Raw genomic sequence first — 288,358 nt, 5'->3', positions numbered from 1 at the left:
CTTCCATAGTTGGTCACACCTGCGCAAGATCAGAAAGTTGCACATTCACAAATGTGTACGCTCAGGTTTCCTTGGAGAAAAACACTTCTGTTGCAGCTAACAAAAATGGTTCAAATGGCTCTGAGCACTATGGGACTTAACATCTATGGTCATCAGTTCCCTAGAACTTAGAACTACTTAACCCTGACCCCGCCGGGAATCGAACCCGGGAACCCGGGCGCGGGTGCAGCTAACACAGTAAAAGTTCTGTATACAGAGTGTTACGAAAAGGTACGGCCAAACTTTCAGGAAACATTCCTCACACACAAATAAAGAAAAGATGTTATGTGGACATGTGTCCGGAAACGCTTAATTTCCATGTTAGAGCTCATTTTAGTATTGTCATTATGTACTGTACTTCCTCGATTCACCGCCAGTTGGCCCAATTGAAGGAAGGTAATGTTGACTTCGGTGCTTGTGTTGACATGCGACTCATTGCTCTACAGTACTAGCATCAAGCACATCAGTACGTAGCATCAACAGGTTAGCGTTCATCACGATCATGGTTTTGCAGTCAGTGCAATGTTTACAAATGCGGAGTTGCCAGATGCCCATTTGATGTACGGATTAGCACGGGGCAATAGCCGTGGCGCGGTACGTTTGTATCGAGACAGATTTCCAGAACGAAGGTGTCCCGACAGGAAGACGTTCGAAGCAACTGATCGGCGTCTTAGGGAGCACGGAACATTCCAGCCTATGACTCGCGACTGGGGAAGAGCTAGAACGACGAGGACACCTGCAATGGACGAGGCAATTCTTCGTGCAGTTGACGATAACCCTAATGTGAGCGTCAGAGAAGTTGCTGCTGTACAAGGTAACGTTGACCACGTCACTGTATGGAGAGTGCTACGGTAGAACAAGTTGTTTCCGCACCGTGTACAGCGTGTGCAGGCACTATCAGCAGCTGATTGGCCTCCACGGGTACACTTCTGCGAATGGTTCATCCAACAATGTGTCAATCCTCATTTCAGTGCAAATGTTCTCTTTACGGATGAGGCTTCATTCCGACGTGATCAAATTGTAAATTTTCACAATCAACATGTGTGGGCTGACGAGAATCAGCACACAATTGTGCAATCACGTCATCAACACAGATTGTCTGTGAACGTTTGGGCAGTCATTGTTGGTGATGTCTCTATTGGGCCCCATGTTCTTCCATCTACGCTCAATGGAGCACGTTATCATGATTTCATACGGGATACTCTACCTGTGCTGCTAGAACATGTGCCTTTACAAGTACGACACAACATGGGTTCATGCACGATGGAGCTCCAGCACATTTCAGTCGAAGTGTTCGTACGCTTCTCAACAACAGATTCGGTGACCGATGGATTGGTAGAGGCGGACCAATTCCATGGCTTCCACGCTCTCCTGACCTCAACCCTCTTGACTTTCATTTATGGGGGCATTTGAAAGCTCTTGTCTACGCAACCCCGGTACCAAATGTAGAGACTCTTCGTGCTCGTATTGTGGACGGCTGTGATACAATACGCCATTCTCCAGGGCTGCATCAGCGCATCAGGGATTCCATGCGACGGAGGGTGGATGCATGTATCCTCGCTAACGGAGAACATTTTGAACATTTCCTGTAACAAAGTGTTTGAAGTCACGCTGGTACGTTCTGTTGCTGTGTGTTTCCATTCCATGATTAATGTGATTTGAAGAGAAGTAATAAAATGAGCTCTAACATGGAAAGTAAGCCTTTTCGGACACATGTCCACATAACATATTTTCTTTCTTTGTGTGTGAGGAATGTTTCCTGAAAGTTTGGCCGTACCTTTTTGTAACACCCTGTATAATTGTAGACAGAGTATCTGAGAGGGTTAAAACAATCCTGTGTGGTCGAAGATTCAACAGTGATGCCGAGCTGAAAGGACAGTTTTGAACATGATTGACAACACAGGACGTAATGTTCGATGAGGAAGGTATTCTAAAATTTGTGGCACGGTATGGCAAGTGCTTATGAAACATTGGGAGCTATGTAAAGATTTGTAGTTTTTTTTTCCAATAAGTAGTCATTCCGTATCTGTACTCTTTTTGCTTTTAGCACCAAACGGAACTTACTTTGTGGAATTAGGTGAAAATGAAATTTATAACGCTTCGAAACTACTGAACACCATCTGTGAGGAATATAGAAGATAAAGGCGAAGAACATTAAAAGTCAATGATGGTTACAAGGTACTCAAAGAAGATAAAACAAATTTTGTGATTAGTCACGGTAACAAGCCAATGACTGAGATTGAGATTAACGCCCGTAGACATCGAGGTGTGAAGGAATTAGGGAAAGCAGAAAGGCCGAACGCGGGTTTGAACCCCCCCCCCCCCCCCCCCCCGAAAGCGAGTCCAGTGTGCTAACCACTGCGCCACTTTACAGAAGCTCTTCGCAGGAGAGCTTCTGTAAAATTTGGAAGGTAGGAGACGAGGTACTGGCAGAAGTAAAGTTGTGAGGACGGAGCGTGAGTCGTGCTTGGGTAGCTGAGTTGGTAGAGCACTTGCCCGCGAAAGGCAAAGGTCCCGAGTTCGAGTCTCGGTCCGGCACACAGTTTTAATCTGCCACGAAGTTTCAATATTGGGAACGTTTAGACAACCGGCATCTGCGACGGGCAACAGAATAATTCTACTCTCACCAAGGTACATCTCGTAAGGACCGCGAAACCAAGGTAAGAGAAATCAGGGTTCTTACGGAAGCATACAGACAAGTGGTCGACCGTATGCGGCCCGAGTATTCGTGCGCCTCGCAGCTTTCAGCCACTTTTATAACGACATGCTTCTAGTGAAACAGGTTTGCTATGTGTTTGTTATTTGCATTTCTGGAATTTGTACATTTTTGGAAGTCACAAACGTTAAGCGACAATTTTGAATTGTTTATTATTCGCGCGCAGTCTTTGGTCAGAGTAGCTGCGTCGCTGGAAGATGTGCTCGTCTTGTCACCGCTGTTTGGCAGCAATGAGCGCGGTAGTTCTACCGTTAGAGGAGTAGTGAGTCGGACGCCGAGCTGAGGACTCGTGGCAATGTAGGCGCAAATGACTTGTGTTTGAATACTGTAAAACAGAGGAGAAAGATTCAGGTAGTGATTTAGAATAAAATGAGATCAGTAAAGCATATTAAGAAGAAAGAAGTAATACTTTTTATTTCGTTGCATTGCAGTCGTAGTGCAGACATACACATCAGGGAAGTTAAGATTGTTCATTAAAGACTGCGTAATTTTCACTGTAAGGTATATTTCACGCTTATTAATTATTTGTCTAGCATTTGTAAGAGTAATACTTTGATACCAATGTTGCGGTTTGTCAACGTTAATGAATGTCGTAACATGAATTTCATACAAATAATAATACGAGAGCTGTTCAAAAACTAAAATGACTTTTCAAATTGTACGGGCAACGTACATTCTATTATCGATCTTTCTTTTAGTTAATTGGTACACATGTACCGAACATATGTTCACAGTTTTTGACAGAACGATTAGACGTGTTTTAGTCTGCTCGGCGATTTTCAATTATTATAAAGATGGAGAAAAGATATTGCATCAAATTTTGTTGAAAAATTGAATCAACTGCTCTAAAACACTTGAAATGTTGACAATGGAATACGGTGAGTCTGCTCTAAATAAAAAAAGTTTACAAGTGGTACAAGCTCTTCCAAGGTGGCAGAGAAGATGCCAATGGCGAATCTCGTTCTGGACACCACAGCACATCAACAACAGATGATAACGTCGAAGCTGTGAAGAAATCTTTTGGAAAATCGTCGAATTACCGTAAGAAAAGTTGCTGAGGGAGTTGGCATATCGGTCGGCTCGTGTCATGAAATTTTTCCGGATGTTTTTGGCATGAGACGTGTGTCAGCGAAGTTTGTCCCAAAACTTCTCAATTTTGATCAGAAGAACCGTCCTATGAGCATCGCTCAGGAGCTCTTGAGTGACGTCACTGATGAGCCTCATTTGCTCAAAAGTGTCATAAATTATGACGACACATCGGTTTACGGTTACAGCGTTAAAACCAAAGCCCAATCGTCCCAATGGAAGCATCCCGGAGAGCCAAGACCGAAAAAAGCACGCCGAGTTCGATCAAATGTCAAACTTTTGCTCACTGTTTTTTCAATTACCGTGGCGTAGTGCATCACGAATTTTTGCCTCAAGGTCGTACGGTCAATAAGGAGTATTACCTTGACGTTATGCGCCGTTCGCGAGAAGCAATACGCAAAAAACGTCCGGAATTGTGGAAAAACAATTCATGGCTTTTGCATCACGACGATGCACTTGCTCATTCATTGTTGCTTGTGAGAAATTTTTTGGCCAAAAGCAACGGACAATCATAGCTCTCCCACCATATTCACCGGATTTGGTCCCCGGCGACGTTTTATTGTTCCCAAAACTGAAGAGACCTATGAAAGATTTTCAACGATTGAGGAGATAAAAAATGCATCGCTGGAAGTGCTCAAGGCTGTACCAAAAAGTGCTTATGAGAAGTGCTTCGAGGATTAGAAGAAGCGTTGGCTTAAATGTATTGTATCTGAGGGGGATTATTTTGAAGGGGACAACATGAATATTGATGAATAAATAAATATTTTTTCGTAAAAATATGGGGTCACCTTACTTCTTGAACACACCTCGTACATCACATAATTTAAAAACTTTGTCCACATACTCGATCCAACCCATTTTTATTTAAGGAGTGTCACACTCGATGACGTGTATAAAATAGTTTGCTTCTTCTCTGGAGCTGGAGCACTGCACACAGCAGCAAGCACCGCGTTTCCTAGAATTACGCCACGAGATAAGACTTTTCATTTCAGGATAAGTTTGGTGCTACGAAAATTATCAACGCACTGGGATCATTTCGTGAATTGCACTATTAGGCAGACCATTAACGCACAGGGACAATTTTGTTTAATTAAAGAGAGTAATAGTTCAGCATTTAATCAGTTTGCACAGTTTTAGAAAGATTATAAAACAGCCAAATTCATGTTGTATTCCCGAAGAAAGATATATTTGTTTTCTCTCGCTGTTGGAATCCACAAAGCCACCGCCGTCCGCTGTGGCTGAGCGGTTCTAGGCGCTTCAGTCCGGAACCGCGCTGCAGCTACGGTCACAGGTTCGAATCCTGTCTCGGGCATGGATGGCTGTGACGTCCTTAGGTTAGTTAGGTTTAAGTAGTTCTAAGTCTAGGGGACTGATGACCTCAGATGTTAAGTCCCATAGTGCTTAGAGCCATTTAAACCACAAAGCCACCCAAAGCTAAACAACAGCAAAGTTTCAAACGAGTACGAGTTCAAAACCTAATGAAAATACATTTTTAATGGAAACTTTCACTAGAAACAAACAGCCGAATCCAAATAGTGAATAGCCTCAGAAAATGAAGGAAACAAGAGTTGCGAACAAAATACGTTTACTGGCCTTCAGTGTAATCAGCTTTACCTACAACACACTTCTGAGATTCTTTGTAAAGCTGTTGGGAAAATGTGGACAAACGCCTCTTGTGCGATCGCTCGAAGCACGGTGGCCACGTGTCCGATATCCTCAACTCGTGCGTGCACCGGCTTTCTCAGTCAGCGCAAGGTGACTGCTCTTCGTCACTCCCATTATTCTCCAGATCTGGTGGCGGCAGACTTCGCAGCCCCAAAATTAGCCCTGAAAGGCTTACACTTCGCTGGGACTGCCAGTGATTCATGGTGCTTCTCGCATTCGGGAGGACGACGGTTCAATCCCGCGTCCGGCCATCCTGATTTACGTTTTCCGTGATTTCCCTAAATCGCCCCAGGAAAATGCCGGGATGGTTCCTTTGAAAGGGCACGGCCGACTTCCTTCCCCGTCCTTCCCTAATCCGATGAGACCGATGACCTCGCTGTTTGGTATCTTCTCCCAAACAATCCTATCCAATCCATGGTGCTTCGAGCGATTCCACAAGAACAGTATTCTGGCATTCTACAACAGCTTTACAACCGACGTCAGATCAGTTGCTATGGTATGAAATTTGGCATGGAAGTAATATGGTTTCGTGAACGCGCATTACAGAGACGCTCATCTTCAAATACGGTACCTATTTGTAGCGACGAATGTGAAATTACATTAACGCTGTTGTAGTACAACGGAATGAGTAGGAAAAAAGACATTCAGAACATTTACAAAAACATTCGTGATTGTGTCCCTCTTTGTACATATAAATCATTTAAATACTAGGTGACAATTATCGAACTATATGAAAGGAAATCGTAATTACTTCTGAACGGTTTGCCTTGCGACATTTTGGTAAACATTTTTGGAAACAGTCATCAGTAGAGCATTATATTTTAACTTAAGTTCAGTCTTGATCACAACACTTGTGGCTCAATAACATAGGTGACCGGTTTCGACTGATTTATATAACCATCTTCAGACCTATGGCTTCCTTGGAGGATGGCAGGTGGAGCTCTCCTCAGCTGCTACGAAGTCAACTGGTCAGCCGAAACCGGTCACCTATGTTATTGAGCCGTAAGTGTTGTGATCAAGACTGTACTTTAGTTAAAATATAATATTGCCTTGTGACGTTCAAACTGCACCGTTGGCCGCAGGGCATGATGGGATTGTTTACTGGAGCTTTTTGCATTGAATGGTCGTTCCTGCCATATCCCAGAATATAGGTCATTCCTCAAATCGTTCAAATGGCTCTGAACACTATGGAACTTAACATCTGAGGTCATCAGTCCCATAGACTTAGAACTACTTAAACCTAACTTACCTAAGGACATCACACACATCCATGCCCGAGGCAGGATTCGAACCTGCGACCGTAACAGCAGCGCGGTTCCGGATCGAAGCGCCTAGAACCGCTCGGCCACAGCGGCCGGCGATCATTCCTCCTAGAACACCCAACATACTAGTGTGGTATAACGTTAGGCATGTTTACATCGTTGTACCGTCTTATCGCGATCCAGACTAAAACCGTGTTGATCAGTCCCGTTGATGGTGTGCTTATTTTGTGGTTTCAGACTGTGGTAACTATAGTTGCGTTCCGTTGACGATCGGTACGAATACTGCCATCTGTAATGCATTGAGGGATTTTCTGCCGCATCATTCCGTCCACGCGTGTGATGCACTGAATGATATGCAGTTCCGTTTCGGTTATTTCATTCTGTCGAGTGTGCCCTTGCGGTCTGCAGAAGTGGGACAGCGTCACTGTTGGGTAAGCCGGCGCGCGGTGAGGCAGTACCTGCGCCGGGTCACGCACACCACGTGTTCCCCGGACTCTCCAGCTGGAGTACGAGCGGCCGGTCACGTGGCCGCGCCTGCAGGGTGGCCCAGACTGGGCTGCCTTTCCTCGGGCCGCTCCAGCTGCTACGTGACTCGCCGCCTCGCTTGCCTCCCGAGTCTCCGCTGCCGCCTTTCCCTTCTGCCCTAGCTGAGCGCGGCGCTGCCTCTCCGCTCTCACGTAGCCCGGAGAAAGAAGTAGGAAGAAAAAGAGCCCGGCTGTTAGGCAGCGGTCACGGGAGGGGTGTCGGCGGAATGCGACAGGAAACAGCTAGGTGTAGAGCAGCAGGCCATAAGCATCGTGAAACTTAGTGTCAGCTGAGCCGTGGTAAAAATTACTGTTTCGAAGAGCGCGCCGCAGCGCGTAGTGTGAAGCAGTCGCCCTCCGTTTCTGGCGGTGGCGCCGCTGTGGCAGTCGCAGCTCTGGTGTCTCCCTCTGGTGGGAAAGGGGAAAGGTAGCCTGTTCACGTGCATTTGAAGGGCGCTATGAGCTCGCCAGTCTTCCTCCGCACTCGTGACCGGGATACTCTCACCCGCCACCGGCTTACAGCAAAGAAACGCCGGGACTGGCGTCAGACATGCACACGCCTCAACTCCACCCTCCCTGTCAACTCCTCCAAGTACTGGTCAGCCTTCCACCGCCTTACTGGTAGCCATCCCACCCCGCATTACCCCATCCTCCATGATGATCGACCCTTTCCTGACAACCTCAGTAAGGCTAACCATTTTGCTTCCCACCCATCCGAGGTCTTCTCCATTCCTGACGATCCCCATTTTGATTACTCCCTCTTCCCCACCGTCCTTGACCGCACTGACACCTCTGTCCCCCCGCTCGCCCCTAGCTTCCAGTACTTGGATCGGTTACCCCCCTCCAACATCAACACTCCCATCACCACGCAAGACATCACACTCGTCCTCCGCTCCAAACGCAACACCGCCCCTGGTCATGATGGCGTCACCTACCGTCATCTCAAGGAATCCCCTCCATCCTTCCTGTCTGTCCTTGCTACCCTGTACAATGTCCTCCTCTCCACTGTATTTTACCCCGACCTGTGGAAGACTTCCCGTGTCCTGCTGTTCCCTAAGCCTAACAAACCCCCCTCTGCTACCTCTTCCTATCGTCCCATCTGCCTCACCTCCGTGTTCAGTAAGGTCTTTGAGGCCATCCTCTCTCGTCGTATCCACCGCCACCTTAACCAACACCGCCTCCTTCCTCTTACCCAATGTGGCTTCCGGCCTTCCTTCTCTGCCGACGACCAGCTCCTTAAACTTACCAATCTCATTTCCCTCCAACTTAACTCCCGTCACTCTGCTATCTTTGTTTCCCTTGATCTCCAGAACGCTTATGACCGTGTCTGGCATCCCGGGCTCCTTTTCAAACTCCAGACCTATGCTCTCCCCATCAACTTCGTCCGTCTCGTTGCTTCCTTCCTCTCCCATCGTCCCTCCTATGTGACTATCCACAATTCCAACTCCCGTACTTTCTATTCCTCTGCCGGCGTGCCCCAAGGTTCTGTCCTTTCCCCTCTCCTCTATCTCCTGTACACTGCTGATATGCCCAAACCTCCCCCTCCTGTTCATCTTCTCCAGTTCGCTGATGACACCGCCTTCCTAGCCCTTTATCCTACCCTTCAACGGTCCCAACGTACCCTCCAAACCCACCTTGACCAATTCACTGCTTGGTGCAACCAGTGGTTCCTCCGTGTTAATCCCTCCGAGACCCAGGCGATCATCATAGGCCGCACCAGCCGCTCCTTCCGCCTCCATGATTTCTACCTCGCCATTTATGGCCGTCCTATCCACCTCACTCCTACCCTCAAATACCTTGGCCTCACACTCGACCGCCACCTCACCTGGACTCCCCATCTCCTTACCTTCCAAAACAAAGCTCACAACCGCCTCCGCCTCCTGAAACTCCTGTCCGGCCGGACGTGGGGTCTGCATCCTTCCACCATCCTTCACACCTACAAATCCATGATCCGCCCCATCCTTTGTTATGCCAGCATCGCTTGGATTTCCGCCCCTCCCCAGTTCTATAAAGCCCTCCAAATCCTCGAACGCCATGCACTCCGCCTCGCCTTCCGCATCCCCCTTCCGTCCCCCACGCGCATCCTCTATGACCTCATCCCCTTCCTCCACCTTCTCCTTTTCCTTGAACACATCCGCACACTATATATTGTCTGCCGCCTTGATCCCCCTCACCCCCTGGTGTCTCCCTTCCTCTCCACTCCCAGCCAGTTGCCGCGCCTTTACCGTTGTGTCCCTCCATCTCCACACCCTCCATCTCCTTTCCCAACACAACTTCCACCGTCTACCCCTCCCGGATGATGAGCTTCGCCCTGACATCTACCCTTCCTACCAACTCTAACCCCCTCTTCCTGCCTGCTCCTCCGGGCTCCCTCTCCTCCCCCTCCCTCCTTCTGAGCGGATTTCCCCTCCTACTCCCCCTCCATATCTTGTGCTTCCTTTCAGTGTCTCTGCGCTCCCTCCTGCCCTGTCTTCCCTTTTCCTCTCCCGCCCCATGTGTCTCCTGCCTCTTCGTGAACCCACGGTAGCCCCTCCTCTCTTAATCCCGCCGCTTCTCCAGCTGCCCCATGCTCTCCCCTCCTTTTCCATCCTCTCTGACCTTTCCCTCGGCAGTGTTTTTAATACTGTGGCCAACTATTAACCTGTGTATGCGCATCCAGTGTCTTCTCTGGGTTTTAAGAATCGCCAACTGTGTTTTTTTTTAACTTTCTGGTGACTTTTTTAACTGTCCCCCATGAACGTCTACATGTCAGTGTATTTTTACCTCCATTTTCTCCCGTTACTCTGTTTTATGTTCCTCTTTTTTATCTCCTTATGTATGTATTGTTTTATTCTTGTTTTAGTTGTCGTGTCACTCGGCTGAAGAGCGGCGGATTGTGCTGCTGCCAGCCCTCCCCTGCCCATATGGGGCAGGGGAATGAAATCACAATAAAAAAAAAACTCGCCAGTCGGGCATTCTGGGTCAGTCTCTCGTCCGCAATTTTTTAGGCAGTTAGATGCGACTTGTGCATACGTTACGTGGGCCCCAACGTGGTATACGCGTTCGCAACGCACTCCAGCGGCAGTCGAGGGATGTTTCTAGTTCGTAAATCACACAGTTTACTCAAGGGGCGCGCATAAAATTCCCACCTCATCTCTATCAAAACGCACATTTCCTCCATCGTCCACGGAAAGGAAAGTACCATGTCTAATCAATAAGGGCACAGGCTTATAAAAGTTGCATTACAAACAGTGTTGTACAAATTTGGAATACTTCTCCGCATAAGATAAACGTTATTTCATCATTCCCACATTTTAGTAAAGCCCCAAGGTCAGTCTTACTTGATCACTGTTCCTATCCAGTAGCAGAATCTTTGAAACGTGTGAAATACGAAGCGTAAAAGAAAAAGGAGCAAAATCTGTTTATACGACTAGCGCAAGCTGTCCTATAGATTAAGCCAATCGAACAAAGTCACCCCTCAAAAACAGGTGAACTTATATTTGGTGTATACTTCTATTAAACAAATAATCAAGCATCAGAACCTAATAAAAACGAGAATGGAAATGTCAAGACGCGAACGACCGACCTAATAAGGAACTCGTGAAGAGACAGTGACGCTACTCATTACGCTAAACCAACAACACAGCTCTTACATCTAATCATATTATCTTACCCCTTGCTGAAAACCTTAATCGTGTATGTTACTAATTGAAATTTAATTATAACAAATTTACCAAGAACAATAATGCATCTTGGGTCGATCTTCAGTGGTCGCTGCCTTTAAATAGCCTACTCTCATAATACGCAAGTTACAATAATTCTTTTGCCACCAATATGACGTTTCTCATTATTTTATTGGAACGAATCACACAGTTAACAACGGGTTTTCCAGTGATTCTCAATTTGCGGTTGCTCAGAAAGGGCATATATACATATAGGCTTGACATGAATGCCAATATGGCGCCTCACTACTCTGTACTGAAGGGAGACGACGTGCGTGTGACGTAGGTGGCGTTGTGCCATCTCATTGGTCAAAGCTCAAACGCACGCTCAGAATATCTGACATGCAAGACATTGCTCTGCACGTTCGGAAAGACTCCCGAACGTGCTGTTCCAGGTTATGTCGTCAGAAACTCGGCACGCTCAACGTTCGGATGCACGGTCCGTGTGCCGACGGCTTTAGTTTCTGAGTCTGCGTGTTAGGCCGCCAGTCTGCTCAAGTTTGCTCAGGCAATGGTCATCGGCGGTTGGATTGGTGGGTTGTTCGGTCGCGCACTGAGACACGAGATGACTGGTCCGTCTTGAGCGTCGCCGCATGTGAGGTCGCCACGTGAGTCCAGTGGGCCGCGCCGTATAGCGAGGGGTAGTGGCTTCGCGGCCGACTCGAGAGCAACAGGAGTCAACCCACGACATCGGTCTGGCCGGTGCGAGCTGCGACGCCGTGAGACGGGAGATCGGCGCGCCTTCCTGCGTCCGTTGAAGCGGCTGGCAGCGGACGGTTCGGGAGAGCGATTTGGGGGGTGCTGCGCCAGGTCTTCGCCAGACATCGCAGTTGTTTGATTTACTCTTGTTAAATTCTACTTGTTTTCTTGGTGAGGTCACTAGCCGCTTTGTTTTGGAGTCGCCCCACCATTCTTCTCCGTTTGCCCACCCACGGGAAGGTGGTTGTTTATGAATCGGGTGGTCTGTTTTTCCCTTGTGGAGTAGGGGGCGGGTTAGAGCAACCTGCGGTTCGGGTTGTTCGAAAATCTCCCTATCAATCTACCGTATGTTAGTAGCTGCCTCTGTCATGTTTGTCGGATTTGGTGTGTTAACGATTTTATTGCTTGGAGTGTAACGGCCTAATACCTGAAATATGTTTTGATCTTTGCAAACTTATTGCCTATGATCTTGAGAGGCGGTATCTGTTTACTGTAGAGCGTCTTAACTATTGTTTGGCCAACCTTGTAGAATTTTTATATAACATTGCATTTCATGGGCATTTGATCATTTTAGTATATAAAGTGCCACACTTTGAGCGTAAGACTCTTCTCAGAATTTAAAATCAAGTTGCACCTTCGGTGGCAAGTTTAATATTTTAAGTGTTAGTGTTTTGTACCATTTCTATCCCTGCTATGGGGGGTGCATAGTTTGTGTGTTTGTGTAAATTGTTAAAACTCTTAGTTTAAAGTTATTTGGTGTGTTGCAGATTTGCGCCAGTGTAGCCTTTCAGAGGCTGTTGTGAGCGGTCGTAACTACGGCCGTGTCAAAAGGGAGCGGCAAAGTTCTCTGCCCGAAAGCTCATACAGTCAAAACTTTCTGATTATAATTTTAAACCTGTTTCTTTTAAAAAATGCTTTTAGGCACTGTTGAAGTGAATAAAATTCCCATTTGTTAAAAGGAATTTGGTTATGATTTCATCAGTTACTCCCTCGCAACTACTTCCATGCTTACATAGTGCGATTAAATGTGTTAATGTTCTTGATGAATCGCTAGTAAATAAAATAAATTCTTAAGAATATTCTTTGAAAATAAATCACGGTTCATCAGGCTTAACCAGGTGTCAAAGAACATGTGACGGAAAAGCTCAGGTGCTTATAGGAGGAGCAGGAAACAGCCTAGCTAGCAACTTACCAGTTTTGGTATTTGCCCGTTTTTACAGGCCACACATTTTGTATTTGGGAAAAGTTTCACGTGGACAGTTCTATTTTCGTCATCCCACTTAAATGTGTTGTGCACTGCTTCCAGTCATCTGACTGGTTTGATGCGGCCCGCCACGAGTTCCTCTCCTGTGCTAACCTCTTCATATCAGAGTAGCACTTGCAACCTACGTCCTCAGTTATTTGCTGGATGTATTACAATCTCTGTCTTCCCTTACAGTTTTTGCCCTCTACACCTCCCTCTAGTACCATGGAAGTTATTCCCTGACGCCTTAGCAGATGTCCTATCACCCTCCCCCTTCTGCTTATCAGTGTTTCCCACATACTCATTTCCTCTCCGATTCTGCGCAGAATCTCTTCATTCCCTACCTTATCAGTCCACTAATTTTCAACATTCGCCTGTAGCACCACATCTCTACTGCTTCTATTCTGCTCCAGTTTTACCACAGTGGATCTTCCACTACCATACAATGCTGTACACCAGACGTACGTTCTCAGCAACTTCTCCTCAAATTAAGGCCTATGTTTGACAGTAGTAGGGTTCTCTTGACCAAGAATGTTCTTTTTGCCATTGCTAGTCTACTTTTAATGTCCTCCTAGGTAGCTGAATTCCTTAACTTCATCCACTTCGTGACCATCAATCCGGGGGGATCGGCGCGACACCCCCGGGATAGCAAGGCCGCCCAGCAGTGTTAGTGACGTCACACTAAGCGGCCCACAGCCGACGCAGCAGTCCACGGACACCTCCGTACACACGCGCCTGATGCTAACGATCTACTGTCCGTCATACAGAAAGGAGCGAACTATAATTCGAACCAAAGACCAAATTATACAGAGTGAGTCACCTAACATTACCGCTGGATATATTTCGTAAAGCACATCAAATACTGACGAATCGATTCCACAGACCGAACGTGAGGAGAGGGGCGAGTGTAATTGGTTAATACAACCCATAAGAAAATGCACGGAAGTATGTTTTTTTAACAAAAACCTACGTTTTTTTAAATGGAACCCCGTTAGTTTTGTTAGAAAATCTGAACATATAAACAAATAAGTAATCAGTGCCGTTTGTTTCATTGTAAAATGTTAATTACATCCGGAGATATTGTGACCTAAATTTGACGCTTGAGTACCACTCCTCCGCTGTTCGATCGTGTGTATCGGAGAGCACCGAATTACGTAGGGATCCAAAGGGAACGGTGATGGACCTTAGGTACAGAAGAGACTGGAACAGAACATTACGTCCACATGCTAACACCTTTTTATTGGTCTTTTTCACTGACGCACATGTACATTACCATGAGGGGTGAGGTACACGTACACACGTGGTTTCCGTTTTCAATTACGGAGTGGAATAGAGTGTGTCTCGACATGTCAGGCCAATAGATGTTCAATGTGGTGGCCATCATTTGCTGCACACAATTGCAATCTCTGGCGTAATGAATGTCGTACACGCCGCAGTACTTCTGGTGTAATGCCGCCGCAGGCTGCCACAATACGTTGTTTCATATCAAAATGGCTCTGAGCACTATGGGACTTAACAGCTGTGGTCATCAGTCCCCTAGAACTTAGAATTACGTAAACCTAACTAACCTAAGGACATCATACAGATCCATGCCCGAGGCAAGATTCGAACCTGCGACCGTAGCAGTCCCGCGGTTCCGGACTGAGCGCCTAGTACCGCTAGACCACCGCGGCCGGCTGTTTCATATCCTCTAGGGTTGTAGGCACATCACGGTACACATTCTCCTTTAACGTATCCCACAGAAAGAAGTCCAGAGGTGTAAGATCAGGAGAACGGGCTGGCCAATTTATGCGTCCGCCACGTCCTATGAAACGCCCGTCGAACGTGTTTGTTACAACACGCAACTGAACGTCGGAGGTTTCAAGCGTCAATTTAGGTTACAATATCACCGGATGTAATTAACTTTTTACAATGCAACAAACGGCATTGATTACGTATTTGTTTATAGTTCAGATGTGCTAACAAAACTAACGTGGTTCCATTTAAAAAAAACGTACGTTTGTGTTAAAAAACATACTTCCGTGCATTTTTGTATGGTTTGTATTAAACAATTACCCTAGCCCCTCTCCTCACGTTCGGTCTGTGGAATCGGTTCGTCAGTATTTGATGTGGTTTACGAAATATATCCAGCGGTAACGTTAGGTGACTCACCCTGTATATATTCTTGTAAACAGCATAAAGGTTCATAACGAAATACCGATTACATATACGGGCAGGAATAGGTTCTAGAACTCCTCTGAAAAGTGTTTATCTTCAGTACCAGAATTAACATCAAATTGTCAGGTTTTCTAAATAGAAAAGCACTTTGTTATTAACAGACAGCAATAATGAGATTTGCAGTTGGTGATTTCTACGTCGAAAAGGGAATAAGCTGTAGAGAGATTGAAAATGGTAAGTAAAGAGAGCCTCAGCCTTTTGCTCACATTCTTACACGTAATGCACTTGGTTGTTTTTCATTTCCTTACCTTTCATACCATTTTTAATATTGTTTCAAGAAGTGTATCTTCAATAGCAGAGTGAACTTCAAATTGTCAGGCTTTTCTTAAAGGAAAGAGCAGTCCCTTAGTATCACAGTGCAAGACAGAATCTTGTGTTCAGTGATGTCTATGTTAAAAGGAGAATATTTGATATCTATCTTTTGTTTCCATTCTTTATTACTGGGGATACACTTGTAAAAATTCTTGAAAAGAGCTGTCACTATGAACATATGAGTAAATTCACAATAGTCATGTGTTTTATGAGATAAAGCGAACTCTTGTTACCTTATTGTAAACGAAAGTTGTGAGGGTTTTGCTATGTATGACAGTGTTTAAGATAATTTACTTTCAGTGTAATAGCTTGAAAATGTTAAGTCCTGCTGTCAGTTGGCATTTGTCACCACCTGTATGCGAGTTTTAAAGCTAAATAGTGTTCTGACAATTATAAAATAGTGGCAAAGTTCCTCAATCGATTAAACTTATTCCTGCCCGTATATGTAATCGGTATTTCGTTATGAACCTTTATGCTGTTTACAAGAATATATATAATTTCGTCTTTGGTTCGAATTATAGTTCGCTCCTTTCTGTATGACGGACAGAAGATCGTTAGCATCAGGCGCGTCTGTACGGAGGTGTCCGTGGACTGCTGCGTCGGCTATGGGCCGCTTACTGTGACGTCACTAACACTGCTGGGCGGCCTTGTTATCCCGGGGGTGTCGGTCGGCGGCACGTTTCAAACAGCCGCTCCAGCCTCCCTACAAGCGCCGAGCCTTCGTATTTTATTTCTTTCGACGTCGAAAGCCCTCACCGATGTCCTACTGAGTGTGTAACCCTGGTCTCTGTTAAAACTGATGCTGTTTATCCATATTTCGGTCGGTCGTTTTATAACAGCATCTCAATATGATTGCTAAGGAGGCATTTAATAAGAACAGGAGGTTCTATGTCGATGGATAGATAGGGACCTCAGGAAGGGACTAGCGAAGTGTTTTATATCGAATGTGGCATTATACGGAGCCGAGACATGGACACTGAGGAAAGAAGAAGAATAAAAACATTTGAGATGTGCGTTTGGAAGAGGATCGAAGAGATAAAGTGAGCAGACAAAGTCAGAATTGAGGAGGTATTCAGGAGAGTGGGGGAAGACAGAGACATTTCAGACGTAATCAGGCAAATAGAACACAATTGGCTTGGATATTGAAAGAAGAGGAGGGATTGTTTACTGATGGATGCTACGGAAGGAACGGCGAATGGAAGAGGACGTAGGAGATACGAGGTGGTGGATAGTAAACGGACAGGAAACAATTCTGAGGAAACGAAGACAGTGACAAACGACAGGTATGCATGGGGAGGTGCATGTGAAGACCTGTCCTAGGGCAGATCGCTGATGCTGATAAAAACGATCACGTCTGCGCCGTAACACTCGTCTTTTCAAAATGTATGTTATGCTTTTTTGCCAGGCAATGCTCAGGCACTTCTCTTTTACTTGATATGTCGTGTGTGCTCTGCACAACGCTCAGCAACACTGCGAATAGTTTGACCTATGTACGTGCTACCACAGTCACAGGGGGCACCGTGTGTGGTGTGCCGCACACGTCAGGCACTCTGAGAGCTACGTCGTCTTTAACGGGGCGAAACACGTCTCTTCTCATGGGAAAGGGGCCGGTACTCCGGTCTCAGTCCGCGTCTCTTCAGCACACGCTCTATTTGCTCCACAGCAGTGTGCAACCGGCTTGGCCTCTTCCGCCGATTCACGAGGTGTCTTTCGTCGGCGGCACATTGATTTGAAGCTTTTGCGATTTCTCCCCTGCTGCAACCTTTTTCCTTGAACACGCGCTTCAAATGCTGAAATTCAGACTGTAGACGGTCGTCATCATAAATAATTTTTTCCCTGTGCCCTAAAGTGTTCGAGACCACTTTCTTGTGTACAGGGCTGGGAAACGTGTTGGCGTTCAAGTACCGGCCAGTGTGCTAGATTTCCCGCAAGCTGACCAAGCTGACGTCCTTCCTTCCGGTCAACTGAAACACCCAAGAACGGAAGCTTGCCATTTTCCTCCACTTCGATAGTATACTTAATGATGCTGCCATTCCATACACAGGGTGCCGCCCGTGACAGTCACGTGTATTTTCTGTGGTGTTTCGGCAGATATGTCTAATTTCTTTTCTGTAATGTGTAACTCGAGAGTCAGCCCAAACAATATTGCTAATCACATCTTTCATACGACGGCCAGTTCCGATGGAGAGCGCTGGTTTCTTTCCCGTTACAGTCACAGTTATTTTTGAAGTGCAATTTTACGTGCCCATTCGATAGAGTCGTCCCAATTAGTCAAGTGCGATACTCGTTTTATGGCTATCTCTGAAAGCAAAACGCAGAGAATCTTCAGTACTCCAGTAGCGACCGAGCTGTGCTGCTGCAGGCACTAGTAGTCTGGATGGGGCGGGGCGGCGCTGGAGTACACGTTATTCCACTGTCAGATTCATTTTGTTTGGAACGAGAGACAAACCGACGCTTTCTTTCGACACTCAGCGTCGTGAGAAAAACGTGATGCGCAGTATTATTATTTTTTTTTTTTTTTGCTGATTCTAACCACACTGTGAAACCAAATTGCAGATATCTACCGAAACACCAGAGAAATTGGGATTGACGACTCTTAGGAGGGACGTCCTATATACAGGGTGATCAAAAAGAATCATTGGAAACTAATAAACATACACAATAATTTTTGTTTTGTGATGAAGGGGAAATTCAAGAAGTGTTTTTCATACCTTTTCATAGGTGTTCAATATGCCCCATTGAGATGCACGGAATACGTCAGTGCGGTATTCAAACTGTTCCCGCACTGCAGCGAGCATGTCTCGAGTTACAGCCTCCACAGCCGGTCGTGGTGGCCGAGCGGTTCTAGGAGCTTCAGTCTGGAGCCGCGCGACCTCTACGGTCGCAGGTTCGAATCCTGCCTCGGGAATGGATGTGTGTGATGTCCGGGGTTAGTTAGGTGTACTTAGTTCTAAGTTGTAGGGGACTGATGACCTCAGATGTTAAGTCCCATAGTGCTCAGAGCCATTTGAACCATTTTGACAGCCTCCACAGCTGCTGTCATGCCATGTCTCAGATCATTCAGTGTTCTATAAGCCCCCACAAGAAATAATGACTTACAGTCGGGTCCGGTGACCTTGGAGGCCAGTAATGTAAGGCTGAATCATTTGGTCCAGTGCGACCGATCCATCGTTCAGTAAGCCTTTGATTTAGAAATTCCCGCACTTCCAGGTGGCAGTGTGGCGCTGCCTCATCCTGTTCGTAAATGAAGTCCCTCGAATCAGTCTGCAACTGCGGTAAAAGAAAGTTCTCAAGCATACCGAGATACGTGCTTCCTGCAACGGTGTTTTCGGCAAAGAAAAATGGACCATGCACCTTTTCCTGTGAAAATGCGCAAAACACATTAAATTTTGGAGAGTTCCTCTGACCTTGTACAACCTCATGTGGTTGTTCCGTACTGCACAGTCTCACACTACGACGGTTCACCTTTCCATTTAAATGGAATGTTGCCTCGTCACTGAACACTAAGCGTGGAAGGAAACTCTCATCATCCATATAATTTCTAAGACTTTCCCGGCGATTTGTTGTCATCTCGTAGAATGGGGTATACTGCCGGACTACCGGCAGTACACCCGATTCCACGAGGTCTCATCATCCATCTTGACAAGGACGAAACTACAGAACTGCACACGTTGATGTTTGTCACCTTCAAGAGGAGCTTGCAGTAGCTGAATTTTGTTTCGTTTCATGTGTAAACTTCGATGCAACACGCGCCAGACGGACACCGGAGGTATGTTAAGGCGTCGAGCTGCACGGCGAACGGATTTCTGCGGACTCCTTGTGAAACTGTGGCGGATGCGTTCGACACAAGTGTCAGACACTCGGGGACAGCCCGGCGATTTGCCTTTATAGTCGAGTGGTTCCCAACAGGTGGTCTGCGGACCCCCAGGGGTCCGCGAGCTATGCCAGACGGGTCCGCAAGATGATATTAGAATTAAAAATATATTAAATATATTTCGTATGATAACAGATTTTTTGTTGTGGCCGCTTCCTGCATGAGCGTCTAGCGTCTTCCTCAGGCCAACTGACACTAGCACATTCTAGCGCAAAACTAGAATTGGAAAAAAATGGAAATGAAGTCCCATGCTTCTTTACAGAGCGTAGGGGAATGATGCGGGACACCCGCACCGCCGTACTAGGCAAGTTCCTAGTGGAGGTGGTTTGCCGTTGCCTTCCTCCGACCGTAATGGGGATGAATGATGATGACGACACAACCACAACCAGTCATCTCGGGGCAGGAAAAATCCCTGACCCCCACCGGGAATCGAACCCGGGACCCCGTGGTCGGGAAGCGAGAACGCTACCGCGAGACCACGAGAGGCGGACAAAACTAGAATTAGATAGAGGCAAATAGTTGTGCTGTATGCCGTTACACTGCGCGCGCTGCCTCTTTGCGGCTGACAACTGACAGGCATTTTAAACAGAAACTCGCATTTCAGACGACAATCAGCCATGTTTTAGGTACTTGATGCTGTGATATAACAAGGTACCAATCATGCTCGATGAGGGGGTCCCCGAGACAATTTTGTTGGGCACCCCTGCTTTATAGAAACAAATCGGTTCTCGGATTTGTTCGTGCCATCGTCTAATTCTCTGTGCTTTAGGAGGATCCACACCATACTTAGTACGGAAGACACGCTGAACAGTTATTGCTGACCTGCTCTGCGCAAAAGGTAGAACAAAACGCTTTCTGTTGTCTCGATGCCATTTTTACTAGAATTAAAGGGGCGCACACTCCTGCTGCCTAGTGCGAACCGTGTAAAACTCGAGAGTTTGCTCTTTCCAACACTACGTTGTTCATGTACACATGGTCGAGCGGTTCTCGGCGCTACAGTCTGGAACCGCGCTGCTGCTACGGTCGCAGGTTCGAATCCTGCCTCGGGCATGGAGAGTGTGTGCTGTCCTTAGGTTAGTTAGGTTTAAGTAGTGCTAAGTTCTAGGGGACTGATGACCTCAGAAGTTAAGTCCCATAGTTCTCAGAGCCATTTGAACCATTTTTGAACCATGTGCATATCTCAAATAAAATAACAGTTATGATTTTTTAAAAATCGTATGATTCTTTTTGATACTCTCTGTATAAGGTAAACACCGCGCCAGCCCCGGCCGTGAGTGATTCTTACTCCCGATGACGATGGCAGAGACAGCTGTTGAAAGCTTGCGTGTTTTATTCGAAGTGACGGACGTGGCTTGTGAACCGAGAAGATTTTATTCAAGTTCGTATTTCGTTCACTAAACGACAGTGCGGAACAGTATCCATTACTTGTACGACTGTTTGTGCCTACGTGTACGACACGGTATTTGCCTGTTGCATCATCGTCTCTTTGGTATAGCTGTGTAGGGGGGCAGGAGAATTTCCACGCTTCCTTCCCGGTTTTTTTCCCTTTATTGTACTTGTAATACCTCTACAAAGGTAGGCTGGCAGCAGCATTCTACGCCGCTCTTCAGCCTTAGAGTAGACAATGAGAAAAACAGAAAGAATACACATAATTGACATAATGGCGGGTAAAAAACAGACATAGAATACAAAACATGGACCCGTTGACACTCGACGATAATCCACACTACAAACTGTTGACACGACGCACGAACACTGATGATTTCGATGGCACATGTGAACGATGGAGCGTGACGGTGAACACTGAACACTAAACACGATGGCACACACGAGAAACGGATGGCGATGATCTCCGGCACGCGAATGTCCACCATGTAGCGTGTGTGAGTCCGGGGACCTGCCAAGAGGGGAAGAAGGGGGAGGGGAGGGAGAGGGGAGAGCAAAGATGCCAATGGCAGAGGAGATGGGAGGAGGAATGGAGGGACGGGGGTAGGGGAAGCCCGGGGGAGGAGTGGTGAGAAAGGGGGAGGGAGGGAAGGGGGAGAGATGGGAGGGAGGGTGCCCAAAGGAAGCAAACACAGGAAGTGGGAGGGGAGGATCAAAGTTGGTAGGAGGGGTAGATGGAAGGAAGGAGGGCATTATCAGGGAGGAGGAGCTTGTGGAAGCCACCTTGGGAGAGGGTGTGTTGAGTGGAGAGATGGAGAGCATGTGGGACGTGGGAATGCAGGTGAGGCAGCGAACAGGGGTGGGAGAGGATTGGCGAGACAAACGGGTGAGGAGGATCGAATTTGCGGGAGGTGTAGAGGACCCGTATCCGTTCGAGGAAAAGGAGGAGGTGGGGGAAGGGAATTAGGTCGTACAGGATCCGTGTGGGGGAGACGGATGCGATAGGCGAGGCGGAGAGCACGGCGTTTTAGGATCTGAAGGGATTTGTAAAAGGTAGGGGGAGCGGAGATCCAGGCAGGGTGGGCGTAGCAAAGAATAGGGCGAATGAGGGATTTATAGGTGTGAAGTATGGTGGAGGGGTCCAGACCCCACGTACGGCTGGAAAGGAGTTTGAGGAGACAGAGGTGGGAGCGTGCCTCGGCTCGGATTGTCCGGAGGTGGGGGGTCCAGGAGAGGCGACAGTCGAAGGTGACACCAAGGTACTTGCCGGCATGTGTGGCCGTGCGGTTCTAGGCGCTTCAGTTTGCACCCGCGTGACCGCTACGGTCGCAGGTTCGAATCCTGCCTCGGGCATGGATGTGTGTGATGTCCTTAGGTTAGTTAGGTTTAAGTAGTTCTAAGTTCTAAGGGACTGATGACCTCAGACGTTGAGTCCCATAGTACTCAGAGCCATTTGAACCATTTTTGAACCAAGGTACTTAAGGGTGGGGGCAAGGGTGACAGGACGGCCATAGATGGTGATGTAGAAATCGAGAAGGCGGAAGGAAGGGGTGGTTTTGCCGACTATGATCGCCTGGGTTTTGGCAGGATTGACCTTAAGCAACCAATGGTTGCACCAAGCGGTGAACCGGTCAAGATGGGATTGGAGAAGGTGTTGGGAGCGCTGCAGGGTGGGGGCGAGGGCAAGGAAGGCGGTGTCATCGGCAAACTGGAGAAGATGGACGGGGGGGGGGGGGGTGACGGCGGCGGTATGTCCGCCGTATACAAAAGGTACAGAAGGGGGGAGAGGACGGAACCCTGGGGCACACCGGCGGAGGGGAAAAAGGTATAGGAATCAGTGTTGTGGATGGTGACGTAGGAAGGACGTTGGGAAAGAAAGGAGCCGATCAGACGGACCTAGTTAATAGGAAGGGCGAAGGTTTGGAGCTTGAAGAGGAGTCCTACCCCGGAAAACTTGCACCATTTAACGGGACCTCCACCGCCAGAGAAAGTGGGAACGCTACCCCGTGAGCAGCCGTGGTGCCCCGTAACAGCGGTTCCACCTCTAATACAACGACTACCGACAGCCGATAAAGTGCTGGACTGATATCCAGCGCCTCTCCGTCGTTTAGCGCTGCGCAGCCAAATGGAGCTCCTGGTCGCAGACGCGTGCCGCTACCATCGCAGCTGCGGCGTGCTACACACACACACCCCATTACAAGCGTGCACTGGGACACGGGCCGTTCGGCCGGCTGCAATAACCGCAGAGCCGCCGGCAGCCGCGCTCTATCTGCGAACGTTAACGACTGCTTTTATTGCCCGTTACACACTCGCCACCCGCCCCGCTGTGGCTCGTAACTCGGTCTCCAGACCCGACAACCTGCGATCTGGATGGCCGTTAGCTGGTACATATAAGCTTTAGCGAGCGAAAAGCTCTTCTGGCGATGCACAGGCCATTTGGCCCGACGTACGACAGAACCGTGGGACTAAATAATATGAGCATCCTCACACAGAGTTGTACCTATAGGGGCAGAGATTGTAAAATGGCTAAAACTGGTAGTCTGTTTAGCGTGCAAGTTAGTAATCACATAAATCACATAAATATACAGCTGCAATCAACCCAAAGAGCGGTTTGAAAATCGCTGAGGTTTTTTACGCATTCTTAATTTTTTTTAACAGCTGACTATCCGCCGTTACCCGGTACGTATTTATTTCAATTTCATTACTCCATCGTGCTTGGGTAGCTCAGTTGGTGCAGCACTCGCCCGCGAAAAGCATAGGTGCCGAGTTCGAGTCTCGGCCCGGCACACAATTTTAATCTGCCAGGAAGTTGCATATCAGCGCACACTCCGCTGGAGAGTGAAAACCTCAACCTCTAAATTACTCTATCTCCTCCTTCCTCTTCCCTCAGTCCAACCACATGAGGTTGTACAAGGTGAGGGGAACTCTCCAAAATTTGGTGTGTTTTGTGCAGTTCCACCCCCTGTCTTTGTGCACCTCGTCCATCGCCCCCACTTCTGCATTTCCCCCACCCCTCACTGTCCACCTGCTCCTCTTTTACTCTCTCCATCTTCCTTCTCCCCCGCCCCCTCCCTGTCCACGTGTCCGCCCCAGGTAGCTGAGTGGTCAGCGCGACAGACTGTCAATCCTAAGCGCCCGGGTTCGATTCCCGGCTGGGTCGGAGATTTTCTCCGCTCAGGGACTGGGTGTTGTGTTGTCCTCATCATCATCATTTCATCCCCATCGACGCGCAAGTCGCCGAAGTGGTGTCAAATCGAAAGACTTGCACCAGGCGAACGGTCTACCCGTCACACGACATTTTTGTCCTCGTCCAACGGCCCCACTACCTGCCTGTCTCAAACCCCCCTTACAACCCCCTCCCCCCTTTCACTGACCGTCTGCTCCTCTTCCCTTTCTCAGTCCATCTCCCCCTCTCTGGCCACCTCCCTCTCTCCCACATCTGTGTCTCTCACCTCCTCTTTCCCTTCTTCCTGCCCCTTCTCCCTCCACATTATCACTCTCACCCCAATAGGAGGTTGCTTCTTCTTAAACCCACAGTATATCTTTCCAGACAGTAAATAATAGAAATATCAAATTTGTTTGAAATCCATGCCAGGGTTTAGGAGGACTTTACCCTCAGCTTTGCCGCATACGGTTGTATCACATACACTGAACCGCGAAAGAAACTGGTATAGGCATGCTTATTCAAATACAGAGCTGTACTGCCGACCGCAACGCCTATACAGGGTGGTCCATTGATAGCGACCGGGCCAAATATCTCACGAAATAAGCGTCAAACGAAAAAACTACAAAGAACGAAACTCGTCTAGCTTGAAGCGACAAACCAGATGGCGCTGTGGTTGGCCCGCTAGATGGCGCTGCCATACATCAAACTGATATCAACTGCGTTTTCTTAAATAGGAACGCCATTTTTTATTACATATTCGTGTAGTACGTAAAGAAATATGAATCTTTTACTTGGAGCACTTTTTTCGCATTGTGACAGATGGCGCTGTAATACTCACAAACATATGGCTCACAATTTCAGACGAACAGTTGGTAACACGTAAGTTTTTTAAATTAAAATACAGAACGTAGGTACATTTAACATTTTATTTCGGTTCTTCCAATGTGATACATGTACCTCTGTGAGCTTATCATTTCTGAGAACGCATGCTGTTACAGCGTGATTACCTGTAAATACCACATTAATGCAATAAATGCTCAAAATGATGTCCGTCAACCTCAATGCATTTGGCATTTGGCAATACGTGTAACGACATTCCTCTCAACAGCGAGTAGTTCGCCTTCCGTAATGTTCGCACATGCATTGACAATGCGCTGACGCATGTTGTCAGGCGCTGTCGGTGGATCACGATAGCAAATATCCTTCAACTTTCCCCACAGAAAGAAATCCGGGGACGTCAGATCCTGTGAACGTGACGGCTATGGTATGGTGCTTCGACGACCAATCCACCTGTCATGAAATATGGTATTCAATACCGCTTCAACAGCACGCGAGCTATGTGCCGGACATCCATCATGTTGGAAGTACATCGTCATTCTGTCATGCAGTGAAACATATTGTAGTAACATAGGTAGAACATTACGTAGGAAATCAGCATACATTGCACCATTTAGATTGCCATCGATAAAATGGGGCCCAATTATCCTTCCACCCATAATGCCGCACCATACATTAACCCGCCAAGGTCACTGATGTTCCACTTGTCGCAGCCATCGTGGATTTTCTGTTGCCCAATAGTGCATATTATGCCGGTTTACGTTACCGCTGTTGGTGAATGACGCTTCGTCGCCAAATAGAACGTGTGCAAAAATTCTGTCATCGTCCCGTAATTTCTCTTGTGCCCAGTGGCAGAACTGTACACGACGTTCAAAGCCGTCACTATGCAATTCCTGGTGCACAGAAATATGGTACGGGTGCAATCGATGTTGATGTAGCATTCTCAACACCGACGTTTTTGAGATTCCCGATTCTCACGCAATTTGTGTGCTACTGATGTGCGGATTAGCTGCGACAGCAGTTAAAACACCTACTTGGCCATCATCATTTGTTACAGGTCGTGATTAACGTTTCACATGTGGCTGAACACTTCCTGTTTCCTTAAATAACATAACTATCAGGCGAACGGTCCAGACACTTGGATGATGTCGTCCAGGATACCGAGCAACATACTTAGCACATGCCCGTTCCGTATTTTGATCACAATAGCCCTACATCAACACGCTATCGACCTTTTCCGCAATTGGTAAACGGTCCATTTTAACACGGGTAATGTATCACGAAGCACATACCGTCCGCACTGGCGGAATGTTACGTGATACCACGTACTTATGCGTTTGTGACTATAACAGCGCCATCTATGACAAAGCGAAAAAAGTGGTCCAACTAAAACATTCATATTTCTTTACGTACTACACGAACATGTAATAAAAAATGGGGATTCCTATTTTAAAAAAACGCTGTTGATATCCATTTGACCTATGGCAGCGCCATCTAGCGGGCCAACCATAGCGCCATCTGGTTTCCCCCTTCAAGCTAGACTAGTTTCGTTCTTTGTAGTTTTTTCCGTTTGACGCTTATTTCGTGAGATTTTTGGCCTGGTCACGATCAATGGACCACCCTAACACAAGCGTCTGGCACAGTTGTTAGATCGGTTACTGCTGCTACAATGGCAGGTTATCAAGATTTAAGTGACTTCGAACGTCGCGGTATAGTCGGCGCACGACCGATGGGACACATCATCTCCGAGGTAGCGAGGAAGTGTGGGGTTTTCCCGTACGACCATTTCACGAGTATATAGTGAATATCAGGCATCCGGTAAATCATCAAATCTCCGACATCGCTGCGGCCGGAAAAGATCCTGCAAGAATAGGACCGACGACGACTGAACAGAATCGTTCAACGTGACAGTAGTGCAACCATTCCGCAAATTGCTGCAGATTTCAATGCTCGACCATCAACAAGTGTCAGCGTGCGAACCATTTAACGAAACATCATCCATATGGGCTTTCGGAGCCGAAGGCCCACTCGTGTACCCTTGATGACTGCACGACACAAAGCTTTAATCCTCCCCTGGGGCCGTCAACACCGACATGGGATTGTTGATGACTGGAAGCATGTTGCCAGGTCGGACGAGTCTCGTTTCAAATTGTATCGAGCGGACGGACGTGTACGGGTATGGAGACAACCTCGTGAATCCATGGACCCTGCATGTCGGCAGGGGACTGTTCAAGCTGGTGGAGGCCTTGTAATGGTGTGGGGCGTGTACAGTTGGAGTGATATGGGACCCCTGATGCGTCTAGATACGACTCTGACAGGTGACACGTACCTAAGCATCCTGTCTGGTCACCTGCATCCATTCGTGTCCGTTGTACATAGCGACGGACTTACGCAATTCCAGCAGGACAATGCGACAGCCCACACATCCAGAATTGCTACAGAGTGGCTCCAGGAACACTCTTCTGAGTTTAAACACTTCCGATGGCCACCAACCTCCGCAGACATGAGCATTATTGAGCATATCTGGGATGCCTTGCAACGCACTGTTCAGAAGAGATCTCTACCCCCCTCGGATTTATGGGCAGACCTGCAGGATTCACTGTGTGATTTCCCTCAAACACTACTTCAGACATTAGTAGAGTCCATGCCACGTCGTGTTGCGGCACTTCTGCGTGCTCGCGGGCCCTATACGATATTAGTCACGCGTATCAGTTTGTTTGGCTCTTCAGTTTATTTCATCTATATTACTAGTGAATTTCGCCCCGCAGTTTCCTTTTCAGGCTTTAAGTTTACGAAGTCATATCTCTTGAACTGTGAGTCGTACAATGATATAATTTTGCAGTTACCTTTAGTTTTGAATGTGGATACTGTCTGCAAAATGTGTCGCGAATACAGTTAGTAGGAAAGAAGTAACAAATTAAAATGTCATGCCCGATGCAGCAGATTTTCTGAATAGCCAGTGAAATGAAGTCGGCGATACTGTTCTTTCCCTTCGTCATTTTGTGAACATTTTCAGAGAGAAAAAGTTTGTAACTATGTGTAGAGTTTGGTGCAAGTGCTCTCATTCTCAAATACTCGATAAATAAATTCTAGATATTCGCGTGTCGTGGGCTACACTCATTTTTCACCCCCTTCCCGACCCTTTGCTAAGTAGATGGTTCTTACCCTCACAGCGGTTCTCTCCAGATAATAAATGACATGTGTACCAAGTTTGGTTGAAATCGTTCAAGTGGTTTCGGAGGAGATCTGGAACATACATGCATTTTTATAATATGTACGGGTGCAATCCTGTCTTACATCGGAGCAAGGTTTCACACATACAATACTCTTTACATAATATTTAATTAAGAAATGACAATAACTGTAATAAAATGGTATTAATAGAATTAGAAATGATTTGAATGCATCTAATGACAATGTAACATCTTTATGTAGTAGTGATGACACCTTCGGCTGTATTTGAAGGTCTTATTTAATTTGTAGCCAATTTCGGAGTTACATTACACCATCTTCAGGCCCGTTCTGAAGTGCACCGCTCGTTGAAATTGATAGCTGAAGGTGTCATCTCTACTACAACTAGTAACAACTGTCGTTCCGTGGTCTATAGGAAGATAGATCAATGGAAATGTAAGTATGTATTACTACTGATATTATCAAAATGTACGAGAATAGATATAGTGAATCGAATTCGCGTTGTTTAGTGTCAAGAGAGAAGATACAATTAATCAAGAGAATGGTGTTGACGAAAGGGGAATTGTAATTGTTGAGGACGAACTATGAGGTCTAGGAAGAGATTGCCAGGACGGCGGAAAAGGACAGAAAATAAAGCAAGATGAGTTGAAGAATGAAAAGAACCCTATAAACTGATTGACAAAGATCTAATGATTATTTGATTCTGAGATGCATCGGTGCGGCATCGGTCTGTTAGCATAGATTTTGTGTGTAGTTCATTGAGAGGAGGAAGATATGAGGTCAACAGAATAGTCATTTCCTTCGTCCTGTTTCGTTTCCGATACCAACCGAAAGATTTCACCAAAAATCCAGCTCCAAGCGCTCGAATGAAGACCTCAGATGTAAGAAGATTCCCATGCATGTGTGAAGAATACATCCGAACTTTCACAAAAAATGGTTCAAATGGCTCTGAGCACTATGGGACATCTGAGGTCGTCAGTCCCTTAGACTAAGAACTACTTAAACCTAACTAACCTTAGTACATCACACACATCAATGCCCGAGGCAGGATTCGAACCTGCGACCGTAGCGGTCGCGCGGATCCAAACTGAAGCGCCTAGAACCGAACTTTTACAAGCAACCAGATCGTGTGTGGCAGAACAATTTCTTATTACGACATGACTGTCAATTCTGTAAAAAGAACATCCAACACAGATAACCCCAGAATTGAGTACTCTGTTCGGTTTACCTAGAGGGAAAGAAAATGCAGTCTAGTATGTTCGGAGATGTAGGGCAGCATTTGTGAGTATTCTTCAGATTGGTAGAGGCAGACTGGCACAGACCGTGTCAAAAGTATTTGGAAACCAGTACAGCTCTTATTGAAACAAGCGGAGCCGACAGGCGAACACACAAATTTACAGATTAAAAAAGGCCCTGTAATTCAGCACATCAAAAGGTTCAAACCGATACAAAGCTAGCGTTCCAGGGGCAAGAATTGTAACAGACAGTACCTACATAGGGAAATCTGTGTATACAAAATGTGATCTACGTACAAGGAACGAACTCAGAGGAGCTCCATGCTAAATACAACTGCTAAAAGACAGTGCTGAGCAACAGTTTTAATATTGGCTTTGGAAAACGGTGAAACAAATGTTGCACACGTTCATCCCTTGAGAACAGGATCGTAGCCAGGGAAAGGGCCTCAGAAAAAAATGAATTACAATTGCAGCTGAAAGTTCACAAGCTCTGTAGCAATCAGTTTCACAAGAAACTAGAAGAAAAGACTGAGGCCCACTTTTCCCTTAGCGACAACTGTCAAGAAAATCTGGTGCTTCCGAAGGTAGTTAATCATGCTACATACTATGCACGGTAGCTATATCTGTACAAATTTACGAACTGTCGAGCTCACTCAGGGTGTTCGTAAGCCAAGGACAAAACGTTTGCTTACGTTTGTACTAAAAATGAGTATGCAAATGGGTGTAATGAAATTGCGTCTGCTGTACATTACCATCTGACCTACACAAACATGGATGTTTTCAGTTCTGTTCGCTTATTGTTTGATGAACATGGGAGTCAGAACAAGATTACATCAATGATGGGAATGGTTCTCGACTGGTTTCTGTATGAAGCAGCTGAGAACATTGAGAAAATTGAGATCTGGTTCCTCATTATGAGGCACTCATTTATTCCCCCTGACTGAATATATGTATATAAAAAACAAAGTGCTCACTGGCTGACTCACTGCCCAGCCCAAACCGTTAAAGATAGAAAAAAATGGTTCAAATGGCTCTGAGCACTATGGGACAACATCTGAGGTCATCAGTCCACTGCTAAGGACAGAAACTTTAAATAAGAAAAAGGTGTGGGTCTCATACTGTAGGCATTGTTTAAGAAGGGATTGATCGAAATTCCACTCCTAATGGGGTGAAATAGAGGATGAATGGCTTTTTGAAAGTATGTCGCTATTAAGGCAATGTTCAAGCTGGAATTACGAAAATACTGTCTCAGCAGTTTTGGAAATTCAGCCACTAAGGGGTCAAATGGTGGGTATAATCTTTTTGAAAATAAATTATTAAGTCACTACTAAAGCATTTTTGAAGGTCCATCTACGAAAATTGCATTTGACTTCTCGATTAGAAATTTAAAAAAAGTATTCCAGTGTTTTTGGAAAATGAAAATTACTATGGAAATATCACCATAAGAACACAAAACGCATGACTGACAACATCATTTGACTCTAGCTACCAGAATCAATTTTCGGTTAGATGTACATTTAGAAATGGCCATGATTCTATGGCTTTAACTAGCGTGAAAAGTTTAGAGGGCGTTACAATTTGTGAGCAACATAAAAATTCGATTAAAGGTAAACGGGAAAAAAAATGAATCAGTGCAGACAATTTAGTCTTCGCGAGCGAAGCAGCGGGCACTAAGCTAGTTTGGTAATATACAGATGTTTCACAACTCATTATGCACACTTCTAGAGGTTGTAGAGATTTTGTAGACCAAGTTTATGGTGATTCCTTGATGATGTTGCAAACCTTCTAGGAGGATGAAAAATAAATGCATCAGTATGAGGTAAGAGTCACTGTACAGGAATCGAACGAATCTAAAGTTGTAAGCGAAAATCGTTCCGTTACTTCTGTCAGTGGAATACATGTACTGTTGTTAGGATTGTAGAATAGGCAACTTTCAGACTTTCCACCTTCTAGCTTTTAAGGTATGCATTTACTGGACATTTTTCTTGTTGTAGTCCATACTGCCACCTCTGAAAGTTGCCTAACCTACAACCTTAGCAACAACAGTACCAGTTCATGTATTCCACTGACAGAAGCAACGGAACGGCTTTCGCTTATAACTTTCGACTCGTTCGGTTTCGTTACAGGGACCCTTATTTCAGATTGATACATTTATCCTTCTCCGTCATACCAGGAAGTTTGTAACATCACAGAATCATCTTGTATACAAGCACACTTACGCCTATTACTTTGACGTCCTGTAGCGCCGTTGGATGACGTTTCCGGACGTGGGCTCCTATGTAAAAGTTACTAGATCAAGTCCCCTCTACAACCTCTACAAGCGGGTAACATGAACTGTAGAGAGAGATATCTGGAGCCACAGTCTCATTGAAAACCCGTCCAGATATGAAACTTCCTGGCAGATTAAAACTGTATACCGGACCGAGACTCGAACTCGGGACCTTTGCCTTCGTGGGCAAGTGCTTTACTATCTGAGTTACCCAAGCACGACTCACGCCCCGTCGTCAGAGCTTTACTTCTGCCAGTATCTCGTCTCCTACCTTCCAAACTTTACAGAAGGTCTCCTGCGAACCTTGCAGAACTAGCACTCCTGAAAGAAAGGATATTGCGGAGACATGGCTTAGCCACAGCCTGGGGGATGTTTCCAGAATGAGATTTTCGCTCTGCAGCGGAGTGTGCGCTGATATGAAACTTCCTGGCAGATTAAAAATGTGTGCCGGACCGTGACTCGAACTTGGGACGTCTTTCGCGGGCAAGTGCGTCTGTAAAGTTTGGAAGGTAGGAGACGAGGTACTGGCAGAAGTAAAGCTGTGAGGACAGGGCGTGAATCGTGCTTGGGTAGCTCAGATGGTAGAGCACTTGCCTCGCAAAAGGCAAAGATCCCGAGTTCGAGTCTCGGTCCGGCACACAGTTTTAATCTGCCTGGAAGTTTCATCATGCACTATGGGCTGGACAGCCATCATGTTGGTACCACAGGTTGCTCGTGGTCTACACAGGAACGTCTTCTAGCGTCTGTGGAAGAGGGTCTGTTACGACACTGGTGCGCGTTCCGTGTTTCGTGTATGAGGCACTGAAATTCAAAGATGTGTGTAAATTCCTAAGGGACCCAACTGCTGCGGTCATGGGTCCCTAGAGTTACACAGTACTGAAACTAACTTATCCTAAGAACAACACACACAGCCATGCCCGAGGGAGGACTCGAACCTCCGGCAGGAGGGGCCGCACAGTCCGTGACATGGCGCCTAAAACCGCTCGGCCACTCCGCGCGACGCACTGAAGTTGGTGAGACGACAGTTCACTACCGCACACGACACGTTCACACTCCATGGACGCTGACGTTCCACCTGACGAAGCCAATGGAATTGTCAGCACACTAATACTGCATGTTTCGTTGGTTTACCTGGCCATGATTGGTAAATGTGGCATCATAACTAAACAAGGTACCTCTGGAGTATCCTGTCCAATGTCCATGCACAGAAGTTAACACGATTCTCATAATGGCTTTAATGCAGCTCTTGATAGAGAGAGACGTGGTATGGATGGAACTTATGTCGACGAAGGATTGTAGTTCACTTGCCTGACTCATGCCGCTTTCTAATCCAATTACGCGGAAAGTAGCATGCGAATCGACTGTAGCCGCAGCAAGAACATTAATTCCCCCCTCTTCTGTCGTCTCTACTTTCCTTCTGTTACGTTCTATAGGTGTTACACTACCACTTTCACGTAAGTGGTTGAAGATGTTGATAAATAACTGACGAGATTCTAGAATGAAATTTTCACTCTACAGCGGAGTGTGCGCTGATATGAAACTTCATTGGCAGATTAAAACTGTATGCCGGACCGAGACTCGAACTCGGGACCTTTGCCTTTCGCGGGCAAGTCCGGCACATAGTTTTAATCTTCCAGGAAGTTTCATATCAGAGCACACTCCTCTGTACAGTGAAAATCTCATTTTAGAAACATCCCCCAGGCTGTGGCTAAGCCATGTCTCCGCAATATCCTTTCTTCCAGGAATGCTAGTTCTGCAAGGTTCGCAGCAGAGCTTCTGCGAAGTTTGAAAGGTACGAGACGAGGTACTGGTGGAATTAAAGCTGTGAGGAGGGGGTGTGAGTCGTGCTTAGGTAGCTCAGTTGGTAGAGCACTTGCCCCCGAAAGGCAAAGGTTCCGAGTTCGAGTCTCGGTCCGGCACACAGTTTTAATCTGCACGAAGTTTCAACTGGCGAGATGGTTGACATCTATTGGGATACCTTGCCCCATGCACCGTACAAGATCGAACTGCATTCTTCCTACAATTTCCATTCACCATGAGCATGTTGGTTTTTCCTACACTGGTAAATCCCATTCACACAGGACATACTGTTTGATTTGTTTAACAAGTCGCAATGCACTCTGGGAACAGACAAGCACATGGTAAGCAAACATAACATCGTGCCTGGGAACTGTAAGTAGGCTGTTTACTTTATATGTTGGTGAGCCGCCAGCACTGGGGGATGTGGGGAGAGAGATGCCAGTTTTGAGAGGTTACTCCGTCAGAAAAAGGAAACTGGGCCGCGCGGGATTAGCCGAGCGGTCTAGGGCGCTGCAGTCATGGACTGTGCGGCTGGTCCCGGCGGAGGTTCGAGTCCTCCCTCGGGCATGGGTGTGTGTGTTTGTCCTTAGGATAATTTAGGTTAAGTAGTGTGAAAGTCATCGTCCATCGTTATCCAGATCGTACTTGTTGAAGACTGCCCGCCAGTGCGGGTACAGTGGAACTACTGTCTGTTCTGGATGCTGTCTATGTTCAGGTCCTTGCAGAGTTGCCATTTCAGTTTACTGCACAAGAAGTATGATGCTTTGGCGAATCGTTCGAGTCCCGTACTTTAAAGTCCTTCGTTTGGAGGAAACAAAGCACGATAAGCTTAGGGACTTAGCAGTTAAGTCCCATAATATTTCACATACATTTGAACATTTGTAAGACTGGATGTCATGAACTGATATATATATATATATATATATATATATATATATATATATATATATATATATAACTACGACTTTTGAACGCTATTAAGGTAAATGCATTGTTTGTTCTCTAACTATGCCTATCAGTAGTTAATGCCTTCAGTAGTTTGAAACTTTTATTTAGCTCGCAGTAGTTCGAGTCACGAAGATTTTTGTGAGTTAAGTGATTCATGAAAGGTATAGGTTATTGTTAGTCAGGGCCATTCTTTTGTAGGGATTTTTGAAAGTCAGATTGCGTTGCGGTAAAATATCGTGTGTCAGTTTAGTGATGATCAGAATAAGTAGAGAGATAACTGTCTGAGTACGTTCAGTTTTGCTCAGCTGTTTGAAAATCAAATAACGTAAGAGTTTTTCCAGCACTATCATTCCTTACACAGAAAAGGGAAGATACACAACTACACAGGTTGAAGGGCGCAAACAAGTGTCGGTGTGGGAAATTTTCAAAATACGGTACTCGTAAATGACTCGCACTAGAATCCAGCAATAGAAACCTCTGACATTCTAATTTACCCTACTTTTAGACTGTCAATGTCAATAGGCATTGTTCCATTAAAAAACGTGCGTGTTTGCACAAAAAATAGTTTCTAAGTATTATTACAATCTGTTGATCGGCTCACAATGCTAGTCCTTGACTACCAACCCATTCTGAGAGAACCACACAACAGCAGCACTTTCCGGTTGCGCAATATTTGTGGTGCAAGATTTAGACGATTCACTTTATATACGTGCACTCAGAGCCACCAGGTGGCTTCCGATGTCGCAGTGGTCGGTGGCCGCTATGTCATGGCTCATCAGGGTAGGTAGCTGCATCACTAACATCAATGGCGACGGTGGTGGTACTTGTTGTTGCTGTTGTGGTCTTCAGTCCTGAGACTGGTTTGATGCAGCTCTCCATGCTACTCTACCCTGCGCAAGCTTCCTCATCTCCCAGTACCTACTGCAAACTACATCCTTCTGAATCTGCTTGGTGTATTCATCTCTTTGTCTCCCTCTACGGTTTTTACCTTCCACGCTGCCCTCCACTACAAAATTGGTGATCCCTTGATGCCTCAGAACATGTCCTACGAACCGATCCCTTCTCCTAGTCAAGTTGTGCCACAAATTTCTCTTCTCCCCAATCCTATTCAATACCTCCTCATTAGTTATGTGATCTACCCATTTAATCTTCAGCATTCTTCTGTAGCACCACATTTCGAAAGCTTCTATTCTCTTCTTGTCTAAACTATTTATCGTCCGTGTTTCACTTCCATACATGGCTACACTCCATACAAATACTTTCAGAAACGACTTCCTGACATTTAAATCTATACTCGATGTCAACAAATTTCTCTTCTTCAGAAACGCTTTCCTTGCCATTGCCAGTCTATATTTTATATTCTCTCTACTTCGACCATCATCAGTTATTTTGCTCCCCAAATAGCAAAACTCCTTCACTACTTTAAGTGTCTCATTTCCTAATCTAATTCCTCAGCATCACCCGACTTAATTCGACTACATTCCATTAGATTATGCTTATCCATTACGGATATTTTAGAACCGTGACTGTATATTAATGTAAATAAATTATACACAACTGCAACCAGTCACTTTTTCATTAATAATGCTTTATTACATTAACCGGTTTTCGAACCCTTTCAGGTTCATCTTCAGATGATTTCGGCAGAATCCAGGAAGTTACATCATTACTGGTAGTAGCATAATGCTGGGTGCTGGTTTGCGACAGTATAGGCGGCTTTTTTCGTATCTGTCTGCCTCCATTTTGATGTCCAGAACACTTTCACACGAACTATATTAGTTCACACTTTAACAGTGACACTTTACCAGCATCCAGCATGCGCTTTAAAGTGTGAACTAATATAGTTCGTGTGAAAGTGTTCTGGACATCAAAATGGAGGCAGACAGATACGAAAAAAGCCGCCTATACTGTCGCAAACCAGCACCCAGCATTATGCTACTACCAGTAATGATGTAACTTCCCGGATTCTGCCGAAATCATCTGAAGATGAACCTGAAAGGGTTCGAAAACCGGTTAATGTAATAAAGCATTATTAATGAAAAAGTGACTGGTTGCAGTTGTGTATAATTTATTTACATTCCATTATCCTCGTTTTGCTTTTGTTGATGTTCATCTTATATCCTCCTATCAAGACACTGTCCATTCCATTCAACTGCTCTTCCAAGTCCTTTGCTGTCTCTGACAGAATTACAATGTCATCGGCGAACCTCAAAGTTTTTATTTCTTCTCCATGGATTTTAATACCTACTCCGAAGTTTTCTTTTGTTTCCTTCACTGCTTGCTCAATATACAGATTGAATAACATCGGGGGGAGGCTACAACCCTGTCTCACTCCCTTCCCAACCACTGCTTCCCTTTCATGCCCCTCGACTCTCATAACTGCTATCTGCTTTCTGTACAAATTGTAAATAGCCTTCCGCTCCCTGTATTTTACCCCTGTCACCTTTAGAATTTGAAAGAGATTATTCCAGCCAACATCGTTAAAAGCTTTCTCTAAGGTGGTATTAGCAGTAGAAAAAGTTGTAACTCTTGCTGCCTTTTAAATCGGCGTGTCGTAATTTTTACTCAGAGGTGTGCGTGTGTGTAGAGCGGTCTCGGCCTGGCCACTGGGACAGGCCCCCCACTGCCCTTCCTCGACTGCGGGGCGCCGTCGCTACGCAGGCTGTCGGCAGCCTGTTGTGGCCCGCGGAGTTTCTGGAGTAAACAGAGCTCTCGGAAGCCCGGGGCGTGCGCCTCGAGAGCTGGTGTCAGCGGGGGCCGCACCCCGCCCACACGACGGCCAACAGCCTCTCGCTCCGTGCTTCGCCACAGGCCCACGCGCTACTTAACCTCCCGCTTGCTCCATCCGAGCCACGATCACTGAAAGGTCTCTGTTCGATTCCTTTCACGTTAATTTCATAAATCTGTTGTCATTTTCGGCATAAATTCCTCTTCTAAATTTACTGCGATGTTTCTGACTATCTGGGAGGAGACTGAGCAGTGGAACGTGTTACTTTTACACATAAACAAGAACGATCTGTCACACTACTACACTTTAAAACACAGTTTATATGTAATTCATGTCACACAGTCTCATACGGAACCTACATCCGCTTTTTTTTATATAGTGTATATGATAAGCTACTGTCATCCCCCTTCCCTTCTTTGTGAAAGGATGAATGAGCAAATGTATTTCTAGTTGCATGCTTGAGGGTAGCAGACAAGCCTGTCTGCTAGAGAACAGTAGGACCAACGTCGGAACAGGTAGCTACGCTTTCTAGAAGCAAAGAGGTTTCTATTCTAAGTATGGTCCTGTCCATCCCTTGTCATGTCGGTATAGGAAGCTGCCCCTCTGGCCACTTCTGTTTTGTATCTGTGAAGCACCCTGATAGGGGCCCACGGCAGTCTGTCCGCGGCGAGCGTCTGAAGTGGTAAGATCTCCGGCTAAGCGGGTGTCTGCTAAGTCCGTAGTACAATCGATTTCTTAAGTTCAACCTAACTGAAAATTTAATCACCTTTATTTCAGGTTTAGCTCTAAAATATCTAATGTTATCTTAAATTGCAACGCAGTGTATTTCGAGTGTGAAGTTCAGAATATTTTCCAGTAGTTGCTTTGTCACTACTTTGTGAGTAAAGTGGAACCACGTGTTGATCAGTAACTCTAACTAAGATGATCAATCTTAAATGCGAGTGTGCGTGAGATTATAACATCTCGTCTTGACAATATTTTTCAATATAGCAACTTTTCTTTATGTTCAACCACGTGGGGTGTACTTTGTAGGACCAGTACCACGTGCTTATACAATTGTTTGACCCATCAGGTTAATAGTAAGACGATAGTAACCAGTTCGAGGTTTTTCTTTTGTAATTTGTGTTTCGATGTAATTTATCTTAATTATCAAAATTATTGTGTAAACCAAGTCGACCACGTAAAGCATGTGGTGTAATCATCAAAGTAGCCCTCACCTATTCTTTTCGGGAAGATTTCACAGAGAGTTATTATGAATTTAGTATACCAGTGTGTGGTAATTTCATGGAGGACAGGATTGCGCTATGAAAGTAACTTCTTTGAGTGAAAATTGAATCGGTTGGTTGTGGTTAATTTCCTCTAGCATATGTTTCAACGTTCTTCGTGTGTTGTTCTATCAATGCAGTGTTGTATGCAGTCTCCCAATCTTGGCTCCATATTTGATGTGTTCCGTAAGATTACAAACTCACATTTTCAGAATCCTAAATAAGGCACCAGTTTAGTTATGAATCAAGTTTAATATGCTGAAATTTAAACGGAACAATGATCAATGTTAAAATAAATGTTCAAATATAAACTGATTTATTTATTTTTATTTGAATTCTCAAGATGACTATTAAAAGACTATAATTAATGTTAGTCTTGTTGGGAATTTGGTAAGCTAGACTGGATATCTGGTGAAACAGTTGCTCAGTAATGCAAGGTTAACTTCCCCAGATAGCTGACAGCTTTTAACCCGGTTTTATTGTCTTGAATATCAGCACCGCTTTCAGAACAACTTAATGCATCAACATTACATTACTACATCTGTGCTCAGTAGACCCTCCTTATGCTGTTACTGTAACACATGGGCCAACAAGCAGGCACAGAGAATAGCATTTCAGAAAACTTGCAGATACTTCGTTTTGTTGAGAAACAACTACAGATAAGTTTGTTGGAGTAAATAGAAATATCCATCACTAGATATTTCACTCTACCACTTTGAGGGGTTCTCCATTCAAAGTAATATTCCCGTTGATCCCTTTGTCTCTTCCAAATACCATTACTTCACTCTTATTTTTATTTATTTTAAATCCATACCTTTTCATTATTTCCTTTCACACATTAAGTTGTAACTGTACGTCTACCACTTTATCGCCCCATATTACCATATCATAAGCAAAAATCATCTTTTTGTCTTTCTTTTATTATATCTACGTTGTAACAAAGACAATATACAGAGGACAAAATTGTAGAATTAGAACACCATTGGGGAACTCCGAATAAGACAAGGAATTAAACAAGGAAGTATTCTATCTCCTGCATTTTTTAATGTTGTAATGGAGGGAATTAATAGGGCAGTTAGAGATATAGTAAAAGAAAAAGACAAACAGATGATTTTTATTGGGCGATAAACCGGTACATGCACGGTTACAACTTAATGCGCGAGAAGAAGTAATGAAAAGGTATGGATTAAAATGATAAGAGTCAGGTAATGGTATAACGAAGAGACAAAGGAATCAACGGGAATATTACTTTGAACGGAGAACCCCTCAAAGTGGTATAGAGTTTCATTTATTTAGGGACTGAAATATCTAGTGGTGGAAGAATAACCAATGAAATTAATAAGAAGTTACAGAATGGAGGGAATTTCTACCAAACAATAAAACACCTGATTTGGAATAAGCAAGTTTCAGAAAAAGCAAAACTCCTAATGTATAAGAGTTATTACTTCCCTACTGTCACGTATGGAGTAGAAACATGGACAATGACAGAAATGGACTGGAGCAGACTGCAAGCAGGGGAAATGAAATTTCTCAGAGTAGTTAAGGGAAAAACAAGAATCGACAGAGTAAGGAATGTAGATATTAGAAAGGAACTTGAACAAGAAAGTATGAGAGGAGAAATCGAAAAAAAGAGATTAATATGGTATTCAGGGGATGCATGGGCAGAGACTTCTCAAAATTATGGAAGAACTAAAGAGGGATGGAAAAAGACCTAGAGGGCGCCCAAGTGCACGATGGAAAATGGGAGTGAGCATATGTGTGGAAAAGAAAGGTGTGATCTGGCAGCAACTGCAGGAAGAATAGTTGTGGGAGGACCGAGCCAAATGGAAGGACTCGTCAGCACCCAGCAGTAGCTGGAGCGGGATTCGGATACAGAGAAACAGAAATATTGAGTACACAGCTACAACAATGGACAGTCTCATGCAATACCCAACTGTTGGCATTCTTCTGTCAGCATCGCACTTTATTTCAGCAGTTAAGTTAGACATTTTCTCTTTGCGATTTGAAATATGATTTTTTCGATAGAAGAAAGGATTTAATTGTGGAAACATATGTCAAAGCAGGTTCGATTAAGGAAACTAGCGAATTTTCGGGATCAGGCAACGGGATAGAGGACTACCAGCAAAGAGAGCAATACGAAGTCTGTACAAAAATTGCGGTACCTGCGGATCTGTACAAAATGCAAATCGACAAACAATTCCTTTGGTTTCCACATTAGTAGTTATTGCAGACATTCGCCAAAAATTATTCAGAGGCCAAAGAAGTCTAGACGTAAACTGGTCCAAGAGGCGGATGTAAGTAGGAGGAGATGCCAGCGGACATTAAAATTCTTAATTTAAAGCTATATCGGGTGACGGCTGTGCAGCAGTTATGGTAGGATGACCGTCAGAAACGTGTAGATTACTGCACAAGGCTCTTGAATAACATCAACGACGGTTTGTTAGAGCCTTTACGTCATGAGTGATGAAGTATGGTTGCATGTCTCCAGTCGTGTGAAGTCGCAGAGCGTGAGTCACTGGGCGACAGGGAACCCTGACACCGTGCATCAGCAACCACTCCGCGGCGAAAATATCGGCGTCTGGTGCGGTATAAGAGGCACGCGCATCGCTGGACTCATATTTTTTGGCACTATTCTCAACACAGTTGCATGTACAGAAATTTTTGACACATTTTGTGCTCATCTCACTGATTGTGAAAGGCAATACTGCTTCTTCCCGCAAGATGGGGCAACATGTCACACGTGTGAGGCCTCCCTGGAAGGAGTCCAGGATGTCTCCACTGAGGAACGAACTGTCAACAAACATCTATCGCCACCACGTTCGAAGGATATAACAACACTTTAAGAACAAGGTATGTGTAACAATTGGACACACTTCCCACTAACTGAAAGACAACAGCAGCAGAGAAGCTGCCGCCATCGAATCCCAATTTTACGCCGAGTGTATCTGAATATGCCTAGACGTGCCACCGGTGGGTATTGATGTTGCAGAGGTTCACTTTCAACATCTTCTGTACGTGTATTTTTCATTGTAAATAAATTGTAGCTCCATTTCGGTCCTTCGTTTCTGTAACTTCATTGCATTTCCTATATACTTACATGGGCTATTTTTATCTGCGCCACGCTGTACAACATCTGCACAAAACCCGACTGCATCTCTAATGACAACTAGATTGGAGAAACCAAATGTACTTACAAAATTTCCTTCACTTTCTATAATTTCGAACTGGTGGAAGATATATGTATTTTGCCACAGTTAATTAAAATGACAAACTAAAAATTACTGGAAAAACTGCTTCATTGGACATTGCTAGTGTTTCTTAAAGATTAAATGTACTGCTTCCAGCGAGATGTAGGATAAGAACAATAATCTTTTCAACAATACACATGGCAGCTGTTGAAGTAATCAGTTAGTGTACCACCCTGTTCTTTGGTACAGCCGATTAAATCACTACGTGACGTGATGTCAGGCAAACACAGGTGTCTGCCTTCTCTTTAGTCTAGCTCACGGTTCAGCACGTGAAATACTTTCTAATATGTCCACACCTACAGCTTTCTCTGTTGAAACCAACGGATCATGTACACTTATTTCATTCATGAGACGCATATATTTATGTTGTTGCCTCTTCGTATTGTGAAAGGCAGTTTCCTCGACAGGTAACAATTTTCTATGGAGTCTAATGGTTCGTACTTTCTTACACTTCACTCGGCTTTCTACTACACGTATATTTTTGCTTCAAAAGTGAATTTGTTGAAGAACCTTCTGCTGTTGGTTGAGATTTAGCAACAGTTCTGGAACTGGTTTCTTCTTTGTTGCGAAACAGATTTATTTTTGATGTTTTGTAATCACGTCTGTGTAATTCTCCCTTCAGTTACAGTTGCGGTGGCTGGACGGTATGGCATTCCACACTCAATGATTTTAATGAGGAGACTTCACGTTGTTGAATAGATATAGGATGTTGGGTCTTACGCTATTTACTAGCCATTTTGTGGTTTTAAAAGAAAACTACATTCTTCAAAGAAATTTAAGGGCTGCAAGAGAGTCGTAAACAAAGTACCATCCAATTTACCGTTTCGTACCTCCTCAGGAACCTGAAGAAAGGGGTATGTGATGTCACTTTCAGTTAGCGTCCACTTTTATACCACTGCATACGCTCCATATTGTGACACGTACATTGCAGTTCAGCATAATCGACAATATTTGCACACATCCGATATCGTATTCACATATCTATTTAGAAAGCTGCACGCTTTCTGTGCGCTTGGAGGGCTGCTGTCGCAAATGACAAGCATACATTTTTATTTGTGGGACATCCACAACTGTTCTGCAACAAGTTCGCGGTAAACAGATCCGCCACAGTTGTAAAATACTTTATTGACCGAAGTCGGTACACACTACCACGGTTCCGGGGTCTTAGCCCCATCACCGTGTGTATATGAAATCTAGCAGTAGTAGGACTAATGATGCCCGAATAAGTAGTAGGCAAACATCTACCGTAAGTGAACCGTCAAACGACCAGGAGTGTTGTGACTGTAAGTGTTATATTATCTATATGCTATCAACTACTTTAAACGCAGTGACTATTTACGTTGCGGTTTTTTAATATACTGACGCTCCTCCTCCCTATTTTTTACCTTAGTGTCGTTCCTAGTTCAGTAGGGAACCGTGTTAACTTATTCTCTGCGTGTGGAGACGACGTCCTACGACACAACAGCGTGCAAAGTTTCGCGACGCGCACATTTTTGTTACGGCTCAGGCGAGTGGAAAACTCGTTGTCGCTGATGAATATTCATCAGCTTTTAGTCCATGTCTCGCCTCCGGAGGCTGTCAGCAGCCTGCAGCGGGCTCCAATTACGGTCCGGACGCGCGGTTCGTAAATCCGAGTTTCCAATTAGTCGCAGCCAATTAGACGCGATCTTCGCACACTCCGCCGCCGCCGATGCGATTACAGAAATTACGCCTGGCTGGAGTGGGGAGCGACACCCCGGCTGGGTGCGTTCCCAACAGAGGCGAACACAGATTAATTTACTGCCCGCCTGATTACCTCGCACAGATGACGAAGTAGGGGATTTCAGACGGTGGCTTCTCCACTGATGGCAAGGGTTTCAGGTTTCCGCGTGACTTGGTCGGCGTCTCTTTTGTGCCGGCCAATTCATCTAAATTTATCACTGCTAGTTAGTTAGTTACGTGCTCCATAGATCATATCCACGATAAACTGTAAGATGTGGGATGTGTCAAGAGTGCCAGCCGCCGTGACCGAGCGGTTGTAGGCGCTTGAGTCCGGAACCGCGCTGCTGCTATGGTCGCATGTTCGAATCCTGCCTCGGGTATGAATGTGTGTGATGTCCTTAGGTTAGTTAGGTTTAAGTAGTTCTAAGTCTAGGGGACTGATGACCTCGGATGTTAAGTTCCATAGTGCTTAGAGCCATTTTTTGCGTCAGGAGTGCAAACATAGAACACGCGTTAAAAGAAATTAAAGCAAACCTCCTGCATCAGCCGTTCGAAGGGCACAAGACGTCATTCTGGAAGGCTCAGTGGATCAACAGAAGTACACATCTATCTTTGGGGGTCATGTCCACCTTTACATACAGTTTCTTTTTCCTCGGCACGGTGGCATCTACCAACAGGACACTGCAGCGTGTCACAGACCTCGCAGTGGACGTGTGTGGTTCGAAGAGTGAAGAGTACCAGGATGGGTTTACCGTACTCCTCTGGCCATCAACCCACCCCCCCCCCCTCCCCAGATTAAAACCCAATCGATAATCTGTGGGACCACCTCGATTAGGCTGTTCGCACCACAGGTCCTCAACACATCCCTGTCGGTACCTTCGTACACGCTGTAAAAGGTGGTTATTCAGACTTTTGACAGGTGACCACAAATGTGACTGGACAGTGTGTTGAAGAATTCACTTATAATACGAGCTCTTATGTGTAGTGTGCTGCAATTACGGACACTGTTTATTGAATATGCCACACATACAAAGCATATGCACACGATTAAACCAAGTAAATGCAGGGCTGACTTAACACTTAGAGAATACAGCTAGGCGAGGTCCAGTGGGTGTACAAAATAATATGAATACCTGATATATACACAATATCGGCATTTTAATGAGGTGCTGGAGCAATTTTTTGCGGAATATGGTTCAAATGGCTCTGAGTACTATGGGACCCAACTGCCGTGGTCATCAGTCCCCTAGAACTTAGAACTACTTAAACCTAACTAACCTAAGGACATCACACACACCCATGCCCGAGGCAGGATTCGAACCTGCGACCGTAGCAGCAGCGCGGCTCCGGACTGGAGCGCCTAGAACCGCACGGCCAACGCGGCCGTCTTTTCGCGGAATAGATTCGTAGACTGTCTGAACAGTTTACGTCTGAATGTTCTCCAGTTTTTGTACCACAATATCCACCAACTGCTTCAGTGACGTTGGAGGTGGAAATATGCTCCTCACCTCTCTGTTTTGAAACTCTTCGTAACGGTTCAGTGATGCTGAGGTCTGGCGATTGTGCTGGCCAGGAAAGATGTGAGATGAAATCTTGACGCACCACTAATCACGCCTGAACATTTTTGATTGTTTATGGGCCCATTAGCAATTTGGAATATGGCAGTGTTTGGCTGTAACGTGCTGTTTTTTTTTTCTTTTTTTGTAATCATAGTAAGCTCTTCATTGTCAAGGATGTCGAGATATTCTTTCGCAGTAATCCAGGCAATGAGGTTGATGAGTGGACCAGCTGAATACCACGAGGTAGCCGCACACATCGTAATGCAACCGCCCCCATGATTGACTGCAGGCAGGCCGGATTTGTTTGCTGATGATGCTGCGGTGTACGGGAATGTGTCGTCGTTGAGTGACTGTAGGAAGATACAAGGTGACTTGGACAGGATTTGTGATTGGTGTAAAGAATGGCAGCTATCTCTAAATATAGATAAATGTAAATTAATGCAGATGAATAGGAAAAAGAACTCCGTAATGTTTGAATACTCCATTAGTAGTGTAGCGCTTGACAGAGTCACGTCGATTAATAGTTGGGCGTAACATTGCAGAGCGATATGAATTGGGACAAGCATGTAATGGCAGTTGTGGGGAAGGCGGATAGTCGTCTTCGTCTTCATTGGTAGAATTTTGCGAAGATGTGGTTCATCTGTAAAGGAGACCGCTTATAAAACCCTAACACGACCTATTCTTGAGTACTGCTCGAGCGTTTGGGATCCCTATCAGGTTGGATTGAGGGAGGACATAGAAGCAATTCAGAGGCGGGCTGCTATATCTGTTACTGGTAGGTTTGATCGTCACGCTACTAACAAGGGGGAACTCCCCATCACCCTCCCCTCAGATATAGTGGCGAGGCTGGCCACTGGGTAGCCCTCCAAAAACTGAAAGTGTATCAAGCATGCAAACAGGCTGAAGGTGTACGGAACTGTGGAAAGAAAGAGGCAAAATGGAAACAGTTAACTGTCCAAAATCAACGTGTGCAACATCGAGCGACTTTGAATGACGGTGTCGTCGTGGTCATTGATCACAGTGTTGGACATCGGAGAGAGAGAGATCCCAGTTCAGATCTCCCTCATACTCCTGTCTGTTGGGTCATTAACGTGTCTGTTTTGCTGTATTTACATTTGTGTCTGTTTCGTAGCGTAAAACCCATTTGCAACAACGACGTGTAAAGAAGGGACCTCCTGACGTACCCACATCCCATTTGTTCTACACAAGTAAACACGCGATGAGGCTACTGCGTTCCGTTTTGGAAGTTTTGGCTCTAATTCCGTCGTTGTAACGTAGTTCACATCCGTTTGTTTGTTGTTTTCTTTTCTGTGAGACGTCTATGAGGCACCTCCGCTGCTCTCACTACTCATCACATTTACTTGTGGCGGTAATAGTTTCTTACCACATTACTCGGGTTCTATAGCCAGTGTATTATTTGACAATTTTCATGACTACAGGAGAACAGACACATCAATGACAGGAGGGACAGTACATAAATTTGTGAAAAAATGGCCCACGAAGGAAGTTTGAACACGGGGTCTCACACTTTGCAATCAAATACCGCGACCACACGACCACGATGCTATGATTCTTGCGAGTCGCTCGATATTGCACTTCTTGAACTTGGACCGTTGACTGTTTCTATTTTGCATCTTTTTTCACAGTTCATTATACCTTCTTCTTGTTTTCATGCTTGATCTATGTTCAGACTCTGACGGGTGTAATGGTCGATTTTGGAATAACCGTGCTGGGAGGCAGCTCAACAGCTAACACAAAGAAAATGATTTATCATGAAATTTACGTAATGAGAGATAATTACTACTTGCAGTACCGGAATTAAAGCATCGATTCTCGTTGAAACTACACTCCTGGAAATTGAAATAAGAACACCGTGAATTCATTGTCCCAGGAAGGGGAAACTTTATTGATACATTCCTGGGGTCAGATACATCACATGATCACACTGACAGAACCACAGGCACATAGACACAGGCAACAGAGCATGCACAATGTCGGCACTAGTACAGTGTATATCCACCTTTCGCAGCAATGCAGGCTGCTATTCTCCCATGGAGACGATCGTAGAGATGCTGGATGTAGTCCTGTGGAACGGCTTGCCATGCCATTTCCACCTGGCGCCTCAGTTGGACCAGCGTTCGTGCTGGACGTGCAGACCGCGTGAGACGACGCTTCATCCAGTCCCAAAAATGCTCAATGGGGGACAGACCCGGAGATCTTGCTGGCCAGGGTAGTTGACTTACACCTTCTAGAGCACGTTGGGTGGCACAGGATACATGCGGACGTGCATTGTCCTGTTGGAACAGCAAGTTCCCTTGCCGGTCTAGGAATGGTAGAACGATGGGTTCGATGACGGTTTGGATGTACCGTGCACTATTCAGTGTCCCCTCGACGATCACCAGTGGTGTACGGCCAGTGTAGGAGATCGCTCACCACACCATGATGCCGGGTGTTGGCCCTGTGTGCCTCGGTCGTATGCAGTCCTGATTGTGGCGCTCACCTGCACGGCGCCAAACACGCATACGACCATCATTGGCACCAAGGCAGAAGCGACTCTCATCGCTGAAGACGACACGTCTCCATTCGTCCCTCCATTCACGCCTGTCGCGACACCACTGGAGGCGGGCTGCACGATGTTGGGGCGTGAGCGGAAGACGGCCTAACGGTGTGCGGGACCGTAGCCCAGCTTCATGGAGACGGTTGCGAATGGTCCTCGCCGATACCCCAGGAGCAACAGTGTCCCTAATTTGCTGGGAAGTGGCGGTGCGGTCCCCTACGGCACTGCGTAGGATCCTACGGTCTTGGCGTGCATCCGTGCGTCGCTGCGGTCCGGTCCCAGGTCGACGGGCACGTGCACCTTCCGCCGACCACTGGCGACAACATCGATGTACTGTGGAGACCTCACGCCCCACGTGTTGAGCAATTCGGCGGTACGTCCACCCGGCCTCCCGCATGCCCACTATACGCCCTCGCTCAAAGTCCGTCAACTGCACATACGGTTCACGTCCACGCTGTCGCGGCATGCTACCAGTGTTAAAGACTGCGATGGAGCTCCGTATGCCACGGCAAACTGGCTGACACTGACGGCGGCGGTGCACAAATGCTGCGCAGCTAGCGCCATTCGACGGCCAACACCGCGGTTCCTGGTGTGTCCGCTGTGCCGTGCGTGTGATCATTGCTTGTACAGCCCTCTCGCAGTGTCCAGAGCAAGTATGGTGGGTCTGACACACCGGTGTCAATGTGTTCTTTTTTCCATTTCCAGGAGTGTAAATTGGTGCCATAAAAAGTCTTCCTCGCAGCGTAAGAAAAATACAATGCAACGTACAAATACTAAAGGCGCAAAAATGAATAATGTATATAGGATAATTTCTCTTACTCTGTCTGATTTTGCAGCAATCTTCGTGCTTAACAAAAAGTCAATTGTTCAATTATTACACATATATCGATTTAACACAAGTCAGTATTAAGTTAGATGACATCATTAATTTACCTCTAATTTTCTGTGGTTGTCGATCGTACAGTCCATCCACTAAATCTTGATGATAAGCACACGTATATTTTAAGATGTGCTGGATGGAAGAAATTACTGCCTCTTCTTATGATTGCGCGCAAAAGTCATGCTTATGAAAAGATCAAATTAGAAATATTCTTGAGGGTATGATGATTTTTTAATTATATATATATATTCAATTTTTTTCAACTTTTTTCGCTTGACAGTACTTATGTTTAAGATCTCTCACAAAAAAAACGTAATTTTTACTTGAGCGTCAACAACGTGCGTAGTAACTGCTACGCATATATATATGCAGGGTGTTACAAAAAGGTACGGCCATACTTTCAGGAAACATTCCTCACACACAAATAAAGAAAAGATGTTATGTGGACATGTGTCCGGAAACGCTTAATTTCCATGTTAGAGTTCATTTTAGTTTCGTCCACCTACGCTCAGTGGAGCACGTTATCATGGTTTCGTACGGGATACTCTACCTGTGTTGCTAGAACTTGTGCCTTTACAAGTACAACACAACATGTGGTTCATGCGCGATGGAGCTCCTGCACATTTCAGTCGAAGTGTTCGTACGCTTCTCAACAACAGATTCGGTGACCGATGGATTGGTAGAGGCGGACCAATTCCGTGGCCTCCACGCTCTCCTGACCTCAACCCTCTTGACTTTCATTTATGGGGGCATATGAAAGCTCTTGTCTACGCAATCCCGGTACCAAATGTAAAGACTCTTCGTGCTCGTATTGTGGACGGCTGTGATACTATACGCCATTCTCCAGGGCTGCATCAGCGCATCAGGGATTCCATGCGACGGAGGGTGGATGCATGTATCCTCGCTAACGGAGGACATTTTGAACATTTCCTGTAACAAACTGTTTGAAGTCACGCTGGTACGTTCTGTTGCTGTGTGTTTCCATTCCATGATTAATGTGATTTGAAGAGAATAAAATGAGCTCTAACATGGAAAGTAAGCACATGTCCAGATAACATATTTTCTTTCTTTGTGTGTGAGGAATGTTTCCTGAAAGTTTGGCCGTACCTTTTTGTAACAACATATATATATATATATATATATATATATATATATATATATATATGTGTGTGTGTGTGTGTGTGTGTGTGTGTGTGTGTGTGTGTGTGAGAGAGAGAGAGAGAGAGAGAGAGAGAGAGAGAGAGAGAGAGAGAGAATATTCTCCGGACATTCCTCTTCTGTTACAAAGATAATTTTAGAAACCAATGCTAGCCGACTCCTGCGGGAATGTATAAATTAATAATTACTAATGACGAAAAGAAAACATTCATATAAATTATGAGGACTGTTCAGTAAAGAATGATCACTTTTTTTTTTGACGCGTACCTCTACTTTTCGTCATAATTTTGATGGTCCTTCTCAGTCTCCCATGAATGCGATGCACTCGTCCCAGCCTTTCCGCCAAATACATGCTGGAAACCATTTTTTGAGAGGTCTTTCAAAATCGCCTCTGCAGCCTTTACCACTGCTTCTGATGATTCATAATGCCTCCCACGATGGCGTTTCTTCATGTTAGGAAATAGAAAAAAGTCACATGGGGCTAAATCCGGACTATAGGGAGGGTGAGCGATGCGCTTCACGCTGATTTTTGCAAGATATTCAGCAACAACATTACCAATATACGGCGGCGCATTATCGTGGTGAAGCATCCAGCCTGTGGTGCTTTGCGCCTGATACGCACTTGCAATGTTTTCAGGACATCCCTGCAGTATTGTCCAGTTACTGATGTGTGTGCACGTACAACATGCTGATAAACCATTCCATGAATATCAAAGAATGAGATGGCCATAACCTTCCAAGCAGAAGCAGCCACTTTTGCTTTTTTGGGTGTTGGTGATGAAGGAGATTTCCACATGAGCTTTGCTGTTTGCTCTCAGGATCAAAATGATGTAGCCAAGTTTCACCAGCAGTGATTAAATTTGAAAGAAACTCCAGATCTTCCTTTAACATCAACTTTAACTGCATACAGACCTGCACGCGAATGTCCTTTTGTTCGGGAAACGACAGTCTTGGAACCCATCACGCACAAACACGTGTCACGAGCAATTTTTCTGTCACCAACGTGTGGATGGCACGCAATGAAATGTTCAGAAATTCAGAAAGTGATCTTAAGGTAACTCGGCGATCCTCTCTCACAATAACAACAGTGTTCATGTTTTCTTCCCAAGAAATTGATTGTCTCCCCTCTTTAGTTATTTTAAACTACCTTCGAGCTGTGCTGTAGGGAACAACAGACTCTTCATAGGCCTCCTGTAACACTGTATAGGACTCAGCTGAAGATTTGTTGAGACGAAAGCAGAATTTCATAGCCGCATATTGTTCCTCGTGTGTTACCTCCACTGCAGCGGTAGGCGACGCTGAACATGTCTGCCTCTCACAGGCGGGAACCAGGAGTCCCAACAATGAAACTACTACGGCGTGTTTGTTGCACATTAAGCTAACAGAATATCGTAAGATTAAATTTTAGCATGAGAAATTATGACCTTAAAAAATTATAATCATTCATTATTGAACAGCCGTCGTAATAACGATAAAAATTTAAAAATAAAAAGTATGATATTGGGAGCTAGTTGTTTAGGTATTACACATGGGTTATCCACCGGGCCATTTTACCACTAAATCTGAGAGGGGTGAGACGGGAAGTTTCCCCCTTAAGGATTTCCCAATGTCTTGTGAAGCTCCCGCCGTACTATTTTTGTCGACACAGCGTTACTCAAGTGACTGTTCTGCAGTCCCTTTGCCGGCCGATGTGGCCGAGCGGTTCTAGGCACTGCAGTCTGGAAGCGCGCGACCGTAACGGTCGCAGGTTCGAATCCTGCCTCGGGCATGGATATGTGTGATGCTATTATGTTAGTTAGGTTTAAGTAGTTCTAAGTTCTAGGGGACTGATAACCGCAGATGTTAAGTCCCATAGTGCTCAGAGCCATTTGAACCATTTGCAGTCCCTTTTGACGTGGTAGTTCTACGTTATCTGACCACAATCCTCTTCGTGCTCGTCAGCCGCTGTCAGTTCAGATTTTCAACACTATTACTCCTCACCGATGTCGTTTCACCATATTTTGTGTATGCTGTTATTACCGTGGATACTGTCGCACGTGAAGCATTTTTCGTCATAAATGCTCCCATTAAAAGCGCACCAATGAGTTGCCATTTTTGGAAGTCGAGAGATAACAGATTTCACTGATCGCTTGTATTAACCGCCGCATAACAAAGCATACAATACACGGATAGTTGACTTCCAACTTGGCGCGTCAACTATACACTGCAGCCGCGTCGCAGTATTCACACGTATGCAGTGGTGCCAAATGGTTCCAATGGCTCTGAGCATTATGGGACTTAACATCTGAGGTCATCAGTCCCCTAGACTTAGAACTACTTAAACCTAACTAACCTAAGGACATCACACACATCTATACCTGAGGCAGGATTCGAACCTACGACCGTAGCAGGAGCACGGTTCCGGACTGAAGCGCCTAGAACCGCTCGGCAACAACGGCCAGCGCAGTCGTGCCAACTTGCAGCAAAATGTACTATATTACATGGCGTTCATACACTACTGGCCATTTAAATTGCTACACCACGAAGATGACATGCTACAGACGCGAAATTTAACCCACAGGATGAAAATGCTGTGATGTACAAATGATTAGCTTTTCAGAGCATTCACACAAGGTTGGCGCCGGTGGCGACACCTACAACGTGCTGACATGAGGGAAGTTTCCAGCCGATTTCTCATACACAAACAGCAGTTGACCGGCGTTGCTACGGAACGCCGTGCTGGATCCCAACGGCCTCGTATCACTAGCAGTCGAGATGACAGCCATGTTATCGGCATGGCTGTAACGGATCTGCAGCCACGTCTCGATCCCTGAGTCAACAGATGGGGACATTTGCAAGACAACAACGACGTTGGCAGCAGCATGGACCATAGCTGCGGTTACCCTTGACGTTGCATCACAGACAGGAGCGCCTGCGATGGTGTACTCGACGACGAACCTGGCTGCACGAATGGCAAAACGTCATTTTTTCTGATGAATCCAGGTTCTGTTTACAGCATCATGATGGTCGCATCCGTGTTGGCGACATCGCGGTGAACGCACATTCGAAGCGTGTATTCCTCATCACCATACTGACGTATGGACGTAACATTTCAGATGTTTTACGACCCGTGGCTCTACCCTTCATTCGATCCCAGCGAAACATTTCATCAGGATAATGCACGACCGCATGTTGCAGGTTCTGTACGGGCCTTTCTGGATACAGAAAATGTTAGACTGCTGCCCTGGCCAGCACATTCTCCAGATCCCTCACCAACTGAAAACGTCTGGACAATGGTGGCTGAGCAACTGGCTCGTCGCAATACGCCAGTCACTACTCTTGATGAACTGTGGTATCGTGTTGAAGCTCCATGGGCAGCTGTACCTGTACACGCCATCCAAGCTCTGTTTGATTCAATGCCCAGGCGTATCAAGGCCGTTATTACGGCCAGAGGTGGTTGTTCTGGGTACTGATTTCTCAGGATCTATGCACCCAAATTGCGTGAAAATGTAGTCACATGTCAGCTCTAGTATAATGTATTTGTCCAATGAATACCCATTTATCATCTGCATTTCTTCTTGGTGTAGCAATTTTAATGGTCAGCTGGGTATTATTCTGTGGACATCCTGTATTTATTCTGCTTCTGAAAATAATTATGCTGTGTACCAGGCATTTCATTTGCATGGGGGGGATTGTCAAAGCATTTCATCGTTACATATTTCAGCCTTTTCTGTGCTAAAGCTAAATTCATAAAAGGGTAATGCAGATCATTTTTCCTTTTGTATTTTTAAATATCTTTGGTATTCTCAAACTCAAATTATCTGTTTACAAATTGCGTAAGCTGATAAATGTGGTGTGGGTTTGTGCTTAATATTGCCAGCTGTTTAAAGAGATGTCTGCAACATGTACGGGTGTGAAACTCACATGTAATTCTGATTACTTTCTTTTGTGCGATGAATATTTTTGTTAAGTGAGGAATTACCCTGGCGAATGGAAACGAGAAATTTTGAACGTTAGTGTTGTCAGCTCTGTAGCGCCGCCAGATGTTCTTGACCGGTGCGTATGCTGTGTTCATCATAAAAATAAACCTAACGTAAACATGTATTCTTCCGCATTTGTTTGAATCTCATTGGATTTCGTTTCACATGGAGCGGAAGACAAGCTGTGTCCAGTACAGTCAAGTACGATTAAAAGGATGCGTTTTATTCTGTGTTCCACTCACGCAGACTGAGCGATAATGCGGGACAACAGCTTAACCGGTATATTTAACGTTTCTGCACTGACCAGCCAACTGGTCCAACTAAGCTGCAATGACGTCAGCAGTTGCAGTTCAGGCGCAAAAAAAGAGACGAGCAGAGAAACAATATAGTTTCGAGACTTTAATTTTTGAAGAGACTGAAATAATACTCAGCGAAACTCCGGCACTACTGCACACTTCTGAGGTGACCAGACGGAAACCATAAAATTCTCTCGTTCTCACCTAACATAGCAAACGAGAGTGATGAAAACTGCTAACTCAAACACAGCGTAATTTTTCTGAGCGAGCTGTGTGTGACGCAGAAGCTGAATGCTGAACTGTCATCTGCTACGCTGATAACGAGTCGATCATCAACTGAATCCACGAAACCACCCAAGCGCCGTATTTTCTCTTCTTTTGTGTCCTGCCGTTCTACATCCTGCCAGCGTTCCGCAGTGACCTGTGAAGAAGCTTCGTGAGTTAGCACCAGTACGTCTGGCAGTATAGCAGTCTTGTTTCTCGCTAAAAATCCCGTAACTTGGCTCCAGATCAGTTCTGTTGGGTTCATAGCAAATGTAAATATGCAGGATTTGTACGGTGTGCTTGACTGCTGTGAAAATTATTTTTCATGTTTCCACGACAGTTACCACTCTGGCTCGTGTGAGACTATATCTGTGGTGTAAAACAATGGTCAGAGTCAAAATAAAGATTATCCTGCACACAAGAGAACAAACAGAAATGGTGTGAGACTAATAGAACTTTGCCAAGCACACAATTTAATTCTTAAATCCACAGCTTTCAAGAAACTACCGCGAAGACAAAATACATGGGTATCTCCAAATCCTAGCCTTGGGGAATTTCAACTTGATCATGTGGCAATCAAGAAGATTTCTAGCAAAGAAATCATGAACGTTAGGGTACTCAGGGGTGCAAACTTGGATTCAGACCATTACCTTTCTAAAATTAAGTTCAAAGTCATCCCAAACAGGAAACGCAGCATGAAAGAAAGTAAGGGTCGGAAGTATAGCACAGAAAAGATATTAAAATCAGATGAATTCACAAAAGCAACAGAAACCATTCAGACACAAAGCTGGGGGGATATCAAGGAAAACCTCATTACTACAGCTGAACGGATAGCACCTAACAAGAAAAGTAAAAAACATGCCTGGTGGTCGCTGGAATGTGATGCCCTCATTGAAACAAGAAAACAGGCATGGCAAAATTGGCAATCACAGAAAACAGAAGAAAGTAGACTGAATTTCATTACAGTTAGAAAACTGGTAGATAAAGATATAAAAAGGATTAAGAAGACACACGAAAACAAAACTCTCCTCCAAATTGATGAAGAATTTGCAAAAAACAACACAAGGAGCTTTTACAGAACTTTCAAACAAAGGTTATCAAGATACAAAGCGCCCACCCTCCAATTTCGAGATGTAAATGGGACCATCGCTCACAACAACGCGGAAAACTGCAAAATACTAGCAGGCTACTTTGAGAAACTCTTGAATTGTGAACCCATCCTTGAAAAATTTGAATCCATTCCAAGCAACCGTGAGAAGCCGGATTCAGAACCACCGACGACTGAAGAACTACAGAAGGCGTCCGGAGAAAATCAAATAGTGGCCGAACTATGGAAAAAGGCTGACAAAAATGCAGTTACATCCCTAAAGTGTGTTTTCGATCAAATCTGGAAAGAAGAAGAGATCCCCGCAGAATGGAGAACAGCTCTCATCCTCCCTATCCACAAGAAAGGTTTGAAGACAGACCCCAACAATTACCGAGGAATATCACTGCTGGATATAACGTACAAGATTCTTTCTAAAGTCCTTTTGAACAGGGCAGAGCCGCAATTGGATCCTAAAATCGGGGATTACGAGGGAGGTTTTAGAAAGGGTAGATCATGTTTGGAACAAATACTAAACCTCAAAAACATTATGGCATACCAAAAACCAAGGGCAAAGACATACGTAATCTCCTTCATTGATTTCAAAAAAGCATATGATTCGATTGATAGAGAATCTCTGTTATCAGTTCTGGAAGAAATGGGTTTGGATAAGAAAACAACTAATATTATAAAAGCGACCCTTACAAATACATTTTCGAAAGTTAAATTTATGGGCGAACTATCGGAACCCTTTGAAATAAAAACGGGAGTGCGACAGGGCGATGGGCTCTCACCGTTGCTGTTCAATTGTGCGCTTGAGAAAGTAGTCAGGGAATGGAACACAAATATTAAGAGTGGTATAAGACTGGGTTGCAAAAAGAAGAACCTTAAAGTAAATTGCATTGCTTTTGCAGATGATATGGCCCTATTTGCTGAAACAATGGAAGAAGCACGGGAGCAAATCCTTGAGCTAAAGAAACAAGCAGTTAAATTGGTCTTCACATCTCCTCTGAAAAAACTAAGATATTGACAAACATCAAGCACTCATGTAAATACCTCAAAGTTCAAGAACAGAAGATTGAAATAGTAAAAGAATTCAAATATCTCGGAGAATGGATTACTTGGAATGCTGGGGAAAGTAAAGCAATGGAATCCAGAAAAAATAAACTTGAATTGGCCTTCCAACTAACAAAAAATACATACAACAAAAAATCCCTTTCATGGGGGTCCAAAATTACACATTACAAGACAGTGATTAAGCCAGAAGCACTGTATGCAGCAGAAACACTTAACATGAATTTCAAAGGCCAAATGGAGAAACTTGAGGTAAAGGAAAGAAAAATTTTAAGAAAAATCATTGGGCCAAAATTTCAAGACAATAAGATTATATACATCAAAAATGAAACTCTCTACAAGAAAATTGAAAAACTTTCAGATTCTATGCGAAAAAGGAGAATAAATTTTTATGGTCATCTTCTCAGAATGAATTCCAACAGATTAACTAAACAAATCTTTGACTTCTTCCGTAACCGAAAAACGAAGCCCAACTGGTTTAAAGAAACTGAGAAAGACCTAGTGGAATTAAATATTTCAGAAATTTCACTTATTGATCGAACTGCTAAATTAATTACTAAAGATGAAAACATAAGGTTCCAAGACAAATCCACACAAAAGTCCAAACCCTTCATCTCGGAAGAAGAGAGGAGAAGAAGATCAGAAAGAATGAAGAAATACTGGGCCCTAAGAAAGGAACAACGCACAAAGAAAAGATTGATCCAGCGTACCCCAAAGAGGGTGAAACGAAAGAAGAAGAAAGAGTATTTGGTTTTTCATTTTTGTCCTAAGAAATTAAACTGTCATGTTTTCTTAATTTAGGCAGTCTTTGTTAACAATCTTTCATAAAATATTTGGAATGAAGACAGGAATTTTGCGTGCAGTACGTAACTAGAATCAAACGGACGTGCATTATTCATAAAAAATGATGATGAATCTTACAATTACGAGATGTAGTATTGCAAATTGAACGAAAAAGAGTAGGATAACCAAGGCGAGACTTGAACCAGCGATCCATGAACTGCACCAAATTATCAATATACTACGCTACCGATTCCGCTAAACATCCAGTTTGTAACTGTACCTCAATGAATTAAATACGGTTCCTCGGAAACCTTAGAAGCCGATTTTTTTCTGTAAATTTATGAAAAACATTAAGAACAACCTATTTGCCGGCACTTTTTAACTGTGTTTCACACGCTGCAGCAAGCAGCCTCAGACATCCTGCGTGTTAACAGCGCGACAATCAGAGCACAACAGTGCGGAGACTGTGACTCTACACTATTTCTGAAATAAAAACTAGCTATATAGTTTTTATTGAGAAAAACGTTGATGGCTGTTAATACATTAGAATATCGTACAGTTTCATTTAACGTAACTTAGTAATAAGGTATCTAATACATAAGTAGGACCTACTTCCATGAGCGTGATACCACCAGCGTACATGTGCTACTGGTTCTGACAAATCATCGCGTTTGTTTGTTTACACCAGGTTTATTCTTGTGATGAACGTAATAGTTGTGATAGCGTTGCCGTTTAGTGATCATGCACCATTGGCATGGTGCGAAACGTGCTATCGCTGTAACGGCGTTTTGTAAGCAGGGTGATAGTGTGACTACTGTGCAAACAGTATTTCGACAACATTACCAGCTATGACGTCATGGGTGTGTCCCGTCTGCTTATGCGATTACAGTGTGAGTAATTTTGAAGACACTGGTTCGGCCTTGAAGCGGTACGTTCCCCATAGAACTATGCAGCTGTTCGAGTTTCCATCGAGAGGATCCCTGGCCGCACCCTTCGGGTACAAACATCTACGCTGGAGACTGGGCGACGAAGCGTACATAGTTGGTTGGTTGTTTTGGGGAAGGAGACCAGACAGCGTGGTCATCGGTCTCATCGGATTAGGGAAGGACGGGGAAGGAAGTCGGCCGTGCCCTTTCAGAGGAACCATCCCGGCATTTGCCTGGAGTGATTTAGGGAAATCACGGAAAACCTAAATCAGGATGGCCGGACGCGGGATTGAACCGTCGTCCTCCCGAATGCGAGTCCAGTGTCTAACCACTGCGCCACCTCGCTCAGTGAAGCGTACATAGATTAATGTTCCACCCCTGTAACTTAAAGATAGTCCTGTAATTAAATATACGGGAGCGTGTGTCGCGTAGGGAGTTTATCGAAAGGGCATTAGCTAAAATCAACTAGAACGCTGTTTCCTTAACAACAATGCATGTCAGACGAAGCCCACTTCCACCTTAACAAACCATTTTCTTTACTGGGCACGGAAGAATCCTTATGAGTTTTACGAGCGTCCATTACAGAGAGCCAACGTTACTGCGTGGAGTGCTGTTTGTCATGGTGTACTTGCACTTTCGTGAACGTGAGGATGTCATTAAACAACTGTAACACCCGGTCGGTATGTTGATATGTTTGAAATACCTTTACACAGAGACTGCACGATGTTAACATTGATAATGATGATGATGATTAGTTTGTGGGGCGCTCAACTGCGCGGTCATGAGCGCCCGTACAAAGGCCCAATTTTTTACGCAACCAGATCTAACCACTGTCACAAATGATGAGGATGAAATGATGAGAACACGAACACCCAGTCCTCGGGCAGAGAAAATCCCCAGCCCGGCCGGGAATCGAACCCGGGCCTCTTGACGCAGAGGCAGCAGCGCTAGTTAACATCGCAAATACGTCGTTTCAGCAGGACGGAGTCACGTCACATACTGCTCGACAGGCGATGGAAGGCGTTGGCCGATTGTTTAGAAGGTCACTCATTTCACGTAACGGTGACAATCAACGGCCTGCGCGATCATCTGATGTTAATGTGTGGGTTTATCTTAAAAGCAATGTGTCCGCACACGGCCTGCAACTACCCGTGATGTGAAACAGAAGAATGAAGTTTACAGCACTGCCACTCCCGAGACAAGGTGCACCGAGCATTCTGGTATTCCCGTAACAGGCTATCAGAATGTGAACGCGGAAAGGCGCCATTTGTACTGAACACACGAATGTTGTACTGTATGCGTGCACTTTCGACAGTAAAAATGTTTTTCCTGCGTTTATTCGTGTAAATTATGATACTTTAAGAATCTCCCGTTTCTTTGCACCACCTTGTACGTTAACTCACTGATTTTTATATTGCCCAACATAGCAATTATTCTTACGGCAAAAGTAGGAGAACCTAAACGTTTTTGCTGAGTAGGTTATTAGCAGGTACACTTGGATCACAACAATTTCTACTCTACTTGTTATTTATTGTTTATACACTAGGTTGATGGAAAAGGTGGAGCTTTTGATAGCACCAAACTGGATGATGTGCGTTTCTTTTTTTTTTCTTTTTTTTCCTTGCAAAGTCTACAGCTAGCCAATGACTTTTACGGAAACAACATTTACTATTGTATCTGTTGGTGCTTCTTTGCTTGGATTCACAACATTGCATGTATCATCTGCAAACAGGACTAATTCTGCCTCCTGATTCAAATTAAAGTGTTCATCATTAACATAATTCAACAACAGTAATGGGTCAATGATCGAGCCCTGCAATTTTTTCCTTCGCAGTTGAAGTGACGTTCCTCTTTGTACTACTCGATCAACTTAGGGTAACTTTGTTTCTTAATCAAGTACTAAACAAGATGGAATTCTTCTGAAACGAAATATATGACGCATGTGCAGTCCGCGCGTCAGGGAAGTGCAGACAGGATCTCAAACATCGGAATGAAATGTTCCAGTGACTATACAGCACAAAGCTGCCGAACGTAGGGCGTAAGAGAGGAATATAGTACGAGATCAGACGTCACTCCGTTGAAGAAATAGTTTAGCACAGACTTACACTAAAACATTACTAGATTTCTGCCGAGAGACAGTCATATTATTAAACGTGCAATAAAAATTACTAGTGGTGATTTACTGCGACCGAACATTGTTAAGATCCGTAAATCGTTTCCATATAATTCCAAAAGTAAATCTAGCTATTTGTTTCCCAAAAGCACAAACCTTTTACTCTCTTGTTTATTTCCTTTGTTGTCCATCCCGACGTTCTCTACAACTGCAGTTAACTGGAAGTATGTTTGAAGTTTTGATTATTCTCATTTTCGTTTTGATACGTTAATCAAACGATGTATAGCCGTGTTGAAATTGATTGTCAGGCCTATCATTCATGTTGCTGCTTGGTTATGGTTTATCTTTACTAGAAGCAAATGTCAACAACAAAACAAAGATGATTCAGATATATTCCATTTTCCTTTCACCAGTTGTCAATTTAAGGATTTTAAAGCTTAATGTAATGCTGCCGATAATATATTTAGTAACATGTCCTGTCACCTCCTCCTAATCTGAATTTACCAGAGGAAGTCATATGGAAGGTGTGACGCTGTTAGGTCTAAGTAAAAAAAAAAAAAAAAAAAAAAAAACACACACACACACACACACACACGCACGCACGCACGCCGGAATCGTGAGAGCATTGCAGCCACTTAACACGAAACTTACCACTACCATCAGACTTAAACGTACAGTAAGAGCCCGGTATCATAGTGTCCATCACTGACCAGACAGCCGTAAATAGACCTAAATGCAGTACCTCAGAAAAACGCACAAAGAGCCATACAAACTATCGCATCACATTCGTAGCATGTAGATGCAGTATCCAAAAAATGCATACCGTTAAACTGTTAATCCCAAAATCACCCGTTCCCACACCAATTAACTAAATGTTTAACATATATATACGAATATTGATATCTGTTCTTTCGGACATGTCTGAAAGAACAGATCGCATCATTAGAATGAAATTACTAAATGCAGCTAAATGTTTTATAACCTACTCCAAGAAGACCTGTTGAACGGAATGGACAATATCTTCAGAGGATGTAAGATAAACATCAAGCGAATCAAGGATAATTAAATCTAGTTGAATTAATTCAGATGATGCTGTGAATTAGATTAGGACATTTTGCTATTTGGAAAGTAAAACAACTGATAATGGCCAAAGTAGAGAGGAAATAAGATGTAGACTGGCAATTGCAAGAAAAGTGTTCTAAGGCAGAGAAATGTGGTATCATCTAACGTAGATTTAAGTGCTACGAAGTGCGGAGTGTAGCCATGTATGGAAGTGAAATATGGACGATAAGAAGTTTACATAAGAAGAGAATAGAAGCTTTTGAAATGTGGTGCTACAGAAGAATGCTGAAGATTAGATAGGTTGGTCCCATAAGTAATGAGGAGGTACTGAATATAACAGGGAAGACGAGAAATTTGTTTCACAGCTTGACTTAAAGAAGACATCTATTGTTAGGTGACATTCTGAGATGTCAAGCGATCACAAATTTACGAATGGAGGTAAGAGGGTGCGGGTGCGTGTGTGTGTGTGTGTGTGTGTGTGTGTGTGTGTGTGTGTGTTTCCGTGAGCGAGCGTGTGCCCGCGTTTTTTGTTTTTTTTTTGGGGGGGGGGGGGAGGGTTGGTAAAAATCGTAGAGAGAGACGATAAATACAGTAAGCACATTTAGAAGGATGTAGGTTGCAGTAGTTATTCGGAGGTGAAGAGGCTTGCGCGAGATGGAGTAGCATGGAGAACTGCATCAAACAAGGCTTGGCACTGAAGACCACAACAACAAACAGTTCTACATCAGATAGATTTCCTTTGTCTGTCTTTGTCTATACCCATAAATTCTGTGCTTGTAAATTTATCCATGTTCTATTTATGTGTGTTTATCTCCGCTTGCCCCCAAAGTAGATCTGCTCACATTATCTACTGCATCCATTAGTTATAGAATATTGTACAAAACCTTAAAAACATACACAAAAACACATACGCACATACTAGCAAATTCACTAACAAATCTAAATACAGTAAAGTAATTTTATCAAAAAGACGGAGAACCAGTATTGTATTAACTTATAAAAACTGAATTGCAATTAAGCTATCAAAAACCGTAAAATAAACAGAAATAGCAGCTGTGTTTAATTTGTAAGCCATATGAATTTTTATTTAATTTTAAATTCTTCTCGTCTTATCCATATTAAAATAACGATCACGTTTTTCCTGTACCGGTGAAAACAGAAAATCTCACGAACAGTGCCCACTGTATAATATTTATCCCAGTGGAAGAGACGAGGCTGCTAGTTCCTGTTTCGTAGAACGCGGCCGGGAGCTGGCGGCCCCACCCACCCTTGCACTTCCTCGTTCGAAAGGAACGAACGCCCGCGCTTGAAAGAACCGGGTTGCACGGAGGATGTTGCAGTGTTTCCGAAGGAAATCGCTGAAGCGTAGCTTTCATCCGATTTCGCCGGGCATTATGAGGCAATAGCATTTCGACAGTCCGAGAGCAAACGGCAAAGCCAACAGTGGAAACATCGCACATCCTGCCCGCCAAAGAACTCCAAAACTGCTCACACAACTTCGACCATAAATATAATAGACTGGCCCTGACGTCATTTTCGTGGTTCCAACATCTCTGGGCTGAAGTCACGTGAATGTTGGCAAAACATGGTTGTTTCGTGTTGCGCTGATGGCTGTACTCAGCGTTTTGTCGGGGGAAATGGCATTACATTTCACATGTGTTTCTATGATAATGCAGATACGTTTATTGAAATCTGCTGAAGTGACTTTTATATGTCTTTTACACTTGAAATAGAGTATCACGTAAATTAAAGTGTTGAAAGTGATGCCTGTAAAGTCAGACTCATATTACATTTAGGAAAGTATCTGTGATAATTCGGTTACAGAAGTAAGTATAAGTGTTTCTCGTTCCTATTCATAGGTTCCCTAAGGATGAAAACTGAAGACAGCTTTGGATACAGGCCCTCAAACGGAAAAACTTTAAGCCATCTGCACATACGCGCCTTTTTGTATATACAAGTGAAATTATAATAAGGTAAGAGCACCTATAGTCGACACATGAAGATAATTTTTTCTACATTCTAATACTATTAAATAAATGTAGGCTTCAAAATTATTTTCTGAAACTTCAAAGTCTCACCTTTCATCTAAAATATCATTTTTTTAAACCCTGACAGTTTAAACTTTTGTAAAAATGGTAGGAACTGAACCTTTGAAGTGCACCTAAAATTGATACTCTAAAATGGGCCTGCTCCTAAAGTCGACAATTTTGGCAACTATAGTTGACATAATTCCCATATCCCATTTTCTTTTATAAGTGACTAGAGCTCAAAACGCGGCGAATCCAATATTTAAAGTTTTGACACGAGCCCACTCTTACTGTTTAAAAGAATTTTAACGACATTTTACTTTAATTGATGGTTTATAGTAATTTCGTCCTGCTGCCCATCAGAGGGGCGTTCGATGTATTTGTTAGATTTTATAAATGGTACTGTGAACAAATCCAGGTCAAATGTAGTTCTGGTATAATTTTTCGAAAATAAAGTAATTTTTGTTGGAAGCGTTTGGCAGTAAATTGAGAAATGTGGGTAAAATACGATACGAACATAGGATGGCAGACCGCTGATTTGAAATCCCGCCACGTTTTGCCGACAGTCACGTGGTTTATGTTGGAGCCACACCAGCCCTATAGCTTCTGCACAGCAAGACCAGTCTACTAGTATCTATGGTCGAAGTCACACAAGTGCTCTATGTCCGCCGTCCGTGCTCTCGCGGTAGCGTTCTCGCTTCCCGAGCACGGGGTCCCGGGTTCGATTCCCGGCGGGGTCAGGGATTTTCACCTGCCTCGAGATGACTGGGTGTTTGTGTTGTCCTCATCATTTCATCATCATCCAGGAAAGTGGCGAAATTGGACTGAGCAAAGATTGGGTAATTGTACGGGCGCTGATAACCGCGCAGTTGAGCGCCCCACAAACCAAACATCATCATCACACAAGTGCTCCCCCGACTGCAGACGCCCTCTGCTCGTCGAGTTACACGAGCGTGGAACCGCAATCGGTGCGCAGTGCTGCGAAGTCACCACGCAGAAACTGCGACGCGCCATGAAATTAAATTTCGCGGGAATGCATGCTGTCGGACGTCCGCCCCCACACTACTGAGTGGGCAGACGGTACGCTTCAGCGATTTCGCTCGGCAACACTGCGACACCGCCCACACAGCCCACAGCTTCGACCACGTGGTTTTCACCTCCTAGGCCGTCTGAAGAAAGAAATGCGTGGACGTCGGTTTCAGTCGGACGGGCAAGCGTAAGATTGGGTGCGGTTATGGATCCCTCAGCGGCCGACTGCGTTCCGTGAAAGGGGAATTGTTCGCCTTGTCTCCAAGTCTCTTAAAGCGTGTGGGGATTACTTTTGCCTGGAATCAATCCATGGTCCTGTTGTGGCACGTGCTCAGTTTCCATTTGACGGCCCCTTATACAGGGTGATTCAAAGGTAATTGTGCGCATGTCGTGGATGTACTGTGTGCACCAAAATAAAAGTAAAACGTTAAATAAAATGTTGTCTGAAATTGCATTATTTCAAGTTATGCAGTAGACTAGAGGGCACAAGTGCAACACAAACAACACAAAATTAATTCTTCTCAAAAGACAGTTGTTTTTGTGGTCTTCAGTCCTGAGACTAGTTTGATGCAGCTCTCCATGCTACTCTATCCTGTGCAAGCTTCATCTCCCAGTACCTACTGCAACCTACATCCTTCTGAATCTGCTTAGTGTATTCATCTCTTGGTCTCCCTCTACGATTTTTACCCTCCACGCTGCCCTCCAATACTAAATTGGTGATCCCTTGATGCCTCAGAACATGTCCTACCAACCGATCCCTTCTTCTGGTCAAGTTGTGCCACAAACTTCTCTTCTCCCCAATCCTATTCAATATTTCCTCATTAGTTATGTGATCTATCCATCTAATCTTCAGCATTCTTCTGTAGCACCACATTTCGAAAGCTTCTATTCTCTTCTTGTCCAAACTATTTATCGTCCACGTTTCACTTCCCTACATGGCTACACTCCATACAAATATTTTCAGAAATTACTTCCCGACACTTAAATCTATACTCGATGTTAACAAATTTCTCTTCTTCAGAAACGCTTTCCTTGACATTGCCAGTCTACATTTTATATCCTCTCTACTTCGACCATCATCAGTTATTTTGCTCCCCAAATAGCAAAACTCCTTTACTACTTTAAGTGTCTCATTTCCTAATCTAATTCCCTCAGCATCACCCGACTTAATTCGACTAAATTCCATTATCCTCGTTTTGCTCAAAAGACAATGACAAGATATTCAAATCGGCTATCTACTGTACGTTTACGCCAAGACACGTCCAAAATGCTGTCCATGTAGACGCAGAAATAGACGTGTACGAAATCTTACCGCTCTCGGAAAGTTGAATGCTCCGTTCATCTCGTTCTGCACAGTTTCACAGCTACTTTCAGTTCGCTGCTGTAGCCGTGCTACGGCCTCAGTTGAAACACCATTCACCAGCTCTTCGAGACGACACAAACGGTACAAGTCCAGGAAGTTGAGATCCGGAGATCTGGCGGCCCAAGCAACTGATCCTGCACGGGATAAGCAACGCAGATACTCCCTTGCCTCCCGACTGAAACGTGCAGGGGCTCTGCCGACAGAAGAACATCAGTCGACATGCAGGCGAACACAAGCTGAAAAGCTGTACCGGCCCATGATCTAATGCCTAGCAAAAAAGACATTTTGCATCATAACACGGAAATACAGTAGTTTCAGACAAAACTTTAACATTTTACTCTTATTTTGATCCACACACGTCACGAAGTACTTACAGCTACTTTTGAATCACCCCGTATAAAAAATATTGGTCATATTCGCCAAATTTTTAGATTTTTTGCTACAGTTGAGAAAACATTTAGTGGTTAATTTATAATATCAGTGGTAGAGTTTAAAAGAACTGCTTCGAAATTGTTCCTTCCGTCTGCTCTTGTAACTTTTAGTGAACTTGTTTTCGAAATATGTGTTAGAGAATGGAGAACACATTATGAGCATTACATTTAGATAATTTATTTTAGATTTCAATAGAATTTGAAAAATGCAGAAAGTTGTGGGCTACTGTTTATGAGACTGTGCCCTATTTCCTATGCAAGTTGCATTTCAAGGTTTTGTTACGCTTCGATTGTTGTCGTGCATAATACGAGGGTTGGAACTTTAATAATAGCAACTATTTATTTACAGCTCGTACAAAATAGATACGTGTCTCAAAGTTTTACTGACCTTCAAAGTAGTGGCCAGCATTGTGTATAACCCGTTGCCAGCGATGTGGAAGTCGCAGGATACTCTTAGCAGTGCCAATTGTGTTGACAGTTGGAGCGGCGCTGTCTATCGCCCGAAGAATTTTTATCAGTTCTGAAGCGAATGCCATGAAGTTCCTTTAGTTTAGAAATCGAGTTGAACTCTCGAGGGCTTAAGTCAGGGGAGTGCAGTAGGTGGTATAGCACTTAGCAGCTCCACCAGTCAAACAAATCGTTAACAGTTTGCACTGCACGTGCTTGAGCATTGACCTGCAAAATGACGGTCAGGTTCTGCAGAATGTGTCACCACTTCTGTCTCTAAGCTGGTCATAGGTTGTGTTGCAGACATGAACAGCGTAGAATGATGACACTTTCTGGAGAACCTGACCATCATTTTGCAGGACAATGCTCAAGCACGTACAGTGCAAGCTGTTACCCATTTGTTTGACTGACGGGGCTGCCCAAGTGCTATACCACCTACTGGACTCCCTTGACTTAAGCCCTCGCTTGCTTCAGATCTGCTACAAATTCCTCGGGCAATAGACGGCGAGCCGGCCGGAGTGGCCGAGCGGTTCTAGGCGCTTAGGTCTGGAACCGCACGACTGCTACGGTAGCAGGTTCGAATCCTGCCTCGGGCATGGATGTGTGTGATGTGCTTAGGTTAGTTAGGTTTAAGCAGTTCTAAGCTGTAGGGGACTGATTGACCTCAGATGTTAAGTCCCATAGTGCTCAGAGCCCAATACACCGCGCCGCTCGAACTGTCAACATAACTGGCACTGCTAAGAGTATCCTACGACTTCCACATCGCTGGTAACGGGTTGCACACAATGCTAGTAACTAGTCTGAAGGTCATGGAAACTTTGTCCATTATAATTATCCGGCCTGTTATGCCGTGGTCGGTTGATGAATGCTGTGGTGATTCCCAACGTTTCGTCTCCGACTGCGAGAGACATCTTCAAGGGGGTCCGTAGCTTGATGGAAGGTCCAACACACAGTAGCGAGCCAGTGTGTGTGTTGGACCTTCCATCAAGCTACGGACCCCCTTGAAGATGTCTCCCGCAGTCGGAGACGAAACGTTGGGAATCACCACAGCATTCATCAACCGACCACGGCATAACAGCCCGGATAATTATAATGGACATGATATTTCCGGCCGTGAAAGTTTACATTTTAGTATCATGGAAACTTTGAAACACGTATCTATTTTGTACGAGCTGTAAATAAATACACTCCTGGAAATGGAAAACAGAACACATTGACACCGGTGTGTCAGACCCACCATACTTGCTCCGGACACTGCGAGAGGGCTGTACAAGCAATGATCACACGCACGGCACAGCGGACACACCAGGAACCGCGGTGTTGGCCGTCGAATGGCGCTAGCTGCGCAGCATTTGTGCACCGCCGCCGTCAGTGTCAGCCAGTTTGCCGTGGCATACGGAGCTCCATCGCAGTCTTTAACACTGGTAGCATGCCGCGACAGCGTGGACGTGAACCGTATGTGCAGTTGACGGACTTTGAGCGAGGGCGTATAGTGGGCATGCGTGAGGCCGGGTGGACGTACCGCCGAATTGCTCAACACGTGGGGCGTGAGGTCTCCACAGTACATCGATGTTGTCGCCAGTGGTCGGCGGAAGGTGCACGTGCCCGTCGACCTGGGACCGGACCGCAGCGACGCACGGATGCACGCCAAGACCGTAGGATCCTACGCAGTGCCGTAGGGGACCGCACCGTCACTTCCCAGCAACTTAGGGACACTGTTGCTCCTGGGGTATCGGCGAGGACCATTCGCAACCGTCTCCATGAAGCTGGGCTACGGTCCCGCACACCGTTAGGCCGTCTTCCGCTCACGCCCCAACATCGTGCAGCCCGCCTCCAGTGGTGTCGCGACAGGCGTGAATGGAGGGACGAATGGAGACGTGTCGTCTTCAGCGATGAGAGTCGCTTCTGCCTTGGTGCCAATGATGGTCGTATGCGTGTTTGGCGCCGTGCAGGTGAGCGCCACAATCAGGACTGCATACGGCCGAGGCACACAGGGCCAACACCCGGCATCATGGTGTGGGGAGCGATCTCCTACACTGGCCGTACACCACTGGTGATCGTCGAGGGGACACTGAATAGTGCACGGTACATCCAAACCGTCATCGAACCCATCGTTCTACCATTCCTAGACCGGCAAGGGAACTTGCTGTTCCAACAGGACAATGCACGTCAGCATGTATCCTGTGCCACCCAACGTGCTCTAGAAGGTGTAAGTCAACTACCCTGGCCAGCAAGATCTCCGGATCTGTCCCCCATTGAGCATGTTTGGGACTGGATGAAGCGTCGTCTCACGCGGTCTACACGTCCAGCACGAACGCTGGTCCAACTGAGGCGCCAGGTGGAAATGGCATGGCAAGCCGTTCCACAGGACTACATCCAGCATCTCTACGATCGTCTCCATGGGAGAATAGCAGCCTGCATTGCTGCGAAAGGTGGATATACACTGTACTAGTGCCGACATTGTGCATGCTCTGTTGCCTGTGTCTATGTGCCTGTGGTTCTGTCAGTGTGATAATGTGATGTATCTGACCCCAGGAATGTGTCAATAAAGTTTCCCCTTCCTGGGACAATGAATTCACGGTGTTCTTATTTCAATTTCCAGGAGTGTAGTTGCCACTATTAAAGTTCCAGCCCTCGTAGTTAGTGGGCAGCGCTGTAAAGCAGAACTAGTTACAGTAGTTTTACGACTGAGAGCGCATTGCGGCATCTTTCACGACGGGATGCAATGAAACCGACTTCCCTAATGGCCGTGGAGCAATGCATTCTGCCTTCCGTCGGTAGTCCTTTCCTGCAGCTAGACATCCCTTCAGAGTCTATTCAAAGTCGTCAATAGTTTTATGCGCTCCAGAGCAAGCTAACCTCATTCCATAATAGGACTGGCTCTACTCCAGAAGCGTTTCGTCCTCCTCAACGGCGGCAACTTCGGCAACACTGCTGGCCGTGGCTGTTTGCCAAGATGCGTGGGGTGTGTTCTCGCTGTCGGGGCGGCAGTGGAGGGGTTGCAGTGCGCAGTAGCCGGTACCAGGGTGAGGAGAGCTGCCAGCTTTCCCTCTGACCCCACCGTGTAGAGCCGCACACATCGGCAGTGCTTCGGTGGGGCGCGTTCCGCACAGCTCGCTGCTCTGATACCGCGACTAGAGGGTGAGTCCGCATTCCAGCTATTAGAGCACACGTGAGAGGAGAGGTCGCAACAAGCCGCCTACGTAGTTGGCAAGTTCGTGAATCTTGCAGGCGGACTAGCAACTGCTCCGAGGGGTTTTTCCGTCCGTATAGTTTCGCTTGTTGGTAAGAAAAGAAAAAGGATTGGCCGAGTCGAACAGGACTCTCACACTTACGGTTCCGTACAAACTTAATCGTGTATACAGATGGTTCAGCCATCCCAAGAATCGAGAATCTCTATCATTTTTGACCGTTGCCAGTACTGATACTCGTAAGATAGCGGTACTGGGAATCCCAAGAGTGTCGAGGATGTTTTAATTTTATTACTTTTGAATACATTATGGGAGTAAACAGTGATCAATGTGTTACAAATATTTACTATCAAAAACAGTCTTGATCACAATTTATTTATTACGGTGACCGGTTTCGGCCACTGCTGTGGTCATCTTCAGACCAATGAGTAAGAACCTCCTCCTGCTGGAGAATTGAGTGATTTTTAATTTTATGTTTGAAGTCGGATGCCAAATGACAAAAGAAATATTTCTTTCGTGTGATACAATTACGAATCAACCATTTTCCGAGTTTCTTTTCCTTTCCTTGTATTGTGAAACTTTGCTTCTCGCCAAATTTCGTGATTCTAGGTCAACGGGAAGTACCCTATAGGCTCTGATGAGCGAGCTTTCGAGTGTCAAAATTTTTGAGTAACGGTCGTATCTTTCAATTGCACTGACTTAGAAGCTCAAATGTTTTACACCGACAAAGCATCGTCGACATTACTATACGTCCACCTGTTCCTGAGAAAAACGGTTTTCAGTTGTCGGACAGGCAGACACACAGACAGATGGGCAACGGTTTCGGTTTTACGTATTGAGGTGGGGCACCCGAAGAAACAGAGTTGCATGCTTCGTTTATCATGTAGTCGACATTGTCTTGCGCATAGCGATTAGGCCTTTCAAAATGGTTCAAATGGGTCTGAGCGCTATGGGACTTAACATCTCAGGTCATCAGTCCCCTAGAACTTAGAACTACTTAAACCTAACTAACCTAATGACATCACACACATCCATGCCCGAGGCAGGATTCGAACCTGCGACCGTAGCGGTCGCGCGTTTCCAGACTGAAGCGCCTAGAACCGGATTAGGCCTTTCTGTCTGTTTCGTCTTTCAAAAGTTTCCACTGTTTGCTTGGTCAGCCTATGTCCCTCTTTAAATTCAGGTTATCTGGAAGAAAAGGAAAATTAGGGATCAATCTGGTGTCGACAGTGAGGTCATTACGAGCAGAAGGCAAGCCCCGATTTGTTGAGGACGGGGAAGGAAATCGGCCGCCCCGGCTTTTACTCGAGCGACTTACGGAAACCACGAAAAGCTTTATTGTGGACTGTCCAAATCTGATTGAACAATTCTGTAACAGCTTGACAAGGCGACATTAAATTCTTCATTTGTGTGGTCATATCGCCCGTAGTTGCTTTACAATTCTCGAGGGTATTTTTGTTCTGTCGTTGCAACTACATAATTGCGTGATTTTTTTTCCCACCAGACGCGTTCCTCTTTATTGAGATAAAGCATCATCAGTGGCCTATAATTAAATTATTTACATTTTGATTTGCTTTAAGATCGACAAAAAGTTCGTTAAGGATATGCTGATTTGTACTTACGGTGACTTTCGCTTCATTTCTCGCTTACATCGGGAAATGCCGTCTGCTAACATATCGTCGTTTTTCTGCATTAGATACTCATAATTTTGGTCTAATTTTTAGTTGTTCTGCAGCACTACGCGATTCTTATGTTTTTCACAGCACGCTTTTCCGCACACCACTGTTATACTCGGAAGTACAAAAACAAACATAAAATAGTGGTGTGCGGAAAAGCTTGCTGTGAAAAATATAAGAAATGCATAGTGCTGCAGAACAACTAAAAATTAGACCAAAATTATGGGTGTGTAATGCACAAAAATGACGACGTGCTAGCAGACGGTGTAAATCAACAAGTACAAATCAACATATACCTAACGAACTTTTTGTCGATCTTAAAGCAAATCAAAATGTAAATAACATAATTACAGGCCACTGATGATGCTTTACCTCAAAGAGAAACGCGACTGGTGAAAAAAAAAAATCACGCATTTTTGTAGTTGCAACGACAGAACAAAAGAAACATCCTCAAGAATCCTGTAACGTTCGAATACAGCATTAATCTGGTGCAGCTTGACGCAATCGCATAGATATCTGGGCGTAACGTCACAGAGCGATAGGAAATGGAATGGGCATCTCGGATTGGTAATAACGCAGGCGAATTCTCGACTTCGTTTTATTGGGAGAAGTTTGGGAAACTGTAGCTCGTCCATAAAGGAGATAGCGTGTAGGACGCTAGTGGGACCCGTTCCTGAGTACTGTTGGAGTGTTTGGGATCTGCACCATGCCGGATTATAGGAAGATACTAAAGCAATTCAGAGGCGGGCTGCCAGGTTTGTTACCGGTGGGTCCGATCAGCACGCGCTTATTATGGATTTGATTTGTGAACTCAGCTGGGAATCCCTGGAGAAAAGACGACGCCCTTTTCGCGTAACACAACTGAGAAACTTTTGGAGCCCCAGAATTTGAGACCGACAACAGAACGATTCTGATCCCCTCCAACGTAGCTTTCGCTCAAGTATCACGAAAATTAGTCGCGAGAAATCAGGGCTCGTACGGACGATTTTAGACTGTAATATTTCCCTTGCTCTGTTTGCGAGTGTAACGGGAATGGAAGTGACGAGTAGTGTTAAAAGATACCTTCGACCATGGCCCCTACTGCGGTTTACAGAATGCGTATGTAGATGCAGAACGACCGTCCTCCAGAACACGAGGCGCCTTGTTCCGAGTCTGACGTAGCTCAGGCAGCATCGTGAGGCAGTCGCTGTCCACGTTTTATACACGTTACGTTTACATGGGACACAATATCCAGAAGACAAAAAAACCATTTTCGGACATCGCTTTCCGTTGTTGTGTTGCCTGGAACTGTGTTCTTATGAATTGCAGTATCACATCTGCTTTTCACACTATTTGTTTTCTATGGCCATTCCACTTAAGATCGCTCTGGATAGTTACTCCTAGGTATTTTAAGGTAGACAGTGTTTCCAGCAATTTGTCACCAATAGTATAATTTTACAGTAGTGGATTTCTTTTCCTCTGTATGCGTAATATGTCCAGGGTTAACTGCCAAAGCCTACACCATATCAGTTCTCTGCAGGTAGTTCTGCAAATCTATACTGTATTCTGTTGTTGCTACTTTCTTATAGACAACAGCAACATTTGCGAACAGTGTTAAAGAATTTCAGATGCATTCAACTGAATAATTTATATACATTTTAAACAGTAACGGTCTTATCACACTTCCGTGGGGTACTCCGGAAATTACGTTTACATTTGTTCCTTTAAAGGCGACGTGCCGAATTCTGTCTGTAAGAAAGTCTTGAATCCAGTCGCAAATCTCGCCCAACACCTCGGTAAGCTCGTACTCTTTTCCACTAAACGGCAGATCGGGGCGGTGTCGGACGCCTTCCTGAAATCGAGGAACACAGCATCAACTTGAGCGCCGTTGTCTAATGCGCTGTGGATCTCATGGAGGAACAGATCGAGCCGAGTTTCGAAAGATCCCTGGCTGCCGAATCCATGTTGATTTTTATAGAGAAGTTTTCCCATCTCCAAAAATGTCGTAATACGTGAGCACAAAACATGTTTCATAATTCTACAACGATGTAGGCCTACAGTTATGCGCATGTGTCGTACGATCCTTCTTGAGAACGAGATTAACCTGCATGGTTTTTTTTTTCTTTTTTGAGCACTCGCTAGGTACCCTTCGTTGCTGCAGCGAACTACGGTAAATTGTTGCTAGAAGGGAGCAACTTCGTTCGCATAATCTTTGTAGAATCTTACAGGTATCTCATATGGTCCTGACGCCTTCCCAATACTAACATATTGTAGGTAGTTGCTTTTCTACTCCGCGATCGTTTATCTCAATAGTGGCCATTTCGAAGTTTATACTATGATTGAGCGGAGGGACTGTGTTACGATTTATCGCAGTGAAACAATTTCAGAAGACCATGTTCAACAGATTCAGCCTTATCACTGTTATCCTCGTTTCGATGCCAGTATGGTCACTGAGTGAACGAATAGAATATCTCGAACCACTTACTGATTTTAATTAAGTCCAAAACCTGCACAAGAAGTCAATCCGTCCCGATTAACTGAATTTTTTTAAAAACAAGACATATTCTAACAACCCATACACAGATTCCAAAAACAGCTGCAACCGCATTTCCAGAATCGGTTTCTACATGACCAACCAGAAGCGGTATTGGGAAATTGGTTTATGGAGCCCGGTTTTCGGAGCCCCATGTAGACATAGCGACACATTTACAATCGAATTTTTCGTTTACCTTTCGAAAATGTTCAATGCGCCCTACACAAGATGCACGAGAAGCATCCAGAAGATCGTCAGATATTGCTATCTTCAGCAATAGATATATTACAAGGGTTGGAACTTAAAAAGTGGCAACTATTTATTCACAACCGATACAAAAGAGTCACATGATTCCACCTGTCACTGTCCTTCAACGTAGTCACCAGCGTTGTGTAGAACCCGTTGCCAGCGATCTGGAAGGCGTAGTACGAGGTGCATTCAAGTTCTAAGGCCTCCGATTTTTTTCTCCGGACTGGAAAGAGATAGAAACATGCGCATTGTTTTAAAATGAGGCCGCGTTCATTGTCAATACATCCCAAAGATGGCAGCACCGTACGGCAGATGGAATTTTCCCGCCAGCGGCGAGAATGAGAACTGTTTTAAATACTTAAAATGCCGACGTTTTCCTTACTTGAACAGCGTGCAATCATTCGTTTTCTGAATTTGCGTGGTGTGAAACCAATTGAAATTCATCGACAGTTGAAGGAGACATGTGGTGATGGAGTTATGGATGTGTCGAAAGTGGGTGCGACAGTTTAATGAAGGCAGAACATCGTGTGACAACAAACCGAAACAACCTCGGGCTCGCACAAGCCGGTCTGACGACACGATCGAGAAAGTGGAGAGAATTGTTTTGGGGGATTGCCGAATGACTGTTGAACAGATCGCCTCCAGAGTTCGTATTTCTGTGGATTCTGTGCACACAATCCTGCATGACGACCTGAAAATGCGAAAAGTGTCATCCAGGTGGGTGCCACGAATGCTGACGGACGACCACAAGGCTGCCCGTGTGGCATGTTGCCGAGCAATGTTGACGCACAACGACAGCATGAATGGGACTTTCTTTTCGTCGGTTGTGACAATGGATGAGACGTGGATGCCATTTTTCAATCCTGAAACAAAGCGCCAGTCAGCTCAATGGAAGCACACAGATTCACCGCCACCAAAAAAATTTCGGGTAACCGCCAGTGCTGAAAAAAATTACGGTGTGCATGTTCTGGGACAGCGAGGGCGTAATCCTTACCCATTGCGTTCCAAAGGGCACTACGATAACAGATGCATCCTACGAAAATGTTTTGGAGAACAAATTCCTTCCTGGACTGCAACAAAAACGTCCGGGAAGGGCTGCGCGTGTGCTGTTTCACCGAGACAACGCACCCGCACATCGAGCAAACGTTACGCAACAGTTTCTTCGTGATAACTTCGAAGTGATTCCTCATACTCCCTACTCACCTGACCTGGCTCCTAGTGACTTTTGGCTTTTTCCAACAATGAAAGACACTCTCCGTGGCCGCACATTCACCAGCCATGCTGCTATTGCCTCAATGATTTTCCAGTGGTCAAAACAGACTCCTAAAGAAGGACTTCGCCGCTGCCATGGAATCATGGCGTCAGCGTTGTGAGAAATGTGTACGTCTGCAGGGCGATTACGTCGAGAAGTAACGTCAGTTTCATCGATTTCGGGTGAGTAGTTAATTAGAAAAAAAATCGGAGGCCTTAGAACTTGAATGCACCTCGTATATCGTAGGCTGAGCCTGTTCTGTTGATGGTGCGAATGGAGCGGTCTAAAGTTGTGGTTATTCTCGTGTACGACTGTGATTGTCTTACCCTGACGCATTACGTTCCTCCACGGCAGACCGTCAGTGCACAGTATTGCTGTTCGTTTTCGGAGCATCACCTGCAACCAGCTATGCGAAGGAAGCTGCGACACTTTCTGCGCAACCCAACCATCTTTTGCACGACAATGCGCGGGCGCATACAGCGCAACCTGTGGCTGCTCCGTTCGGTCGATGGGACTGTACCATCCACCATATTCCCCGGACTTAAGTCCTTGTGACTTTAATTTCATTCCGAAGCTGAAGGACTGTTCCAGAGATTCGACAGGCAGTAGACCGCTCCATTCGAACCATCAACAGAACAGGCTCTGCTGACGGTATACTACGCCTTCCACATCGCTGGCAACGGGTTCTACACAACGCTGGTGAAGACAGCAACAGGTGCAAACATGTAACTCTTTTGTATCGGTTGTGAATAAATAGTTGCCACTATTTAAGTTCCAACCCTCGTGTATTACAAAATAGTAATTGCTTCTAAATATTTTATGGTGTAAAATAATGTATCTGGCACCAAAGATTGCGATGTTGAAAATATTAATACCTCGCATTCTCATACTCGCAACTCTAGCGGCTAGCTGAACATGATCCTGAAATTTATATTTTTGTAATGCTCTAATGATCAGTCCGCCGTAGTTCGAAAACTAGTCATACAATAAACCGTACGAAATTCAAAAATGGATTGCTTGCATATCATACCTAGAGAAGGCGCCAGTGTCACACATCGTTTGAGAAAAGATCACTATAGCATGTCGAAATATAGTAACTTGCCAAAGTCTAAAATTATATCAATTTGATTTCTAAGTTGCTTTTTCCTTTGATAAGAAGACTTTGCCACCATACACTCAGTCTGTTGAGGAACCGTTTGAAAAACTAGTGGCTGTTATTCCGAAATCCTAAACTAATGGCTGGGAGAGCAAGTGCTATCCAAATCATCCACCAAATGTAAGTACGCCTAATGTCGGCATTAATATAAGCCTAACCAGTGGTGAGTCACCTTCATATGGCCCGCTGTCTCTCATCGTGGAATTTTTGATTTTAATCAAACCACAATTCAGCTGAAAAAAGTCCATCTCTTCTTATATAGTGTTGTTTAGTAGCTACAGTGACTGACTGCCGGCCGCGGTGGCCGTGCGGTTCTAGGCGCTGCAGTCCGGAACCGCGGGACTGCTACGGTGGCAGGTTCGAATCCTGCCTCGGGCATGGATGTGTGTGATGTCCTTAGGTTAGTTAGGTTTAAGTAGTTCTAAGTTCTAGGGGACTGATGACCCAAGATGTTGTTCCATAGTGCTCAGAACCGTTTTTTGAGCTACAGTGACTAATATCGGATTATTTATCCATTATGCGTGTTATTTTCTCGATAAGCGTCGATTTTTCGAGTTTATGCTATCTTTTCCCAGTCCGATAGATAACAGGTGACAGGCTGCTTTGAGTGTTTTGGCTGTGGTGATCATCTGATAATGAAAATAAAATCTGAATGGAAGCTTCCGTTTGATAACACCACTTAGCGGTCAAATCTCATTGCATCAGCCTGCACCACAAGCGTTTTATTCGAGCGAATTACATGGACGAAGATTTCTACGAAGATCACTAACGTCTTGTGTCAAAATAAGATGAGTCGACTGTTGTCATTTGCAACACAAACAGTTTGGCATCTGTATATCTACGATACCTATCTCCAAGAGAAGTGCAGCTGTAAGAGTACTTGCGTAACAGAAACAGACCCCTCTAATTAATGAACGGATCCCCCGTGCCCGTTGCTAACGAGCTTGAGATCATACTTACACCACTGATGGGGCACGCGTCGAAGCGTACCAGTAATGCAACTCTCATTTCCGACTGCGAAAAATGTGGGAATCGATGCTCCAAGGGAAGGGGTGGTTTCAGCGACGGCCTTTATGTCACCCCTTGTGACATTTTCATGTCGATTCTATGCGCCCGTGTCTCTGAAATGTTTCCCTAGACCACCTCTTAAGAAAATGTCTGGGTGTCGTGGTTTTGGCCTCCATTGCATAGACTTCAAAAGTAGAGGTAAAATGTGGTTAAGAGGGTTGTGACGACCCTCCCATCGTGCGACACATCCACGGTGGAGGTGGACGGAACTGTGGTGAAATTTGGCGCAAATTTGATATCGTTAACCAACACTACACGTCCATGAACTTCAGCTGAACGCTGTCATTTAGTGAACAAAATTCAAACTTACCGATTGTCCGACCAGATTTGTGATTGGATTCAGAACTAAACTGCAGATAGAGCTCAACACGTCGCTCTTTAAAGGAACAAAATAGAGCGTTGTGAAGACATTTCGATATCACCTCAGGGGAGTGTTATAGGGCTGTTACTGTTTACAACTTGTATAAGTGATCTAGTAGATAATGTTAGGTGCTCCGTAAGGCTATTCCAGGCTGAAATGAAAATTAAGAAAACCTGAAGCCGTCTCTCTTGCCCGCTTCGGTGTTCGATTACACCATCTTCGGGCCTCTTGATCAACATTAACTGAGAGGAATGTAACTTCGTGTGCAGTCAAACCAGGAGCCAATATTAGTTCGTAGGTCTCTGGTTAGGTGACACCATCAGTGCGTTCATCAAACGACGACGAAAGGTTGAAAAAGCCACAAGACAGTGGCGAAATGAAGGAAGACATGTAGTGGATCGACTATTCTTGGAGGGTTGACAGCGGAAATAAACGTCACGTATTAAGGTTAATTAGGTGAACAGATCCACTACTGTTGCAGTATACAACTGGCAGCATATCACTGGAAACAGTAAGTACCGTAAAAAAAAACCTATGGGTAAGCCTCCGAAGCTACACTATGTGATCATAAGTATCCGGACACCTGGCTGAAAGGGACTTAGAAGTTCGTGGCGCCCCCCATCGGTAATCCTGGAATTCAACATGGTGTTGGCCCACCCTTAGCCTCCATGACACTCTCGCAGTCAGACGTTCAGTCAGGTGCTGGAAGGTTTCTTGGGGAATGGCAGCCCATTCTTCACGGAGTGCTACACTGAGGAGAGGTATCGATGTCGGTCGATGAGGCCTGGCACGAAGTCGGCGTTGCAAAACATCCCAAAGGTGTTCTGTAGGATTCAGGTCAGGACTCTGTGTAGGCCAGTCCATTACAGGGATGTTACTGTCGTGGAACCACTCCGCCACAGGCCATACATTATGAACAGGTGCTCGATCGGGTTGTAAGATGCAATCGCCATCCCCGAATTGGTCTTCAACAGTGGGAAGCAAGAGCGTTCTTAAAACATCAATGTAGGCCTGTGCTGTTATAGTGCCACGCAAAACAATAAACGGTGCAAGCCCCCTCCATGAAAACCACGACCAACCCATAACACCATGGCCTCCGAAGTTTACTGTTGGCACTACACACGCTGGCAGATGACGTTCACGGGGCATTCGCCGTACCCACACCCTGCCATCGGATCGCCACATTGTGTACCGTGATTCGTCACTCCAGACAACGTTTTTCCACTGTTCAAGCGTCCAATGTTTACGCTCCTTACACCAAGCGAGGAGTTGTTTGGCATTTACCAGCGTAATGTGTGGCTTATGAGCAGCCACTCGACCATGACATCCAAGTTTTCTCACCTCCCGCCTAACTGTCATAGTACTTCCAGTGGATCCTGATGCAGTTTGGGATTCCTGTGTGACGGTTTGGATAGATGTCTGCCTATTATACATTACGACCCCCTTCAACTGTAGCCGGTCGGCCAGCACGCTTTTGTGCTGTGCGTTAACATTTCACTATCACATCGGAAACAGTGCACCTAGGTATGTTTAGGAGTGTGGAAATCTCGCGTACAGGGGTATGATACGACTTGCATTCAAGTTCTAGGGCCTCCGATTTTTTTTTCTAATCAACTACTCACCCGAAATCGATGAAACTGGCGTTACTTCTCCACGTAATCGCCCTGCAGACGTACACATTTTTCACAATGGTGACGCCATGATTCCATGGCAGCGGCGAAGGCTTCTTTAGGAGTCTGTTTTGACCACTGGAAAATCGCTGAGGCAATAGCAGCACGGCTGGTGAATGTGCGGCCACGGAGAGTTTCATTGTTGGAAAAAGCCAAAAGTCACTAGGAGCCAGGTCAGGTGAGTAGGGAGCATGAGGAATCACTTCAAAGTTGTTATCACGAAGAAACTGTTGCGTAACGTTAGCTCGATGTGTGGGTGCGTTGTAGCACACGCGCAGCCCTTCCCGGACGTTTTTGTTGCAGTGCAGGAAGGAATTTGTTCTTCAAAACATTTTCGTAGGATGCACCTGTTACCGTAGTGCCCTTTGGAACGCAATGGGTAAGGATTACGCCCTCGCTGTCCCAGAACATGGACACCACCATTTTTTCAGCACTGGCGGCTACCCGAAATTTTTTGGTGGCGGTGAATCTGTGTGCTTCCATTGAGCTGACTGGCGCTTTGTTTCTGGATTGAAAAATGGCATCCACGTCTCATCCATTGTCACAACCGACGGAAAGTCCCATTCGTGCTGTCGTTGCACGTCAACATTGCTCGGCAACATGCCACACGGGCAGCTGTGTGGTCGTCCGTCAGCATTCGTGGCACCCACCTGGGTGACACTTTTCACGTTTTCAGGTCGTCGTGCAGGATTGTGTGCACAGAACCCACAGAAATGCCAACTCTGGAGGCGATCTGTTCAACAGTCATTCGGCGATCCCCCAAAACAATTCTCTCCACTTTCTCGATCGTGTTGTCAGACCGGCTTGTGCGAGCCCGAGGTTGTTTCGGTTTGTTGTCACACGATGTTCTGCCTTCATTAAACTGTCGCACCCACGAACGCACTTTCGACACATCCATAACTCCATTACCACATGTCTCCTTCAACTGTCGATGAATTTGAGTTGGTTTCACACCACGCAAATTCAGAAAAAGAATGATTGCACGCTGTTCAAGTAAGGAAAACGTCGCCATTTTAAGTATTTAAAACAGTTCTCATTCTCGCCGCTGGCGGTAAAATTGCATCTGCCGTACGGTGCTGCCATCTCTGGGACGTATTGAAATTGAACGTGGCCTCATTTTAAAACAATGCGCATGTTTCTATCTCTTTCCAGTCCGGAGAAAAAAATTCGGAGGCCTTGGAACTTGAATGCACCTCGTACAAGTGACACCCAATCACCTGAACACGTTCGTAGTCCGTGAGTTCCGTGCAGCACCCCATTCTGCTCTCTCACGATGTCTAGTGGCTAAAGAGTCGGCTGATACGGAGTAGCTGGCATATAGGTGGCAGCACAACGCACCTCATATGAAAAACTTGTGTTTCGGGGGGTGTCCGGATACTTTTGTTCACATAGTGTACATGAAGGCTTCGTAAAACAAATAGCAGAAAAAGCAACTGCTTCGAAGGAAATTTAATAAGTAGCTTACGAAACACTTGTTACACTGATTGAGTATTGTTTGTCAGTCAGGGGCAGATGCAGAATATCCAACAAACAGCGGCGCGTTATAGCATGCGACCGCTCGGAAGCTTTACGCAGATGCTTAAATTTAAGTGGCAGACGCTACAAGAGAGGCGTTGAGTCTCAAGGCGAGGTTTAACGTTTACACACCGTGTGCGTATGTTCCAAGAGGAGCAGAGTAATATATCATATTACTGTCTGGCTAAATGGTCATGGCGATGGCGACCATATTAGAGAAATTATACGTCACACGGAAGTTAAGCCTCAGTCGTTCTTTTGACATACAATTCGTGAAGCATATGCGTCCTGAGTAGGGAGGCCGGGGGAGGGGGGTAGCCAAGGGGGCACTCGTCCCGTCCTGAAATCTGTGTACAGGCTTTTTATTCAATACAGAACTCTCTGCAATTTTTAGTAGTAATTGTATGAATCCTGGTAGTCAAGGAAGGCAAGATTCGGTTACGATTGTGGACGGGGGCCGTAGCCAGTTACTTTTCGTTCCCTTTTGCAATTACACACATTCATTTTAAAACAGTAATTCCAGACTTAGCAATAAATAAAAATATCACACGTTGTTAATGATGGAATAAACAACTGTAACTAATAGTGGTTTCAGTGCGTTAAAATTTGCCAAATGAGCGTAAAATACAGATACAGGAAATAATGTTTTAAAAACAAGCCAATGTGATCTCAAGGCAAGTAACTACAGTCACGGCTGAAGGCCTTTAACGCCAAGAATGGCAATTACAAAAAAAATTAACAAACATACTGTAAAACACTAATGCAATAGCAAGGTTAATTTAAAAGCACAGGCAACTGTTCAAACAGGTGAGACAAAATGAAGGTCAACGTGGTAGCACCACCATTTAAACCTGCTATAACGCTAAGAATGGCAATTATACAAAAAATTTAAAAAACATACAGTAAAACAGTAAATACATCTGGAAAGGTTAATTTAAAAGGACAAGCAACTGATCACCAAGCAGGTGAGACTAAATGATGGTAAACTTGGTAGCACAATCATTTAAAGTTGGTGTAACGTCAAGAATGGCAATTATATAAAAAATTTAGAAACATACAATAAAACAGCAAATACAATAATAAATCACGAGGGCCAGTCACAGACAGTGCACCAGGAATCGACCTCTGAGTAGGTCCAGCAAAAACAAAACTTCCGCGAATGGTGAGATAGGCAGGAGAGAGTTGCATTCACTTCACAAGATGGTAACTCGCACTACTGGCAGCCTAACGAATGACTAATAATTAATCATGCTCAGGCTACCTGACGTCCAATAAACCAAATGCGAGGATGTAAAAATACGCCAAAGCCGGAACTGGCGGTCTGGACTCTGTCCGCAGAATACTGTGCTTAGAGCGCCCGGAACGAGAAAGGAATCACTACCACTAGAGCAGAAAAGTCGCCAACCAACCCATAGTTAAGAAAGCTGTCAAAACTACACGCCTCACCGGACAGCAGCGGCAAGGTGGGGGTACGTAACTGCCGTTACATACACTAACCCCCCAGGGCAGGGCAGGTAACTGGGGCGTTAGCGGCCACGAGGCAAGAAAATTTACCGCTGGTTGAGCTTAATAAACAGTAACAAACTGAACGCAATAAGTAGTAACTAGAAGTCCAGGAAAGCTAATCGGATCCGCCTTCCCCAGGCACTCCACTCGCTGCTCTCCGCCTCGGCAACACTACAAACAGCAACACGAATTTAAGTCACTGGAGAATCGCAAGATCTCACAATGGTAGAGGTTTCTCTACTTGAATCCAAATGCACTCAAAACTTGCAGGATCCGGCTTACGACGAGGTCCTGCATCCTCGTGACCACAGGTCTTCGATTCAGCAGTCCATGCGCACCGCCAGCGGTCCCGGCGCGTTCTGCCACAGCACGGTCCTGGCTGCTCCTGCGGCCCCAACCGAACTGCCTCACTCACACGACCCAGAAGCACGACGTCGCCCCAAAGATATGGCCACAGTTGCCACATATCGATAACCGCCGCTGCTGCCACTAGCGGACAGGCAACGCTTGTGAAACCATGTGGTGCCAGTCAACACGAGAAGACAAACAACCGCAACCACGTCAACTAAACGATACGGTCTAGCCTCCAGCAGAGGACAGAAACCTACAAAACACCACCAACGCGGACCGCAGTACGGCTCACTGTCTGCGATTCCACAAAAGTGCGAATTTAACACTGACTGGCGGCACAGGAAGTAGTGCAGCTTTAGCAGTGATAATACACTGCCCAGTAGCATTAACGTGACCACTTGTCGGAAATAACCACCTTTTGCAGCACGGTCTGCCGAGGCTCTGGAAGGTACGGACACGGATGTAGAGCCGTGCCGACTCCACTGCGATGGTGGTGGCCAGCTGCGCCAGGAGTCTCGTTTGATGATCTTCGGCGCGTACAGTGCAATCGAGCTGGTTCCAAAGATTCTGAATTGGATTTAAATACGGGGAGTTTGGTGACCAGGAAAGTAATATCGAACTCCTATCTGTCTCATACAATATTTTTGCCTGAATGCGTCGGAGGGGTCGACAGAAGCGTCCGATCCCACGCGTCGGCTTTGACCCGTGACGTCATGACGGCGCGGAGTTTGGTTTGTGAGTGTGGCGTGTTTGTAGACGACGTCGTGTTGTGGTTTGTTGTGCTCTCTGGTGGTATGTTCAGGATTTTCGTTTGTGTGGTCTAATGGGCTCAGTTTGCTTTTGCTCATTATCCAGAATTGTTCGAGTGTCGGCTGTGTTTGTAGTGGAATTCGTTTCAGTGAGTTAACGATTTTGTGTGAAGGTTAATTTAGTGTTGTTCGCTGTACATCGTGTGGTAATTTTAGTAAAATTAATAGATTGTTGTTTTTGTTCAGGAATGGCTACGACGGATAAAATTAACAGTGCGCAGGTCAAGTGAAGTGTTCGATACCAATGTGTGGCTGTGTATGTTGATATTGGTATCGAGAGATGTTTTTGAGCTATATAGGCCAAGGGAAGTGTTGGATCCTAATTTATGGGATCGGGAGCTGCTGTTGAGCTATATAGGTCAAGGGAAGTGTCCGACTCCAGATGATACTGTGTTTAGTGGTATTTGGGGAGTTTTGTGATGTCGGTTTTTTCGTCGTTGTGTGTGGTTTTGTATGGGGGTGGGTGTCTAAATTTGTTTATATTTAGTTTGCCGCCACCCCAAAACACCCCATTATCCGCCCTTGTCCCGTTAGTGTCATTAGGCTTTTTGTGGAAAGTGTGTGTGTTTGTTTTTCGGTGTATTTTCGTCCTTATAACGTGTACGTACCGAATTTATGTGCGCCATATTGGAATCGTGGTTTATCGTCGTTTCCGCCATATTTGTGACGTCATGGGTCAAAGCAGACGGGTGGGATCGGACGCTTCCGTGTTTCCCGTCGGAGTATTGTTAGTAAATGGCGCAACCAACCACAAATAAAACTTCCTGGCAGATTAAAACTGTGTGCCCGACCGAGACTCGAACTCGGGCAAAGGTCCCGAGTTCGAGTCTCGGTCGGGCACACAGTTTTAATCTGCCAGGAAGTTTCATATCAGCGCACACTCCGCTGCAGAGTGAAAATCTCATTCTGGCAACCACAAATACTTAAATGTTTTATTTCAGTGCTATAACAGATTTCAGACTACCATGCCCATCTTCAGATGGCTAACATTTGCAATTCCATTGATGTTTTGGTCAGCAACATGTCTGCTCCGGCACTCCACGAAAATATTTCATGTTCTTAGCAGCTCTTTATGTTTCTTTAATAAAAGCATACTAATGTGCCTGCATTTATTTAGAAATAGGGTGAAACAGTTGTATTCACTCACATATATTCAGTTGATGGAGATTTGTTGTGGTACTTACGCTTATCCAGTACGATGTGTACGGTTCAAATGGCTCTGAGCACTATGGGACTTCACTTCTGAGGTCATCACTCCCCTAGAACTTAGAACTACTTAAACCTAACCAACCGAAGGACATCACACACACACATCCATGCCTGAGGCAGGATTCGATCCTGCGACCGTAGCGGTCGCGCGGTTGCAGACTGTAGCGCCTAGAACCGCTTGGCTACTCAGGCCGGCACGATGTGTATGCTGTTGCATTGCAAACAGGACATATATTGTAAATAAATCACTGTCGCGCACTTATTAATGTCAGTTTGAGCGTCACACACGTGCTTTAAACTCGATGTTTTTGTTTACAATGCAAAGAGTATCCATTAAGACAAGATGTTCACCCAAATACATTATAATGAAGCACGTAGAGCTACGTAACAAATCATTACTACATAAAAAATCGACTCTTCACAAAAATTAAACCCAACATGCACTTCCAGCACCATAAATCTGTACAAGAATATCTATATTTACATGACTACTTCATAATTCCCACTACTTTATAATTCCCACTAAGTGCCTGGCAGAGGGTTCGTCGAACCATCTTCTACTGTTCCATTCTCGAACAGAGCGAGGGACTGGAAAATATATAAGTGTATACAACTGTTTCACCTTATATCTAAATAACTGCAGGCGCTTTAGCATGTTTCTATTTAAAAGAAACTCATAAAGTGGCTCTAAATATTAAAATACTGTTGTGCAGTGCAGGAATAGACATCTTTCTCACGAAAATATCAATGTATTTGGAAATGTTAGCCTTTTGAAGATGGACCGGAACCAGTTATGGGTTAGCAATAAAGCATTTTCATAGTCAATTTTTCACGTTGCGGTGGTGTATGCGTCGATATGAAACTTATTGGCAGATTAAAACTGTGTGCCGGGCCGAGACTAAGTGCAGACCTTTCCCTTTCGCGGGTAAGTGCTCTAGCAGCCTTTTTTCCTCTCATTTTGTTCGTCATTGTTCGTTGCATTTCGTCCGGGAGGACATCACATGACAGCCGTTTAAGTTCACCGCTTCATCGAGCTATTCTGTTACAGAGGACAGCCAGCCCTCTGACCGAACACGCTGAGCTACCGTGCCGGCGCCATCTGAGCTACGCAAGCGCTACACGGGACCCTTCTTACTTCCGCTAGCACATTTCCTACATTCCCAAAATCACAGTTCTCCTGCTAAACTTCTGTGAGCTTTGGAAGGTAGAAGATGAGGTACTGGCGGAAGTAAAGTTATGAGGAGGGGTCTGACACACACAGTGGTTAAGGTTACTACAAGCCACACCACAGGTTGGGAAACGGGGCCAAATAACTAGTAGTTTACTGTCGAGTTGAGATTTTCACAGGTGTTATTCGTATCTTACAGAAACTAGCAGTACGGCAATAAACAGCCTTTTAAACACGCCGCTAACAGCAATCAAGTAGTTTATAGCAATACAACAATTTTTAAAAAAATAAAAAAACACAGAAGCTAGCAATACGGCAATAAACAACCTTTTAAAACACGCTGCTAACGGCAATCAAGGTAATTTATAGCAATACAACAATTTAAAAAATTTAAAGAACATTAGTAAACAGGCTACTAAAGTAAATACAGAACTTTGTTAATAAGATGCGGTGAGGTAGTGAAGCTACCAACACCGCCATTAAAAAAATTAAACAGGTCTCAGCAAACACACGATTAATGGCAATAAAAGGAATTTACAAACTTGGAGGAATTAAAAAAATTTTAAACAAAAGTGTCCTGGAATATCATCAGAACATAACAGATATGACGGACCCGTGTAAGGCGGCCACAAATCACCCACCCAGGGATGCTCAGGCTGGGCGGAATACTGACCAATTTAAACACGCCCGTAAACACAATTGCCACTCTCAGGCTGGTCACTGCACCGACTTTTAGCCAGCGAAAACTTGTTGTAAGATGGCTTAACTTGCTGACGGAATTAGAGCTAACCTCGTGCAAGGAAACATTACACCACACAGTCCAGAACGAGCGACCACATGATCGACCAACAAGAAGCATGAATTTACTCATAATCCGCGACACAATAGCGACACAATTAAACTGCCAAAACCACACCTCCCATCGGGCAGTAACGAGAGGGGGAGGAAAGATCACTGTCTTCAATTACACCGGTGCCGGGGACAGGAAACCCGGTCGCCGGAGGCCACAAGGCAGAAGTGACGCTGGTTACGCAAAATTACTTAATGATTAAACCTTCCGCGAACTTAGCTTGCAATTATGCTCGAACAGGCAGTACACGACCTACGACGGCAAGGATCCACACATCCGACCGCGCACGCGTCGCCAGCGTACCGAACACGCCACTGTCACACGACAACACGCTCTGTCACCGGAGTTCACGTCTTCTCTCCAACGTTGACGGGTAGTGACCGCTCCTTCATGTTAGGTGTCTCCTTTTAAACTCCAGTGTTCAAATGGAGGACTTAAAGAAGCTCGTTAACGTCCCACCGAGGCGTAATGAACAGCAACTACCCGTGGGGCGATTCTGTATACAACCAACCCGCGGGGAGCTCTTCCGTCAACTCGACCCGCTGGTTACACACACCCGACATACCTCACGTGGCGACTCGGTACAACCGACCACGCCTGCTTCTCGCTGGAGAGCCACACTGCCCTCCCGTGTCCACCACACACTCTGCGCGCAACGCCCCTACTTTCACGCCACCACACAAGGTTACAACCGGTCAAAGATCTCACTTCCTCCATAGCAGTTTCCCGGAAGCAAAAACGCAGATATCGATAGCAGAGGGAAACGACAACTAAGCAGCCACTTAATGATAGACAGACAACATTCAAACAAACATGTCAGGAGAAGAAAAGGAAAACCAATGCAGTCTAACACACGAGTCGAGACACTTCAAGATTCAACGAAGAGCGTATCGAGATGCTCAACAAACCTCATTGACAGACTTTACAAGATAGGCATTGCACATCACGGAGAGGTTTACTAATGAAATTTAGAGAGAGCGCTTTCCGGGGAGGATCTGAAACATGTTACTTCCTTCCGCATACATCCCGCGTAATGACCACGGCGTGAAAATTCGAGGAATTAGAGCTTATGGAGAGGCTTACCGACAATCATTCTTCCCACGCACCACTTGCGTGAGGAACAGGGAAGGGTGTGGTCAGCTAGTGGTACCAGAAGTACCCTCCGCTACACACCATTAAGTGGTTTCCTGAGTGTGATGTAGTTAAAAGCGTTTATAGCTGTTTGTGATATTCACCAACAATCGTTAACGGCCGCGTGGTTCACAAGATTCAGCATGGATAAAATGGCATCACAATATCTTCACCAATTCCCAATTGTTCTGATTAATGAAGAAATGATATCAGTTGATTATTTTTTAAGGTTCCGCACCTCAGAAGGTAAAAAGGAACCCTTGCAAGGTCACTTTGTTGTCCGTCTATGTAATCTATCTATCTGTCCGTCTGTCTGTCTATTGTTAGGATCCGTTTTTCTGGGGAACGGGTAGATGTATCAAGTTGAAATTTATGTCAAGTGCTACGGTTTTCGGTTCATTGCTGATATAAAAAGTTTAACTAAGTCAGTGCATCAAAACATACGGCTATGTATGTCACATATGTTGATTCTCGCAAATTCTCAGAACCTACGTAAAATCATGATGTAAGAGAGCTCACACGCGATATCTTTCATGTACTGTTTCCACAATGATCCTGCTGTCGGAGACTTTTCTAATTCTCGTCTTCAGTATTTCGCTTCTTTCGTTGGAAAACCACCTATCCCAGAGTCAGGGAAGGAAGTGGTCGGCCTTTACTGAGGAAATGGCACGCAGCAGATAAAACAACCTCTGTAGTAACCTCGCGTTCCGCGTCCTGGTCTACCTTGAGCAGCACTTTCTGGCTCGCTTAGGGCTCCACCGAGCCATGTTTCACAAGAACGCTCGGTTCATCAAAAGCGACGGAGGCACTTCGTCTCGTCATATGGATCGGCCAGATGTTCACGGAAGTGCAAACATTCAACTCTGTCATTTGTCCCCAAACCTTTTGATCCAGAATTGAGTTATTGTTGTGGTCTTCAGTCCTGAGACTGGTTTGATGCAGCTCTCCATGCTACTCTATCCTGTGCAAGCTTCTTCATCTCCCAGTACCTACTGCAACCTACATCCTTCTGAATCTGCTTAGTGTATTCATCTCTTGGTCTCCCTCTACGATTTTTACCCTCCACGCTGCCCTCTAATGCTAAATTTGTGATCCCTTGAAGCCTCAGAACATGTCCTACCAACCAGTCCCTTCTTCTAGTCAAGTTGTGCCACGAACTCTTCTCCCCAATTCTATTCGATACCTCCTCATTAGTTATGTGATCTACCCATCTTATCTTCAGCATTCTTGTCTAGCACCATCTTTCGAAAGCTTCTATTTTCTTCTTGTCCAAACTATTTATCGTCCATGTTTCACTTCCATACATGGCTACAGTCCATACAAATACTTTCAGAAACGACATTTAAATCTATACTCGATGCTAACAAATTTCTCTTCTTGAGAAACGCTTTCCTTGCCATTGCCAGTCTACATTTTATATCCTCTCTACTTCGACCATCATCAGTTATTTTGCTCCCCAAATAGCAAAACTCCTTTAGTACTTTAAGTGTTTCATTTCCTAATCTAATTCCCTTAGCATTACCCGACTTAATTCGACTACATTCCATTATCCTCGTTTTGCTTTTGTTGATGTTCATCTTATACCCTCCTTTCAAGACACTGTCCATTCCGTTCAACTGCTCTTCCAAGTGTTTTTGTCCCTGACAGAATTATAATGTCATCGGCGAACCTCAAAGTTTTTATTTCTATTAATGGCAATAAAGGAGGGAGATAGGAAAATTATGTCGGCGATCAGGCCTTGCAGACACGCCATGTCACCGGCCGCCGTGTCGCCCTCTACGACTGACGTCATTGCATGGGCTATGGAGGGCCATGGGGCCAGCACACCTGCTCACAGCTTTCAGAACACGGGAACCGCTACTTCCAATTCAAGCAGCTCTTAACCAATCTCGTGAAGCTCAGACCACCACATCTCGGTCCCTGGTAGTAATGGGAACTGAATCCGGGTACTCCGCATCGAAACCCGACTCGCTCACCTCACACATAAGCAGATGGACAACTACTGCTCACAAATCAATCGTTATAGCGCGGAACCGCAGTAACGAATATGTTTCCAAAGGCTGCGTGCATATTAAACGAGCGTATGGTATCGTTGGCCGGGAGGCCCCATTCGGGGAAGTTCGGCCGCCAAGTGCAAGGCTCATTTCATTCGTCGCCACACTGGGCGACTTGCGCGCCGGTGATGAGGATGAAATGATGATGAGGACAACACAACACCCAGTCCACGAGCGGAGAAAATCTGCAACCTGGCCGGGAATCGAACCCGGGCCCGCTTGCATGGGAGGCGAGCACGTTGCCACCCAGCTAAGCAGGCGGACGGCTGCGTGCAGTATTGCTGTTTTAGAGGGGGAGGGGTGGGTGTCTTGGTTCAAAAATGGCTCTGAGCATTATGGGACTTAACATCTATGGTCATCAGTCCCCTAGAACTTAGAACTACTTAAACCTAACTAACCTAAGGACATCACACACATCCATGCCCGAGGCAGGATTCGAACCTGCGACCGTAGCAGTCGCGCTGCTCCGGACTGAGCGCCTAGAACCGCTAGACCACCGCGGCCGGCGGGTGTCTTGGTGCTCGGTTCCTATTTCAGCTATAAACATGGCGAACGTAACTTTTGGTTATAGGCCGAACCAGCGGTCACTTTTACAGCCATTCGAACATCTGTCTTTTCGTGGGCATGTTACGGTACATTAAACAAGGTTTGAACGACGAACCGGAGCTTGCGCCCAAGCAAATTGTACGATTCGATTAATTCCTTTTCTAAAAGATTTTAATTGCGCTGGAAATATTGCTCACCTAACGGCACCATTTCTATGCGCACCATTCGGATTTTACGGGCAAAAAACGAGTTTTTCTGTGGAGTTTTTCTTGCGCACGCCACTTCTATGTTTCAAACTCGTGAGAATCTGTTCAAATTTTACAAGAACGTAGACAAATACATGTAACTAATGGTCGCCCTGTTGTTTTGTAAAGGCTTTATCTTTTACCACGATGTAAGCAACATAGTTCGAAAGACAGTAAGAAACCTATACCGAATCCGTCGTCGCCGGAGTCAACAAAAATCTACATCGCCTGCAAAGCTGTGGCGCTCTAATGTCAAAATTATTTCAGAGTAAAAGTTAGGTAGATTGAAAATTGCTCGTATGGTGGCAAGAAAAAGAGACATTAGTCCTGCGTAGAGTTAGGGATGTAAACGTAGACAACTAGCTTTCGACTTACCTGGCAGTTTCAAAGACATTTGAATCGAAACACCTCGACACATTCGCTTACGCCTTAACCCCACTTCAGTGAGCTCTCTCAGCCGCAAGGTGTTGCTGCACCTGCATCGTGCAATTTATAGGCTAATGTCCGCGGATCTGTGCGTAGAATCGAGAAGATTCGCCAGCCATAATAAAAAATATGTAATGTATGGCTAACACCCACAGTTTGTTCTGGGAGGATAGTATTTCTGGGGGTGGATTTGTTCCTGGAGAGATGCTAAAAAAATTTCTTGATTTCTGGGAGGGGGAGAGGGGCAGGCCCGGATCTAGGGGTGGGGGCAAACTGGGGTATCTGCCCCGGTCAGTAATTTCAGGGGGCGCCAAATTCATATTTTTGAAGAAAAAAAACCTTGTTTCACAAAGCGCCTAGAGTCCAGCGCATGTTGGTCTGTCGATTATTCATAAGATTTTGAAACGCATACCGGATGGTTATTGAACATTTTTGAACACACCCTAAGTAAATTTTTAAACGAATCAAAAGTTCATTTTTGAATAGTGTACGTCAACCTCACAAACATAATCGCGACTTTGTATGTAAGAACGATACCGCAGTGTTAAGATATATTTGTTTATATTTTTAGACAGTAAAGAGCAATGATGAGCGCAACGAGAAAGAAGCTTTCTATGACTCAAAACAGAAAAAGAACTAAGGATAAAATTGAAGAAATCGGCTTCTAAGATGAGAAACGGCTTCACGAAGAAGGTGCATCATTAAGCTCCACTGATACTCCTGAAATCATTTCAGGTATTTCGAACGTTTTGTGTAAACTGGTCCGTCAAGATAAATCGACTGGACAGTCGAAGGTGCAAGTCTCAGATGGTGGTTAAACACTTTTCATCGTCGGTATTATCTCAGCAGGAAGATGACGTTGATCTAGCGTCTGCTGACTGACGCAGACGGGTAGCGAAGACTAAATTACAGATCTAATGGACCCAGGTACAGGGCCGGACCACAAAAAATTATACATCAGCGAAAGTCATTCTTCAGCAAACAAGCTGTATTACTAAATGATAAACGTCCAGATGACAGAGTTTAGATCCATTGAACGCAACGGTAGGCATTTGACATATTACATGTGGTTCGGAACAATGGCAAACCAGAAAAATTTTAGGAAGATCCTGGCTTGTTTATTCGAAAGCAAAAATTGCAATTTATTGTATTGCCTGCAAGCTATACAACAGTTCTTCACCATCAGCCTTGTGTAGAGTGTCTCATTAACTGGGAAAAAAGCTTCAGAGGGGTTATCTGAGCATGAAGCATCACAAACACATAAATAATGTTTTATCACACGGAAAACCCGTTTGCAGCAAATGAAATCGCGTCAGGGAATCGATTTCAAGATTGAGAGATTAATTCACTCTGAGAAAGAAAAATGGAGAGATATACTGCATGTAGTAATGGACGCTGTCATGTATCTTGCTTTTAGAGGTTCTAAAGAAACACCGAGTAATCTCACTGAAAATTTTCCTCAGTCTAGTCAGGGAACTTTTTTTTCTTAATTTGATAATTCTGCTCGCCAAATACAAACCGACTCGCAAGTATCAGATAGACCGAGAAAAAAAAAGGAACATCTATCCTATTTGTTGAAGGCAATACAGAATAAAATCATCGATATAATGGCAAACAAAGTTCGAAATACCATTATCAATGAGATCAAGGAGACCAACTATTTCACCATCATGTTTTACTGCACTCCAGGTGTACTGCACACGGAATAGACGAGGCAAATGATTCGTTATAAGAAATTCGATGTGAAATAAAGGAAAGCTTTATTGATTGTATCGAAGTTGACGGAAAGACTGGAGAATAACACGCAATAAATACTAGAGAAACTAGAAGCTGATGATTTGGATGTGCAAAAATGTCGTGGTCACTCTTACAATAATGGATCTAATATAGCTGGCCTATATAACGGACTTCAGTCCAGAATTATGGAAATGAAAGAGTTTGTACCACGTCTAGCATATTCTTTAAATCTTGTGGGTGAGACCGAGTGGTTTGAGGCGTCATGTCACGGATAGCGCGGCCTCTCCCGCTGGAGGTTCGAGTCCTCCCTCGGACATGTGTGTGTGTGTGTGTGTGTGTGTGTGTGTGTGTGTGTGTGTGTGTGTGTGTGTGTGTGTGTTGTTCTCAGCATAAGTTAGTTTAAGTAGTGTGTAAGTCTAGAGACCGATGACCTAAGCAGTTCAATCCCTTAGGAATTCACATACATTTGAACACTTTGTGGGCCTTCATTCTGCGTCATGTCCAGAAGCAGCTTTTTTGCTGGATATAATACGCAGTGAAAAATAATGTAAAAGAGTACAAAAACCAACCTAAAAGGAAGGAGTCAAAAAAGATGGTCGGCTAAACACCTGTTACAGCTCAATTAAATAATTCACAGGAAGTTGTCAAAGTTCTGGAAGAAACTGAAGAGTCCTCCCTTGCCGTAGAGTCTAAGTATGAAGCTGGTCATCTACTACATGCGGTGATGGATTTTAAATGTATCATCAATTTAACGGTTTGGGCTGCTATTCTTTGAGAGATTAATAGAGTGAACTTCGAAATACAGAAAGAGGACATTATTAGGAGGGCTGTTCAATAAAGACTGATCATAATTTTTTTGTCAACATACCTTTACTGATCCTCATAATTTTGATGGTCCTTCCCAGTCTCCCACGAATGCAATACACTTGTCTCAGCGTTTCCGCCAGTCTTCAAATACATGCTGGAAACCATTTTCTGAGAGGTCGTTCAAAATCGCCTCCGTAGCCTTCACCACTGCTTTTGATGATTGATAATGCCTCCCACGATGGCGTTTCTTCATGTTAGGGAATAGAAAAAAGCCACGTGGGGCTAAATCCGGACTATAGGCAGGGTGAGCGATGCGCTTCACGCTGATTTTTGCAAGATATTCAGCAACAACATTGCCAATATACGGCTGCGCATTATCGTGGTGCAGCACCCTACTTGCTTCGCAGAAATGTGGTCTTTTGCGCATGACATGGACTTGCAGTGTTTTCAGGACATCCCTGTAGTATTGTCCAGTTACTGATGTGTGTGCAGGTACAACATACTGATAAACCATTCCACGAATATCATAACTTTCCCAGCAGAAGCAACCACTTTTGCTTTTTTGGGTGTTGGCTATGAAGGAGATTTCCACACTGAGCTTTGCTGTTTGCTCTCAGGATCAAAATGATGTAGCCATGTTTCATCAGCAGTGATTACGTTTGAAAGAAACTCCGGTACTTCCTCTAACATCAACTTTAACTGCATGCTGACCTGCACGCGAATGTCCTTTTGTTCGGGAATCAACAGTCTTGGAACCCAACGCGCACATAACACGTGCCGTGTGTCATTTTTCTGTCACCAAGGTGCGGGTGGCACCCTATGAAACATTCAGTATTTCAGAAAGTGATCTTAAGGTAATTCGGCGATCCTCCCTCACAATGACAGCAGCAGTGTTGATGTTTTCTTCCGTAAGACCACTGACTGGAGCACCGGGTCCACATTCCTTTGAAATCTATTGTCTCCCCTCTTTAAACATTTTAAACCAACGTCGAGCGCTGTGCTGTAGGGAAAAACAGACTCTCCATAGGCCTCCTGAAACACTGTACAACCGGCCGCTGGTGGCCGAGCGGTTCTAGGCGCTTCAGTTTGGAACCGCGCGAACGCTCCGGTCACAGGATCGAATCCTGCCTCGGGCATGGATGTGTGTGATGTCCTTAGGTTAGTTAGGTTTCAGTAGTTCTAAGTTCTAGGGGACTGATGACCTGAGATGTTAAGTCCCATAGTGCTCAGAGCTATTTGAACCATTTTTTGAAACACTGTACAGGCCTCAGCTGAAGATTTGTTGAGACGAAAGCAGAATTTCAAAGCCGCATACAGCGTGTTACCTCCACTGCAGCGGTAGGCGATACTGAACATGTCTGACCTTGCCTGCCTCTCACAGGCGTGAACCTTGAGTCCCAACAATGAAACTAGTACGGCGTGTTTGTTGCACATTAAGCTAACAGAATATCATAAGATTAAATTTTAGCGCTAGAAATGATGACCATAAAAATTATGATCATTCTTTATTGAACAACCCTCGTATTTTGCACTCTGTGGAACTAATGCAGGGCCTTGTTAAGGTCTTACAAGAAATGAGAGAGAAACTAATAGAAAAGTGTATCTAAGAAACTACACCTATTTCAGAAAAGTTGGAAATCGACCCTATGCTCAAAGCAAACGAAATTCCAGAAAGAGAAGGCAACACGACGAGATCTGCGAGGTTGAATCAAGACCAGTTACACCTGACCAAGCTGTTTTCCAAAGATATAATGTAATATTTGGCAAAATTTTAAAACAAATTGAAGGAAGTGTAGAGAGCGCAAAGAGTCTACATGAAAATTCCGCCTTCCTCAAAAAGTTAGTAGCCGAAATTAATGAAAAATCAAGTGCGTTCGACCTGTTACAACATCAGTGCAGTATAAAGCTATAGCAAGATTAGAAACAAAATAATGCTGGGACCTAAGGACTGAAGAAATGTGTACTGTCTTGCTTGTCTCTTGTCTTTACTGGTTTTATGTTTCCTATATTTAATTTTATGTCACACAAAGGAGAAATTTATTAGCTAATAGGCAATAAAGAGAGCAAATTTTCTGAATTTTTATTCTCCTGGTTACAAATAATCCCTCCCAGTATTAATGGTGAGGGTTTTCTAAAGGGGGCTAGGACGTCAAACAGTCCGACTGGGAGTAGGAGAGGAACTTCAGGACACTTTAGTTTCCACTGTCCTGAAAATAGGTTTGATTGCTTCCATCACAAGATTTATACGTTTGAATTCAACAGAGCGGAATACAGTGACGTACTATAGAAGAAGAGGCGTGGCACTGCACTTTGGCACACTTCAGGCTAAATGACTTGTCTTATATTTTCTCTAACATATATGTTTGATATATAAAATTTCAGAAAGATGTATGCTACAAAATGAACATGCTTTTGAAAAATCTATTTTTTTTTAAATTTTGACTTCTTATCTCAAACACTCGAGGGGGACCGCCATTATCATTTTCACCCCAAGGGGACCGATTTTCCCCCTGATCCAACGCCTGGTACATGAATGGCGAGTGCTTTAAGAACAAGTAGACACAAATTTATCTGCGTCTAGAGACGCATCTACATGACGGAGTATTCTGGAGTTGGTTCGCACCTATAATAAGAAGTATCCCTGAGTGGGGATGCATGCATTCTAAACCGTAATAACACGTTGTGTCATTCTGCACGACATGACAAATGGCATGTCGGATGACATGACGGCATGACATCCTGTATCATGTTACTTTAGTTGACACGGCGCTTTACATTACATGACGTGGGAAACTAACATGTAAAAAAGCGCGAATCTGCCAATATGTTGTGATTCATATGTCTTTGAAGCTGCCAGATCTTTTTCATCTACACTCCTGGAAATTGAAATAAGAACACCGTGAATTCATTGTCCCAGGAAGGGGAAACTTTATTGACACATTCCTGGGGTCAGATACATCACATGATCACACTGACAGAACCACAGGCACATAGACACAGGCAACAGAGCATGCACAATGTCGGCACTAGTACAGTGTATATCCACCTTTCGCAGCAATGCAGGCTGCTATTCTCCCATGGAGACGATCGTAGAGATGCTGGATGTAGTCCTGTGGAACGGCTTGCCATGCCATTTCCACCTGGCGCCTCAGTTGGACCAGCGTTCGTGCTGGACGTGCAGACCGCGTGAGACGACGCTTCATCCAGTCCCAAACATGCTCAATGGGGGACAGATCCGGAGATCTTGCTGGCCAGGGTAGTTGACTTACACCTTCTAGAGCACGTTGGGTGGCACGGGATACATGCGGACGTGCATTGTCCTGTTGGAACAGCAAGTTCCCTTGCCGGTCTAGGAATGGTAGAACGATGGGTTCGATGACGGTTTGGATGTACCGTGCACTATTCAGTGTCCCCTCGACGATCACCAGTGGTGTACGGCCAGTGTAGGAGATCGCTCCCCACACCATGATGCCGGGTGTTGGCCCTGTGTGCCTCGGTCGTATGCAGTCCTGATTGTGGCGCACACCTGCACGGCGCCAAACGCGCATACGACCATCATCGGCACCAAGGCAGAAGCGACTCTCATCGCTGAAGACGACACGTCTCCATTCGTCCCTCCATTCACGCCTGTCGCGACACCACTGGAGGCGGGCTGCACGATGTTGGGGCGTGAGCGGAAGACGGCCTAACGGTGTGCGGGACCGTAGCCCAGCTTCATGGAGACGGTTGCGAATGGTCCTCGCCGATACCCCAGGAGCAACAGTGTCCCTAATTTGCTGGGAAGTGGCGGTGCGGTCCCCTACGGCACTGCGTAGGATCCTACGGTCTTGGCGTGCATCCGTGCGTCGCTGCGGTCCGGTCCCAGGTCGACGGGCACATGCACCTTCCGACGACCACTGGCGACAACATCGATGTACTGTGGAGACCTCACGCCCCACGTGTTGAGCAATTCGGCGGTACGTCCACCCGGCCTCCCGCATGCCCACTATACGCCCTCGCTCAAAGTCCGTCAACTGCACATACGGTTCACGTCCACGCTGTCGCGGCATGCTACCAGTGTTAAAGACTGCGATGGAGCTCCGTATGCCACGGCAAACTGGCTGACACTGACGGCGGCGGTGCACAAATGCTACGCAGCTAGCGCCATTCGACGGCCAACACCGCGGTTCCTGGTGTGTCCGCTGTGCCGTGCGTGTGATCATTGCTTGTACAGCCCTCTCGCAGTGTCCGGAGCAAGTATGGTGGGTCTGACACACCGGTGTCAATGTGTTCTTTTTTCCATTTCCAGGAGTGTATAACTCCGCCCAGAACATATTCGCCTTCTTTTGTGCTGTGATAAAAGCATTTTTCAATATGGTAATTTCTTACTGACATAAAGAAAGACTAATATTATAGCTTCTAAAGAAAATGGTCCTGTAAGTTTCAAAACAGTGCTAAATGATCATGTTTCAAAACAAGTTTCCCATTTTAATTTGTTAAGGTGCGAGGTAGATTTGAAAATGACATGCAGAATAAATTAAATAAATATCAGATGGTGTGTGGTGCAAAACAGAAGGCATCAAAGTGCGTAAATAAGCGAAAAAATGTGTAATGGAACGGCCACACCTGTTTTGACATGCGTTCGAGGATCGTGAACAATACGAAAGCGAGAGGAAACACGAATACAAGCTACTGACAAGGAGTTCGCGAGACGCACGAAAGGTTAGTGTTACAGATGATATTAAAAAATGCATTCAGTAAACGAGTTAATAAAACTAGGAGTAGACTGGTTAGAATATATCGATAGAATGTCAGAAATTTGAACTTTGAACCAAGGAGACCACGATAAGATGGCTAGACTGTGATTCCTACAGGACAGGAAGTCATAGCAACTGTTGAAGATCGCACGTCAGATATTACAACTACGCCTAGAAATTTTTAGCATTTTCACAAATATTCATATTATATCGAGCAGTGATTCATAAATTTAAAGGAAATTTTACTTAATCTCCGAAAAACGCAACCATAACCTAATTCCGAATTGTAACGAAACAACGTCGTTGTCCAGGCACAGGTTACAAGGAGTGATTTCGCTTCCCAGTGAGAAGCCGCGTCTATACTAGCAGATTTACTTTACTTGCAGAACCTCAGGACAAAAAGCATTTCGATTTTAATGGAGTGCAAAAGCTTGCTGCAAGCATGCGGGCATCTGCCGTTCTCAGCAGAACCCATCCACTGGTAAAGGGCATTACGAAAGCCACCAAGGACATTAAAGAAAGTAAAATTTAAGTGGATAGGGACACGCTAACATTAAAAATAATGAAATAGTCGGCTACTTGGCCAAGACCGTCGTTTGAAACTGCTCTTTCTAAAACGGATTAATACCGCCTTCAGGTCTGGAGACTACGTCATAAAGAAGAGCTAGGAGCCCACGGGGAGACGACTATGAACCGCCGACATGCAGTAAAGGAAAGTATTACGGACAAATACAGCCAATAGTTCCCTCGATGACCTGGTTTCACAAAATTAAAGCGAATAAAAAGTTCATAAGCTCCATAATTTGCATGGGATTTAATCGCTTTTCGCCGAATACACGTTCCAGGTAATCCTTACTGTGAATGTGATGTAGTAATCTTGATCAACTTTAATCAAACCAGCAAACTGATTTCACACAACAACTAATCAGACTCTTAACAACTAACGTAGCAGTTCTCCTTCATCAAATTAATATTACATTAGATTTCAAAAGTAATTACGAAAATGTTAAGAATGTAACATCCTGTATAACATTAGAAAATTTGGAAAACTCAGAGACGGTTGAATGACCTTGCAGGCTTTCAAATAAAAAAAAGGGAGGAGGCTCTCAACTACGTACGCTTATGCTCAGAGTTGAAATATTATAAGTTTTGGCCGATTTCGTTGTCTAGGGGCTGGGATTCGTAGTTGCCGCGTTACAAGCCAAATACTGCCCAGTCTACAGAATGCAATATGAATATAGACTGAATCGAATGGTCGAAGGTTCCTATCACTGGGCAGTTGCGAACTTTGAATGCAACACAGAAATTTATAAATGAAAGATTGCAATTATGTAAAATTTGCAGGTACTACTTGTAACGACTTTACATGATGAGTACGATAGCAGAAGTAACTTTAAGAAAGCCGTTTATTACTGCAAAACACTTATTGGTGTCGATGGTCCAGCAATTAAATAAAATATAAGTTGAATAATAGGGAAATAATACATTCTTACTTCATATAATTAGTTATGAACAACGACATAGGTCACGAGATATTCACTTCTAAATGCATATTACGCCTTCACTGCAGAAGCCACGGAAATCTCACAAGTGCACAAGTCGGCACTACGAAATATTTCTATCTCCCGCGACCACGCGCAAATAGCTCAACACTCTCCAAATATTTCCCGCGACCGTACGTCTCGCCTTCCCGTTCAGCGCTCCCCGTCCCGTGCGATCCGATGCTGGTCCCCCACTTCCCTCCAGTCTCTCCATAGACTTCGGTAGTCGCGTACCGTAGTAACTAGCACTGCGATTGGCTAGAGCACTCCCGTCATGTCTCCAAGCCAGCGCACACTCACAAACATATTGAAACACATACGAAATACTGGATTTACATTTAAATAAATTGAAATTAAATAAACATTCCTATGGCTGGACCATAAACACGCTCTAACACACATTATTAAATACATAAACAAATTAAATAAACATATATCAAAGGAATAGAAACAAAAGTAGGCCAGTAGCCTAATGTCTCTGTGCTCTCTAAAACACAGGATATATTTGACAAATTTCTTCATGAATAGTATACAGGGTATGACAAAAAGGTACGGCCAAACATTCAGGAAACATTCCTCCCAGACAAAGAAAGAAAATATGTTATGTGGACATGTGTCCGGAAACGCTTACTTTCCATGTTAGAGCTCATTTTATTACTTCTCTTCAAAACACATTATTCATGGAATGGCAACACACAGCAACAGAACGTACCAGCGTGACTTCAAACACTTTGTTACAGGGAATGTTCAAAATGTCCTCCGTTAGCGAGGATACATGCATCCACCCTCCGTCGCATGGAATCCCTGATGCGCTGATGCAGCCCTGGAGAATGGCGTATTGTATCACAGCCGTCCACAATACGAGCACGAAGAGTCTCTACGTTTGGTACCGGGGTTGCGTAGACAAGAGCTTCCAAATGCCCCCATAAATGAAAGTCAAAAGGGTTGAGGTCAGGAGAGCGTGGAGGCCACGGAATTGGTCCGCCTCTACCGATCCATCGGTCACCGAATCTGTTGTTGACAAGCGTACGAACACTTCGACTGAAATGTGCAGGAGCTCCATCGTGCATGATCCACATGTTGTGTCGTACTTGGAAAGGCACATGTTCTGGCAGCACAGGTAGAGTATCCCGTATGAAATCATGATAACGTGCTCCATTGAGCGTAGGTGGACGAAACTAAAATGAACTGTAACATGGAAATTAAGCGTTTCCGGACTCATGTCCACATAACATCTTTTCTTTATTTGTGTGTGAGGAATGTTTCCTGAAAGAATGGCCATACCTTTTTGTAACACCCTGTATATCGGATGTAAACAAAGACACAGACGAATAAATATATTTATAAGCATGCCGCTGCCGTTTTTTCACGTAACTGTGGAGTGCTTATGGCCTGACGTGATCAATACGAATCGACCATTTTGACCTCTAATAACTCATGTACGATTCAAGTTACATGCCTGTGATTCATAACAATTTAGGTTTACACTAATAGCTTTCTAAAGACACGTCGATCGACAAAATCGGGTGAACCGTTAAGATTTTGGAAATTCGTTGCTGAGTTTTACTTGTATAATTTACAGTCAGATACTAAACTTTAAACTAACAAAGTTATTGAATACCTGATAACACCATGAGGATCGTCGTGCAAATAATGGTAATGTACATGTTTCTTCTTAAGGTATAATGATTCCTCTGGCCGTTATTAATTTTTACATGGACTGTGAAATGTCTGCCATTATGGTTTCACAAAGTGCGCCATCTTTGGCACTCCCGGCATACAAATCTCCTTCACCGACACAGAGCGCAGTCCTCGACACAGCGTCAGCATGGAACTCCCAGCCAAGCGGTCAGCCTGGACCACACGCTGGGGCCGCCCCTCTTGCCCCGCCTAACGTTCGCCGCCACGCGGTTGCTGACCAGCCCCTGCTTGCCGAGCGGCCCGTGCAGCCATACCACCTCCGAACTTTGAATATTTTCAGGACGCCACAACTCGCAAACATATTTATATAACAGGTTGTTCCGAAACTTTAGATCGAATTAATATGAGAAATAGAGGACATCCAAACAAATATATTTAGTTACGGTACATGCGGTCCCTAGCGGCAATTTATGATGCTAGGACGATGTACACGGGAGGTAGTTAACCGTGCTAATAACAGCAGTGGCATTCACAGGAACTGCCCCAATGAGCGACCACTGTCCACTATGCATGCAGTACAGTGTCAGACTAGACCACTGACTGTCGTGTCCGTTCGAAGACTTTCTGGTATATCCACAATGGTACCAGCAGCAACGGCAGTTCTAGCAGTGAGGTCTTGTTTCCTCTATGGCTTCGTACCCCAGCTAGTTCACATGCCCCCAGAGGAAGAAATCCAGACATCTAGGGTCAGGTGACCTGGCTGGGCAGACCACAGCGCCACGTCGGTCGATACATCGATTCCCGACGGTGGCTCTCGTTTGACCCGTGACAGCAATGCTGAAATGGGCTGGCGCCCCATCGTGCTGGAAGCACACCCTCAATCGTTTCTGGCAACACGTATTCCAGCTATGCAGATATCTTCGTCTGCTGAGGCGGAATGGAAGAACGTATGGCCCAATCAGCCTACCACTGGGAAAGCTGGCCCACAGATTAACACCGAATCCCTCTTGATGAGCACAAGGTCTAGTACATCGTGGATTCACATGTGCCCAAACATGCGAACTGTGGATATTTGAATGTCAGTACATATTACCACTCAGCGACACCGACACAATAACTTAACGTCAGCATCATTAAGGAAATGTTCCCTAACATTACAAGCTGATATCAGAGACGGTATCTTCCTTACACAAATATATAAACAATGTGAGAGTCTCAACAAGTTCTTATTCAGTTTCTACCGGTTTTCATGCAACTTCGTGCAACTTTTTTTTTTTTTTTTTGGTCATCAGTCTACTGACTGGTTTGATGCGGCCCGCCACGATTTCCTTTCCTGTGCTAACCTCTTCATCTCAGAGTAGCACTTGCAACCTACGTCCTCAATTATTTGCTTGACGTATTCCAATCTCTGTCTTCCTCTACAGTTTTTGCCCTCTACAGCTCCCTCTAGTACCATGGAAGTCATTCCCTCATGTCTTAGCAGATGTCCTATCATCCTGTCCCTTCTCCTTATCAGTGTTTTCCACATATTCGTTTCCTCTCCGATTCTGCGTAGAACCTCCTCATTCCTTACCTTATCAGTCCACCTAATTTTCAACATTCGTCTATAGCACCGCATCTCAAATGCTTCGATTCTCTTCTGTTCCGGTTTTCCCACAGTCCATGTTTCACTACCATACAATGCTGTACTCCAGACGTACATCCTCAGAAATTTCTTCCTCAAATTAAGGACGGTATTTGATATTAGTAGACTTCTCTTGCCCAGAAATGCCTTTTTTGCCATAGCGAGTCTGCTTTTGATGTCCTCCTTGCTCCGTCCGTCATTGGTTATTTTACTGCCTAGGTAGCAAAATTCCTTAACTTCATTGACTTCGTGACCATCAATCCTGATGTTAAGTTTCTCGCTGTTCTCATTTCTGTTACTTCTCATTACCTTCGTCTTTCTCCGATTTACTCTCAAACCATACTGTGTACTCATTAGACTGTTCATTCCGTTCAGCAGATCATTTAATTCTTCTTCACTTTCACTCAGGATAGCAATGTCATCAGCGAATCGTATCATTGATACCCTTTCACCTTGTATTTTAATTCCACTCCTGAACCTTTCTTTTATTTCCATCATTGCCTCCTCGATGTACAGATTGAAGAGTAGGGGTGAAAGGCTACAGCCTTGTCTTACACCCTTCTTAATACGAGCACTTCGTTCTTGATCGTCCACTCTTATTATTCCCTCTTGGTTGTTGTACATATTGTATATGGCCCGTCTCTCACTATAGCTTACCCCTACTTTTTTCAGAATCTCGAACAGCTTGCACCATTTGATATTGTCGAGCGCTTTTTCCAGGTCGACAAATCCTATGAAAGTGTCTTGATTTTTCTTTAGCCTTGCTTCCATTATTAGCCGTAACGTCAGAATTGCCTCTCTCGTCCCTTTACTTTTCCTAAAGCCAAACTGATCGTCACCTAGCGCATTCTCAATTTTCTTTTCCATTCTTCTGTATATTATTCTTGTAAGCAGCTTCGATGCATGAGCTGTTAAGCTGATTGTGCGATGATTCTCGCACTTGTCAGCTCTTGCCGTCTTTGGAATTATGTGGATGATGCTTTTCCGAAACATTATAGGGAAATAATCCACATGATTGACAGTCGGCAATAGCGCCACCCATGGGTCAACATCTCCAATCCAATGGTTAGGGCGCTGGTGTTGTAGTGCTTAGGACGTTAATAGCGAAGTGGGACGCTGCATCGTCGTGTAGAACGCACATTATCTCGCGGACAACAAGAGCTACCGTCTTCAACTTATAGGGGACACCTCGAATAAACTCGAAGGAAAGCGCATATTCTAGTCGAGGTGTCTGCAAATACGGCCCTAGTACTCGATCTTTTACAATTTAACCCAACAAGTTGATAAAGAACTGTTACTGCCCATCGCAGACAAGCATGGTGGTATGGTTTTTCACACACGGCTATTGCTTCTGTTGACGGAAGAGAGGAATATTAAGAGTTGAACGTCGCGATGACGATGAGGTCATCAGAAACGGGACACAAGCTCCGATCGGGAAAGAGAATTTTTCGTGCCAAGGTGATCAAAATTTGGATGTCTGTAGGGAAATCGTAGCCGAATACGACACCAGTGCCTCAACTACTGCGCGATCCTGCTCTTGATAACACCATCGCGACTGGAAGAGGCCTCATCTTTGAACTATCCGGACTGCGTTAAGTTTGAGCATTGCAGTACTGTGTTGCCTAACCCAGTGGTAGAACTGAACTCTGCATTCAAAATCAATTGGCCTCCTTGCTTTACGACAGGAATGCTACTTGTGCCCCACCACTATTCTGCACGCTAAATTATTTGAAACGGGCATTTCACGAGCAAAGTGAGGTGTTCATATCCATAATCTCCCACGCGAATTAAATGGCCCCATCAAACACTTAATATTTATTGCACAACAATGTTTACTGTGCAATAATATTGACCGGTTGCGATCAGTATTGACGGTTTGTGGAACACGCTGAAGACAACCGCAGAGTTTTTAAAATATTGAAGCTCGTTCAATGTGCAGAACTATAGATCTATAACGTCGATCAGTTGTAGAATTTTGGAACACGTATTATATTCGAGTATAATGACTTTTCTGGAGACTAGAAATCTACTCTGTAGGAATCAGCATGGGTTTCGAAAACGACGATCGTGTGAAACCCAGCTCGCGCTATTCGTCTACGAGACTCAGAGGGCCACAGACACGGGTTCCCAGGCAGATGCCGTGTTTCTTGACTTCCGCAAGGCGTTTGATACAGTTCCCCACAGTCGTTTTAAAGAACAAAATAAGAGCATTTGGACTATCAGACCAATTGTGCGATTGGATTGAAGAGTTCTTAGATAACAGAACGCAGCATGTCATTCTCAATGGATAGAAGTCTTCCGAAGTAAGAGTGATTTCAGGTGTGCCGCAGGGGAGTGTCGTAGGACCTTCGCTATTCACAATATACATAAATGACCTTGTGGATAACATCGGAAGTTCACTGAGGCTTTTTGCGGATGATACTGTAGTATATCGAGAGGTTGTAACGATGGAAAATTGTACTCAAATGCATGAGGATCTGCAACGAATTGACGCACTGTGCAGGGAATGGCAATTGAAGCTCAATGTAGACAAGTGTAATGTGCTGCGAATACATAGAAAAAAATATCCTTTATCATTTAGCTAGAATATAGCAGGTATTCAACTGGAAGCATTTAGTTCCATAAATTATCTGGGAGCAGGCATTAGGAGTGATTTGAAATGGAATGCTCATATAAAGTTGATCGTCGGTAAAGCAGATACCAGACTGAGATTCATTGGAAGAATCCTAAGGAAATGCAATCCGAAAACAAAGGAAGTAGCTTACAGTACACTTGTTCGCCTACTGCTTGAATATTGCTCACACGTGTGGGATCCGTACCAGATCGGGTTGATAGAAGAGACAGAGAAGATCCAACGGAGAGCAGCGCGCTTCGTTGCAGGATCATTTAGTAATCGCGAAAGCGTTACGGAGATAGATAAACTCCAGTGGAAGACTCTGCAGGAGAGAAACTCGGTAGCTCGGTACGTGCTTTTGTTGAAGTTTCGAGAACATACCTTCACCGACGAGTCAAGCAGTATATTGCTTCCTCCTACGTATATCTCGCGAAGAGACCATGAGGATAAAACAAGAGATTAGAGCCCACACAGAGGCATACCGACCATCTTTCTTTCCACGAACAATACGAGACTGGAATAGAAGGGAGAACCGATATAGGTACTCAAAGTTCCCTCCGCCACACACCGTCCGCTGGCTTGCGGAGTATGGATGTAGATGTAGATGTAGATATGCCGTCTAAGGGCTGTATTGCGCAATGCATGTCAGTTCCTGCCGTGACCGAGAGAAAATCAATTCACTGCAGGAATTTCCACAAAGAACTGAAGAAATAAATGGGAAAAGGTCAGGTAGTGGGCTGTGAAGCCGTTTCTCTTTCTTATTTAAGGAGTGATACGTTTTAAATAAAAGTTATCTCAGTGAGTCACTACAGGAAGGGGACATCAACCCTAAGAACTTTCTTATAACCATAACACCGTGACAAGAAAGAGAAACCTTCAATGACCATGAACCAGATCAAAATTTTTAGATAAAAGAAACTGTCAAATACAGATGGACGGTTTGTATTGTCTCGTGGGTCAGTGACATCAAGTCAATGAAGTGATTGACGATGCCATTGTCCAGTGACAGTTGACCGATCAACGTAACAAAATTCTTACGCAAAAGATGTACGTAAAAACTGAAAGAAAATTCGGTAAATCAATTTCATGGCGGTTCTTCTTATTGATGACGAACAAATAACTAAAGAACACGTAATGTGTCTGGTCGCTGTACCACCAAGTAGTTCGCTCCCAATTTCCCTTATGGCCTCTGAAAGAATTGCTGAAGTATATGAAAAATTACCTGGATCAACATGGGAATCAAACAATTCAAGTATTACGAAATAAATACAACCTAGATATTACAATGTTATGTTCTGCTTAAGTGACAGCACAATGAAACGTTCATTCTCACGGTGTAAGAGCAGGTTGGGAAAAGGCTCTTAACTGTGGCAAGAAAGAGTGAAATTAATTCCTCCACACGTTGAAACAAAAACCACTCGGAATTCTTTTCGCTTCTATAAGAGCAAGAGTCCCTGTCCGTAAAACTATGCTTTGACTTGATAATATGGAGTATTTGACTCATAACTCGGAAAATAAATTTATACTGCATTTCAATAATGATACAATTACACATAGGCTTTTTTTCCCTTTATGTATCCATACAGTTTCGTGAATGATGTTTAAGTATTTCTCATGGGTATCATAGTGGAAACCACAATACGGAACTTGGAGTTATGTTTGTGACTGTTCAAGAAACGCCGGATACATAGTTGTGCACAATAGCAGAGGAAACTGAAGATCACGGTGTCATGACAGCAAAAGAAGAGTTTATTTTACCTGTAGTAGCTCTCAGAATTGACAAATAAGATCAAGATAGCTGTCGAGCGAGCGCATAAGTTTAATTTTCTTGGAACAGTTACCCCAGTACACACATCGGGTCATGTCAGATTTCAATCAGAACAATAGTTTTTCCCTCCAGTAACAGTTATTATAAAACTTCCTGGCAGATTAAAACTGTGCGCCCGACCGAGACTCGAACTCGGGACCTTTGCCTTTCGCGGGCAAGTGCTCTACCATCTGAGCTACCTAAGCACGACTCACGCCCGGTACTCACAGCTTCACTTCTGCCAGTATCTCGTCTCCTACCTTCCAAACTTTACAGAAGCTCTCCTGGTTCGCAGGAGCTCTCCTGGTTCGCAGGAGAGCTTCTGTAAAGTTTGGAAGGTAGGAGACGAGATACTGGCAGAAGTGAAGCTGTGAGTACCGGGCGTGAGTCGTGCTTAGGTAGCTCAGTTGGTAGAGCACTTGCCCGCGAAAGGCAAAGGTCTCGAGTTCGAGTCTCGGTCGGGCGCACAGTTTTAATCTGCCAGGAAGTTTCATATCAGCGCACACTCCGCTGCAGAGTGAAAATCTCATTCTGGGAACAGTTATTATAGTAGATCAATAGACAGAAAATAGAGCATGTGTACTATAAATTATGCAGTACACTCGTTTCATTTTGAATTAGTTCTCGCCGTGGATTACGATTTTATGCTGCTACAAAAAAGCCCCTGGTCCACTCAAATACACTCTAAGACAAAAAGGACGGCAATTTCAGAAAAACTGGATGACTTATGTCAGTAATGCATCTCTGGCCCCTATGGAGGCAGTTACTCCGCTTGGCATTGATCGACCGAGTTTTTGTGTTTCCTCCTAGAGGATATCGTGCCGCATTCTGACAAACTAGCGCGGAAGATCGTCAAATTTCCGAGATGGTTGGAAGGCCCCGCCCACAATGCTCCAAACTTCTTAGTTGGGGAGAGATTTTGGAACCTTGCTGGCCAAGGTATGGTAGGACGAAGCAGTAGAAACTCTCGCCGTGTGTGGGCAAGCATTATCTTCCTGAAATGTAAAGGCAGGGCGGCTTGCAATGAAGAGCAACTAAACGAGGCGTAGAATATCGTCGACGTATCGCTGTGCTGTGAGGGTGACAACGAAAGGGCTCGTGCTATGAAATCAAGTGGGCACCGCGGACCAACCGCTCTTGGTTGTCAGATCGTGTAGAGGGCGACAATCATGTTGGTAATCCGCCGCTATTCGGGACCTCTCCAGACACGTCTTCGGATTGGAACCTCGTTGACTGGAACAGAATTTTCTTCAGCTTCAAACGTAAAAACTGAAAGAAATATTCGGTAAATCGATCTCAGGGCGGTTCTGCTTATTGATGACAAACAAATAACGAAAGAACACGAAATGTGTGTGGTCCTAGGAGAAGGTCTGGACAACTATGGACTCTGGAATAAATTATCCAGTTTTTCCAAAAGAGTAATCATTTGTCTATAAATGTACATCACATCTATCGATTTCTGTCCCATTCGGGTAATGTCTGCACAATTTCTGCTTGCGTCTTGAAAGTCATGCAACTCAATCGCAATACATGAGAGTCCCACATCGTCAAGCGCCGACTCGTTCACTATGTAGGCGTTCCGGAAGTACACTACTGGCCATTAAAAGTGCTACACCACGAAGATGACGTGCTACAGACGCGAAATTTAACCGACAGGAACAATATGCCGTGACATGCAAATGATTAGCTTTTCAGAGCATTCACACAAGGTTGGCGCCGGTGGCGACACCTACAACGTGCTGACATGAGAAAAGTTTCCAACCGATTTCTCATACACAAACAGCAGTTGACACGGCGTTGCCTGGTGAAACGTTGTTGTCATGGCTCGTGTGAGGAGGAGAAATGCGTACCATCACGTTTCTGACTTTGATAAAGGTCGGATTGTAGCCTATCGCGATTGCGGTTTATCGTATCGCGACATTGCTCCTCGCGTTGGTCGAGATCCAATAACTGTTAGCAGAATATGGAATCGGTGGATTCAGGAGAGTAATACGGAACGCCGATCTGGATCCCAACGGCCTCGTATCACTGGCAGTCGAGATGACAGGCATCTTATCCGCATGGCTGTAACAGATCGTGCAGCCACGTCACGATCCCTGAGTCAACATATGGGGACGTTTGCAAGACAACAACCATCTGCACGAACAGTTCGACGACGTTTGCAGCAGCATGGACTATCAGCTCGGAGACCATGGCTGCGGTTACCCTTGACGCTGCATCACAGACAGGAGCGCCTGCGATGGTGTGCTCGACGACGAACCTGGGTGCACGAATGGCAAAACGTCATTTTTTCGGATGAATCCAGGTTCTGTTTACAGCATCGCGATGGTCGCATCCGTGTTTGGCGACATCGCGGTGAACGCACATTGGAAGCGTGTATTCGTCATCGTCATACTGGCGTATCACCCGGCGTGATGGTATCGGGTGCCATTGGTTACATGTCCCGGTCACCTTTTGTTCGCATTGACGGCACTTTGAGCAGTGGACGTTACATTTGAGATGTGTTACGACCCGTGACTCTACCCTTCATTCGATCCCTGCGAAACCCTACATTTCAGCAGGATAATGCACGACCGCATGTTGCATGTCCTGTACGGGCCTTTCTGGCTACGGAAACTGTTCGACTGCTGCCCTGGCCAGCACAGTCTCCAGATCTCTCACCAATTGAAAACGTCTGGTCAATGGTGGCCGAGCAACTGGCTCGTCACAATACGCCAGTGACTAGTCTTGATGAACTGTTGTATCGTGTTGAAGCTGCATGGGCAGCTGTACCTGTACACGCCATCCAAGCTCTGTTTGACTCAATGCCCAGGCGTATCAAGGCCGTTATTACGGCCAGAGGTGGAAGTTGTGGGTATTTATTTCTCAGGATCTATGCACCCAAATTGCGTGAAAACGTAATCACATGTCAGTTCTAGTATAATATATTTGTCCAATGAATACCCGTTTATCATCTGCATGTCTTCTTGTTGTAGCAATTTTAATGGCCAGTAGTGTAAATATTGCGTAATAATAATCTGCCGTCCTTCTGTAACCCAAACGTGTGCTGCGGCTCGAATGGCACCATTATTATTCCTCTCTTCAGAAGGCAGAGTGAGAAGATCATGTGATACAGTAGAGAAACCTAAGACCCTCACCTGTTTCTCGAAGCCCATACGTTATGGCTGTAACCCTCATTACGTTTTATTCTGCTTTCTCCGTTTCTTGATAATTGCGACTCCTGTCAGCTCCACCGAATCGTGCCCAGTAGTCTTCACTAATTAGCGAAAAATTACGTAAACAGCAGTAACTCGAGGAAACTAACAGCATTTGGCGCAATAAATGAGTAGCTGTACTGTTCAAGAATCCTGTAAGTGCATCATCGGTGTTGCAGACCTCTTATGATCCCTGTGGGTACAGCGTTGAAAACTGAATGGCTGCTCCTAGAACATGAGGTACCAAATGCTGTCCGATAGCGACGAGGCAATATTTTCTGGACAATCCTCTACGGAGGGGAGGGAGGTCGTGGCAAGGAGAATATGAGAAAACGTCAAGACTATTAGCGGTACCTGAACAGTATGTAAATATTACCTTGGGCAGGTATGTGTCAGGAGTCCGGCTCAGCCGTTGGAAATTCCAATGTAAATGTCAGGGTCCAAAAGACCTTGCAGCAGTTGAGCAAACCGTTAGTAAGTGCTGTAATGTGTATCAGTACGACTAAATCACAATTCGCGCCGTGCAACGTCGTCACCATTACACCCAGCGGACCCGGTGACAATGTCCAGCTTGACGAAACCACAATAACGAGAATTAGCAAAAATAAATATCGTCAATCAGTAACATCCAACGACGGAGCTTACAGATGCAGGTGTTTCCTATCTGTTAACACTATATTCGCGTTAACGGCACACGCTTGTCACACAAATCTCCACCCGCCGCTTGCTATAGAGTAGTGTCCCCCGTCCATTACTCCTCTTCGCTCGCAGCCGTAGTGTGTTCCCGTTAGGTCGAGCCACAGGGTAAGCCCGTGGGGAGTCGGACCACTGGGTGGAACGGACCAGAGGCGCATTCGCAAATGCGTCGCTACTGAGCAGCCTTCGCTACATGTGAGGGAACATTTTTGTAAGCGAATGTAGTCCAAAAGTGTTGCTGTTATTTTCATTTTAGTTCTGGAAAACGGAAAATTTTTATTGTTAGCTATGTAATTTTAATCGTAAGGTTTAGTTTGCACAGTTCGATGCAGCTTTTTATATTGCAAGGGTGACAAATGTGTAGACATGAAACGAATGCAAAATGGCAACCGAGTTCGCTAAGATGAATTAATATTTAGCTCAGGTGATACTTTAAGCTTAATTCATATTTAGAAAATATATTTAGAGAAACACGTGTTTTTTCGTAATTGGTATTGGTTCAAAACCCATTTCATGCATAGGAAAGCAGCTGAAAAGCTATTGCTTGTACTTGATGGACGAATGTCTCACACAAGCTATTTGGAAATGTTAGACTTTGCAGGGGAACAATGGCTTATTGTAATGAATCTACCTCCATACACATCCCCCTGGTTGCAGCCTCTGGTTCAAAATGGTTCAAATGGCTCTGAGCACTATGGGACTTAACCTCTAAGGTCATCAGTCCACTAGAACTTAGAACTACTTAAACCTAACTAACCTAAGGACATCACGCACATCCATGCCTGAGGCAGGATTCAAACCTGCGACCGTAGCGGTCGCGCGGTTCCAGACTGAAGCGCCTAGAACCGCTCGGCCACAACGGCCGGCTAACAATGGAAAATGCAGGATGAAATGTAACAATATTGTGAAAAGGGAAGTTGCCATTCACCATATAGCGGTGATGCTGAATCGCAGAGATGCAAAAAGAAAAGACTTTCGGCCAGTAAAGCCTTCATGAAAATCAGACGGCAAACACACACATACACACTCAGTGTGGCCTCAACTGCGTGAGACTGGAGTCATGTGTGTGTGTGAGTTGCGTTTGCGTGAGTGTGTATGTGTTTGTTTGTCGTCTAATTTTGACGAATGCCTTACTGGCCATAGGTTATATTTGTGACAGTCTTTTTGTTGTGCTTATCTGCGATTCAGCATCTCCGCTGTATGGTGAGTGGTAACTTTCCTTTCCACAATATTGTAATTTTAATTGACTTTTACTTCTTGTATGATTCATCTCAGGAAGTATACTTGTCCATTTCACACATACACCTGTGGGTGAGAGGGACCACTCGTGAATATTTTCATTTTATCATATCTCTTGTATTTTTAGTGGCAGTAATATATTTTACTTAAGTTTAGATGAGACTCTACACAAACATGCTGCCAGATGTCAAAAAACGTTAAAAAAGCGTACAAACTTCATGCTCAAGAAAAAGAGTGGTCCATCTTTCCCGGACTTGCCCTATGGTACAGCTACATCACATCTACATCTACATCATACTCCGCAAGCAACCTGGTGTCTGTCGGAGGGTACTTTCGGTACCACTATCTCATCCAACCCTGTTCCACTCGCGAAAAGTGCGTGAGAAGAATGATTGTCGAGAGGCCTCTGTACGGGCTCTAATTTCTCGAATTTTCTCCTCTTCAACACATGATATGTATGTGGGAGCAAGTAATAAGTTGTGGGACTCCTTCTGAAAAGTACTGGCCCGAAATTTCAATACCAAATCTCTCTCTGATGCACAACGCCTCTCTCGTAAAGTCTGCCACTGGAGTTTGTTTACCACCTCCGTAACGCTCTCTCGCCAGCTAGACGATCCCGTGACGAAACGCGCCGCTCTTCGTCGGATATTCTCTATCTATCAGTCCTACCTGATAGAGATCCCAGATAGATGAACAATACTCAAGAATCGGGTGAATAAGCTGTAATGTTGTAACTTTAATTTGGTATGCTGATGTGTAAGGTTGTAACTTTAATTTGGTATGCTGAAATCGGTGCTAATTGACAATGAAAGTGGGTTAAAAGCCGTGATCTGTCTGGGGACGTTAACCGTGGATTACTGGGCAACTGTTTTTTAGATATTTAGTCTAGGTTTACCAAGCAGACTAATATAATGATAATCTTTTAATAGTCATACAAAACCGGTAATATATATATATATATATATATAAAGGAGAATTTAAATAAAAGGAAAGAAATCAGTTTATATTTGGAAATTTATTTTAAGATTGTTCATTGAAATTTCAGCATATTATACGTGAGTTATAACTGAGCTGGTGCCTTATTTACGATTGAAAAGAATGTGAGATTGTAATCTTACGGAACACATAAAATATGGAGCCAAGATTTGGAAAACTGCATACAACACTCCATTCATAAAATAACACACGAAGAACATTGAAACATAAGCAAGAAGAAATTAACCACAACCAACAGATTCAGTTTTTACCCAAAGAAATTACGTTCATACCACAATCCTGTCCGTCATGTAATTACCACACACTGGTATACTAAATTCATATTAACTCTTTGTGAAGTCTTCGCAAAAAGAATAGCTGAGGGCTACTTTGATGATTACACCACATGCTTCACGTGGTCAACTTGGTTTACACAAAGCGTACAACTCCACAATAATTTTGATAATTAAAATACATTAGATCGAAAAGCAATTGACCAAAGAAAAACCTTGAACTGGTTACTAACGTCTTACTATTAACCTGATGGGTCAAACAGTTATATAAGCACGTGGTAGTGGTCTCGCAAAGTACACCCCACGTGGGCTGAACATAAAGAAAAGTTGCTATATTGAAAATATAGTCAAGACGAGACGTTATAATCACACAAGCATTCGCATGTAAGATTGATGAACTTAGTTAGAGTTACTGATCAACACGTGGTTCCACTTTACTCACAAAGTAGTAACAAAGCAACTACCGCAAAATAATCTGAATTTAACACGAGAATTACACTCCGCTGCACTTTAAGATAGCATTAGATATTTTAGAGCTAAACCTGAAATCAAGGTGATTAAATTTTCAGTTAGGCTGAACTTAAGAAATCCATTGTCCTACGGACTTAACAGACACGCGCTTAGCCGGAGATCTTACCACTTCAGACGCTCGCCACGGCCACACTGCAACTGCCCTACTGCCGAGCGTGCTTGCTGAGGGTGGCTCACAAAGACCAACGGAAGTGGCCAGAGGGGCAGCTTCCTATACCAACATGACAACGGACGGACAGGACCATACTAAGGATAGAAACCTCTTTGCTTTTAGGAAGCGTAGCTACCTGTTCCGACGTTGGTCCTACTGTTCTCTAGCAGACAGCCTTGTCTGCTACCCTCAAGCATGCAACTAGAAATACATATGCTCATTCATCCTCTCACACAAAAGGGAAGGGGGATGACAGTATCTTATCATATACAGTATATAAAAGAAAGCGGATGTAGGTTCCATATGAGACTGTGTGACATGAATTACATATAAGAATTACATATAAACTGTGCTTTAAAGTGTAGTAGTGTGACAGATCGTTCTTGTTTATGTGTAAAAGTAACACGTTCCACTGCTCAGTCTCCTCCCAGATAGTCAGAAACGCCACAGTACATTTAGAAGAGGAATTTATTCCATAAATGGCAACAGATTTAAGAAATTAAACATGAAAGGAATCCAACAGAGACCTTTCATAACCCCAACGCTCCGGGAAAAGACTGTGCAGGGAATTTTCTGGCCATGCTAGGACATTCCCAAGCAGGCTTCTCACACCCTACTTAAACCAAAAGTGTAAAAGAAAAGGCAAAAGGACACCAGCTACTTGCTAAAACACAATAATTTAAACACATCTTTAGAATCTACCAATTTCAAACAAAAAAAAAAAAAGAACACAATCTGTGACACCTATTTAAAAGGTAGTGTAGACCTAATTCGGTCAGCAAATAAAAACAATGGTTCCTGTGTCATTAATATTAAAACAATTTCTGGTTGTTACCCTTATGGAGTTCACCAGTATTTGCTCATTGCAAGAGCCAACTGATCACAGGAAAATTTATGACTGTTTATTAACAAGCAAAATTTATGAAAATAGCAAAGGTGCCACAGCAATTAAAAAAAGAACATCAAATAACATCGGTATTAAAAAGCAGAACATAACAATGCACAATCTGCAAAAGCAACAAAATGATAAGAGAAAAAACATGTTTTACAAAGTGGTTATCGCAAAAAAATTCTATATCGTATAAAACTAATAATTTGTAGAATTAAAATAACTATGTGGCACTCATTTAATCACTCTACTATATTTCAATTAGCTAGCAAACAATGAGCACTGTGTCATTATACTGAAACTACAATAATTATGTGATTGTTACCCTTAAGGGGTTCCTCACAGTAAATATGCCCCATGCAAAGGCTAATCGATCACAGTTCAATGAGAATAAAAAGCTATCTGACTGATAAACGAAGCAATGCCACAGCAATGAATTTACGAAACAAAATATCACAAATCTAATACATCACACAAAAACAAACATTGATAAATAAAACAGTACAATAGTCAACATCTAAAACAAAAAAAACACCAATAAATAAAACACCTGCAAAATACAAGAGTCAAAGTCTAAAAAAGATAAATAGAACACCTGCAAAATACAAGAGTCAGTCTAATAAACACCAATAAATCGAACTCCTGTAAAACACACGAGTCAGAGTTTCTCTGACAGAAACACACGTATATGCACTGGACTAAGAACCGTATAATCACTGTTCACTGACACACTCAGTACTTCCACTGTTCCGAGGCACAATATAGGGGAAAGAGGGGGGGTTCGTCGCCGCAGCTGTCAGTAGGGATTTTTTTGTCCATCTGTTGCGTGCGATCCCGCCGTCTCTGCCCTCTCATGAAGTTTCTCCCGTGTCACGTCATCTCGATTTGGTTCCATGTTTGTGTTGTCAAATTCGTGCGGTATTCTCGTTTGACACGCCAGGTTGATATTCCTGGGCAAGGATGACACTTAATGGCTCTTCTTTTGTGCCACCCTTAGCGACCAGAGAACATCGAACCATGATTTACTGTCGCTCGACAGTGGGCATCCGTCAGGAGATGTTGATAGGCGTCATTGAAGTCTGCCAGTTACTCTGGACAGTATGTGTCAAAAAGCTCCACGCCCTTTGTGTTGTTACATTCTTGGGTTATCCTCAATTGGCTCGCCGGTTTGATATTCCTGGGCAAGGATGACACTTAATGGCTCTTCTTTTGTGCCACCCTTAGCGACCAGAGAACATCGAACCATGATTTACTGTCGCTTGACAGTAGGCATCCATCAGGAAATGTCGATAGGCGTCGTTGACGTCTGCAAGTTTCTCTGGGCAGTACCTGTCAAAAGGCTCCACGCCCCTTGTGTTGTTTCACCGCGGCCGTCTCGTCACGGTCGCGTGCGTGTGGTGCGTTGCCAGCAGATGGATTTCCGCGCGGTGGACCGCTCGCCCATCTCAGGTCAGCGCCTCGAGGAAGGGTCGCCCGGGGCGGCCGCCCATTAGCTCCAGGTACAAGGGAAAGTGTTTGCCGCGTACCTTCTTTTGTTGTCGGCCGCGCTCCCAAAGTGGCCTGGCTGACAGCGTGTCCTGCTGGGAAACCCGCCAGTTTACAACTAGTCCGGCTGCTCCCGCTGTCTCTTAAGAGTTTTGCCGGTTCGCTTTCACGTTCTCAACTGCATTCACAGAAATTTTTCATCATCCTTATGTGATTACACAATGTCATACATAATACCACTCAGTATTGTCTTTCACAATTTTTAAGAACAAAGTGAGACTTAATTTTTTTTTAAATAAAAAAATTAGATGAATCGACAATATAAAATAAAATTTAAATGACTTGACAATGTAAAAAAAAATAAAAGTGAAATGACTTGACAGTATAAAAATAAAAATTTAAATGAACTGACAATATAATATTTAAATCCACATCACTAATGTGGTTCACTTACGTTTTAATAAATCAAATGCTATTTATTAATTCACTAAAATGAATAGGATTATGCCTTGTGCAAGTATAGGTCAGGACAGCATAGGGTTCACATGTTATTTACACACACATACATCCACACCTGTTGTCTATTCTACAAACTAACTACCCATAAACATGCATTACTCAATATTCTACTTCTATTCACTACTAGTTAACCCAATAAGCTACTTCAATGCTATTTCAACACCGTGTATATACCACTACAACATTGTTCTATTTCGTCCTCTTCTTGACGCTCGCGCCATACGTCTTGTCACATGATAAATATGGAGAACTTTCCTTAAACATACACATTAAAAAGAACAATGGTTATTTACACGCCAAAACATTTATACCAGTTCGCACACCTGAAAAGAGACTCGCAATTATACATTTATCATACTCATACATTCACACATAAAACAGTAAGAAAATTTCACCTAAAATTACGTTATCACAACAATTAATCACGCAGATGACTCTGAGAAGGTTAAAAATATTTGCATTATACAGGTTATATTACATTTCCTTACCCATTTTGCTGCGATTTCGTTCCTTCTTTACGTTACCTTTCGCTTCCAAATCAGTTATTTTGCATATGGTGGTTATTCTGGATTCATTTCTCATGAATGGCAAAATTGTGGTCACCTCTATTCTGTAAAACAGTATCATCTTAACATATTGACCTTACAACAGACACAAAAGATCCGAATCCTCCTGTAGTTTAAATGACAAATGTTTTGCTTTATCCTTATTACCTTAAACCAAGCTTTCCTTCGTTCCCATAATCAAAATTATTTAATCATCCTCTACCTTCAAGAGGGAAATTTCCTCAGTACAAATCATATAGGCTGCAGTGCATCCCGCACCAGCGAAAATAGTAAGCTGTAATGCTCACAGCATCAGCAAAACACATAAACGTCGCTTTTATAGGACAAGTATTAACGCAGAATAATTTTTTTAGGCTTTGGCTCAACATCAATCAAGACTACAAAAAGGATCCATATTTCCGTTCCATTCTCCATTTGCTGAAAAGCTGCTCGTATTTGACTACCACAATAATATTTCAGAGCCACGTAAACTACACAAACCACAATTCTTCTTTCACCTTGAAGGGAATCAATATACTTACGAAATCCACAGACAGCACTTTACGTACTTAGCTATAAAGAACAAAAAAGACATATATCATCAATATTAACATATCATCGCATATTGGAAGCCAATGGTTCAACAATCGTATTTTCGCATCCTGTTTTCAAGATTCCAAACTTACTCATTCCTTTCTCAGAGTTCTCCTATCTTAAAATATTCATACAGCACGCATACTATAGTAAGAGATCCTCATTTATACTGACAGATATAGAATAGTAATAGATAGATAGTAGCACTGAAAGCAGAAAATCGGAAACAAGGCTACTAACAGCTGGGGGACCTGGGTTTGCCAGACCCATAATACCCACAGATCGGATATTCCCCTGAGTTTATGCACTAATTCAGCAACGATCTTGCTTTCCTCAGGAGCGACTCTTTTCAATTTACACACAAAAAAAACATAAACAGCATTTTACTCGTTCACAAAGAAACCTTTTATCTTCACGTTTGAATCAAACTAAATCCTAATTGCACAAGGAGAGAAAAAAATTAAAACATCACTTCAATCCATCACACAGAAACATCTTTATCATTAATTTTTACCAACATATTATTCAAAATGCATACATCACAAATTTAAACTAATCAATTCTTTCTCCTCACCATCCTCTCTACTTCCCACTGTCCTTTCTAGTCATTTGCCATGTCGCTCATTTCTTCCGATTGGGTGCCTTCTGCGCTGATCGTTTGTCATTGCCGGTTTTGTTCATTTCCATTTGCTGGATTATGTCTAGGGTTAGCTGGCCGAATTTCAACGTCATGAGGTGCTCCGCCTACAGTCCTATTCCCTCCGTATTCATCATAGTGTCGATTCTGGTTGCCGTACCTGTAGCGTTCACGATCTTGTCTACGTCCTCGATCATTTCCGTTGTTCCACCTGTGTTCGCGACTGTTACCCCAGTTTCTATACGGCCTGTCCCGATTATTGTTCCGTTCGCGTCGCGACGACCAGTCACGCCGTTGATTAGTAATACGGCCACGACTCCGGTCGCGCTGCTGTGCCCCGTAATAACTTTGTGCCTGATTAGGCGGGCATTCTCCTGTATTGTATTCCAACACTTGGAGAAGCGTTTTAAACGTTTCCACGTCCTCTTTGCATCGTCCCGCAAGAATGACGTGCCGCAAGTGCATCGGCAATTTGGTGATGCATATCCTAATTAGTTCCGCAGGCCCGTATGGGTCGTATAAAAATTGATTTGCCTGCAGCATGTGGTCGAATAGACGTGCAGGGCTGCCGAAACCAGACTGGTTCAAATTTGGCAGCATAATTATGCCATGTTTGACCCTATCTTGTGCCGCTTCCGACCAATAGGCGGACAGAAAGGCTTGTCGAAACTCCCGAGTGGAGTTGCAGTGACGCGCTGCCGACCTCATGCGAATCGCCGGTTCGCCTTCCAAATAGCCACACATATATTCTATCTTATGTGAACTTGCCCAGTCGGGAGGAAGACAGAACTCAAATTGCTCGAGCCATGCTCGTGGATGTATTCCTTTTTGCGAATTTCGGAATATCTCAAACTTTCTCACCGTAAGGAAATGTTTGAAATCAAATCCCCGCATTTCCTCCTGGCGAGGCCCTTGAATGTTTCTATTATTCTCATGTCTGCCCCTCAAATTACATTCTTCCCTGTCGTCAAAATCTCCCTCGTGGCCGGAGTCCCTCTCTGCACTGTTCGTACGGCTATTTTTAATGCTATTGACGAGTTCGGAATCACACGCCATGCGGTTTTCCAGATGCGCCACGCGTTCTTGCAATTCGCCTGTTACAGCTCTGTTTTGCCTGTTCACTTCGAACTGTCCCTTCTGAAATCTCAGAAGAGAACGCACTTCTTCGGTCTCTGCGGCCGCTACCGGTGTAGTATTGTTCTCGCTTTCCGTCAGCTTCATCGTGCCTACAATGTCCGCTAATGCCGCAATCTTATCATCAATTTGTCTCTTGTCCTCCGCCCCAGTCTGCTTCAATTGTTCTATTTGCTGTTCCAACGCGTGGATCGCTAAACTGTTGTCCGCTATTGTGTTTCTAACGGACGTGGGACAATGCGTTTCCGCCTCTTGGACACTCGAGAGTACCTGTTGGTGCTCCCTTTTGCATTCTTCCCTCAGCTCTAGGAAATTCCTAAGCAGCCGTTCTTCGCTTTCTTTAGATTCGGCATCGCCCCTCCGCTTGCTCTGTTCTAAGGCTTGCAGACGATCATCGATTTGTTCAAATGTACGGCCTAATTCTTTCATAATATCACTTTTTATCTCACTTGCCAGATTGTTTATTCTTTGTGAGATATCATCGGACACTCTCTGCATCGACTTGTCGACTTTATTTGTCTGCTGGATTAGTTTTTTGTCTATTTGTTCCCCTAGCTCCCGGATCGATTTTTCAGATTTCTGCGTCATTTGTTCGCCTAGCTCGCGGATCGATTTTTCGGATGATTCTTTTTGTTCTCGGAACGATTTTTCAAATGATTCTTTATTTTGTTGCAATAAGGCTTTCATGAGTTCTGCCAAATCAATTTGGTTAGTTGGAGGCAAATTAATTTGTGGCTCTGATGTGAGCCCGTTCGTCCTGTCTTGCATTTCGTCTGAAGTATTCCCCATTGCATTTTCGGAACCGCCCGACGCGTTAACATTCGAAATTAAATTATCCCCTTGGTCCATGTTGCTTAGGTTGTCGGACCGCTTACTTTTAGTTTGGTTACGTGTCTGCATTAGTGCAATTTATAACCGGTATGCGACACACTAATCAAAATAAATGTGTCCCACAAAAATTACGACAGTCACACGAAAGATACCCAACCTAGTACGCACTTTTTCACACGCAAAACAAATTTTTATCTTAGATCGAAACAGTGGAATTTACAAGCGAGGATAAAAAACACACAGACATATGAAACACACAAGTATAAAAAACAAAACAAGACAAACAACGCAACGCCGATCAACAACGCCGTGAATCTTTTGAAAGTCTGCTCGGAAACAACACAGAAGTTGTTTGAGCGCTGTAGGAAAAAAATTAAGATTATAACACGCTCGCAATCTAACGTTTCAGAGATTCCAGAGTCTAGCGGAATCACAGAACAGGGTCGCCATGTGTAACGTTGCTACTTTAATTTGGTATGCTGATGTGTAAGGTTGTAACTTTAATTTGGTATGCTGTAATCGGTGCTAATTGACAATGAAAGTGGGTTAAAAGCCGTGATCTGTCTGGGGACGTTAACCGTGGATTACTGGGCAACTGTTTTTTAGATATTTAGTCTAGGTTTACCAAGCAGACTAATATAATGATAATCTTTTAATAGTCATACAAAACCGGTAATATATATATATATATATATATATAAAAAGGAGAATTTAAATAAAAGGAAAGAAATCAGTTTATATTTGGAAATTTATTTTAAGATTGTTCATTGAAATTTCAGCATATTATACGTGAGTTATAACTGAGCTGGTGCCTTATTTACGATTGAAAAGAATGTGAGATTGTAATCTTACGGAACACATAAAATATGGAGCCAAGATTTGGAAAACTGCATACAACACTCCATTCATAAAATAACACACGAAGAACATTGAAACATAAGCAAGAAGAAATTAACCACAACCAACAGATTCAGTTTTTACCCAAAGAAATTACGTTCATACCACAATCCTGTCCGTCATGTAATTACCACACACTGGTATACTAAATTCATATTAACTCTTTGTGAAGTCTTCGCAAAAAGAATAGCTGAGGGCTACTTTGATGATTACACCACATGCTTCACGTGGTCAACTTGGTTTACACAAAGCGTACAACTCCACAATAATTTTGATAATTAAAATACATTAGATCGAAAAGCAATTGACCAAAGAAAAACCTTGAACTGGTTACTAACGTCTTACTATTAACCTGATGGGTCAAACAGTTATATAAGCACGTGGTAGTGGTCTCGCAAAGTACACCCCACGTGGGCTGAACATAAAGAAAAGTTGCTATATTGAAAATATAGTCAAGACGAGACGTTATAATCACACAAGCATTCGCATGTAAGATTGATGAACTTAGTTAGAGTTACTGATCAACACGTGGTTCCACTTTACTCACAAAGTAGTAACAAAGCAACTACCGCAAAATAATCTGAATTTAACACGAGAATTACACTCCGCTGCACTTTAAGATAGCATTAGATATTTTAGAGCTAAACCTGAAATCAAGGTGATTAAATTTTCAGTTAGGCTGAACTTAAGAAATCCATTGTCCTACGGACTTAACAGACACGCGCTTAGCCGGAGATCTTACCACTTCAGACGCTCGCCACGGCCACACTGCAACTGCCCTACTGCCGAGCGTGCTTGCTGAGGGTGGCTCACAAAGACCAACGGAAGTGGCCAGAGGGGCAGCTTCCTATACCAACATGACAACGGACGGACAGGACCATACTAAGGATAGAAACCTCTTTGCTTTTAGGAAGCGTAGCTACCTGTTCCGACGTTGGTCCTACTGTTCTCTAGCAGACAGCCTTGTCTGCTACCCTCAAGCATGCAACTAGAAATACATATGCTCATTCATCCTCTCACACAAAAGGGAAGGGGGATGACAGTATCTTATCATATACAGTATATAAAAGAAAGCGGATATAGGTTCCGTATGAGACTGTGTGACATGAATTACATATAAGAATTACATATAAACTGTGCTTTAAAGTGTAGTAGTGTGACAGATCGTTCTTGTTTATGTGTAAAAGTAACACGTTCCACTGCTCAGTCTCCTCCCAGATAGTCAGAAACGCCACAGTACATTTAGAAGAGGAATTTATTCCATAAATGGCAACAGATTTAAGAAATTAAACATGAAAGGAATCCAACAGAGACCTTTCAAAGCGCCTTATACGCCACTTCTTTCGTGGGTGAGTTACATTTACTGAAGATTTTTCCGATGAATCAGGTATCTGCTTTTCCCACTATCTGTTCTATGTGGTCATTCCACTTAAGATCGTTCTGGATAGTTAAGCCTAGATACACTAGTGGCCATTAAAATTGCTACACCACGAAGATGACGTGCTACAGGCGCAAAATTTAACCGGCAGGAAGAATATGCTGTGATATGCAAATGATTAGCTTTTCAGAGCATTCAGACAAGGTTGGCACCGGTGGGGACACCTACAACGTGCTGACATGAGGAAAGTTTCCAACCGATTTCTCATACACAAACAGCAGTTGACCGGCATTGCTTGGTGAAACGTTGTTGTGATGCCTCGTGTAAGGAGGAGAAATGCGTACTATCGCGTTTCCGACTTTGATAAAGGTCGGATTGTAGCCTATCGCGATTGCGGTTTATCGTATAGCGACATTGCTGCACGCGTTGGTCGAGATCCATGACTGTTAGCAGAATAAGGAATCGGTTGGTTCATGGGGGTAATACGGAACGCCGTGCTGGATCCCAACGGCCTCGTATCACTAGCAGTCGAGATGACAGGCATCTTATCCGCATGGCTGTAACGGATCGTGCAGCCACGTCTCGATCCCTGAGTCAACAGATGGGGACGCTTGCAAAGACAACAACCATATGCACGAACAGTTCGACGACGTTTGCAGTAGTATGGACTATCAGCTAGGAGACCATGGCTGCGGTTACCCTCGACGCTGCATCACAGACAGGAGCGCCTGCGATGGTGTACTCAACGACGAACCTGGGTGCACGAATGGCAAAACGTCACTTTTTTACGATGAATCCAGGTTCTGTTTACAGCATCATGATGGTCGCATCCGTGTTTGGCGACATCGCGGTGAACGCACATTGGAAGCGTGTATTCGTCATCGTCATACTGGCGTATCACCCGGCGTGATGTATGGGGTGCCATTGGTTACACGTCTCGGTCACCTCTTGTTCGCATTGACGGCACTTTGAACAGTAGACGTTACATTTCAGATGTGTTACGACCCGTGGCTCTACCCTTCATCCGATCCCTGGAAAACCCTACATTTCAGCAGGATCATACACGACCGCATGTTGCAGGTCCTGTACGGGCCTTTCTGGATACAGAAAATGTTCGACTGATGCCCTGGCCAGCACATTCTCCAGATCTCTCACCAACTGAAAACGACTTGTCAATGGTGGCCGAGCAACTTTCTCGCCACAATACGCCAGTCACTACTCTTGATGAACTATGGTATCGTGCTGAAGTTGCATGGGCAGCTGTACCTGTACGCGCCATGCAAGCTCTGTTTGACTCTATGCGCAGGCGTATCAAGGCCGTTATTAGGGCCAGAGGTGGTTGTTCTCGGTACTGATTTCTCAGGATCTATGCACCCAAATTGCGTGAAAATGTAAGCACATGTCAGTTCTAGTATAATATATTTGTCCAATGAATACCCGCTTATCACCTGCATTTCTTCTTGGTGTAGCAATTTTAATGGCCAGTAGTGTATTTTACAGCTGACGGTGTCTCCAGCTGTAATCTGCACTGAAAGATCGTTATGTCGTCAGGCGCACATACGTACGTATCGCGTCTGTTCTTTCGGACATGCATGTCCGACCCGACAGAACGGACACCATACCTAAATATACGAGAAATACTAAAATCGAAAGAATTCCCAAAAATAAGAAGCGCGGAGACTAGCAGGTAATGGTGTGTGCGAATGCTACGTCAGATGCCGAAATTGCGGAGTGATTGTGAGGCATTCCTTTGTGAGGCGACCGTTGGCGTGGAACGCCGGCCCAGCTGGGAGAGCTGCTGACGTAGCGGCCGGTGCGGTGGTGGGGGCAGGGGGCTCGCCAAGGGCCGGTGGTGGGGGAAGCTCGGGTAGTGTCCCGCGTGCAGTTTTTAGCCGCGGGCCTGGCGTGCTCAACGGGCGCAGTGTTGTGTGCTCCGTGCCGCAGGCAGGCAGCCGAGGGTCTTAACGTCTCGCCCCGTGTTGTGTCGTGTGTGGAAGCGCGTCCGAATCGCGATGGCTGCGACCAGGGTCGTGGGCTCTATGGCGGGGTTCGCGGGCAGCGCCGCGGCCAACGGCTTCACGCCCGAAAAGCGACAGCAACCGCAGCAGCAGGAGGAAGAAGACGGCACGAGGTGAGTTAACGCTCCATGGAGCGCTGCGCCATGCTTTCGTCGCCATGCCGTCGCGTCGGCCAGCTTACATTAGCTTTCGCTGTGACCTGCTTGTCTTCCTAAACGGAATACGCAGCGGTACTCACACGGTTGGTCTCAACGATGAGCCTACTAAAACAGTGTTGAATAATATTAATGGAGGTAATCATTTCATTGTACCAATTCCGTGCTTGCGGTTAAAATATATTCGTAGAGTAGCAATCTTAGACATGAAGTCTTCGAAGAGCTCTGGATTAAATTTAAGTAGTGGACCCCCTTCCAGCTTTCGTTCTGTATTTACAATACAAAATTATGTAAATAATATGCACCAAATTACTCACCAGAGTTTTTCCGTAATCTAAAAGAGATTTCCTGATTTTACTTTGCAATTTTAGTCTTTACGACAAAAGTTGCGTTAAATATGGCAAACTCTTGTCTATGGGACGAAAGTAAACATTAGGTTACGGTGCCGGTTACTCTGTTACCACAACAATCATAATTTGGCATCCACAGTCGTTGGCTTCACCAACTCTCAAACCGAATTATCACCTTCCAACCTAACATAGAGCTGATGCTACGCTACAAACCAATCTGTCATCACATACAGGGTGGAGGCTGGGCTGTAACATGATGATGATGATAATGATGATGATGATGATATGTACAATTATTGAGATGAAAAGGCAACGAGGAATGTTCCGGTCCTCTCTAGCTTTTTTTCTCCTTTTTCTCGTTTAATAAATGTTACTTAGAGGTTAATGCTATTTTTTTGTAAAACATCCGAAGATAGTTGGTTGGCCGAAACGCACGGAAAGGAAGTAATTAAAAATATTGTGACAAAGACGTAGGAAATTATATTCGCAGATGATTCTGCAATAAAAAAAAGTCTTTCAATATTTCTTATATCCTTAACACGTTACGGCGCAGTCGTTTTATCTTCAGTGCGTCTCATGTAGTTGTTTATCTTAAATGCACAGGGCTTCACGAACAAAACTGCCGATGAAAGGTCACGTTAAAAGAAATTAGTATTTTAATTTTGACCCAAAATGTGTTTTTGTCTTTCGAAATTTTTCGTAATACGAAATTTATAAGACCCAAAAAAGGTGATTACAGTGCCGGTTCGAAGCTCCAAGCAACCGACCCGCCGCTGGGGGCGCGAAGATGAGAGAGGTGCCCAAGAGTAAGATTTGTATACAGTGCTTTATCACAATAATTGGTTGCGGAAACTGCACGAGAGGAAAAACGGAGTGGGGGCGCCAAATGATAAGTAACATGGGTGGAAAAAATGTTCTTATGACGCACCTGCCTTGGGCCGTAAAAATACTCGTATGTCACGGTGCTCCGTAAAGACAAACGATTAATTTACGTCAATTAGAATTCTGTAGACTATCTAAATATTTAGGATACGGTCGCCAAGCAATATATCACAAATTTTAGACCCTATCGTTTGTTTTAGAAACTGTAGTCACTGCTTCGTTATAAAGGTACTTTCGAGCGCATTACCCTGTGGTGATATACTTGTGTCTTCGCCGCCAAAATCATATGTAAAATCATCAGAATGTGGTTTTTTCTCATTGCAAGAGGGGGAACGTCAACATTACTCTCGGCGTCACAACAATATATAGCAAGGAATATCATGTTGCACTGCCCTCAGCTGGTATAAAAATCAGCGTACGGTATTGCTAAAGTACCGGTTGTTACAGATCACCATCGTGTGTGTGTGTGTGTGTGTGTGTGTGTGTGTGTGTGTGCGTGCGTGAGTGTGTGTGTGTGTGCGTGTGTGTGCGCGCGCGCGCGCGCGCACGCATGACAGCCGATTGTACCACATGTTAATCATTGACACATTATAATCAGTTGCAAATCTTTGTTATGCGAAATTTCAGGAATATGCCTATTTCCACTCAGCGATTAATAGGATTGAAAATGTTCCGCTACACAACCGGCAATCGATGAAGAAATAACTGTACTCCAGTACACAGTCTTCAAAAACATTTTCAAGCCAAACATAGCACGAAAAAGATATAAAAGAAAAAAAAAACCATAACCCACGAACCAACCAATATACAGTGATATAACACTGAGAAACCCCAACCAAACAGAAAATCACATATCAGTAGTCTACATGGGGAAACTGTCAAACAAGATGAACAATATACCAAAATATACACCCATAAAGCTAGCATTGAGAACTATTGATAGCCTAAACACGAAAATCCACTCTCTAAGAACCAAAATACCAGAATACGCTAACCCACGCGTAACAGAATTACATGTGACGATTTTAACAAATTTTACAATGGACAAAGCTTTGAAGTACGTACTAGACATCGTGATAACAGTCGATCGAGTCTCTTCAAGCATTTAAAAAAACCTAACATAAATATTAATATTAATCAAAGGACAGCTGCTGCTCACCATATAGGGGAGATGCTGAGTCGCAGATAGGCACAAGAAAAACACTGTCACTCAATAAGCTTTCAGCTAACAAGATTTCTCTCTCTCTCTCACACACACACACACACACACACACAAGTAATAACAAAAGAACTTGCCATGAACGTAGTGCAGGAATTGGAAATTTATATACACATGAAAAATTGACAAACTGCCTATTGGCTTCTGCCTCGGGTTCTTCGGTCGACGTTCATCTAATGATTTTTCTGACGTTTCGCCAGCACGAGTGGCTGGCATTGTCAAAGCTTCACCCTCCATTGCCGGTGGTGAACTGGAGCCGAGCTCGCGGCCGCAGACTATATGTACCTGGCGCGCCAACGTCCGAGGGCTTCTCCGCGGTCATTTCCGGTGCGGTTCTCCTCTTGCTACCTGCGACGGTCGTTCGCTGCAGTACGGGAAGCCAGGATCCGTTTACCTTAAGGCTTGCCTCTTTCTTGTTCAAATTGTTCGCGTGTTTTTGTATTTCTACAGCTTCTCTGAACAAGCGCTGTGATTGTGCTTCTCTACAGCCACAACTTCCGTATCAGCGAATTTTATTACGTGGTCGGTCTCATTCAGTGCGTGCTCTGCCACGGCCGATTTCTCCACCTGCCCCAGCCTGCAATGTCGCTTATGCTCTTTGATCCTGGTGTTGATGGATCGTCCAGTCATTCCGACATAACCTTTTCCGCATGTGCATGGTATACGTTATGTTCCAGACATTGCAAGTGAGTCTCTTTTCTCCTTCGCCGATCTAAGACTCTCTTTGAGCTTCCTTGTCGGTTTGAAAATCGTCTTTACACCATGTTTGCGCAATATGCGGCCGATTCTGTCTCTCACTCTGGGAATGTATGGTAGAAAGGCCGTACCCGACATTTCTTTTTCTGGTTCCTTACTTTGCCGAGTGTTTGGCTCTGTTACACTTCTAATGTAATTTGTGGAGTACCCATTGCTCCTCAGGACAGTTTGCAGGTGTTGCATTTCTCGTTTGAGGTGTTGAGGCTCACATATTCGTCCTGCTCTCGTTACGAGCGTACTAATCATGCCTCTTTTTCTGACTCGGGTGGTGGTTTGACAGATTGTGCAGGTACCGGTCCGTGTGTGTCGGTTTTCGGTACACGCTGTGTGCCAGGTTTTCGCCGTCCCTTGTGACCAGCACATCTAGAAATGGCAGTTTCTTGTCCTTTTCTACTTCCATGGTAAATGTTATGTTGGCATGGAGGTTGTTCAAGTGTCTCAGGAATTCACCGAGCTGTTCTTCACCATGGCTCCACACCACGGAAGTATCATCGAAGTACCTGTACCACACCTTAGGTTTGCAAGTCGCCGAGTCCAGTGCCTGTGCTTCGAATTGTTCCATGAAGAAGTTGGCCACCACTGGACTGAGAGGACTACACATGGCGACGCCTTCCAGCTGTTCGTAGAAATCTCCATTCCACGTGAAACAGCTCGTGGTGAGACATGCATGGAAGAGCTTTCTGATGTCCTGCGGGAAAATGGAACCGATGTGCTCCAGAGCGCCACTGAGTGGCACTTTCGTAAATAACGAAACAACATCAAAGCTGACCAAGATGTCGTTTGGTGCGAGTTTCAGTTTCTTCAGCTTCTCAATGTCAGTTTCTTCAGCTTCTCAATGAAATGTCCTGAGTCCTTAATGTATGTGTCGGTCTTCCCCACGTGTGGCTGGAGCAGAGAGGCCAAGTGTTTTGCCAGTTTATACGTCGGTGATCCAGGAGCGCTAACGATCGGTCTCAGTGGAACGTTGTTCTTATGGATCTTGGGTAATCCATACAGCCGAGGTGGTAGGGCTTCCGTGTTGCGCAGGTTTCTTTGTATGTCCGCCGGCAGAGAAGACGCCTTGATTAATCGATTGTATTCCGAGGGATACGCTGCGTCGGATCTGCGCTTAGTTTTCGGTACGTCGTCGGATCTAATAGGTCTCGTATCTTTTGCTCATAATCTTCGGTCTTCATTACGACGGTCGCATTCCCCTTATCGGCAGGCAGTGCCAATATACTCTTGTCGGCGTTGAGATTCTTAATGGCTTGTACCTCTTCTTTCTTCAGGTTGCAAGCTGGTGGTTTTGCTCGGGGCAGTATCCTGGCTGTTTCAGTGCGTATTTCCTCTGCCCTTTCACAAGGAAGGGTCCGAATGGCTGCTTCGGTGTTGGCAATGTCCTCCATAGGTATAGTTCTCGGGATTATAGCGAAATTCCCTCCTTTTTGAAGAACAGACACTTCCTCTTCGGTCAATTGTCGTTCAGTGAGGTTGACCACTGTGTGTGACATGTCGGGAATCGCCTTGTCGGTCTGCTTCCGGCATCTTTCAAACTTTTTCTTCTGTCGCTCGGTGCAGCGCTCGAGTTCGTTCTGCATGCTCCTGTGAGTGATGCTGTCGATCTTGTCCCAGTCGTCTCGATGCAGTCTGCTACTTAGTTGATAGAAAATGTCCAGAAGTTCCTGATCCGTTCTTGCCAAGTCTCTCCGTGTTGTATGTATTCGCTCACGAAGAAAAGCTCGTTCCATTCTGTCGTAGATACGATATGCTTGGGCGGTGGTGAATAGGCTTTTGCATCTCAAGAACTTCGGTGTGGCACATTCATCTCGGCAACGTGACAGAAAGGCGAGAGAGGACATCAGTCACGCCTTCTTGTTCTGTCGTTGGTCAAGGCGTCGGTACAATCTGCCCTTGGACGTTGGCGCGCCAGGTACATATAGTCTGCGGCCGCGAGCTCGGCTCCAGTTCACCACCGGCAATGGAGGGTGAAGCTTTGACAATGCCAGCCACTCGTGCTGGCGAAACGTCAGAAAATTCATTAGATGAACGTCGGCCGAAGAACCCGAGACAGAAGCCAATAGGCAGTTTGTCAACAAGTGGCCACGAAAGCCTTAACAATTTTATACATGAAAAATTATCTGCATGACTTATTAACCGATCAGGGTCCCAAATTTCACTGATATTCTGGAACCTCACAACGAAAATGGCGACATGTCGATTGACGACAAACCTCGTTCTGGACGTCCGTCAGCTGCAGGAATCGACGAAATATTGAAAAACTGGGCGAGCTTGTGCTCACAGACTGACGACAGATAATTGATCAACTGTCAGAGATTAGTGGGTTATCTTGGAACTCTGTTCAGGGAATTTCAACGGAAGATATGGCAGTGGAAATGGTTGCTGCCAAGTTTGGTCCTCGGGTTTTGACTGACAATGAAAAGGAACATAGAGTTGAAACGTGCTTCGAGACAACAGCTTGAAACTGATCCAGATTTTCTATCTAAGGTCATTACTGGTGACATGGTCACGACCCAGAAACAAAACAACAGTCAAGCCAATGGAATATGTCATCATGTCCAAAAAATGTCAAGTCAAATACCAAAACACAGCTGATTTTTTTTTTTTTTTAATACCAAGGGCGTAGTTCACTCAGTTTGTTCCCCCAGGTCAGACCGTACATCAGACCTTTTATTTGGAAGTTTTAAGACGATTTCGCGTCAGGGTTCGTCACAAAAGACCCGATTTGTGGCAGACGACAACGCACATGGACACACAGCCATCTCTGTTAATCAGTTTATGGCTAAAAATGGCACAGTTCTGCTGTCCTATACACCTTACTCGTTTGACCTGGCTCTCTGCGATTTCTTATTTCCATAGATGGAAAGGGGCATGAAAGGACAAATGTAGTAACTGTAACGGAAAGTATTGTGAAGAACTTAACGTTGTTTTGTAAACAATTTGAAAATATATTGCTTTTAAAAATAATTGCATTTTTTGGGTACCCTCTCGTATTTATATTCTGGTAAAATACCTTTAATCTTTGTTCCTCCTTAATGAAACTGAAGTAATAATTGCACATAGAAATTGTGCACATCACGAGTTCTATTAGTGCAGTTTCCTAGTATATGTGCAACAGACTAACAGCACACTGCCAAATTTATCTAGGTCTTGTATTGTACACACACTAGCTGGCAAAACAACTGAAGAATCAAGAAGGGAGGAGGAAACGAAATGAAATTTTGTGGTTTAGGAAGATACGATGTGTTGTGTTAATTCAGTGGTTACAGAGTCTAATCAAATTTACAAAGAACTTGGCAGTACGAGACCTCTAATCACTATGATGTTGCGCCGCATCTCGTCTGGATGCGTGCACTGGTTCAGTCGGGAAGGGGCGTCACGCAGCCGTCTTACCCTGTCTCGAGAGACGCTGATCCAGAACTCTTCTAACTGCTCCTCGAATCTTGAATACTGTCTCTGAGACGCAACTGGCGTCCAAACTGGTCCCACACATGTTGTATCGGGGGATGGTCTGGAGATGTTGCTGGCCACTGGAGTTACTCAACAACACAAGAGTTCAGACTGACGTGCCACGTGTTTATGGGAATTGTCCTGTTGAAATATGGCACCGCAATACTGCCGCATGCGAGATACCACATGACGACACAGTATGCCCACTGTAGCACGGACAACAATCGTCAGACGCTGTCGTCAGAGGTCGCCCGATATCTGCCGACAGCATTGCCACAATGCGTCCGATCTCTTCCATCAGTTTTTGGCGTTATGAAGGAAGCTAGGTGAAGTTAGAATCTATTTTGCGTATAGGGTAGGTTAGGATTTAACCTTAAAGGGCGATATAGGTACGACAATGCCTCTGTACTTTGAGATGAGTGCTACAATTCTACTTTTGCTATTATAAAGATGCCGAATTCGTGTGAATGATCTATATCGTTTTCTGTATATTCTGACCTGAGTTACTGGAATTTCCAGACGAATATATTTTACGAATATATGGGTTCTTTCTGATGTCTTTGTACTTTGAGACAGCCATGTTCAAAGTTGTAGGCTTCTTACCCGCTCATGTATCAAAGGCTGTCTCAAAGTACAAAGACATCAGAAAGAAGATCCTAAACACAGGTAATTACCTTACCTTCTGATGAGGTATGAAGTCACCCTTAGAGTTGAAGAAACCTGGTCAAGATATATAGAAAACATATGCAACCGGTTGGCAGATTTTTACATATTTTTCAAATTTGTGTATACGGTTGTTCCAAACGTCAAATCAAATGGCTCTGAGCACTATGGGACTTAACATCTATGGTCATCAGTCCCCTAGAACTTAGAACTACTTAAACCTAACTAACCTAAGGACAGCACACAACACCCAGCCATCACGAGGCAGAGAAAATCCCTGACCCCGCCGGGAATCGAACCCGGGAACCCGGGCGTGGGAAGCAAGAACGCTACCGCACGACCACGAGATGCGGGCTGCAAACGTCAGCCATGTTCAAAGATCGTACCACTGTCTTGCCACGGTTGCAATCTCCGAGTATTCTATTGCTGTGGGGTTAAAAATAAAGACTATTGTTACAGAAAGCGTTGTATAATGCACAGCCTTTCCCTGTCAGACTACTGCCAAATACACAGAAATCTCTTACAGCTGCCCAACGGCTGACGAGTACTTGAAATACGGTACTTATTTGCCCTTGGCATTTTAGTTCTCAGATCCTTAACAATAAATTTCGCCTATGGAGGCCGCCCATCATCGAGCGAACATTGTGCCCGTATTTGGGAAGGATCCTGTTTGACAAGCACAACATGACATTAGAAACGGTAAATATTATATGGTTGAATAGTACGTGGTTCCGTATGGTGTCTTTCAAAAAACAACGGGAATATTGGCATTACTACCGATATACGAAATGCTCTGCTGCATCGACGGAATATATATATCCCTAATGCGGATGAATATTTCTGAATGGTAGGTTTCGCTTTACACCCGTATTCACCATCCGCTTTCTCCTTGTAAGTAACAAAGCGAATGCTGGACGATAGAGAACGGACGATACTTTCATGGCGTGGCATCGTATGTAGACAACGGCTCGAAATCTAATCTGTCTGCCTGACGCCAAGAAAATGAAGAAACTAAGTGTACTCAGCTAATCTGTGTTTCTGTTTGCTTATTCGTCACATGTGGAATGTTTTCCGCCTGCGACCCTTGTTGCAGAAATAATTTTTGCTGCATAGTTTGCTATTTTTTTTTTCTAGCGAATTCGTTCGTATATCTGTGGAGAAACTTGGGAAATATTGCTTGCGATTGCATCATATGGTTTTGGAAGTCTCCAGGGGACGAAAAAAGAAAACTTTGGGACCGCTGACGACATGTTTACATTATATGCCCTTCCTGCTAGGCATACGCAGGCGTTGCGCAACTGTCGTCCGTGGTTCTGAAAGGCAGTCTGCGATGTTGCAATGTTTCAACTAAAAGGAACATTCTCTACATTTAGTTTCCACAAGTTACTGCATATTGTACGGTTTGACAGATGAATGAACACAAACTAATATGCTTTTGTGTATGCAGTGATGAAAAACTTTTAAATTTGTTAGAAACCGCATCATGTAACACACAGCAGTGGTTAATTATGATATATATATAATCTCGAGTTAAGTGAAATTCAGAAAATTTTCAGTTTACGAAAGCTGTATTCACAACTGAGAATTCTATGGTTGCAATAATGAATCATTCTTTGAATGTTTGATGTAGGTATGCTGTGTGTTACAACACTGGTTCCTTACGTTTTGAGACGATTAACACTGAGTGTTGTCAGACGTTAGCCAGCACACTCCCCCTCCCTGTCATCATCATCATCGTCAGTAGCAGCTGCAGCATCTTACTAACTATGCACTGAAAAACGATTATCTTTGAACACTTTCATTTTGAAAATGATGAATGGTAAATAATATTTAGTTCTTACAGATGTTTTATTAACCGACGATGTAACGTGCCAATGAAACACTAATGAATCAATTCTCAGTAGTCGCGGGTGCTACTTACACTCCTCCTCCGAAAAGAAAGCTACCTTTCCACATTGTGGACTAGACATGTGCTACGAAACATGCCTCCTCTGCTCCACTCCTCACCCTCACTCTGCGGTCCCATTAAAAATCAACCAAGTGTGTGCAACTTACCTGGTTCTACTGTCTGTAAATGATTGGATCTCTGGACTCCTTAATTCTGAACTGGCAGAAATTTGAAGACTTTTGGGTACCACTGGTTTGTGTCTGACAACTGCTACTAATGATGATGATCATGATGATGATGATCATGATGATGATGATCATGATGATGATGTAAGTATGTGTCCTAAAGCACCATTGCAGGGTTTCTGTTCTGTAGCGCTGTCAGTTTGTGTATTGTTGCGAAACGAAGAATGAAGCAATTTCTGGTCTATTTCGTGAACTAGGTACAACATGAAGAAGGCATTTTCATCAGATTTTTAAGCACCAGTTATGCATGTGTGTCAGTTTTACTGTCATGGATGCACTGCACAATGTATGTATGTATGTATGTATATATGTATGTATGTATGTATGTATGTATGTGCGAGGGTAAGTCAATTATTATCCGCAATTTAAACTCATGCTCATAAATTAAGGATAATTGCAGTAAGTGGTGTCACACAACATGGCACTACAGAAAACTGGCGCTAATAGCATAGGCACATAGGGAACACACACGACACAGATCTGTATGTCCATGGTATTGGTAGTAAGTTGAGAAAACCGTCCCGAAACACATGTGCTACAAAACGCCACTGTTTCCTGCGCATGTACCCCGACATCAATATGGGATATGATCAAGATGCACACGTACACAGGCCACACAACGGGTTGGCATACTCTGGATCAGATGGTCGAGCAGCTGCTGGGGTATAGCCTCCCATTCTTGCACCAGTGCCTATCGGTGCACCTGAAGTGTCGTAGGGGTTTGAAGACATGCAGCGATACGTGGACCGAGAGCATCCCAGACGTGCTTTATGGGGTTTAGGTCTGGAGAACAGGCAGGCCACTCCATTCACCTGATATCTTCTGTTTCAAGGTACTCCTCCGCGATGGCAGCCGTGCGTTATCATCCATCAGGAGGAAGGTGGGAAAAGGCGGACATACTGGTGCAAAATGACGTCCCGATACACCTGACCTGTTACAGTTCCTCTGTCAAAGACATACAGGGCTGTACGTGCACCAATCATAATCCCACCCCACACCATCAAACCACGACCTCCATACAGGTATCTTTCAAGGCCATTAAGGGGTTGGTATCTGGTTCCTGGTTCACGCCAGATTAAAACCCGGCGAGAATCACTGTTCAGACTATACCTAGACTCGCCCGTGAACATAACCTGGGGCCACTGTTACAATGACCATGTACTGTATTCTTGACATCACGCTTTACGGGCTCTCCTGTGACGAGGGTTCAGTGGAGTGCACCTCGCAGGTCTCTGGGCTAATAAACCATGTCTGTACAGTCGCCTGCAGACTGTGTGTCTGGAGACAACTGTTCCAGTGGCTGCATAAGGTCCTGAGCAAGGCTACCTGCAGTACTCTGTGGTCGTCTGCGGGCACTGATGGTGAGATATCGGTCTTCTTGTGGTGTTGTACACTGTAGACGTCCCGTACTGTAGCGCCTGGACACGTTTCTTGTCTGCTGAAATCGTTGCCATAATCTTAAGATCACACTTTGTGGCACAGAGGGCCCATGCTACGACGTGCTATGTTTGACCAGCCTCCAGACGCCCTAGTGTTCTACCCGTCATAACGTCATCAATATGTGAATGGTGGGCTCCATGTGGTTCCCAAGTGCTGCAGCGACCGTAAACCATAAAATTATCAAATATGCAGCAACCAGTCGCAAATTCATGTTTTATTTATTCACTTTTGCAAATCGATTTCAACTTATTAACCGCCACCATCGCTGCTTTCAACTAATATGTGCCTTGAGTGATTTTCCGACTGGTTGCTGCATATCTGGTAATTTTAATGTCATCAGTATGTGTTCTTTGAGCCATTTTCAACACACAGTCACCACTAGCACGTCTGAAAAAGTCTGCACACTTAGTCGCTGAACCATAGTCTGACATGCACCAACACACCTCTGCGTATGTGGACTGCTTCCAGCGCCACCGTGCGACGACCGCAGGTCAAATGCACCGCATGGTCATACCCCGAGGTGATTTAAATTTGCAAACAGCCGACCAGAGCGTTGTTTCACCATGTATCAGCATTATCCTTAATTTATGAGCATGAGTGTAGTTATATTTTTGTTTACTTTGGTAGCACTCTAGTTTCACGTTGATGACGCATGCTTTGTTTATTTGTTCTATATCTTTGCAATTTGAAAATTGCTAGGTTAGTTTCGTTATCGCTGCCGTGCTGTTAATCATGGTTGCTCCGCTGTATGTCTGCACCAAAGAAGAGCAACGTTCAGTGATCCGTTTTTTGTGGTCGGAAGGCGTATCAGGGGCCGAAATTCATCGAAGACTTTCGGTACAGTACGGGAACAGTGTTTTGCCACAACGAAGTGTCTACGAATGGATTGAAAACTTCCGAAATGGTGGCACAAGTGTAACGCACGATAAAGGAGCCGGACGACTGTTTACCGTCACAGATGAAGAAACCATTAACTATTGACGAAGTGGCACATCGTCTGCAAATTAGCCACGGTTCTGCCTACGAAATAATCCACAACAGACTTGGGTTTCATAAAGTTTGTTCAAGATGGGCCTTAAAACAACTCACACGGTTGCATAAGCAAATACGCTTGGACATCTGAAATAAACATTTCGATCGCTATGGTAACGAAGGGGACAACTTCTTAGACCGGGTCATTACTGATAACGAAACATGTATCCATCATTACGAGCCGGAGAGTAAACGGCAGAGTATGGAATGGAAACATCCAAATTCGCCGTGCAAGGAAAAGTTCAAGATCTAACCGTCCGCAGGAAAAATGATACTTACGGTTTTTTGGGACGCACAAGGTCCAGTACTGGAACGTTATAGGGAAAGGGGCACAACAATAAACTGTGTACGTTACACCGAGATGCTTACTGTCATGCTAAAGCCTGCAATTCGAAGCGAACGCCGAGGATTGATGTCGAAAGGTGTGTTGTTGTACGACAATGCCCGTCTGCATACTGCTGCCCATACTGCTGAAACGCTCAAGAAACTCAAATTTGAAGTACTGGATCATCCTCTATAAAGTCGCGATCTTGCCCCCTTCTGACTATTACTTGTTTGGTCCACTCAAAAATGATGTTCTTGTAAGTTTCCTATTTGATTACAATAAAATTTTATAACTACTTTACGGATAATAATTGACTTACCCTTGTACATTTGTTAAACATACTGTACTCCATCCAAATGCCAGCATTTGGAAAAAAAGTAATTATAGGCAACTTTTGTAATCAGCTTCACCGCTTATGAAACAATGATAATTGTAACGTTCTATTAAACATTATTTAATTCATGACAAATACAGCCGAACACTCTTGTTTTTACCCTTCAGAAAATTATGTTTTACTCCTCAGGGGGTAATTTGGACCAGGTAGGGAACCACTGTGTTAGAACAAACGTATATTGTCTTGTAACATAACGTAAAGTTTTAACGTAGGCCTGAAAATTAATTATAGTACGACTTATGTTGTTACTTTTTTCAGTACGAAGACTAGTTTGATGCAGTTGTCCGCGCTAATCTGTCTTGTGCAAGTTTCATCATGTGTGTTATAACAACCGATTCATTCTTTTCGTCAGGCTGCGCCATTAATTTTTTTCTTTCCCCTGTTTGGTTGAGTACCTCGTCATTTGTTAATCGATGTAACCATCTAATCTTCGGCTTTTTCCTTAGGACTGCATTTCAAAAGCTACTATTTTCTTCTTGTCTGAGCCCTTTATAACCTACGGTTCACTTGCGTGTAAGGCTACACTCAGGACAAATAGCGCCAAGAAAGGCTTCCTAACGCTCATATTCATATTTGATAAACAAACTTCTCCTCTTCAGGAAAGATTATTTTGTATTGCTAGTCTGCGCCGTGTATGCTTCTTCACAACATGACAAAGATTACAGTGTTAGTGCTGTCTCAGAGAAAAGGAAGAAGAAAAGAAATCTAAAGATTAACGAGGTCATGAAAGACGGAGCACAAACTGGGGTTGGTGAAGAAGAGTGAAGGAAATCCGCTTGATCTCTCAGTGCAAACATTCCTGCCGAGTAAGAGAAACGTGGGATAACTTAAAACCGGATAGCCGAGAGTTGATTTGAACCGTCGCATTGTGAGCCAACTCGCTTCAAAACGTGAACACGATAAAACAAAGGCTATAAAATGTATTCTTTTTAGATTCTTTGGGTCGCTGATTAGGAATTCGATGCCGAAATTATAAAATTTAAAATGGCGAATCCAATTTCATGGACCATAAATTATAAATTTAGCTGATTCGAGTAAAGCTTCATGTATAAATTATTTTGAAGTCGGTGATAACGATTTAGAAATCTAAATTGCCGTATAGAAATGTATTCGTCGCTTGAATCGTTATCGCCGACAGAAGGGTCGTTATCGGGTTGTGCATTGGGAGATGGTGCGAACAGCAGACGTTTCACCTCAGGTGTCGTCTGTTTATCTTTTTCGGTTGTAAGTTTCTGGAATCTCGAGATTAGCGGATCTGATGACAGAACCCCATGGAAGACGTCATGCATCGGTCTCTTACTGGAAAGTTTGCGCGTAAAATGTTCTCGGTAACGCCGGATATCCTTATTCTGATTTTCCTGACCGTCTTCAGATAGCCGACCAATCGGCAACGAAGCAGCTTCGATTATGGCTTTTCCGTATATCAGAACTGCATGGACAGTTGGCACCGGGGATATAGCGGAATATTATGTCAGGTGAGGATGGCTTCCGATTTTCAAGAAATACACATTTTTTTCCTCGGAGTTCTTGATAGATGCGCTATACTTTTAGGGTTCTCTGTACAAAATTGGACTACTTCCGCAGAATTTTGCAAAAAAAGAGACTCGGGAAAATTGCAATCTTGTAAAAAAATTATTTGCCACATATTGCGAAAAAAATTGTGATAACAGTTATGAATAGCTCCCAAAGAGTTACGCAGAAAATCCTGACGACACTTTTGTCTGAAGGTACTACATTGGAGCGCCAAAGACACTGGTGTAGGCATGCGTATTCAAATAGAGAGAGATGTGTAAACAGGCAGAATACAGAGCTGCGGTCGGCAGTGCCTTTACAATAAAAGTGTCTGGTGCTGTTGATAATCGGTTACTGCTGCTACAATGGCAGGTTATCAAGATTTAAGTGAGTTTGAACGTGATGTTATAATCGGTGGAAGAGCAATGGGACACAGCATCTCCTAGCTATGGATTTTCTCGTACGACCATTTCACGAGTGTACCGTGAATATTAGGAATCTGGTAAAGCATCAAATATCCGACATCGCTGCAGACGGAAAAAGTTCCTGCAGGAATGGGACCAACGACGACTGAAGAGAATCGTTCAACGTGACAGAAGTGCAATTCTTCCACAAATTGCTGCAGATTTCAATGCTGGCCAAACAAGTGTCAGCGTGCGAACGATTCAACGAAAGACATGGGATTTCGGAGCAAAAGGCCCACTTGTGTACCCTTGATGACTGCACAACACAAAGGTTTACGCCTCGCCTGGGCCCGTCAGCACCGACATTGGACTGTCGATGACTGGAAACATGTTGCCTGGTCGGATGAGTCTCGTTTCATACTGTATCGAGCGGATGGACGTGTACAGGTATGGAGACAACGTCATGAATCGATGAACCCTGCATGTCGACGGGGGACTGTTCAAGTTGGTAGAGGCTCTGTAATGGTGTGGGCTGTGTGCAGTTGCAGATGTGGGACCCCTGGTACGTCTAGATACGACTCTGACAAGATGACACGTACAAAGACACCCTGTCTGATCACGTGCATCCATTCATGTCCATTATGCATTCAGACAGACTTGGGCAATTCTAGCAGGACAATGCGACACTACACACATCCAGAACTGCTACATAGTGGCTCCAGGAACACTCTTCTGAGTTTAAACACTTCCGCTGGCCACCAAACTCCCCAGAAATGATACCCGAAAAACGTGTCGGTGCCTCACTTACTGTTTAGCGGTAACTGTAATGGCATAAACCATACTGACTTGAGGTGAATGCCACCGTAGCATAAGACAAGTACGCACCAGTGCAGAGTACACAAGATTTCGCGGGACAAAAGTCGGAGCGGTTCTGAAGCGACTGGGCGCCGTGCCGTCTTCCCGACTATAGTCCACCGTGTTGCCACATCACGACGCCATGTGGCATCTCATATCACGCCCAGATATGCCATTATAGGAAAGGGAAAAGAAGGGTATGTGGGTTTCAGGAATCGGTAAAAAGGCTCCGTGAAGAAGGAGGATTTTATACTAGCCTGTTGATATTGTGTTTGGACGTTCTAACTGCGGATCCTCATCAATGACACACAGTTCTTGCAAGAACCGCGCTTCTTCACAAAAGGTGACATTCTCTGAACAACTAGACAGCTCCATTCACGAGCGCGCACACATTGTGGGCGAGGCAACGAGCTGTATAGGCTGGCGCCACCTTTCGGAATGTGTGTTCTTGTGTTCCCTATAGAGTCCCTTGTCCGGTACGCCACTTGTCTACCTGCGCATTCAGTTTTTGTACCGGCGTATGGGTGAGTGTCCGCTACCAACCGATTCGTCAATTCTCGATTTAAAATAAGTTTCGAAAATATCGCTCGGTCGAAAAGGCGTCATTTTGGAACTAGTCCATATCTGCACACGGAGGAAACCTATAATTGTGGGATGCAAGTGACGTTGAACCCGGAGAAAGTCGGTTCGGTTTCTGCTGGTTTTAGACATTAAAAAAAATGGTTCAAATGGCTCTGAGCACTATGGGACTTAACTGCTACGGTCATCAGTCCCCTAGAACTTAGAACTACTTAAACCTAACTAACCTAAGAACAGCACACAACACCCAGCCGTCACGAAGCAGAGAAAATCCCTGACCCCGCCGGGAATCGAACCCGGGAACCCGGGCGTGGGAAGCGAGAACGCTACCGCACGACCACGAGATGCGGGCTTTTAGACATAATCAATAGCGTTTGGACACGAAGGAGGTAAGAGGTGATGTGCAGTTCTGTTTTCTAGCTGATGTTTCGGGAACCTGTTTCTCGCATCTTTTACCTATTAAGATTGTCGATTTCCTTCCGTATATGAGGGCTCCTCAAAAAGTAAGGTGACTTTTCAAATTGCGCGGGCAACGTACGTTTGATCATCGATCTTCTTTTCGTTATGTTTGTACACATGTTCCGAGCAAATGTTCACAGTTTCAAGTGTGCAGCACACTTAGTTTGTTTTTGACACATAAACGTGTTTTAGTGTGCTACGCGATTTTCGATTATTATAAAAAATGGAGCACAGAATTTGCATCAAATTTTGAATGGAAAGTGCAATAAAATGCTTTAAAACACTTGAAATGTTGACAGTGCCATACGGTGAGCCTGCTCTAAGTAATAAATAAATAAATATAAAGTGGTACAAGCTCTTCCAAGATGGCCAAGAAGATGCCAATGATGAATCTCGCTCTAAACGCTCCAGCACTCAACAACAGATTATTACGTCAAAGCTGTGAAGAAAATTGTTTTGGAAAATCGTCGAATTACCGTACCTCATCCACCGTATTCACCGGATTTGGCCCCGGCGAATTTTTCCTGTTCCCAAAACTGCAGAGACCTATGAAAGGACGAAGAGTTTCAACGGTTGAGGAAATAAAAATTGCTTCGTTGGAAGTACTCAAGGCTGTACCAAAAAGGGCTTACGAGAAGTGATTCGAGGATTGGAGGAAGCGTTGGCATAAGAATACTGTATCTGAGGGGGATTTCTTTGAAGAGGACAACATGAATATTGATGAATAAATACCTTACTTTTTGAACACACCTCGTGTATCTAAACAGTCTAAGTAGGTTTCAGCGTTGTATTCTCATGAAACTCCGTGGGAGACTAAAGCTGTGGCCCGGACCGGGACGCAAACCTGGAACCTTAGCCTTTCACGGACAGTTGTTCTACAGACTGAGCTATCCGAGCGCGGCTCACGACTCACCTTCACAGCTTTACCTTTACTATTGCCAGTAGCTCACCTCTTGCCTTCCTGTTGTATTCTTACTCAGTGATCGTAGAGCGAGCGCATGTGCGTGCATGCGTACACGTGTTCAAATGGCTCAAATGCCTCTGAGCACGATGGGACTTAACATCTGAGCTCATCAGTCCCCTAGAACTTAGAACTACTTAAACCTAACTAACCTAAGGACATCACACACATCCATGCCCGAGGCAGGATTCGAACCTGCGACCCTAGCGGTCGCGCAGTTCCAGACTGAAGCGCCTAGAACCGCTCGGCCACACCGGCCGGCGTACGCGTGTAGTCTGTTATTAACTACATAGGGAGGTCACAAACCGTGTGAAAATCTTGTAAGGGTGTTGCAGGGTAGGTTGTGCTGAGAAATAACAGTTAAGAAAAAAATTCGATACGTTGCGCCTTCCCCTAGCTAATTAGCATTGAAGTTAGCCAATTGACGCCGTTGCGCGCGCAAATTCAAGCGGCCCGCATACGATGTCGGGCAACGTGTTCTTTGTTCGGTTTCCTAAAGCCGAAGAAGACAGCGAAACAAAAATTGGCCATGGGGCGGTGGTAAGGATCGGACCAGAGCCAAAGGCTGAGCAGTCACGTGCGCTAGCAGCCACGCTATGATAACAACTGAAACGAATTGTATCAGTTATTTGGAAAAGGGGTCGTGCCCCAGAAAGCAAATTTTTCAGGAGACCCAAAGAACTGTTTTATTACACGATGGATTTAAGCATGGTTCGTGTAGTTTCCTTGTAGCAGTTGACCCCAGGATGAAACAATATACACCATTACAACATACCTTAGCCATCGACTATGATCAAGCGATCGAATTTGAATGTACTGGAGATGATCCGTTTTTCGAACCTGATAATGTTTGGCAACCACCGGTCTGTTTGCAGCGGAAGGATTGTATTTTTCAAATTCGTGTTATTAATATTCTTTATAGAAATAAAAGTATGCGTTTTGAGCTTACAGATTTATTCGTAATGTACCTAAAATACAAACAAAAAGCAAAATACAGCACAGCAGACAACGGTGGATATGCTTCATCTTTATCTCGTCAGTCCTTCACAAGCCACTGGTAGACACTATTATAAAATTGATTGTATTCGTCAGGTGTGTATTGTAAATTTTTATTTCTTCGTTTAGTTTTCTTCTTTTTTGATGCAAAAGTTCACTACGCGCTTGTTCATATGGACACGGTCTCTTCTCTGATTCAATACTCTTCAGAGGAGCACTTTGTTGTTACACCAAACGATATGTACCGATATAACTATCATTTATCTCCAGTAAACGTAATTTAAGAAAGAGATGACGTAATGCCTTTTTCAATTAATATATTCAATTTTATATCGCAGACCGCTTGAATCTGCGCCCGCAACCGACTGTGTGACTAAATTCACTGCTGATTAACTCTGAAACGGCGCAATGTATCGAATTTTTTTCTGAACAATTTTTTCTCTGCACGACCTTACAACCTTTTTACTATTTCTGGCAACCCTGGATATTGCCTGTGCGAAATATCCTTGCGTCTTTATTGGCCTCTATGTCGACGGGACGTTAATCTCAATCTTTCCTCCTCCCCACCGAACGGTAAAAGTTGGGTTATGAGATCTCCTTCGTTATTCAAAAAGTAGGAATATAATATCAGAATTAACCAACGCAATGATGAAGTTTATTAATGGCCAAAGCGAACCTCATAAAGGATGTTCTTGATGATGTTTATATGGTAAACCGCCGAAATGTTGAACAGGGGACGTGTCGTCCAGTCAGTTCTAAACATCGACATTCATTTGTTGGCGGAAAGATATACGTAATGGCAAACCGGTCATGCTTTGAAATTGGATATACGTCGTAATCTCCTACCCATCTTTCTGTCCATTTTCTCGCCCTCCCACTCTGTCCATCTCCTGTTGCTGGACGTTGTGGCCGAGCGGTTCTAGGCGCTACAGTCTCGAACCGCGTGACCGCTACGGTAGCAGGTTCGAATCCTGCCTCGGGCTTGGATGTGTGTGATGTTCTTAGGTTAGTTAGGTTTAAGTAGTTCTAAGTTATAAGGGACTGATGACCTCAGAAGTTAAGTCCCACAGTGCTCAGAGCCATCTGAACCATCTCCTGTTCCATCCCCTCCCCTCCCCTCTGACCACGATAATCGCTTATAGTTACTGGAAACAAAATTTTGATTGGGAATTAAAGTCGCTTGAAATGAGTGGGTTAATCGGTTGGGATCATTGGTACGTAGCGTACGAGAGAGACCTCTGCAACTGCCGAATCGAAGAGGATAGCAGCTTCGGTGACAGTATTTCGCATACGACGCATAGTAATATGAAGTTTCGGACGGTTCATATTCCGTAGTAATATTCTAGCCAAACGTGATAAGACATAAGCACGGTGACTTTCCTGTTTACTGGTAAAACCGACTGCGAGGTAGAAAACAAAACAGCACATTTTTGTGTACATAAAGGAAGAATAATGTTTATGGGGCAAACAATTTGTCTAATCGTTTTAATGCTCTGCTATTTTAATTTAAACTAGCTGCGAGAATGAAAATTAAACCGCCCATTTTACAATACAACACTTCCTTTTCGCTGTCTGGTTTGACCGATAACATGTTCATTTTTATTTAAAAGCACGTACCCTATGTACACCCAAATGTTTAGTAGAGTTTAGTGTTGAAAAATTTGAAGCAAATCGAGATTTCTGGTAATTACGTTGAAACGTTCTATGCAGCAGTAGCAGCTCACCGCCCGCCGCTACTCTCACGTAGACTGTGACGTCTCCACGTATTTTTTTCTTTAATCGAATTTTTGTTATTCATAATTTGCATCACCTTCAAAACTTCCCGCGCTAATTAAGGTCATAGACGCACAGTCTTTGCCGAATGCACTTCTGGCCAAAGAGAGATTCTGGTAGTTGGAGTGCAAGGTTTTTTTTTGTTAATCATGCCTTTTTGCCTCCTTTTGGTAGTACTCCGATAGAAACATTCATCCTCTAAGACATATTTCTTTATACTAACCGAGAAGCGAAATACCAGTTTCCACTGATTTAGCTTTAAAAAATTAATATAACGAAATAAGTATTTTCTTAAAATTCTTCATCCCCTAAGGGGTGGAATCTCGAAAAATCGCTTCTTAAGCGACGCCTACGGTATAACATCAACACACTAAATTTCAAGTTTCTATCGTTAACGGTTTGGGCTGGGCGATGGTGAGACGCACAGGACTTTGCCTTTTATATACTGAGATAAAGAAACGCATCAAACGACGTTCGATTATGTTTCGGGAGTGCATTTGGGATATTAACAACTCTTGTATCGATATTTCGGCTGACAGCCTTTCAGCCACTCTCAAGGTCAGTCAGAAGTTGGATTTTTTAAGCGCTTTACATTGTGAAGTAAACGCGCATACCTCAGATACCACTGTTGGTAATAAGAGCGCCAGACGAAACTTTACGCCTCTAAAGAGTAAACAAAGCAAGCACAGTTATGTCGAAATGCCAGGCAGTGGAGGTAATACAATGCCGTGGAATGAGGTGTCTCCATGATTTCTCGATCTGGAATCCCTCGTCGCGGCTGAGCAGTTTGTCTGCTAATTCTGTTGCCACAACTTCCTTGACCACTAAATCCCAGTAGGCTGAGGCTGTGGCCAATATCTTAAATTTGCCTTAATCAGTGGAACGGCCAGAGTAAATACAGTGCTCAGACTCTGCAGATTTATTGAGCTGTAATAGGCGATTGTATCGCTGGTGGTCAATACAACGTTGCATTCACAGCCTGGCATTCCAAGACATGACATCCCTGATAATATACCAAATACTCCATAAGCGCTGAGGGTTCGCTTACTCAGCACCTTCTTTGTTTTAAAGGTGTAAATTCTTGTCCCTGCGACTCACTTTGGGCATGGCTGAAAGATTTTCTAGCGAAATTCGGTACAAGAGTTAATAATATCCGAGAAGCACCACTGAAAACTGTTGCGGAAAAAAAACAATGTTTATAAGGTGATACATAGAGCCTGATTGTATTGTTCTTTGACTGTTTGTTTAAGTACCACATGACTTAAACTATTTTTCTGTTTCCTTTCATGATTTTTCAGTGTTAAAAACGGTTATTTTATGAAAATTATCTCATCACTTTACATTCCTATTTACATACAGTGTATGTCATTTCTCTGTCGTCGTATCGTACAACCTGAAACAGTTTTCGCTTGCAGATATTTCGTCTTCTGTGGAAGAACAATCAGTGGAACGTATGTCGAAGCCGCCATGGAACATTGGTATTGTGCTATGAAAACGAAGCAGAATAATAAAAATAAATACTAAGAAAACGCACAGGACGAATCCACTACTACACCATGTCGGAGGCTTGTTAACGATATTCGCCGGCCGGGATGGCCGAGCGGTTCTAGGCGCTTCAGTCTAGAACTGCGCGACCGCTACGGTCGCAGGTTCGAATCCTGCCTCGGGCATGGATGTGTGTGATGTCCTAAGGTTAGTTAGGTTTAAGTAGTTCTCAGTTCTAGGGGACTGATGACCACAGCAGTTAAGTCCCATAGTGCTCAGAGCCATTTGAACCATTTGTTAACGATATTGGACAACACCGCCTCTCGCTCCAACAACATCAACTCTTTCTTCCCGAGGAACCTTGACTCTGACGCCCCATTCTGTTCCGTTGACTGCCTGTGTGAAAGTCGCCTTTTGAAATGCATCGAGTCTTCTGCCGTTCCGTTCCGTCACGGTAGAATCTACGTTTAAGGCGCTTAATTCATTCTAGGGAAAGGTTTCTAAGTTTAGGTTTTGATCTATCTCTCCTTCTACAATCTTTAACCTTATCTTCTTGTTGTATTTTGTTGTTTGTGTAGACTATTTTTATACCTGGCAGAGTTCCGCGAGAAGTACTTGATTGTACGTACAATCTTGTCAAGATTTAATAGTAATCTGATTGCCTTGAATTTGCTGCTGTAAATAATAAAAAGTGTAACTCTTTTCACACAAATATGTTGCTGTAACCTGTTGGCTCTTTAGGAGACGTGTTTTGCATTGACGTCTTTCGCCTGTGACCTCGACCTTGGATGCAGCCTGGTGGAGGGGATAACATTCTGAACAGGTTCCCCTGTCGCCAAGTAAGCAAGTTTACGTGTGCGAACCATCAAACGGTCCTTAATGAAGCCTTCACTACAAATATCCTTGCTTTATTGTGCTAACTAGAGCTGGACAAACATCGAATGAGCTTGCAATTTTCCGATACGCCGCAGAGCTCGAAGCAGTATCGAGTACTGTTCGAACAATCGCGTGACATTTGAGTGATGCTGCGCGAGAGCAAGCGATCACGAGAAACTAAAAAAACCGCTCCAAAAAGCAACTAAAGCTCTGCTTGAAACTTGACAGTTTCGTAAAACAGGGGGAAGTAGTATTAATTCCTACAATCGTACAAACTCTTGTTATATTTCAGCTACTTTACAATAAGACTTGTATCTGTGCTGTATCCATAAATATCATACGGCGTTTATGGTGTCTTCTTTGTGAAGCTGACAAAGACACGAAGTATTGTCCTTCAAAAATATTACTCGACTCTGAACTCCGTACAGTGTTGTATTAGGTTATTTGAGATTACCAACCGATACGCAAATGAGCATTTCGACCCCTGTTCACATTTTAGAATAACATGTAAAAAAGGTGCCATTGTTTAAAACAAGATGGTAGCATACACATGAAACAAAGAAAATAAATTTGGAACTGTAGTACGCTTAATATACGAAATACTTCATACTAAATTATTGTAACTAGAATTGCGAAAATAGACAAGTGGCAAAACCAGCTGTAGTGATAGTGCCAACCGACAGGAGATACCAGGATAGGGAAAAGCTAGATAATTAGATTAAATCGTGATTGTGATTATTTACTGAGTAGATGGTGTTGCCCAGTTATGTATTTATTCCTGTCTTCTACTATACTCTGTTCATGATAAGAATAAACCTGATGTAAACATTACTCCATGTATTCTTCCACGTTTGCTTGAATCTCATTGGATTTCGTTTCACGTGGAGCCAAGCTGTGACCAGTACAGTGGAGTACGCTCGTAGGTATACGTTTTATGCTGTGTTACACGCGGGACAACAGCTTTACCGACGCATTGAACTTTGACGGCCCTGCCAGCCAGCGATCCAACTAACCTGCAATGGTGTGAGCATTTGGAGCTCAGACGTAAAAAGTGAGCAAGGAAACAACATGATGCAAAAGCGTACTGCAAGGATTTCACCATACATGTTGAATACTGAAGCCAGTAAAGCTATTAATTAGTCAGTCGTCGGGTAATCTCTTAGCTCTTGCCTTATTCGAATCCGAGAAACACGTCTCAGTTCTGGAACTGCTATCTGCTACGTTGATAACGAGTCGATCAACAGTAGACTCCAGGAAGCCACCCTGGCGCCACATTTTCTCCTCTTCTTTCATGAGGCGCCGTTCCTAGTCCCACCAGTATTCGGCAGTGACACGTGAATAAGCTGTGTGCGTTAGTTACGGCAGCTTAACAGTGTTATTTCTCGGGCCAAATCCATTAATTTGGCTCCAGATTAGTTCAGTTGCGTTCATATTCTAATAGTACAGTGGCAAACGTAAAAATTCAGCATTTGTGTGGTGTGCTCGATGCTATGAAAATGATTTTCTGTGTTTCTACGACACGTACATACATCTGTGGTATAAAACAATGGACATAGTCGAAATAAAGAGTATTTAGTTTTTCACTTTTGCCTTCAAAAATTAGACATGTTTTCTTCATTTAAGTAGCCTTTATTAAGTCTTTCATAAAATATCGATAGTGAAGAATTTATATTTAAAATGAAAACAGGAATTTCGCGTGCAATACGTAATTAGAAACAAGAAGACGGGCATTATTCATAACAAATGATGATGAATTTTACAATTACGAGATGTTGGTATTTCAAATTGAACGAGAAAAAATGAGTCAGGGAACACTTGAACCAGCGAACCATGGCCTGTAGTTTATAATCAATCTACTACGCTGCCGATACCGCTATAATTACAATGTAAGTTGGCGTTCAACTGTATGTAATACGCGTCGAAAAACTTCAGAGCCGATTATCTCTGTAAATTTATGGAAAACATTAAGAACAGCCTACTTCTCGACACTTTTTAACCGTGTTCCAAACGCATGTTTCACTACGAAACAGTAAGCAGCCTCATTTTTGCGTATGAACAGCGAGACAATCAGAGCACAACAGTGCAGAGGCTGTGACAGTACACGATGGCTGTTAATACATTTGAATTTCATAAAGATTCATTTAACGTAACTTAGTAATAACATATCTCATACAAAGTAGGACCTACTTCCTAGGGCGTAACAACAGCAGTGTACGTGTGCTACGGCTTCTGACCAGTCATCGGGTTTGTGTTCGTTTACGTCTGGTTTATTCTTATGATGAACGGACTATAGTTCAGCACCTCCCCCCCCCCCCTCCCCGTCCCCCAATCTTTGTCCATCTCTTCCTCTCCTCTGTCTCTTCCTCCGCTCTGTCTCCACGCTATCACCCCCACTCGAATAAGAGGATTCTAGTTCTTACTCCTCCCCCTCGACACCCCAACAGTATTCTTTCCAGATAGTAATATGAATACCAAGTTTGGTTGAAATCGATCCAGCGGTATAGCAGGAGCTGTGTTTTCCCAGGTACGCACGTCACATACTTCTCATTATTTCACATTTCACACGTATTTGCACATTTGTTTCACCTGTATCTCTAACGAATTTTGCCCTGCAGTTACATTTTGACGTATTTCAATGTTTATGATATCATATCTCGCGAACTCTGTATCATAGAATAATATAATTTTGGAAGTACATCCAGTGCTATATGTGAACAGTATCTGGGAAATGTGCCGCGAATAGAGTTAGAAGTAAAGAAGTAATAAATAAAAACGTTATGCGTGATGGAGCAGTTTTACTGCATGAACAGCGAAAATATACTAAGCAGTAACCTGTTTCCTTTCTTCATTTTGTGGGAGTTGTCAGCGAGAAAACTTCACAAAATTTTCAAATTCTGTGTAAAGTACGTTGCAAGTCACTAGGAGTTCTCATTCTCAAATATGGAGTGAATGAAGTGTGGGGATTTTCGCGTCATGAACTACACTCATTTTTCACTCCTACCCGTTTGAGAGGCAGTGGTCCTTAGTCCCACAGCGATTCATCCCAGACATTGATTTGTGTACCAAAAACTAATCCAAAGCTACAAATTTCACTTTTTTTATTCACTCCACGACTAGTTTCGGGCCGAAACCCATTTCAAATCAACGTAACACAGTCAGAAATGATACTTCTGAAGATGTGAAAACTGTGTCAAAAATGTTCAAAGAACAGTTACAGCATATACAAATAATCTGTATGTGCTGTAATTGTTGGTTGCACATTTTTGACACGGTTTTCATATCTTAGGAAGTACCATTTTTGATTATGTTACGATGATTTGTAAATGGGTCTCGGCCCGAAACTGGTTATCGAGTGAATAAACAAAAAAGTGAAATTTGCAAATTTGGGCTGGTTTTCCGTTGTGCTGATTAACAGAAGTTGCTGTCACACAGCTACTACAGCAAGCTGGAAGTTAGCAGGTATATGTGTACCACGTTTGGTTGAAATCGCTCCAGTAGTTCAGGAGGAGATGTGGAAAACACACACACGCGTACACATTTTTAATATGTATGAATTTACTTTTGCTGGGTATTCCGTGTAACTAATCACTTCTTTCTCTCATAACTTCACAAATGTTGTTGTTGTTGTTGTCGTTGCTGCCATCGTCGTCGTCGTCGTCGTCGTCGTCGTCGTCTTTAATCTGAAGACTGGTTCGTTGCCGGCCGTTGTAGCCGAGGGTTCTAGGCGCTCCAGTCTGGAACCGCGCGACCGCTACGGTCGCAGGTTCGAATCTTGCCTCGGTCATAGATGTGTGTCATGTCCGTAGGTTAGTTAGGTTTAAATAGCTCTAAGTTCTAGGGGACTGATGACCTCAGATGGCCGGCCGGTGTGGCCGAACGGTTCTAGGCGCTACAGTCTGGAACCGCGCGACCGCTACGGTCGCAGGTTCGAATCCTGCCTCGGGCATGGATGTGTGTGATATCCTTAGGTTAGTTAGGTTTAAGTGGTTCTAAGTTCTAGGGGACTTATGGCCTCAGTAGTTAAGTCCCATAGTGCTCAGAGCCATTTTTTTTTTACCTCAGATGTTAAATCGCATAGTGCTCCGAGCCATTTGAACTGGTTCGTTGCCTCTCTCCACGTTGGTTATTTTGTAGAGGTCTCTCTCTGTCTGAATGTGTGCTGTAACACATTCCATTTGAACACGCTTATTGTATTCAAAGTCTGATCCCAGCCCAGTCATGTTACCCTAATGCTTAATCACAAATTTAACTATTGCACGATGCATCAGGCTGCATCTTATGTCTATGCCTCTGTTTTCGTTCTGTGAACTATTCTCTTTTCAATATATGTATTATAAGGGATTCTGAAGGTGGCAGGGGTAAAATACAGGGAGCGAAAGGCTATTTACAATTTGTACAGAAACCAGATGGCAGTTATAAGAATCGAGGGGCATGAAAGGGAAGCAGTGGTTGGGAAGGGAGTGAGACAGGGGTGTAGCCTATTCCCGATGTTATTGAATCTGTATATTGAGCAAGCAGTGAAGGAAACAAAAGAAGAATTCGGAGTAGGTATTGAAATCCATGGAGAAGAAATAAAAACTTTGAGGTTCGCCGATGACATTGTAATTCTGTCAGAGACAGCAAAGGACTTGGAAGAGCAGTTGAATGGAATGGATAGTGTCTTGAAACGAGTGTATAAGATGAACATCAACAAAAGCAAAACGAGGATAATGGAATGTAGTCGAATTAAGTCGGGTGATGCTGAGGGAATTAGATTAGGAAATGAGACACTTAAAGTAGTAAAGGAATTTTGCTATTCGGGGAGCAAAATAAATGATGATGGTCGAAGTAGAGAGGATATAAAATGTAGACTGGCAATGGCAAGGAAAGCGTTTCTGAAGAAGAGAAATTTGTTAACATCGAGTATAGATTTAAGTGTCAGGAAGTCATTTGTGAAAGTATTTGTATGGAGTGTAGCTATGTATGGATATGGAAGCGAAACATGGACGATAACCAGTTTGGACAAGAAGAGAATAGAAGCTTTCGAAATGTGGTGCTACAGAAGAATGCTGAAGATTAGATGGGTAGATCACATAACTAATGAGGAGGTATTGAATAGGATTGGGGAGAAGAGGAGTTTGTGGCACAACTTGACTAGAAGAAGGGATCGGTTGGTAGGACATGTTCTGAGGCATCAAGGGTGACCAATTTAGTATTGGAGGGCAGCGTGGAGGGTAAAAATCGCAGAGGGAGACCAAGAGATGAATACACTAAGGAGATTCAGAAGGATGTAGGCTGCAGTAGGTACTAGGAGATGAAGAAGCTTGCACAGGATAGAGTAGCATGGAGAGCTGCACCAAACCAGTCTCAGGACTGAAGACCACCACCACCACAACAACAACAACAACAACAACAACAACAACAACAACAACGTTTTAGTGTAATTAACCAACCCTATAAACTTTCGTTAAAAATCTAAACAAAGTTCTGTGCGTGTGTGCGTGCACAAGAACACTGCAGCCCTCTGTCTCATTGTGGTAGGACTCGTGGTAGAAACACTTGCTATCGTAAAGTGGAGGCCAAGTGTTGTTGGATGCGTCAGCGTTGCTCAAGGGTAAGCGGCCGCTCAGTAACCCATTAGCCCCCAAGCGGAATGGATTGCGAAATACTTTCTGAACTTTCACTGCAGGAAAATTTCTGTGTCAAGACTGCGTTTGCGGGACCTTGCAATCGCTGGAGAGACACCTGGATAACACTCACAAGGGGAGGCCACGACGTTTGGAACTCGCATTTCCTGCAAACTTCGTACACTCGTAGTACTCCATTACGACAACAAAATGTGTAAGCAGTAGCGCGTACTTCTCAAGCGTTACTGAGAAAATCGCAAGATAATTTCGGTCGTCAAATATATATGTCACTGCGTGGCCATTTTAACCATGAAGCGGCTTCAGGCAAGTGATGGCGGCACGGTAACTCAGAGTGTTCGGTCAGAGTGTTGGCTTTCCTTTCTAATAAAAAAACTGAGCGAACGGATCAACGAACAAGCTGAATGTGTGTCATCAGACGTCCGCCCTGACAAAATTTAACAAACAATACAGAACAATTTTTTTTTTAAAGAAGTGGTTGGCGTTAAAATCGCTGGAGCCCTAATCATTTAGCTACAATGTAGCAGGTCAGCAACTGGAAGCAGTTAATTCCATAAATTATCTGGCAGTACGCATTAGGAGTGATTTAAAATGGATTGATCATATAAAATTAATCGTCGGTAAAGCAGATGCCAGACTGAGATTCATTGGAAGAATCCTAAGTAAGTGCAATCCGAAAACAAAGGAAGTAGGTTACAGTACGCTTGTTCATTCACTGCTTGAATACTGCTCAGCAGTGTGGGATCCGTACCACATAGGGTTGATAGAAGAGATAGAGAAGATCCAACGGAGAGCAGCGCGCTTCGTTACAGGATCATTTAGTAATCGCGAAAGCGTTACGGGGATGATAGATAAACTCCAGTGGAAGACTCTGCACGAGAGACGCTCAGTAGCTCGGTACGGGCTTTTGTCAAAGTTTCGAGAACATACCTTCACCGAGGTGTCAAGCAGCATATTGCTCCCTCCAACGTATATCTCGCGAAGAGACCATGATGATAAAATCAGAGAGATTAGAGCCCACACAGAAGCTTACCGACAATCCTTTCCACGAACAATACGAGACTGGAATAGAAGGGAGAACCGATAGAGGTAGTCAAGGTACCCTCCGCCGCACACCGTCAGGAGACTTGCGGAGTATAGATGTAGATAGAGTTCCGTTTAATTTTCAACACAGTCATTTTCTTTACTATTTACATTACAATTGATATAATGGGAAAAATACGTGTAATCAGATGAAATTTTATTAAATTTACAATGTTATTTGTCAGTCTACTTTTTAGTATCACAAATAATATAATATTCGTAACCACCGACTAGTAAACGACCAAACGCATAAAGTGATACTGAAAATGTATGCTTGTCCGTGTCTTCAAAACTGTTCGTATTTAATCGAAAGAAAACGAGAAATTGCTTGTCGGAAGATGCTATTAAGATACACTCTATACTCCATAACCAATTATCAGCGCCGATTTTTAAGGAAATACTGCGTTCTGCATGGTTCGCTTCCAAATCATCGAAGAGAGGTTTTTGAAAATGTTAACGAGGTTTCTTTTTCCACGGAAAACGTCAAAAGACGTTGCGTATGCGGAAACATAGCATTTATTCAATGCAGCTGGTGCCGTTTAAATTTTCCCTATTTTTCCAAAAAATACCATCCCGTAACTTGTACTCGTAATGTCGAAAGCGACGATTAATTGTACATCTTTCGAAAGCCGTCTGTGCCGGTCAAAATTTGGAGGTAACAAGTCGTTTCGGGCTCCTTCCAGGTATAAGGGATTTCTCAATTCACAGACAAGTATACATTTTCAGTATCACTTTATGCGTTTGGTCGTTTACTAGTCGATAGTTACGAATACTACATTATTTGTGATAATATAAGTTAGAAGACTGCCAAATAACATTGTTGTTGTTGTTGTTGTTGTCTTCAGTCCTGAGACTGGTTTGATGCAGCTCTCCCTGCTACTCTACCTCGTGCGAGCTGCTTTATGTCTCAGTACGTACTGCAGCCTACATCTCTTGGTCTCCCTCTACGATTTTTACCCTCCACGCTGCCCTCCAATACTAAATTGGTGACCCCTTGAAGCCTCAGAACATGTCCTACGAACCGATCCCTTCTTCTAGTCAAGTTGTGCCACAAACTTCTCTTCTTCCCAATCCTATTCAATACCTCCTCATTACTCATGTGATCTACCCAAATAATCTTCAGCATTCTTCTGTAGCACCAGATTTCGAAAGCTTCTATTCTCTTCTTGTCCAAACTATTTATCGTCCAAGTTTCGCTTCCATACATGGCTACACTCCATAAAAATACTTTCAGAAATGACTTCCTGACACTTAAATCTATACTCGACGTTAACAAATTTCTCTTCTTCAGAAACGCCTTCCTTGCCATTGCCAGTCTACATTTTATATCCTCTCTACTTCGACCATCATCATTTATTTTGCTCCCCGAATAGCAAAATTCCTTTACTACTTTAAGTGTCTCATTTCCTAATCTAATTCCCTCAGCATCACCCGACTTAATTCGACTACATTCCATTATCCTCGTTTTGCTTTTGTTGATGTTCATGTTATACCCTCGTTTCAAGACACCATCCATTCCATTCAACTGCTCTTCCAAGTTCTTTGCTGTCTCTGACAGAATTACAATGTCATCGGCGAACCTCAAAGTTTTTATTTCTTCTCCATGGATTTCAATACCTACTCCGCATTTTTCTTTTGTTTCCTTCACTGCTTGCTCAATATACAGATTGAATAACATCGGGGAGAGACTACAACCCTGTCTCACTCCCTTCCCAACCACTGCCTCCCTTTCATGTCCTTCGACTCTTTATAACTGCCATCTGGTTTCTGTACAAATTGTAAATAGCCTTTCGCTCACTGTATTTTACCCCTGCCACCTTCAGAATTTGAAAGAGCGTATTCCAGTCAACATTGTCAAACAAACATTATAAATTTAATAAAAGTTCATCAGATTACACGTATTTTCCGCATTGTATCAGTTGTAATATAAATAGTAAAGAAAATCACTGTGTTGAAAATAATAATAAAAAAAACAGACTAACGGGACTCGATCCAGCGATTACGGGGCTTGATCGCTAACCACTCGGCTGCCGGCGCTTGATGGTAAAAATGGCCACGCACAGATATATATATTTGACGACCGAAATTATCTTGCGATTTTCTCAATAACGCTTGAGAAGTACGCGCTACTGCTAACACACTTTGTTGTCCTCGTGGAGCACTACGAGTGTCGGAGTCCGCAGTAAATCCGCGTTCCAGACGTCGTGGCCTCCCCTTGTGAGTGTTCGCGGCAGTTCCCAGTTGTGTTAAAAGAATGTTTTTAGTCCTGCCCGATCCATAAGTTCCTCACAGATTGCGGAGCGAAGCTCTTGAGCCTTGGGATGAACTCGGCGACAACACGATGAATTCCAACATTCTGTGTCAGGGTTCACGACACAATCCAAATGAAATGTTAAGAGTCTTCTGCAACCTCTTGGACAATCAGTTTTCGATTGGCAAGCACAGTTCCGTTGACGTTGTTGACACGAGCGTCGTCGGTAAAGGTCGAAGGGCGCCCTGAACGAGGGTCACCTTTAACTTCCGTCCAGCCATTTTTAGACCGTGTGCACTATTCCTAACACCGAGTATGGCTTAAGCCAGGGTTCTCCAAATATTTTAGCCTAAGGGCGACACTGGCTTTTCCACGGAGCACCAAGGGCCGCGATCTACCTGCAGTTTGTCAAAGTTTTCTTGTGGCCCCAGTACCGCTGGAAACTTCTCGGTACAGTTCAGAAGTTTTTGTGGTGCTTAACGCTGTTGCCATTCTTTACTGAGTGGCACTGCAGTAGGCATTAAGCAGTGAACTGGGGTTTTTTTTTTGTATCTTGAACTGTGGACTTAATTTCATTTCAGTTACATTGGTACAAAGAAATACTATATAATTTTTTCTTAATACGGGGCCACAGTCATAATATATTTCGCCCGCATCTCGTGGTCGTGCGGTTGCGTTCTCGCTTCGCACGCCCGGGTTCCCGGGTTCGATTCCCGGCGGGGTCAGGGATTTTCTCTGCCTCGTGATGGCTGGGTGTTGTGTGCTGTCCTTAGGTTAGTTAGATTTAAGTAGTTGTAAGTTCTAGGGGACTTATGACCACAGCAGTTGAGTCCCATAGTGCTCAGAGCCATTTGAACCATTTTGAATATATTTCATTAAAGTCAGTACCGCCATTAGACGGTTTTTTATTTACAGTGTTACTTTTACACGTACACAATCATGATTTCGGCTTCAAAGTGCCATTATCAAGTATTTTCTGAAAGCAGGTTAGACAATAACAGTGAAATACATAACAAGTGATATAATTGTGTAACAATCCATATTTGTAATGTTTGCTTACAAGTGTTACAAATTGCCTAAGATGGCTTTCATATGTGGTAGCTGATTCAGTTGTTAACATTACTATGTCATTTTTATGTCATATAAATAAGATGTCACTACTATAACATGTAAATAAGATTTATAGCACCAAGATTACAGCCATATGTATCAGTATCACGGTGTACTCACGTCTGTAATTGTATGTCATGAACCATTCACAAATACTATGATATCCCCACTCTTTATATTATGTTAAATTTAAATGTGCTGTTTAACTTGAAATTTTTTGATTCTTTTATTTACTTAAATGCTTTTATGTACATGACACGTTTCACAAACCTGTGTCATCTGCACTTGTTCCTAAGTAATGTTCCAACACGTATAAGTCAGTAAGTTGTTTTTGAAATGATTATTCAAGACTAAAAAAATAGCACTAGACAGATTTTTTACGCGAAATGACGTTCCTTAAGCAGGTTAGTTTCTTACGTTTTCCCGCTCGTTGTGCTAATCACTCGTTATGGGATGTACTCGATAAGCAAAGTTCGAAGGTAATAAAAAAATAAAATACGACGGGCCGGGTACCACGCATGTCTGGCCCATTACCGCCGGCCGGATTGATGGTGTTCGCGGGCCGGGGCCGGTATTGGCCCGCGGGCCGTAGTTTGGAGACCCCTGGCTTAAGCATTCAACACCGTAGGCTTCCTGCATCAATTGGTGTGTCCGTGTAACGGTTTTCTTGTGTTTCACGCAAAATTTAACGCGGACGCGTTGCTCTGCCCTCTCGATAATCGCAGTCCGTGCGACACAATCTTCTACTCAATACAGCACTGGACAGTTAACTAACAGACAGACAACAATGAAACTTCCGACAGTTACCCGTTAAACACAGGTATGTGCAGGGATGTCATCCGCATTTCGCTGCAACACACAATTGGTGCGAAGTTGGGAATGTTCCGGAATTTTTTTCAACAGGCCTGGTATCTTGCGGATGACCATGACAATAAAATCACCACTGACAACCACTGAGGGATTTTTGTTTCAGAACATACCCAGAGGATAATTAGTATGGGAACGATTACTATTTACAGTTTTCGTACATAGGTGACCCTGAGCTAAGCGGATATCTGCGTGTTATCTTGGGAGTGAGAAGTGGGGCATTTGCGTCCTGATGTTGGAGTGGCGCTCAGCTGACAGGTGATGTAATCGCGGCTCCGACAGAGCTGGACGGGCTGCTGGAGAGGGGGGGGGGGGTACTGTGGGGTGGGGGAGGAAGCAAGCGCAGCGCGGTGTTTGATAACTGTGACGCTCACCCTGTGTGGGCTAGTCGTGCGTCGGAAGTTGGCGTAGCGAGGTTGTCCGCGAGAACCATGGCGGCAGTGGACGCTGTCGGTGTGAAGCCTGCCAAGATAGGCAGGGTCACGTGTAACGGCCAGGCCCAGGAAAAGCGCGAGGGAGCGGACGAGTCCACACGGTAAGGCGAACAGACACGTCTCCCCACGTATTGTCAGCTAATTTTCACTATCGTAGTCCAGTTAAGGTAAAAGAACTCGTCTAACACAGTGACCTAACGCAGTGGCCATAGTTACTTTAAAAAAATCCGCTTCTCCGAGCGTTATCGAATGTAAAACATATTTAGCTTATTAATGTATTCGTCCATAAATGACTGCTTAGTATAACACGTTTGTAATCGACAAGTTGTTGGTATGAACTGTTATTTTTATTTAGTCCATGGCCGGCCGTGGTGGCCGAGCGGTTCTAGGCGCTGCAGTCTGGAACCGCGTGACCGCTACGGTCGCAGGTTCGAATCCTGCCTCGGGCATGGATGTTTGTGATGTCCTTAGGTTAGTTAGGTTTAAGTGGTTCTAAGTTCTAGGGAACTGATGACCTTAGCAGTTAAGTCCCATTGTGCTCAGAGCCATTTGAACCATTTACAGTCCATGCTTCTTAAGAAATGGGAATTTTTAACTGCTAAAAAGTAAATCATTCTGATAAGAATAAAAAATGCTCCTATCGTATCACGAAAAAGGCGAATATTTTAGTTATCTGGCAGCTTCAAAGACTTTTAGATGGAACCATCCTGACATATTCGCGCATTTTTACTTCTTAGGAATAGCATCCATGTCACGTAATATAACGCATAGTGTCAAGTAAAGCAACACGATACACGATATGTCGTATAGCATGTCACACACGCCATCATGTAATCGAAAACGGCATTTATTAAGTTGTGCAGTGTGACACAGCTTCTCATTACAATTTAGGATACACATACACGCATCCTCACTCTCGGATACTTCCTATTGTAAATGCATTCCACTCTGTAGAAGCATATAAATTTGTGTATTTGCGCTTCCTCCCCTCACCATATATGTAACGGGGGGGCGGGTCTAAGAGAGCTCACTGCGCTGGCGAAGTAAGGTTAACTTGCAAAATAACGCGAGGATGTCGTTTTAAATGTCTTTGACGCTGCTAGTTCCCTTCTTGTACATCCCCAACTCTGCAAGGACGTACTCGCCTTTTTGTGACGCGATAGGAGCATTTCTCATTCCAGTTCCTTGCTCTTTTTTCCCCCTCGATGTACAGATTGAAGAGTAGGGGCGAAAGGCTACAGCCTTGTCTTACACCCTTCTTAATACGAGCACTTCGTTCTTGGTCGTCCACTCTTATTATTCCCTCTTAGTTGTTGTACATATTGTATATGACCCGTCTCTCCCTATAGCTTACCCCTACTTTTTTCAGAATGTCGAACAGCTTGCACCATTTTATATTTTCGAGCGCTTTTTCCAGGTCGACAAATCCTATGAAAGTGTCTTGATTTTTCTTTAGCCTTGCTTCCATTATTAGCCGTAACGTCAGAATTGCCTCTCTCGTCCCTTTACTTTTCCTAAAGCCAAACTCATCGTCACCTAGCGCATTCTCAATTTTCTTTTCCATTCTTCTGTATATTATTCTTGTAAGCAGCTTCGATGCATGAGCTGTTAAGCTGATTGTGCGATAATTCTCGCACTTGTCAGCTCTTGCCGTCTTCGGAATTGTGTGAATGATGCTTTTCCGAAAGTCAGATGGTATATCGCCAGACTCATATATTCTACACACCAACGTGAATAGTCGTTTTGTTGCCACTTCCCCCAATGATTTTAGAAATTCTGATGGAATGTTATCTATCCCTTCTGCCTTATTTGACCGTAAGTCCTCCAAAGCTCTTTTAAATTCCGATTCTAATACTGGATCCCCTATCTCTTCTAAATCGACTCCTGTTTCTTCTTCTATCACATCAGACAAATCTTCACCCTCATAGGGGCTTTCAATGTATTCTTTCCACCTATCTGCTCTCTCCTCTGCATTTAACAGTGGAATTCCCGTTGCACTCTTAATGTTACCACCGTTGCTTTTAATGTCACCGCCGGCCGCGGTGGTCTAGCGGTTCTGGCGCTGCAGTCCGGAACCGCGGGACTGCTACGGTCGCAGGTTCGAATCCTGCCTCGGGCATGGGTGTGTGTGATGTCCTTAGGTTAGTTAGGTTTAAGTAGTTCTAAGTTCTAGGGGACTTATGACCTAAGATGTTGAGTCCCATAGTGCTCAGAGCCATTTTTAATGTCACCAAAGATTGTTTTGACTTTCCTGTATGCTGAGTCTGTCCTTCCGACAATCATGTCTTTTTCGATGTCTTCACATTTTTCCTGCAGCCATTTCGTCTTAGCTTCCCTGCACTTCCTATTTATTTCATTCCTCAGCGACTTGTATTTCTGTATTCCTGATTTTCCCAAACTTGTTTGTACTTCCTCCTTTCATCAATCAACTGAAGTATTTCTTCTGTTACCCACGGTTTCTTCGCAGCTACCTACTTTGTACCTATGTTTTCCTTCCCAACTTCAGTGATGGCCCTTTTTAGAGATGTCCATTCCTCTTCAACTGTACTACCTACTGCGCTATTCCTTATTGCTGTATCTATAGCGTTAGAGAACTTCAAACGTATCTCGTCATTCCTTAGTACTTCCGTATCCCACTTCTTTGTTTTTACTCAGCTATAATGTTACGTTCGGCCAGCACAGCTCGGCAACCGATTTAGATTTTTGTAGAATTGCCGTTGAATGATCCGGTGTAGTTTTGTTATTGTCTTTCGTACCATGTTTCTTATACTGTGGCGACGGATAAAGCTTTCATTAAACAACAGGAGGACAATTAGTCACATGTATTTATCTACCTCCTTAAAAAAAATTTCAATCGATTCCCACAGGTTTGAAACGTGTGTGGCGTGTAAGCAACTAAAAAAACGTATTTTGTACGTAAGATCCGAATAAAGGTAGATTTTTGAAAGAGAGTTTTCTGTTTTATCGTAAGAATGCATTTTTTATTTGTTCATTTTAAATGGTTTCCGCGCATTCAGTTCATGTAAGAACGAATTTTGCATGCTAGATTTAGCTCGACTTTAAACCATCGTATCTTGGCAGTGGATGAAGGTTTTTGGATTAAGAAATTTCATTTTGACTTTATCCATTTATCTACCTTCGTGCAAAGTTTGAACCGATTCGTACAAGTTTAGAGTACCGAAGTGGGCGCTCCAAAAAATTCCAGAAAACCTTTTTTTTTTCATATAGACTCCGAACGGTGGTGCACTTGCAAATGGTGCCGTTGTCTGAGCATTAATCTCAGCCCTGTTATAATCTTTTGCAAATGAAATTAATCGTTTCGCATAATTTGCCTGCACGTCATCTCCGGTTCAGTTCCAAACCCTGCTTAATATATTGTCACATAACTACAGTAAGACAGATGTTCGATTGGTTATACATATGGCCTCTGGTCCGACTACACCAAAAACTTTTTATCCCATGATCCTAGGTCAAATGGGAACCGGACACCAAGTCCATCCCGGACTCCCCCTCCCAATGCGATTCTGGGGGCGGCCTTTTCTGCCTGTAACGGTAATATAACATCATTTTTCATTAATTGTTGTATGAAGATAAATTACTAGCCTGGATTCCCGAGAGTGCTAAAGGGCACCCTTTCGGGGCACAGAAAGGCGAGCTGTATCGAATACGGCTCGCGGACTAACGGCGAGTGCTTGGGAACCGACTTGCCTGGCTGTGGCTTTTAGGCGGTTTACCACATCCAGATAGGTGAATACCGGGCTGGGTTCCCACGTTCCACCTCAGATACACACTAGGGCAGGTAAACGGGAGCGTTAACACGCTTGATCATGAGATTCACACTAGATGCAGAGAGCTGGAGTACGCAGATTCCTTTCAATGGTGGGACGGGGGGGGGGGGGGGGGAGGAGATGGTGTATCCGGCCACCAAATGCCGCTGTAACTGCCAATAGCGACGAAACAATGGTTCTGGTGTTTACCATCTGGGAAAGCCATCGTAAGATCAAAACCAGTTGCAGAAAGATTTAGAAAAGGTTTCTGCGTGGTACGAAACTGCCAGTTGAGTGTAAATAATGAAAAGCGTCAGGCCATCCACATGAGGAATCTGTTAAGTCACACAAATCTAAACGCAGTAAATTCAACTAAATACCTAGGAATTACAATTACGAACAACTTAAATTGGAAAGAACACACAGAGAATATTGTGAGGAACACAAACCAAAGACTGCATTTTACTGACGGAACACTTAGAAGATGCAACAGACCTACTTAAGAGACTGCTGAGCGGTATGCGATCCTTACCAGATGGGACTGACGGACGTCGTTTCGTGTCATCGCGAAGCAGGGGAGAGTATATGTCATGCGAAGGTCCAGAGATGTGTTCCCAGAACTGCCAGGGAGTTTTCCTTGGTGAGAAGACCGGAACACGATGCGCTCAGCCTCATCATGCCGACTGAGGAGCCACTTGACTGAGATTAGCTGCCCCGGGTCTCGGAAACAGCCAGGAGAAGTGTGTAATGACCCGAAGCCACTTGGCAAAAAGTGGTTCAAATGGCTCTAAGCAGCATGGGACTTAACATCTGAAGTCATCAGTCCCGTAGACTTAGCACTGCTTAAACCGAACTAACCTAAGGACATGATACACATCCATGCCCGAGGCAGGATTCGAACCTATGACCGTAGCAGCAGCGCGGTTCCAGACTGAAGCGACTAGAACCGCTCTGTCACAGCGGCCGGCTGCAAAAAGAGGGTCCGCCCGCATATTGCCAAGGCTGTTTTAAGTACTGTGGGAAACCCTTACACATTCTTCACACAGTCCTGGTCTCTCACGATGCGATTTCCTTATTGGTGGAGTCCTCAAAAGAAATTCGTGGCCGTCGATTTTCTTGGGATGAAGAGATTTTTCCAGGAAGGCACTGACCATCTTGTCTTAAAGGGGATAAATGTGTTAATTATGGCGCTTATTTTTTAAAGAATTAACAGCCTACTTACTTTTTTTCCATCTGTCTCGTTAACAGTTGACTGCCGTCTTATACACTTTTAAGAAAAAAAAAAGACGCACCGGGAAGGAATGTGAAGGAAATCGGTAGATGTGATGTGCATGCACAGACAAAAAAATGATTACTTTCAGAAAAATTGGATTTATTCAAGAGAAAGAGCTTCCCAAATTGAGTGTTGATGCAGCTCTGGCCCTTAGGTAAGCAGTTATTCTCATTGGCAAAAACTCTATCAGTGAGTAGCTGGATGCCCTCGTAAGAGACATCGTGCCGAATTCTGTCCAATTAGCGCGTTGGATTGTCAAAATCCCCAGTTCGTTGTGTATGGCCCTGCCCATAATGCTCCAAACATCGTCAGTTGGTGAGAGATGTGACAACCTTGTTGGCCAACATACAGTTTGGCCAGCACCCTCGCTATGTGCGGAAGGGCATTATCATGCTGAAATGTAAGCCCAGAATTGCTTGCCAGGAAGGGCTACAAAACAGGGCTGAGAACGTCGCCGACATTCCGCTGTGCTGTAACGGGGCCGCCGATGGAAACCAAAGGGATCAGCGGGTCGGGGGGGGCTCATTTCGGAGCAACACTCATTCTACTCCAATCGATGAAGTTCCTGGTCGAAGAGGAGACGCCCTAAGCAGCGTTGGGGTGCCAACCTTACTGTCGGCCGCCATTCGGCCCGACAGCCAGAAGTGATGGTACGGGTTGGCACTTCTGTTCAGAGCAGGACCGCTGCTTTGGTTGTCATTCGCGGCAGCCTGACAGCACTGCGGTGTGTGGGCGACATTCTGCGGCCCGTTCTGCTGCCCTTCATGGTAAGCCATACTCGACTTATATTTCAGCAAGATAATGCCCACCCGCACACTGCTTGCCAAACTACCCGGAACACCAAGACCGCCGGATCTCTCCCCAACTGAGAACCTTGGGAGCGTAATGGCCACAGCCCTCCAACCAGAGAGGGATTTTGACAATCTACCGGGCCAATTGGACAGAATTTGGCACGATATCCCTCAGAAGGACATCAATGCCAAACCGAAAAGCTGCTCTAGAATAAATCATCCAGTTTTTTTGAAATTGTAATCGTTTGTCTATACATGTGCATCATATCATCAGATTTCCGATCCACTCATTCGTTTCCACGATTTCATTCTTTTCTTTTCTCTTTTTTTTATTTTTCTTGCAGTGTATGGTTCATCTGAATCAGGGGCGGAAACTAGTATTACACTACTGGCCATTAAAATTGCTACACCACGTAGTTGACGTGCTACAGACGCGAAATTTAACCGACGGGAAGGAGATGCTGTGATATGCAAATGATTTGCTTTTCAGAGCATTCACACAAGGTTGGCGCCGGTGGCGAGACCTACAACGTGCTGACATGAGGAAAGTCTCCAACCGATTTCTCTTACACAAACAGCAGTTGACCGGCGTTGCCTGGTGAAACGTTGTTGTGATGCCAAGTGTAAGGAGGAGAAATGCGTACCATCACGTTTCCGATTTTTATAGAGGTCGGATTGTAGCCTATCGCGATTGCGGTTTATCGTATCGCGTTGGTCGAGATCCAATGACTGTTAGCAGAATATTAAATCGGTGGGTTCAGGAGGGTAATACGGAACGCCGTGCTGGATCCCAACGGCCTCGTATCACTAGCAGTCGAGATGACAGGCATCTTATCCGCATGGCTGTAACCGATCGTGCAGCCACGTCTCGATCCCTGAGTCAACAGATGGGGAATTTTGCAGGACAACAACCATCTGCACGAACAGTTCGACGACGTTTTCAGTAGTATGGACTATCAGCTCGGAGACCATGGCTGCGGTTACCCTCTGTTGTGTCTATACAAGACAGTCTAGACACAGGGTGAGGTTACCGAGAGGCACGCGTACACACACGCCGGCTGGCGTGAGTTCTGGAACAGGATACTTCATAAATGCTATAAAGAAAAGAACGGAGCTTCTCGTATACTTAACTTTATTCTCTTGTGTGGTACATCTCTATGGTGAATACAAGTAAGACTCTCTCCAGATATGGTTAACTGCGCCTTGCTAGGTCGTAGCTATGGACTTAGCTGAAGGCTATTCTAACTGTCTCTCGGCAAATGAGAGGAAGGCTTCGTACGTCTAGTCGCTAGCAATGTCGTCCGTACAACTGGGGCGAGTGCTAGTCCGTCTTTCTAGACCTGCCATGTGGTGGCGCTAGGTCTGCAAGTACTGATGGCGGCGACACGCGGGTCCGACATGTACTAATGGACCGCGGCCGATTTAAGCTACCACCTAGCAAGTGTGGTGTCTGGCGGTGACACCACACCCTCGACGCTGCATCACAGACAGGAGCGCCTGCGATGGTGTACTCAACGACGAACCTTGGTGCACGAATGTCAAAACGTCATTTTATCGGATGATTCCAGGTTCTGTTTACAGCATCATGATGGTCGCATCCGTGTTTGGCGACATCGTGGTGAACGCACATTGGAAGCGTGTATTCGTCATTGCCATACTGGCGTATGACCCGGCGTGATGGTATGGGATGCCAGTGGTTACACGTCTCGGTCACCTCTCGTTGGCACTGACGCCACTTTGAACAGTGGACGTTACATTTCAGATGTGTTACGACCCGTGGCTCTACCCTTCATTCGGTCCTTGCGAAACCCTACATTGCAGCAGGATAATGCACGACCGCATGTTGCAGGTCCTGTACGGGCCTTTCTGGATACAGAAAATGTTCGACTGCTGCCCTGGCCAGGACATTCTCCAGATCTCCCACCAATTGAAACCGTCTGGTCAATGGTGGCCGAGCAACTGGCTCGTCACAATACGCCAGTCACTACTCTTGATGAACTGTGAGCAGCTGTACCTGTACACGCCATCCAAGCTCTGACTAAATGCCCAGGCGTATCAAGGCCGTTATTACGGCCAGAGGTGGTTGTTCTGGGTACTGATTTCTCAGGATCTATCCACCCAAATTTCGTGAAAATGTTATCACATGTCATTTCTAGTATAATATATTTGTCCAATGAATACCTGTTTATCATCTGCATTTCTTCTTGGTGTAGCAATTTTAATGGCCAGTAGTGTAACTGACATTCACAAATAACTCCATTATTTACAGTTACCGTAACGTAGACAGTTTACATGTTCAGTTTTTCTGGACACTGTGCTGCGGCAGTTTAACTGGTGGAAAGCTCCTATGTAAAATCATATTTACATTGCACACCACAGGCTGCCTAAAACAAACTTGCGCACGGTTATCTCTTAAGTTAATCAAAGGCGTGCCCAGATAGGGGCGTGGGAAGTCATCGCCCCCCTACTCCCAAAACGGAGTGTCACACTGTCACACCAAATCCCTATTCTGCTCTACTATACAACGGACGTATCAATTCAGTATAGACAAAGTGTAAATTAATAAGAGAGAAGTAGCTATCATAAGCTGCTATTTACGATCATATTCAGTTAGTAATACACAATCATTAGCCATCTCTAATTTTCTTCTTGCGAGCTGGAGAACAATTACGGATCACGGGAACTAAATTGTACGCAATGAAGCTACTACACCTTCAGCTACTCTTTGACGTACGAGCTCGTTTAAGGTCTCTCAATTACATAGCCTCAAGCGGAGCCACACTTTCAGTCCCCATTAATCCTCAGCACGTAGTTCGCCCTTGGCGATTTTCCACATTGAGAGAAAGAACATCGTCTGCAATTATCTTACGAACAGCATTCATGGTTATGGAGCCAGAACTTAAACGTGCACCGAGAGTAAACAAACAAAAACCCAAAACAGTAGCTGCTACAAGGGAATAAAACTGTACATTAAAAGTGGCCAGAGAGATTAGAGACAGCAAAAATCCTAATGTTAAAATAAGACACACTACGAAGTCAACGATTCTTTAGGTAATAGTGTAGAGAATGACATTTCGTAATTAACGAGTGTTATTCTACAGCAAATTGTCATAATTTAATGAAAGTTATTATAAAATCATATGACCACTATCTCTGATGGACAGATCTAATCTCCTTCAGTTCTTTGAGCTTAACGTCTCATTCAATGGGGATGAGGTGGTGACTCAGTATTTTTCTCAGTTGCGCCATGGGGACGAATCGAAGAATTCAATAGAATAATACAATAACGGAAGTATCGTCAGCGTCCTGATGCAAGAAAATGGAAAATGAGTATGTGTGTGGGAGGGGGGGGGGGGGGGTGCGGGTGGCAGTGACCAGTGATGATTATGTGATGTAAAAAAATTGTTCAAATGGCTCTGAGTACTATGGGACTTAACTTCTGAGGTCATCAGTCCCCTAGAACTACCTAAACCTAACTAACCTAAGGACATCACACACATCCATGCCCGAAGCAGGATTCGAACCTGTGATCGTAGCGGTCGCGCGGTTCCAGACTGAAGCGCCTAGAACCGCTCGGCCACGCCGGCCGCCTAAGACGACATGGCTGATGTTGTTGTTGTTGTGGTCTTCAGTCCTGAGACTGGTTTGATGCAGCTCTCCATGCTACTCTATCCTGTGCAAGATTCTTCATCTCCCAGTACCTACCACAACCTACATCCTTCTGAATCTGCTTAGTGTATTCATCTCTTGGTCTCCCTCTACGATTTTTACCCTCCACGCTGCCCTCCAATACTAAATTGGTGATCCCTTGATGCCTCAGAACATGTCCTACCTACCGATCCCTTCTTTTAGTCAATTTGTGCCACAAACTTCTCTTCTCCGCAATCCTATCCAATACTTCCTCATTAGTTATGTGATCTACCCATCTAATCTTCAGTATTCTTCTGTAGCACCACATTTTAAAAGCTTCTATTTTCTTCTTGTCCAAACTATTTATCGTCCATGTTTCACTTCCATACATGGCTACACTCCATACAAATACTTTCAGAAATCACTTCCTGACACATAAATCTATACTCGATGTTAACAAATTTCTCTTCTTCAGAAACGCTTTCCTTGCCATTGCCAGTCTACATTTTATATCCTCTCTACTTCGACCATCTTTAGTTATTTTGCTCCCCAAATAGCAAAACTCCTTTAATACTTCAAGTGTCTCATTTCCTAATCTAATACCCTCAGCATCACCCGATTTAATTCGACTACATTCCATTATCCTTTTTTTGCTTTTGTTGATGTTCATCTTATATCCTCCTTTCAAGACACCATCCATTCCGTTCAACTGCTCTTCCAAGTCCTTTGCTGTCTCTGACAGAATTACAATGTCATCGGCGAACCTCAAAGTTTTTATTTCTTCTCCATGGATTTCAATACCTACTCGGAATTTTTCTTTTGTTTCCTTCACTGCTTGCTCAATATACAGATTGAATAACATCGGGGAGAGACTACAACCCTGTCTCACTCGCTTCCCAACCACTGCTTCCCTTTCATGCCCCTCGATTCTTGTAACTGCCATCTGGTTTCTCTACAAATTGTAAATAGCCTTTCGCTCCCTGTATTTTACCCCTGCCACCTTCAGAATTTGAAAGAGAGTATTCCAGTCAACATTGTCAAAAGCTTTCTCTAAGTCTACAAATGCTAGAAACGTAGGTTCGCCCTTCCTTAATCTAGCTTCTAAGATGAGTCGTAGGGTGAGTGTTGCCTCACGTGTTCCAACATTTCTACGGAATCCAAATTGATCTCCCCCGAGGTCGGCTTCTACCAGTTTTTCCATTCGTCTGTAAATAATTCGTGTTAGTATTTTGCAGCTGTGACTTATTAAAAAGATAGTTCAGTAATTTTCACATCTGTCAGCACCTGCTTTCTTTGGGATTGGAATTATTATATTCTTCTTGAAGTCTGAGGGTATTTCGCCTGTTTCATACATCTTGCTCACCAGACGGTAGAGTTTTGTCAGGAATGGCTCTCCCAAGACTGTCAGTAGTTCTAATGGAATGTTGTCTACTCCGGGGGCCTTGTTTCGACTCAGGTCTTTCAGTGCTCTGTCAAACTCTTCACGCAGTATCGTATCTCCCATTTCATCTTCATCTACATCCTCTTCCATTTCCATAATATTGTCCTCAAGTACATCGGCTTTGTATAGACCTTCTATATACTCCTTCCACCTTTCTGCTTTTTCTTCTTTGCTTAGAACTGGGTTTCCATCTGAGCTCTTGATGTTCATGCAAGTGGTTCTCTTATCTCCAAAGGTCTCTTTGATCTTCCTGTAGGCAGTATCTATCTTACGCCTACAGAGATAAGCCTCTACATCCTTACATTTGTCCTCTAGCCATCCCTGCTTAGCCATTTTGCACTTCCTGTCGATCTCATTTTTGAGACGTTTGTATTCCTTTTTGCCTGCTTTATTTACTGCATATTTATATTTTCTCCTTTCATCAATTAAATTCAATATTTTTTCTGTTACCCAAGGATTTCTACTAGCCCTCGTCTTTTTACCTACTTGATCCTCTGCTGCCTTCACTACTTCATCCCTCAAAGCTACCCATTCTTCTTCTACTGTATTTCTTTCCCCCATTCCTGTCAATTGTTCCCTTATGCTCTCCCTGGCTGATATAATCTTGTATATGATGTATGGACGAATAAACAACTAACTACTTAACATGGTTATTTTGAAATTACCTTCGGAGCAAATTGGTCCTGCAAATGAAAGTAAAATTACGGCTAGAAACAGTGCCGATAACAAAGAAGAACTTTTTCTCCATTTCTGATCTATCTGTACTGCTATTTTCCGAATAAACTTCGCACACTGCAATGGAAACTTCTACGGAAAGGCATTTCGTTCCTCGACCCTTACTGCACGAAAGGAAAACTGAAGCAGATGTCTGCGTGTGCCCCGCCTGTGAAACCTGCTGAAACCCACAGTGTCACAATCGCGATTCTCATTAACGGGACACAGGCCGGGCTGTTCGAGATTACCTGCTAAATATGAGCAGTCACCACTGATCGGTGATGCAATGCGAGGCAGACTCGGTGCTACGCTTACAGTGAAGCTGACGTTTCCCGGAATGCTGACATTTCCCGGAAAGTGCGTAACGCAGCGGAACTTTTCCTCGAGGGGGTATGCCCGTTTGTCACGCTGTCTTGCACCAACATATGACACATGATTTGAGTAGGCTGCTCATTATTACACGAAACGGCGCGCACTGTTGAACACCAGTGTGACATGCCGTAATTAAAGCTTGGATAGTCAAACTCGACTAACAACGTATCAAATACTTGAATCTGAAAACTATCACAAGCTTATCGTAGTTTTTAAGCTGTAATATAACATACACGACAGTGCAGATTACCTGGACACTTATTTGTTTTACCTACTCCGCTAAGTTTCATTAAATATTCAGTTGAAGTTATTTGGCAGAAACAAGTACACAGTGGCGACACAGTCAAGAGACCCGCGAAAGCCCTACAAATTTCACATGCAAGCAAGAACGAAGATTAATGCTGTTCTTCGTGGTTTTCAACCAAGCTGTTTTCTTCCATTTACGCATAAAATGAAGTAACAATGCTGCTCGCCATTAATGAATCACGCCGTAAAAAACAGAGATGACAAGAAAGCGAGAGTTACGGATGTAATCGAGAAAATGGAAGTATACAGGGTGGGCAGAAGGAATCTGAGAAGTTTGTAAGGGCGGGCTTTGTGCTGAGAAATAATTATTAGAAAAAAATTCTATACTATCGAGAACTTGTATTCATTTAAATATGCAGTCAAGAATTATTAAACTCGTCCAAAATAGTTAGTTGCTCCTAGCGAGACACGGCTGCTAGCACTCTTAAGTCCTGTAGTGTCACGTGTTGTGACGTACACGATGTGGCCTGTCTTTCTCGTGGACCTCGGCCGCACATTTCTGTGGTCGATGTTAAACGACGCTTGATGCGGTGTACGAGCGTAAAGAGCAGCGCCGCCGGACACTGATGACTGGAGACGTTTTGCAGTGATGAATCATGCTGTACTTTGTGGCTATCCGATTGAAGGTATACCTGATATCACACTGAACACTGAAGTACAGAGTTGGTGGTGCTACCGTAAGGGTGTGTTTCCAGTGGCCAGGGTGTGATCTCCTTCCTGCGCCTACGAAAATGCTAATTGCGGAAGAATATCAGAACATTTTACAGCATTGCGTATTGCGTACAGTGGAGGAACAGTTCGGAGACGATGATATATCAGCATAACAACGCACCGAGGCATCTGTGAGGCAATGTTTTGTAGACAATAACATTCCTAAAATGGACTGGCCTGTCCAGAGTCCCACTCAAAATGCAATGGACCACCTTTGGAATGAGTTAGAACATAGGCTTCCCTCCAGAACCCAGCGTCCAGCCTTCTCTGGTTTAGGGTCTGGAGGAAGACTGGGCTGCCATTCCTCCATAGACATTTAGAGACATTCTTGAAAGTGTCCCCAGCGCAGTTAAAACCGTCATAAAGGCGAAGGATGGACACACCTCATATTAACATCCACCAACAGATGCCCAAATACTTTTGATAATAGAGTGTGTACGTACGAGTGTCATTAAAGAGACAAATTCGTCTGGAGAATAAAGCATTTACTTTTACAAAATAATACTTTTTCTACTTTTCAACATAATCCCCTTGAACATTTATGCACTTGTTCCAAAGGGCTACAAGCTTTTTTTATTCCAACTGCAAAAAACTGGCCGGCCGGTGTGGCCGTGCGGTTCTAAGCGCTACAGTTTGGAACCGAGCGACCGCTACGGTCGCAGGTTCGAATCCTGCCTCGGGCATGGATGTGTGTGATGTCCTTAGGTTAGTTAGGTTTAAGTAGTTCTAAGTTCTAGGCGACTGATGACCTCAGAAGTTAAGTCGCATAGTGCTCAGAGCCATTTTAACCATTTTGCAAAAAATTCTTTATCTTGATGTTTGAACCAATTTTCTTCAAACTTTCTCACGTCCTCATTGTCCTTAACCTCTTGCCACGTAATGCCTCAAAAATGGTTCAAATGGCTCTGAGCACTATGGGACTTAACATCTGCGGTCATCAGTCCCCTAGAACTTAGAACTACTTCAACCTAACTAAGGACATCACACACACCCATCCCCGAGGATTCGAACCTGCGACCGTAGCGGTCGCGCGGTTCCAGACTGAAGCGCCTAGAACCGCTCGGCGACATCGGCCGGCTGTAATGCCTCCTTCAGTGCACCAAACAAATGGAAATCACTAGGTACTAAACCAGGACTTAAGGGGGATATGGCAGTACTTCCCAGCCCATTTTGTCGATGGATTCACGAGTTTGTTGAGAAATATGAGGATGTGCGTTGTCTTGCTGGAAATCACACCCCTCCTCTGAGATCCACGGCATCTCTCTCTCTCGTGGCTGGTTTCACCTCTGAGATCATTGACGTCTGTCTCTCTCGGCGGATTCACCGTGTTTAAATGCAAATCCGAGTATACTGGCTGTTCATTGTCTGCTCTTCGAGATAATCACAAAAAAATGGACCTTTAGCATCCCGAAACACCATCAATACGAATTTTCCTGCTGATGCTTGGGTTCTGAATTTTTTCTTGACAGGCTAGTTGGTGTCCTTCCACTCCATGCTTTGTGTTTTTCATTCTGGCTCATAATAGTGAACCCAAGTTTCATCACAAGTTAAAATTTTGTTGAGGAAGTGCTTTCCTTCTCTTTCATAATGTTCCTTTAGCTCCGTGCTACCTTGTTTCCTTGTGTAGCCGCGTCAATTCCTTAGGGACCCATGTTTCACATGTTTTGCGGTACTTCAGCATGTTACAGATAATGTTATGAACTGTACCAGCACTAACTTGAGCCTTATCAGCTATTATTTCCACAGTGTCACAGCGATTGGTACGAATGTCATCAATTCTACTTTCCCGAGCGGTCTAAGGCGCTGCAGCCATGGACTGCGCGGCTGGTCCCGGCGGAGGTTCGAGTCCTCCCTCGGGCTTGGGTGTGTGTGTGTTTGTCCTTAGCATAATTTAAGTTAAGTAGTGTGCAAGCTTAGGGACTGGACCTTAGCAGTTAAGTCCCATAAGATTTCACACACATTTGAACGTTTTTTTTTTTAATTCGGCTTTCAAGCGAGAGAGTTTAAACTGCAACTGGTTGGCCAGAAAGGTGTTCGTCAGTCACTGAGTCGCGACCATTTTTGAACTGCCCTACCCATTTGTAAAAATTTGGACGATTCATACAACCTTCACCATAAATTTTAGACATTCTACAGTATATATTCACTGGTTTCTCGCCTTCAGCCAGTAAAAAACGAATAACAGAACGTTGTTCAACTCTTGTGGACGTTTTAAGCGGACTCGCCATCTTGAAATGCATTTTTGAGGTTATAAACAAAACAATGTTGATACATCAGCTGAGCAGGGCTCATCCCAGTGATGCCAACTTAAAACCATAAAAATACCTGACCTGCCCTTCTAACAGTTTTTTCGCCACACCTATTTGTCTGTTTAATTAACGAATGACCCTCGTAAATGGCGGACGTACATTGTAGGTTTGCGGACAATAAATGACTTTGTAAAATAACGAGGATACGGTGTGTACATGTAACACCGACTGGCCCACAATAAGTATATGGCATTGTATGATGTATGTAATGTAAGTCGTACGTTTGATCCAAAGTAAGCATTTGAAAATGGCTCATTGCTAAAATCATTTGATACCGTGACCATTATTTCGAAACACTTATAAGTTCAAGATTCTGGGTGCTAATAAACGCTATCTGCTGGACCGATCCATCACTCTGATAGCATTACTGATAATAAATATTTATTACACGCAACAGATCGCAGCCCTCTAGCGGTAGAGTATTGCAACTTGGCTCAGCGAAGCGGGAAAATCGACCGAGCTGAGTAATACGCATCACATGTAATACCTATGCCAATCTTGAGAACAAAATAAAAAATTCATTTCTTTTCAGCACGCCCCCACACAAGCGAAACACTCAGGGAAGAATCTAAAACAGAAAACAACGGCAAAATGGAAACAAGAGCCAGTAGAACTAATCAGTACCTTGACACAAAATCCAAATCGGCATAAGACGTTTTCCAATGGGACAATTCCGTCCGTAGAAACGACGATGAAGTAGTGTAATAGCAGGGTGAGAGTGTTAAAATTCAGTTTCTGGAATTAAAAACGCTAAAAAGCGTCAGCAAATGCTGGTGGAGCTACTTATTCTAGCACATTCCATGGATTCCATTCAGTACAGTTTAGCCAACACCCTACCGTACAGTCATGTTACCAAGACTTCACAGGGACAATTCGCGCAATCGCAGCTGTCTCATAAACAGTAATATAAATAATTAAGACAAGTTCAGTCTTAGTTTAATTGGTACATTCACTCTCTCTCTCTCTCTCTCTCTCTCTCTCTCTTTCTCTAATTCTTGAGAGACAAACAAAGCTATCCTATGAGGATTCCGTTTCTAAAGATTGAGGCACGGAGCGCGAAAAACTTCTCGGTCGCGTAATATGGTCTCTGTTATAAGACGAACGAATTCTATGGATGAGCCTCGCTGAGTTTTCAGCCACACAATGCAGATAAGTCATCCAAGAGACGTAAGGTAAAAATAAGCTTTTTTTTAAAAAAAAAAAAAGAATTATGTAATGCTTGCTAGTATACAAACATGGAGGCAATTTAGAAGAGCTTTGAGAGGCCGTTTTATCACCTGGTTGCTACCGAAGGTCAGGGCAATGCGGCGCGACACACTTACTGCAGATCGAAATATCCCAAAGGTCACGCCGCCCGACGCCTTATCGATCTGCACTACTCGTCAAGTGAAGCGCGTCCCCCCCGTGGCAACACAATCGAGATTACAGTAAACAAACATCTCTCATAAAACACTCAATCTGGTGGTCTTTCGTAACACAGCGATCATAAATTCTCCCCAACATCGCCGTATCCTGGCCTTTTCAGCTCCTCAACACATGACGAACGCGTGAATTCTCCCGCCCGTCTCCAGTATCGTCCAACCAACCTATTTCAATTCTGCAACAAGAAAAGTCACCACTACTCGAACCGAGGCACATCTCCAATTCGAGCCAGAAAAGTGGCAGAGTGCTAGAGAGTGTGAGAGCTAAGCTGCTACAAGGATCGAGACAACTATCCTCATTGTCATTAACTGCTAGACAGTGTTTCAGAGTAAACTTTTGAGATGCAGTACAGTAAGGGGAATTCCACGGACAAGTTCATAGAATTATTAGCTGTTCAGTTAATAACATAGAGCTACCCTGAGAACTAATGCTGACTTACGAACGCGGTTAGTGAACGGCATGAACACAGATCTCTCTCTCTCTCTCTCTCTCTCTCTCTCTATAGTTGTTTAATCGATACCGACTCTCCGTGACCACATGACCTGAAGCACGTCAAATTGTTTCTGTCTTGCACTGTCTCCCCCACACTTACTTCTGTAATGGGATGGATCCATCCCATCCTTTACCTCCTCCTCCTCGAATGTTCGATCTTACCCAGTTTTAACGTCATCTCCAGCGAATCATTTCTTCTCATACGTGCCTAGAGTAGGTCAGCTTTTGTTTCACTATCAGACTCCCAAGCCGCAGTCTGGTTTGATTTGCTGTAATGCCGACCCAGTCGTTCCCCTGCAGTCCATGAAACTCTTAAGGAATTAAGAGATAGCGAGCAATAAAAAATCTGGAACCACAAAATTTTGCCTGACATCTATTTCGGAGAAACAGGGATAAACTGAAAGTGATTAAGTGAAAACAGTTTCTTTCGGGTTAGATAAAGCCAAAGAATAGACAAGTACTTGCTATTGAGTAAACAAAGCACTCATTCTCAGCAAAACGTAACAACAGCCATTCCTTCAAAACGGAAAATACTGTTGTTCACAGTCTTACAGTAATTTCCTATGCATAAAAAATTCTTTAATTTTCTAATACACTCACAGTACTACATACAAAAGCACAGGAAAGACAATGTGGTGGCAGCACTTTGAAGTAATCAACATACTCCGATCAATGTGCGATCAGAATACAACCTGGCAGGACTGAATGTAATTCCCTTGACCTAAAATCATGAAATTCGGCAAGAAGTAAGGTTTCGCAGAAAAAATAATAATTCGAAACCTGTTAAACTGAATTACATAAAAATATCTTTTTGCCACTTGAACATACAGTGAATTCACCATCCGTCAAGAACACAAGAGATGAACATTACTGCATGCGGACATAAAATGCAAGTTCCAGTCATGTTTTAGTAAGTACGTAAAAATGTTTTATTAAATCTTCCCTCTCTATATACATAAACTGAAGTCCCAGCTCTTTCCTTTTTGTGTGACCGGGGAAATATGAAGAACTACTGTAGAGATTGTGGCACGATCATTAAATTCCCAGATGCCATGTCTTGCCAGTATCGATAAAAGGGCAAAAATCGTTGAGATTCTCGATTTTCAGAATGGATGAACTATGTGTATATGTAATGAAGCTTGCACGTCCACGTGGCCAATATTTTTAGGTATGATATGGGCAGTATCAGTACCATTTTTGTTATAAGAAACGAACAGAAAAGTTTAGGTGTTCGTTTTTCCCGCGCGCTGTTCGGGAGTGGAATGGTAGAGAGATAGTATGATTGTGGTTCGATGAACCCTCTGCCAAGCACTTAAATGTGAATTGCAGAGTAGTCATGTAGATGTAGAAATGTACGAAGCTGATTTTTATGTACAACAAGAATGCTTTGAGAAAACATTTTCTTCTTTTTTCACCTATACGTGTTTCTGTAAATATTTAGAATCATCAGTGGACTCTCTTCCGGTTTTAAATCGAATAAGAGATAAAAAGTTGTATGATAATATTTATGGTTTTAGGATTGTGGTCATTACATACTAACATTTTATATAGAGTGGTTATAATAAAGTAGTTTCCGAGGAGAATCAGACGACACACGAGTTCCTCCCAAATACATCTCGAGAAATGACCACAATGAAAAAAATCGAGAAGATAAAACGTAAAATAAGAATTAAAAATGTAAAACAGGAGTAACAAACAAGTTAACAATGAATAATCAGATATTTTAATTAGGTATGTTGAGAATAGCCCAACAGCGCATTGTGTAAAGCTTATTTTCCAAAAATAGTTCAGAAATCAGCTTTATTATACATGAACGAATGTGGCGTGAAAGCTTCTTTAATCTACGTCGTAACAAAAGTTTAATTTTTTCGGAATTGATTAACTGTTGTGGGATGTTTTGCCAACTTTAAAATTATTACAAAAGTTGGTTATACAGTTTTCAAGAACGTTAATTAGATTTCAACTTTTATATCAAACATTTTTTCTGTCATGGTTTCGAAGATATTCGCTGTAAACCTAATACGCCAAATTACCTTTTGGGGTGTGTTTCCCCTCCTTAAAAGTGAAACTGGGTAAAAATGGGAAAAATACGCATTGTATTAGTTTGACCACCCTACTATCCGCCAAGTTTCTTCAAGATCGTTTATGTACACCTAGGAATGCCCCCTTGTCGCTCGTAATAGGTCGCATCTGGGAAACACTGGTTTTTGGACTCTCTGTTAGGGTTGCTCTGTTTGCTTGTTTCGTTGTCAAAACACGTTGTACACCTTAACAGTTCGTGTAGTTGTCTGTCATTTGCAGTAGAGCTGGTAATTTCGTACAGGTTCTCACCTGGAAGTAAGAAGCATTTCTCTATGGTATAATGTTTACATAAAACGAAAAAAATTGACCGAAAATGGAATTATTTAAGTTTAGGTTATTCTACCTTTTGTTAAAGTTGTTCATCTTAGTGGTACAATTTACTAAATTTCTGCTGCTTACTACGTTATTGTTTTCGAAAATGTTGCTCGTTATTATGATGACGTGGTACTCGTGATGGGCATTGTAGATTAGTGGGCAATGTATTGCAGAGAAATTATCAGCGAAGGATGAGAAACTGTGCCAAAAAATCAGTTGTACTGCAGATGACTGATACATGAGCAACAGTGTATGCTTTTATGGTGGTATACAACGGATCAAAATGTTGTGAATGAATTACCACAATCCCAAAGCTCTATGTATTATCATATAACACATGACCTGTTAGTTGTCTCAAAAAGGTGAACGCACTGAGGACGGGGAATTTCACTGAAGCATGTGAGGGGGGGGGGGGGGAGAAAAGTAGGAAATTGTTTGTCAACTTGACTAGGAGAAAAGGGGTAGGGTGATCCTGAGACATCAAGTAGTGAACTTGGAAGGCGAGAAGGTGACCGGGGGGGGGGGGGGGGGGTAGAGTGCGCACAAAAATCTTGGCTTGACTAGGGTAAGCAGGTTGAAGTGGGTGTGGTTTGCAGGGACGCGAATACATGCACGAATATACTACTGTGGAGAGCTGCATGAAAACTGTCTTCGGACTGACGACTGCCATAAAAGCCACCAACAACAACCAAAAATTATAGAACTGTTACATGCAACTCATGTGAAGCTTTTTATGAAGTCATTAGGGTATTAATTTAACTAAATTCACTTAGAGTTCGATGGTGAGTGTATGAGTTTCTCACTGAAACGTAAGTGTAGTAAAACAGCGCACTCCATAAATGAATATAAATATGTTCAGTCAGAGGCTACGAATCTGTGGTCGTACTTTAAAAACAATGTAAACAGTTAAATGGACCAATATTGGTATAGAGGAAACTCGTTTACCCAAAGTAGCTGGTAACGTAGGGCATCCGAATTGTTGATAATCAGGATCGTCCGAAAATTCAAAAGAAAATAATTGCTAGGGTTAAATGCTGTAAGCTTAAACGTCAAATTATTTTCACTTAGACAGACAAATCATACATTGTTTGTACGAGATAATGTAAAAAGTTTTATACACTGAAAGTCGTTTATGAACAGTACGATGACGTTTCAGCAGCATTAGTTCAGCCGAAACTGTTTCCACCTCGCGTCCCAAATAAACCATTGTTTTGTTGAGCTACGTTGTTACTTCTGTATTTCGCACAGTTTCTTCAACACCAGCTTCGTCAGATAATGCATCATGACTATCGTTACCGTCTGTAGACAAACAAACGGGGATAATTTCGTCATTTCGTCATCAGGATTGACCACTTTGAAACGAGTCTTAAATTTCGTTCTGCTTAATCTTCCAACCGTTGAAGACCCAATACCAAATTCAGCAACAGTTCTTCTCTCCCCCCCCCCCCCCCCCCCCTGCCACCGCCCTCGAACAATTCTCCTTCGTCTATGCTGCGCATTTTTTACAGCACCTTCTTGGTTTTTCTTTGCCCTCATAGGACATTGCTGAGCAGTTTAAGAAAATAGATGTTTTTACTGGTCTTTCTGAACTAGTTGATAGTTTAATACAGTATTCATTTAGGAAAGAACGCTACTACTACAGTGCATTGACAATGTAAACAGATTAACTTGAATCATAAATAATGATGAAGCACTGCACTGTTTTTAAAACTAGTTTCAGCTGTGTGTTGTTATACGTCTTGCCCCTTTCTACATCTCAGAACAAACACCTTCAAGGTATGTTACCTGGGATTAACCTCTGTATATAGCAAAATGTCCTGTCTGCCTGCCTGCCTGCCTGACTGACCATTGCCAAGCCCAGCCCGCTACGGACAGAAACTTGAAATTTGGAGAGCGTGTTGATCTTATACTGTAGACATCATTTATTAAGTGGTCTTTCGAAATTCCACCCCTAAGACGATGAAGAGGGAACGAAAGGTTTTTTAGAAAATATGTCCCTATTAAAGGAATTTTTTGAGCTAGAATTGCGACAAATGCTATTTCGTTTCTCGGCCAGAAATAAAAAAATTGCGTAGTTCCGTGTTTTTCGTAATTCAACCCCAAAGGGAGTGAAATAGTGGGTGAAACGTTTTATAAAATATCACGTTATATTAAAACATTTTTAAAACTGGACGTATGAAACCTGATATTCACCTTCTTGGTTAGAAATATGATAGAGGATGAAAGTTTCTATGTCAGTATCACCACAAGAACGCAAACGGCAGGATTAACAAAAACCTCTGAGTCCAGCTACGAAAATCGCCTTTTGGTCGGAAGTATATTTGGAAAAGACGGTGCTTCTGTAGCCTTAATTAACGTGAATAGTTTAGAAGGGGTTGCAATTTGAGAACAACATAAAAAATAAATAAAGTAAAAGCAGAAAAGAGTCCGCGCAGGCCGCAATGTCTACGGGAGCGGAGCAGAGGCCTTTGGGCTGGCAGAACACAGCTGTTTCTGCAGGAGCGTGACGGAGGAACCAGTATCGGTGCCGTTGACCTCCGGAGGATCAACATCGTTGGCGAAACGGCGACTCGAGGCGAATTCCAAGAGCTTAGAAGGGGCGCCTCACTGCTCTAGAAGCTGCCTAAGGAGGAAGGTTCGCCAATTTGTTGCCCTTGCCCCCGTTTGGCCCGCTGGGGCGACTGGCGTATTTGCTGACCTCGGCGCCCTGGGTGGAGAGGATTACACGCGCAAACAGATTAGGCGGCCGCGAAAGTCGAAGCGGCCAACGCCTGTGGTGTGGAGGGTAAATGCGCGTGACGTCACACGCTGCCTGATAGCCTCTCCAGCGCTGATTACATCACGGCGGTCCTGTGCCGGGTCGGCGGAAATAGCTGACTTTAAAATAGCTTCATTATAAACTCTACGTATATGGGGAGCTGAAAGTGCGTCATAGGCCCTCCCGGACTGGAGAGTTACACCAGTGACACAACAGGCGATGATTATTATTATTATTATTATTATTATTATTATTATTAATGGGTAGTCGTAGTTAGTTTCATGTCCCATGGAACATGTACACGATAAATCGTAATGATGTGGAACGAATGATAGTAAGTGATGAAGTTTCTGCTTTCACCACTTTGTGCGAGTGGCTGGCGGGGGGGGGGGGGGGGGGTTACCTAGAAAAAGTTTCGAAAAGCTTTGAAATTATGTGTAAAGTTCGTCGGAAGTCGCTAACTAAGTGCTCTTATTCTCAAGTACTGGATGGATATAATTTACATAATTTCCGCGTTGTGAGTTACGCTGCATCTAGATGTACAGAGCGATACTAGTGGTGATTCTGGAAAGAAAAGAAAAAAACTCGTAATAAACATATGCTCTTTTCTTAACCGTAACCGGGTAAACCAATGAAAACAGGTAGGAACGGGAAACGTGTAGCGTACGCAGTTCACTTGCGCATCGTGCAGTTGTCTACCTCTCAGTCCGACAGCGCTTGTCGCAGTGCACGGTACTACAGTGTTGCTACGTGAACAACGATTGCAGTTTTGTGTAGTGGAAATGCCACGTATCTTCACAAAGGCGGAGTATGCTGACATGGTGTTTGTCCATGGTTTGTCCAGTGCGAATTCCAGAGCTGCTGTGAGAGAAGACCAACAACAATTACCGAATCGCAGAGTGCCAGATGGGGTGTTTTAGCAGGGTGTTTCACGGACTGCGTGAGCGTGGTACGCTTCCCAGGGGAAATGTTGTCTCTGAACGTCCCGTACTACAAACTCTTGATGAAGCCGAGAACATTCTTCACATAGTGGAACGCAACTCTACGACTAGCTCTAGAACAACTGCTGCCCAACTTGGTATTCCCCAAACACGAGCGCGGTCCGTATCCCTTTCATCAGCAGAGTGTACAAAATCTGCATGAAGGAGATGCTGCAGCCCGGCAAGAATTCTCTGAGTGGATCATTGCCAATGAGAGATTAATTCCACTTATTCTGTTCACAGATGAATAAACATTTACTCGCAACGGCATCAACAACACGCGCAACTCTCACGTTTGGGCCACTGAAAATGTGCAAGCTACTGTGGAACCGAATTTTCAACGACGTTTCTCAGTGCGGTATTATGGATGACCAATTCATCGGTCCAGTTGTTTTTAGATAACCGTCTTACTGGGACACGGGATCTTGAGTTTCTTCAAAATGTGTTACCAGAAGACGTGGAGGATATTCCTTTGGCAACACGAGCTCGTATGTACACTAGTGGCCATTAAAATTGTTACACTACGAAGATGACGTGCTACAGACGCGAAATTTAACAGACAGGAAGAAAATGCTGTGATATGCAGATGATTAGCTTTTCAGAGCATTCACGCAAAGTTGGCGCCGGCGCCGACAGCTACAACGTCCTGACATGAGGAAAGTTTCCAACCGATTTCTCATACACAAACAGCAGTTGACCGGGGTTGCCTGGGGAAACGTTGTTGTGATGGCTCGTGCAAGGAGGTGAAATGCGTACCATCACGTTTCCGACTTTGATAAAGGTCGGATTGTAGACTATCGCGATTGCGGTTTATCGTATCGCGACATTGCTGCTCGCGTCGGTCGAGATCCAATCACTATTAGCAGAATATTGAATCGGTGGGTTCAGGAGGGTCATACGGAACGCCGTGCTGGATTCCAACGGCCTCGTATCACTACCAGTCGAGATGACAGCCATCTTATCCGCCCGGCTGTAACGGATCGTGCAGCCATGTCTCGATCCCTGAGTCAACATATGGGGACGTTTGCAAGACAACAACCATCTGCACGAACAGTTCGTAGCAGCATGGACTATCAGCTCGGAGACCGTGGCTGCGGTTACCCTTGACGCCGCATCACACACAGGAGCGCCTGCGATGGTGTACTCAACGACCAACCTGGGTGCACGAATGGCAAAACGTCATTTTTTCGGATGAATGCAGGTTCTGTTTACAGCATCATGATGGTCGCATCAGTGTTTGGCGACATCGCGGTGAACCCACATTGGAAGCGTGTATTCGTCATCGCCATGCTGGCGTATCACCCGGCGTGATGGTATGGCGTGCCATTGGTTACACCTCTCGGTCACCTCTTCTTCGCATTGACGGCACTTTGAACAGTGGACGTTAGATTTCAGATTTGTTATGACCCGTGGCTCTACCCTTCATTCGATCCCTGCGAAACCCTGCATTTCAGCAGGATAATGCACGACCGCATGTTGCAGGTCCTGTACGGGCCTTTCTGGATGTTCGACTGCTGCCCTGGCCAGCACAGTCTCCAGATCTCTCACCAATTGAAAACGTCTGGTCAATGGTGGCCGACCAACTGACTCGTCAAAATACGCCAGTCACTACTCTTGATGAACTGTGGTATCGTGTTGAAGCTGCATGGGCAGCTGTACCTGTACACGCCATCCAAGCTCTGTCTGACTCAATGTCCAGGCGTATCAAGGCCGTTATTACGGCCAGAGGTGGTTGTTCTGGGTACTGATTTCTCAGGATCTATCCACCCAAATTGCGTGAAAATGTAACCACATGTCAGTTCTAGTATAATATATTTGTCCAATGAATACCCGTTTATCATCTGCATTTCTTCTTGGTGTAGCAAATTTTAATGACCAGTAGCGTACTTTCAGCATAATAAAAAATATAAAAGAATAAAAACCACCACCTAAAAAAATTAAAGTTAATAATATTCTTATAAAAACAATTCTAGTATACTCAGCTAAAAAAATTAAAGTAAAACCCAATTTGTACAGAACCAGATGGCAGTTATAAGAGTCGAGGGAAATGAAAGGGAAGCAGTTGTTGGGAAGGGAGTGAGACAGGGTTGTAGCCTCTCCCCGATGTTATTCAATCTGTATATTGAGCAAGCAGTGAAGGAAACAAAAGAAAAGTTCGGAGTAGGTATGAAAATCCATGGAGAAGAGATAAAAACTTTGACGTTTGCCGATGACATTGTAATTCTGTCAGAGACAGCAAAGGACTTGGAAGAGCAGTTGAACGGAATGGACAGTGACTTAAAAGGAGGGTATAAGATGAACATCAACAAAAGCAAAACAAGGATAATGGAATGTAGTCGAATTAAGTCGGGTGATGCTGAGGGAATTAGATTAGGAAATGAGACACTTAAAGTAGTAAAGGAATTTTGCTATTTGGGAAGCAAAATAACTGATGATGGTCGAAGTAGAGAGGATATAAAATGTAGAACGGCAGTGACAAGGAAAGCATTTCTGAAGAAGAGAAATTTGTTAACATCGAGTATAGATTTAAGTGTCAGGAAGTCGTTTCTGAAAGTATTTGTATGGAGTGTAGCCATGTATGGAAGCGAAACATGGACGATAAATAGTTTGGACAAGAAGAGAATAGAAGCTTTCGAAATGTGGTGCTACAGAAAGAAGAATGTTGAAGATTAGATGGGTGGATCACATGAGGAGGTATTGAATAGGATTGGGGAGAAGAGAAGTTTGTGGCACAACTTGACTAGAAGAAGGGATCGGTTGGTAGGACATGTTCTGAGGCATCAAGGGATCACCAATTTGGTACTGGAGGGCAGCGTGGAGGGTAAAAATCGTAGAGGGAGACCAAGAGATGAATACACTAAGCAGATTCAGAAGGATGTAGGCTGCAGTAGGTGCTGGGAGATGAAGAAGCTTGCACAGGATAGAGTAGCATGGAGAGCTGCATCAAACCAGTCTCAGGACTGAAGACCACAACAACAACAACAACAACAACATGTCTATTTCTTAGAATCCGTTAGAAACACGCACTGCCAGACAATTGGAAATTCCCACACACTACACTACTCAACCAGAACATTATGACCACCGAACCTACTATCGCTATAAACTCCTCCAGGCGATAGCAGCGTCGCCTGGCGAGGAATGACTGCTGTTCAGATACGCGCACGGTGTACTAGTGCTGTGGTGAGTGTCCAACACCTGGCCAAACCAAGGTGAAACCAGCCCTCATTACAATTGTCCGACGCCTTAGGCTGGTCAGACTGGTATCACAGGACATATCTCTCTATCGACGAACGCGGGAGACTGGTTCACTGGAAAAAAGAAACGAGGGACCTGGCAACATGAGGACCGCTCGCACACCCGATTTTGAAGAGCAGGTGCTGGAACGTGCTTCAGCGGACCCCGCCACAAGTACTCGTCGAACAGCACGTGAAATGGGCGCTGCACGTACTAGCGTGTGGCGAGTACTCCGCGAACAACAATTACACCAATATTACCCACAACGAGTCCCTGCAGTGCTTGTGGCTGACTTTGCACCGGGGGTCGCACTGGGTCATTGGTTTCTCCAACAGTACATTGATCGACCAGGTTTCCTCCAGATCGTGCTATTACTTACGAGGCCTCATTTGATCGTGATGGTACATCGAACAGCAGAAATAGCCATGTGAGGGATGTGGAAAACCCTCACGCGTAGTAGAGTCACACCATCAGATACGTCTTGCTGTGAATATCTGGGCCGGCATTATAGGCGACAATCTCATTGGGCCATATCTTCTACCTGGCCGTCTAAATAGCCACATGTACTTGATGTTCAACATGACAGTGCATCGCCTTACTTCAGTGTGGATGTCCGCAACCATCTCATTGCCGTATTTCAAGATCGCTGGGTTGGGAGGGTATTGTATTGTATTGAACTGGGGACCTAGAAACGACGGAGAGGATTCGTCCCCGCCGTAGCCCTGAGTGGTTCACAACCCCACAACAAGCTACAGCAGTCCACTTCACCCCTCCGCCGCCCCACACCGAACCCAGGGTTATTGTGCGGTTCAGCCACCAGTGGACCCCCCTGGGAACGTCTCACACCGGACGAGTCTAACCCCCAATGTTTGCGTGGCGGAGTAATGGTGGTGTACGCGCACGTGGAGACAGTGTTTGCGCAGCAATCGCCGACACAGTGTAACTGAGGCGGAATAAGGGGGACCAGCTCGCATTCGCCGAGGCAGATGGAAAACCGTCTAAAAACCACAGACTGGCCGGCTCACCGGACCTCGACACTAATTCCCCGCGCGGAAAGCAGTGCGTTAGATCGCACGGCTAACCGGACGAGCTTTGGGAGGGTACGTTCTATTCCATGGCCTGCGAGGTCACCTGACTTGAATCCTTTTGATTCTTTCCTATGAGGTATCTGAAGTCACTTATGTATGAGACACGGAGATGGAATTAGTTACCAGAATTGTAGCAGCCTGCACCGGCCGGAGTGGCCGTGCGGTTCTGGGCGCTACAGTCTGGAACCGAGCGACCGCTACGGTCGCAGGTTCGAATCCTGCCTCGGGCATGGATGTGTGTGATGTCCTTAGGTTAGTTAGGTTTAATTAGTTCTAAGTTCTAGGCGACTGATGACCTCAGAAGTTAAGTCGCATAGTGCTCAGAGCCATTTTGTAGCAGCCTGCGATGTGATTCGAAACACACTGGGGATATTTGTCAGGGTGCGTCAGAATCTTGTTCGCCTATCTCATGCTTGCACTGAGGTTGATGGCCGTCAGTTTCAGCACGTTTTGTAAGATACGGTACAAATCGTATGTTCATTGTGTGACGGTATTTGAAGTTAACTGTACCTAATGTAAATTAAAAAGTACAGAGTAAAGTGATTTTATTCGTATCATCTCCTTTAGCTGGCTTCTCCGACTCCAGGTTCGCTACCTCAACTGTGCAGTGTCCTGTTAAATTTTTCCACGTTTTCACAATTTCTATTATAGGCTACGAGGGCTGTAGAGGCGACTTTTGATAAGGAACCATATCCGGAACTGTGCGGTTTGGGTGTAAAATAGGTTTTCAAATCTCCCGTTTCGCTGCACACAAACAGCGGAGACGAGCTGTGACCTCTGTGCTTTGCAGGGGCTCACGGCACTGTCGATGTTTCGTGTACTCGTTGTTTGGTTCTCCCATACAACAACAAAAAAATTTTCAATCCTTGCAACACACACAGTACGACATTAAAAAAAGTTTGCGAGAACCAAATTATTCCGCAGATCAAGAGTTCCCTTATCAAACATAGGCGGAAGGAAAGGCAGTGGCTTAGAGTCGGTGGCAATACTTAGTTTTATACCCAGATGACGCCAGATCCAGAAAACAAAAACAGAGCAATGTTCGGTCAGAGGGCAGCGATAATATTATTTGCTGTGAATGATTTAGCAATATCATGCTGCTTGACAACAGAGTTCGGCATTTTCTGTGATCGATTTAGTAATATCACGCTGCTTGACACCAAGTGGGGCAATCTCAAGTACGACCTCTCGCAACCGAAGATAAATTGCAGCTCTCAACGGTTTGGCCTTGCCGCGCATTTGTGCGGATGTATCTCGGCTTTCTCGCTTATCTTATCCGCCCTGTTCAGCATTACCTGAGAACGTAATGCGGGCCCTCCATCGCCTGATCTTTAGGAGATACGTGTGTGAAGAGTCCAGGGACTAATGCGTGCGCAGTTTCCGTAGGTTCACAGCAATAGCACGCACAAATATCTGCGAGGCGTGATAAAAAAGTAACGAATTTCGCAGTATTGACAGTAAGAGTTGTGTGATTTTGTTGTTGTTGTTGTGTTTGTAAGTATGTGAAACGTATCAGTAAAAGGGTTGTCACATCGGATATTTAAATCTTCTCAAAAGTACTGCATGTGTTTTTGTAGAATCGGCGATTATTTATTTTGTATTTCAACAGAACAGAGAATTTGAATGAAATTTTGCTATAAGAGAACACTAAAGTGGAGCAAAGTTTCAGAACATTACTACCAGTAAGACAAGGGTTCTCAAGTGGTATAAGTGTTTTGAAGATGGCCATGAAGACACTGGAGATGTCGAGCGCTCTGAACACCCCGTGGATCGTGGAAACCGTGGGAAAAGTGAAAGAAATGTTTATCAACAATCCTAGAATCATAATCCGAGAAAAAGTCGCTTATGTTGGAACATCATGGCATAAGTTTTTCAGATGTTTTAGATATGAAACGTGTGACAGCAATATTTATTTCAAAACTGTAGTGAACAACAAAAAAATGGTTCAAATGGCTCTGAACACTATGGGACTTAACATCTGTGGTCATCAGTCCCCTAGAACTTAGAACTACTCAAACATAACTAACCTAAGGACAGCACACAACACCCAGTCATCACGAGGCAGAGAAAATCCCTGACCCGCCGGGAATCGAACCCGGGAACCCGGGCGTGGGAAGCGAGAACGCTACCGCACGACCACGAGCTGCAGACAGTGAACAACATTTCAGAGCTACTATACTAAAACGTATCATGTCATAAAAGATGATGAAGCATGGTATTACGGATCACATCGAACTATGCCTCAGTCGTCCCAGTGATTATGGAACGCGAAGACCGTAAAACGGTCAACAAGTAGAGCCAACTGCATAATTCTAGTTTAACGGCATAGTGCACGGTGAATTACGCCACAAGGTCGAACGAATTTTCGACCAAAAACTATTCTGTAATGAAGCCCTGGTCACCATATCACGCCAGCCATGGTCCCATGTGACTTTCCTTACAACCATAGACGAGATTAAAAATCCATCGCAAATATAGGGTTCAAGAAATGCTTCGGGAACTGGAAAAAGCGCTGGCAAACTTTATAATAGTTGGCGAATGACGGAACAAGCCACAAATACTTTTTTTAAATATTTTGTTTTAGTGTCTTAACCGGTCTTGGGCTACCATATCCATCTTCGGATGGCTAATATTTGTTTTATTGGAGTGAATATGGTTTTCCAGATCGATGTAGATGTTGATTCCACGCTGCATACACATTGTAAATAACTGTGGCACACTTAATAATATTCTTAATGTCAGAGTTGACCATCACACACGTGCTGTACACTTGATGTTTTCGTTTACAATGCATGTGGAATCCAACAACATACATATCGATCTGGAAAACCATATGAACCATAGCAAAACAAACCCACTGGAAATTATGTAAGTGAACACAACTAATATGCATGATATATAAACAAATGCAAGCACTTAAGCGCACTTTATTAATGAAACAACTTATAAAGTAGCACTAAATACTCAAATATTCTTGTGCAACGCTGCTAAGTAGTGCGAGCAGCGTTGCGAATGTACATAACAGCAAATGACAACGACATATAAATTTGTCAGCTTGTATAAAGTAGACATGGCTTAAAGCCAAAACATCTGCACTTAATAATGGGCTAAGGTCGTCAATAGTGGAAATAAAAAGTTTAGAAGTCACTGGCGTAAACATGATGTCTTTCAAGAAATTTCACATGACTTTGAATCCCAGTTATGGAGAGTTACACCCCAGATGTGTTCGATCGGCTTCAGATGTGGCAAGTTGCGGAGTCATCGCATGAATTGGAACTCACCATTATGTTCCTTGAACCACTCCATCACACTCCTGGCCTTTGGACATAGCGCATTATCTTGTTGAAAAATGTCATTGCCGTCGCGAAATATAAGATTCCTGAAGGGGGGTGTACATAGCCTGCAACCAATGTTCGAAACCCTTTGGCCCCATGGTGCCTTGCACGAGCTCGACTAGACCATTGGACGCCCATGTGAATGTCCCCCAGAACACAACGGAGCCGCCGCCAGCTTGTCTCCGTCCCACAGTACAGGTGTCAAGGAGCTGTTCCTCTACAAGACGACGGATTGGCGGCCTCTCAGCGACACGATGAAGAAGGTATCTGGATTCGTCAGACCGTGCAGCGCTCTGCCGCTGACCCAACGTCTAGTGCCGATGGCCACGTGCCCATTTCAGTTGGAGTTGCCGATGTGGTGGTGTTAACGTTGGCACATGAACGGTTCGTCGGCTGCGAAGGCCCATTTTTTTGGAGTGTTCGGTGCACTGTGTGTTCAGACACACTTATTAAAGTCTGATGTTCAGCCACAGTTCCCCCGCCCCCTGCAGTCAAACAAGGAGAGCAACCCTGATTACCACGAAGTCATGATGCAGGTTTTGTTTACTTTACTTGCCCACAAGGTGGCTCTGTTGTATAGTATTTACATTGTGCCACGAGAACGTGCTAGGAATCAACGAGAGTGTGCTATTCAGAGACGTAAAGTACAATATGATGGAGCAGTATTGGTACAGTTTAGCATGACTGACATGCACCTTGTGTGTGGATAAGAACGTTGCAATGCTCTCGCTACTGAAGTGCTGTACAGGGAACAATTCCCTGGGTGGCGCAGTGGTTAGACACTGGACTCGCATTCGGGAGGACGACGGTTCAATCCCGCGTCCGGCCATCCTGATTTAGGTTTTCCGTGATTTCCCTAAATCGCTCCAGGCAAATGCCGGGATGGTTCCTTTCAAAGGGCACGGCCGACTTGCTTCCCCGTCCTTCCCTAATCCGATGAGACCGATGACCTCGCTGTCTGGTCTCCTTCCCCAATAACCAACCAACCAACAATTTCCTAACAGGCACCATCCGCCACGAAGACTGTTTATTTCTCTCGATTACATATAAATAAATAGCACAATACGTGTAAACCTGTACGCATGTTAGCTGTAAATAAGCCGTAGAACAGTAATGTTAGAAGAAGCGGTAGACGAGTCTGCTTCCGTATCTCCTTAAGCTAGCTTCTCCGACCCCAGGTTCCCTACCTGAAGTTGTTCAGTGGATCATTCTCTGTGTCCTGTTTAATTTCTGCACCCTCTTACGGAAACACTCTGTGTGTGATCTAGTGGATAACGTTGGCAGTGCCCTGAGGCAGCGGTCTTCGGTTGCAACGCCTGGAGACGATAGCGAAATGCAGGAAGACCTGCAGAGAATCGACGACTGCTACAGAAAATGGAGTACGACTCTGATGCTAGACAAATGCAGCATACTGCACATAAATAACCGAAGAAAATCACTACTGTTCGATTACTCTGTTGGTGAAAAATCACTGGACACAGTAACAACCTAATAAGTGTGGTAGGGTGGGGAGGGAGGGGGGGGGGGAGAGAGAGAGAGAGAGAGAGAGAGAGAGAGAGAAACCGTCCGGAACAACTTAAAACAGAATAGAAATGACCACAAAAAAAAAAAAAAACTGTAGGAGAATCAAATGCCAGACCAATTTATCAGGAGAATCTCTTGGAAACGTAATACATCCACGAAAGAAATAGCTTACAAAATGCTTTTCCGACCAATTATGAGTAACGGCCTTCAGTCTGGGATCGTTCTGAAGATGGATTAACATAGGAGGTAGAGAAGATCCAGCGAAGAGCGGGCGCGTTTCCTCACGGGATTGTCTATTCGGCGCGAGGGCGTTACGGAGATGCCTAACGAACTCCAGTGGCAGATGCTACAAGAGGCTTTGTGCACCACGGAGAGGATTAGTGTTGAATTGCCCACAGCCTACGTCCGAAGGAGAGTCCGGCAGTGTATTACTTCTTCCTACATATCTCGCGAAACAACGACGAGAAAATCAGAGGAATAAGAGTTTCGTACTTAAGTTGTTTTTCGCTCGCACGGTTCGCAAGTAGAACAGGGAAGGAAGGAAGGAAGGAACTAATGCTCGTATCGGATGTATCCTCCCCCACAATCCCTACAGTGGTTTGCGGAGTATGTACGAGGGTCATTCAATAATGACCGAGACAAACTGGTCTGGGGAAAAAAACTGTTAGTAGGGCAAGTATGGTACTTTCATGGCTTTAAGTTGGCATCACTGGGATGAGCCGTGATCAGCTGATGTGTCAACATTGTTTTGTTCATAACCTCAAAAGTACATTTCAAGATGGTGAGCCGCTTGAAATGTCCACATCAGTTGAACAACGTTCTGTTATTCGTTTTTTACTTGTTGAAGGCGAGTAACCAGTGAATATATACTGTAGAATGTCTTACGTTTATGGTAAAGGTTGTATGAATCGTGCAGATTTTTAGAAGTGACAAGAGCAGTTCAAAAATGGTCGCGACTCAGTGACTGACGAACATCCTTCTGGCCGACCAGTTGCAGTTTCAACTCCCTCACTTGAAAGTCAAATAGGTGACTGTGGAAATGATAGTTGATAAGGTTCGAGTTACTACTGGTACAGTTAATAACATTATCTGTAGCAAGCTGAAGTACCGAAAAACATGTGCAAGATTGGTCCGAAAGAAATTGACGCGGCTAAACAAGGAAACGAGGTTGAGAGTGTTCACAGAGCTAAAGGAACGTTATGAAAGAGAAGGTGAGCACTTTCTCAACAAAATTTTGTCATGAAACTTGAGTTCACTATTACGAGGCAGAATCAAAAAGACAAAACATGCAGTGGCAGCACATCAACTCACCTGTCAAGAAAATATTCAAAACCCAAGCATCAGCAGGAAAAGACATGTTGAAGGAGTTTTGGGATGCTGAAGGTCCAGTTTTTTTGTGATCATCTGGAAGAGCAGCGTACAATGAACAGCCAATATACTCGGATTTGCATTTATACAAGGTGAATCCGCCGAGAGAGAGAGACGTCAATGATCTCAGAGGAGAGGTGTGATTCTCCAGCAAGAAAACGCACGTGCTCATATTGCTCAACCAACCCGTGAAATCGTCAATACAATGGACTGGGAAGTACTGCCTCATCCCCCTTACAGTCCTGATTTAGCACCCAGTGATTTCCATTTGTTTGGTGCACTGAAGGAGGCATTACGTGGGAAGAGGTTCCAGGACAACGAGGGACGTGAAAAAGATTGTGGGAAATTGGTGCAAACACAAAGAGGTCTTTGCAGCCATAATAAAAACGCTTGTAGCCCGTTGGAACAAGTGCATAAATGTTCAAGGGGATTATGTTGAGCCCGCATCTCGTGGTCGTGCGGTAGCGTTCTCGCTTCCCACGCCCGGGTTCGATTCCCGGCGGGGTCAGGGATTTTCTATGGCTGGGTGTTGGGTGCTGTCCTTAGGTTAGTTAGGTTTAAGTAGTTCTAAGTTCTAGGGGACTGATGACCATAGATGTCAAGTCCCATAGTGCTCAGAGCCATTTGAACCATTTGATTATGTTGAAAAGTAGAAAAAGTATTGTTTTGTGAAAAAGAACGCATTTTTTCTCCAGACCAATTTCTCTTTAATTATTGATTGACCCGCGTATTTTTTAGATGTGGATGTAGAACAGCTGAAAATCAATGCCAGGATGGTCCCCCCTAAAGGAGACCTCACACGTTCAATAATGTTGCCAAACATCAATATTTTGACCGCCTGAGGGAGCGTATTGACGTTGTTAATAGCAGAAATATTGACGAGCAGTATAGTCAATACATATTAAGCGTGAGAGGTCAAGTTGCATAGACGGTTTGACAGTATTCTTCTCCATTCATATGTTGACAGAGTTTCACGAACTAGCCACACGGCGGTATACACTGTTTATGTTCTCAGTTCACCTTTGTGGATATCGTACCTCAGATTCCATTTATCAAATACACAAAACAAATTTAATAGGCCTATGCAAGGGTAATCATTGGACAGGGTGACCCACAAGTTCGTAAACATTTAAAAATGCATTAATCCACGGAATAAGATGGATAGAGAGGTAAAAACTGACATAAGCCTGAAATAATATGGGTTTTATTGAAAACAAAAACCAGTGGAAAAACTGGTCAACAGATGGCGCTGGACAGCAACACGTCAGTGACACTCAATGAGAATCGTGTATAGGGGAAGTGAGACCATCCCTAGCCTGGGTGATAAATATCTTGTGGAAGGTACGACTTATACATGACGGTACTCCAACCCATATTGCTACACGTATGAAACAGCTCTCGCGCACATTGTTTGGTGAAGATCGCGTGCTGAGCCGGCATGAGCGCCATGCTTGGCTTCCCAGGTCCCCAGACCTCAGCCCGTGTGCTTACTGGCTGTGGGGTGGGGTGGGGTTACTTGATGCCGCTAGTCTACCGTGAGCGTCGGACCTCAGTTATGTTGGTGGTGTGTGGGTTGCTTTAATGTACCGACAATTTGACAAACTAGTATTGTCAATAAACGCTGAACGTGTGCAGGCTTCTTAAAGGGCGCGACCCATTATCTTCGCGACACGGCCTCGTGCTCTGTTGCTCGCAATCTCTTCGTAGACGGAACGTTATCTTCTTACTTCAGTGATGAGATATAGTCACTGGAAATGCTGAATAAAGTGCATCGAGTTAAGAGTCCCACACCGATAGATCAGTGCAGTTTGTAACATCAAAATTTTTTTTTTTTTTTTTCATTACTAGGCGAAGAATTTCCGCAGTACACTCGTAGAACAATATATGTACAACTGCCTTTCACACGACTGGATTTGCCTATTCACTAGCATTATGTACAGCACCTCAGGGAAGTAGCTCAGCTGTACATTTCAAAATTGTTCTACAGTGGTGCTTCTGTTCCATTTATTTTGTGTGTCACTTTAGCTCTCTGCGGGTATGATTGATAAAAATTCTGCAGCTGATTACACGAATAATATAGATTAGATTTTGTAGTTCTTTTATCTAGCAACGGGAAAGTACGCCGGAAGAACAGTTACGCTTGCATCATGAAGCAAATACAGAAGTGTCAGGTAGCCGCGTAATCATCTTGCTGTAAACTAAGCTTACCCAGTGACTCATCTTCGCCATCGTGAAATCAATCGCTAAATCGTGAAACTTCTGAGAAAACGTTTTCAGTTTGAAGTTTTTGTATAATTATTGGAGAGAAAGGTCGGTTTCTCATTTAAATGACATTCGGTAACTGACAAAGCAGTCATAACCGTAAAACATATGGTAGTATATGTACAAAGCAAACTAATGTAAAACGCTTGGAAAAGGGGAAATTGCGGAGTTGTCCTCTTCGATTTTCTTCATGCTTAAAGAATTTGAAACTCGTTGACTGTACACCAAAAAACTGTTGTACTCAATCTGTATAGCTGTACGCTAAAAGGTTTAATACAGTAAGACGAGTATTAACAGGTAGAAACTGTATACTGCATATGGAACCTCGTGGCATATTGAAACTGTGTGCGGGACTGACAGTCTTACTCGGGGCCTTAAATTTTCGCGGAAAAGTGCTTTACCATGCTTGGGTAGGTCAGTCGGTAGAGCACATGGTCCACGAAAGGCAAAGGTCCAGAGTTCGAGTCTGCGTCCGGCTTGCAGTTTTAATGTAACGGTTTCACATCAGCGCACACACTGCTGCAGTGTGAAAATTTAATTCTGGAAACTGTGTGTGTGTGTGTGTGTGTGTGTGTGTGTGTGTGTCGACACAGCGTAACTCATGGGCGCGCATATTACCCAATATTTGAGAATGAGAGAACTTTAATATTACTCCAATCCTGTACTTCGCTGACAGCATGCTCCCCCTCTCCCCTACACACACACACACACACACACACACACACACACACACACACACACACACACACACACATATATATATATATATATATATATATATAATGAAAGGAAAAAAGTTCATCGCTTACTGCATTTTCACTCTTCTTGCCGTTAAAAGTTATTTCTTTACTATTAATACTCTTTGTAACACTTTTGCAGTGTGTCCTCGTATGCGGCTGGATGTATCGGCCAAGTTAAATTGTTGTACGACCCATAGTTCAGAAGATATGTCATAAACAGTGAGTTGTGCCAAAAACTAGATTTCGCTTGCTGTGGAGCGCACACTACCCAGACTATACTCGAGCAGTGTTTCATAATGAGAGTATCTGCGACTTGCAACACACTTCTAACATAATTTCAAACAATTTTTAAACTACTTCTCGTTTACCTGCTTAAAGTCAAATATTTGACGCATTAACTCATTTGCAAAGTAATCAGAAGTATGAAGCTACTTTATATGTACATGACAGTTCGAATCTTTAAATAATCAGAGGTACGGAGATCCAATGCTCACGTGGAAAAAGATTTTACCCTGGCTCAGTTCCACAGTTTGAATGTTTTTAATCTTGTGTTTGCGATTTAGGAGTTACCAAGCTTATACCTATTTAACTGCAGCATTCAGTTCCAACAACCAGAGCGCAGATACATTAACATCGCGGCCGACTCGTCGGCCTGTTGAGTTGACGAGTTAGTACGCACTGCATTGAAGTACGTACAGCGGTGTGCAGAAATTTGCTTGAGTCGTAATTTAGTTTCCTGCTATTTTAATATCACCTTTTTTCTTTCTTTGTAAATAGATCATCTGATGATTACTTGGTAACAAGCCACAGTCGCCAATGATACCAACTGTATGCCCTGAGGCTGTAATATATAATTTAAAAAATGAACGTCGCTCAAATGTTCCTGTGTGCTTTTACTCCGAGAATCACATAGAAATTCAAATGCGAATCACGTATTTGTTGCCCCTTGTCGGCGCGGTTCGAAATCGAAGGCGGTTCATTCGCCCCTTGCCTAACGCAACAGCTCTTGTTCCAGTAGAAAACCCACAAGACTTACCGTGAGTAATAGCCTTCTTTCTTACTGACGTGTTTGGTTCCGCGCAGTCCACCACGTTACGATATATAGGTGATTTTTTTAATGTTATTTGGCGAATAGGCCGTGGTTGTTGGATAAATGCGGCACTGTTTATAGCCGCGGATTCTAAGGTCTGCGTCATTTCCAGTGCATATTGGCTGTTCTGTACCGATATTAAATTTATGTTTTTTTTCCAGCTTGTTCACCAATTTTGTTTGATAGTCATCAGTTGTGTATTTGTGATAGTTTTGCATCTGTAGTGTTCAGTTTTGTATAATAATTCTAAAAACTTCAGTCATTATTGGAAACTCTTCAGACTTTGCGTTACTTGATTAAGGCACTACGCAAATACTGATTACAAGTTAGTCATAATGCCATGTTTGTCGTTTGTTCCAGGTACCCTGATGGATCGGTCCGCCTCAGAAACCCACACATTGAACTTATGGACCAGGACATTCTGTACCATATTGCTCTTGGTAGCGAATCGCATGACCTGGTCTCGATGTTTGGGGACGTGAAGGTAAGAAATTATTACTTTTCACAAGTTATTTAATTATCTATCTTGCGACATGGTAACTGAATTAAGCCTCCAGCTATCTTTATTATCAGTCAATGACTTGCGCCGTATTTCTTGACAGGCTTAAATCTCTACAGAATTAGATATAAATTATTTTTAGTTACAGACCTCACTCTTTTCAAAACTGTTTGAAGATGCGGTTTATGGTGGAATACTGACTCCATCTGAGCAGAACTTGTTAACCCGCTTCTCAGTTTTGTTTTCGTAAAGTGTTCTTCCCACCGATACCGATAAAAGACCTCACAAATGAAGTGGCAGTAGAGCTAAACAAGAACAATTATCTGTTGCTCAAACCTTTGATTGTGTGGATCACAAAATTCTACTTAGCAAACTAAAGTCGTGCGGTATTGTTGGCAGCCCTCAAAAAGAAACTTTGTATTTGAAGAGCTCTCTGCGCATGTGCAACAAATCTGAGGAGAGTAGAGGGTACGTACATAGTTTGCTTGGCCTTTAAGAATTCAGTCGTTATGGAGCGCTTCTAGATAGTCAACTGCGCGTTCTGTGTGCGGAAATTTTTGCATAAACTGTGATTCGGCGATTGTAGCACGGCGGAAATTTTGCAGTAACCGGCAACTACATAATTTAAATCGTGCTCGACGTGTTCTCCTTATCCAGAAATGGATCAAAACGTTTGAGGAGACCGTTTCAACACTGGCCAAACCGAAATCGGGTGATCAAGTTCATCAAAAACGGACCAATCCGTGGAGAGTGTACATCCGCCTGTTCGAGACTATCCTAACTTCTCCATTCGTAAGCGTGCAAGTTCTTTAATTGTGCACAGATCACCATTGAACCGAATTCTGCAAAAATACCTTAAACTGCACCCTTATAAATCCAATTGGTGCCACAATTAAAGCTTGAGGATACCAGACATAACGCTGCAGGTCTTTAATGGTGTGACTGACTGCTTTCATTAAACATCACCTTGTTTTCTGACGAGGCTCATTTTCAGCTGAACGGTCACTAATCCTAAACAGAAGCATGAAAACACCTTCACTCGCCAAACATTACTACATGGACTGCGATGCTTTTTCGAAGACAAGAGCAGTCATGCAGTTACGGTGGATTCGGAACGTCATGTGGCGATGTTAAACAACTTTTCGGTGCCTGAATAAAAAATAAAAAAAAACATGGTTTCAGCAACACGGAGCCACACCACACACACCCAATGCGGTTATAGTGAGAGTTCGTGAAATTTTCCCTTTAGGAGGGGTGACAAATTTCCCTACACGGTCCAGATTTGAGTTCCGTGGATTTTTTTCTTATGTGGATATCGAAATTGTATCAATAATCCGACTCTTCCGGAATAACTGAAAGAAAATATCCGTAGCGAACTGAGAGCCATCGCAGTGTTTAGATGCCGAGCCGTCATACAAAATTTTGTTCATCGCTCAGGCGTGATGGATTGCATTTAAATGGCATTTTTAAAAAGTAAATTTTCAAATTGTAATTTCAGTAATAAAGAATTATGTCGAATAGACTGCAAGCTCTATTTTATTTTGCACGTCAAATACAAACTTCGTTTAGGGAAACCCTGTATAAGACGAAACAGAGGTTCTCATTAACAGACTGTATCTGAGGCACAAAAATAACCTCAGAATGGGGGAATATTATTAAATGTGGGGGCCACCGTGATCGGTACTGGGTTCACGTTTGTTTCCAACCTACGTAAATGATCTTCCAGTGACTTTAAAGGGCAGTTCAAAAACTGTAAGGTTTGATGATAAGCATTCAGATCTAGCAGAAACTGCTCAGGTGATAGCTGTGAGCTACTTGCAGTACCGTTGTCCAGCTAATAGTTTGTCTTTACGTCACAACGACACATTTTGCAGTCTGAAACAACATAACATTTCACCACCAGACGTAGACATTAATGATAATACACTGAATGAAGCACAGTGTAGAAAATTCCGTGTGATGTAGCTGGATAACAAGTTGAAATGGAGTGGAGCGTGTTCAAATAAATAGATAAATAAATAAACCGAACACATCGATAAACAAATCAAGACGCACTGTTCAGCGTTTTTTGCCGTTGGAAGCGTCTACCATTCTGTTGAGCTAAAAACAAAAGTGTTGGCCTATTTTGCGTATTTTCATTCGCTGTTGTCTGCTGGAATCATCATCTGGGCCAGTGCACCTAAAGAAAATTAAGTGTTGGTTCAGCAAGAGCGAGTAATAAGAATATTGTGTAAAGTAAATAACTGTCCATCTTGCAGAAGCCTTTTCAACCGTCTTGGGATCATTATACACAATACATTTACTTCTTAATTGTTTTGTTTCTGATAATAAACAGCAGTTTCAACTGAACTGTGCTATACGACCACAAAAATAATATTCATATAGACTTTGCTGTGCACGCTGCTGCAAGATATTCAACAAGCGTATGCATAATATAAAGCAAGAAATTCGGAATAGCTAGCATTTCAAAGATAAATTAAAAATATGCTTTATTAGCCACTTTGTCTAGAAATTGACAGTCTATATTCATGGATTGAATAGGTCTGTTGTCTACATGGCAAGCGACGGTTTTTTTAATAATGTACTACGAATATGACTCAATATTTATAGACGTAGAATAATATTTTTTATTAGTCCATCTCCTCTTGACCTACTCTGTCAGTCTGGGCCTCCCCCTGTCCGTTTTGCCCTCCCCTTCTCCAAGCCAACAAAAAATCACGGGAACTTGATCTGCTCCGAAGGATATGGCGTATCATCGACATGATCCAAACCGACCATGAGAGTTACGGTCACCTACTATACATATGGAGCAAGAATATCACTGCGGAGTACACCTGTGGCTTCCAAAGACAGACTATGAGGCACATTGTTGAAGAGTGCCCTCAAAATTCGTGCCCTGGAAACTCCTTGGATACCTTAGACACTACAGCAGGTGTGATAGATTATATACACTGAAGCGCCAAAGAAACTGGTATAGGCATGCGTATTCAAATACAGAGACATGTAAATGGGCAGAATACGGCGCTGCAGGCTGCAACGCTTGTACGTATAAACAAGTATCCGGCGCAGTTGTTAGATCGGTTACTGCTGCTACAATGGCAGGTTATCAGGATTTAAGTGAGTTTGGATCAAATGGCTCTAAGCACTATGGGACTTAACATCTGAGGTCATCAGTCCCCTAGACTTAGAACTACATAAACATAACTAACCTAAGGACATCACACACATCCATGCCCGAGGCAGGATTCGAACCTGCGACCGTAGCATCAGCGCGGTTGCAGACTGAAGCGCCTAGTACCGCTCGGCCACAGCGGCCGGCCAAGTGAATTTGGTGTTATAGTCGGCGCACGAGCCATGGGACACAGCATCTCCGAGGTAGCGCTGAAGTGGGAATTTTCCCACACGACCATTTCACGAGTGTACCGTGAATATCAGAAATGTGGTAAAACATGAAATCTCAGACATCGCTGTGGCCGGGAAAAGACCATGCAAGAACGAGACCAACGACGACTGAAGAGTATCGTTCAACGTGACAGAAGTGCACCCCTTCCGCAAATTGATGTAGATTTCAATCTTGGGCCATCAACAAGTATCAGCGTGCGAACCATTCAACGAAACATTACCGATGTGAGCTTTCGGAGCGGAAGGCCCACTCGTGTACCCTTGATGACTGCACGACACTGCCCTCGCCTGGGCCAGTTACCACCGACATTGGACTGTTGATGACTGGAAACATGTTGGCTGGTCGGACGAGTCTCGTTTCAAATTGTATCGAGCGGATGGACGTAGACGGATATTGAGACAACCTCATGAATCCATGGACCCTGCATGTGAGCAGGTGACTGTTCAAGCTGGTCGAGACTCTGTAATGCTGTGGGGCATGTGCAGTTGGAGTGATATAGGACCCCTGATACGTCTAGATAGGACTCTGATAGGTGACACGTACCTAAGCATCCTGTCCGATCACCTGTATCTATTCATGTCCATTGTGCATTCCGACGGACTTGGACAATTCCAGCATGTCAATGCGACACCCACCATGTCCAGGATTGCTACAGAGTGGCTCCAGCAACTGTCTCCTGAGTTGAAACACTCACACTGGCCATCATACTACCCAGATATGAACGTTATTAATCATATCTGGGATGCCTTGCAACGTGCTGTTCAGAAGAGATCTCCACCCCCTCGTACTCTTACGGATTTATGGACAGCCCCTGCAGGAGTCATGGCGTCAATTCCCTCCAGTACTAATTCAGACATAAGTCCAGTCAATACTACGTCGTGCTGCGGCACTTCTGCGAGCTCGCGGGGGCCGTACATGATATTAGGCAGGTGTACCAGTTTCTTTGGTTCTTCAGTGTACAAATAATGTCTGTGAATTTGTAAATAACATACATATATTTATCTCACAGTATCGTGAGTTTTCACAACTATGTAAACTACTATCGAGGATAAAAACAAAGTAGCACTGACAATTAACAAAATGTTAGAGGTATCACATCTTTCCCAGCCCTATATTACGCAGGAAGCGGTTTAGAACAAAGTCAATATTTACACATGTCATACTAGCGGGAGTGCAATGAAATAAAAAGAATTGTTGTTCTCCGGTTCTTCCGCTGACGGAGTGGGCTAAATGTTCCCACGTTGTGATATGTTAATGAACTGGCATCAGAAGAGCCACTGGAAGTGAATAAATTTTCGCAAACGTCTTATTTTTCAGTTTGAGAGCGAAGGAACTCAAAACAAGTTATTAAACGTTTCACTGTCCATCTGCAGAAAGCGGATGTAATAATCATGTTCTGAGGAACATTCCCATTGACAGGTTGTCAAATGTATAATTCTTACTTTAAACAATTCCCAGGACCAGCGTCTTTTCTTCTTCTTCTTCTTCTTCTTTTTCTTCTTCTTTAAACCATGCCACAGCCAATGTTAGAAATACTTTATCTGTATTTGTAGCCATTCCCGCTATCGCCAAAATACAACATACACGAAACGTGCCAGCTTCAAGAGTAAGATTTCGTTGACAAGCTTACTTGGTAGGTTTACGGGCTTGTTTGGCACATCCGTGGCTAGATAGCAGCGAATTTGACAAAAAAGTTTCATTGTCCATTCGAAGAAAGTTAATTTAATCATTGGGATCTAGAGTAATATTTCCTTTAGCAGGTTTCCATGGGTAAATCCCTCATTCTAAGCCACCCCGTGGACTAACGTCTTCGTTTCTTCTTCTTCTTCCTCCTCTTCTGTAAACACAGTACGAAAGTCAGTGCCAGGACTGCTTTGTTTGCATTTGTAGTCATTCTCACTACCGTCAGATTACTCACAAACAAGCACTGCGTTGCTTCAAAGTGAGGTTAAATTGAGAAACACTCTGTACCTGTGTGAGCTTGTTTGACAAACCAGCGGCTAGACTTAGGCATATTTGACAAATAAGCTTGCTCGTTTACGGGCGCCTTTACGTCGCACAATAATCCCGCGTGTTTGAGTCATTGCACTGGGTGGGTCATTATTCAGCTGTCTCAATACTTAATTTGTTTTGTCTAGTGTAGTGGTAGTCAGTTGCAAACTTGACTTGTACGCGGTATCCGTAATTCAGCTGACACTAGCATTTTGAGGTTATGTTGCTTCTTCTTGACTGGGAACCATGAATAGAAAGTTAACTAGAGAAGAGCGTGTATGTTTCGCAGTGATAGTGGAAACATGACCCTGCGTTACTATGTTTGCTTTTCTGTTAGTGGAACTTTTAGCAAACATCCAAGCGGCTTCGTCGTTCTGTCTGTTACTACACAATAGAATTACGTTGTGAATCATTCGATGTGAAAGGACCCTCAATAGCAAAAACTTCAAATAGTAAAAGTAGTTGTAATAATAACTTTTGCACAGCAGAAGATCCCTTCTCACAATCGAACAAAGTGCTTAAGAAAAATACTAATTTTACAGGTATTTCAGTTGAACATGGCAAACATTAACGAACTGTAATGAGAATTTAGCAGCCAATACAGAGCTGTTACCCAATTCCTCACTTCCACAAATCGACTGATATTAACGATCTCCATCTTTGTGTTGACAAATATTAACGACTGTCGATGTGTGGACTTATGGAATGTAGATTACAGCAATGTATTGGCTGTTACATACGCAATGCAGTTCATTAATGCTTATTTGCTATGCACCATTTCAGCCATATTGGGTGTGTCTGATATGTATTCATGCTCTTTAACACAACGATTGTGTGTGATGTCAGGGCAGTTAGGTTTAAGTAGTTCTAAGTTCTAGGGGACTGATGACCATAGCTGTTAAGTCCCATAGTGCTCAGAGCCATTTGAACCATTTTTTTAATACAACGATTGGTTTACAGGACCAGATAAATGTTGTTTCGACGATGGCATGTCATTTAGACAGGTAGGGCATTTTTTGAGATTTGACATTGCACCTGAGAACTGCTAAAAAGCCGAAATCGTGATTGTGTAACATTATTGAACGCAAATCTAACAGTGAAATATCGGAAATTTATTTCTGTTAATTGATTATTATGGCTCGAATGCAAACTACCACCTTGTCAAACGGGAGGAATCTGATACGAACGCGGCCGCGGTGAACATAGTATATTCATTACGGTCGGACGAAAGAGATTTTAAATGGAAAACTTATCTTACGTGTCAAAGACTGGAGAAACATTGTCTACGACAAAGCAGTGAAACTAGTTTTGTGTGTTCTGAAATGCATATTCATGGAGAATTTCGTCATTTGTATAAAGAGTTGAAATGTCAATCTTTGGTAATCAAGCAATATGCTGGAATGTTACATACAACGTTTGATTACATCGTGGGTGCTATAAAACCTTGGAAGTGTTGATGGGTGAAACAATAGCATAACAACGAAAAATCTGTTTCCATATATTATTGCTACAGATCCTTCTCGATTTGATTATTAGCTGACACTAATTTAAATTATGGGTTTGTTGTGACGAACGTGGCCTCCTGCGGCAAAGAAAACGACGCAGGCGTTTCTTGCTAAATGCGCCTGTACACGTGCAGCGAAAAATGTGAGGACCAAAAATGTGCAAAGAAGATTTTTTGCTAAGCTCCAGATCTAGAGCACCAAGCGTTTTTCTACGGAACGAAGCATTTCCACTGAAGCAATAATTAATTATGCCTTTTCTCTAAAAAGAACGACTGTAAGTGGCGCTAAAGACAGGTACATTATCGGTTGTCGAGGGCAAAAATAGTGGTAAAATCTTCATTTTATTCCATAATATCTCATTTTCGACTTCTGCAAAAACCAGACGAACCAGTGTAGAAAATGCAGTATATGTCGTGAAAGCTATAGCTTCATTAAACATCACGTGAGACCTCTCGTCAGTAAATTTCGCTGTGGTTGCTAATTCTTGGATGTGTTCGGAAAATTAACCAAAAAAGACTACAAAACAATTTGCAAGACAGATACAATGCTTCATCGCGAACAGCTGTCAAAAGAGGGAAAATTTTAAATTTTGAAGGAAATCGTATACAAAGACTGTAAACTACACTGCTTAATACATGTTTTATATGTACGTACTTGCAATACCAAACAATGGAAAATCAATCCAGCGTGAAATAATGACAATATTGTGAAAATGATCGACTACTATTCACCATATAGTGGAACAATTGAGTATCAAACAGGCACAACAAAGGACTGCTAACCAAGTAAACCCTATTTGTTTAGCAGTCTTTTTGTTGTGTCTGTCTGTGACTCATTTCCACTATACGGTGAGTAGTAATCTATTCTTTGCACAATGCTTGTAATACCAAATATTTTGGCATCTTCCTCCCATACACGGTATGTCATTAAGCGGTTATTATAATACGTATTTATTTCTCATGTTCCACAATACACAACGTTCTTGAATAGCGCTGATCAAAATTTCAGACACTAACTTTAAAAACAAATCGCGTCCACTTAGGTCGCAAACATCAATCCAACTGGTCTGGTTAGTTTCGTCTTACCGCACTTCGCTCGCTGCTTCGCGTGTGTACGCTCACATAAGACAATTCAACCGCTGGCGATAGTTCGATGATTACTGGGGGTCGAAGTGGCGCGTTAGCAAGATTTTGCTCACGTAGGATGACGCCTGTACGCGAGAAATTACTAACGAACTGCAACAAGCTACAGCTCTGCACAAAATTCGTCAGTTTCGTGAAAAACAGGAGGAAAGGGTATTGAATCCTACCACTGTAGCATCTTAACAATTTCGCAATAATAATAAGTATGGATAATATGATCATTTAAAAGGTAACAGTCAAAGACGAAAATGATAACCATAACAAAATATTGTCTCCGACCCCAGACGAAATAACATTTCATTTGGTTACTAGAAACTATTGTGATTTAACAAGTGGTTGCAAATGAGCATTTCCATCCCTGTTTATATGTTAGAGTAATGGGTATTAAAGTTACCAGCTTTTAATGAGCTTGAAAACAAGATGGTATAATATTCAGAAGAAAAATTAGAAATTAAATACCTAATACAAAAATAATTATATTAAGCTGACTGTAAATGTGACCGCAAGAATAATTTTCAGCGGCAAAACTCTTCGTGATGATCATACAGACATCGCTAGAGAATTACAATCTTGTTTATTTACTAGCGAACCCAGCAATGCTTCGCAATTGATATATGTAGCAACTGGAAAATCAGTGGGTAAGTCGGTTGGGGTCATTGGTACACGAGGTATGTAAACATCTGCATCTGTGAGAATAGTAACTTCACTGACAGTACCTCGCATAGTTTTAATCAGCGAACGGCAGGATTAGAAAATTAGCCATTCTGTGATTAGCCATATCGAAGTTCCAACAACACTTCGTATATACTAAAATACTGCAGAACAATAAAGTTACTTACAAGGGAACATCCCCATCGCACCCCCCTCAGATTTAGTTATAAGTTGGCACAATGGATAGGCCTTGAAAAACTGAACACAGATCGATCGAGAAAACAGGAAGAAGTTGTGTGGAACTATGAAAAAATAAGCAAAATATACAAACTGGGTCGTCCATGCGTAAGATATGCAATATTAAGGGCAATGTGAGGCGAGGAGCGCTGTGGTCCCGTGGTTAGCGTGAACAGCTGCGGATCAAGAGGTCCTTGGTTCAAATCTGCCCTCCACTGAAAATTTTGCTTTCTTTATTTTCGCAAAGTTATGATCTGTCCGTTCGTTCATTGACGTCTCTGTTCACTGTAATAAGTTTAGTGTCAGTGTTTTGCGACCGCACCGCAAAACCGTGCGATTAGTTGACGAAAGGACGTGCCTCTCCAATGGGAACCGAAAACATTTGATCGCAAGGTCATAGGTCAACCGATTCCTCCACAGGAAAACACGTCTAATATTTTGTATACGACACTGGTGACAGCATGTGCGTCACATGACAGGAGTATGTTGTCGACCCACCTAACTAGTACACTTGGCAAATGGGTGAAAAGTTTCTTCTACCTTGCCCGATTTAGGTTTTCTTGTGGATGTAATAATCACTCCAAAAAAAGTGATGAAAACATAAGAGTTTTTCACATAAACTGAAAATAAAAAGTTAAAATTTTCGGTCGAGGGAAGATTTGAACCCAAGGACCTCTCGTTCCGCAGCTGTTCACGCTAACCACCGGACCACGGAGCTCCTCACCTCACATTGTCCTTAATATTGCCTATCTTACGCATGGACGACCCAGTTTGTATATTTTGCTTATTTTTTCATAGTTCCACATAACTTCTTCCTGTTTTCTCGATCGATCTGTGTTCAGTTTTTCAAGGCCTATCCACTGTGCCAACTTATAACTAAATCTGAGGGGGGTGCGATGGGGATGTTCCCTTGTTAGTAGTGTATGCGTCTGTATAAACCGGTGTCCCAGTCACCCGTAAAATCTTTATGGCGATTATAAATGTGATTTCGATCTAGAAAACTCGTGAATATTTAAAAATATGATAATAACCCTGTACGTAACCCTGCATACGGTGTTCGGACAGTTGCCACGCCTGACATTTGCCAAGGGCTCGGGTCCCTTGTCTCCTCTCCCCGCCTCCTCACCCGCCCGCCCAGTTTGCTTTCGAAGTTCCTAACGCGACCACCAGCATGGAAGTTATTACAACGAACAAGGGCAGGCCTCCTGCTCATTACAAAGGTTACGCGTATCTTAAACAGAGGGAATCTAAAGAAGGTGTTGTTACATGGATGTGCTTACCCCGAAAAGCGGATCATTGCAAGGGAAAGCTGCTTTCGAGGAACGGAGAAGTGCTGAACGTATTAGAACATCTCCATGGACCACCTGACGACGCGGCTCTGAAAGTGAGAAAGCAAGTGGAAAGGGCGAAGAGAAGGTCTCGGGAAGAAACTACACAGTTATCGGAGATATACGCGGATGAAATGGGAAATCTACATAATAAAGTTTATGACTTTGTTACAGTGATGCCTAATTCAGAATCTATGAAGAGAATCTTTCGTCGTCGATGGAGTCAAGAGCAGGGAAACCTACAAGAGCCTAAGAAGTCTTATGAAACTGATCTTCATGAAGATCTATTAAAAATGGGAGATGGCAATAGTTTTCTTCTGGAAGACGATAGATTAGAGGTGAGAATAGTGATTTTTAGTGGAAGCTAAGGAAAAGAAAGTTTAAAAACATGTTCCCATTTTTTTTATGGATGCAACATTTAAGAGATGCAGCAAGCAGTTTGCATAGATCTACACCATACACGTAGACTTAGGAGGCCCGATTAAATAAACATTCTTCCTACTGTATTTGCACTGCTCCCTAATAAGAAGAAAGACACATATGTTCGTCTGTTTCGTCTGATAAAACAGACAGTCTATGAGTGGTGTCCTAAACAAGTAAAGGTGGACTTTGAGGCAGCTGCGATATTGGCCATTCGTCAAGTTTTTTCCCACAACTGAAATAAATGGATTCTATTTCCATATGAAGAAGACTTTATGCAGAAGAATTCGAGTTCTCGGTCTAACTGAGGAGTACCGCTAGAACGAGGATTTAAGACTTCATGTCAGCCTGTGTGCAGAGCTGGCAGTTGTAAAACCGGAGGACGTAAGCAATGGATGGATTGAGATTCATGCAGAAGCTCCTGATAACGGAAGATTCTCTCAATTTTTTGACTACTTTGTGGATAACTGGCTAGAGAATGAGGATATCGCGATAGAAATGTGGGACTGTTACGAAAAAAGGCACCAAACGACGAATGCTGTCGAAGGGTGGCACAACAAAATAAATAGTATTATTGGAAACCCTCACCCTAGAATCAACTATTTGGTGGAGTGCTTGGAAAAGGAAGCAGAGCTCACAAACTGCATGTACATAAAATTGTAAATGAATCTTGAAGGTAAGAAGAGGAAGAAGAAGTACTTGAAGCTGGACGACAGGATACAGAGAATCGTAAAGAATTATGAAGAGACTGGCAACATTAGACCTTGCTTGAAAGCCATTGCTCATATTCAGAAACTGGACTAAAATACATTAAAAATTATGTATTAAAAACTATGAGGGCCACTGAGTCCTCGCAGGTTACTAAGATAAAATTATTAAAACACTGAAGCAGCATTATAGGAGCTAATATTAAGTTGTAATTGTAAATAGAGTGTCCATTAGTTCAGCGTGTTTAGGCTGATTTTACACACGCCAGAATAGTAGATGGTCATTTATCATTTTCACGGTCCAAAGCCTGTGCAAAGTGTGATGCGAATCAGTCTTTAATGTAAAAATTAAAAAGTGTTTCAAGCCTCACAAAAGTATCCCTATTGTTCTCACGTTAAGATAACTGTTTTCTACCTTCCAATATTTTGCCCATACTATTAAATAATTGTGATTTTTAAAATAATTGTCTGAAGCTTCAGAATCGCAACTATCACCTAAAATATCATGGTTTATTAAACTGATAGTACACTGTTTTGTAAAAGAAAACGGGAACTGAACATTTTAATTGCACCTAAAATTATCCCAAAACTGATCTGATCCTAAGGTTGACAATTTTGGCCCCTCAAATATTTTTTATTTAAGTTTAGCTGCAAACATTTATAGTATATGTAAATTTACTTAAGTACATTTAGATATAGTCCTTTAAAAATTAAAATTTCTTACTAAATTGTTGATTATCTTTAATCAGGTCAGTAAAAGCAAGGAGCTTACTAATGAAAATTAATTGTTACTAAAGAACATCAGAAAGAAATGTATTACAACTACTTTTCTTATACATTAGAGACTTTTTGAAAAGATATTTGATCATTTCCTCTGTCACTGACAGTGTAATGTCAGTTGCTTTGCAATACCAGGGATATCTACTTCTAAATTATGTTTGCAGCTGTTCTCATTTCGAATTCTGGAATATTTACTTCGTCTTCTTTGGTGGAGGAATTTCGGAAAATGCATTTACCAACTCCACTTTAGTGGCACTGTCATCAGTAACATTACCGTCGCTGTCGCGCAGTAAAGGTACTTCCTGAGCCTTTCCGCTGGTTTACTTAACATGGGACAGTATCTCTTTGGATTTTCCGCCACATTTCTAGAGCGAGTTTCGTTGTGGAAACTATTAAATGCATCTCGCATTGAAATCCGCACCAAATTTCGAGCCTCAGGTAAACTTCACCAATCTTGGAGGTTTTGCGTTCGTCTAAACTATACGTGCCTTTTGCGGTGCTCCTGCAACAGCTTTCTGTCGTGTTTTGTGTACCATGGGGGATCAGTTCCGTCTCTTATTAACTTATTTGGTATGAATATCTCGAGTGCTGTTGATACTATTTCTTTGAACTTAAGCCACATATGGTCTTCATTTACGTCATTTGGAAGGATTGGAGACTATCTCTTAGAAAGACGTCACCCGAATTTTTAGCTGCTTTTATAAGTAGATATATTTCGCGTTTAGTTTTAGTGAATTTCTTTGTTACGGAAGTGAGCCTCGCTACCAATGCGTGTTTACTAATCCCTGTATCCGACGTGATGCTCAGGATTATTTGTGGCTAAGAGGTCAAGTGTGTTTTCGCAACCATTTACAATCTGAATGGCCTCGTCAACTAATCGTTAAAAATAATTTTTTAAAAAAGCATTTAGAACAATTATGGAAGTTGTTTTCTATTTACAGTAGGGTATGAAAATGTATTTTTGTCAACATGCGGAAGGTAAATTGAAGTAACTGCCAACTATAATTGTATGAGTAGGGTGATGAGACTCAAGTTCAGCAATTGTTTCATCTGAGACAGGGGGGTCGGTAAAAGGAGCCAGTTATTAATTTATTCCGGTTGTCGAATATAACCTCTGCCCTTACTAAGTCACAGGAACTATCTGCTTCCAAGTCGATTGTGAGGTTACATTATTTTTCCTTAAGTTGTCCTTGTTTCTGTTGTAGTGCAGATAATTAAAATTACGGCTTTTTCCTCCAAAACCTAAGATGCTTTCTCTGTGACCCTGTAAATACCAGAGCTAAACAATGTAGAACAACAACGTACGTTACAAGCATAGCATTCTGTATTACTTCATTTCCTTATTTCTAACATTTTAAAATTGTAAGTCGACTTTAGATGCCATGTCAATCATAGATGTTCTTATCTCTATTTAGTGAACGTGTTTTCAGTCATGTTTTGAACATTGTCCCGCTACACTTTATTAACTAATGTTTTTAGAGAGTAAATTAATATGGAGTATGTCGTTCTTGTTTTCAAACATTCATTCACATACCCATTTATTCTTTCCCTATTGTCTTTTGGGTATGCAATTGTAGTAATTAAAGTAGGCACAAGTGCAGTGACCAAAAAGAAATGATTAGCGCACATTCGCGTTCTCGTTACATCGTTCCTTTCTTGTTGCTCCCATGCCGATGGACTTTTTCTATCGCAATCAGTAAGCGTGAAAGGAAGCTACCGTACAGACAGAGGAATCTATATTTATGCTTGGCAGAACTAATTACATACTGACATAATCGTCGGTATTGCTTTCGTTTCCCAAAAGTTATAAATATTACGATTTCGGAAAAGAAGCTCTGTATTTGGCCAAGATGTCGAAGAAGGTCTCTTACGTACTGGTTGTATCGAGAAAGATGTGAAGACGGCGGTTTGAAAGCGGACAGAAGTAGTGCGGGGAAGGGCGTCCCTTACCTGAGGGATCGCTACCTGGCGAAGGGGGAAGTGTGGCAAATGTCCGGCGTGGCAAATGTCCGGCATTCCTAGCATACATCTGGTAAAAACAGTGTCCTACTTCTGCAGTACACAGATCGTCGCGAGTACATGTTATGAAACTGTAAAATGCTATATGGAATGCGAATAATCGTCTCGTAAAAGAAAAAAAAAAAAAACACAATAAAAATGTCGTGTGACTAGGGCCTCCCGTCTGGTAGACCGTTCGCCGGGTGCAAGTCTTTCGATTTGATGACACTTCGGCGACTTGCGCGTAGATCTTTAAAATAATAGGTTCAGAGAACATGTTAATGTTATCGAGTTCTACCAGTAGCAATTGGTGCTCATTTAATAGAGTGCAAGCAATCTGCTAATGATTGCAGTAAGAACTTAGGAAGCATATTATCCTTGCTGATTTTCAACAGTATCGCCATGTTTCCACGCGGCGCAACATGAAATAACGGTAGTACCTCTTTGAACAACCTTCCTTTCAATATTTTTCCTGTTTCAGACTGCAATTCTTAATTTTACACTCTCGCTGGCGATTTTCTCTCGAACGACGTCATTATACCAATCACTGACGGGTCGAAAATAACTTTTTCTATATGTGAGTAGCTCTTTCTATTGTCCTGATGTCCTAACGAAATGGTCATATTCACTCCCTCAGCTCTACAACGCATGAAGTAAACATGATGCTGTGATACTAAATAGAATGGAAAGAAATTGTGAGCTACGATATCAAACCACAAACAAAGCAAAACATCATCGTAAGCTGCATGTTGTCCGCCACCGGTAGCTGAGTGGTCAGCGCGACATAATGTCAATCCTAAGGGCCCGGGTTCGATTCCCGGCTGGGTCGGAGATTTTCTCCGCTCAGGGACTGTGTGTTGTGTTGTCCTAATCATCATCGTTTCATCCCCATCGATGCCCAAGTCGCCGAAGTGGCGCCAAATCGAAAGACTTGCATCTGGCGAATGGTCTACCTGACGGGAGGCCCTAGTCACACGAAATTTTAACTGCATGTTCAAAATAACAAATAAAAGCTTTGTGAAGAAAAGAACTTAGCTGAATAGGCTAACGACATTTTCTCTGCACTTTGCACAGTTGCTTCAGTGATACTCTACGAGCAAGAAAACGTTATATGAAACAATAAAGGGAATGTAAGTAGCCTGCGCAGTCTGAAGTGAATTTAGTGCAGGTACACTAGACCGTCAGTTATTGCTTGGTTTGGGCAATGTTTAACTGGTTGGTTGTCTTCAGCATAGACAAAATTAACAACACAATGTCACTGATGATAACGTATCAGCCCACATGATTCATTACAATGTTAAAAAGTTCAAGTCTACATATTACACAGTTAGCAACAAATTGCTACAAATTTAAGGAACTGTGTAGGAGCTTTTACTTACAAATTTTGCGAAGCACCATATGCAGTTCTCGGCGTGAGATGCGGCGTTAGATACGAGACACACAGTAGGAGTTGGTTTTAGGTAGCCGATATGAACACTCAAGCAAGCGGCGTACTTTGTAGCAGTGAACTGAAGTTACATTTATGTCATAATCTGTCGAGGTTCTCTTGCTGTTCGAAGTAAACAGAAAATGCTGATTAAGAACATTGAACTAATTTGGATGTTGTTGGCTGTTTGGGCGGCTATTTAAGCTATTGTTTCCTATCCAAAAGCAACCACAACACAGATTCTAGAATACGAGCTTGAGCAGTTAATACATAACTCTTAAAGGCACAGAATAGCTACCGATACAGGTAATCTGTTCTGGCCAATCAATCTATCGATACAGTAAATATCCATAAGACGTACCAAACTCCTAAATACTGTCTTCTGCAGCACTGCCCGAGTTATTCAGGAATGTAGCCAAGATTTTTCTACTAAGAAATTCGATGGTTTCCCGATCTCCCATCAATATTTCCTTCAACTAATCTACTCGTCGTCATTCCAGGTATGTACAAAGCAACTACAAAATAACGCGTGAAGCAAGTTACGTAGAACACTCCAAACATATCTTAAAATTCCACAACGAGATAATACGAATATTTCAATTTCAGCGGTACAAACACTTAGTCTGTCTTCTTGCTTCTCATTGGTCCCCTGAAACACTTTTTATTCTTGCTTCTCATTGGTCCCCTGAAACACCTTTTATTGGGGAGATGAGCAGGTGCGTTGTCAAGTTTACGGACGGTAACAGGGGAGCGATCCAATGATAGGTTGATGGACAAGTATTTAGCGTTTTTGTTGTACATGTTGGTATTCCTGTTGCTGTGGGTTTGTTTATCGATTGTCATTTTTTATTTGTAGTTCAATGTTGATATTTGAATGTACATATTGTCATTTAGAGACACTGAATTAAGTTCCGGACGCTAGAAAATGGAGTGCCAACTGGAGAAATCGAAACATTTCCGGCATAATTTCTCTTTCGTGCGAGTTCAGTCAAGGGATGACAGCATCAGAGGCAGCGGGAAACATTTGCGCCGTATATGGCGATATAGCCACTGGACAGAACACGGCAAAAAAATGTTTTTCTCGTATTGAGGAGAATAGTTTTCTCATTAGTGAATCTCCACGTTCGGGAAGACCTTCGGGGTTTGATGAAGATCGTTTAAACGCTTTAATCGACAATGATCCGCGTGAGTGTTATTCGAGAACTGGCAACTGTGATCATTTCACCATCGTGTGACATCTGCATGTAGCGGTTCAGAAGTCGGGTGTATGGGCACCGCATGGTCTAAGCCAAAATCACAAAAATCGGCTTGTGGCCACATGTAAAAAATTTTTTGCGATTTTTCGAAGTTTATGAAACATTGGCTTAAACTTTCCACTTATTAGCCTGTCGCTGCAAAACGAGTGTCGCCGTTCGTAAATAATGACTGTCTGTTCAAAATCAATACCGATACACGACACTTGCATTTCAAAAAAAGTTCAGTGATTCTATCCTGCGTGAGCGTACTACGCTTTGATGCCTTCATGTGACAGAGACGGGAACATTTTTACCATGGTAACAAAAATCGCCCGTGCGCGGTAGCCCCTAGTCAACAAGGATTTGCAAACGCATATTCCTGACAGGAGAAGAGTATCTGTTGAGATATTCCTTAATTTGCTATCTGAATTTTGGAAGACATGCAATTTTATTGTCATTGTGTCAGAAGGCAGTGTGATAAAAATTGTGGACTTTAATTTAACTGCTCGTTTTGGGTATGTTTATTGCTAGTGGTTTATAAACTGTGTTAACATTGCAATGTGAAACTCTTATTAAAGCTTTCATTGATTATAACTTATTCCAGGTTAACATTTTCAAAGTGAATCCTCGTTGTTTGTGTTGCATTCTGCCTGATTCCAAATAAGCACATTTCATACTGTATACCATATTAATGTGGAATAGTATAGTCTTAATTTGTCTTGTCATATTCTATATGGGGTTATTTTGAAACTATTTATTTTTTTAAAATTTGAAAATAATTTTTATATATTTTTATACTAACACACCCAAGTAAATCACTACTCCAATAGAGGTTCCAGAAAAGATGGTAGTTTTGGAAAAAAACTAAAAAATTTATTCAGCATAGTAACAGAGGTAACTTGGTTGTAATGGAGGCAAGAAGTTCGTAAAATATCTGAATATTGGGTAAGTTAGAGGTTAATAATTAACATTGAGACATAAAAAGATCATTATTTATTGTTTGTGCTATTACAATATGAATAGAACAGGATAAATATGGTACATCAGGTCAAAACATTATAATTCTGCAAATTATCAAAGTAGTACTGTCATCGGTTGTTGTTGTTTATCAGATTTAAAACTATCATGATTTCTCATTGTCATACTTGAGAGATATTCCCTTTCTCAGGGAATACCTACAAATTGCCCAAAAAATCTCAGGCCATAGCCCAAAGCACAGTTGTGGGTGCAGTTAACAGCTTTGGAAACTAAAATATATTAGGCTATTATATGAAACATTAATAGCCTATAAACCTACATATATAAGCATATATAAGCTGCATAATTCTATCACTACTTTTTAAGAAGTAAATAAAATAGGACCATTTTGATACATGAGGCTAACCTTTTAATATTTTGAAAATCATAAATCATCTTTTAAATCATAAACCATCTTTTAAAAAATCACTGCCTACCTAAAAGATATATTTCTCACTTGTATATGGACACAGCTTTTCTAGTTTGATGAGTAAGAGAGCTTATTTTATCATTCAATCACTAACCAACACTCTATTACTACATTCTCACTTCTGTGAGAATCAGTTTTCACAGAGGTGAGAGTAACAGAAGTGCGAAACATTCACATAATTAATGTTGAGATGCCTCTTTTGAGGTTACACTTTCCTATCTCTTTAGTGTTAATTTACAATTAATATGTAATCAGTTGATAAATGTAAATGTCGTGTGATTAGGGCCTCTTGTCAGGTAGACCATTCGCCGGGTGCAAGTCTTTCGATTTGACGCCACTTCGGCGACTTGCGCGTCGATGGGGATGAAATGATGATGATTAGTACAACACAACACCCAGTCCCTGAGTGTAGAAGATTCCGACGCAGCCAGGAATTGAACCCGGACGCTTAGGATTGACGTGCTGTCACTCTGACCACTCAGCTGCTGGGGGGGGGGGGGGGGCGGCGGCAGACTATCAGTTGATAATATTTATTCTTGGCATTGTAATAATTTAACTCAAACTCCACAAAGGGATACTATAACTGCCCAAGAAGCACGATGGCTGCTTGCAGTTCTCTTCATATTAAGAAGAAAGCTACTGGAGCACTGCATGAGACATTTATAGAACTAATAACTGTTATTTACAGAGCTAACGCTATAGCGTGGGACTGGTTTGGCTTTGGCTCTGAGCACTATGGGACTTAACTGCTGTGGTCATCAGTCCCCTTGAACTTAGAACTACTTAAACCTAACTAACCTAAGGACATCACACACATCCATGCCCGAGGCAGGATTCGAACCTGCGACCATAGCGATCGCGCGGTTGGGACTGGTTTGATTAACTGTTAAAGAACTTAAAAAAAAAAGTTGTTTTAACTAACAGTACAGTAATCTCTTATTGTTAATAAATTTTCCAATTGTTAAACTGGTTAAAAATGAAAACTTTTTATAATACATTGCACAATTGAACTGAATGTAGTAAAGATAGGTGTAGGGTCAAGTAACAGAGGTGAGATCTTGCATACCGTTACTCAAATTTTTAAGAAAATTGAATAGTTTTATTTAAAAATAAATAGATTAATGGGTTAACATAGTTTCAAAGGAAATTCAAGATTTTTGAAGGAAAAAAAAAAAACCTTAAATGCTTTCAAATAAAGCATACTAGGGCCTGGGGTCCAAATGTACCTGAATTTTGAGAATGACGCATATCCAATTTCATCATTTCTTTAGATTCTATACGAATCTGATACGCTGTAAATTATTCCATCAAAATATAGTGATTTAAATGTAGGCTTATCACAACATAATCCAAATAATTGATAATAAGTGTACTAGTTAAAGCACCAGCAAGGATACTACCACTCTTCTTCCTGTCAGGTGTACTACATAACAGTACCACAATGACAGATCTGATGTATACATCATTATTATAGTACGGCATATTTATAAACATCTCACTGACTTAACTAGCCTGCTGCTCCAAGACACAGAGAAACATATTGGTTCATCAGCTTTAAGCAAGGAGGAACATCTCAGGGATATTGACAAGTAGCAAATGTGTCCAGAACCAGTTGTCATAAAAATTCAAAACTTTTCCACCATTTGCAGCTTAGCTATTATTAGGCAAAGCAAGAATCCTAGATTTGCTCTTGACAGATGTGCTAATACTCAAGCATGAGATATGAAACTGCTACTATTCTGTTTGTAAGGAGATTAAAGTTTCCAGATAGACCTACTTTCATACTCACTGAAACAGGTTTCCTGAAAACAATAAACATAATTAGACATGGCAGTTTCCATTTCCATTAAGGACTTGATCTCTCAGGTAGTTCATATTATGCATTTCTATTCCTTCACATTTTGTAATAAATTGTGAGATAAAATGGTTGGCTTTCTGGAGATGAAATGTCGTTCTGTCAATAAGCACATATAAAAATAAAAGTGATGCACTGCATAGCGTCCAGAAAATGTTGCTAAGTATTTCACCCATAGTTCTATACATAATTGTGAAATAAGACTCGGTAAGGACTGACATTTACCACAGGAGAAAAAAAAAAATGCATTTGCTACCAGAAAGTAAGATTGTATAATAAATTGCCGAGATGAAAAGTGTTGCTAAACTACATTTGTTTGAAAAGGTAACTAAAATATTTTTAGTAAGTAGTGCATACTATGCAACTAAAGATTGTTTAGAGGACTCACGAGTAGTAACAGTAATGAAAGAAGATAACCACAAGACCCTGTCAAATTACAGTACATGATCATAATATAATGGTTTTAAAAAAAATCACATGCCAAGATGTAATGACTTGTCATTCTCTCGAGTCAACGTTCTACACATCAAAGGTGGGGGGGGGGGGGGGGGGTTAATACTGGCTGATTCAGTTTTCTGGCAGACTGAGGAAAGAACAGTAAGAAGTGTGTGAGGCATAGTTGCACATTTACAGGCCTGCAGTCTGTTTTCCAAACAGACTCGAGACAATGCAAGGGGCACAGCAGCATATTTATGGTCCAGGAGTCACCAGCAATTGTCCTTACTCTGTGCAGTAATGAAGTTTTATGGAGCAAATTGAGTGTGAATCAAAGAACATGCACATTAACAACAAACCAAATGAGGCAGCACAGTTCTTAAGACACTGACCTCTTATTCAGGAGAGTGGAATTTGCTCTGTCTGGCCATATTGATTTGGGTTTTCCTAAATAATTTCAGGCAAACTCCCAGGATTGCTTCTTTATTACCCTCCCATCCAGAGCTTCGAGTGGTCTGGTCTTCCTTTTCAACCTTTTACCAACCTATCCGTCTCTTGCCACCATGAGGGAAGAACTATTGTATCTCAAAGCTAGGTAGTATATTACTTCTACATGTACTTGTCTGTAATTCTATTTTGTAATTTATTAGTTTTTCGAATTGAAATTTTCTTTGTACTTCATAAGTTGCTCATCTCTGTGTACTGTAAAAATTATAAAAAACACAAGACTCCTTCTGGGTGTCAACACAAAATCGAAAGTTATACATTATTGTGTTGAGACCCTGTAAGATGACACAAACCATTCTGCCTCATTTGCAAATTCTTTCTGATCTTCCATAATCCTCTTTTTTTCCTACATGGAGTCTCTGTACTAAGTCCATTTTATCCCTAGTTTCTTCAGAACTTTGTTCTCTGACCTCAAATTCTGTGTATATGTTTCTGTCTTCAGCTTTTGCGTTTATTTGTGATTTCTCTAGGATATAATCTAGGTAAGTTTGGCTTTTCTGATTCATGATGTTGTTAACCTGACCCCTTGTATGTATGTATGTATGTATGTATGTATGTATGTTGGAATTCCGTTGGTGAGCCTTGTGTGTGGTAGCCTGTTGATGTACCTATAGAACTTTAACCTTCATTTTCTGACATCTGCTGCTAAGTTTGACATCTTCCCTGTGGTTTTCTCAGAGTGTAATCTGTACCCTCTTCTGTCAGCTTTGACCCAAGAATTTTTCTCATGATCTAAATTTCTTCCTTCAGTATGCTTTATGGCATTAAGTGTATCATTTGTGTGCAGTATTTCAGGCTTGTTCCCTGTGTTCTAGTGTCTGATGTTTGTGTGAATGGACATGCATTTCATATTACATGTGTCCTGTGTCTTGCTATGTGCTCTATTAATTTTTTGTAATAAAGTCTACTGTGAGATCTCCATTCCTGTGGGTGCAACAACTTTCACCTAAATATTTGATATGTTGAACTCTGTTTACCTTGCTGTATTTTATGTTTAATATTGAGTAGAGTAATTCAGACTTCTGAAAAGAACGGTGCATGTCAACTTTTTTCTGCCCATTGTCTAGTATTTCTGTTTGTTTGGTTACTATTGCTTTACTACCTGAGAATATGACCAGATCATCTGCAAAAGCAGTCCCTGAAATGTTTGTGTATTCCTGGGATTGTCCTAGTCATATTTCTAGTGTCCTTGAATATTCAGCTCTGTGTCCATTCCTTCATTACTTCGTCCAGGACTATGGGGGATAATCACTCACTTGGAGACTTTCGATGTTGTCAACCAGTGTGTGTCTGATTATTTATATTCAAAGAGCTCCAACATGTTTGTGTTCTAGGTTTCCCTTGGTTTTGAGGCAGTGATGCATCTGGTAATCTTCTACAAATGTTTGCAGATTGGATACCACCTACACAAATTTCCAGCTTTCTGGGAAGTATTTTATCATTTACAGAGCACCTTGAAACCAAGGATGTTGTGGACAAAGTGAGACTGCAAAACTTAAAGTCAGCAGTACCAAACAGTACTTCTTGGACGGTTTTCCAGAGATGTGTAGATCAGTTAAGTGTAATCGGTATCAAGCAGCAGAATATCCAACACTACAGTTGAGTCTTAGCACTCCTGAATGGCAATAATACCTGCCTCCTGGTGCCAGAGTTATACTGATTTTGATTGGTGGTGGTGGTGGTGGTATCCTAAAATGTGTAATGATACACCAAGGTGACAGAAGTCATGGGATACCTCCTAATATTGTGTCAGGCTTTCTTTGGCACAGGGTGGAGCAGCAACTCAAAAGGCACGGGCTTGACAAGTTGTTGGAAGTCCCGTGCAGAAATATTGAGCCATGCTACCTGTAAAGTTGTCCATAATTGTGAAATTATTGCTAGTGTAGGATTTTGTGCACGAACTGACCTCTCAATAATGTCCCATGAATGTTACATGGGATTCATGTCAGCCATGTGGTTGGCTATATCATTGACCTGAATGGTCCAGAATGTTCTTCAAACAAATCATGAACATTCAGAGACTGGCGCATTGTCATCCATAGAAATTCCATCGTTGTTTGGAAATGTGAAGTTCATGAATGGCTGCAGATGGTCCCCAAGTAGTTGAACACAATTTCCAGTCAATGATTGGTTCATTTTGACCAGAGGATCCAGTTCACTCCATGTAAACACAGCTCACATCATTATGGAGCCATGACCAGCTTGCACGATGCATTGTTGACAACTTGGGTCGGTAGCTTGATAGGTTCTGCACCACATGTGAACCGTATCTCAGTTCTTACCAAATGAAATCGGGACTCATCTGAATAGGCCACGTTTCCCAGTGGTCTGGGATCCAACCGATACAGCTACGAGACCAGGAGAGGCACTGCAGGTGATGCCGTGGTGTTGGCAGAGGCACATTGGTCTTGCCCGTTAACACCAAATTTCGCTGCATTCAATGCACTGCCCTAACGGATACATTTGTTGTATGCCTTACGTTGATTTCTGTGGTTATTTCGTGCAGTGTCACTTGTCGGTTAGCACTGCCAACGCTACACAAATGCCACTGCTTTCGGTCATTAAATGTAGGCTGTCGATGAAGGCTGTTGACCGCGGCATTGTCTGTGGTGGGAAGTAATGCCTGTGGATCTTGAAATATGAATTCCTCAACAAGTTCTGAAATGAAATGTCCCATACATCTAAATCCACCTACCATTCCACTTTGAAAGGCTGTTCATTCCCGTCATGTGGCCAGAATTGTGTCGAAAGCTTTCCACCCGAATCACCTGAGTACAGTGACAGCTCTGCCAATGCACTGCCCTTTTATACACAGTGTACACAGTACTACCGCCATTGCATATACACATATACTATTCCACGACTTTTGTCATCACAGTGCATAATGAAATTTGTGTCGGTGACAAAGGCAAGTACATTACCATTCAGTGTGAGATATGCTTGCAGATCTGAGAGACTTCCTGCCTAAAGTGATATCTCATCACTCTGTTGCAGATTGCAACAAAAGTGAATTACTATTTCTGTGGTTTTCATCCTGTCATTGGAGATTTCCAACAAATCATAAAATACCCAGAATGAAATTAAAACTGTGAAGCTTTGTCTTTCTCACTTAAGTGCTCTACCAACTGAGCTACCCGATCGTGACTCAAGACCTGTCTGCATAGCTTTACTTTTACTGGTACCCGTGATGTTTGGAAGGTACAAGGTGAGGTACTGGTGAAAGAAAGCTGATCATTTGTTCTTTAGGAGCTCAGTCGGTAGAGTGCTTTCCCAAGAATGGCAAAGGTCCCGAGTTCGAGTCTCGGACTGGTACACAGTTTTCATCAGCCAGGAAGTTTTATAAAATATCCAGGTTGCAATATAATATATTGACATCCCATCTAGTCTTTGTCAGATGCTATGAATTTTTTGTTGTACTCGTATCAATCGAGAGAGTGTTAGTCCTTTTTTGTGCAAGATTATTTAACGCCTGCATAGTTACTGCAACCTACATTCATTTCAACATTCTTGCAGTATTCGAGCCTTGGTATCACTCTACAAATTGTAAATCCCACATTTCTTTCCATTACTAAATTGGCTATTCCTTGATACCCAAGTAATTGTCCTGTTGTCCTATCAACAAATCCCTTCAGTCAAGTTGTGCCATAAATATGTTTGTCCCTGATTTCATTTATTTCCTCTTCGTTAGCTATAAAGCCTAACAGTGTGATCTTCAGCAGCCTTATATTACACCACACTGCAAAATCTTTTATTCCACCATTGTCTATTTCAGTATACTCCACATTGCACCTCCATATAAGACAACACTCCAGCCAAAGACTTAAAAAAAGTATTTTTAACTCTTAAATGTGATATTCCTTCCAAATCTTTTATTTACATTTAACAAGCAAACCTGACTACGCTTTGCAATTGCTGAATATGTATGGAAATTGGATATATGTCCTAATCTCTTCCTGTCCCTCTCTGTGTCCATCTCCTGCTTCTCCTCCTCCTCCTCCTCCCTCTCAATGTTTCTCCTTTATATATAACATACATAATGATACATTACACTTGTTAAAAAAAATATATACCCCATGTCCATCCAAATGTTCATTACAGAAACTAGTAAAAATATGTAGTAAATCAGTTAAGAACTAATCGAGATTTTTGTTAAAAAAATTTCTCCTCTATGTATTACATAAATATTTATATATTTATATATTTTAAAAAATCTAGAATATTTATGTGAATTTTTATTACAGTATCATGTAAAAATTTGAAGTAAATGTCTGAAGAGCTTTTTGGAAATTTTGGAACAGTTTCCCCTTTATGTATTACATATATATTAAAAATAGACAGTGTATGTATGTCCGAATGTTCATTGGAGTATTGTGTAAAAAATTTGAAGTAAATCAGTCAAGAAGTTTTTGAAATTTTCTGTAACACCATTGAACAATGACTTTTTATATATATTAGTATAGATGTTAACTAATTTATGTTCTTCAGAAGTTTTTCGTTGCTATTGTCAGCTTGTTTATTTTTATTTTTGTTTGTGCTGTTGTCAGTTATTTTGCTGCCGAAATAGAAAAATTCATTTCCAACTTGCACGCTTTTATTTCTCAATCAGGTTCCCTCAGCATTGTCTGATCTAATGTGATTACACTCCGTTACCTGTGTTTTACTTTATATACTGCTATAGAGGCAGATATTGTCCTTAGGTACAAATATGTCAGTTGGCTAGAAAACGTGCAGTGCTGAAATTCATTTCGAGTCACAAAAGCACACTTCGATTTTTCATAATGAGCATGATTTTTCAGAAGTACTCTTAGCTCTGTCTACCAATTCTTGTAAATTCTGTGTAAAAGTATGCCAATTTTGTTATTACACAGTCCATAATTTAAATTTCTGACACTTCAACACCTCAAGAAACAAACCACATCATCTCAAGAAACAAACCACATCATGGGATTTGTGAAGAAGGGAGATAATATCTGAAAAGAGAACTGAGTGAAAATTCTCGCCTGAAGTTCAGAATCTTATGGGTACTGTAAATAACAGTGTGTGAATGTGCATTGCCATGAATCAAGAAAATTTTGGAATTTTTAGATCATGTTGAGTGTGCTTAAATTGTTAATTGCTGTATGTCCCATTTACGGAATGCTGTCCCACATTGATCTAGGAAACCAATTCATTATATCATGATAGGAGAAAGATTCTGTTCATCTCTCTTCTACTGGTAATGCATGTACAGTGAGACTGTTTGTTTTACTACCACTTTACCTCTCTGCACCAACCTTCTACCCCTGCACAAATGACCTGTTGAGTGCTACTGATCAGCATAAGTATGTCCTTGCAGACTTTCACAATTTATAGTCAGTTGACCCGTATTTTTGATAAATGCCTAATACGTTAACTAATTTTTTAATTAATGTATTCCTTATACTCAGATATTTTGTCTAATGCCGGTGATGTGTGTTGTTTTATATTACTGCTTTAGTCTGTAATTGTTGCAATTTTTCAAATCGAGCATATGTATTCCAGTTTGTGTGTATGGGAGGAACGCCAAAGCGCATGGAGCAGTTTGCGTTCTACATCATGAACGAGATCGGGCACAAGCTGCCGACGGGCACGACCCTGCAGGACATCAGCCAGTATTCGTACCGGTACTCCATGTACAAAGTGGGGCCCGTGCTTGCTGTCAGTGTAAGTATCCATTTAACATTACTAAATAACTTCTCATATTTGTTGAGTGTGCTAATATTCAGATAGTAGATGCTGCAGACAGCAGTTTTGTCATTGGTGTTGTGACTTCAAAACTGTGGCTTTATTGCTAATTTAGTAGGTTATATTTAGCAGTGTACGGATTAGGTACCTGAGTTGCTTGCCTCTTGTTTATGTATACCTTGACTCACTTCACATTCCTGAGCAACTAGACTGGATGAAGATATCTGGTGAAAGATTTGTCACTTATGTTGAGTGATTCTTTAGTGTGCTATTAATGTTGTTTCCTCATTCAGTGTGACTGAATTTTGAAAATATTGGCAGCACGGCATGGGCATCCCTTCAGTCGGAATCCTGTTGCACGAGATGATCAAGCTGATGTACCACGCTAAAGTGCGAGACCCAGTATTTTTCCGCATTGGCACCTGTGGTGGCATCGGTGTCGAAGGTGGCACGGTCATCATATCGGAAGATGCAGTCGATGGTATGCTCAGACCTGTTTTGGAACTGGTAAGTAAAATAGTATTTGAGCTTACACAAATTTTGTATAACAATATTATTAAAAGGAAAGTTGCTACACGCCATATAACAGAGATGCTCAGTTGCAAATAGGCCCAACAAAAAGACTGTTTCGAATAAAGCTTTCGACCAATAAGGCCTTCGTAAAAAATAGACGGTGAACACACACGCATGCACACTTGCGCATATGCAACTCGCACACGAGACCGCAGTCTCGGGCAACTGTAGAGTGTGCGTGTGTGTGCGCGTATCTGCAACTCAGCATCTCCGCCATATGGTGAGTAGCAACTTTCCTTTACAAAATAGTGTTACATTTCATCCTGGATTTTCCATTGTTTGACAAATTTTCTGTAGATGCCTGGTAATGTTTTTCACAGTGGTTTGGAGCAACGGTTAATGGTCAGAGTATACAGTATGTTAAAGATGAAAGCAGCTCTTTGTCAATAATCTACACATATAGTCATAGAAAAAAATAATTTTATTTAAAATTGGATAGTACTTTTTATAATTACAACAATTTAAAAATTATAATATATGTTGAAAATGGCCATCCTGCACCTCTATTCATTTGCGAAATAACATCCAAACTCACATTCTCTAGGAGTGTAACATTTATGTTGTAATATAGTAGTTGGCGTATCATTTAGAGCAGCCTGGCCAAACAGCGTTGCACGACCCCTCAGGCCGTGCTCCCGCCGAGTACTCGGAGTGCAGCAGTAAGTGGGACTGAGGGGCCCACACTTTTTACATTTACGAGTTTTCCAAGAAAAGCTGTTTCTAACACTAGCAAAATAAACACTGACAAAATATTGCCATTCATGCTCTCCATAGGCACACGTGCATGTCAGAGACATAGGACCGTACTATCGTATGGAATAACTGAAACTTTGTGGTGTTGTCATTATAGCAGATAAAAAATAAACCGAAACTCTGTCTCCCACCAGTTGAGGTATTAGATCTGTAAAACAGTTTTGAATGCACACAGTATAGTGAGCATTGAAATTTGGCAGCATGGTATGGTAAAAAAGGCTTATCATGAGCAGGAAGACACCACATTGTTGTTGCTTTCAATGTTCTGATGGTACTTAAATATCTGTGATGCAGGATGCAGTAGACGGTTTGAGCTAATCAGCGTTAATTTTGTGAAGGGGGTGTCTAATGTGCAATTATCGCTTAACCTGTGTGGCACTTAGCAGTCATTCTTTGCTGATATCCTAATCTTGGAAGTTGCAACAGACGGATTAGAACAAATTAAATTGGATGCTGTGTGTAGGTCTTCTACTTATCGATGACAACACTCCCACATTGGACTCAAAATGCAATTCTTTGTTTTATGGGAGGTCACTATCTATTCATCCCGTACTGTGTGTGTGTGTGTGTGTGTGTGTGTGTGTGTGTGTGTGTGTGTGTGTGTGTGTGTGTATGTTATTTTTGTTCACGGGGCCTTACAGGCTGAAAGCTATAATTGATGTGCCTGTCTGAGCATCTCCGTTATATGGTGATTAGCAACTTCCCTTCTCATAATATTGTTACATTCCGTCCTGGATTTCCCATTGTTATATTTCATTCTGTACAGGATTTCAAGAAATAAAATGTCTTGTGAATCCCAAATTGTTGCATCTCAACACCTCGTATGACAGTTTTGTTGCCTCTTTTATAGTGCCGTTTTCCACTTGGCTTCACATTTCTGAGTGGATCCATTCCACACATTTCTGCCACAGAAAAATCCGAGTTAATCACCAGGTATTGAAACGGAGACCATGGCGCGATTTGCTGACCGTGCTAACCAGCAGAGAATAAAGACAGCCTAAGTACAAAAGATGATCCTGTGATATGACACGGGTGTCTGGTTGGAAAGTAAATGTGTTGACAAGCACCTCAATAGTTGCCACAATTGTAGTAATAAATGTATCTGGGCTTACTTTTTGCAGTATTTGAAACTATCTAGCATTTATTTTGCTTGGAAGAAAAAAAACATGAGGACATTGAAAACACCCATCAGAACAATAATACTATGTTTTTACTACTGCAAACCACTTGTTGAAAGTATTCCAAATTAATTAACATGTCCTGTCAGTCTTCACTATCTGCAAGCTGCACTGAATTATAAGGCACAGATTAAGTTTTCCTTATGTTTACAGCCTCAGGGAAGCTTACTTTTTGAATAACTGTACTTCCTTTTTTGCTTCAGTCTTTATGAAGTTGGAATTATTCTTATGAACGGTACAGTTTTACCTGACACTTTAATTTTGTATGACTATGTGCAATTAAGTATTCTGAGTCTTGTTTGGTTGCAGCCTGTTCTAGGGAAAATGATACAGCGACCAGCAAGACTGGACAAGAAACTGGTGTCCCACCTCAAGAGCATGGCTGACCCCGATGACCCGTATGACACAATCACAGGCAGAACAATGTGCACTTACGACTTCTATGAAGGTAAGAGTCTCAGATATTGTTTTGCATCAAATTCAACTCTGTTTATCATTAGGGCCTGTATTTTAATTATCTAAAAAACAGCCAAATATTCAAGCATTTATGGCCCAAAACTTATATGGCCTTAAAAATAACATTTAACATTGTATAATTTTATTTAAAACATTCCTGTTAATTTTTTTATATATCATGTAATATAAAATCCACTTCTGAACAAATTGTGGGTATAGTACTTACTTTTTGCAATATTTGAAACTATCTAGCATCTATTTTGCTTGGAAGAAAAAAAACATGAGGACATTGAAAACACCCATCAGAACAGTAATACTATGCTTTTACTATTGCAAACCACTTGTTGAAAGTATTCCAAATTAATTAACATGTCCTGTAAGTCTTCACTATCTGCAGAGCTGCACTGAATTATAAGGCGCATTTTTGTTTTCCATTTTCATTATCTATGGTTGTCATCAAGGATAGTTTAATACCTGGAAAAGCTCCTCTCCACATCACAGAATGTCACAGGAACACATTTGAAGGCGGTGAGGTCACTACAGACCAGTTGTGGCTGCACATATTGCACAATAACCAGGGCATTGCACAGTTCAGAACCGGCAGCTTCCAGTTGTGTGATGGCTTTTGGTACTACTGAAAAGTGTATGCCAAGTTTCCAGAAAAGGTGTCTGTAAAGACCACCTTCACAGCTATAATAGCATAGCACTCAATTCTTTGCCATCAGGCTCACAAAAGATTGTTGTTATTTTGGTGTAGTTGATGCAGTAATACTCAGCAGCATTAAGTCAATCCCCCACCCCATCCCCTTCAGGGATGAACAAAGTAAGAGCATATTGACTATCAGACCAATTGTGTGATTGGATTGAAGAGTTCCTAGATAACAGAACGCAGCATGTCATTCTCAATGGAGAGAAGCCTTCCGAAGTAAGAGTGATTTCAGGTGTGCTGCACGGGAGTGTCGAAGGACCGTTGCTATTCACAATATACATAAATGACCTTGTGGATGACATCGGAAGTTCACTGAGGCTTTTTGCGGATGATGCTATGGTATATTGAGAGGTTGTAACAATGGAAAATTGTACTGAAATGCAGGAGGATCTGCAACGAATTGACGCATGGTGCAGGGAATGGCAATTGAATCTCAATGTAGATGAGTGAAATGTGCTGCGAATACATAGGAAGAAAGATCCTTTATCATTTAGCTACAATATAGCAGGTCAGCAACTGGAAGCAGTTAATTCCATAAATTATCTGGGAGTAGGCATTAGGAGTGATTTAAAATGGAATGATCATATAAAGTTGATCGTCGGTAAAGCAGATGCCAGACAGAATAATTGGAAGAATCCTAAGGAAATGCAATCCTAAAACAAAGGAAGTAGGTTACAGTACACTTGTTCGCCCACTGCTTGAATATTGTTCACCAGTGTGGGATCCGTACCAGATAGGGTTGATAGAAGAGATAGAGAAGATCCAACGGAGAGCAGCGCGCTTCGTTACAGGATCATTTAGTAATCGCGAAAGCATTATGGAGATGATAGATGAACTCCAGTGGAAGACTACGCAGGAGAGACGCTCAGTAGCTCGGTACAGGCTTATGTTGAAGTTTCGAGAACATACCTTCACTCAGGAGTCAAGCAATATATTGCTCCCTCCTACGTATATCTCGTAAAGAGACCATGAGGATAAAATCGGCCCACACAGAGGCATACTGACAATCTTTCTTTCCAGGAACAATACGAGACTGGAATAGAAGGGAGAACTTATAGAGGTACTCAAAGTACCCTTCCGCCACACACCGTCAGGTGGCTTGCAGAGTATGGGTGCAGATGCAGATGTAGATGTAGATGTAGACTCAGCATTCATTTTCTGAGAATGAGCTTGGCAACACCAAGATATATGAGCTGGGTGGGTACTGGGTACTGGTAAGTGCCGCCAGTTCTCACTCACCATAAGCCCTGGTCATGCTTCAGCAACCACCATGTGGTGCAGCGGTGGAATGTTGTGTGTTTGGGAGAACGGGGGTCTTGGCTTCACCACTTGGGCTTCGAGGAAGGTACACGTCTCTATAAAATGGAAATCCCTCAAGGTGTGCTATGTGCTGATGAGGTGAATGGCTGTTGAGGTAAAACAGTGTCTAGTGAGCAACTTCTGGCGCACCTGCCGCCTCCAGTTATATAAGGCTTGCTCAAGTATGCAGGGCTCTGCCTGGGTCAATGGTTGTTTCCCTAGTGTCTCATGGGATCCCTATGGAATGGTCTCATCAAACTGCTACTCCTGGTGGGACTGTCAGGTAGTACCTATTCCCACTCCTCGAAGAGAGCTCGGTCGGTCAGCCCTCCCGAAAAGAAGTCTCAGAATCATAGTAACAGGGCAGTAGCATGTCGTAACATGTTCAGTGTAATCAAGCAAATAGGGGAACCTTTGAGAAGGTCTACCCTTTCTATATTCACAAGGCATTGGAAGATATTGCTGGGTCTCTAAAAAATGTAAAAAGACTTCGTAATGGAACACTTTTCGTTGAAACTGCTAATTCAAACCAAATATCTAAGCTTCTGGGATGTAAAGCCTCAACTGGCTACCCAGTCGAGGTTGAGTTGCATAACACCCTTAACTTTAGTAAGGGTGTGGTTACTTCTTCTGATATAATGGAGGTGGACCACATGGAGTCAAGTGAAGAATGGAAAAAAAGTGGGCATCGTGGAAGTGCTGAACTACATGAGGAGAGTCAATGGCAAATTGGAAAAATTGGCAACATTTATTCTAATGTTTAGTACTCCGGGAATACCTGAACATATCCTTGAAGGCTGTATCCGTCTTAATGTTCACCCGTTTGTTCCTAATCCAATGCGGTGCTACAAATGTTCAAGATTTGGCCATAACACTATGGGATGTAAGGGGAGGGCTATGTGTGGCAATTGTGGAGGCTCAGCTCACGAATGGGCAATTCTTACTGACTTCCTCCGAAATGTGTAAACTGCTCTGTGGATCACCAAGTGTGGAGCAGAAAGTGTGAGATTTACAATGAGGAAAGGAAAGTTCAACAGACTCATGCCCTACAGTGAAGCTAAAAAAGCTTTCAAAGGTATATAACCTTCAGTTTTTGCATTAGCTCTCAAGACACCAATCACTAAGTGTGATGTCTCCACACAAACACGAACCACAGATTCAAGTACAAGCACGTGCACTTGTCGGCGTACCTGTGGGGAAAACACTCAACTTGAAACCGAAGTCATTTGGAAGCTGTCAGCTACGGGTTTATCATCGAAGTCACATACCACTACCCACCATCAGAAGCCAACTAGCCGTCCGAGCGACCACCACCTCCTGTAAGAAAAGAAAAAGTCCTTCAAAAAGTAGTCCCAAGTCCAAGAAAGTGGTCGTTAAACCTTCAGATTGGCAAGCTCTCTCCCTCTCTGATGGGGATTATGCTCTTGAGGATATGGACTTTGAATCAGAGGAACTGGAGAGCCGGTAACCAGCTAATGTTCCCCTGACCTCCCCAGTAAATCATCTCCTTTGAGGGAGAAAGACAAGAGCAACCTTTGCTAAACAATGGCTTTGACAGGGACTTCTGTGTCACAGTGGAATTTAAATGGATATCGCTCACATTTGGAAGAATTACGGCTCTCGGTCCAGGAGAAACTGTTCTGCATCTGTTTACAAGAAACAAATCGTTAAAGTCACCGACACACCTGCGGTATGGGGTTACCACCCGTGCAGGAAGGATGATCCTACTGGAGACAGGGCTAAAGGTGGAGTGGCTGTTTTCACTGATGACAGATGCCACTCCACCTGTCCCTCTTAGCACGATCTTACAAGCAATTGCTGTGATTAGTTATCACACCATTTAATATCGTGGTGTGTTCTTTGTACCTTCCACCTAATGATGCTTTGGACGCAGATGCACTGGCAGACTCTTCCGGGCACTCCCACGCCTATTCCTCCTTGTGGTGGACTTCAGTGCACACAGTGTGCTGTGGCGCTCGGGTTACACTTGCTCCAGGGGTCAGATGATCGAACAACTCGTCCATTCTGAGAATATCTGCCTTCTGAACGCGGGTTAGAAGACACACTTTCCCACAGCTGCAGTGTCTTTCTCAGCCATTGACCTTTGTTTTTGTTCCCCAGCTATTCCAGATTCATTTCAGTGGGAAGTGGCTACAGATTTACATTCTAGTGGCCACTTCCCAGATCGGATCTATCTGCCGACTTGGCTGACAGGCTACCGTACAGATGGATGATACAAAGGTCAAATTGGTTGAGGTACAGTCGACAGGCTATTTTTGAACAACAGGCTTGTGCTCAGGAGAAGGTGCCCACATCACTTGTGAGATCCAACGGGCTGCTGCAGAATCCACCCCTAGGTCTAGTACCACCTCAGACGATGGCCTGTACCTTGGTCGAATGGCGACTGTCGATTGGCAATCGGAGCCAGACAAACAGCTGTGCGGAACTTCACTGTCCGACTACAGAAAACCTCGATGCCTTCAGATCTGCGAGAGCACGTGTGAGGCAAGTGATAAAAGAATGGAAGAGGGCTTCCTCGAAGGAGTTCGTGAATTCTATTAATCGGTACACTTCCACTGCACAAGTTTGAGACTCGACACGATGGATTTCCGGCAAGGGCAGTACGCATCCCGTTACGACCTTGTCAAGCAATGGTGTCTTGGTAGGTAGACACGCCAGAAGACGTGGCTCAGGTTTTAGTTGAACATTTCTTTACTGTCCCTATGTCATCCACACAAGCTCCTGCTTTTCAGGTGTTGTAGGACTGCAGGAATGAGGAAGTGCAATATCTTCTCACATAATGAGGAATTCTACAACATTCTGTTCTCCATGTGGGAACTGGCATCAGCTTTGTCTGTAACCAGAGATACTGCCCCAGGACCTGACGAGATCCATTATGCCGTGCTTCATCTGTACCCTGAAGCAAAAGGACAGCTCCTACCTTGTTTCGGTCAGATCTGGTTTGATGGGCAGTACCCCATGACTCGGAAGAAGGCTGTATTAATTCCATCCTGGAAACCAGGCAGAGACCGTAGTGCCCCTAACAGTTACCGGAGTGTAGATCTTACCAGTTGTATGGGTAATACTCTTGGACAAATGGTCTGCTGCCACCTCGTCTGGCTGCTAGAATCCCAAAGTCTCCTGAGCTGTTTCCAGTGCAGTTTTGGGTGCTACCATTCCACCCTGGCAAACTTAATTCTACTGGGGACAGCGATACAGGAGTCCTTCTTACATCCAAATTGTTTGGTTTGTGTGTTTTTTGGCCTTGAAAACTCCATATGACACTACTTGGAGGTACATCATCTTTGCCAACTTCACGAATGGGGACTACGTGGATGCCTGCCACTTCTTATCCAATCCTTTCTCAACGACAGCGTTTTCGATATCGCGTTGGCGATGCCTTGTCTGACTGCTGTGTTCAAGAGAATATGGTCCCCGAAGGCAGTGTTCTCAGTGTCACATTATTTGCCATTGGTATCAAATGGATTTCCTCTGCAGTCAGCAGCCCTGTCAAAATGATCTTTGTTTGTGGATGACTTTGGAATCTTCTACTCTTCCTCTGATCTTACGACGACAATGAGGCAGCTACTGTTGACCGTGGCTGGAAACCTGCGACAGGACAACTGGTTTTCAGTTCTCACTAGAGAAGACTACATGTGTCAATTTTAACTGTGCTTATGGAAATTTTAACAAACCTGCCTCCTGCAGTTTTATAGGGCATTTGTTTGGTCATGTTTAGATTATGCCAGTGTGGTCTACAGATTAGCCCCTACTTCCTACCTCAAGATGTTAGTTGCTGTCCACGAAGAGGGCATTCGGATATCAAGTGGAGCCTTTTGGACCAGTCCAGGTCACAGTCTGTGAGCAGAGGCTGGTGAACCACCTTTCTGGATTGGGCGACAGGTGCCGAAAATCTCAGCGTCACCTCAGTCTTGATGTTTAGTGCAGTGGTCCGACCCACCTTCGAACGGCAATTCAGGAATCGGCCCTGTGTGAGCCAGACTTTTGGGATAGTTGCAGGGACCTGGATCTATCAGGCATCAAAATACACAGCCAGAGATGGAACACATTGCTGCCTTGGTGTCTTCAGAGGCCCAAAGTGATTTTAAGCTTGACACAGTACAAGAAATCTCGTACTCCAGATTATGTTTTTACAACTTTATTTTCGTCCATTTTAAGTACGTGACACAGTTTTATCGTTGTTTATACAGACGGATCCCAGCAAGAGAATGTCCTCTGTTATTCTGCTGTTTTCCCTGATAGGGTTTTTAAAGTGTCTCTTCTGGAAAAATTTACAAATTATGTTGTGGAATTACATGGCATCCCGGTGGCTCCAGAGAGGGTTGACAGACATCATTGTGCGAGGTTTCTTGTCTGTTCCAACTCTCTTAATGCACTGCAAACACTTCACTCCTTACAGTGGCTCCAACCTCATGGCAATGAGGTGGTGATCTTTTGCTGGGTACCTGGCCACGTCGGGATACAGGGAAACGACAAGGCTGCCAAGGGAGCATGTCAGGATGTTGCTGTCCCATCCCGTTACACACCACCGTCTCGTTTTCTGACACATGCGTCCTGTGTTAGTGGGAGACTGAATGGTTGCAGGTGACAGAAAACAAACTGCTGTCGCTCAAATCGACCACAGAGGCGTGACGGACCGTGTCGGCCTCATTGCTGGAAGGAGATTCTGCTTACCAGACTGCACATTGATCATAGCCCTTTAACGTATGCCTTCTCTGGCTGGAGGATCCACCAATCTGTGAAGTTTGTGGTGTGCCACTTTCAGTTCAGCATATTTTGGCAATGTGTGTCCTACGTACTGTTATTAGGGCAGCCCTCATTCTCGATGGAGATCTGCCCACCATCCCTGGTGATAATGATTCCAGCGTTACAAGAGTGGGAACATTTTGTGAAATGTCAGGCCTCGTCCCTAAATTGGTGGGGAAGGGAGGCAGACTTTAAAACATTGTAAACTGCTCCGCATGTGGGGACAGCCTTCATCCCCATCCACGAGATTAGCATGCTGACTTTTCGTCAGGGCACTGATGTCCATGATGTTGAGTGCCTCTCACCTCAAATCATCATCATCATCAAAACCCCATTGTGTAAGAACGTACTGGGTGGGGGCAGTGTAAATACTTGTTCCTTGAATTTCTGCACCTGTAGCAGAGCTTTCACATAGCTTTTCTTGCCACAGTAAATTAATTTATCCAGATCAGGGTCATTTGATCACATCTCTTCTGCAGCTTGTGTAACATGTGTGCAAGGTAAGTGTCATAAACTATATTGGGTTAGTGAATCTGAAGCCCTTTGGTTGCTTAAGCCATGAATCATCTGTCACTAGCAGCAAAACATTCTCTGTTCACATCATCCGGCCCACATAGCTTTCTCCAGGTCTGTCAACTTTTAGAACACCAACGACAAAATTTGGAACATAACATCCACCCACATTGATCATTTCACCTGTGGACACCCAGACCTTTTGGTCAGCGGCACTAATTCATATTTTGTTGACACTTCCTCATAGCACACGGATGAATAGTTCTTTTCCCATGTAGATTCATCTGGAACTGTGTATGTTGTGTACTTCTCCAAGAACTGTTTGAGGTGTGGATTCTTCAGCTTCTCTAACGCAAAGTTGTAAGACTGCATTATCTCACAAAAGTCCATGGAGAATGATTGCACAGTTGAAGATGGACCTGTGTATCCAGTTAACAGCATTTGTCTGTTGTCATTTTCATAACTTCTCGCTACTGTGTTTGGTAGTATTACAGTGTCATTCCACATTAAAGTACTTTTCTCCGCTAACTTTAACTTCACACAGTTTACAAAATAATAGCCCTCCTTCCCTCCTCCCCCTCCCCCCTCCCACCACCACCACCACCACCACCACCACCACCACTATCACCAGTGCTGAAGAACTTCCCTCCAAAATCACAGACAAAATCTCACAACTTCATGCTTCATGTTGCTGGAGCACTTTAATGTTGAACGAGACTCAGTTTGTATTCAGACAGAATAGTATGACCATGTGCGTGATGTTTATTACGTCAGAAGCTGCCTTTTTTGGTTTTGAGAGCATTTTGTTGACCCTGTGCAACAACGTTGCCGAACTGACTGGGGTGTTAATGCTGCTTGTCTAGTAGTTCTAATAAATGAAGCTTAACACCTGACATGTAGTCACTGAGCAACATTTTCATGTTTTTATTCTTCTGTTGTTAAACGTACGATAAGGCAAACATTGGCTGAAACATGACCCTACTGCTGAAGAAGATGTAAATATGACTTTATACGCACAATAAAAATACATTTGTTACACTATTGTATCTGGATTCATGCATAACTTGTTGCAAAATTCACCCTAAAGTTAAGGGAAAAAATATGACATGTCATTAATATACAGGCCATAGTCACGTACCAAGACTTTATTTAATACAGTGTAAACTCATCAGGTTTCTGCACAAATGAAAAAGTGCGTTTCTAAACTAGAGATACCTTTATTTAATCGAAAAATACGGAAGAATTGTAGTAGGTCAGCATATATAGTGATTTGTATAGGAGAATTACCCACAAGTGACATTCAAGGTAGAAGTAATATGAAAGGAAAAGAGAAAAATCCACAACAGTATAACAGTAGCATATGCTATTTAAAACTAAAGAAATTTGGTTAATTTATTCAACATATTATGTGTTTCCCATCGAGCAGGAAACTGTTGGTGATGTGAAATGAGTTACGTGAAGTAGATGATGAACATCGTAATAACAGGCTTTTTAAGGATCTTAGAATTCTTATACTTGCTTCACAATACATTTTTTCCCTTAATGGTTTTTGGTGTTGTTAATACAAATCTATTTTAACTGAACTGTGATGTATGCAATTTCAGTACCAGACAGACAGACACACACACACACACACACACACACACACACACACACACACACACACACACACAATGATTTTCATGTAGCCTCTGCCTACTTGTCCAGGGTTCAGAATGGAATTATGTACTCTGTTGATGAGAAATTAAACAGGCTCCTGTCTGACTTTAAGCAAGAAATTGGGAATCTGTACCAAATAAGATCATCTCTCTTCAAACCTCCCTTTCTACAAATTATCTGAATATGTTGACTCAGGAATGAAAGGTTCTGTTAGCTACATGGCAATTAGCAATTTTTTTAATTGTATGTAAAGTAATAATGTACTGTAAGTAGGACTCAGTGGTGTAAAAAAAAATTGAAAAATATTGTTGTAATCGAGTAAATATTAAGATGCTAATAGCTGATAAATAGCAACTGTGCATTGGAACTTTAGATGCCACAGCTTTTTTGCACCTATCAGTTTTTTATATTTTACTGTATTAAATTTGAATGTCACAAGTGTGAATGGCACTAAGCATTGTAGTAAAAGCACATTGTTAATATACAAATTAAGTTTTGATGATGTCTTTGTCTCTATGTATCCTTGACTCAATTATGCACAAGTACGTCAGACCTCCTGCTAGAATCTCAGAGTAGCAAGCATGGAGGAAATGGACAGGACTGCAGAGAGATGGTACTCAGTGGGAATGAAGGCCGGCCATAAGGCATGCCAAGATTGTCTGTGCAGTTATAACAATGTGTCTCAGATGGCACAGTGGTTAATGCACCTACCTAGTGAACAGGAGATCCCAGATTCGAATCCTGGTACACATTGTCACTAATCGTCGCTGATTCTGCATAATGTCCTGATGCAGCTGACATCAGTAATCCCTTCTCTTCCCCCCCCCCCCCCCCCCCCCCCCCCTTCACCTTCAATGTACATATAATGTATCATTGACTCATTCTACATTTCTGAAGATTCTCCTTCTTGATGGGCTCTAGGAATGTGATGGATGGGTGAGTGAATGAATGAATATTGCTTAATATTATTTGTGCTTATCCCAGCTAAATATAATCTAGTGAATTAGCAGAAACCCAATACATTTAAAAAATTAAATAAAAAAATCTGTTGCTTCCTCAGTTATATAAATAATTGCTGTTCAACTCCTATTTGTAGCTTAATATGAATGTCACCCATGAAGTAAAGAATGGTTGCTCTCCATGCCCAATGCTGATACCCCACAACTGCAATCACAAGCATTCCAGTTAGCTCCTTCTTCTGTCTGTCTAAGCAGAGTGTTGTTGCCAAGTGATGACTTCTCTTTGTTCAGTAATCTTTCGAAAGGGTGAAATCTGTCGAAAATCCTGCCAAATGCAAAGTGCGTAGTGCTGTTTGTGCTCCAAATGCACAAAATGTTAGGCCTATCAAAATTTATAAGCAAATAAAGAATGTCCGTGGTGATAGTTCAGTGAATGGGCCTTCAAGAGGAAATGGTTCAGTGCATTCAGTCAAGTGTGTACAACAAAGATGAGAGTGGAGATCATCAGTCATTATGCACCAACACAGCAAGAACTTACATGCTTTATGTGGCACCAAGTTATTTTTACTTATTCCAGAAGTTAAAGGAATTTTTGGGTAGAAAAAAGTTTGCAAATAATTAAGACCTCAGACAGTCAATGGCTTCCTGGCTCATATCTTTGGCAGTAGAGGAGAATAATGTGGGAATTGAAAAACTGGTCCCATATTACAGTAAGTGCCTTGAAAGCTATGATGATGACTATGTCGAAAAATAACTAAAGTACTATAACTTTGTAAATAAAATTTTATGTAGATATCTTCTGTTTTTATTTAATTACACCAAAACATTCTGTACCTTCTGGATGAGCCTTGTTTTTGCAGGATTACATTGGTAGTTTTCAAATAAAATATGCTCCGATGCCTGTGGTAAGACAGGCCTGTGCACAACACACGAAGGTTTACGAGGAATTTTCAATCTTCGAATCTAGGTAGCCAGGTATTATTATTATTATTATTATTATTATTATTATTATTATTAGCACTGCTACCACCACCACCACCACATCTATGAGCTAAGGGAATGACAAGCAAAAAAATGACAGGAGTGGATAGCAAGTGGTGTGGGATCCAAGAGATTCGCAACACAAAATGCGGAACAAAACAATTACATTTGTCAGGAAATTGATGAAGCACACACTGTTCCAAATGGGGAAGCAAGAAGGGGGATACATTCTTTACTTATTTACTTCCTTCAGATAACAACGGAGTAAAGAGGGCACAAGCTAGAGAATGAGTGAAATTTGGATCATGTGCTTAAGACTACAGTAACTGTCTCGAGTTCTTAAGAACTGGAGAATAGGAACTACTTTTTCTTCTGTTGATATTGCTTGTTGGTTCCCAGTGTCCTGCTTTTATGTTTTAATGAAGGCTCTTTCTTCATTTCCACTTTGATTAGTGTATATTTAGTACTCATAAGATGTTAAATGTGTGATAATGTTTCCATTCATTGTAACAATTCTCATAATACCTTACTGTCTCCTAATACATTAATTGATAGTCAAGTTGTCACTTCCCATTGATACATTTTAACAGTATGACACTATCTTATTGTGATACGAGGGCAAAGTACAGTCTTGAATAATAGTTGTTGTTATTAGAAAGATGACAGTTAACATTTGTAAAGGAAGGAGTCACGTACCAGAGTACATGTGTCATTGTAAGATATCCTGTAGTATATATAGTGGAGGTAGAAGACTGAATAAAGAGCTTCACATTAGACAATGCCTCCTACAACATGAACAATACACTCAGAACTGATTCAAGAAAACTGTTCCGCGCAAGCACCCCCTCTTTTCCATCGTACCCTTTCAGCTGTGTTCGTTTTCACTACTAATTGTAATTAACAGTGTATGCAAATCTAGCTGTAGGTCACCCCTCCCAACTTGCACCCAAGGTGGCCACTACTAATTGTGAAATGTCGTGTATAGAAATCCTACAGGTTTGGCCTCGGACGTTCCTCTCGGCTCAGTGCACCGAGTGGCGGCTTGTGTTGGTTGTGCTTTTGTTCAACAAAATTCTTAAAACTTATGTAAAATAAACTTTTGTTGGAATGTATTTCTTATCTCTCCGTATCAGTATGATGATCTTGCACATAACAGCATCCAACATTCTACTGAATTATTTCCACATAAAATGCTCATTATTGACTTTTTCCAAATCCAGAGTCTCTTATCTGTGCAATGTAGAATATTCCTGAAATGCTCTTTCGTTACAAATAATTTGAATTCTGGTCACAGGCTATTTGTTTGAACGGGCTTCTGTGTTGCAGGTCAAGGCAGACTGGACGGTGCCTTCTGTGACTTCACAGAAAAGGACAAGATGGACTTCTTGAGTCGAATCCATAAGGCAGGAGTTGTTAACATTGAGATGGAATCTCTCTCCTTCGCTGCCCTCACTCACCACGCCGGGATCAAGGCGGCGGTCATATGTGTCGCCCTCATGGACAGATTCAAGGGCGATCAGGTAAGTGTGGCGATTCGTTTGTGTCTGTAGCTGCCTGGAATGTGGTCTGACAGAAATGCCCAGACACCCACACTCACGCGCGCACATTCCTATGCACACAACCACACGTGCGCAGGTGTGCATATGCAAGTGCACACACAGTGTACGTTTTGTTTATCTCCACCTACATCCACTTTAAAATGTTTGCTATATTCAGGCCTTGGTGTCCCTCTATTTTTATGCATTACAATTCCCACCATTACCAAACTTAAAGTTCCTCGGTGCCTCAAGATTTGTTCTATCAATCTATCCATTCATTTAGTGAAGTTCTCCACAGTGCAATGCAGTATCTTTCATTAGTCATCCAATCTACTCCTACCCTTTTAATCTTCACATTTCTTCTGTAAGACTAGATGTGGAAAGCTCCTTTGTTATTCTTGTTGGTACTGCTTTTCATCCACTTCTGTGCAAGATTACACTCCAAATGAATACTTTCAGCAAAGATTTCATAGTTAATATATGTTCAGTGTTTACATATTTCACTATTTCTGAACTCCCCCGTCCCCCCCTCTCCCTCCCATTGTCAGAATGTGTCTTTTACACTTTTACATTCAGGATCTGATTTCCTAGTCTAATTCCTCCATCATCACCTAATTTAATTAGACTATTCTTCATTAATCTTGTTTTATTTTTGTTGATGTTCGCCCTGTGATCTCTTTTACCAAACATTATACATTCTATCCATTAGGTCTTTGATGTCCTGTGCCGTCTGTAAGAGAATGAGAATGTCATCAGGAAGCACGAATGTGTTTATTTCTTCTCCTTAACCTTAATTCATATTTTTTTTAAATTGTTATTTTCCTTTGATAACTGTTCTATTTGCATATTGAATAACATGGATTCAACCTTACCTGTCCTTTCTGAACTGTTGCCTCCCTCCTTTGACTCTTGTAAGTACAGCCTGGTTTCTGTACAAGTTGGAGATAACAATTGGCTGTCTGTATTTTGTCCTTGATTTTTTTCAGAATTTGAGAGTGCATTCCAGTCTCCACTGTCCAAAGTCATGTCACACACACACACACACACACACACACACACACACACACACACACACACACACACACACACACACAGGGTGCATGATGATATCTACTCTTTTTAATACTTAAAATATCAAAAGGCAGTGTTGTAATGTTATATTTTACACATATGAAACCTTCATACCACAAGAGGATGACTTCCTTCTGGTCAGTATGATGTTGAGGTTCGTTAAACTAAGACCAGACTAGTAGCTTTGGTACAGTGTAGGAGATGGGTGAAAATACTGCTTTAAAATGATTGCAGAGAACATAATTATTGACCAAATGTCATCCCTTAGTTATTTGGACTGTAATGACTAATAAGAAAACTATATGAGAGGTAAATAGAAAATTTTATAAATAAATAAAAAACTATGACTCTGGTAGTGCTTCTTCATTGAAGCAGATGCTTGTTGCTGACAGATAGAACTTTCAACAAAGAACTAAGTGCAGACTTGAAATTTGTATAGCAACATTGGTAATATGGTAGCCAGCTCATGGCAGAAATATATTGTACGAAGGCTATCTGCAAAGTACATTACGTTTTGGAATTAAAAATAAATAAAGTATTGGAAGTTTTTTTTATTATATACAGATGAAAGCCACACTTAAATACTACTTTTCTACATAGTTGCCATTCAAATTAAGGCACCTATTGTAGCAATGGACGAGCTTGGAAATTCCTTCGTCATAAAATTCGGCCGCCTGCGCCTTCAACCACGTGGTTACCTCTTCTTGAAGCTGTGCGTCGTCATCAAAACACTGCATAGCCAACCACTTCTTCATTGCTGGGAATATGTGGAAGTCGCTCGGTGCCAGTTCGGGACTGTACAGCGGATGAGGAAACAACTCTCACTTGAAAGATTCGAGAACTTCACGAGTGGCATTTACCATGTGGGCCCGGGCGTTGTCGTGAATCGGCAAGATCTTTGAGCCCAACTTTCCCCTGCACTTGTTTTGTATTGCTCTTCTAAGGTTGTGCAGAGTTTGGCAATACCTTTGAGAGTTTATTGTAGTGCCTCTTTCCAGGAAATCCACAAAAATCACACCTTTTCTGTCCCAAAAGACAGTCTCCATCACCTTCCTTGCCAACATTGTCTGCATGCATTTATTGGGTTTTTGGGGGGAATTTGTGTGCCCCCACTGCATTGACTGCAATTTTGTCTCGCAGTTCACATGCTTAACCCATGTTTCGTCACCAGTAACGATGCGATCGAGTAATGAGTCGCCATCTTTCTCGTAAGCGTCCAAAAACGTTAACGCTGCAGCCATTCACTGATTTTTGTGAATCTCTGTCAAGATTTTTGGTATCCATCTTGCACAAAACTTGTGGTAACCAAGCTTTTCAGTAATGATTTCGTACAACAAACTTTGTGAAATTTGTGGAAAACTCAGAGAGTTCCTTTATTGTGAAATTACGGTTTTCATGGACTGCGGCATCGACTTTTTCGACAAGTTCAGCAGTCACTATGCTGGGTCTTCCACTTCGCTCTATGTCGTGAATGTTAGTTCAGCCATTTTTAAATTTTATGACCCATTGAGGCACTCCACATTCAGTGATTATGTTGTCCCCATACACTTCACAAAGCTGCCGATAGATTTCTATCGGTGTACAGTTTTTTGCAGTCGGAAACCTTATTACAGCACGCACTTCACACTTCGCGGCATTTTCAATTAACACTGACATTTCAAACTGTCACAGTAACTCAACGGAGTACAGCACGAACCTCTCACTAGCACGGCAGGATGCCGACTGAGCGGTCGGAATGCCATCACATCAAGATGGCCGCACTAGCCCCGCCCCTAATGGACACAAACGAAAATGTAATGTACTTTGTGGATAGCCCTCATATATTTGAGGATGTCTCTATAGACTTGACATCTCTGAGGATGTCTGCATTTAAACTGATATCATGTACATGATACCTGTGTACTTAGTAGAAAAATTCATAGTGGGAGAGAACCTACATCTCCGTAAGCAAACTTCTAAATAAACTGAGTCTACTGCACAATAGGTGTACAATAAAACATAGGACTTTATGTAGAGAGATGTTAAGTAAAACATGTTCAGCTGTCAAAAGGGAAATGAATGAAGACTTTAATGATGTCTGTAGCAGACACAGTGTCCAGATGTTTCTGGATGACACAGGAATAGAAGCTGAGCGTAACTAAGCAATAACAGAAATGCTGAACTATGCAATCAAATATTCCTTTGCAAAGGCAGATCCGAGAGTACTAATCCACTTCAAGTTTCGCACAGTTGGATACAATAGTGATACAGAAAACAGTATGTTGTGACTCGCCGATCTTTCAAAGTTCCGCCGCGCAGCTACGCACGTCCTCTACATGTGGCGCTGTGTGCCAGCCATGCAGCAGCAGCGCCACCTAAGCGGCCAGCGGCCGCTACACTCGGACTCAGTTATGATTGGACTGTTAAAGGACACACGTCTTACTCTGTTTACTTGATCTGTGACTTCCAAGTATTGCGTCGTCCTTGAAATATATTTGTTCAACTTGGAGTTATAACACAGTATTAGTGGCATTGCGAAACAACTAAAAACACTAATAATGAACAGTGCCCTTAGGACTCGATGGAATCATTACCAATTCTATACAGAATGTAAGGATGATTTAGCCCATCATCTGACCGTAATATACTGTAAATACCTCAAGCAAAAAACTGTGTGCTGTGGTTGGAAGAAAGCAGCAATCGCAAAGCTATAAGAAGTGACCCACAAAACTATGAGGCAGTATCATTGCTAGTCTTCTAATGTAGAAACTTAGAACAAATTTGGGATCACACATAACCAGAATGGATTCTGGAAACATCAGTTATGCAAAACTTGAGCTTTTCTTACATGACATCGTGAATGCCATGGATCGAGGACATCATGTGGATAGTGTTTCTTGATTTTAAAAATAGCATTTGTCTCAGTCTCACATCAATGCTCATTATTGTATAATGTAATGGAATATCAAATGATCTGCCTGGGTAGCTGAGTGCATTAAAGTACCCACTTTAGGGACACGCAGAAGCACACTGAACCCAGACTGGATCCACCTTGTTGATTAATAGTGTCCCGGCCAGCCTGGCTGTGGTTTTTGCACACCCAGGTAGGTAAATACTGGAGAGGTTCCCATATGCCTCTCCACCCCGAACACCTTTTTTCTGAAAATGGTGAATAAATTTGATGATGATGATAATGATGATGATGTTTGGTTTGTGGGGCGCTCAACTGCGTGGTTATCAGCGCCCGTACAATTACCCAATCTGTGCTCAGTCCAATTCCGCCACTTTCCTGGATGATGATGAAATGATGAGGACAACACAAACACCCAGTCATCTCGAGGCAGGTGAAAATCCCTGACCCCGCCGGGAATCGAACCCGGGACCCCGTCCTCGGGAAGCGAGAACGCTACCGCGAGACCACGAGCGGCGGACAATAAATTTGAATTCTCTGTATACTTAGGCATAGTAGACACTGGGAAAAATAATAAAAAAAACTCTTCCACAAAAAAATGTAGTGGGAAAACAAGTAGCACAATCGTGACGGTCAGGTTTTATTTTATCAAAATTATTCTCTGACTTCCTGCTATTTGTTTGATATTATAAGTTACCTGAGGAACACTTATGAATAAAAAATTATTCTTTCATTACTTTTATTTATTAGTTATTATAAAAAAGTTACATAGATTGCAAATCATATTCTGTGGCAAAAAAATTAATAATACATTTATTTATTTATTTATTTTGTAACACAAAGTCATGGTTCAGACTGCTTCACTTTTCGTGAAATAATTTGAAACAATCCTTTCCTTTTGCAAGACATAAGTACTGATTGCATTTTATGCACTTCGTCTTTGTTCTGGAACTGCAGCGCTCATATTGACATGTTCGTGGTGACGAAATATCATCCACTGTCGGCCAGTGATCATACCCATCGTATCACTTGTCCGAACCTGGTTTCGGATGGGGTTTGTAAACTTTTGCCTTTGTGGAGGTACTTAACGTATCATCTAACGAAGTTTCAAACTCTTTAGCTCTCCTCTTTCTGTCTGGACATGACAGAAGAGCCTCGGCTAGATACATTCTAAATTTCAACAGATCCATAATGTTCTTTTTGGCAGTCTGGTTTTCACGACAGTGCTCTCTGTAGAGAAACCAGCAGTTGACCACTGAAAGGTCTATGAAATGCAGCAAGCACTTGAGTGTCCATTTTCTGGTTCTGAACCACGTTCGGTAACACTCAACCTGCTGGTCATGATTGTCTACGCCACCCATATTGGCATTGCACTGCTGAATTACAAAAGGGCAACCTACATCAAGATAGTGACCCTCCTGCTTACACCACCTTTGAACTTTACATTTTGGCTCAATGCCAGCACAAGTCGATGCTGTTATGACCCTCTAACTGTCCTGCCACTCAGTAATTACTACATCTTCATCTGCTCTAACATATGAATGACACTCTCCTCATTTCATTCTTCCCTCTTTCAAATTAACATTCTTAATTCTGTTTACCATTATTGTGCCAGTAACCTCAATTCCTTTTCCCTTAAGCTTTGCTAAGAGAGGAATTGTGGTAAAGTACCTATCAAAATAAACAAAACTTCCTTGTGGGAGAGTCTATGTTAGTCGGAAAATAACAGAAAGGCCTAATCCTAATGACTTATCACCCAGAGGTGTAGTAGCCCCCTGATAAATTTCAAAATCCAACACTGTACCTGATGCTGAGGTCATGATAAAGTTTTTAAGACCTACAGGCCTTGGTTTTCCTTCAACATATTGCTTCAGTTTGCAATGTCCAGTAAAAGGGATCATTTGCTCATCAGTACTGTAGTGGTTAAAGCTACAAGGCAAACTGTGACATCTTCTTCTTACTGTGTCGATCACTGGCTGAACTTTCCACGGTCTATTAGTTTTCGCTTCTTCAGGTGGTTTTATAGTATCAACAAAGTGCACATTATTCCTGAGTGCAAGGAACCAGTCTCTAGACACAGTGTCACTAATAGCTGATAAAGAAATAGATTTCTTCCAGTACATGGGTAGCCTAGGATACCTTATGCACCCTATCATTAAATTTATGCCAAAAAACACCTTTAGTTCATGAGCTGTAGTCCCTAGGGATTTCCCTGTCTTTGCAACACTATACATATTTGTATATTTCGCCGCCTCTTCAAAAAACTTTTCACTGAAATATTCACAGAAATATTCAGCAGGAGTTCCAGTTGGTGAAGGACTCTGGAATTAAAAAGAAGATATTTTAGTAAGAAAATGGGAATGATACACGCAATAGGTAACTCAGATTGCACCTCTTTGTCACTGACCTCAACAGGACTGTAATTAATGTTTGGTGGATGAAACTTCTGAACAAAATTTGATCTCCGAAAAAGCAGAGGTCTGACACCTTCTGTGACACTGTGTGAACTCCTGCGCTCTTCAGGAACTTCTTCGGCACTCAAATCATTGTCAGACGAGTCGTCTGCCTGCTGAATATTTGAAGGAGAAGGAACAAACTCGTCGTCTTCATCTGACGAAATGCCACTCAAATCCGAATCCTCTAATAGAGAACGGATTTGATTGTCCGATAAACCTGTATACAATAACGGGAATGTGCATAAAAACTTTCCCATTCAAAACTGTATGAAAAGCAGTAATATAGGGAGGCCAATGACACAGTCAACAACACCCACTCGAGGATAAAGTTACACAGTCAACACCCAACCTGCACAATCGTGCTAGTACAAATGTAACGCACAATTACTGTGCAAAGATATAAAGTTACTAATAATTATCAGTATCACAACGTTGTACACACTATTACAAATAACCAGATCCAGCAAATCGCCGAAACAATTAAATTTAACTTAATTATGAACTACTAACCAGGCACCGGCACAATGCTCACTTCTCGATCAACTTAAACAACACGTGCTGCAATCTGTTTGTGCCGAATGGCAACATAAACGTGAGAAACGCGTAGCCCACAACCTGCACGATCGTTACAGGTCGGTTGGAAGCGAGGCGAGAGATTCAGTTTGTCGTAAAAAAATAAAAACCGAACCCGCATGATTGTGTGGGTTCAGGTGGAAACGGATATCCTGCCTGAGCTAAACGACGTGCAATCACTTTGAAAAATGATGTCGTGTTTGACCATTCAATTACAGTAGACACAGACAGAAGGAGTACATGGATTTCTCCCCAGAGGAGGAGCTGGCAGTAGCTTCAAAATGCTTCTAGGAGTGGAAACCCCATCTTAATAACAGGCATTACATGGATCTGGTTGCTTCTCCATGTAAATACTATATCAGTCCTCACTGGCTGGGTAAAGGGCATCAGAAAGGATGGAGGATGTAGAGCATCAAATCGAGTTTGTGATTGGATTGAAGATTTCTTGGAATGGAGGACAGCATGTTATCTTGGATTGAGTCTTTAACAGATGTAGAAGTAACTTAAGGATTTCCAGGGAAATTCATTGAGGCCCTTGCCATCCATGTGATATATAATGAACTGGCAGACAATATTAACACTAGCCACAGACTTTTTGCAGGTGCAGTTACCTATTGTGAAGTCATATATAATCTCCAGTCAGTTATTCATAAATGAAATCCAACTGGCACAAAAAATGAAGCCAAACAACCACGAAAAGTTTCAGGCATTTGTCTATTAGGTGCATGCAAAATACGGAATGGACAACAGTTCCTTCAGGAAGATAATATTCCCTGATGAGGATACTTTCTGTTGAAAGGCTTTGTGAACAAGCAAAACTGAAATATTTGGTGTACAAAAAACGTGAATCTAATCTATGGAGAAGACACTGCAGCTGCAGCAATTTACTGTGTAATATGACTTTCGGACTGAGGGCATAACTGTAATATACTACTTCAAAGATGGTGCAAATGCATTAACAGTGGATGGTGAATGCCACTGCAATATGTTGAGAGGCTTTATGGTCTGAATTGGGTTGTGTGAATGCTGAAGAGGTTTGGTTTCAATGAAGGTGGTGCAACCTGTCCCACATCAATTGCAGCAATGGATTTGTTACGAGAGATTTCTCACGACAGTGAATTGGCTACCCAGCTCTTGTGACTTAGACACTGTTGTTTCTTTGCTTTTTTTCTCACAAGTATTTGAAATCTTCTGTGCACAACAACAAACCACGATCACTCACAGAACTACAAGGCTGAGATTAAGCATAGAGTTTCAGTAATAAAGGTGCAAGTATGCCGAAAAGTTACAGAAAATTTCATAGAAAGACTGAGACTGTGTCTCCTTAGTCGTGGAGGGCATTTAAGTAACATCATATTTCGTGCAAAATCACAGGTAACTTACACTGAAATAACATGTAAATTACTTAATTGCATCAGTAAATTTGTATTTTCTTATGCACTCAAAATATACTTTTTCTGTGAGACGTATCCTACTAAAGTGACTACTACCCAGTGAAAGAAACTGCAATACAGTATCATTTATTTATTGACACCAAAAGTACAAGCACTGGCAAACATTGATCCAAAGACAGTCATCCAAACAAACTCAAGTAGTAGATCAAAGACGGTTGTAGCCTAGAGTACAAGAACAGGCAGATTTCGGTGCAGCTAGTGAAGTGATGTGTGAAGCTCAGGCACGGACCTAAGTCAGCCACCGTAGCTCAAATGGGCACCAGTTGGTGCACTGTGAGCCTTAAAACTTGCATTTGTGTCACTGACTCAATACAGGGAAGTGGATGCAGTTGCTAGTGCCTGATTCTGTAACAGACACTACGGACTAGCAGATGAGCCTTGATTACATAAAGTGGTGAGGCAGAAGATGGAAATAGTACAATGCTGTTTGCACAGTCACATGTCAACCACATGTACTTCAACTGGCAGCTGGCTGAGCAGTGGTTGGTAGCCACTGCAGGGGGGGGGGGGGGGGGGGGGGGGGGGTAGATACCTAGCAATGTGGTAACATGTGGGAGTTACCTCACCTATCTCACCTATGACTACATCAGTGAGTTGTAACAAGTATGAATCAACTGCTGTAGGTTCTTGAATGTAGCAGTTTGCAGGAGCATGAAAAAGATGGATCACATAGGCTCGGTTGTAGCACAGGCAGTTTGCAGATATTGTTTCATTGAAAGGATAGTGGGGAAATGCAGTATACAATTGGGGATCTGCAAAGAAGGGCTGCACAGATGGTGACAGGTTTGTGTCACTCATGTGAGAATGGTATAGAAACTCTGTAAACCTTGAACTGGCAGACACTTGAAAATAGACATCAATTCTCCTGTGAAAAGCTTACTTAAAAAAGTAGCAATAATTATCATTGAGGGAGGAATCTAGAATTGTACTTCAGCCCCTATGCATGGCCTGTGAAGACAAGATTAGAGGCCCCCCCATCCCCCCCCCCCCCCCCCCCCCCCCCCCAAAACACACACACACACACACACACACACACACACACACACACACACACACACACTGACACACATTGATTTTTATGTATGTAGGTGGAAATAAAAATAAATAAATAAATGTTGTAGGTGCTGGCTCCAAAGGAAGTTCTCGACGAATGGCAGTTGCGACCACAGAAGCTGGTGACCCGCTTCATCAAGAAATACCTGACAATGAAGGGTCGGCTGTCACTTGAGGGGTTTGGAGGGTCCATATGTGTGAAGAGCCCCCGCCGCTTCAAGCTGGTGCAGCAGGAGTCCGAGAATTACGACTAGTTGCGGTCAGTCGATCAGAGTCCCGTCTGTGGCTGCAGCACAAAACACGTGGCGCAGGAATCTTCCTCCGCTTCTGGAATGACTCGACGGGGTGACATTCTGGATCGGAGGGGATAACATTCTGGCTGCAGCTGAATTCTTGCAGGACTGACATCAGAGAAAAAAATAAAAGCAAAAATAAAAATGCAGCATCCTTTTTGTGGATGTTTTGCTTTTTAATTCCAAAGATTTATGTTCATTCGATAGTGGCGTATTTTATTTTCTTGAAACTGGACAGAGACCAGTAAGTGAAGTGTGGGCCTGAATCTTGTGGTCACATGTGCTGTTAGGCTTAGGGAAAAATGTTTGTGTTTCTGTGTAGCGGTCATCTGACTTATTTATATGCCATTGTTTAATGTATAGTGTAGACTGTAGGATAACTATATACAAAATATGAGACAAGTAAAATGTTAATGCTTTCCTTTAAAAGGCTGTGTTTCAAAACTGGGTGATTGTTTTAGACTAGTGCATAATTTCACTTTTTATACTGTTATCTGCACGGTGTACAGTAGTTCGTATATTACTGTTCACCGTGTGTTCAGTGCGAGATGAGCTACAGCATTCCCACTCATTTATATGAGGAGTTTCATAAGTTGGTGTTAAATAAAGTTGTTTGTTGTTTGTCATGTGTTGTTGTAAAGTAGTTTTTGCAAGCTAGATGCTTATAGGATTTACACTTCTTGTTAAAATTGGAGAGTATTAATGTTACAATAGGTAACAAAAAAACTGTGGCTCATGAGATGTATGAGTTTGCTCTGGTGTATGCAATTTCTCTGGATGACATTATATAAAACTGCCATATACATGCAGAGATGTACTAAATGCCTTAAATCTGCTCACTGGTGCACAATAAGCCCAGGGTCGATTGCCAGAGTGATCAAAAAATAAATCTTTCGTTTTTATCAACCCCAGTTGTTCTAATGGTTTCTAATTGTACAGCATTTTTATATGTGCAAGTGCATTATTTAGAGACTGAAAAAATGTATTTATTAGATTTGTTCGAAATGTGTAAATTTTGTGTCATGAAGGATGTAAATAGACAGTTTCAGTATTTAAACCTGTGAAGAAATAGAAAGAAAGAAATTAGTTATTTGTACTTAGTGACACAAATATGCTGCTTGATTGATAGTCCACTTGTGTCTTGAATTAATGAGCTCCTTTTTGTAAATGGCAATTACCAGAATATATGGGAAAAAAACAAATTTCTTTGAAATCTAATGAAAATATTGTCTCCATTTATCATTTCTATTTGTAGTTTACAGCTCTATGTCAGAAGTAATTGAAAATATGCATATCCTAAAAAAATGTGAGTCCTGTCCTCTGATTTCATATGCTCTTAACTGCAGCACATATTAGGAAAAGTACTTCCATTTTCCAAACATGCTTTCTGCTACTCTAGAGATGTAGCAGTTAAATTACTGCCCATAAAACAGCTTAAGACCATGTGTGAGAGGCTTGTGGACACAATTTTCAATTTTGTCAGTATTCTGACATTTTGGGACTATTAGTAGGTACTCAGATACGAACAGATAAAACTAGTGGCGATAGTGGTGAACACGTGAAATAAGAAACACGACCTCCAAGTATTACTTAGGTTGGTGTTTACCTATGGAAAAATATGATTTTATTTTGTTCCACCTAGGTACAGATGTGCACAGGTGTTGCCACATTCCAATTTTGTTTACTTACAAGAGAATATCACCAATTTGACATATTTTAGAGAGAAAAAAAGCACACTTGCAAGGTATCAGCCCGTTGGTCGATTCCACGTGAAAATTAGGCCCATAATTTGTATAGCACTCAGTTACGACCTGACTGTGCAGCTTTTAAAGATTCATGCACGCCCATTGTTTCACACTCATTCGACCTCACTGCAATCGTACAATGCCCAAGAGCGAAGTACTACACAGTGGCCTGACAGCAAGACTCGCACTTTATCACTCTGAACAACACACACATCAATGTCGCAACAGTATTTCATTGGATGTTGAAAGTGATCTGATTGGTCACCGTGCAACTGCTTTGATACCAAACCTACCAGAAGACCTGCCACAATATTGGTGCACATAACTACCTGTAAAACAGAGACTACAATTGAAGAAACTTGTTACGCTGGTCAAAGTTAACATCAATGCAGAGTTGTTGGTAAACCTATGGACAAAATCTTCAATACGCGAAAGCTACATACATCCAGTGGGTGAAAATATTTTGTTCCACACAGTGGTAATTGTTCAGTGCTCTTAATTCATTGCTGTACTACTGTAATTTGTTCATTGCCATTATGAATGCAAACCTCTTACCTCACTCCAGTGTACAGTACTTCAGCTGCAGGTCAACTGCTTACAATCGAAATTGTGGCCCAAATTTTTCCATGGGACTGATTGCTGGGGCAGATATCTTGCAGGTGTGTTTTCTTTTTTGCCAAAATATGAGGCAAAGTTGCTGTTGTTCCCTTGTAAGCAGAGGAAAATTAAGGCACTTATTTTATTCAACCAGACTTTGACTTATGATTAAGTGGAATTATTGTTTTATGAAAGTAACAAAACTACAGTCACCTGAGCACAATGTATTTTGCTGTCAATTTCTCTTCAGCTGCCCCAGTGATATTGATTAAATTATATTGTCTGGTAACCTCCCCCCCCCCCCCCTCCCTCCCTCCCTTTGTAAAAAATTGTTTCATTATGTCATTACGTTTATGTTTGTAGTCTATTGATCCACTGGTTTCATTGTTCCAGCAACAGTAAAGAACATTTCACCTCCACACTTGATTCCACATTGCAAACCAAGAGTCAAAAGAATCCGGCCCCATTTCGAAAACGTTGTATTGCTCAGTGTAATCTATTATTTATCATGGGGGCATCTAAAGATAGCACAAAAAATTATAAAAATGAGTGACTGAAAGAGGAAAGTATAGTTTTGTAAATGCCATTATTTAAATTACATCCAAATATAAGATTAGCAAGTTTACAGCTTTGATTACATTTGTTATTTTTTTGCGATCAAGAATAGCTATTAATAATATTATAAAATGTGTAGATGCTTTCGACTAAGAGCCTGTCTGTGATCCAAAACAAAGAAATTTTTTGCAGTTGGGTTTTTTAATTTACTACCCATAACATGAAATAAAAGTTGAGTTGAATGTGATATATTTGTTACAGTATAATACAGAATTCACAAGAATCTGATGTCCATATGAAATAGCTTTGCATTGAGGAATATCCCCAGCCAAAACTTCCAAGGGACCATGTTTCATGTGTCACATATCATTTGTAATATGTCTTTCACGAAATAGTTTTTATTGTAAGTGAATGTGAACTTACATGAAAGATGCATGTAATTTTCAGCATTATTTTTAAAGAAATACGTCCATATAACGCTTGTAATTTAATATATACTTTCTCCTTTTGGGTCCATGTCTTTCAACTATATGGCTGTTGGATTTTCTTCTGTGGAAGGTACACAGGGTCTGGAATTCAGGCATGTTATATTACACAGGGTCTGGAATTCAGGCATGTTATATTATCAAGTCATATCTGTAGTAGAAAATCACAAATTTAGATGATGAGAACTAATTATTGTGTATAAGCCTAACAGACAAAAGTGGGTGGATAAGAAGTCTTCCTGGTTTTACATTACAGAAAAGCTTTTGAAAGCACAGAATATTTGATTCCAAATGTGTCTGCCTTCAGGGCGGGTAAACTGTTTTCATTCCAGTCATTAAAGAGAGAGAGTTAATCCTTCACTTAACAACATGCTGTATTGCAGTACTAGGTATGTCCAGTCAGTGGGAAATTCTAGAAAGATGCCGTGCAATGAAATACTAAAAATTTTGATAATTGCAGTCTGTTCCATTGGTAGTGGAAAAATTATGTTCCAACTCTGTGGCCTTTCTAACAACATAAAGTCTTACTTGGTGAACACTCTACAGTGTTCAGTTTCATGATCACCATTGGCAAAATTTTTACTTCATAAAACCTTTTCCCCATGACACTTCCTTGGATCCATGTACACTTGGTACATTCACTGTTTCTTATTCATTTATGTTTACCATTTTTTGTGGTTTCTGTTTTAATTCATTTTACCTGCCTTTCTGACAATAGTTTATGCACTGTGTGAAACAGGAGGAGGAAGTAGAAAATTAAATGAGGGTGGGAACACGTCTTACCTTATACAAGAATGATTATATGAATTAAATTTTCATATGAAGTTTATGCCTATGTGATAAAACTTGTTTACAGTTAGGTAAATTGTTCCATGTGAAAGCGAGTCAAACACCAGTGATACGATACAGAGGAGTTGGTTAGTTAATTCAGTCACAAGAAAGATTAATTTTAGTTTCTCCAGAGTAAGGAATCTTTCTGCACATTAAAACGTAGCCCGTGACGCAAAATTCTTAAATTGGGATAGGATATTTTCTTAGGTGATAGCACTAGTGACTGATTACGTCCACTTCCAGTTTTGCTTGGTGTACATAAAATTTTCAAATGCAGAGAGGGAAAGCCCTGAACAGCACAACCCAAGTATAACCAAAAACTGTACATCCTACTTGCCCTCATGCAGATGTGCATTAGAGACCCAAAGTTCACAGAACTATTCACTCAGCAGTGAGCACATATTGGAAATAAATTTGGGGGGAAAACATTAAATTCTGACGAGAAAACACATTTTCCCAGGAAGAAATAGGCAACGAAATTATCAGTGTTTTCCATCACTCCCTTGGAAATAATTTACAGAGAGCAATTTAAAAGTGACGTTGGTGATTTGTCAGTATGTATTTGTATTTTATTTTAACACAGGAAGTAGGACTAGTGACATGCTGAATTCTGTGAATTTCACACCACTTTGTCATCCCATCTCCCTCCTTAATCCATTTATTGTGGCTGTAGAAAACACATACTGATAAGCTCATTTATTTGGGTGAAATGGAGCCCATGTTGGGACAGTTGAGGTTTTTGCATGTGGAATGTGGCCAGCTGTTTTGATTAGAGCTGTTGCTATATCAGGTTTGGTGGGTATGGATTTAAAAGGAACTGGTGATAAATTTCTTTAAATGTGCACAAGTAGGCTGCTGAAAATTACACTAACTTCACACTATTTTTTCTACATAGGGCTGAACGCTGAGAGGGGATTCTTGGCAGTGATGGAGCAAGCAGAAGCATAGAATGAAATCTGACACAGAAACAAATGATAAAAGTTTTTGCATCCATGTTCCAACATTCTGTGAACTAACTTCTACAAAGCTATGGTGACTTATAAAATATTCCATATTTTTTGTAATCCAAAAGACGGTAAAATGTGTCTACAGAAGTTTTCTGATTTGTTTGTTATAAGAAAGGGTATGTTTCCTGACAAATTAGTTTGGTCTCTTCAGTGTATTCCTGATGTGAATAATTGCTTGTGTTGTGCTAAGTTCTCAGCAGTATCCGATAAAGATTAAATCCAAAGGATAAATGAAGGGTAATCTCTCTGTAAATTAGGTAATTACAACTTTGGACAGTTGATGTTAAGCATGAAGTATTACAGCCTGAGATGGGAATACATATGTTTCAAAAGACTTGGCTTCGTTTTACATGTATTCCCCTCAGTGACAGTCAGAACATACTCTCAATGAAACAGTACTGGATTATTGTGAGGAACCAAATACAAAGTAAATGAATTTCCACTCTGTAACATATCTTTAGGAGGAAAAAATAACAAAGCAATGATTTTTAAAATGAAGAGCCTATTTTAGTAATTACAAAGGCCAAATATTGATTGAAACTCTGATAAGTATTTCTTAAAACACACAGTAAATTAAATTGTCTTTTCAGTCCAAAAAATACCAACAGAAGCAGCTTTTGATGTAATATTTCTCTGTGTGAAAGTACATTTGTATGGGCATAATTTAAAAAGAAGGCATTTATAGACAACGACATATCTACTAGACACTTTAGTATGAGAGCTGATTGTATGGTACTAGAGTATATGATTTTTGTACCCAACATACACTTTTGTTAGCACACACAAGTTTTTTGTGTCTCTAAGAAAAAAAAGTATTAATGGTTATTTAAAAATAGTGCAGGCTGCCTTAAATTTAATAAGCATGCAATTAAAGGAGTAAAATGTGAGCATAACAGTTCTGTTGGAGCATACTGACTACATTGGTTTCAGATGTGAAATAAAGAGATTATGCTTTGGAGCTGTGACATTGCACAGGTAGTAAATAAGATTAAAAGGCAGAGTTCATTAATGGAAACTCAATTGAAAGTCTGACAGTAATCATTGAGCCACATGTAAGTGCATGATCGTTGAGGAGGCTTAAATTCAAAAACTCTGTGGATGATTCTTAAAAATATATTACCAGCTTCAATTTGTTTTGAGTTAACAGGTAGGGAAATGTAGAGTTCCAAATTCTGCAGGATGCTATGCAACTTGTGCTGTTCTTGAACACTGCCATTGTTATATTTTCAAGGCTTTAAAGAAACAGGAAGAGAAAAACTTTTGCTGTCACTTATGAGCAAACTGACAATAAGAATTTTGTAATATCCCAATACTCCAGCAACTATACAGTGCCCAATCCGTTTGTCTCAGAACTGCACAACCGAGACAATGAGGGCATGGAAAAACTAGTCATAACTTGATTAAATCTACGATACATCGCATGTACGGTCTGTGCATACTTCACAATGCAATAATCTTCTGGAGGAGAAAACTCACTGAAATCCCTTCTGACGCCATTTAGTACTTTAACTGAGAGTTGATTAGCATTAATCTCTGCATGGCAGGAACTACACACAGTCATCCAGTTTACTCGAATTTATGTTTCATGTATTGTTACTCTGCTTTTTCTACTTTATCACTTAACTGCAAACATCATGAGTTTTGAGCAGTTAGTGTCAAATGCACCTGACTGTATGCCACATACATTTTGAGGCAAAATGTTTCATCTTGAGGTATGTATTTTGCATATTCTGATCTTCTGGCTGTTCTCGTGGTATCGTTGCAGTTTGAAGGGGAACTTAGAACTACTTAATGTGAGGAAATGAAATGAACACTGCACGTTTTAACATTTCACACCAATTGTGATGTTAATACTTTGTTTTCTCTTGTAAGTGGTCACATTTATGTAATTGCAGTAGTTGAATGGTAGTGGAAAAGTAATAACACTGGCACCTCAGTTTATCCAGACTATAATTTATCATAAATCCATGTAATCTGAATATTTAGAAAAAACTGGAATAACGTTCACAAAATGTGACCATATATTAAAAAATGTGTATACAATCATTTATATACAGCATGATCATGTAGGCTATTCAGCAGTATTAGTGTGACCAAAGTTGCCATTCCAAATAGAATGTTATTGTGTCCAGCCATGTCTTCACAGTGAGTGCCAACTTCATCAACTACTCCATAATCGCTATTGTCTTTGTCGGCAGAGGAATAAGTGGGGTAATTTCATAATCAGAAATCATCATTTTGATACATAAATCTTCAATTTCTTCTCACTTATTCTGTCAAAGCCCTACTGCTGAATTTCCAGTGCCAAATTCAATTGCAACGTTTTCCAACAATTCTCATTTATCCATCTTACGCAGTGCATCAAACTTTTTTTGTTCATGGACACAACCACCTTCTTTCTCTTTGATGACATTTTAAACTCATAACTAATGAGGCCGTTACAATGCTGTATAACACTATGTTAGCTGACACACTTGTACAATATTGTCTTACATATTGACTTCAGGTTTAAACTTAGGAACACCTATCTCCATTTTATTTTCTGTATTTCTTGTTCTCTATTTTTTCAGTGCTTTCTGAATGTAGGTAATCAAGCACCTGATTTTCTCCTGCCTGTTTCTAGATTTATCACTGGATAGCTGGCACATCATACAGATGTGACACTCAATTTTCTCTCATATTTGTATAATACCTGACATCTGTAGCTATTTCATTTGTGCTTTCCTATACTTACTATCTTGTAACTCCTCTTCTCTCACAGCTATTCTTTAAATTCTCACATACTGTTACTGAGTCTTCTGTTACTCCTGCCTGTTAAAAGCATAGTTAAAAATGAAAACCCAATATACTTTCTAAATGTGCTACTTCAATCTAATTAAGCTATAATATATCTAAAAACGAAGATGATGTGACTTACCAAACGAAAGTGCTGGCAGGTCGATAGACACACAAACATACACACAAAATTCAAGCTTTCGCAACCAACGGTTGCTTCGTCAGGAAAGAGGGAAGGAGAGGGAAAGACGAAAGGATGTGGGTTTTAAGGGAGAGGGTAAGGAGTCATTCCAATCCCGGGAGCGGAAAGACTTACCCTCTCCCTTAAAACCCACATCCTTTCGTCTTTCCCTCTCCTTCCCTCTTTCCTGATGAAGCAACCGTTGGTTGCGAAACTTGAATTTTGTGTGTATGTTTGTGTTTGTTTGTGTGTCTATCGACCTGCCAGCACTTTCGTTTGGTAAATCACGTCATCTTTGTTTTTAGATGTTTCCCTCTATTATATTCATATAATTAAGCTATAAGCTGCTTATGTGTGGTAAAAACTATCCCATAAGTTAAATTAGAGCAGAACATTCACATCACGATTGGTGTATGTTTCCTGACACCATAATTACATTCCATACTTTAGACAAGTGACAAAAATACATCATATCTGGCTGTTCACAACATAAGGAGAGTCTTGTACCAAACATCATCATTATACGTTGGCTGGTGATGTGACTCACTTGGCATCAGGACGTAAACTGAGATGTTACATGAACAAAAGAGATAAATTGCCAAAGAAGACATAAAGTGCCGTCAGTAAAAAACAATTCCATCTCACTAAAGGCCACACATTATGCACATCTTTTGTGCTTATTGCATTTTGTAAGTTCCTGAACCCAATTCCCTTGTCTATTTTTGACTTATAAAATAGAAACTTTTTTACTCAGAATAATTATTTTTAATTTGTGTTAAATACATTGTTCTTTCTCTCTCTTCACAATTTATTTCACACTGTTACTAGTTTAAATCTTATTTGCCTTTTTTCTATCAAGATTGAATACTTCGCAGTGACCTGCGACACCATACAAGATTTCCTTTTGAGACTAGCTTGTCTGGAATTTAAAAGTGTCAACAGTTCTTTTGCCACTGTCAGGAGACGTCTTCCTTTCATAGGCAATGTTCAAAATAATGAGTACTAGAGCCTGTACAATGTCATAGCTTGTACCTGCTGTGTGTTACCAGATTACACTACAGTCCCTTGGCTCCAACTTGAGACTTTCACTGGCAAAGGTCCTTGAAAGGTTACTCTGTACTTGAATAAGAAACTTATTCACTTTCATAGCATAAAACTGGCAGCAGAGTTAGTTAAAATTTGATAAAATTTGGCATATGAACAATTATTGTCTTCTAGAGTGTAGTTGTATGTGTAATTTTCATGGTCTTTTTCCATATCGTGTGAATTTCTCATCCAGTAGTAGAGTGCAGCAAATGCCATTGCAGCCGCTTTCTCAAAAGATTAAAAAAAAGTGCTGTTATATTTCAGTGCAAATATGAACTTGAGTATATACATTCCGTCGAAAGTGATTGACAGAAACAACTCAAATGCTTCTGGTCATATAAATTTGTGGCTTATCATAGTGTAGTAGACTTTCATTTGAGAAAATATATATGCAGTAATAAAATATTACAATTTTAGATATAAGTATTTCATCTGATAACTTGTAGCTGTTGAATCCATAATGAAGTCTAAAAGTCACAAGATGTTTTCAAATTCATGTTGTAAAAATAATATGATATTTAACTTTTCTTTTTAGACAACTGCAATTTCATATTTTGTTCTGGATTCTTCTGTTACCTAAAGAAGTCATGAAGAAACATTTGTTATAAAGTTGAAAATTTTAATAGTTGAGAGCTGTGACTAGTTATTTGACCACGTTAAGTTTGAAATGTTGTATATATAACGATTTAACAGAAAAATTTTCATGTAAAATAGAGACATTGGCCACAACAAAGAATTGTGAGATATGCCCAAAATGTAGAAATTGTTGGTAGTGTTAGTATTGTTCCTTTGAACAGAGTGAGTGTTGGCATAGTGAAAGTAAATTTAATGTAGAATAATTTTTTTTAATATTTCTGTAAAGTTTTTCCTGGCTGCCCATTTGTATGACAAGTACTCACGGCAAATGGAGAAACTGCCGGAGGAAGCAGCAACATCACAGTTCTTACAGCTCGCGATTTTCATGTAATAAAGCCAAAGGATGTTTGTCCTTTCTGATTTTCACATAAATAATTCTTTTTTCACGAAAGTTATTGAAAGTATACTAAGCAGACATAATTTTTTGTTTCTGTGAGTTTGTAAAGCACTCTTAGGGTGTACACATTTACTTTATTTTCTTACACTTCATTTCACCATCACATTTTAATTACACTGTTTGAAATATTTGAGATGATGACACTATGTAGGCATTTGTAGAGTATTGCCTCTGTAATTACAGTTGTGTACGTATAATTTAACACTATCAAACATGCAAATACATCTCTGTGTGATAGTGCTGTTATGGATTGTGATGTGTAAGTGTGGCTCAAATGTTATTTTTTGTGAAAAGAAAATTATTTGAATTTGTCCTTTTCAAAAGTTGTACAGGATTACAGTTGATATAATATCTGAGAATTATGCCTTTAATTGTTGATATTGACTGATGTCCTAATGGCAGAAGGAACTGTCACAATAATCACCACATTTACACATTGTAGTTGGAAATTTGAAGTTTTCGGTAGTGATCTTTACTCATCTTCAACATATTACAAAACTATGTGAGAAAGATGTACATATATTCTATACATTGTATACAAGATAACAAAAATAAATAAAGAAGAAGTGATCAGCTTCCTGTTATTTGTTTTATTTACAAATGACCCATATGGTACTTTTCCTTCCACGAAATAACAAAAAAGAAAATGGCAGTTGCTTTTAACACAATAGTGCTTTAGTATCCATCATCCTATGGGAGATAATATGCCCTTTACATCCTCCAATCTTTGAACTAACTCACACAGCCAGTTATAATGGGACCTACAGTTTAATGTTGTCATCAAGCCATGGGTTAAAGCTGGAACAGATGTAAATTTGTGTGCTTACAGTGGAATACATTGCTTACTTTTAAATGTTAATTGCTGACACTGCTTCCAAAAGTTGCAATTTTTCTGATTTTTCATTTTACAGTGCAGGAATTCAGTCTGTTATTAAGAGAATAAGAGAAGTTTGTTGTCTTATTGGTATACTGCATCACTTTACCTGACAATGATGACTTTAGGATGCTCTGAATTGAAGTTCTTTTGCGCCTTTACAAAACTACATAGAGGGAAATGAGGTTAAAAAAAAAAAAAAAGAGATTAAAATGTTCCAGTGAATATTCATGTATAAAACAATCACAAACTTTCAGAGATGCTGGAGAGAAACAAATGTGTTAATTTCAAACGTGATCTTGAAATGTCTGGGTTGAAAGTTATAAGTGAAAATTTCAGATTTATCAGACACCTTTTTTCAAACATTTTGTTTATTTGCTTGACTTGCATTCTGAACATGGTGTTAAATTTACAACAGCTATTGAAACTGGCTTTCCTCGGCTTCTATACAGGCAGGATACTATGACAAAAAGTTGTGTAAAATATTTTCTCTAACAGTGTTGCAAACCGTCAATGTATTTAAGAATAACATGATAAAAAGTTGATGTATGTGTATGTATTTGTGAATAACCAGTTTTATCTACACCTGCAGCCATTACCTTGTTCAGATTTCTGTTAGCCACTAAGTGCACAACTTGAAGAGGCTTATGCCATTGCTAAATAGGCCACTAGAATGAGTTTATCACTTGTTGTTCAAATTTTTTTATTATGTTGCTGCATTTTGGGTGCAGTTTATCATCAGAATATGTGCCAAACAAAAGTACAGAGTTATAAGCACAAGTGTAATTAGCAAAAGTCATAAAGAGTAAATATACAAAAGGTATTATAAAGAACATTCCAGAAGTAGAGGTACCAAAAAGAAAAGTTGTCATAGAGAGTGTGGGGTCAGATGTGTCAGTCCTCAGCATCAGCACTCAGTTGCTGGAGAGCCAGTGGTACAAAACTTAAATTCCAGGAACTGCCATCACGTGGCAAGACTGTACTGGTACAATGGCATTATTTGTGCCCACAGAAATAAATGAACAACTTGATAATGAAATAAAAATAGGATCAGAATCTCAAATATGAATCTAAATATACGAGCGTAATTTATAAAGTCCTGCACAGTGTGAGTTAGAAAAGAAGGAAATAATTTATTTTACAAAATACCTTTACAGTCATTCGACATTATCTCCATTCTTGCTTAAGACAGCTTTCTAACATTTTGGAAAGTTCTCTATTCTAGATAGGAACCTTTGTTGTTGAACTATCTGTATACTTGGGTCATCTCACTGGAAACTTCGTCAACTGTATCTTTCTGCAGAGTTGTTCCTTCAATTTGGGAAACACATCTAAGCCTGGTGGGCTCATATCAGCACTGTATGATGGGTGGGGAAGTATTTACCATCCCTATTTGTTGAGAATTTCTGTCACTGGTAGGGCAATCGCATTCTTGTACTATTGTGCAAAATGAGGGCACCAGGCCTTCCTCGATGAATTTTTTGGTGCGAAATATTTTGCAGAAACGAGTTGTAGTTCGTGCCTGTTCCAGACTCTACTGAGGTATTCTATTTGTAGTTATGACTCCATTCATGTAATATGCGAAGATCATTGTCAGTTTCAGCTTTGTTGGCACTGGAATTTTTTTGGATTTGAGAGCCTTAACTTTTCTGCTGTGATGAATGATACTTCACTTCTGGCTCAAACACTCACATCCAGGTTTCATCAATTGCAACAATCCTTTTCAGAAACTGTTCTCCTTCTCTTCGATAATGTTGAAGCAATTTTTCTGCGATTCTTTAGTGATCCGCTTTCTGCTTGATGCAGATCATGTGGAACCCATCTGCCAACAACTTTTCTTATGTTTAACTTTTCAGTTATGAATCAGTAAACTGAAATGACAGATATTCTGGCCTCACATGCAATTTCTTCACTTATGTTTTTGTCATTCCTCTCTCAAAATACCGTTAACAATAACCTAAGAGGTGGTGTCTGTTGCAGCTTCCACATCTTTGGTTGTCCTCAGTGCTCATCCAACCTGCACAGAAGTGATACTGTGCTATGATCCACTACACTATTCCCACACATCTCTCTCAAATAATTGTAAATTTTTGTTGGGTTCTTTCCACATTGGGATTCGATTTTGATGTAGGAACACTGGTCACTATGTGGAATGTGACCTGACTCGATTTCAGCTTCCATTTTAAAACTGAATTACTCACGACACAGCCATATGAACCAGCAAACACATATACGACTGTCACACCTAAAGTCTCGCTCACAACTGACACGAATTTCAACTTGATCGTGCCACTGTAAAAGTCCCCTCTGTGCAGTGTGCAGGACTATTGAAATGACCTTTTGCATTATAAATAAACAAGAATATGTATGCCAGTGGACTATAGAGACAAGATTCAATTAGGGCCTGCAGAAGTGGGGCAGAAAGAATAACAGAGGAGAGAAAGAGGGAACAGGGGCAATAATGCAATAAAATAACAGAATTCTCACGATACAAGATTTGTACAAAGAACAAAAATGTAAAGCAGAAACAGTATTCTTAGTTTCAGATGACAACCACTTAAACAGGGTGGTAGGTAGGAAAGGAAACTGGGATGAGGAAGGGTACCTTTATTACATGAGTGGTACCACCTTGTATGTGTTTATGCACTGTTGGACATAGTCTTGTTTTTTATAATGTATATTTAGATTCACACAAGGTGTACAACTTTGCTTCCGCCATTTTTTTCCCAACATTTGCGGCTTTAATGAAACAAATTGGTTACACATGTACCATTAAAAGTATTTTCCATCACTGGCCACTACTTTCTCCCATCTTTTGGGCAGTGTACGAATCCAGCATTGAAAAAATTGTTCATCTTTTGAAGTGATCCATGAATCAATCCAATTTGTGACTTCTTCACATGATAAATCACAATGTGTGGCATAGAAGATTAATCCACTATTATTCGATTTGAGTGTAAAGGGTAGCTCAGGTGTATCATAATTTTTACATGTAAATGTGACATCAAGGGTGGAGTTACGGTAAATGAGAAAATTATACCTTCAGAACATTGTTTAAGAAATGAATGAAAAAGATGCATTAAAATTCTAGGGCAATCATCTCTTGGGAGATGATTCACAAACAATTCTTTCTCACAGCTGTACACACTACTGTCTAAGAATACTGCCGATTCAGGGCAAATTAACTTATGACTACGTTTACACATATGCAAATCATTTTCATTTAGGGACACAAATTATCTTCGATCCTTGCTGATCAGTAGATAATCATTCAGTACGTACTTTACTGCCGGTCTCCATTTCACAGGGTAAGTATAAATCTTATACATTTCAAAATTATGCTTTGATATAGCAATGTGTATAGAAACAATAATAGTTAACTTATCTTCAATCATTAAAGAGTATGTGGGGGTTAACTTGTAGTAAACATATAAATTCTAAGAGTTAACAGGGTAAATCATAGTATAGGTTGCATTTAGCTTTCACACAATTGATAGTACAATCTGTGAAACAAAGCACCTGTACTCTTTGGCACTATTAGTACAGCATTAGTAGAATATGCTATCACAGCAAACATTAGAATAAAAATGAACATGGTTAATTAGTTCTAAATACTAGAGTTAACAGTGAACATAAAATAAATGAGTTTCTCCTGGTAACCTGTGGAACAAAAGGTACAGTTTTGCTTGTGCACTCGTGTAATAGCTTCAATATTAAATTTTCACAACATATTCACATAAGCACATGGCTGGGATAAACACATGCATTGCCCTCTCACATACTACACACGTTTACGCTCAGAACGTGGCGATGCCTCGGCCTCGAAGTCTGGACTGTGACCTCGCAATACTCGCTTCCCGGGTTTGAGAACAGCAGGTCTGCCTCTCGGCCGGTCCTCGTTGTCTTCTGATACTACAGGAAATCTACCCAGAAATGGCTTTACACGATTGACATGAATGACAATTGAATGAAAGGGTAGTTGGAGCTTAAGAGTGACTGGCGACAACACCTCCAAGATTGGATATGGTCCTTTCCAAAACTTCTTAAACTTTTTGCCTCGACTCTTCTTTGACACTACATTGCTCAGATACACAAGGTTTCCAACTCGATACTGTGGCACTGCCGCTTGGCGGTCGTGTTGTCTTGCTTGCTGAAGAAAGGATTGATGATTTTGCTGTTTCACTTCTCTCCTTGCTTCCTTTAGCTTGTGTGCTAGATCCCTTATGTGTTCATTGCTGATTCCGGCAGTCGATCGTGCAAAGTCCGAGGGTGAATGCATTCTTCTTCCGTAGACAATCTCGTATGGACTTAGGCCAGCTGAGCTGTGCATTTTGGCATTGTAAGAACTTACCAATTACGGTAAACAGACATCCCAATTGTCATGTTTGCTGCTCACATAATGGTTAACCATTTTAATAATTGTTCTGTGGACTCGCTCAACTCTTCCGTTTCCTTCAGGGTGTGCCAGTGCAGTCCTCAACTGAGTTATTTGCATGATCTTACAAGTCTGTTTGAGTAATTCATTCATAAAATTTGTTCCTTGATCACTAATTATACTTAATGGTGATCCAAACTTATAATCCATTCTTTTACAAAAACTTTAGCTGTAGTCTCAGCACTCTGATCAGGTATTGGTATCATGAGAAGGTATTGCCAATATGTATTTGTTTCCATCTTAGGCAACAGTCCTATGACATCTAGTCCTACTCGTTCAAATGGTTCACTTCTCTCTGGCAGTTCTTTCAATGATGCTCCACTTTTTCTACATTATTCCGTCTGTTACAGGATTCACATTGTGAAACAAAGTCGAACATGTCAGTTTTGCGGCTCGGCCACCAAAACATTTGAGCTATTTTAATGTTTGTTGCTTTTTTACCGCAATGTTCTGATAATAAAGAATCATGTTGTTCTCTCATGATTTGCTCTTTAATGGTTTCTGGAGGTACTAGGCGGTTTCCTTTACTAGGGATTTTGTACAATAATCGATCTATTTTGACAACACGTTGATCGTTTTTCCATAATCTGCATTGTGGATCTTCTTCTTGAGCTGCCTTAAACTATTCTTCTCAACTTATTGTAACGCAAACATTGACTTTTTGACTCATTGCACCAGCATTCACATGTTGTTTACCAGGTCAGTGAATAACCTTAAATTGGTACTCACTCAGTCTTAATGCCCATCTTGTTAATCTGGAACTTGGATCCTTTAAGCTCAATAACCATTTAAGTGTGGCATGATCTGTAATAACTGTAAATTATCTTCCTGTTAAGAAACATCTGTTATGTGTTATACCAAAAACCAAAGCACAAAGCTGCTTCTCAGTAGTAGTGTAATTACATTCTGCTTTGTTTAATTGTCTGAAAGCAAATGAGATTGGATGTTCATGACCATCAACTTCTTGAGACGAGATTGCACCTATGGCAAAATTGGATGCATCTGTTGAAAGAATAAAAAGTTTACCGAAATCTGGATAAGCTAACACTGGTGCTGTGGTTAGAGCAGTTTTAAGTTCTTCCATTGCTTTTTTGCATTATGTTGACCAATTAAATGTGGCTCCTTTCTTCAGTAGCTGTGTCATTGGATGTGCTATATTCACATAACCAGTTATAAAATGTCTGAAGAAATTTGACAATCCCAAGAATGATTGTACTTCTTTCGATTTCCCTGGTTCAGGAAAACTCTTTACATCTTCAATTAATTTTGGATCAAGTCAAACACCTTCACTGGTTATAACATGGCCAAGATAGTTAACTTTACTTTGTGCAAAATAACATTTATCTACTGATAAAGACAGGTTTCCACTTCTTATACACTCAAAAACAGCTTGTAGTCTCCCAGTATGCTGCTTCATGTTTTCACCAAAATTATTACATCATTAAGGTAAACAAGTGCTTGTGTTGGGGTGCGCCTCGTAAAACTGAATCCATCAGGAGTTGAAATGTAGCTGGAGCATTACAAAGTCCAAATGACATACGGAGATACTTGTATAATCCTTCTGCTGTTACAAATTAAGTTTTTCCTTGGTTATCTGGATGCACTGTTAACCAGTGATAGCCACTTGTTAAATCACATACTGAAAAAATTCGACACCTGCCCAAGTTATCCAAGGTTTCCACTAAATTTGGTAAGGGGTAAATGTTAGGTGTGGTCACATCATTCAAAGATCAGTAATCAACACAAAAACGGAACTGTGGTTCCCCAGAAATTGATTTCTTCTTTATAATTACAACAAGCAAACACCACAGTGGGTCTGAAGGATCTTTCAGTTTTATAATTCTTGCTTCTAATTGTTCTTTAACCATGTCTTCTACCACCTCTCTTTCACTAAATGGTATTCGGTAAGGTTTCTGTGTGATTTGGGCTGCATTCCCTGTATGAATACGATGCTGTGCTAAATGAGTGACAGGTAAATTTGCACATTCTTGGAATAAATCTGCATACTTCAACAAAACAGACACTAAAATCTTCTAGTCATCAGCTGATAAATGTTCTATCTTTTTCCAAATCTTGCACTTCAGTTCATTATTAACTTTGTCTCCTCATTGCAATTTTGCATAGTTACAAAAATCTGTGTTTATAACTGTGACATTGTTACCTCATCTGGAATCTGTATTACGTCACTGTTACTTACGCTCGACACTTCAGCAAATTTCATTCCTTGTGGCAAAACAACATCCTCATTGCTCGTATTCATTATTGTAACTGGGACTTTTGTGACATTCTGTCTCACCATTGTAGTGACACCTACACTTCTAGCAAAATAACAATGCATTTTATCCAGTAACTCACTTTTCTTGGATTTCTCAATTAATAACAAAGTTCCTTCCTTACATTGGGGTGACTGAACTTCAACATAGATTGTCTTCCCTGCTCCCTTGTGAATTTGCTGAGGCTGATCAATTTGAACATCGACTTGGACAGTTTGAACTGATGCATCGTTTGGCCAGTCCATTCCCACGACATCAGTATTGCTGCTCCTTTGAGTATGATCTGAAGAACGATTTCCTAGTCTGATCTTTCATTCTGCGACAAATATCTCTGCCTCGTTAGCGGGCAAGATATCAAATCCAAGTACCCCGTCATAACGCATTTTGTTATTTGAAACTACTTGCTCCCTTGCTGAGTATTTATCTTTATCTTTATTTTCACCTTCATCTTGGCCTTCTATGTCAACATCTCCACAGTTATGTAGCTTTCCTCCGTTTAACCCTCACACTTTTAATAGTGGCAGTTTCAATTTATACCGTTTATCTATGCAACACCACATTAATGAGGTCTGTGCTTTTGTGTCAATAAGTAGTTTGATGTTTCTCCCACAATATACAGCACCTATCACAAAGTCATTTTCAGCCTGATTTTTGCTAGAACTAACAGGAATCACTGTCTCTGACAAGGGGCGGACGGAGTGGTGGCCCGTACGTCCCCATACTCATTTAAAGGTCTGGCAGATTGTCTGTTGTTCGCATTACCATTCTTCTTGTTGTAACAATCTCTTGAAACATGACCTTGCATCCCACAATGATAGCAGATTCAATTCTCTTTACAATTCTTACAGCTTGTGACCCAGCTTATCGCATCTGTAGCATTGTACCGTTGTGTTGAAAAATCTGCGTTCTTATTTCTGCATCTCATTCGGTCGTCTTAGTGCTTAATGAAACCGAAAGCTGATTCTACTACTTCCTGAAAATTTTTACATCATGCCAATCTAACAGCTTTGCTTACTTCCTCTCCGTGCAACCCACGAACGAATGTGTCCAAGACTCTCTGATCGGCTTCGAACAACTGAATGTGATTTTCATTTTCATCTTCTACTAACTTGTACATTTGAGTGTTGATGTTTTGAATTCTGTTGGCAAACTGCTCTATAGATTTGCATTTGCAAACTGTAAATCTGCTCTCTGTAAAATCTGATCACGTTTTTATGTTTAAATCTCTGAACAACAATCGTTCTGAATTCATCGTAATCTTCTGTTTTCACGTAAGTAGGCTCTGCGCTAATGAAATCTTATGCTGCTGCCTGAATTCTTAATTTGGCAACCACTAGTTTATCAGAATCTGTCCAGGATCCTAACAGGGTGGCACCTTCAAGTTTACGAAAAAACACCTTCACATCATCTTCGGGTTTCCCGCTAAACACTGGTGTACTGCATGAACTATGATTTGTCAAGTCTTTCAGAATGTTACACTCACTTCTTTCTGCTTTTAACTGCTGAATCTCTTCTTGCAGTTCATTAATAACAGTTTGTAGATCGTTACTCTGACTGGATTGCGACATTTCATCTAATTTAACGCCAATGAGTCACTCAAATGTAAAATAAAAATCCATCACTGCCTTTCATATTCTAGCCAAACTGGAGTAGACCAACCTGAATTCCAGCGTTGGATGTCCCCGCATAGTCAGAAGATGTTCACGCTGCTGCTGATCGAAGTTCACATTGTGCTGCACCTCTTCAGGACTGTAGATTTTCCATAATTGTCCCCATGCTGACACCACTTCTATAAGAGGGTAGTACGTGTTGCCGCGGATGATAATTAGGCAAAATATTTGTCAAAATTTGTAAGCGGTGGGTCCTCGAGGTACGCCGACATGTGAACACTGAGAAGTAAGTTTAAACAGTTTTATTAAGAAAGTCCGATTATAAAACACACACAATATGTGTACCCATCATCACTGTGTCTGACATCCTAATTACGGTCGTATCGAAAGGCTCCGTGGTGAGCTAAGAAAAGAGACACATTCGTACCCGAGGCCGCGCTAGTTAATACGGCGTGCTGCGGATGGCGGCCAGTGGCATACTCAGTGCATTGCACTCAGCCGGAAGCACGTGTACTGACCGAGCAAATTGTCAGCATTCCAGATAGGCCAGCTGGTGAGCACATGTTAGGTACCGTACAGCTGCGTGCAACCAGTAGACCCTTACAACACCTTGTATTTAGGTTTTGACCCTTCTTCTGTGCTATTCTTAATTTCATTATTGCTATTCATTTATTTGTGTGAGTGGGAATAGTGTTACTGTACCAATACGGTCTAGACACCTTGTGGCATTTTCTGGTAGTTAAGTTTTGTGACGTCGCCTCTCCATCAGTTGAGTCCTTAGGCTGAGGACTGGCACACGTGGCTCCATAACTTGTATGAGGGCTTTTCTTTTTGGTACGTCTACTTTTGGAACATTCTTTATAATACCTTTTGTACATTTACACTTGATGACTTTCAGCAATTACACTTGTGGTTATGTCTCTGTACTTTTATTCAGCAGACATTCCAATGATGGACTGCACCCACAATATGGCAGTATAAAAAAAATTGAGCAGCAAGTGACTAGTCCATTCTAGTGACCTATTCAGCATTGACATAACTCTTCTCAAGTTTATGTCATGGTCACTTCCTGCTGTGTTACTTTATGTCACGCCTTAAACTACGGACACATGTTGACGGTTCATTGCACTGTTCAGTATATTGTCTCATCAAAGTCATACCATAAATGAGTTTATGTGTGTATACAGGATGTCACAAGAGGAATGGTCAGTACTCAGGAATATGACAGGAACGATTATTCAAAGCAAAAAAGTCTAGTAAATACATCTACATCTACATTTATACTCTGCAAGCCACCCAACGGTGTGTGGCGGAGGGCACTTTACGTGCCACTGTCATTACCTCCCTTTCCTGTTCCAGTCACGTATGGTTCACTGGAAAGCCTCCGTGCGTGCTCGAATATCTCTAATTTTACATTCGTGATCTCCTCGGGAGGTATAAGTAGGAGGAAGCAATATATTCGATACCTCATCCAGAGACGCACCTTCTCAAAACCTGGACAGCAAGCTACACCACAATGCAGAGTGCCTCTCTTGCAGAGTCTGCCACTCGAGTTTGCTAAACGTCTCCATAACACTATCACACTTACCAAATAACCCTGTGAGGAAATGCATCGCTCTTCTTTGGATCTTCTCTATTCCTCTGTCAACCCGACCTGATATGGATCCCACACTGATGAGCAATACTCAAGTATAGGTTGAAAGAGTGTTTTGTAAGCCACCTCCTTTGTTGATGGACTACATTTTCTAAGGACTCTCCCAATGAATCTCAACCTGGCACCCGCCTTACCAACAATCAATTTTATATGATCATTCCACTTCAAATCGTTCCGTACTCATACTCCCAGATATTTTACAGAAGTAACTGCTACCAGTGTTTGTACCGCTATCATATAATCATAAAATAAAAGATCCTTCTTTCTATGTATTCGCAATATATTACATTTGTCTATGTTAAGGGTCAGTTGCCACTCCCTGCACCAAGTACCTATCCGCTGCAGATCTTCCTGCATTTTGCTGGAATTTTCTAATGCTGCAACTTCTCTGTATACTACAGCATCATCCGCAAAAAGCTGCATGGAACTTCCGACACTATCTACTAGGACATTTATATATATTGTGAAAAGAAATAGTCCCATAACACTCCCCTGTGGCACGCCAGAGGTTACTTTAACAACAGTAGATGTCTCTGCATTGAGAACAACATGCTGTGTTCTGTTTGCTAAAAACTCTTCAATCCAGCCACACAGCTGGTCTGATATTCCGTAGGCTCTTACTTTGTTTATCAGGCGACAGTGTGAAACTGTATCAAACGCCTTCCGGAAGCCAAGGAAAATAGCATCTACCTGGGAGCCTGTATCTAATATTTTCTGGGTCTCATGAACAAATAAAGCGAGTTGGGTCTCATACGATCGCTGTTTCCGGAATCCATGTTGATTCCTACAGAGCAGATTCTGGGTTTCCAGAAATGACAAGATACGCGAGCAATAAACATGTTCTAAAATTCTACAACAGATTTATGTCAGAGATATAGGCCTATAGTTTTGTGCATCTGCTCAATGACCCTTCTTGAAAACTGGAACTACCAGTGCTCTTTTCCAATCATTTGGCACCTTCCATTCCTCTAGAGACTTGTGGTGCACGGCTGTTAGAAGGGGGCCAAATTCTTTCGCGTACTCTGTGTAGAATTGAATTGGTATCCTGTCAGGTCCATTGGACTTTCCTCTGTTGAGTGATTCCAGTTGCTTTTCTATTCCTTGAACACTTATTTCGATGTCAGCCATTTTTTCGTTCATGCGAGGATTTAGAGAAGGAACTGCAGTGTAGTCTTCCTCTGTGAAACAGCTTTGGAAAAAGGTGTTTAGTGTTTCATCTTTATGCGTGTCATCCTCTGTTTCAATGCTATTATCATCCCAGAGTGTCTGGATGTGCTGTTTCGATCCACTTACTGGTTTAACGTAAGACCAGAACTTCCTTGGATTTTCTGTCAAGTCGGTACATAGAATTTTACTTTTGAATTCACTGAACACTTCATGCATAGCTCTCCTTATGCTAACATTGACATCAGCTTCCGTTTGTCTGAGAGGTTTTGGCTGTGTTTAAATTTGCAGTGAAGCTCTCTTTGCTTTAGCAGTAGCTTCCTAACTTTGTTGTTGAACCATGGTGGGTTTTTCCCGTCCCTCACAGTTTTACTCGGCAAGTACCTCTCTAAAACACATTTTACAATTGCCTTGAACTTTTTCCATAAACACTCAACATTGTCAGTGTCGGAACAGAAATTTTTGTTTTGATCTGTTAGGTAGTCTGAAATCTGCCTCCTATTACTCTTGCTAAACAGATAAACCTTCCTCCCTTTTTTTATATTCCTATTTACTTCCATATTCAGGGATGCTGCAACGGCCTTATGATCCCTGATTCCCTGTTCTGCACTTATAGAGTCGAAAAGTTTGGGTCTGTTTGTTATCAGTAGGTCCAATATGTTATCTCCACGAGTCAGTTCTCTGTTTAATTGCTCGAGGTAATTTTCAGATAGTGCACTCAGTATAATGTCATTCGATGCTCTGTCCCTACCACTCATCCTAAACATCTGAGTGTCCCAGTCTATATCCGATAAATTGAAATCTCCACCTAAGACTATAACATGCTGAGGAAATTTATGTGAAATGTATTTAAGATTTTCTCTCAGTTGTTCTGCCACTAATGCTGCTGAGTCGGGAGGTTGGTAAAAGGAGCCAATTATTAACCTAGCTCGGTTGTTGAGTATAACCTCCACCCATAATAATTCACAGGAACTATCCACTTCTATTTCACTACAGGATAAACTACTACTAGCAGTGACAAACACGTTGAACGCAATCTATCCTTTTTAAACACCGTCTGTGCCTTTGTAAAAATTTTGGCAGAATTTATCTCTGGCTTCAGCCAGCCTTCTGTACCTATAATGATTTCAGCTTCGGTGATTTCTATCAGAGCTTGAAGTACCGGTACTTTACCAATGCAGCTTCGACAGTTTACAATTACAATACCGATTGCTGCTTGGTCCCCGCATGTCTTGACTTTGCGCCGCACACTTGGAGGCTGTTGCCCGTTCTGTACTCGCCCGAAGTCATCTAATCTAAAAAACCACCCAGTCCACACCACATAACCCCTGCTACCCGTGTAGTTGCCTGCTGTGTGTAGTGGACTCCTGACCTATCCAGCGGAACCCGAAACCCCACCACCCTATGGCACAAGTCAAGTAATCTGCAGCCCACACGGTCGCAGAACCATCTCAGCCTCTGATTCAGACCCTCCACTTGGCGCTGTGTCAAAGGTCCACAGTCAGTCCTGTCGACAATGCTGCAGATGGTGATCTCTGCTTTCATCCCACTAGCGAGACTGGCAGTCTTTGCAAATCAGATAGCCGCCGGAAGCCAGAGAGGATTTCCTCCAATCCATAGTGACACACATCATTGGTGCCGACATGAACGACCACCTGCAGATGGGTGCACCCTGTACCCTTCATGGCATCCGGAAGGACCCTTTCCACATCTGGAACGACTCCCCCTGGTATGCACACAGAGTGCACATTGGGGCTCCAGGCTCTAAAATCCATACCTTTAGAGTTATGACCACTTTGTCTTCAATACTGTGCAACAAACCTATTCTTCCACAAATTCTTTGCTTTCCATATTTTGAGAGGTGATATTATGGACCAAAAAACTGTCCACTCAGCATGGGCTTCAAAGAGCATACCTTAAGAGCTATGAAACACACTTATTATACTGAACAAGTGCTCATAGCACTTTAAGGTATGAATTTTACAGCCCATGTTTACTACACAATTTTTTTGTTTTGGCCCATAATATCTCCTCCCAAAATACATAAAGCAAAGACCTTGCAGTAGAAGATACTTGGTTCACAGTATCATGGATGAAGAAGTCACCATAGCTCTTAAGGTATGCATATTATAGCCCACATTTACCAGACTTTCTGCTTCAGGGGGTCATTCCTGAGATATCCCTGAATATTGTAGTGTTGGGAACAATCAAATGAAAACAATCGGTTGGTTGTTGGAAAACAATTGACTCATTCAGTTGTAGCTTTACACTCAGTTGAATTATTCATTCAATCTTTTGAGTGAAACCAGTCTGTGGGAGCAAGTGAATGGACACGAGCAAATCAGTCGATTGTAGCTTTACATATCAGTTGGATTATTATATATTCATTTCTTTAGAGTGAAACCAGTCTGTGGAAACAACCGAATGAAAACAGTTGACACAATCCAGTGGTGTTTTGCATACTGACTGAATTAGTCATTCTTATTTATCAAGTGAAACCAATCTTTAATTTTTCTGTTGGTTGAAGCATGTGTTCATTTGTTCATTCCATGTAAACCACTGTTTAGTGGTTTAGTTGACTGAATTATTCAGTTGTTCTTCTGAGTGAAAGCAGTCTGTAGTGCTTTCATTAGGTGAAGTAAAGCAGTGGTATGCAATACAAACTGGGGATACATATACCCCCAGAGAGTAGCCACCACCCCAGGTATATGTGATGACATCTCAGCAGCTACGTCAATGTTAAAATAAGCAATAGACTAATTCTTCTTTTCACCATTTAAAACTGATACATAAACTGCTGTGCATTAAACTGTTCCAGGTGCAATTAACAACATCACGTAACTAATAAGGCTTCATTGGGAGAACAAAGTTGAGCAAGCGTAATAGTTCTGTTAAGGGTATGTGAAGAAGACAGGATACATGCCAGAGTTTTGCGACACTGTGTATGTGTCTGGTTGCTTCTCTGCAACTGGTTGTCTACAAAATAATAATAATAATAATAATAATAGATTTACACACTACAGTAGATTTTTTTGGTTTCATGACACAGTTATTTAAAGATATTTAAATCAGTTCTGATCCAACAATGTCACAATCAGTGAGGATTCATGCTAGGACATGCTCATCAGTTTAAAAGGTTGTCTTGTGCTAGATCTTTCATGTGTTCCCAGAAGAAAAAATCATGTGGGTCAAGCAATGGGAATGAGCTGATCGCAGAATTAGACTTCCTATTTCTGGGAATGTGTGATGCAAGTATTCACAAACAAGATGTGCAGTCCTATGTGGGGCTGTACCAAGTTTGAAAAACATGTGAGAGGCATTCAATAATTAAAGAGACAAACTGATGCAGAAATGAAGCTGTATGTAGGAGGAGTTTTGTATTATCATGAATTTAGATTGGCATCACTGGGATGTGCTGAGAACAGCTAATGGACAAAAATTGTTTTGTTTGTAACTGCAGTGCTACATTTAATGATGGCATGTCCACTTAAAGTTTCAACATTAGTTGAACAACGTTCAGTCCTTTTCTGAAGGTGAAAAATAAGATAAAATCTTTTCTCAAATGATTTTGTAGTATGGAAAAAGTTGTGCGAATAGCGGACATTTTTATGAGTCGGTCCAACCTCAGTGACAGATGAGCAGCGTCGTGACCGGCCAGTTGAAGTGTCACTCCTTCGCTTGAAACCTGCACTGATGACATTAGTTGTGAAGTCCAACTTGTTGCATGGAACATATAGCAAAAACAGCTTCAATAAGTGTTGTAACTGTTCGAACGCCTTAGTTAAATAAAAAAAAAAAAAATGCCTAGTGTTCAAAACCTTTTGTTTAACCCATCCAAAGCCTCACAGAGAAAAGAGAATATAGCATTTTCAGTTGTTAAATGACTTCTAAAGCTGAACTGTACATTTGATAGCTAATTGTGTGATATAAAATGATCAATTATCCTTACATACGCCGTCTTTTCAATAACTTTAGTAAACACTGATGACATATAAATAGGTCCAAAATTGTCTACATTATCCCTTTTTATAAAGCGGCTTTACTACTGAGTACCTTAAATGTTCAGGAAACTGATGATTCCTAAAGGAAAAATTACAAATTCAGGGCTAACATATGCAGCACAGTACTTTAATATTCTGCTAGGCACTCCATCATATCCATGAGAGTCCTTAGTCTTCAGAGATTTAATTATTGACTCTCTCCCCCTTGTCTGTATCACAGAGGAGTATTTCAGACGTCAGTCTCTGATAGGCATTTTCCAAGAGACACATACGATTTCCTGCAGAAACTAAGTTCTTATTTAATTCACCAGCAATGCTCAGAAAATGATTGTTAAACACTATACACATATCTGATTTATCAGTAACAGAAATATTTTTACTATGAACTGACTTTATATTGTCAACCTTGTGCTGCTGACCAGACACTTCCTTCACAACTGACCATATGGTTTTAATTTTGTCCTGTAAATTAGCTATTCTATTTGCATACCACATACTCTTTGCCTTCCTAACAGCATTTTTAAGCACCTTACAGTACTGTTTGTAATGGGCAACTGTAGCTTGATTGTGGTTATTCTAACATTTTGATATAATTCCTGCTTTGTTCCACATGATATCCTTATACCACTAGTCATCCACCCAGGCTGCCTTTTACTGCTAGTACCCCATTTAGAACATTCTAATGGAAAGCAACTCTCAAAGAGCATGAGAAATATGTTACGGAAGGCATTATATTTGTCATCTATGTTATTGGCACTATAAACATACTGCCACTCTTGTTCCTTGACGAGGTTTAAGAAATTCTCTATTGCCATTGGATTAACTTTCCTATGTAATTTGTAATTATATGTGACATTTGTTTGAGAACAGAAGCCTCTTAGTGTTAAAAATTGTGCACCGTGGTCTGAAAGGCCATTCACCCTCTTAGGAACAGAACGCCCATCTAGTAATGAAGAATGAATAAAAATATTGTTTGGGCAATGCTACTGTTCCCCTGCACCCTAGTAGGAAAAAAATTCTGCATCAGATCATATGAATTTAGGAGATCTACCAACATCCTTTTTCTTGCACCATCATATACAAAATTAATATTGAAGTCGCCACATATAACTCTAATTTCTGGTACTTCCTAACTCGAGCAGAAATGATCTGAAGTCAGAGTTGGGGGACCTATAAACAACTGCCCCAGCACAACATTCAAATACCTGTTCAGTGCAGTGCTGTCATACATCTATGGACTCAAATGGAATACTGTTTTTTATGTACACGGCCATTCCCCCACTCCACAAGGAACTCCTTGAAAAACAGCCAGCTAATCTATATCCTGGTGAAGGAAGTCTCTGAATTGTAAAATTGTTTAAGTGGTGCTCCAATATAACAATAATTTCAGAGTCAACATCAATAAGCAGTTCACTAACTGTATCTCTAATACCTCTAATATTTTGATTAAATATGCTAATTCATTCTCTACTTGGAAATGTGACGTCCTCTGAATGTGATCCCTCAGTTAGAGGGACTTCCTTTAATCAGGTATACCTATCAGCTGACTTCAATCTAAAAAACGTGCAGCTCTTAACACCAGCTACTGCAGGAATTTTTCCATGAGCAGCATTAAGATGAGGCCGATCTTGACGCCACATCTTTCTTCGTATGGGTGGAAACTTCTACAAACAGATGGAGTCACCCTGAGAGCCTCTCTAGTGTCTGGCATCAGTAACTTATGTATGGAACACATCAGAGGGACAGATCTCGACATCATGTGCCTGAAACTAAAGAAATTCTACACATATGTAGATGACACATTTGAGGTTCATATGCTGAAGGAAACCTACAAGAATTCCTGTGTTACCTTAAGAGTATATACGACTATGTCAAATTCACCATGGAAGTGGAAGAAAATGAATGCCCACCATTTGCAGACTTTCTGATAAAGGAGAATCTTGATGGCAAGCTGATATGTTTCGTTATTCTGCCTATCTGGTGGTAGAACTTTCTATCACATTGGAAGTAGGTGGTGGTGAACATCTGTTGAAACAGTTCCACTGTGCTTCTGTCAAAGTAACTCTCCAATAATTCCATGGAACCTGCCTACAGCCAAGATTGCCAGGATAATGGAGAAGCACAAGTATGAGCTGTGGCTATAAAATAACAGGATTGTTGCTATAACACATTTCATTTCTAAATCATGCATATTCAGTTGCTGTCACCCTCAATACACTCCATTTCTCTATCCATATGAGTCTGGAGTGTTTCAGGTTGGCTTGGGCTGTGTGCTGGTTTGTTATACAGGGTGTTACAAAAAGGTACGGCCAAACTTTCAGGAAACATACCTCACAAACAAAGAAAGAAAATATGTTATGTGGACATGTGTCTGGAAACGCTTACTTTCCATGTTAGAGCTCATTTTATTACTTCTCTTCAAATCACATTAGTCATGGAATGGAAACACACAGCAACAGAACGTACCAGCGTGACTTCAAACACTTCGTTACAGGAAATGTTCAAAATGTCCTCCGTTAGCGAGGATACATGCATTCACCCTCCGTCGCATGGAATCCCTGATGCAGCCCTGGAGAATGTCGTATTGTATCACAGCCATCCACAATACGAGCACGAAGAGTCTCTACATTTGGTACCGGGGTTGCGTAGACAAGAGCTTTCAAATACCCCCATAAATGAAAGTCAAGAGGGTTGAGGTCAGGAGAGCGTGGAGGCCATGGAATTGGTCCGCTTCTACCAATCCATCGGTCACCGAATCTGTTGTTGAGAAACGTACGAACACTTCGACTGAAATGTGGAGGAGCTCCATCGTGCATGAATCACATGTTGTGTCGTACTTGTAAAGGCATGTGTTCTAGCAGCACAGGTAGAGTATCCCGCGTGAAATCATGATAACATGCTCCATTGAGCATAGGTGGAAGAACATGGGGCCCAATCGAGACATCACCGACAATGCCTGCCCAAACGTTCACAGAAAATCTGTGTTGATGACGTGATTGCACAACTGTGTGCAGATTCTCGTCAGCCCACACATGTTGATTGTGAAAATTTACAATTTGATCACGTTGGAATGAAGCCTCCTCCGTAAAGAGGACATTTGCACTGAAATGAGGATTGACACATTGCTGGATGAACCATTCGCAGAAGTGTACCCGTGGAGGCCAATCAGCTGCTGATGGTGCCTGCACACGCTGCACATGGTACGGAAACAACTGGTTCTCCCGTAGCACTAACCATATAGTGACGTGGTCAACGTTACCTTGTACAGCAGCAACTTCTCTGATGCTGAAATTAGGGTTATTGTCAACTGCACGAAGAATTGGCTCGTCCATTGCAGGTGTCCTCGTCATTCTGGGTCTTCCCCAGTTGTGAGTCATAGGCTGGAATGTTCCGTGATCCCTAAGACGCTGATCAATTGCTTCGAACGTCTTCCTGTCAGGACACCTTCGTTCTGGAAATCTGTCTCGATACAAATGTATCACGCCAGGGCTATTGCCCCGTGCTAATCCATACATCAAATGGGCATCTGAAAACTCCGCATTTGTAAACATTACACTGACTGCAAAAGCACGTTCGTGATGAACACTAACCTGTTGATGCTACGTACTGATGTGCTCGATGCTAGTACTGTAGAGCAATGAGTCGCATGTCAACACAAGCACCGAAGTCAACATTACCTTCCTTCAATTGGGCCAACTGGCAGTGAATCGAGGAAGTACAGTACATACTGACGAAACTAAAATGAGCTCTAACATGGAAATTAAGCATTTCTGGACACATGTCCACATAATATCTTTTCTTTATTTGTGTGTGAGTAACGTTTCCTGAAAGTTTGGCCATACCTTTTTGTAACACCCTGTATTTCATCTCATGCACTAAACACTTAAATAAGTTGCTATCTGAACACTCCTTTTATATACAATGAATGTTGCTTAGTGAATATTCAGTCACTATTAAGTATTCTTAATCAGGGTCCAGTTAGTTTCTGCCCTGAATCCACATACCTGCTTCCTCCAACTTGGCTCAGACTTAGCCTTCTTACAGACTGCAGACAAAGGTGCTGAAAATTAACTTCCCATTCTAATTTACTTCACCACGTAACTAAAAAGAGATATTCAATTCAACTTCATATATTATCTTCAAAATTATGACTCAATATATGATAAATGAGGACAGCTACCAACTCCTATACTGCCTCTCTGTACTACGTACATAACAGATCTGATATTCAACTTGAATATTAACAGTTACAATACATTTATTGTCTTTGAGATTTTGCATTCTTCGATTTCTTGGAGCTCTTTCTTCTGCATTGCCAACACTGTGGAACTCCTATCTCCATCTCAGCAGGTGGGGTTGCCTGACTGCTACTCCTTCTGTACAGTCACTGGATCATTAACTCTGGTATCGGCACCTACAATTTAAAACACAACAGTGGGGTGCTCACCACTTATCGACTATTCTCAGTGACAACCATCTTTTCTCTGACATATGTATTTAAGGACGTGACATATCCTATTCAAGCAATGGGATGTATCACTACATATCTGTCCACAAAGAGAAAAGATGCCATGTTCACACACTCAATTTTAATTATTATACAAGTGTTTCATAAATAGACACAACAGCTTTGCTGTCACTTTCAGTTTTTCTTTAAGTTAATCATTGTGGTAAGTATTTCTTTGTGTTTGATTTTAGCATTAACACAGATCTGATTATACCTCATCACAAAAATCTCTTTCTTTCTTGGAGAAGGTAAATATTACCTACAATTCTAGGCTCAAACATCAGAGGACTCTTGAGTTTACACTGTGTCTACAGAAACAGGTAAATTACTTAACTTTAATAATTTTATTTAATCAGTATGAAGGGAATGCTCTCTTATCTCTCCCTCGTACAATTAATAATACTCATAAACATTTTTCAACACTGCCCTTCCAGGGATTAAGTACTCTTTCCTCTAACGTCATATTGTTGCTAACGTGATGTACCTCTCTTCCCATAAAGTGGTTGGGGTCCTCCTGTCCTTGGTTCCACCCGAACCGGGTATAAGTTCCTTTCTCTGGGGTAATTTATCCATAAACTTCCATAAAGTGCATCACATACCAACTTTACTACTATTTTGAATGCTCCAGTACTTCTCCCTTCTGTTCTTCTTATTCCTATGTCTGCTCCTCCCGCCATACTCCTGATTTTCTCCAGACAGTTTTCCTCCTATAATGTTTCCCACATCTGCTTGAGATCATGTGCATGATTGTACACTGTTTGGATGTGTGTGTGTGTGTGTGTGTGTGTTTGTGTGTAGGCTCATGCACACATTGTTACAAAGACAGAACACCTTCCCACCTCCTCTTTGCCTCCTTCATTGGGACACTGGAGGCTGCAGAGTGGTCAAAATGCTCTAAACAACAGTAATGTCCTGTCCTCACCCGAACAGGCCTTGAAAGGTGAGTCCAACACCCTGCTATGGGATGCCTGCAGAGAGTAAACCATTAGCACTGTATTAATTGTGTGTGTGTGTGTGTGTGTGACTTGTAATGTCAGCAAATCCCATACCTCCCCTGTAAAATAAAATAAAACCCAACAGCAATATAATCATTGATATTAAAGTTAAAAAATTACCTAATTCACATTGTTCAGAGTAAAAAACAATGCTTGACTGGGTTTCCAGTTGGATATTCTATTATTTAAATCTCTTTAACATCTCTCCGTTGTGTAGTCCTTTTTCTTTTCCCATACTAGAAATAATTTTTCTCCAGACAGTTTTCCTCCTATAATGTTTCCCACATCTGCTTGAGATCATGTGCATGAGTGTACACTGTTTGGATGTGTGTGTGTGTGTGTGTGTTTGTGTGTAGGCTCATGCACACATTGTTACAAAGACAGAACACCTTCCCACCTCCTCTTTGCCTCCTTCATTGGGACACTGGAGGCTGCAGAGTGGTCAAAATGCTCTAAACAACAGTAATGTCCTGTCCTCACCCGAACAGGCCTTGAAAGGTGAGTCCAACACCCTGCTATGGGATGCCTGCAGAGAGTAAACCATTAGCACTGTATTAATTGTGTGTGTGGGTGTGTGTGTGTGACTTGTAATGTCAGCAAATCCCATACCTCCCCTGTAAAATAAAATAAAACCCAACAGCAATATAATCATTGATATTAAAGTTAAAAAATTACCTAATTCACATTGTTCAGAGTAAAAAACAATGCTTGACTGGGTTTCCAGTTGGATATTCTATTATTTAAATCTCTTTAACATCTCTCCGTTGTGTAGTCCTTTTTCTTTTCCCATACTAGAAATAATGCTTTTGGATGGGGAACTTGTACAGTTCTGTAGGGTCCAACATACTTAGAAAAAAAAATTGCTGGTCTCTTTCTTAATATTGAAGCTCACATGATGATCATTAATCAACAATAGGTCTCCAATATTAAAATGTGGTACTTGTGCTTGCTCACTGTACAGTAGGACTTGTAGGTACGCACTGTCTGTTAGGTTTTTTGTTACTTGTTGCTATATTTCTTCTATTGGTAAGGTTTTGTGTTTCAGCTAACTAAAGAGTTTTAACAAAGGTTCTCCCATAAACTGTTCTACAAGTGATACGCCAGTAGTTAGATGTGGCAGTTCATTAATAATCAGCATCCTGGACTCACATATGGGAGGACGATGGTTCAATCCGTGTACGGGCATCCTGATTTAGGTTTTCCGTGATTTCCCTGAATCGCTTCAGTCAAATTCCAGGATGGTTCATTTGAAATGGCATGGACAACTTCCTTCTCCATCCTTCCCTAGTCCAATGAGACCAATGACCTCCATGTTTGGTTGCCTCCCCTACATCGACCCCCTTTCAAGACTGGGATGTATCACTACAAGTTTACTATTGATGGAAACAGTGCTGCAAGTCTTCCTCTGTGAGCTCCTTGATCATATGTGTCACTTTTTCTTATGCTGATTCAACAAACTGAAATCTTGTTCATTTTGGCGAAGATTTGACTTTGGGGGTAGATAAAAGTCACATGGTGCTCAGGCAGGTGAATAAAGTGGCTGGTCTAACACTGAGATGCTGTACTTTGCTAGATCTCTTAACAGACAATGCAGTATGAGCTGGTGCATTATCTCTTAGCAGAAGCCATGACTTGTTTTCAACAATTTGGGTATTTTTTCCTTATTTTCTCATGGAGTTCATCATGAATTCAACATAGTAATGTTGATTTATAGTTTGACCTTCATGAACCCAATGTAGATACTCTATTCTGCGAATACTGAAAAAAACAATAATCCTCACTTTGAATCTAGTGTACCTCAGTCTTACACAATAATGGACAAAACATTAAAAAGTTATACATCAAGGGTCAGGAATATTAAATTTGGTGTGCCTCAGGGATCAATAATTTGTCCCTTCCTTTCTATATGTTACGTTAATGACCTCCTGAAGATGGTAAAAAAAATGATACCTTCATTACAATGTATGCAGATGACACTTCAGGCCTTTGTTGGGGAAATGATATTCTTAATCTCGGCATAGAGGTAAAAAAATTTATAGATATTGCACAGGAAAAGTTTGGAAATGGCAATCTAAAATTCAACTTACAAAAAACAAATATAATGTTGGTGATTTGCAAACTTTTATTGAGTCTCAAGATAGTAATATTTTAGGTAAAATCTGCCGAGAGTGTAAATTCCTAGGTATATGCATAGATAGCAAACTACTATGGACACAACAAATTGACAACGTATGTGCAAGGCTATCATCTAGACTATATGTTTTAAGAAGAATAGCTTCATACGTCAATACCCAAGCAATCAGGATGATGTATTTTGGTTTAATGCATCCATTTCTAGCATATGGTCTTTCACTGTGGGGTGGGGCTTCCAAAACTCAAGTAGACTGAGTATTTAAACTCCAGAAAAGGGGCTTGAGAATATTAGGCAAAAAAGATCCTAGAACATCATGTAATGGATTGTTTGTAGAATTTAAAATTCTGACTATCTATTCTATGTATATGTTTGAAAGAATAGTATTAACTGTAGAAGATAAGAAATAAGTCGCAATGCAGAAATTCATGATTACAATACTAGACAAGTACAAAATTACCATATGATACAAAGAAGACTGAAAAAACAGCAAACAGTCCACATATTAATGGAGCAAACTACTTCGATGCACTGCCAAATGAACTGAAGGTAATAACTGGAGAGACATTCAAAAAACATCTAAAATCGTGTCTCATTGAGCAGTACTTCTATAGCCTACTGTAGAAACTAAAATCTAAAGTATTATTATGTCAAATAATTTGGGCTACATTCTTTAAGTTCCTATTATAAAGTGAAATTAGATTGTATACTGTTGTATTGTACTACTAATTGCTATGCATGTAATTACATGTTTCACACAAACAAATTACAAATTACTTGCTATAAGTTTATACTTGTTTGTTTATTTCCACTGTAATAACTTCAAGTTGAACAAATATATTTCAAGGAAGACTCAATACATGAAAGTCACAGGTCAAGTAAAAAGAGTAAGACGTGTGTACACTTTAACAGTCAAATCATAACTGAGTCCAAGTCTAGCGGCCGCTGGCTGGCTGGCCGCTTAGGTGGCGCTGCTGCTGCTGCATGGCTGGCAGACAGCGCTGCACGTAGAGGACGCGCGTAACTGCACAGCGGCACTTTGAAAGATCGGTGAATCACGACACTTTTGCCCCCTTTGAATATTTTGCACAGGTCTTGATGGAGGTGGCCCGTAGATTGCTAATGTCCATAGGTGTTGTTTGACTGGCCGTAAAGTCTCGAGGAGGAGGCTTCCCATACGGACGGAAGTGTCCCCAATCCCTGATGATAATGGGTCAAGATGACAGGAGATGGGGGGTGGGGGTGGGGGGGGTCGAATCTGCTGGGGCCCTGTGCACCAATCTGCCCATTGCAGCAAGTCCAGTTGTTATAACAGGAGACATGGGTGATGTGTCCGTGTCCGTAGGAGAAGGAGGTGAGTAGAGTTGCTCTGACAGATGATAGTCATCTGGTTCCCGCATGGGCGCGTCTCCTGGTGGCGTCAGTTCTTGTGCTGGCACTGATATGATGGTGAGAGGGCTGCGTTGTGAGTAATGAGAGATTCCAGTGTCCCGAGCATCAGGTAGAGCCGAAGATGCTGTAGCGGCATCCGGAACAGGCATTGCCGACACATGAGGCCGAAGCTTGTCCGAATGATGCACTGCAACACCCGTGTCGATCTGGATTTCCTACAGGTGTTGGCCACGGTGTCGTAAGATGTGGCCAGGACTCCATTTTAGCCGCCTGCCATATCCCCGTACTCATACAAGCTCGTCTGCAGTGAACCGGCCAAGTGAAGGCACCCACGGCCGTGAGGTGGAAGGCAGCAGAAGATGAAGTAGCGTGCGGGGCTGTCGGCCATATAAGAGCTCAGCCGGGCTGTGGTTGCCCGTGGGGGTGAAATGGTAAGAAGCCAGAAATTGGAGAAGCACATCATCAGCAGAAGAAGTCAGGAGTTTACTCATCTGGGCCTTAAATGTGGGGATCAGTGGTTCAGCCTCACCGTTTGACTGTGGATGGAATGGAGGGGCCTTGACATGCGTGACGCCGTGATGGGCACAAAAATCTGCAAAATTGGAAGAGGCAAATTGCGGACCATTATCAGTAACAAGAGTAGAGGGAAGGCCTTCCAAAGAGAAAACGTGAGCTAAAGCATTGGTGGTTGCTGCGGTGGTAGGCGACGTGCAACTGACAATGAAAGGAAAGTTGGAGTAGGCGTCAATAACGAGAAGCCAATAAGTACCTAAAAATGTCCCGTGAAGTCAGCACAAATACGCTCCCAGGGCTTCTCAGGCGAAGGCCACGGTGACAAAGATGACTTTGGGGCAGCGGCCTGTGACGCACAAGGGCCGCAGGCAGCGACCGTGTGTACGATTTCAGAGTCGATGCCAGGCCAGTACACATGACGGCGCGCCAGAGATTTTGTGCGAGAGACACCCCAGTGCCCTTGGTGAAGGAGGCGCAAGACCGAAGCATGCAAAGACGCAGGTACCACAACACGTGGCGAAGCATTGTTGGTGGAAAGGTGTGTAAAACCATCCCTAGCCGTGAGGCGGTGTAATGCGAAGTGTAGTAGTTTCGCAACTGATCAGAAGTCTTAGCGGACGGATGATCTAACCAACCCTTCTGAATACAGCGTAAAACCTGGGAGAGGGTAGGGTCAGAACCCGTAGCATCCGCCAGCCAGTCCCCGGTGATGGGGAACCCGTCCACAACCCACTGCTTGGCAACATCCAGGTGGAAAAACAAAAGTTCGTCCCTATCAAATGCCAGATCAGGACCCATGGGAAGGTGAGACAGTGCATCAGCATTCGCATGTTGAGCCATTGGCCGGAAATGAATCTATAATTGAAATGAGACAAGTAAAGAGCCCAACGCTAGAGGTGGTGTGCAGCCTTGTCGGGAAGTGACGTTGATGGATGAAACAAGGAAACAAGTGGTTTGTGATCTGTAACAAGATTAAATTTGGATCCATAGAGAAAAACACCAAACTTACGAAGAGCATAAATAATGACCAAAGCTTCTTTTTCAATTTGAGAATACTTTTGTTGGGCACCCGTGAGCATTTTGGAGGCATAAGCAATGGGCTGTTCAGAACCGTCAGAAAAACGGTGCGCAAGGACTGCACCGACCCCATATTGAGAGGTGTCCGTGGCAAAAACAAGATGTTGGCCAGGTCGATAAGTAGACAGGCACAGGGCTGTTTCAGCATAGTCTTCAATTTCTGGAAAGCCGCATCCCAAGATGTGGACCAGTGAAAGGGCACGTTTTTATGCAACAGATGATGCAACGGTTGAGCCACCAAAGCAGCAGACGGTAAAAACTTGTGATAGTATGCTATTTTCCCCAAGAAGGCCTGCAGTTCCTTAACAGATGTAGGGCAAGGAAGGGCATCAATCGCAGTGACAGTTTGCTAAAGTGGACGAATACCATCCCGAGAGAGTTGAAACCCCAAGTACGTGATAGATGCCTGAAAAAAATTTGATTTCTGAAGATTACACTTAAGACCGGCAGTCTGTAAGACATGAAAAAGTGTGTGGAGATTTTGAAGATGTTCGTCAGTGGTGGAGCCAGTGACAACAATATCGTCCTGGTAATTTATACACCCAGGGACAGTGAGCAATAATTGTTCCAAGAATCGCTGAAAGAGAGCAGGGGCGCTGGCAACCCCGAATGGCAATCATTGGTATTGATAGAGGCCGAAAGGCGTGTTATGGACCAGAAACTGCTGGGAAGCAGCGTCGAGGGGAAGTTGATGATAAGCTTCTGACAGGTCAAGTTTAGAAAAATACTGGCCTTCAGCAAGTTTAGTGAACAATTCTTCAGGTCAAGTCATAGGGTAAGTGTCGATAAGGCATTGAGCATTGACAGTGGCTCTGAAATCGCCACAGAAACGAATATCACCATTTGGCTTAGCAACGACAATGACAGGAGAGGACCACTCACTGGAAGTGATAGGAAGCAAGACCCCTGAAGCAGTGAGACAATCCACCTCCTGTTTGACCCGATCACGAAGGGCCACAGGAATGGGCCGAGCCTGAAAAAACTTAGGCTGAGCAGTGGGTTTGAGTGTAATATGAGCTTCAAAGTCGTTTGCATGGCCTAACCCAGGAGAAAAAAGGGACAAAAATGTTGTCGAGGAATCAAATTGAGCAGAAGGAATATCATCAGAGACGATATTGACAGAGTCATCCATGGAGAACCCAAAAACGCGAAAGGCATTGAAACCAAAAAGATACTCTGCGTTGCTATGGTCGACCACAAATATGGGAACAGTGTGAACAACAGATTTGTAAGATACCTCAGCATCAAATTGTGCAAAGAGAGAAATCTTCTGTTTATTGTAAGTCCGTAACTGCCTAGTGACAGGTGACAGGATTGGAGAACCAAACTGAAGATAC

The 288,358-nt window shown here is 42.7% G+C and overlaps 1 protein-coding gene across 2 annotated transcripts; it reads left to right on the top strand.

Annotated features, from left to right (window-relative positions):
- Window positions 1–125,451: 125,451 nt before the first annotated feature.
- Window positions 125,452–251,302, top strand: LOC126109900 (uridine phosphorylase 1). 2 transcript variants are annotated; one of them, XM_049914989.1, is made up of 7 exons: window positions 125,452–125,696; window positions 198,016–198,139; window positions 224,743–224,904; window positions 225,247–225,432; window positions 227,739–227,877; window positions 240,099–240,292; window positions 249,876–251,302. In XM_049914989.1, exons 1-7 carry the CDS (start codon window positions 125,578–125,580, stop codon window positions 250,059–250,061), a joined length of 1,110 nt encoding a protein of 369 aa, XP_049770946.1. In that variant the 5' UTR covers window positions 125,452–125,577; the 3' UTR covers window positions 250,062–251,302. The 2 variants fall into 2 exon arrangements, with proteins under 2 accessions (XP_049770946.1, XP_049770947.1); XM_049914990.1 differs by lacking the exon at window positions 125,452–125,696 and adding an exon at window positions 159,615–159,749.
- Window positions 251,303–288,358: the final 37,056 nt, after the last annotated feature.

The sequence above is a fragment of the Schistocerca cancellata genome, chromosome 12 (assembly GCF_023864275.1).
Source record: "Schistocerca cancellata isolate TAMUIC-IGC-003103 chromosome 12, iqSchCanc2.1, whole genome shotgun sequence".
Taxonomy (NCBI): domain Eukaryota; kingdom Metazoa; phylum Arthropoda; class Insecta; order Orthoptera; family Acrididae; genus Schistocerca; species Schistocerca cancellata.
The sequence above is the reverse complement of the archived record's forward strand: the minus strand, read 5'-3'. Positions and strand labels throughout refer to the sequence as shown.

Coding starts and splice junctions, on each gene's coding strand:
- LOC126109900 (XM_049914989.1), top strand. CDS start 125,578: ATGGCTGCGACCAGGGTCGTGGGCTCTATGGCGGGGTTCGCGGGCAGC. Junction 224,905..225,246: donor GGCCCGTGCTTGCTGTCAGT/GTAAGTATCCAT, acceptor AAATATTGGCAG/CACGGCATGGGCATCCCTTC. Junction 225,433..227,738: donor TCAGACCTGTTTTGGAACTG/GTAAGTAAAATA, acceptor GTTTGGTTGCAG/CCTGTTCTAGGGAAAATGAT.